The sequence below is a fragment of the Rhipicephalus microplus genome, chromosome 1, assembly GCF_043290135.1.
Source record: "Rhipicephalus microplus isolate Deutch F79 chromosome 1, USDA_Rmic, whole genome shotgun sequence".
NCBI classification, from domain to species: domain Eukaryota; kingdom Metazoa; phylum Arthropoda; class Arachnida; order Ixodida; family Ixodidae; genus Rhipicephalus; species Rhipicephalus microplus.
The window spans coordinates 263,576,391-263,824,783 of NC_134700.1; the positions used below are offsets into that span (position 1 = coordinate 263,576,391).

The 248,393-nt window shown below is 45.5% G+C and overlaps 2 protein-coding genes across 6 annotated transcripts; one reads left to right on the plus strand and one right to left on the minus strand.

The window, feature by feature from the left end:
* Positions 1-7,071: 7,071 nt before the first annotated feature.
* On the plus strand, positions 7,072-57,881 carry LOC142815306 (uncharacterized). Of its 5 annotated transcripts, none has more exons than XR_012895107.1 (6): positions 7,072-7,464; positions 16,353-18,460; positions 22,912-24,186; positions 24,242-24,355; positions 46,508-46,789; positions 49,255-49,438. XR_012895107.1 is itself a non-coding variant. In XM_075894130.1 (6 exons), the coding sequence occupies exons 2-5, from the start codon at positions 16,488-16,490 to the stop codon at positions 49,684-49,686; spliced, it is 4,131 nt and encodes a 1,376-aa protein (XP_075750245.1). In that variant the 5' UTR covers positions 7,072-7,464; positions 16,353-16,487; the 3' UTR covers positions 49,687-49,697; positions 54,492-57,881. The 5 variants fall into 5 exon arrangements, 4 of the variants coding, with proteins under 4 accessions (XP_075750245.1, XP_075750247.1, XP_075750248.1 ...); XM_075894130.1 differs by adding an exon at positions 54,492-57,881 and having other exon boundaries at positions 22,912-24,355; positions 49,255-49,697; XM_075894131.1 differs by lacking the exon at positions 7,072-7,464 and adding exons at positions 12,865-13,027; positions 54,492-57,881 and having other exon boundaries at positions 22,912-24,355; positions 49,255-49,697.
* Positions 57,882-61,546: 3,665 nt separating this feature from the next.
* On the minus strand, positions 61,547-243,483 carry LOC119164990 (corticotropin-releasing factor receptor 1). The gene is made up of 11 exons (XM_075868576.1): positions 243,471-243,483; positions 241,506-241,697; positions 205,168-205,253; positions 193,621-193,727; positions 152,490-152,619; positions 132,552-132,708; positions 128,936-129,066; positions 97,649-97,734; positions 90,575-90,710; positions 78,292-78,333; positions 61,547-70,854 (listed from the first exon to the last, which is right to left on the minus strand). The coding sequence occupies exons 1-11, from the start codon at positions 243,481-243,483 to the stop codon at positions 70,567-70,569; spliced, it is 1,368 nt and encodes a 455-aa protein (XP_075724691.1). The 3' UTR covers positions 61,547-70,566.
* Positions 243,484-248,393: the final 4,910 nt, after the last annotated feature.

The window sequence follows — 248,393 nt, forward strand, 5'->3', positions numbered from 1 at the left end:
TTGTAGGCCCGTGTGCTCAGATTTGGGTGCACGTTAAAGAACTCCGGGTGGTCGAAAATTCCGGAGCCCTCCACTACGGTGTCTCTCATAATCATATGGTGGTTTTGGGACGTTAAACCCCTCATATCAATCAATCAGAGTTCTAGGGTTTGATTCCTGCTGGGGACCTTGATTTTTACTTTTTGAATTCGTCACCTCAATGCTACTCACGTCAATTTTTCCTAATGCTCTCACAATAAAGTTACCAACGTTTGTTCTCAACGTTCCCGGGTTTAATAGCTGTTAATAAACTACTCACGTTAAGCACAGCGGTGTGTGGCCAACGGGAGGTGCAACACATGTTTCGAGGAAAAGGTTCGACGACGTACGCGACAGGACTTTCACGTTATTCACGTCGTGGTCACAACCTTATCAAACCTTCTTGCCCCTATACTTATGTTGATCTGCATGCCTCAAGTGGAGGAGGAGATCCCGAGGGCAGCCAGACGAATAGGCGGCTAGATATAAAGATAGATATGCAGATAGAAACGCTCTAAGTGCCTGCACTTCAATAAGAAAAGCTTCACATTAAAAAAAAATATCAAAGCGTAGTCATAGTTATTACTACTAGCAAGAACTTGGCATCTCTAGCAAAAGCATGCCATTACTAGCAAAAATTTGGAAGCAGCTAAGTCTAACCCGGACTCCACTGTTGGTTCGAGCCTTATACTAGTTGCTCAAATTGCGAACGTTTTTTTTTTCCCTTTTTTTCTTTTCTTTTTACAGCGAAAAGTTATGAGATCCCAACAAGGGTGCCGTAGTTGTCTGCCGCTGCCGCCGCCGGTGTCTAAAACCGCTATCGCGCGAACTAAGAAAATACGGACACCGGCGGCGGACAACTACCCACTGCCACTGCCGCACTGCCGTTTTGATCGGGTAACAACTGTCGCTGTAAAAAAAAATCCTGGATGAAACACAGTACGAAGCGGGGTCCTCTACGTGGCTAACCAGTATATTCGAAGCCCCGCCGCAGTGGTCTATAGTGGCTAAGGTACTCGGCTGCTGACTCGTAAGTCGCGGGATCGAATCCCGGCTGCGGCGGCTGCATTTCCGATGGAAGCGGAAATCTTGTAGGCCCGTGTGCTCAGATTTGGGTGCACGTTCAAGAACCCCAGGTGGTCTGAATTTCCGGAGCCCTCCACTACGGCGTCTCTCTCATAATCATATGGTGGTTTTGGGACGTTAAACCCCACATATCAATAAATTACCCAGTATTCCAACACAGAGCTATACAGGGGCTAGAAACTCCTGCGCACAAAAAGTCTGTGCAAGCGTTTTGTTGGGAACGAACTGCGTATACATACGTAATATAGCGTGATAGAAGATTAAATAATAACCAGGCGTCACAGAGTGCCGCATGGCAACATACTTAACTGACGACGGATGGCTATAAAAACCATATGTGATACCATAATGGGCCCCACGCGTACTCTCATGCATGGTAAAATTATATTTGTAGCATATCAGAATATCTAAAGCACACAGGTGTAGCCAAAAAAAGGCAGAGAACCAATGCTGTGTTGAAGTTAAGAGACCTGCTGAGCGGTCATTAAAAACCTCTGAGCGACCTTTGTAGTGCAGCGGATATAAATGTATACTGACGATGACGATCTCAGAATGTTCAACTCGCATCACCCAGTTTATTTATAGTAAAGAAAGCCAACAGCAACGACAACACCAGGCATGAACCTCGGGAGCTGCAACCGCGGACGAGGTGGAATGGCGAGACGAAGAAATCTTTCAGCTCGGTGTGCAACTGCAATCCTGTTTCGCTTCTTACTTAACGATTCGCGGAATGAACGATCGCTTTAATCTCGACCGTCACGATGCGTAGTGCACAGGTGTTTCTTAATGTCAAATTTCTGGCAATCTCGCTTGCTTACGCACGGGGTCACGCTGGTTTCTTGGATGGAGGCCCAAATCTCTGAAGCGTGGCGCACGTATTGCCCAGAGTCCCTTATTGCGCTCAGTGACAGACGTCTTGCGCGCTGCATTATGGATCCGAGAAAAATATCAAGGTTCCGTGTTTTTCTTTCACGACATCCCACGGTTCTAAAAAAAAATCACGCAAAGCGTCGTCGGAGGTCGAATACTGATGAATTATTCACAACAACCAACGCGACAGGTGGCGTGATCCGTGAGTGACAGCTCGAGCTTATTGAAAACAGCTGTGAGAGCAGAGATAACATAGATTCTTAAATTACCATAACAGCGTTGTGACCCCGCCGCCATGGTCTAGTGGCTAAGGTACTCGGCTGCTGACCCGCAGGTCGCGGGATGGAATCCCGGCTGCGGCGGCTGTATTCCCGATGGACGCTGAAATGCTGTAGGCCCGTGTGCTCAGATTTGGGTACACGTTAAAGAACCCCAGGTGGTCAAAATTTCTGGAGCCCTACACTACGGCGTCTCTCATAATCATATGGTGGTTTGGGGACGTTAAACCCCACATATCAATCAAGCAATAACAGCGTTGCGATAAACCATCGCCCCCCCCCCCCCCCTAAAGAGGAGTGCCGCGCATGCCTACGATAATTGCCTTTTCGTATTTCTCTTTATCGGGCCGTTTTGCTTGTTAGCAGGAGGGGCGTGCCCTCATCGGCGTTACAGAGAGAGAAAAATGGTAAGGGGTATGAAGAGAAGGGGAGAAGGTCAACTATAGTATACGCTTATCTTGAAGCAGGGTGGATGATGAAAGACGTAACTATAAACGTGTGGTTGTATGTGTGCCTTTTCGGTCCTGCTTTTTTTCCGCTTTTTCGCCTAGGGGTGAAAAAGCGCTAAAAGTCGATCACATCGTATACGATGTGATGAACCAAATAGTCGCAATATCATTAAGCTAAAAGCAATTAAAACCAATAAAATAATAAATTATTTATTTCCCTTAACCTAAATAACAGAATTGATCAAACTCTTGTAGCAGAGTTACACTTGAACCCTTATCCGGACTCGCATACTAAATGGGATTATTGTGCACCTATGTGCCGAACAGTTCCTGTTTTTGATCGACGTTATTCTGAATGAAGCCTATATACGATCACTTCAAACTATTAGCTTTATTTCGCGCTCCGCGATTTTACAATCGTTACAAAGCCGGCTTCTGCACCGTAGTGTTTTCGCTTATCTCGAGTTGCCATGGGACGTTGAATGAGATAAACGATACATCGAGCCAATATTGCTTGGACACCCGCTAACGGGAATGTTCAAGGAGCAAAGTAAGGACAGCAGCTATGGAATTTAAAAGAAGTATACTCATGGTTGCAAAGTCTAAATTGAACCGTGTCACCGTGTCGTGATCGAACACTTCGTTCAAGTGTGCCCGTCCTCGCTTTGATTAAAAGCTCGGCCGTCGCGGTGGTAAACGATTGTCACCTCCGCCTTTACACTCGCTGATTTTCTGCAATGTTTAAAGATGCCCTTGGCGCCCACAGGCGCCGGGTTGTCAAAAGGGGGATCGGTGTCGAGGCTAAACCTGGCGTGAGTTTTGCTCGACCCACCATGGTGGTGCTGTGGTATTGCGCTTTTGCGTTCGAGGTCACGGTTCCGATATCGACCAAGGCGAGCGCGTTTTGATGGGGGCAAAAAAAAAAAAAAGTGTGGGCTACTTGCGATAGTGTGGCTGGACTAACAACGGAGATGAGCAATCTTGGTAAGAAGCGCAGTAACTATTATACACAACACAAGCGTTTGTGTTGTGCGTTCTGTGTAATAGTTGCTGCGTTTCCTACGAGGATGGATTCATACCAACTGGCCCGATACAATTGTTTATGGAGATGAGCAAGGCTTTAATTAGCGAGACACCAATAAGCATGGTCTTAATCAACATGGGCTGAATTGACACAGTGTTAATTAACACGTCTCAATTCTGAACTCTAATTCAATAAGTCCTAATTGGCATGATAATATTTATCATTATTCTAAGTAACATGTTCTTAGTTAGAAAGTTCTTCTCTGTCTCTGTTCCTGACGACAAAGACAGACTAAGAGAGCTTTGCTGTAAAAAGTGTAAAAAGATTTGTGTGCTTGGGTTCGGAAGCACGTTTAAGAACGTAAGGTGATGAAATTTAATTACTTCCACTAACACGTACTTCATGTTGGTGTGGCATTTCTGGATGTTCGAATTCATGGGATTTATTTTTTACATTTGATTTGTTGTCTTCGCCCGAGTATGAGAGCAAGTCAACTTCTACGCACAGCCCCTAACGCTCTCAGCTTCACGCTGTCAATCGGTGATTTCAAAAGGGTACATTATAAAATTTGATTATTCAGTTTCCCAGTCTCACCAACGGGAAGGTGCAAATTGTGTTCTCTGTGAAACTTTCGAGAGCTCAACGGATTTGGTTGCACTCGATTTGTTTTTAAAGCCTCTGGTGCAGCCGTGAGTTGAATGATTCACGTTGTTTAACATTATAAAGCAGTACATGAACAGCAACAGTTAGTAGAAGAAAACTCAGTATAGTTCTTTTAAGTTTCAATTCTTCATACACCACAGCTACCACATGGTGGGCACTCGAATCCATTGCCTTGCACTCAGCGGGAAGTGTCAATGTTACTGGGTCATCCATCGTATCACATAGGAAACGATTTGTGTGGAAGTGTTTTTCGACAACATATTAACTTTAGTAAATCTCCAAGCTAGCAATGGTTTGTTTACTGTGGTGGACACGGTGACACCACGGGTAAGAGCCCAGGCGCACATCTTTCTCTTTAAAAAAATGGCGGTGATACAGTTGCGTCATTACTTGCCAATATGGGATGCGCTGCAGTAGTCTTGTAGTTTGTTGCCCGACAGCTGACTGACTCCATGGTTGCGTCCGCGTTTAAAAAAAAAGGCGAAATATTACTTAGGTTTAGGCACACCTTAAAGCACATTATTGTTATTATTATTATTATTATTATTATTATTATTATTATTATTATTATTATTATTATTATTATTATTATTATTATTATTATTATTATTATTATTATTATTATTATTATTATTATTATTATTATTATTATTATTATTATTATTATTATTATTATTATTATTATTATTATTACTATTATTATTATTATTATCATCATCATCATCATCATCATCATCATCATGCTGACTACGCCTACTGCAGGGCAAAGGCCTCTCTCATGCACCGCCAATCATCCCGGTCTTGTGGTTTCTGTTGCTGCATTATTCCTGCGAAGTTTTTAATCTCATCGGCCCACCTAACTTTCTGTCTCCCCCTCGTGCGTTTGCCTTCTCCGGGAATCAAGTCACTTACCCTTAACGACCAGTGGCTATCCTGCCTACGCGCTACGTGCCCGGCCTATGTCCATTTCTTCTTCTTGATTTCAACCATCGTATCCTTAACTCTGGTTTGTTCCCCCACCCAACCTGCTCTCTTCTTGTCTCTTAAAGTTACACCTATCATTTTCCTTTCTATCGCTCGCTGCATCGTCCACAATTTAAGCTGAACACCTTTTGTAGGCCTCCAGGTTTCGGCTCCGTGGGTAAATAATGGCAAAAATGCAACTGTTATATACCTCCCTCTTGAGGGTTAGTGGTAGATTACCATTAATGATTTGTGAATGCTCTCCGAATGTGACCCACCCCAACCTTATTCTTCTAGTTATTTCATTGTGATAGTTCGGCTCCGCGGTTACTACTTGCCTTATGTGTACATATTCCTTTAAAACTTGCAGCGTCTCTCCACCTATCCAAATGAGCTGTTTTCTGCCAAGAGTGTTGCAGAATGCACATCAGATGGTCGAATTTTTCCGAGCCATACTCTATGGCGTTCCTCATGATTATATTGTGGTTTCCGGACGTAAAATCTCGTCGACTATTATCACTCCACAATTACGTTTTCACTAGCCAGTCTAGGGCCGTGAACGACTAACCGCCCAGTAGTTTCGGATCATTGTATACAACAGAAACTCGGGCGAATTGGTAAGGATTTATTAACGAGACATGAACAGCGCGTAGATGACAACGAAAAGGGCCAGGATCAGTAGAGGCCAAGAGCGCGGACTTCCAACCAGATTTCACTAAAAATAAAAAACAAAAACGAAATTCAAGCAAGCCTGGTACTAGGAATGCCAAAGCTAAAGACAGTGCGGAGTTGGGTCGCCTTCGTCATTTCTCCTCGGTTTTCGCATTTTTTCCGTCCTCTCTCTCCTTCTTTTTCTGTCTTGCAGACCTTAGTGTGTTTCTTTCTTTCTTTCTGTCTATTCATTTCTTTCTCCCCTTCCTCATCTAGTTTTTTTCTTTTTTTTCCCTTTATAATGCTCTTCCGGGTTTTGTCTCCTCCTCTCTATTCTCGCTTGCTTCCTTCTCTCTGTTTTTATGCGCGGTTTGTCCTGAGTTACGAAGACCTACGGCCGCATACGACAGCCCAGGCCCTATAAGTGCTCCGCACTTGTCATCATCAGTGCCCTCGAATAACAAGGAGAAAACTCCTCCGTAGCAGGAATGCGTGCTCAATGCACTACAGATTGCTATGCTAGTCGTGGTTTTGCCTGCGGTACGCCAAACTACGACAGCATACGACAGCGCGGGCTTCCAAGGTGCGCTGAACTTGGGAGATGATGGAAGTCAGCTCTCTTTGGCTCTACTTAGTCTGCCCCTTTTCCTTATCGCCTGTGAGCTGTTGATACCTTCTTAACTGATCCGCATAATCATGATGAGGTAGAACTGCAGAGTTTGAAACCATGTCCTTGACTCTCGCTGTGAACTCGGGGCCTGCGACCGACCGCTTGATGCGTGATGCGGATGTGTGCTTGGCGGCCCAACGACAACAACAAAAAAGAGAGCGGGTACCCGGCCAGCTGTCGTCTTGCTCCGTCGTGGGTCACATTGGCAGCGACGAAGCGGCGCTGCTGGTGACGAAAGAGGCTGAAGCCTCGAGGCCGCGATTCGGGACTTGACCCGCATGGGCCGCTATTTTGAGCCCTTCCTGGCGAGCGCCCGAAGACCTGCGCAGCCTCGTGACGTCATGACGGCAAGGAATGAGCGCCCGAGGTTCGCTCCTCTCCCATCCTCGAAACCAGACACCGGAGTCTCGGGACAGCCGGTCGCTTCTTCGCTGGCTGCCCCGTTCAGTAGAGGAGATTCGCGAACACCGGCCTGATGCTCGTAGAATACCTTGCCTGCGCGTATATACTTTCGTTCAGGCACTTTTTTTCTGAAGCGGGCCAAGTTTCATCTGTGATTGTGTCTATCCTGTGATTGGTGGCCCTGTTCACCTGGTGTAGCTTTTGTGCAGAAGTGCCCCCCTCTTCGAAGACGTATAGTGACCGGATTCGCGCGGATTGTAGTGCCTCCTTTTGTGCTGCCGCAACGAACTTCGCTCTGCGTACCGGAATAATACTGCGTTTGGACATCTTTTCAGCTCGGCTTCGGCCATGAGCGCGTCGCGCTACGCTTCGTCGGCAGCGTGACCGTTGGTAAGCGGCTCAGATCAGAGATTGGGTCGTGTGTGCTTTTGAACGAGAAAAGATATTTCATATTCACTCTCATTGAATCTTCGGGCATATGAAAGTTGTGTGGCGTCCAAGCTGCGTGGATTGTTGAAAGCTGCTGGTCACCCGATAATCAACGCGATGTATACATGGAGGATTGCGTGCCATATTAATAATCTATTAAGTAACCTACTACATTACTACATATTCGTATGCGCAGAAATATACGACAATCCGTTGTAGTGCTTACGGTTACTTTTACACGTGAAGACGGTGCACTTAACGCAAAAGCACATGTAAAAATAGCGATACTTAATATAGCGTCGCATACATATTGGATCAGGTATGATAAGAGCTCTGCTGCAAGATTTATTGTGACGTACCTAGCGTTTCACTAGAGTGAGTTGGACGACACATGTCTGTGTTTCCCGTTGGTGCGAGTATGTCTTGGCTTAGAGGGCTCACTTCTTTCATTTAGTCGCACAGTGTTTTATACTGCACTTTACAGGTGCGCTTCATACGATGTAAAATATATGCTCTCATACCGACGTTTCTGGCGAGAGTTTTCGCATAGAGTCTCCATTCGTAATGATCGACCGAAGAGGTCTAGCTCGTGTAGTATCTGTACGGTTATTGTCAATCCGAATATGTTAGGTGAATATAATGAGTGAACGCAATGAGTAGGCTACTGAAGGGGGCACAGCACGGCCAGGGTAGCATGTGCACAGAGATTTTGTGAAGAGAACCGTGACTTAGTCACGACGAGTGAAAAAATGTGACCACTTCGACATGCGCAGTGTGTAAAGTGGGAGGATATGTGCACCTTACACAAATGTCATTATTATGCAGCAGTTTTATTATAATTTTTGATGTTCTAAAGAACGACTTGCTACGCAGTAGACATCGGCATGAATTGTCGCTTAAGAAACGCAGGCTCCTCGTCGTACTTGCGGCCCTCACAACTCAGTGTGCAAGGCACCGCAGATTTCTTTTTTTTTTGTCGAGATTATGAAGGCTGCGTGTTGACTGTCCTCTTCTCTGTTTATGTAGAGCCTTCTTGTGGTTGGTGAAAAATCCAATCAGCGATTCAACACCTGGGTCACGAAGTTCTTTTGTTGAAAAGCGTCTCAGATGCTGAACGCAGATGCGTTAAGTGTCTAACTAATTTTCTATGCAAAATGTTCTGTTGGACCAAACTCTTCCATTAACAAAAAAACAACAATAATGTCACCGCTTTTCTGCAGAGTTCTTGCGTTATTGGGCAGTTTTATTTCAATACTATGGACGCTGCCCACCGCATAGGAGATTAGCGGGACAAGAATAAAGTGGATTTTCGAGTGCAAGCTTTTTTTAAACTTTTCTATTGTTGTAACTGATTTAAAGCACGGATTTATAAAGCATGAGCGAAAAAGTTTAAATGAATTATTGAAAGGAAAGGTGTTGCTAGTCCGCGCACATTTCATTTTTTTTCCTATCTCCGGTCTATCGTGTACCATGGCGGTCGACAGTTAAGCCATCGCGCTATTTTCAAGTCCACCGTTTCTTCAATACTCGGTATATACCTTTCAATCCATACCTGCTTTTTGGGCCTTCTTCGAAGTACTTCGTGAAAATTGGTAGCGAATATGCATAGCTGCAATGCCATTCGAGTCAAAGAGAAAAAATAAGATATAAAGTTCTTTCTTAGCGGTCTAAAAACTTCACCACCGCGGCGGGCTGTCCTCGTGCATCCAAAATTATCCCAACCACACGTTCGCCGCTTGCACATTCTCTCTTTATTTACTTGGCACCAGGCTCGCCCACGCTTTGTTCAGGTTCTCAGCTCCGTTGTTTTCAGTGTTTTTGTTTTAACGCCGAGGCGTTTTACGGCCATAGACGTACCATAATTTCCCGCGAAACATGATTGCAATGAAACCTAAAGGGCGCCGTATCTAGTGAGCAAGACGGTGATATTTAATTGGAAACTGTGCTAGCAAGTGTCGCATCTTAAAATAGCTCTCGCCCTTACCATTAAAAGTGACCTTCCGAGAAGTGAAGCAACAATGAAATTGGCGATGTTACCATATAGCGTGCGTCAGCTTGACGTTACGGTATTTAACCACGTGGAATGCGCATTTTTTTGCAGCCGGCAAAGGACTGCTCTCTAAAAGAGACGGATGTCTAAACTAGCGATTTTCAGAGCAGTTAATCCTACCGAAATTTCTTGACAGTGCATATAAATTGAACTTTGCTCGAATAATACTGTCGAAATGTATGCAATTGCCAAGAAAATGAACAAAAGACGAATTCGTTCATGGTTTTAATGCTCCGCCATTGAACGTCGAGTTCGCGAGTAAGTTCTGTCGTGGCTGGTCATCTTGATGTTCCTAAGACGCATTGTGGTAACACATGTAGCCTAACAGTAGGTTGGCAAATACATTGATCAGCTGGTACTATGTAAATAAAACCGCTTATCGCCAAGTCCCACCAACTGACTATGAAGCTTCAAATAGGGCTGTGTAGCGAACTAGTGAAGTAGTGAGGGATGTGAATAGATATTATGCAGCAAAAACCGAGGGATGAAGGCTTCCGTTGTGTATCCTCAGCGGTATGATAATTTTCGTGTGTTCCTGTCCTACTCATACTTGTTTAGAGCGGCTGGTTAGCAACTTCAGCCTTGAGCTTTCTTCGGTATAAAGCAGCAGTGTGTCACCCTAATGATATATCAAGTAGTCATTCCGCGTGTCAGGCCCTTGCGCTATGATTCAAGCAGGAGCGAAAAGTCGCAGCTAACGCGAGGTGATAATGACCGCTGCCACTCGCTGGACCGCTCTAGAAAAAAGTGTGATTCAGACTGTACAAGGCGAAGACCAGGAGCAGCGAAAAACGATGATTATTGCAGCCGGTCGTTGATATTTCTGGCGCGTGAACTACGCCTTTCGAACAGTGGTACTCGAATAAGCCTAGAAAAAGGAGAACGAGTTAAGTGTACCCGTGGTTCAGACACTTCGTATTTTACTGCACGCTTCTGTAGAGGCAATATTAAGGGAATCAGTGAGTGTGAGAATGAAAATAGCACTTTAGATTAAGTACAGGACACGAGCACGGATAACATTCTATTGTTAAAACAATGAGGAACACGCGCAGCTAAGGGAGATGACACAACATCGACTAAGGATGTTAGTCTCTCTGTCATAAATAACAGTAGTTGCTGTATGATGCGTGTTGTCGATGGTGGGAGACAATCAATTAAAGTGATTGAATTGCGCAACATTTATGTTGTAGGACAGGCTGAAAAATCGAGTGTTTGAGGAAGGGTACCTCGTATTTCATTAGTTCATATAGCGCTTAGAAATTTAAGAATATTTATGATCCCAATCAAGAACGATTGGGGTCTTCTGACTATATACTTGACTGTGAAGTAAATGTCGCTATTTACAAAACGTGTTGGTGTACAGAATAAATAAATAAATAAATAAATAAATAAATAAATAAATAAATAAATAAATAAATAAATCTACAAACAAATGAATAAATAAATTCACATTCATGAATAGATACATAAAACAACTTTTTTTACCATACCTATACACAACACTAATGAAACAGATATCGTTTAGCCTTTGTTCTCATGACTGTGCTAAATACCTGATTTTCTTATTTGAAATGAAGTAGTCGCCCATTGAAAACAATAAAAGGGTATCTTAAAGGCCCTTTCAAGAGCCTTTGAAAAAGTTCCGCAGATCCTCCGTACCACGGGAATCAACGTTATGCGAATTATTCGCAGGGAAGTTGACTATGGCGTAATTTTTTTTATTGAGGTAAAGATTACGAAATGACGCTAAATATATGTAGAAATGTTGCACGCATTCGCATATTTTGAACTGTCGGATATGTTTTATATAACCAGAAGTTGCGTAGCTATGCCATCAGCAACATGGCTACCACAAACTCTGAAGCTGTAAACAGATACGCAGTGCTTGTGGTAGCGTGGATGGTAGCCCTGGCTAGCGTTACGTATACACCAACTTCGGTCAAAGGTGCTTAAGTATACAATTGACGTTAGGCCGTACAATAGGAATACAATTGTAATGATTACAAAATTAGATAGCCCACACTTCAACGTTTCGCCAACATTACTTATGCATAGGGTCGTTTTCCAATGCAGTTTCTATAGAACTGGTGCGGTACTGTGGAATATAATTCTTGATTGCCACGCGAAATGCTTGGGTTCGATTGCTGCTGGGACACCGATATTTATTCTTGGCATTGCTCGAGTCACTGCTGCCAATGAAAATTTTTATACGAATTGTCGATCACCTGTGGCGTATACCTGTTGTCCGCGGCCCGCGGTAAACGGGTATGTACCACACGTGTCTAGAGGAAAGGGTCTGATGACGTACGCGACGGCATTTTTACGCCATTGATGTGATGACAAGCACGAGGTAATAATGTCCAGCACAAGGAAATAAGCTCTTCGTTGGTCCATATGCGGGGAATATCGGCAATCAGTTGTCTCCCACTCTGCTTTGCTATGTAGTCGTGTGCCCGCTCTGCCCTGTCTAGCCCGACTGTCATGCGCGATCGAATGATTTTACTTCACCTTGTGTGTGTCCGACTGCGCAAGCGCTGATAAGAGCGCCTAGTCAAGAAGCGCGCAATCCTTGTAGGTTCAACGCTTTGCCCTTACATTTTCCGCGTGCTTTATGAAGAAATGAGTGACGGGGAGGCCCTGTGGGAAAGTTAATTAAGGCTATAGAAGAAACCACTATCCCGTCTTTGTACGCTAGAGTTCTTTCGAGGCCCTTTACAAAGAGGCCCTTTACAAATGGTGTTCACCATTAAAGCCATTATGAAGGGTCTCTAGAAACTTTCGGCACCATCAAGATCAGGAATCCCGGTGCCTCTCGTGCCGTTATCATTCGGTGCGCCTCCTTGCAGGAACGGAGACGAGCAATTAAAATTCTGGGTCGGGCAGTGCGCCGTTCCCGTCCCCTTCTTTGCGCCGGGATGGCCCATCGTGCTACGTCTCCCTCACTGCCGCCGGCTGTCTGCTCTCTAGTCGTGCGCGAGCATGTCGAGGGATCAGCAAGAAGGAGCACAGACAGTTCGGCACAGGCTTGGCATCTCCTCCTCGGTGTTCCTATAGGCACAACAGCCCGGCTTGCCTCACTTCCGCCTAAAAAAAGACGCGAGAATGAGCGCGACAGTGGAAGGTTGGTGGGGGAAAGTGGCTGCGTGGCGAGCACGCGCGAAATAGACTGAATGACGCACCTCGTGAGGCTGTAGCAACGAAATGTGGGGACGCGATGAGCGGGTGGATGCGTAGATGGAGGCACGGCGTAGACAGAAACGTTCTACGTTACAGCTGGCCTTAGAGCACGTGTGCATTTCCCGTGCATTCTGATTGGTCCCGACTGTATACTCGCAGTCGGGTGTGACTGTTCTAGTCCGAACGCACTGTCTGAGAGGTTAGGGTGCAATGTTGCCTTTATTGTAGCGACTGCATGACGTCACCTATGGCCATCGTGTATCATGGCATTATAGAAAGTCTGCGGATATCTATGTGGTGAGATTATGCACGGGTCGGGAAGTGGCTTGCCGTGTTTTTTCGGGAGGATTGAAGAGCTCATGCACGCGAAATGAAACAGTGTATGGTGTGCAGAAACAGGACTGAGAACTTGTCTGAATTGCATGTAAACGTATTATTTTCTTTTAGTACTAATTCTCATTCTTTTGCGCTCACTGTATGACTCACCTTTAAGAATCGTGAACAGTGCCATAACTGTGCTCTTGTTACCATTCTTATAATGGTTGGACGTTGGAGTGCTATAGGTATATATATTCAAAACGTTGTCCGTGAACTACTATATATCAGTTTTTATCTCCATGAAAATACATTTCTATGGACAATATGTGTGCACAAAAATTGCTTATACACAGTTAGCCACCATCTGTAGATTATTTCGTTTTAGGTCAAATGAACGTCACGTTTCTTGTGGAGGTAAAGTAGTTCACATTACAAAGAGCTCATTAATGTATCTCAAGTTTGTATACACGTCAGATACATTACACGGACCGATTGCAAAAATTTGAATGGACACTTTCGCTAGTGTTTACATTGGGAGTGAAGTCGTTCTTGGTGGGCTCACTGGTACATGTTGCATTGAATTGAACGCCTTGAATAAGATAAAAAAAATCGAAATTTCTCTAAAGGGCTTGCTTGCGTTTGCACGTAGGTTCAGAGCAAAATAACTTTTAGATATATCTAAAAGAGAATATTTGTGGTACAGATGCGAGCTAGTTTTGTCTTCTGGTCATATACATGCTTATGCGCAACACAAACGTGCTTCCGCTTTTTGAAATGGGGATAAATTGTAGTTTTTCTAAATAAACTTACTTTTTTTAGTGCGCAGGGAACGTTTGAGAAAGAAGATAGAGCAATGAGATAGGACAGAGCGCACATGTCCTATCTCACTGCTCTATCTTCTTTCTCGAACATTCTCTTGCGCACTAAGAAAAGTAAATTTCTTTCAAAATGCAATACCAACCAGCCCAAGTAGTCACTCTTTTGCGATAATTTGTAGTACAACATCCGCGAATTCAAGTAAAACATTTAGGAGTCCCTGCGATGGGTTCCTAATGTTTTTTAACGTATTCAGGCCATTACAACGCACTTACCTGCGCCCTTTTTGCTTAGGCTCGCGTTCTTCCTAATTTGCACAACTTTTCTCTCCTCCGGTTATGTGTGCTTTGCTTTATAGGGCGTTAATGCGCGGAGATGTTCGGAGATTCTCAAGGCACCGCCTCCGCTACTACGCTCTGACCATTCAGTTCATTCATATTTAACTACAAAGAGCTGGCATCGGAAATGCTTGGAAGCATCTCTGTTCACATTTCTCCTTAATTAGCAATTTAGCTCTGTGAACTTTTTAACGGTTCTTTAATGTTAGCATGCAAAAATAGTGCAGTTAAAAAAAGCGTGTATGTCTGAAAATCCCTCTTTATTAGACTTCTGACTTATGTTGACTTACGTTAGTTAGACGTGATATATTTTTCTGTACAAAAGTAGGTGACTGTGCATTATCTAGCGTCTTTCTGCAGCATATGCTAAGAGACTAGCACGTTAAGTATCGAGTCCAACGCAGATGCCGCTTCAGTTGTCTCGTATATGTTGGGAAGTACGAATGGTCATCTAAAAAAAATAAAAAATATGGTAGCCAAACCAACACACGATAACTGTAGATAACAGTAAAAGATGTGTTGTCCGAAAATGAAGTAGAACATATGAAATTCGAGAAATGAAGTAGAACATATATGAATTTTGAGGTACTACGCTATCCAAGAAGGTCTCTCTTTAAAATGCTTCGGGAATGTAACCAAGTGATCCCAGCAAACTGTTCAAGCCAGAAAAGCATGGAACATAAATGTACTTTTAAACTACAGTGAAGTAATTATGTCGTAAATTCAAATGAATCAAGTGGACAAAAGGTCACCCTTTCTGTCGTAGGGGTAAGCATTCATGAACTTCAAATCACGCGTCGTTTGTTTTACCAACTGGGCTACAAAAATTCTTCTGCTGCTGTTCTTTGGAGGGGGGGGGCACCTATATTCCAGCTTAACGTGTTGAGAGAGTCGCTCATACAAATAATTATTACCGGCCTAAAATATTCAAAAGCGTATGCATTGCGATCGTCGGACAGCCGTGAAATGATTGATTTGTGGGGTTTAACGTCCCAAAACCACTATTTGATTATGAGAGACGCCGTAGTGGAGGGCTCCGGAAATTTCGACCACCAGGGGTTCTTTAACGTGCACCCAAATCTGAGTACACGGGCCTACAGCATTTCCGCCTCCATCGGAAATGCAGCTGCCACAGCCGGGATTTGATCCCGTGAAATAAGCCGTGAAATAATTATACCTTATGTTGATCGAGCACAGGTAAATCTCTTAGAGCGTGGGCGGGGGGGGGGCTTCATCTAAGCGTGCTGTTCCCTATTAAGTCAATATAAAGGTCAGAAATTAAATTGCGTACCCTGCCTTTTTTAGGTGACTAGAGTGGGTGGAGGGGGTCTCCCCCTAGACCCCCTGCCCGGGCGCCCGCCTTTGTTTTTATGGGATGATCACAAAAGATTTTGGTGGTGACGTTCCCAATGAAGTCAAAGTGGATTCTCGGTAAAAGTCGACTATTCCACCATAAGACAACGCTATTGTTTGAAGCTACATTGTGCCGTCGTGTGAAAAGCATTACGAGTGGGTGCCTTAAAGCTGCCCGTCCTTTAGAAAAGACTACGCCATGATTCACCAAAACCGTCGTCATGAGCAACAGCATCGGCAGCGTTGCCTTGTATTTGGGTAGTATAACTCCATATGCCGGTGGTGCTTGATGATTTGCGCGATTTTGCGGGCGCTTTAAAGCTGCCCAATTAGCAAAGAAGGTTGTTTCACAATTCATCAGCAGCGGCCTGGCCACAGCATTTTCTACGATCCACGTGATCTTAATTGTTACCCAGCCATTACAGATGATGCCAGAATTAATCGTTGTCTACAGCTTCAATATAGCTCTCTTTATGACCCAGCTAGCGCGGGTAGTTTCGTAGCCTCCATAACAGTGAGCAGGCTGCCTTGGCCTTTGTCTGCAGCAATCTTGCCTTGATCTTTTTAGAACCTTTTAAACGACAGTGTTCGTAACGTCTGACCACACGTCCTTCGCAACGTTCTTTGCTGATCACAAAGTACATGTGACAGTATTTCCACAAATGTGGGCAAGTCAACACGCCAGAGTGCTACTTTCTGTCTTCAGTACTTGCAACAAGCGCCCTAACAAAATTCACGGCGTTATTGGTGGCATGGTTTGTAATCTGGAGTTATCTCTCTCTCTCTCTCTTTTCCAGATGCTGACCCCTTCGCGTCGCCTCGGCTGCAGCAGCCAGAATGAACGCAGGTTCCACACAAGCCAGAGCAACGAACGACTACGCCTAAACAACCGAATTTCTTAAAACCGACTCCATTTGAGAGCATCGACCACAATGACTTCAGCGTGGAGCCAGCTAGACCAGCTGCTAACGTGCGCAATCTGTCTCGACCGATACCGGAACCCGAAGCTGCTACCATGCCAGCACTCGTTCTGCGCCGACCCTTGCCTGGAAGGGTTGCAGGACTACGCGCGGCGGCAGATAAAATGTCCAGAGTGTCGCGCCGAGCACCGCATCCCGTACAACGGCGTGCAGACGTTTCCCACCAACGTGACGCTGATGAGGTTCCTCGAGCTGCACCGCGACATCACGGGAGAAGAACCCGAGCCACTGCCTTCGTCCATGGAACGTTGTCACGTGTGCAGCGAGAAGAGCCTCGTGAGTCGATGTTCGCACTGCGAGAAGAAGATTTGCGAGACGTGCAAAGAGGCGCACTTGGACATCATGCGCCGGGAGATCAGCCGCATTTGCAATCAAGTTCGCAGGTGTCTGAACCGGCTGAGCGACCACCTCGCGCAGAACAACAAGAACCAGGACAAGCTATCGCAGAATTGCGCGCTTGTGAAAGAGGAGCTGGATGACCTCATCAACCGTTACATCAAAGACCTGCAGCTGGTTCACAATAAGCTTAAGACCGAGATAGACGTGTACTTGCAGCAGGAGCTAAAGCAGTTGTCCGCGCTTTCCGAGGATGTGGAGACAGAGGTCAACAACATTACGTCCAACTGCGACGTCGTTGAGAAATACGTCAACGACGACACTGAGTGGACGGACTCTGAGCTCGTCGAGTACAAGGAGATATTCTCAAAGACTCTCGAATTCCTAAGGAACTTTGATCCGGACACGTCTGATTTTACGAGGCGGGTTAAGCTCCAGATCCACACGGACCCTGACGCGCTGCATCGCACCTTGGCCAACCTGGGAGAGCTCAAGTTCAACACGCCAATCACGCAATCGTCATCAAATCTCAACGTACCCCAGCTCAACCTTGGTTCATCTGGAGGTGGCACGGCCAACGCGCTGATGCGAAGTCAGAGCGACCATCGCCTCGCGGTGCAATTCCAAAAGAAGCAGGACGCTACGCGGTCGATGCTAGACATTGGCCAGCGGTACGGTGGCCATCTCAGTGACTCCGACCGAGATGGCAGCTTTGAGGGTCCTTCTTCAATGTATTCTAGAAATCGTAATAGAGACAATAGTGAGAACTCCATTTTAAGAAGATACGGGCCTGATCGGGGTCGGGATAACGACAATGCAGACAGCCGACTCTCGAACCGCTATGGAAGTCGCTTCGAAGACAGGTCCTGGAGGGACGAAGGAACGGGTGGAAGCCATCATAGCTTTAGATCTCGTTACGCGCGTGAGCTTATGGACGACGATTCAGAAGGACTGAGTAGCCATACTCGGAACGTCCGCTTCGAGGAACCACCACCTCCACGGGAGAAAGTGTTTGACACAGATGATGCGACCCGCGGTCCGCTCAGCGGCGTCGTAAAGCTAAGTGATTCGGCCAAATTCATGGAACGCCTCCACGAGAACCAGATCAGGCAGAAGCAGAAACAGGCCGAGAAGGAGCGGCTGGAGAACGAACCACCTCCTGCTCCGGTGGTTCCTGTGCCGCCACCGAGGAGACCACCGTCGAGGCAGCTTAGTGAGGACGAAGTCGAGAAGCAGAAAAAGGCGGCCAACCAAGCCGCGGCCGCGTCCACTTCTACGCCCGCCACGTCACCGCCGCCGTCCCTGGACACGAGGCCATCGCAGCTACGGCGACTCGCACCCAAGGACGACGTCCCGTCTCGGGCGACACCTCCGGACTCTCCGAGGACGCCGACGCCACGCCAGAGTTCCATTGAGAGCACACCCGCGCAGTCCCGGAGGAGTTCTACGGCTTCTGAAGACACGACGGCCAGCACAACGACGGCGACCAGTGACTCGATGAGGTCGCGACAGCGCCGTGCCATCGAGGAGGAGCCACTGTCCAGGAGGGAGCTGTCCTCAACGGCACCCAAGCCTTCGACGCCCGCCAGGTCAGTGCTTTCGCCGCCTCGCGGCCTTGTCAACTCGACGGAGCAGGGCGGGGCTCAGGGGGAGGAGCAGGAAATTGTGCCCGCGTCGCGTCCCCTGTTGCGCCACAGCCCGTACCGCCGATCTTGCACCGACTACGTGGTGCGGAGGCGCGACAAGTCGCCGCCGGCCGTGGTGGCTCGTCGCTGCTTCGACGACCTGAGTTGGAGTCCCCGCGCTGGTCGCAGCGGCGACGACCCGGCACCCTCGCGGTGGACGAGCCTGCACAGGCCGGACTACTACCGCTACCGGACGTCTCGCTTTGGCTCGAGCGCCGGCCTGGAAGACCAGAGCCCAAGCTGGCGCTCGGCGCTCGTGGCCGACCCAAGTAGGCCTGCCTGCAATGATACACCCTTGGCATGGGCGAGCAGATTCTAACACCGAGAGGTGCCGGGCCGTGGTCCGACAGGGAGAGTGAAACGGCGGCGCGGCTCTGTTCGCCGCTGTTTTCTTAGCACAAGCTCGTGTCGCCGCCGCAGGTGCCTCGACTACAGCGACGTACCGCTTAGTCCTGCGTCACTCGGTAGTGGTGAGGTTGGCGTCACTTGCGACGAAATGTGTTGCACTGGAACCCCAGGACTGATCCTTGTTTTTAGCCTTTTTTTCAAAAGCCATGTGTTGCCGCAAACGTTATCTTCATTTTTTTCACTGCTCCTTGTCAAACTTTAAAATCTTCGATACCAGACGTGTACGGGCAATTACTACAGTTGCGGAACAGAAACTCATTTCCATATTTATAAAAATTATAAGTGAAGGCCTCGTCAATCATTAACCAGGCTCGAGGGATTGAAGCATGTAAGCTGCGCGCAGCACGACAGTTATAGACTCGGTTTCTGAGGCAAGCTAAGCGGATTTTTTCTCCGACATTTACATGATAATCACAAATAGCCAATGTACTACAGCATAAAATCAGAAATTAAAATATTGCTCGCGCCAGCATTCTTACCTATCTTTTGGAGTGATTGCAACATAACGAGACGCAGAATACGTTTTTTGCTTGGGCGTAATTCGATTAACTTGGAAAGTCATGGTCTTTAGATGGGATGGCTAAAATCATCAGTACTTTGCTGCACCATTTATAGATGAAAATTATGGTAACTTCCTCGATACAATGGGAGCCAGTCGTTCATGTAGGCGTGCTATAGAAATGGGCATTGTGCATTCCTATTTGTACATTTTAATATCAAAGTTTGATATCGTTATCCTCTTCAGTTACTTTGCCTAACACGCATCAAACAGCAAAGAGACTTATGCTCTTCTTTTCACCGTCTTTTTCTCACTCAAACACATATGAGATTGAATATTATTTTCCTGTTCGTTGAGCTCAAGATAAGTTTACTCCTATACGCACATTTTTGTCCATACACGTACCCTTCTCTCGTATGGTTAAGATATTTCAATTTCAGTAGCCATGTTTGCTAGGAAGAAAAGATGATGACCTCTTTTCCGGCTGCGTTCTGACATAAGAAAGCGCATCCACACTATTCACAGCGTGCGAAGATAGTAGACTTTCTTGTCTTTCTCCAGCAAGCGTTCGAGCATGTACTAAAGATGTCAGCACCAGTCGTATATGCCACGCCTATAGTATCACCAGCTACTCCGGTTGGAAATTAACCACTCTTTCATTAATACTATGAAACTCTTGTATCGAGGCTACCCCGACATGCACGAAACGTATTCTGCGTTTAATGTGAGAGCGTTCGCGCAAAAGCGACGCTCGCTTGGGCATCGCGTGCGATTTGGTAAGCTCCTCGTTCTGCTTATGCCGCAGCGCCAACTCGGCCACGGGCCTTCTCTTCGTCCTGCCATCGCTGTCGGCGGAGACGAAGAGAATGTAAAGCGCAGCGCCTGTCCACGGAACCCGCCACGCCCAAGACTTGGCAGCGCACCCGTGTAGAAGCACCAGAGGGACATTTTCATTCTCAAGAGAACGCAATAAAAACCAGAATAGTGTTATTGTTAGGAAATCTTTCCCCCGTAGACTACGTTCTCTCTTTCTTCTACCACTTCTCTCACAATTCATTATCAACATACGTCGCCGCTGTCTTTGTCTCCTTATCCACCGACACACCAGACAGCTCTGACGGCACGCCGAATACGTGTACCAGCGTTCGCTCCGAGTGTTCCGTGAGAAAGCCACCACCCAGCGATGTTATAGGTGATTCGAAAATGCGTCCACCAATGAGCGATACACGTTATAGCTGGTTCGAAAGTGCGTCGTGTCCAGAGAAAACAAACAAAAACGAAAAGAGAGCGCGGCAATGCACGCTCTTTTGAATGTGGGGTGTGGTACTATGAGGACGCATTGCAAGCAGTGACAACATCCTGCAAGGAAGACGCCGACAGAATTTCCTTGGTGGTCTTTCCCGTTTTCGTAGATGGAAGGTTAACTTCGGGCTCCAAGGCGACAGTGGAAGTCTCCGTCAACTGGTGCTTCGGTATTCGTTAAGGAAAGCGAAAGGCGCATCCCACGAAAAGGTTAGAGACCCACTGATGCTATCGAAAAGTTATGCTTTTATTTTTCTTTTTGTTCGAGTTAACTCGTCCCACAGATAACTAATCTGCCTCTGAATAACCATCCCATTAAAACGAGCGTGAGAAACCTGCGCTGTTCCGCGAAGCACTTAGGACTGTTTACCCAATATAAAGTATCGTAGCCTTTCCCACCACCAGTACACACAAAGGCGAGAAAGAGAAGTTTCGTTTGATGCGATGAGGCGCGCAATTGTTGTCCTGTTTTCACCTTTTCGGAAAAGTTTTATTAGGGGAGCGATATAGAGAGAACACGCAACAGTTCACAGCTTCGTTATTTCAGGGATTATGCCTGTTTGGCTCTTAGGTTCTAGTTATGTGTTAGCCAAAATCACTGATCGTTTTACTCACACTATTTTGGAGTCAATGAAATCTTAAAAAGTATATCTATGAGGAAACACCTAACTGATTCACATATAAATATGTCTATCTTTTTACATAAACAGTGCGTTTAATTAGCTTAGGCTGCTAGTACTGATGAAGTAGTTTCGCGCATTCATATAATATAACTGAACTCACGTGACATCGGAAAATGCCTTGCGTCATGACTAAACAAGATTGGAATCTTACCGCGGACATTTTCAAGTGCAGTCTTCCTTTAAAATAAGATCACGCCAGGCTTCTAGTCGCTACACGGTGGTACAAAGATAACGTAAGGTGGCTATCTTTCATTTCCTATCCTTGCAACATGATGCAACCTTGACACACTGATTCGACACGTGCGTTATACTGCATTTACGTAAAGGTGTTTTCTGGGAGAGGATGACGATTTCAATATACTTTGACTCATGGAGTGACCGTGCTCAGTCAAAATGAAAGTGGTTAGAGTACGAAGAAAGGTGCTTCGATCTCAGTCCCCCTCCTCTGCGAGTGACGTCAGGCGAGTGACATCAAACTAACGCGGCTGTTTCACTCTCCTGCGGCCCGTGGCGCGCATTCGCATGACTGGCATGCATCCACAGGCTCTCAGCCCCGGGCTTTTTTTGGAAGGACAACGGACTATCGGCCATGAACCGCACGCCGCCTGTCGCGTATTGTATTGCTTTCATTAGATGAAACTAATAAACCATTTGCAAACCCCAACAGTGTGAACAATTAATCAGCATGGCATGATGACGGGCGTCACTAGCGGCTGACAACCAAAAGCTTCACAGAAATGATTTAAAACAGAACGTCATAGTAGTCTCCTTCTAGATAAACATAAAAAAATATGCCATAAGCTGTGAAAGCACCGTAGCGAGCTAAGGCACATACTCGGGCTAAGTTTTTGATGGTTTCTTACTAGGGGAGTGCTACTGTGTAAATAGTGTTTTACAAGATCTTGTTACGGCGCTTATAATATTGTTCATCGTTAAGCACAGAGGCCCTTACTGAATACTCTTACTGATGCGAAAGTCCTAAATTACAAAATAAAGCAATCACTTCCAATTAACTTCCAATCAGGCTCACTCTAAATAGCATAAAGCTCTGAGTGCCAGAACTTCACATATTTTACCGCTCTTTACGTGGTGCATAATGCTTTCTACCTTGGTATTTACGCTGCATTCCAATACCAAATATAACCGATGAGTCATATGGGAAAAGCAAGAAGGGTACCCGCAAGGGAACCTTCTGGTTTGCTACCCTAAAATAAGTGAAGAGTGAAGAAAATAAGAAGCACTGCTATCTGGCACTATAATATTGACGTTCTTTAGTGTGACTTAACATGAATACTCGTTAGAATATAATTCAAGGGACACATTACAGCTAATTATTTTTATGCGGCTTTATAGTGCAACCTGCATGCATGCGCACGCGTAGTGTCTTAGTGGCTTGCAGTATTGGCGAGGTATATGTAAGATTTCGGCAAGTCTCAGTTCTGACTCGCATCTAATGTTCGCAGGTCCACTCGTGCGCCGCTGGCCAAGGCCATATCTCTAGACCACGACGATCGCCGCCGACCGACAGATGACAGGAAGAAAGAGGAAGTGATGACGAGGGCCGGATCGCTGAGCGGCCCGTCTCCCGCTGCGCACCAGTCGTCGTTCTTCAGCCGCTTGAAGCCGCAGCAAGCGCAGATTGGCGAAGAGGAGGACACCGAATCCGAGGCGTCTACCGAGGAAGAAACCTCGGAGGAAGAAGAGGAGGACGAGGAGGAAGACGATGAAGAGGACGAGGAGGAGGAAGAGACTGTGGCGGCCCAGCCCGAAAGACCCAAGACGCCCACGACGCCCACGCGCAAGATCTCGTCCACGCAGCAGGGTACCAAGAAGGAAGAGGACATGACCTCCTCCGTGTCAGCGCTGCTCAATAGGAGCGCCCAGGCGCGGCGAGGTAGCCAGGACGTGCGCTCCTCGACACCCACGTCGGGCAGGCACTCACAATACGCCAGGGACAAGGAGGAAGGAAGCCCCAGGAGTCGCTTCCAATCCTGGAGGGAGACGCCGTCTTCGTCGGTGGATGACCCCACCATGGTGTCCTCCTCCCGGTATGGCGGCACCTCCTTCTTGGCCAGTCGAAGGCGCGCTGGAGAGGATGACCCACCTAGAGGAGAGGACAGTGGTCCCGGAAGCCGCTTTCTAAGCCGCAGCCGGAGTTCGGCACTCATGGACCAGCCGGAGCCACGAGCCGATCGGCGTAAGAATCAGCAGGAAAGTGCCACCCCGACTGCGAGGTCTCCGGCGGTGAATCCGACGTCGTCTTCGGCGGCAGCGCTGCGTAGGAGCCGGCTGACTCGCAGCAAGAGCTCTAACGAGATGCTACCCGGAGAAGGCGACAGCGGTGATGAAGCCAACCAGCCGCCGCCGTCGTACCGGAGTCGCTACGGCCAGCCGGAGAGCTCACCGGCCCTCAGTGGCAGCGGCTCTCTCTCCCGCTCGAAAAGCAGCCATGCGGTCAAGGACAGCTCTCCAGACGCGGGCGACTACGCTGGCTCTGGCGGTGGGCCCGGGGCGTCGTCCAGCTGGGCGCAGTACCTGCGCAACAAGTATGGCTCCCGCGGAACCAGTGGTCCCGGCAGCTCGTCGGGGTACGGACCCAAGAGTGTGTCCCGGTCCCGCAGCTCTCATGCAGTCTACAGCCGCAGCGGCAGCGACGACAACAGCTCGGAGGACGAGGACGTTCCTGCCCGGGGCCGTGGTCCGGAGGCCGGCAGCGGCTCTTCGCGTCACGATGGACAGTACGGCAGCTATGGCTTTCCTCGAAGCATGTATCTTCAAAAGCGCCGTATGCAGCTCAAGATCGGCACGCGTGGTACTGAACCCGGCTGCTTCACGTGGCCAAGGGGTGTCGCTGTCGGACCGGACAACTCGATCGTGGTTGCCGACAGCAGCAACCATCGGGTACAGGTGAGTCGTGCTTCCCCCATAATCGTGCCTCTTGCCACTTCCGAGGCTGAGGAACGCACAAAGTTTGTGTGGCTAAATGGGCGATATTTTGCATGAACCAAGCTTCTCAAAAGAAGCTAGTACTTCCCGTGGGATTGGTTGTGTATTTACTGGAGTTGTGTCGAGCATTTATACGGTTAATAATGTTAGATGACAGCCTAAGTCTGAGCCTAATATCAACCCACAGTTAGCCTAAGTCTTTGTTATTCTATGAAATTTGGCTTACGCCTCATGTACGTCAAATACGAAACGTTCTTGTTAAATGTAGAGTGTTCTCAGTCAAACAACGTTCATTAAAGATAACGTGTATCGCTGTCTCATATCTTGACGTTTCTCAATTCAGTAGTAGAAAAATTCGGCAGATCCCGCGTACCTTGGGAATTGACGTCATGCGAAGCGTGGGAATAGATGTTAAATGTGTTTTATTTATTTGTATGAAGCGAGGCATGATGAAGCGGCGCTAAATATATGTACAAACCCACGCACACACATTCGTCAAACAGCAACGTATGCTTTATATTAGCAGTTGTTCGCACTTGCATAGTGGTGCCAGCAGCGACATGAATAACAGCAATACTAGAATAGGTAAGCCGATGTGAAGCACTGGTGTTTACGCTGGTGTTTGCTCTGGTGCGTGCGAGGAAGGTAGGCCTCAACACGGCTACACAAATCAACTTGACCTGATAGCATCTAAATACAATTTAAGTTAATTGTACGTGACGGCTGCATCATGGGAGTACATATGTAATATTTATAAAATCAGATATCCACTACTACAAGCAATGATATGTGGAGTTTAACGTCTCAAAACCACCATATGACACTACTAGAAACACAATTGATTGCACATGAAACTTATGGTCTATTTGAAAATTATGCTTTAGGCCTGGCGTGGCTCTGTGGCAAAATACTTCTTTGCCACACATAATGATAGGGTTCGATTCCTGCTGCGACACTGATATTTATTGTTTTCATTCGTCAGGTCAACGCTGCCTATGGCAGCTTTCTCTTAACGCTGAAGCGTTGAAGTTACCCATGTGTATTCTCGCTGTTCCGCTGGGTAGTTATAAAAATTGGGGGACCCTTAAACTCCTCTTTTAAGAGCTGAACGCAATAGTGATATTATGTTCGTAGTGCGTACTTCAAACACCTAGTGTACCTTTATATTTTTTTCGAACTTGATATGCTCCCACTACGTGACCTTAAGGGTGCACTAACATGTGTACTTTTTGTAATGGGTGACTGGCTTTAAACTTCAATGTCATCACAATAATTAATAAAAGTTTATTCAACCCAAATAATAACGCCTGATGAAAATGTACACTTGGACAACGCATTATTACGGAAATATTTTATGTTGTATTGTGAAGCATGTAGGACGCGACGCATCTGTTTGCAAAGCATGAAAGTTACTTTCACTGCATTTCCAAGCAGAGGTAATTATTTTAACTATATTCACAACTAGAGATATGGCTGTGTAGTAGAGCATCCGCTTGCCACGCAAATGACCCGGGTTTCATCCCCACTATGACCTAGAATTTTGATGGTTTGTTTTATTTCCATCCTTCTCGATTTTTCAGTGACGCAAAGATAACTTTTCTTTCACATTCAATGAGGCCGAAATTTTTTGCGAAACGAGCTCTTCAACGCTATAGCGGTGCAATGTCTATTACCTGTCGCACATACCCGCATACCAGTGGCACACAGCTACGCTCGGGTGTGTGCCGTTGTTTTTTGAAAAGTGTTGGACGGCGTATGCGACGAGAATGTGATATTCATTATTCATATCATGTCCAGGGAGTCGGTATTCGACAAACTATCTTACCTTCCCGTACTAATTTTGCTGTACGCCGGGTGATTGACGTAGATAGATAGATAGATAGATAGATAGATAGATAGATAGATAGATAGATAGATGGATAGATAGATAGATAGATAGATAGATAGATAGATAGATAGATAGATAGATAGATAGATAGATAGATAGATAGATAGATAGATAGATAGATAGATAGATAGATAGATAGATAGATAGATAGATAGATAGATGCCCCGCTGCGGTGGTCTAGTGGCTAAGCTACTCGGCTGGTGACCCGCAGGTCGCGGAATCGAATCTCGGCTGTGGCGGCTGCATTTCCGATGGAGACGGAAACGCTCTAGGCTCGTGTGCTCAGATTTGGGTGCACGTTAAAAAACCCCAGGTGGTCAAAATTTGCGGAGTCCTCCACTACGGCGTCTCTCATAATCATATGGTGGTTTTGGGACGTTGAACCCCACTTATCAGAGACAGACAGACAGACAGACAGACAGACAGACAGACAGACAGACAGACAGACAGACAGACAGACAGACAGACAGACAGACAGACAGACAGACAGACAGACAGACAGACAGACAGACAGACAGACAGACAGACAGACAGACAGACAGACAGACAGACAGACAGACAGACAGACAGACAGACAGACAGACAGACAGACAGACAGACAGACAGACAGACAGACAGACAGACAGACAGACAGACAGACAGACAGACAGACAGACAGACAGACAGACAGACAGACAGACAGACAGACAGACAGACAGACAGACAGACAGACAGACAGACAGACAGACAGACAGACAGACAGACAGACAGACAGACAGACAGACAGACAGACAGACAGACAGACAGACAGACAGACAGACAGACAGACAGACAGACAGACAGACAGACAGACAGACAGACAGACAGACAGACAGACAGACAGACAGACAGACAGACAGACAGACAGACAGACAGACAGACAGACAGACAGACAGACAGACAGACAGACAGACAGACAGACAGACAGACAGACAGACAGACAGACAGACAGACAGACAGACAGACAGACAGACAGACAGACAGACAGACAGACAGACAGACAGACAGACAGACAGACAGACAGACAGACAGACAGACAGACAGACAGACAGACAGACAGACAGACAGACAGACAGACAGACAGACAGACAGACAGACAGACAGACAGACAGACAGACAGACAGACAGACAGACAGACAGACAGACAGACAGACAGACAGACAGACAGACAGACAGACAGACAGACAGACAGACAGACAGACAGACAGACAGACAGACAGACAGACAGACAGACAGAGAGAGAGAGAGAGAGAGAGAGAGAGAGAGAGAGAGAGACCAAAAGTGCGTGCAGTACGCAAAGAAATGCTTCGCATTCAAAAGCATTGTCATTGTCATACAAATTTTCTTTGTGCTTACTGCTCAGGTTCGTTTCTGTAAGTACTGCATGTATCTTCTGTAAAATAATAGTCGCTCTTGCATAGCGACTCTGGCCCAAACAAAATGCTAAAGTCATTAGTTGCTTGTTACGCAAGTAAGTGGTGTGAAAACGCATGTGTTGAAGCAATGAAGCAGGATAGTGGCAGACTCCTGTTGCAACCAAGACTTCTGAAAAGAAATAAAAGGTGAGAACATTGCCGAAGTGAGACAGCATTTCATGTTTTGGATGTTGATAATTTATTGTCTATTTTTCAAGTGCGAAAGGACCACTTGAATGGGCAACACTTAGATTTGTCCATGTCTTATCTATACCAAATGCACTAATTTGTATTTTCCACACACTGACAATCTTTAAGGAAAGAGAACGATCAAGACAAAGCATAGTAGTAAGGGAGGGATGGAAATGCAATTTTTATTCCTTTATTTCGGTTCAATGATGTTTCCGTATTTTGAGCACACAGCTCTTTTTTCTTGCTAGGGGCTCAATCATTTTTGACGTAATTGTCCTTAACAATTGAAACGTTGCCATCAATAATCGTCTGTCCCCCAAGAATGGTTGGAATTTGCCCTTATGCGCAAAAATTGAGCTTCCCCCCCCCCCCCCCCTGAATATGCACCCTACAGCATATATACGAGGCTGGGCAGAATGTTTTCGGCAAGCCGGCCTCTTTCAACGCGGAGAGTGAAGTTTTACTGTTCAAATGTCATGCGCGAAAGTTTTGTTATGATTAATAGTTTTTAAACCACGCCATTATATAGGGCCACTGTCGCACTCTATAAAAGCAATTATGTGATGGTTATTTCAGTCGGCTTAGTTCTAAGAACATTGGTTCAAACCACAAAAATAATTGTGAAAGAGTGTTCCGATGCGAAGCCCACTAAAAGCAGTGTGCATACAAGAAGCTATTCGACATTTTTCATACTGTAACACAAAAAAATAAAAAAAAACGAGTACAAGCTATGCATATTTTTTCTGTTGCGTAAGAGATGTGCATTAACGCCATCCGCCAAATGATTATGCTATGTTTACATGATATTGAACTACGGATGGGATATTTATGTTCTGCTCCTATAACCTTTTTTTTTCTCGGTTAAAGATGATGTTGATTGGTCCTGAAAGAAAACAAAAAAAAAACTAGTTGCGAGGATGCTACCTTCGTGACAACCTGCTGCTCATGTGTTGTTATACATTTCACATGACCAATTATATTACGCATAAACAAAGCACCAAGGCAAAGGTGATGCTATTTGGACTCGTGCATCCCAATTTTAGCTGCAAATATAGTATAAAATTTATAGCTTTGGTAGTGGTGAAAGAGAAAGCGTTTTAACAAAACGCTGAAAATTGTAAATGCGTCACCTGCTTGAGAGAAAGTACAGAGAAGAGAAGAAATGGTTGAGAAAGAAAGGTAGGGAGGTTAACCAGTCCAAAGTAATTGGCTCGCTACCCTACGCGTAGGAACGAGATGTGGGATATTGTGAATGGGATCAGCTTACTGTCCGTTCTCTACTAGCTATTTACAAAAAGTAATAGGTAATAGAATTAAGGTGACATTAGAGTTCATTCAACCAAAGAACGAAGTAGGATTTCGTACAGGCTACTCCACAATAGACCATATTCATACTACCAACCGTGTAATAGAGAAATGCGTGAAATACAACCAACCCTTATACATTGCGAGAAGGCAACCAACCCTTATACATTGCTTCATAAAGTGCGAGGAGGCATTTGACTCAATCAGATCATCAACAGTAATGCAGACACTACGGAATCAGGAAACTGGCGAACGTTATATCAACACACTGGAAGAAATATACAGTGGATCCATGGCCATCATGGTTCTCCATAAAGAAAACGACAGAATTTCAATAAAGAAGGGCGTAAGGAAGGGAGACAGGATCTCTCCAATGTTATTTACCGTGTATTTACAGGAGGTTTTAAGGGTTTATCCCTAACTCTTGCCTAGATTGGCAAGAGTTAAGGATAAGAGTTAATGAAGAGTACCTTAGTAACCTGCGATTCGCTGATCACATTGCTTTGATGACTAACTCAGGAGATGAATTACTGCTCATGACCACAGAGCTGGACACGGAAAGCAAAAAAGTAGTTCTGAAGATCAATGTGCACAACACTAAAGTAATGTGCAACAGTCTCGACAGAAAACAACACTTTGCGATAGGTGGAGAGATGCTGGAAGTTGTTCAGGAATATGCCTACGTAGGTCAGGTAGTAACCGCGGAGCCTAACCATGAGCATGAAATAAGTAGAAGAATAAGAATTGGGTGGATTACATTCGGCGAACATTCTCATATCATGAATGGTAATCTACCACTAACCCTCAAGAAGAAGGTGTATAACAGCTGCATCTTGGCCGTACTTATACCTACGGGGAAGAAACCTCGAGGCTTACAAAAAGGGTTCAGCTTAAATTGTGGGCGATGCAGCGAGCGATGGAGAGGAAACTGGTAGGTGCAACCTTAAAAGCCAAGAAGAGAGCAGAGCATGTCAGGGCACAAACCGGGGCTAAGGATATGATTGTTGAAATTAAGAAGAAAGGGACATGGGCCGGGCACGTAGCGCGTAGAGAGGGTAACCGCTGGTCATTAAGGGTAAGTGACTGAATTCCCAGAGGAGGCAAACGCATGGAGCGGAGACAAAAAGTTAGGTGGGCCGATGAGATCAAAAAGTTGGCAAATATTACGTGGCAGCAGAAAGCACAATACAGGGTTGATTGGCGGATTAGAGGAGGGGCCTTTGCCCTGCAGTGGTTGTAGACAGGTAGTTGTTGATGATGATGCTTACACCAATTTTCTAATCAGGCCTAGAGACGCTCGAAACGGGAAGCGATCTCAAAAGACACTACGCCAAAGTTATTCATAACACTCGCATCCATAAGCGAAGTCATTTTTTACAGTCTTTTGCTATGCGGAAGAAGTAGATCCGTCCGCACCAACGATAAATTCAGTACGAAGCGAGCGTCCAAATCCACCGCCACGCAAGCACAGTAACGTTAAATATGAAAAATAGCGTGCGGACGCTGAACGCGCCACGGGCCGTTTAGCGTGCTTTGCAAGCGTATTTTGAACTCGCTATTTCGAAAAGCCTTTAAATTATGGGTAGCTAGAGGATAGCGTAACCAAAGCTTTGCGTTGTGGCGCATCGTCCCACGGAGTATCTCAGGCGACATCGGTCGCATCGCAGACAGAACGTATTGGGTAACATTAAAGAGTAGGGTAGCAGACTCGAAGTGGCCTAGTTGATCTCCCCATGTTTGTTATACTATTCCTCTTTTTCCTTCAAGTAAACACGTGCATTGTGTGAAAAATGCCATCATGATCAACGATGTCACCTTTGGCAGCGCTATGAGCAGCGGGCGCCCCACAAATTCCAAGAAAAAGAGAAAAAAAAACCCTCCTCCCTTCGAGCCTTTCCGGCCTCCGTACAACGTCGCAAAGCTGGATCTTCGATGCGTAGCACAAGCCATGCTGCAATTGGTCGAGCAAGAACCTACAACTTTCGGTTAGTCTGCAAGCAGCTATCCAGACTCATTGTTGTAGTTCGTCGTGTGGCGGTGGCGGCGACTCCTGGTACGGCGAGTTCACGTACGTATCCGTCAGGTTGGCGATCCTTTGAAGCTGTACGCGGAACACAGGGTCGAAACCAGCATGAATCCTCAAAGCACGGGCCGGCATGGCAACAGTGGTTAGCCAAGGAGCACTGCGTCGACGTAGTCACGGCAACCCGGAAGTGGACAACGTATCTTTCTAACTTCACGTCAGCGATTAAGTATATATGCCAGGCAAGATTGGGAGGGGTACTCGGAGAAGTGGGAAAATCGGTTTTGTGAGAAGAGACCACGTGGAGGGTAGCGAATGGAAGCGTTTCGATCATCAAACGTGTCTCACTTCTGTATTACGAAAACGTTTCGAAATTTTCTCACTGCGTGTTCGGTGAAGACTCGTGCACAACTTCCCCACCGCAACTACACTTCGACCTGTGGGTCGTTGAGGGACCCTTTAAAGAACGTGATTGACGCCTACATAATAGGACACGGTAAAGCACGAATATGAACCATGCCTTCACAGATGTAGTCCCCTGTATATTGTGCATTTATACACGAGGGTGTACAAAATGTCGGTATGTGTTTTGCGGCTATAACACAACTTGGCGTGGGTGAACCCACGTTGACGCATAGCGGCACTTCTTCGGCCCGGCGACTAACGTCCATAATCATGATTAAGCCATTGTGGTAGAAGTTGTTAACATGCACCTATACACGGGGTATGGTGAGTCCCCGCAAAAAACAACACTGACAAGCATATAATAAACACTGGTGCTCGATATGCACTGATTAAAAGCGTCGTCATTTCAGGGGAGAAGCGGAAAAGGTGTGCGCTTCTCAGTAAAAGCGCAGAGAGAGAGAGAGAGAGAGAGAGCAAGGATGAAAGAAAGGCAGGGAAGTTAACCATGGCTGAGCCTGGTAAGCTACCCTGCACTGGGGAAAGGGGTAAGGGAAATGAAAGTTAAGGAGAAAAAAGGACAGAAAAGGCACTGATGCCGTCGACGTAACGGCAGTTCTGGGCTGAATATCACAGACGGTGGGCCATGCGCGTCCCTTAATCTAATCAGCACATTCGTTGCATTACGTGATTTGTATCTTAGGTCTCATTCACCCAAAATCTTGCCGATGGTGAAGTCATGATGGTGCGGCTTGCGTTCTCGGACACTAGACTTCTGAAGACTTGCGAGAACTGGAGTGAGGGTGTCAAGCAGTTGCAACACGCTTCGAGCTGTTGGTGTCTGCATCTTGCTTAGCAACACGCGCGTAGCACTGACCAGGGTGCTGACCATGCCGATAACTTGTCCGTATTCGTCCCTCAGGTTATGAGGTAACGATGAAGTGTCCATCACTGTCGAAGTCTGATGCCACTCATCAGGCGCATGCCTTTGATAGTTCAGGCCAAGCGTCAACTGCATTGATGGTAGAGGTGCCACGGTCCTTTGAGACGGCTGCGTTAAGACTGGGTGATAAGGACGAAGCGTAAGCTCCACTGCTATAACAGACGCGCCTTTGTTCTTAGAACCGACAGCGCTTGGCCCGAGTGGGAGGGTGGAGGTGGTTTTGGACGTGCTTAGCGAAGGGACGAGGTTTTGGAGGCGTTGGTGCAGTGCCGGCGATGGGACCAGCGTAATGGATGCAGCTGCTTCTAGGTGTGAGATGTCATATATAGCCATTTTATTCAGTATTGATAGCTTCCTTCTAATCAAAGGGCAGTCCTTCAAAGAGCAATCATGTGGCCTATTGTAATTTGAGCTCCCCAGAATCGTGGCCAGACACGTGTCCTTATTGTGGGTTGTTTTAAAATGAGAGCGCACAACTTAGACGCAAACAAAATGACAGGTTCCTGTGTTTCTGTTCGAGTCTAAGTAGTGCGCTCTCATTTAAAAACAATCATGTATCACCAACTCGCCCAATCAAGCCTATTGACTTATTGTGGGACCTAGTGCATCGGGAACAGACACTAGAGGTCGTGCACACAGCACTTACGTGACCTAACTTCGTGTACTTCCAGCACTGAAGTGGTTTCGGTACAAAAGGGTGAACTTGGTGTCGGAAGTGGCCCACATTTACGTGTGATGGGAGGGATTCGCCCTCAAACGTAATTCTTACGCATCATGATGTTCCGATACAACATATACTTGCAATAATGGTATCTTCTGAAGCCGGCTTGATCAAGACTAGTAGGTCCGTGTTGATAATGGTTTCGTCAAAATCTTGTATTACCCCAGTGCTCACTTCTTTTCCCAACAGTATATGAGAGTGGACTTCCATCCCGTTAAGTTCCGTAACTTCACGCAATCTGTCTAGCGCACTCACATGATTGACGTCAATTACTAGGATGTGCTTGCAGTTATTCCCTCTGACTTCGTTTACTTCGTTCGGCACCAGTGCCTCTGGCTGCACAGACGCGGCTTGCCGGTTGAGGCGCCTCATGTTGTCACTGGTGAGAAGTGGCATGAAGAGGATGGTTAGTACCTCGATATTCTGCAAAAATTGCATGGTGAAATCACTCGAATTCGGTGACATGCTCAGAAATCACATCTTTCCCTTGCGGCTCCTCGCAGGCTCGAAGATGTTAGTGTATGGTGTCATCACTGTCTCTCTCAGTTGTAGCGCTTCTTGGAAGCAACATCCGTGGGCACAGTCTTGCGTGGAGCAGTCTTGCGTGGGGCTGCACCGTCATCCCACACCAGCAAGAGACCACGCCCTTGGCAGGCGAATTGAAAATTGTTCACAAAAGACCACGGAACTCAAACATTCTGAAATCTGCCACACTGGAACTTCCTCAGTAATAGGGCAGTTGCCTACGCCGGTGCTCATGCGTATACCACACAGCTTTCAGAAACGTGAGAGACCAAGTTCGTGCCTTTAGCCGTGAACTCGGTAAGGCATTCAGCTTCCCGAGGAAATCTATCTCGCTTTACCAAATTCTTCCGTGCGCGAAACTCGGCCATCGATGCCCTTGCCTTGTCGACGCCAAACCTATGGGTAGGGTGCCAGACACCCATCGTCGTAGACCAACATGTCGTGGGTTTGACTGCTGGGTAATCCAAATTGTGAAAATTATTCTTCTTGCTTGTCTTCGTCTTCTGTTAGTGCATTTTACCGACGTCATTTCTGTGAAGGAATTGACGTTAGTGAAGCCTGCATGGACCCAGACATAAAACACAGACGTGTCAGAAATTTCGTGCAAAACACAACATGTGAGGTTTGGATGTTAAATGGCTGTGGTTATAGTTTTACGGGCTGTGAGGACTTCGTAAATGTTGGCATAGAAAAGAGGGTGCGGTTGAAGATCTCTGATAATTTGACGTGTGGTGGGCAGACTGGCGCCAACTGTATCGTTTCGCATAACTGCATTGTTCTGTCTAAACACAGTACGGTGAAACCACCAGCAGGTAGGCAACATGGGAAAAATAATAGGTGCTTTGCAGTCAAAATGCGTGGGTGTGTTTCTTTTACTTTGTACGGCTGCGAATTACTGCAAATTAAAAGGAAAAAATATCCCTGCCATCAGTTCTCTCAATTATTTTAATTAAAAGCTGCCATTATAACTACTAGGGATTCTCCTGTTTCTTGCATCCCTCTGGGGAGCTTCTCCCAAAACTGCTACTAGCGGAAATTCTAGGGCTGTATTCGGTCCTATATTAGGGATAGGAAGGGGAAGCAGGGCTAAGGAAGTGAGACTGACCATCTTGACACTCCGCGCTGGAAAATTAGCTCTAAGGCTAGAGGAAATGAGTTCAATATTTATCCATAATATAATAATCATGCTATCCTCACTGCGTCCACCGACAGAAATTCCTGGGGCCTACCTGATGCAGAGTCTATCTTTATTTTCACTTCGCCAGTGTTCTGAATGACACTTCACCTAAGTTGTCGCCACGATTGGCCGTTAACAATAAATGATAAAGGAACGCTACCGGGCTAAAAAAAATCGCTGATACATGTATCTAGCCGCCAGTTTTACCTCTAGCAGTAGGAAGCTGTAGAGTTACTCTATATGCTACTTCTAGGTAGCACTATTGCACGCAGGTCCGCTTAGCAACCACAGCTCAGCGACCAACTTGCACCGTTTTCGCAGGTGACATGCTCCAGCCAGTCTCCGATCTACATTCCAGTCATGTAGCCTCCCGGCTATGAACTTGATTAGCGATGGCTAGTGTCAATACAGTTTGCTGCAGCCACTGCGTTAGGGGTATACAAAAATTGGCCCGAGTATAAGCTTCCCCGCGATGCATGGATGCTAGCAGCGTTTGGAAGACAGACGCGCAACTATCCTATATACATAAGGGTAGCCTAGACTGTAACTCTAGAAAGCTCTGATGCAGCCCTCCCACCTGATGGTCTGCAATCGTTTTGCAAATTTCAGAGTCACCGGCACAGTTGAAGTCGGCCGCGGCCGGGTCCCCTCCTCTCCCTCGAAGCGCTGGCAGCGATCGGCTTAACACCCGGACTGGCCCCCGCCCACCCCATAACCACCGAGTGGCCTGCCAGGGCTGCCCCAGTGACACGGCACCTACTGCTGGCTTGTGTGCGCGCACCCGCCATCTGTGTGTGCCTAGCAAACCCTGCTGCTGCTGTTCTGCTGCTGCTGCTGCGCGACAGACCTGACGCGCAAAAAAATAAGGCAACAATGCCGGCACGGCATATCACTGACGAAGTCAGCCAGGCTCCCCATCCCACGCCTACTTTAGAATCTCGAACTTTATACCCTCCGCGAAGAAAACGGAGCATTTTCAACTTTTTTTTGTTTCAGTCTCAAAATTTTTGCGAACGCATTACGTATGACGAATACAGATTTCCGCGAATGGAAATTAGAATACCTATAGGAAGCGAGGTTACTTTATTACCGTTTTTCAAAATTTCAACTTCGTAACGTAATACGGTTAAAGGTGTAAAGTGACATCTGCACTTTTTTTTTCTACGACGAAATTTGAGTCGGTAATGTGTTCGCGAAACTTGGGGTCGTTCCTGAGTATAGCTTTTTGAAAGGGCGCGCTGCTATAAACGAGGGAGATTCGAGAACCGCGTTCCCCTTCCTCCTTATTCAATGTATGCGGCATACTTCTCCTAAAAAAGAGACGTGTCAATTCTTCCATCATATGCAATCCTGTGAGCTATTGTCAGTGAGAAATGAATGCGAGTGGGATCCGTTCGGTCGAAGGAGTGTTGGTGAGTGGACTTAGTTCTTCAACTTCAGCTAGTCTTCTATATCATTCGGACCTCAGAGCGGGCCTCCGAGGAAATTGAGCTATCGGAGTTGCAGTCTTGATGCTTTCGTTACTACTTTCTTTTTTATATACTTGCTCAATAAACGAACGTGGCCCAGCTACGATCGAAACTCTGACATTTCGTTGTGCTCCGTGACATGACCCGCAATCGAGTCAACAAAACGTCGCCTGCAAACGTGTGTTTGATGCTACTGCATGCTGCGCTCATCGTATATAAGACTTGCCGGCGTGACTAATGCTGGTGATTAACTGCTACGCAACAGTCGACACTCACAGCGACAGCAAAAGAAAGGCTTATAGGCCCCCAAGGAGTATGTGACCATAAATATTGCGAGAATGCGGCTGTCTCTGCGCTATCCAGAAACCTGCCACGTCGCCATGGGGACCCGCAACTGCAATCTTATTTACCCCTTATATGATCAGCAGTCCGGCCGTATACTCGGACGGAATGCGACACCCTGTGGTTTCTTTCTTACTTCACTACGAAGAGATCTCGCGTGAAGATCTTCGCTGCGTTTTATGTGCGTTGCAGTGGCGATATTGGGGGGGACCTTTTATAGTCCAACTGTGCGCCGTGATTAAACCATTCATTCGGAATGCGTGTGTACCTGATTGGCGTCCTTAAGAGTCCTTAATCTCACCAAGGAAACCCATCTGTGGTCATCACTGGTGCTTTTCAATGCGGGGCCCCTAAGCAACAGTCTGTGCTTGGTGTTATGAACATGACTGGCGTCTTGTCTTTTATTGGCAAGTATTTTGCAGTTTGTCGTAAAGAAGGGGTAAAACAACATTTAAGTGGTACATTATGATGGCTAACGGAAGGAGTGCGCTACGGTTGCATAGAAATTTAATGTATGTTTAAGCATGCGTGAAACCTATAATATTGGGCGTGAGCGAAAGAAGCTGCTTGATACGTGAAAATATAGTTGCTTCTTTCTATGAGGACAATAAACACAAACTGCCGGCCCGTTTCTTTGTGCTATACATAGCGCTCATCTAATTAGTAAAGGTATTGAATTGTGTTAGTGCTGTTTATGTTTTCGAGTATGTCACTAGGCGCCTGAACCATTTACCTTGATCAGCGAATACTGGTGATTGCGAGATTGACAAAATGTTTTCTCGTATATTGTTGTTGTCACCTAATTTCCGCACTTTTAGCAAGAAATTCACTCTCTGAAGATTGTTCTGTTTGTGTTGGCATCAAACGTTTATTGGGAACGTGCGGCCAGGCTGCGTCAACGTATTACGACCATTGCAGTGTTAATACCCTCATGGTACGTAGTATACTCCCAATTTCCAAAGTGACTCACGTACATTGGGAAGCTTTTAAAGCGTTCCAAAGATATATGGCGATGTGTATTATGTGGCGAAATCAGATTGGATTCTAATATATTTCGTTATGGTTGTTCTCATCACCTGTGCTTTTAGCAATTACTTATTACAGTGCTAAAAATCATGAACACTGAGGGTATGTTCGTTGTTTTTCGCGAAGTAAACTGCCTGTCGTTAAATTGGTGCCTTGCAAAAGTAGTGTCACAGCTACTGTAAAACGTTACCTGATTGCAAGGTTTCAACTGGATAAATGATATATGACGTCTTATTGTATGCAATTTAATATCAGGCAAATGAGTTTCTTATAGCATTAACTCGAAAGAAAATGCTTCGCCGGAAAGTTAGTTGTTCGAAATCGGTTTGTGATTCTCGGAAGAGTGCAACATTTTGTCACAGTCCTGTAGTGACTGACGTTTCACGAGGTAAATATTTACGTCTGTCTAGCAAGGAGGTGTAATTAGATGCATTTTGTTCAAGGCTTCTGTCTGAAGCTTTCAAGACAGTGCACGGTGCGTCACTCGGCTTCTGTCGCTCTCACAGTTTCCGTCGATAGATGCTTTTAGATTTCTATTACGTGCAAGCCACTCAGTTACTCTGGCAGCTCGCAGGCAAATAACTATATTAAAGCTACCTAAGTGCATCCTTTTGCGAACTCGGGTGTTGGAAGACCCTTTCGTCAAATGAAACGTGCAAGTGGATCTACATGCGTTCCGGCTTGTTTCCGTCGGTAAGTGCAACACGATGACTAGTGATTTTGTTCTGCAACGACCTTTTTTGCTCGTTTACTGACTTATACAGTATTTAAAGTTTTTTACGCAGAATGTCTGTGCACTACAAACTTGTAGTGAGAGATTAGTCTTGGTTAGTTAAGGACAGTTTGTGTTTGTTTGTGTGTTAGGGCGTGCGCGCTTGCGTGGTATGTTCCTACGAACAACAAAGGTTTCTTCGTAAGATTTGCATCGAGAAGAAAAGAAAAAAAAGCAAGAGAAGTAAGTCATGCGTGTGCAACGTTTTAAGCTCATCCACGAAGAACGTGGATGAAGCTTTAGAGAATGTGGGTTGTTTAGAAGGGTGTAATGGGTTTGTAATGAAATCAAGAGGAGAAAGAGGGAAATGTAGAGAGAAAGACATAGGTGGGAGAGCGAGAGAACGTGCACGTTCGCTTTTAACTTGATATTTCGTATTATACTTTCCTAGTGCTTTATCTGCAGCCAAAGGAAGCAGACGCTAATGGTTCACGTTTCCTTAAAACTAAACTATGTTCGCGTTTCTTGCGGTAAGAAAATAAATACTTCTCTGCAACCATTATGATTTTCTTGAAGCCTTTAAAAAAAACATTTGCTATGTACCAGCCTCAGAAAAGCAAGTTTGTGGTTATAGCTAGCGTCTTATGATTCGCCGCCTACTCTACTCACTTTTCTTCCTTTCGCGACAGCAGTAATTATTACCGAGCCTGCTTCTTCTCATTTTTAGTAGAAACACCTAAAAACAAAACTATCTGAAAGACTAGCTAAATATTGTAATGATAAAAAGCGATTATATACATGGATAAAGGAGAGCAAGAAAAGCGAGGACAGTGACTAAGCTTCACGAGGAATGAAGAGCGCTTGCTGTACACTTGCTAAAGGTAGGCGCGCACACGCACACACAGGAAAAGGGGGGTGTCACCCAGTGATAGACCATCACACAAGCCCGTCGTGGTTAAGATGTACGTAATAATGCCTTTGAAGTATTGTAGTTTGATGAGCGATGAGCTCTTGTACGTATTGTTACGGGGAAATAACTTTACTTTATAAAACGAGGAATAAACTCGGTGGTGGACAAGATGGCGCCCAGTTGGCTCGCAGATCTGACAACCATCGTCCTCCTCTTTGTCTTCCTCGTCGTTCTCATCCTACCGTTACATGATTTCCCCGGCGGCTGGAGCACCGACCCGGTGCGAATCAGGAGGCACTGGAGTAATACGGTTTGAGTCGCGTAACATGCACTACGTCAGTGTGAGGGTGAATGATGGCGGGGTCCGTAGGGGTGATTTCGTATGTGACGTCAGTTACTTGGCGTAAGATACGGTAGGGACCTGAATAGCGTGGGAGTAACTTCTCCGAAAGTCCAACGCGGCGTGAGGGGAACCATAACAGAACGAGATCTCCGGGTGTGAAGTGGACGTCACGATGGCGGGCGTCGTATACGCTCTTCTGATTGTCCTGGGAGTCCAGTAAGCGTCGTCGAGCAACTTGGCGTGCCGCTTGGGCCTTCATTATTGCATCACGAGCGTACTGAGACTTGTCATTTAGTCCGGCCGGCAGGAGGGTGTCGAAAGGTAGCGCAGGGTCACGGCCGAACAACAGAAAAAAAGGAGAGAACCCAGCGGTGTCGTGTCTGGAAGAATTGTACGCGAATGTTACAAACGGTAACGTAGTGTCCCAGTCGCGGTGATCGGTGGAGACATACATGGAGAGCATGTCGGTGAGAGTGCGATTGAGGCGCTCCGTTAGACCATTTGTTTGTGGATGGTAAGCAGTCGAGAGCTTGTGTTTAGTGGCGCAGGAGCGGAGGAGGTCATCAACCACTTTGGAAAGGAAGTAGCTGCCTCGGTCGGTAAGGAGTTGTCGAGGGGCGCCATGATGTAAGATGACGTCCTCCAAAAGGAAATCGGCCACGTCAGTTGCACAGCTGGTTGGAAGGGCCCGTGTGATCGCGTATCGGGTAGCATAATCGGTTGCTACTGCAATCCACCGATTACCCGCAGCTGACGTAGGAAAAGGGCCAAGCAGGTCCACGCCAACACGGTAGAATGGGTCTCGTGGGATGTGCAGTGGCTGAAGACGTCCGGCCGGAGGGACATTTGGTTTTTTCCGTCGTTGACAAGGGTCGCAGGCTGCAATATAACGGCAGACGTCGCGGTACATGCCAGGCCAGAAGAAGCGCCGGCGAACTCTGTCGTAGGTCCGTGACACGCCGAGGTGACCCGCTGTAGGTGCATCATGAAGCTGGGCGAGAACAGTGTGACGCAATTGAATGGGAACGACGAGTAGTCTTTCGGGGCCGTCAGGACGCATATTGCAACGGTACAATACACCATCATGTATTCCAAACATTCGAAGGGAAGGGTCGGGCCTCACCGATGTGAGCCTTCGGATAATACCGTCCAAGAAAGTATCTCGTCGCTGCTCGATTCCAATGTCATGAAACGCGGATAGAGAGAAAACGTCGACAGGAAGGGTGGTTTTAGAGGAGTCGCCGTCTGGAGGGTCGACAGGATACCGGGACAAGCAGTCCGCATCTTGATGCAGGCGGCCGGTTTTATACAGGACTGAGTAATCAAATTCTTGAAGGCGCAGCGCCCAGCGGCCAAGACGGCCTGAAGGGTCTTTAAGGGACGAAAGCCAGCACAAGGCGTGGTGATCTGTGATTACTGTGAATGGCCGGCCGTACAAATAGGGACGAAATTTACCGACTGCCCAAACAAGTGCGGCTTGCATAAGCAACAACACGGTCTCGTCCTTGTTGTTTCTGGGCGAGGACTGCACCGATGCCATAGCCACTTGCGTCTGTACGAACTTCTGTTGGAGATGAGATATCAAAGTGGGCGAGGATAGGCGGAGACGTAAGCAGACACACTAGATTTTGAAACGCATCTGCTTGCTCAGGGCCCCAGATGAAGCCAGCGTCTTTTTTGAGAAGTTGAGTGAGAGGGCGTGCTACGTCGGCGAAGTTTTTAACAAAGCGGCGGAAGTAAGAACAGAGGCCAACGAAACTGCGAACGTCTTTGGTACAGGTTGGTACAGGGAAATCTCTTACTGCGCGTATTTTATCTTGATCAGGGCGAACCCCTACAGAATCAACGAGATGTCCGAGGACAGAAATTTCACGACGGCCGAAGTGGCACTTTGCCGAATTGAGTTGCAGGCCCGCCTTACGAAAGACAGATAAGATTTTCGATAGCCTTTCAAGGTGCGTTGCAAAAGAAGGCGAAAAAACGATAACGTCGTCCAGGTAGCACAGGCAGATGGACCACTTGAAGCCGTGCAACAGAGCGTCCATCATACGTTCGAATGTGGCGGGCGCATTGCATAAACCGAATGGCATCACTTTAAACTCGTAAAGGCCGTCGGGAGTGATAAACGCCGTCTTCTCACGGTCCATGTCATCAACGGCAATCTGCCAGTACCCAGAGCGAAGGTCAATGGAGGAAAAATATTTTGCGCCGTGAAGGCAATCCAGGGCATCGTCTATGCGTGGTAAAGGGTAGACGTCCTTCTTCGTTATTTTGTTTAAATGGCGATAATCGACGCAAAATCTCCAGCTGTTGTCCTTCTTCTTTACAAGTACAACAGGGGACGCCCAGGGACTGCATGAAGGCTCGATGATATTCCGAGAAAGCATTTTGTCGACCTCCTGTTGGATGATGCGCCGCTCTGCATGGGAAACACGGTAGGGTCTCCGATGGATGGGACTCGTATCGCCTGTATCAATCCGGTGCTTAACAACGGACGTCTGGCCGAGTGGGCGGTCGCCAAGGTCGAAGATGTCCCAAAAAGATGCAAGCAGGGAACGCAGGTCGTTAGCTTGTTCTTTCGGCAAGTCGGGGGCAATCATCTTGGTTAACACACTTTGGTCCGATGGAGGAGTAGACGAAGTTTTTTCGGCACTCGGGATGCTGTCATAACTTAGAGTGCAAATATGGCACTCTGCCGCCGGCACGATTTCGGCTAGAGATATACCACGAGGGAGGACTTGTGTACATAGTGAAAAATTCACTAGGGGTAGGCAGGATGCATTGGCCGTAATAGTGACGACGGTGTGAGGAAACGCAACGTTGTGCGAAAGCAGGACGTCAACATTGGGGGACACAATATAAACACCGTCTGGGACAGGTGGAACAGGGGAGACGCCTATGTAAGCTACTGTTCGTTGAGGGAGACGCAGGTGTTCTGTAGAACAAAGCCGACTTGGAGGGCAACTTGGAGGATCAACAACATTAGGTAGAGCGAGTTGCACTATACCGGCAGAGCAGTCTATCAAGGCCGAATGTTCAGACAAAAAGTCTTGGCCCAAAATTATGTCATTAGGGCAGTGTTCTAAAACATAAAACAGAACTGATGTGTGGTGTCCGGCGACGCTGACGCGAGCTGAGCACACACCAATTACGGCGACTTTTCCACCATCGGCCGTTCGGACCACAGGAGTTGGGCCAGGAGTAAGGACTTTCTTCAGCCGTGCTCTAAGGTCAGCGTTCATGATGGACACGTGTGCGCCAGTGTCAATGAGGGCTGTAGTAGGTACACCGTCGACGTCAACATTGATAAGGTTCTGATGTGCGGGCAAGGTCAGTAGAGGATTTTGGCATCGGGTCGGTATTGCAGCATCACCTCCAAGAGCTGCTCCCGTCAGTTTTCCGGAGGTGAACGCCGGAACGAGCTTGGGGACGGCGATCGGCGAGATGGGGGCGAGCGGGAGAAACGGCGTTGCGGCGAAGGGGAGCGGCTGGATCGGGGGCGCGAGGAATTCTCAGGCGTTAGCGGCTCTGTTTTCGGTGATGAGCGTGAATTCCAGGCAGGTGGGCGATGGGGCGGAGGGTGAGGCCACGGAGCAGAGCTGGACCAAGCACGGCAGTGACGCGAAATGTGGCCTATACGACCGCAATTGAAGCATATCGGCCGGTCGTCTGGGGTGCGCCATACCGCCGGGTCGCGATAATGTGGGCTGGCAGAAAAACGTCGGTTGGGCGGAACAGTCACGGGTGGATTTGGTGGGGCGTAGTCTGGACGATGAATGGAGCAGACGTTTAAGCCGGCGTTGGCCAGTTCTTGCCTCACGACGGTCTGTATGAGAGAGATGGTGGCGTGATAGCTTTCGGAGTTGGGGGAGGCTGACACGAGTGGAGCTGCGGCTTCTATTTCCCGACGGACAATACGGACAACGTCACCGGGACTTTCCGTAGAAGGCAGGCGAGGGTCTTCGCATGTGGAGGTTGCAGCCGTGTTTGGAAGCCGGGCAAACTGGTGGAGAACACGGCGGCTCTTCGCTTCTTCAAAGCGCCGGCATTCAGAAATAATGTCGTGGACCGTAGATGAATTCTTGAACACAAGAAGGTGAAAGGCGTCATCTGCTATGCCCTTAATAATATGGCCAACCTTATCAGCTTCGGACATCTGCGAGTCTACCTTGCGGCACAAAGCGAGCACGTCCTGAATGTACGTGAGGTATGATTCGGTGCACGTCTGAACTCGACGTGCGAGCTCGTTTTGGGCGGCGCGTTGACTTCCCACAGGCCTGCCAAATAGCTCCCGGAGCTTTTGCTTGCATAACTCCCAGCTAGTCAGTTCTTCCTCGTGCGTCTCGTACCAGACCTTTGCGGTACCTCTGAGATAAAAAATCACGTTGGCCAGCATGAGCGTTGGATCCCATCGCATACGTACACCCACTCGTTCGTATGACTTCAGCCAGGCTTCTACGTCAATGCCATCAGTGCCAGAAAAGGTACCTGGATCTCTCGGGGGCTCCAAGATGAGGGTTGACGGTCCAGTTGGAGAAAGCACGGACGTAGTTGGAGAAGGCACGGTAGTCGGGGAAGGGTCGGCATTGTTGACTTCAGTCGCCATGGGGGAGACCACTAGGCGCCCGCTACGAAGCTCCGTTTTGCGTGAAGTGAGTACCCCGCACCTCCACCAATGATGTTACGGGGAAATAACTTTACTTTATAAAACGAGGAATAAACTCGGTGGTGGACAAGATGGCGCCCAGTTGGCTCGCAGATCTGACAACCATCGTCCTCCTCTTTGTCTTCCTCGTCGTTCTCATCCTACCGTTACAGTATTACCAACGGTCGGCCCTTCGGCGACGCTAGTAAGTTAGAAGGCTATAGGTTAGGTTTACTGCTCTTACAACGCATTGCTGCGCCTTCGGCGCGGCAAATACGTTAAAAAGAAACGAGGGTAAAAATATTTAGCAATTAAGAAGAAGAAGAAAAATACAAAGATTATAGCCTTCGCTAACGTAATTGGTTTTCGTTGAGCAGATTAAATTTTTGGCGTTCCCTTCAGGAGTCGCATACATTTTATTGTTTTGAATAACCCATTCAATCATTCTTTTTCAGTCTTGGACTCATGTTGCTCTGTTGTTGATGCGGAAGGATGCTGCTATCACTGTAATTGGTTTCAAAGCTTACGAAACTGCCAAAAGCTGCTCTCTTGAGATTTACGCTTCCAGATTAAAACGTACAGCGTGTCCAAATATTTGTGTAAAAGTCGCAACCTGGCAAATCTCATCTCGCGAGCGCATCTATACAATGGTTACCGAACACACCAAATTTTCCCAACTGTTGTCGCTGTGTTTTTTTTTTTGTTCACTTTTTTTCCTGCGTCATCGGGATGTATACAGAGCCACGGTGACGTCATATAAGTAACAGGCAATCGCCAAAAAGCGAATTGCAGTTTACTTCTACCGAAGATAAGTATGCAGTACTCGCAGTAGGAAAAGAATAAAAATAGGAGGAAAAGATTGCAGGGAGGTTAACCAGCCTATAGGCAGCCGGTTTGCTACCCTTTGCATGGGAGGGGGATGGGGGAGAATAAAGATAGAGAGGAGAGAGGAAAGAAAGATAAACACAGCACATTCGGCAGCACACGCGCGCACACTCAGTCATAGTTCAATCTTGTCTTTCGCGGTGTGTGACATTGCTATTACAGCCGCGTGTTGAAGTCCACAGTAAGTTCTTGTGAAACTATTAAGGCCAGAATTTCAATTTGTTCAACAAAAACCACTATCTCAAAAGCTTCTATTGGGACCTTCGCTGGATTCGCGTCAGAACCATGGTATTGTGAAAGCTGTGATTACAAAATTTGGCACGGACGTGTATTTTGCATAATGCGTTGAAGCCTGAATAGAAATTTGATTTCGTATCCATACAGCGTACACATGAAAGGGTGCAGCCAAAAAGCCATAAATCGGCTTCACTAAGACCCTTACTTGTTGACATTACACAGCTAAACACCGGTGTTTACAAGGCAACGGAATTTAAAATTATAAGCAATTGAAATAGATCAAGCGTAAGCAATCAGTTAATGAAAAAAAAACAATCTAATGACTTACACAAAAGATTTACACAGCAAATTTATTTCATGCAAATTTTGTACATTGTCATTTATATTAGCTTGAAAATGACGTAAATATGAAATCAGCTTACAGAAGTCCAGTTCTTTTCTAGTATACAACGTTCATCTTGACAATTCATACTTCTTGTTTCTCTCATTACGCCAAGTTTTCTTACCAACACTGAACATCAGGGCAGTACGTTTCTTCAGACTGACTTGTCTGGGGGCATAAACAACAAGAGGGAAGGCAGGGAGGTTAACCAGGCACATGCCCGGTTTGCTACCCAACGCTGGGGGAATGGGAGGGGGCATAAAGATGAGAGAGAGGAAAGAGAAGAGAAAGAGAGAGAGAGAAAAAACAAAAAAAAGGAGGATTGTCAGTCAATCGGCTGGTGCGCATGCAGTGGTGGCACTACACAAAGGTTAAAGGTGGTCACGTAGGCCTGTAGTCTTCAAAAAGCACAAGACAGCTTTGAATGCTTTTTGAGCCGACTTGTCTGGTTTACTGTTGAATAAGGCAGCTCACTCATCGCGTTACCTCGTTAGGAATTACATCGTTCTGCGTGCCTTGGACAGGGAGAAAAACCTTGCCTTGCGCGTCGCAGGTATTCGACGCGTCCGGCCGCTTTCAGCACGAGTTTGGCACGTACGGCAGCTCAGAGGGCGAGTTCGACTGCCTGGCCGGCGTGGCGGTGAACCGCATCGGCCAGTTCATCGTGTCCGACCGGTACAACCACCGCGTGCAGATCTTCGACCCGTCGGGCCGCTTCCTCAGGGCGTTCGGCTGCGAAGGGCGCACCGACGCTCGCTTCAACTATCCCTGGGGCATCACCACGGACTCGCTGGGATTCATTTACGTGTGCGACAAGGAGAACCACAGGGTCCAAGTGAGTACTGCTTACACAGGTAATCTCTTCAGTTTTGACAATAGAGTTGCTCTTTCGGGGACTGTTTTTTTTGTTTCATGGTAACGATAATTATGAAAAGTGTTTCCTATGCTTCTGTTCTGACGAGGAACATATTAAAAGAAGGGCGCCCGTCACTTTAAGAACTGCACCATAATCACGGAACAACAGTTTTACAGTGAAAGCTGTTATGAGATCCAAACTCGGGTCACCGCGGTGCCACAGTTGTCCGCCGCTGCCACCGGTGTCTGTAACCACTATCGCGAAATAAGAAAACAGAAACCTAGCATCAAAGACACAGTGAGACTTGAACTAGGTTCCACTGCGTCCCAGCCTAGTATTCTACCGCTGAGCCCCGCCAGTGCTGGAGACTAGTTCACGAACTTGTTTTAGAGGCTTGATGTCGGAAAAAAATCGCAATAATATGAGTATTAAAGCGTTTTAGAACAGAAAAAGAACACCGAGGCATCACACAATGCGAATGGCGTAACGAGTTGGTCATCCAATGCTCCAATCTATTACAAAAACTTGTTTTTGATCACCTGTTTACTGGGGCGCATACCCTCTTCAGGCATAATTCCTCATCGTCGTCAGCCACTGCACGAACAATTGGCGCAATATTCCTTAAATAAAGTGTTTATTGTATACGATGCTTCTCACAAGAATGACGAAAAATAGCATAGCGAAGGCTGATCTACTACCCAGAATTTATTATTATAATGCCGTAGCGGGTACAAAGCAAGTGTGCTTGCAGCATTTACCCAATGAGTCTTTAAAAAGGGCTCTAAGAGGCCACTTTTCGAGCTTTCGCTGTGACCTTTTTGCGCCTTCCACGCAGGCCTGGCGTTTTTATTATACATGGACCGTCCGAAACATCTCTCGCGTGCGCTAAGAGAAACTGAAATACAAATCAAGTCTAAGAAATGATCCGTCGCAAAATGGTTCACCCACTTGTTAAAGTGACAGGTCTATTGCTGTGGCGAGTCGCTAATAATTATTAAAGTAAGAATAGGAAGAAAAACAAATGAAATGACTTGGTGATGGTCTAAGATCGTGAAAACTGAGATGGCAGGAAACAATTATATTATATTGCAAACTTAAAAATAACTTTGAAAATAAGGTAAAATTACTATTGTGACACAGGAAAAAAAAGGAGAACTTATTTTGGCCTCTCCTGTAAGTAGAATATTCGGCAGGTCTTCGTACTTTGGGAATCGACTTAATGCAAAGTATGCGTAGGAAAGATGACTGGGTTGTAATTTTTTTAATTGAGCAACACGTTATGAAATAACGCTAAATATATGTAGAGATATTGCACGCACAGGCATATACTGAACAGTTGCAGATGTCTACATAACCAGTTGTTTGCACTTGCGCAACTGTACCAACAGAAACATGAGTATTAGCAACACCAGAAGCAATAAGCCGATATGAAGCGCTGGTGCTCGCGAGGATGGTAGGCCTGGACACTGCTACATAAATCAACTTCAGCGGATGGTACCTAAATACAAATGAGCTTAACCCAACGTCACGGCTGTATTACAGGAGTACATATGTAATGTTTATAAAACTGGATAGCCAGCACTGCAACCAGAATTGGCTTTTCACGAACATTAGGGTCTGTTAGCAAAGTAGTTCCGGGACCTGGCATGGCTCTGTGGTACTGAAATGCCGCGCAGAATGCGGGGGTTTGACTGCTGCTCGGACCCTGACACTTATGATTTGCTTCCGTCGGGTCAACGCTCACGTGTTAAAATTACCCAAGTATGTTTTCGACGTTCCTGGGTAGACACTAAATGTTAATAACCAGTGGCACATACACCCCAGGGTATGTGTCACTGTCTGGCGTCAAGTGTTTGACGACGTACGCGGTGGAATTGGGACATCATTCGTGTTTTGACCAGCGCATCATATTCGTCGAACCATCTTACCCTCCCATACTAATTTTGTTCACGCGAAGTTAAGGGGACCATCATGAGAGCACCCAGACGTAAGTGACTAGATAGACATATAGATGGATATATATAGATAGACGCCAAAAGTGTTTGCTGTACTCCAAGAAATTTTTCGCATTTAAAACGACACCCATATTTGTGAAAATTATGTGAAGTTGTATGAACCTACGTGAGATTCCTTCCAGGTGGGACTATATTTTTACGGGTGGCGGAAAACAAAAGTTAATGATAGCATGAAGTAGACCTTTTAGACATTAGCACACATGCTCGACTTGGCATCGTCGTCGACATTACGGACCTCCACTCAGACCTGCCTAACTTTTCACTGTTAAACATGAACTGCATTGTACTTGCAGGGCCAGAAGCCGGAACCTAGCTATACAGTCTCGAGAACTTCGCTTAATTCTGTGCTACGTGCACGTCATGCATTTTGGTCCCTAGCGGTGAGTTGTGTTCCTTATAACGAGTGCCACTCTGTATGCCCCCATGCAGGTATTCCAATCGGACGGCACATTCGTGGGCAAGTTCGGCTCGCTCGGTTCGCGACCCGGTCACCTGGAGCACCCGCACTACGTGGCCGTGTCGAACACGAACCGCGTGATCGTGAGCGACTCGAACAACCACCGCATCCAGATCTTCGACGTGAACGGGCGCAGCCTCTCCACCTTCGGCTCCGAAGGGTCGGACGAAGGCCAGTTCAAGTTCCCGCGTGGCGTAGCCGTGGACGACCAGGGCTACATCATGGTCGGCGACTCGGGCAACAACCGCATACAGATCTTCCAGCCGGACGGCTCCTTCCTGCGCGCCTTTGGCCAGTGGGGCTCGGGTGACGGCGAGTTCAAGGGACTCGAAGGCATCGCTGTCATGCCCAGCGGCAACATCGTCGTTTGCGACCGCGAGAACCACCGCATACAGGTCTTCTGAGCAAAATGCAGGTGAGCGAGAGAGTTCGTATAAGCCATGGCCGGGTGCAATGACGTGGCACAGAAAGCAACGCCTTACAGGGCTAATCACACTCCTGTGTACCTTTAGCGGAACTCGGTTTCAGCATGAAGGAAGGAGGACATAAACGAGGAAGACAGACAGGAGGATTACTGCGAACACAAGCAATAATAGAATGTGATGCCCCTATTCGCCAAACTGCCAATTAGCAGCACTCGCCTTATAGCGGCATTAAATGGGATATAATAGGGCTGAGTGAGGTTAGGAGGACAGATGAGGCCTATACGGTGCTACAGAATGGGCACGTCATTTGCTATCGGGGCTTGGCAGACAGAAGAGAACTGGGAGTAGGGTTCCAAATTCACAGAAACATATTGGCAACATAGAGGATTACTATAGCATTAATGAAAGGGTGGTAGGCATTGTAATTAAACTGAATAAAAGATACAAAATGAAGGTAGTACAGGCTTACGCGCCTACATCCAGCCATGATGACGCTTCAGTTGAAAGCTTCTATGAAGACGTGGAATCGGCAATGAGTAAGGTAAAAACACAGTATACTATAGTGATGGGCGACTTCAATGCAAAGGTAGGGAAGAAGCAGGCTGGAGACCAGGCAGTAGGAGATTATGGCATCGGTACTAGAATCAGAATCAGAATCAAATTTTATTGTTACTATGAAGTAAAGTCATTACAGACAGTATACAGAAGGAGGTCCCATAGTCGGAGACTGAATTGGGACCTCCTGTGCATGATGAACATAAAAACAAATAAAACATAGCTTCGACAGGAAGGGAAAAATTCCAATAATCATAATGATATAGGTGATCAAGCACATTTCATAATATAACGGAACCATGTAAACACGATATGTAAAAAGAAAAAAGAAAAAATATATAAATATATATACAATATATATAGAAACAGACAGGAAATATATATATAAATATATATAGAAACGCCAGAGGAGAGCTACTAGTAGAATTCGCAGAACGCAATAATCTGCGTATTTTGAATACCTTCTACCGTAAACGAGAAAACCGCAAGTGGACATGGAGGAGCCCTAATGGCGTAAATAAAAACGAAATAGACTTTATAATGACTGCACACCCAGGAGTCGTGCAGGATGTGGAAGTGGTTGGCAAGGTAAGATGCAGTGACCATAGAATGGTACGGGCTCGAATCCGCCTAGACTTGAAGAAGGAACGACAGAAACTGATACGCAAGAAGCCAATCAATGAGCTAGCACTGAGAGGGAGAGTACAGGAATTCAGAGTGTCACTGCAGAACAGGTACTCTGCTCTTAGCGAAGAAACCAACCTTAGCGTAGATACAATGAATGATAATCTGACGAGTATCATCACGGAGTGTGTAGTGGAAGTTGGAGGCAGGGTAGCTAGACAGGACACCGGCAAGCTTTCCCAGGAAACGAAGAACCTAATTAAGAAGCGTCAAATCATGAAAGTGTCAAGTACAACAGACAAAATAGAGCTGGCAGAGCTTTCGAAGCTGATTAATAGACGTAAAGTATGCGATGTAAGAAGGTATAACATGGAGAGAATTGAGCACGCTCTGAAAAACGGAGGAAGCGTCAAAGCAGTGAAGAGGAAACTTGGGATAGGCAAAAGGCGGATGTATGCACTAAGGGACAAAGAAGGCAAAATAACTACCAATATGGATAGGATAGTTAAAATAGCGGAGGAGTTTTACAGAGATCTGTACAGTAGCCGAAACGACCACGACCTTAATACTATAAGAACTAGCAGTAACCCAGACGACACCCCACCGGTAATGATAGAAGAAGTCAGAAAAGCTTTGGAGAGCATGCACAGAGGCAAAGCTGCTGGTGAGGATCGGGTAACATCAGATCTGCTGAAAGATGGAGGACAGATTGTGTTAGAAAAACTAGCCACTCTATTTACGAGGTGTCTCCTGACGGGAAAAGTACCAGAGTCTTGGAAGAACGCTAACATCATCTTAATACATAAGAAAGGACATGACAAGGACTTGAAGAATTACAGGCCGATCAGCTTGCTCTCTGTAGTATACAAGCTATTTACAAAGGTAATTGGTAGCAGAGTAAAGAAAACATTAGAATTCAATTAAACAAAGGAACAAGCCGGATTTACAACAGGCTACTCAACAATTGACCACATTCATACTATCAATCAGGTAATAGAGAAATGCTCAGAGTATAACCAACCACTATACATAGCCTTCATAGATTACGAGAAGGCGTTTGATTCAGTAGAAATATCAGCCGTCATGCAGACACTGCGGAATCAGAGCGTAGCTGAAATATATATAAAAATTCAGGAAGAAATCTACAGGGGATCAACTGCTACCATAGTGCTTCATAAAGAAAGCAACAGAATACCAATAAAGAAGGGTGTAAGGCAGGGGGACACAATCTCCCCAATGCTATTCACTGCGTGCTTACAGGACGTTTTCAGAAGCCTAGAATGGGAACAGTTAGGGATAAGAGTTAATGGAGAGTACCTCAGTGACCTGCGCTTCGCCGATGACATTGCATTGCTGAGTAACTCAGGGGACGAATTGCAACTCATGATTACGGAGTTAGACAAGGAGAGCAGAAAGGTGGGTCTTAAAATTAATCTGCAGAAAACGAAAGTAATGTACAACAACCTCGGAAAGGAGCAGCGCTTTGCGATAGGTAATAGTGCACTTGAAGTTGTAAAAGACTATGTCTACTTAGGGCAGGTAATAACCGCATAGCCTAAGAACGAGATTGAAGTAACTAAAAGAATAAGAATGGGGTGGAGCACATTCAGTAGGCACTCTCAATTTCTGACAAGTAGATTGCCACTGTCCCTCAAGAGGAAAGTATATAACAGCTGTATCTTGCCGGTACTTAGCTACGGAGCAGAAACTTGGAGACTCACAAAGAGGGTTCAACTTAAATTGAGGACGACGCAGCGAGCAATGGAAAGAAAAATGGTAGGTGTAACCTTAAGAGACAAGAAGAGAGCAGAGTGGATTAGGGGACAAACGGGAGTTAAGGATATCATAGCTGCAATAAAGAAGAGGAAATGGACATGAGCCGGGCATGTAGCACGTAGACAAGATAACCGCTGTTCATTAAGGGTCACCAACTGGATTCCCAGAGAAGGGAAGCGGGGTAGGGGGAGACAGAAGGTTAGGTGGGCAGATGAGATTAAGAAGTTTGCGGGTATAAATTGGCAACAGCAAGCACAGGACCGGGTTAACTGGCGGAACATGGGAGAGGCCTTTGTCCTGCAGTGGACGTAGACAGGCTGATGATGATGATGATGATGCCTTATAGCGACTGAAGGGACATTACAGATGCTTGAAGTAACAAACGTGTTAGAGTATCGCTTTGTTCAGATCTCCTCCCAGGTCAGGGGAAGTGCATATATAGGAAGCTCACTTAGAAAAATAACTGGGAATAACTGCGCAATATCCGCGCTGATATTTGCAGTTGTTACACGGTGCATTGCTTATGTGCCTTTTGATTTCTTATTTTAGTATGGTGTATTTTCTGCTCCCTATTTCATGTTCATTACAAGCTAACCATTCAACCTAGTTCATAAATGTCGACCCACATTCGTGGGAGACGTTCTGGCGTCGGTTTAGACTTGGGTTCTGGGTATCCTCGCTAGTGAACACATATAATGTTAACACTATTTTCCTCGTTTTTTTAGTTACTCTTCCCCTTTTATTAGTGCAGGGTAACAGACGGCGAGCGCCTTTGAATTTCCTTAGCTTACATCACCCCTCCCCCCCTTACCCGCAAAAATTTTCTGAGGGTTATTGAGCCAATTGTCCAAACTAAGTTTTTGCACTTGCTTTTCTATCATGCAACAACACTGGTGTGGCTGCTTATAACAAAACATTTTACAAAATAATACTTTCGTACTTAGCAAAAGTTCGTCTTCTTTTCATTGATCATTGTATGTGGACTTTGTCATGCATGAAAGTAACATTGCGCATGCGAACTTAATGTTTAACGAATGGTATGTTTCCACGCTGGCCTTGGTATCAGTTTAAATAAGGCCTACATCATTTCATGAGTGAGGTTGAACAGCCTACGAAATGAGACATAACGTGCTGCGCATGCAAAGGTGTACGTGGGATCAGTATACTCCGTATACAGTGGTATACAAGCACCTGTAATCAGCAGACTAGCTGTGCGTGCAAGTTTAATCAAAGCGTGTACTAGAGACTTTCTTTTCATAACCTATGCTTGAATTCTCCGATAGCTTAAGTAGTGCAATGAGAAAAAAAAAAAACATCCCATATAGGCGTGAAGGCGTCGTGGCTCCATGGGATGGACAGGCCTACTGTGAATGAAAGTACGGAATACTTCTGTGCAGGCATCTCTACAAAAGCAAATATATGGCAATCAGTAATCGAAGAAACGAATGAGACAGTAAGTCACATAAGAGGGGATGGTTTTTTTTTCTACTGTCTTTACTACAGCATAGTGAGCTTCCGTGATTTCCAGCTAAACACACGGGTCGGAGACGGAAGTGAACAAATGACACTCTTCGTTTGTCTTTTTTCTGTCCGAATGTAGTGCAAGTACCGTTATTGAAGGCAAAAGGCTCGAGCGTAATGCTATGAAATAGTCGGCTACACGCCTCCTGAACTACGTAGGCGAATTCGTGCCTGCCTCCTGGATGACAAAACAGAATTGTCCCGGAGGAAAAGAAGTGAGACAGGAGAAACTTATACGGTTCAGTCAAGTTGCTTCCGATACGCGTGAACCACGCCTCCCAACAATCGTTGCTTGTCTCCGCCAACAGATCAGAAGACGGATCCACGCGCTCACTCATTGTCGCGCCATCGTCGCACTTCGGGGTGGCTGACACTGGTCCGCTTTCGGCGCCAGGACTGGACGTGTTTCCGGAAAGGAGGAGAATCCGGAAGGGGCCTTCGCAAGGAGCAAATGCGGAACTCGGGAAAAGTGGAAGTCGGTGTCTCCCAACCTGGTCTTCTGGCCGGAGAAGAATTCGTTTCGCCCGTTTTTATTGTCTTTTCTACCATCCTCTTGTTGTTTATTTGGTGATGAAAGCGAAGGCTGTGATCAAGGACGTGAGTTGTCTCGAGTGCATGTGGCGTCGTCGCATTATGTAGCATCTAGTTCCAACAGAATCAAAAATCTGTTGTAACACCGCATGAGAGAGCAATCGTACAAGAAAACGGTGTACCGGTCACAGGGACTTGCCTCAGTCATAGCTCGATGTATGCTCACTTCGTATGCTCCCTGATAAACTATTGTTGATAGTGACACCATGGTGTATATGGGTAAAAGAATAGGAAAACAAGAGAAAAATATATTGTTGCTTTGGCAGCAAAGTGTTTAGATACGCTTCTAGAATTAAACAAAAATCACAGTTAACGAAGGCATATATAACGAATTGCGATGGTTCGATCGTCTTCATGTTGTCAGTGATGGTTGCCCCTATCTCATGTTGTGTGCGTCTTTCGGGGGCTCGGAAATAGCAAAAAATGAGAGGATTAGTGAGTTTGCTATTGAAGAGATTGGCTCTACGCAATCAGGTACAACGCATTAGTGAATCAACTATGAATGTACTTAGGCGCTTATCACATCGTTTGTACAATAATTACTGTGTGAAATCGTTGAATTTTATAACGCTAAACTTGATTTGGTATGACACGTTAATTTTTCTAGGGGAGAAGGGGGAGGGTATTGGGTTTTCTTTGCTATATGACTGCTGTATGCAGATTGTCATAACACAACATTATCTGTGTTTTTTTCTAATCTTCTGAATTTGCAGTATACCTGCAGTGACGCCATTCGTGTTTTGTGTGGTGGCCACTGTAGGAGGCCGACGTGTGTGATTTGTACGAGCGACCTTCCTTCTCGACTTTCTTCCCGCCAGTTTTCCTCCTTGCGTTTACGACGAAACATGCTGCTGTCTCCTCCAGTTTTGAAGCGTCACAGTGTTCCCAGAATCGCGCGCCGAAAGTGGTGACGTGGCTGTATCGCAGTTGTTCCCACGTGGGTTCGCAACGAAGTGTCTGGGTCTGGCCGTGTGTGTTGTTTCTCTAAGAGTGGAGTGTAGTGATTTTTTCTTTGACGAATTCAAGACCTAACGCTATCGCCGCTTGCCCTGTTAAGCATGGCAGCAGTGTTAACGATGTGGCATCGCTACATGAAGTGAGCCTTTTTCTTTGTAAACTTAAACAAAAAGAAACAGCGTGGACACACATCTACATGAAACAACGAGCCAATATTTTACTTCATTACAAACATACGATTTACAGAAAGCCACATTTCGGCTCTGTGAATTTAGGAGCAAATTTATTCTGATGGATGGCAAACCGAATATGGTTCTCACAAGGAACTAAAGAAAGTGCCTGGTTTCTCCTTCAGCTTCACTTTGTTTTTTTTCTGTTTTTGTTTGTCGGTCGGCGGCTCCTGGGGTTTTCCGTTTTTTTTGTTTTTTTCTTTCTCACAGCATTGACGCATGTAACTATCTCCACGTAACATACGCACAGATATATTCTCGCTCTCTTTTTGTTTTTGAATTGTTTAGTACGTGTCGTTTTAGTTCATTCATTCATACAGCTACTGAGTTTGGTCGTTGGCTTGGCAATGCTGCGCCACTTCCCGTCACTCTTCTCAGTCGTACCGAGCCCGATCTATCGAAGAAATGGTTGAGAAATTATGCTGAATTTCGTGTAGTATTTCTTTCTTTTTGTTGTTTTGTTTGTCCGAGGAGGTAATAAAAAGAACTTCTGAAGAGCCAATCGTTGTAGCCGTCATGCGTTTAAAAATTGGGACAAGTCGAAGGGAAGTTTCTTACGGACGTGTAGGCGTAAGAGAAAGAGAGAGAGAGGAGGAAGAAAAAGATGTTAAACGCGGAGTTGGGCCTTTCGTGACAGCTGCCTCTGCAGGATGGTTATTTCCTACATCGTTTGGCTGATGGAGGCTCAGGACATGTCGATGCAAGCTGCGCACATTCATTCAAATGCCTTTTGTCTCTCTTCCTCTCTTTCATTCTTGCGTTCTCCTACTCGCTTCCTTAAGCCGCACAGCGGTGCTCTATTTAGGGCTACAGAGAATAGCACCAAACTCTTTTTCCTAATCTACCACGCCACACTGCTCTTTAATTATACGTTCTAAGCCAAAAAAAAGACATAAAATGTCGATTCTGGTAACTCAGCTTATTCGCCTAAGAGCTTGTGACGCAAGAAAGTCAGTTAAGCGTGAAGCACGTTGACTGTTTTTTTATCCGTTACACGAAAGTTATCGCAACGAGTTATGCCTGCCGCTGACAGCGACCATGACATTCATGGCTCTTCTTTGCGTCCGCAACCTCACTCGCTTCAGGAGTCTTTTTTGTTGACCTCCTCGGGTTTCCCTCAACCCCTCCGGGTAGTCAGACGGAGAATAGGTAATATTAGTAATAAAAAAAAAGACAGGCGGTGTAAGACACGCCGCCATCTACTTCCTGGCATCTCACGTCGCTAGGTTAGCGTAGCGCTAGTCTTATCTCGTCCAGGCCGCGCCTTTCGCAACTGACGAATGCTGAAGTACCTCGCCCCGTGATTTCTTTGAGCTAGAGAGTAGGGCTAGCGACGTCAGACGCCAGGAAGCCAGCTAGCTGTACACCCGAAGCGTCCCTCTCCTCTAGCTCGTAGAAAAGACGGGTATCTCGGCGTTCGTCATTTGTGAAAGGCACCGAAGAGAACGTGTGCGAGTGTTTATTATTGAGCGAGCTCTCTTTCGCGAAGAAAGCTCTCTGTATTTATGCACGAGTGTTTGGAAAATGTGTGTGTGTGTGTGGGGGGAGAGTTTCACTTCTTTTGTGCGCGGGAAATCTTTCGGGATGCCTCGAAATCCGTCGCAGATCTCTTCCCTTCATTCTGTTCTCTCCTTCTTATGCTCCATTTCTTGCGCGACGCGCAGAATCAGCGGCCTGTTGTGGCGCTGGCAGGTTTTATTAATGAGAGATCCCTTGCTTGAGGATTCGGACAAAACTCGACAAACTTTCCTGTTTTCTAGAAATAACAAAAACAAAAGAATAGGAAAAAAGGGATTTTAAAATTGTGTACTACCTTTACGTGATTTGATTTCCAGAATACCTATTCTTTAATGGTCCCTTGATGTCTTTCCCGACGACTACTGTGTTGTGAGTTGCAAAAATAAATACATTTCCTTCCTACTTGTTGACAATGCGTTGTTTCTATTACATTAAAAGGCATGATGGACGTTGTGTTCTGGAACCGTCCGAGTGATAATTAGAATGAAGAGAGAATGAAATATGGAAGTCTAAAGATGCAAGCTTACTTCCAGTGCTTTGTGCGATATCGACCCAAGGGCACAGCTATCAAGCAGGACTACACTTATGCATTTCTTTTTTTCAGCTGTTTGACCTTCACTCATCTCACAACTCTCTATAAATTGTTATGTTTCTTTTTTATATTATTTTCATGAAGCAGACTGGTATAGTGAGAGGAAAATAAGTAATAGTACGACGCCATGGAGTCATTAATAATGGCTTGCACAAAAGATGGCTACGGACTCGGAAGCAATCTTGCGATATAAGTCTGCCGTGGGTTGTTATTAGGCGTGAATTTATTTACTTGACGTGCGCGAGGAACGCAGAGATGATCATTGTAAACTGTTCAGTAAAATTTAATAAAGTTTCTTGCAAATAAAATGTTGAAAATACGCGTCATCTCTGTTATAGGCGTCACAACATTTGGCAGGGCCAGCCTGACATTACACCGAGTATCGCTCATTGTCCGTGTTTGGAATGTTGCGGTGCGAGAACTCCATTAGTTATGCCACCAGCGCTGTCGAAGGACTACAATTCGTCTGTCCGAGCCAGCGAAAGGTCATTAGACACTTTTAGTTGGGCGTACGGAGAAGCTGCGTAAGCTGTGAAAGTAACGTTACGTACGCGGCAAGTGAAGCTTGCGACAACACATTGATGCGTTTCACTCAAATAGATAGGTGGTGTGCTTGATGCAACAGTTTGTAATGCTTATCAGCGCCACCAACGTTAAAGGTATGCTAGGTCCCACTACCGTGGTCTCAGTATTAACGTGGCCTCTGTGATCTGCGCGAAAAACGTCCTGACTGCCGGGTAAAGGCCACCAGCGTACAAGGCAATGTTTGCGTACGCCAATGTTTGCTTGCGTGTACATGCCAGCATCACCGAAGGGCTAATTCGTTTGTTCGATTGATAGAAACGACTGTGAAACACCAGTGTCGGGAGTTAGATGAGAAGAAGAACACAACTTTATTTTGAGGGAAGGGTTAAAAAAGGAGTAAAAAGGAGTAAAAAAGGAGCCTATTGGTTGGGGACCCAAGTCCAGGGCCCCACTGGCCTGTGCCGCTCACTTTACGTGACTCATAAGCGCTAATTGCACCTCTGGGTTTGAGTTGGAAGTGGTGCCTCCCACTGCTCCGGACTTCCTACCATGGTGTTGCCTAAAAAAAAAAAAAGATGTCAAATTATCTGGCTTTTGGGAACACTACCAAGAGATGTGATATAATGTTGGCAAACCACCGCACCACGGGCAATCGTCATGATACAACGCAGGATGTAATTTGCTGAGCCGTGATAAGTTTGAAAAGACCCCCGTATACACTTTGCTGAGATCCGCGGCAGAGATGTAGAAAATAGAAAAGTGGAGGCCAAACGGCAACACCGAAAGATAGACGCGCTGCGCTAAGAGGAGCAAGCGGTTGAAAAACAGTAGAAAAGAAACTATAGAGCAGGAAATAGGCGATCGCAAAACAAATCAGATAGCCAGAGGAAAAGAACAGAAAAAGATAGAAAATATCCATAAGCACGCGAAAAAAACTCCCAAGCATTTCCCCGAGGGTGAACATGGTTAAGTGCGAATACACGGGGTGATGCTATGAGGGGTATTTATTAATTCGCACTATTATATTTATTAATCACACTATGGTGCCTTTATGGTGTAATGGTTCCTGGGAATCGCAATTTGATCACACGGGGGAGTTTACGTTAACTCATTGGCGAATGCCAACTTTACTCCCCCTCACGACCCGCTCTCGACGGGAGACTGAGAGAGAAGGTGGGCGCGCGCAGCTGCAGCGAGCGAGGAGAGCGGAGGAGCGAGCGAAGGGAAAGGGGGTATAAGGCGCGTTACTGACACCGATATGGTAGAGCGTCGCGCTGCGGCCCGCCAAGTCCTCTTTCTTTTAAAGATAGAGAGAAGACTGCGGACGCCGCCGACGGCGGTGGATGGTTTGGGGTCGCTTATAAAGTGTATTCACACTTAAAAGAACAGAAAACAATAAAAAATATTCAATGAGCACGCGAAAAGAACACATTGTGACTGAAGAGAGTAGATAAACAAATATTAAGCAGCACGACAATAACACGTGCGAATCAATGCTGCACAAATCGTGCAGCTTTCACTTAGAGTTAAACTAGCTTAGACTTTTTTTTTTCATTTTAGCAGACGCATCGAAAACGACCAATATTGTATTTAAACCACAATATAGTTAAATATATCCATTCAATAATGTCGCAAGACGCTCTTGCCAATAAACTCGATGTCTACACACGGTGATTATGTGAGTCAAACGTGGTATCTTTCACGTCTTCCTGAAAATCAATTTCATCAGCGTAGTTGGAGCACGCTCGATTGCACCCACAGATCGATGAGACGTGCTGTCGTGGAAAACAAGTTATTTGTTCTGGTGACGTCGACTCTCAGACGCAATCGACGAGGGCTCCCAATGAACATCTTGGCGGCAGTTGCACGCACTTTCAGAAGGAGGCTTCTGTGATATCGATCGCAATTTGAAGCCACGAAACATAGGCCCCTTAAACAGGACGGAAGAAATTAGAGTGGCATAACCGAGGAGAACTATGCCGTGATTCCTGTACTTCGACGCCAAGCGATATGTGCCTCCAGGGTGGCACGTATTAGAGGACGCTCGTAAACTAGAGGCACATTCTCGACAATAGATTGGCATAGACTTGTTCCAGTGAAGTGCAATTAGTTGAGGCACGTTATTCCATGTTAACGTTACTTCATGTTTATCTATAGATGTTATCTTTGATACTGTAGTGTTATGTCTTTAAAGACGAGAGAAAAAACAAGGGTCACACTGATAAAGATTGCACTTGAACTATTGTCATATAGTGGAACATTTCTAACGAGAACTTCCATGTGCTATGCCGACCAGGTTTGCCATGGTTCGGTGCCCAGCCCAAGAGGACGAAGCCTGCCCACACGTCCTGAACCTTCACGATGGGACGCAGTCCTCTGCACGCGATGTTATAACACGTGCAGGAGGAGATGAACTTGTCGGATAGTGTACGGACAGGGATCGACTCGCAGGACACAGCAAACTGATCAAGGCGTCTTTCTTGGCTCGACCTTCTGTCTCATGGCAATCTATGCAGAGCTTAAGCATGCGGTCACCTAGACACAGCTGAAAATAACACTTATCCTAATTGCTCGACCTTCTGCCTCGTGGCAAACTATGCAGATCTCAAGCATTCACCTGGATACAGCTGAAAATAACACTTATTTTAATCCACTGCTGTATAACCGGATTTACGCGGAAATCTATAACATCAGCGTCTGTAAGGTCTGCCGGAGAGACAATCCCGATGTTTCCTCGGTGAGTTTGGAAGTCTTTCTGCAGTGTGCAGGTCGAAGCTCGCCGAACAACTCTGTGCAGTCTAGCAGGCCCGTGAAGCGACGGGGAGGCAAAGTCTTAACGTTGCGACAGGAGAGACTTGAGCCCGGGCCGTTAGTTTGCCGGACTATAAGTAAATTTCTGCCATCTGTGCCCGTGTAAAAAATAGAGTAACATAACAGAAGTTCGTACCGCTCTTAATTCAGCTTTCTGTTTATTGTTGAACATAATTGAAACACACACAAGAAAAATATTTCCTTTCTGCGCTGTCGCAGAGCTGTCGACGAGATATCACTGCAAATTAGCACTAAATACACAGCAGCTGTGTTATACATTGTGTTTATTTTTACATCGAAATAAGTTGCTTTTGTATACATGCACTTTTCACAACACTTTATGCACTGGCAGTTGGAACGAGCGTTCTTAAATCTCACGAATTGCGAAACTCGTCACAGATTTCATGTACCAGAATCTGAAAAAGGCAAGAAAAAATAAAAAATTGGGCATTATTCACATTTGCGATGCCACCTGTCAGTGGAGAAACACAAACTAATGACTGGCTTTTATGAGTGCTTTTGCATTGGGAAAGAACGCAAGTCACATGAAACAACCAGCCTGTTTGAATTTGTAGCATACTTTTTTTTCGCGTGCTTAATGCAGTGGTCCGACTTTCATTAAAAGTCTTCAACTTGAACAATGCAACGCTGTGCTGTCTTTTTGGTGGCTCTGCCCAGGTGGCGCGCCGGTTAGATAACCTGTGGATTCCCCGACAGAGTTTCACAATGTGCTCAATCGAGGAATTCTCGTTCCAACTGCACGTCGAATGACGTGGGTGGGTAAATCAGTGGGAATGAACAGCGATAGGCATTAGACAAAACTGTAATGACAAATATACCCTTCAACATGCGTACGTATGCTTCAGTGGCACGACCTGAGTTGAGCTTGTCGTATTTCTACAAAACACTATCGTATATCTGTGCAATATGTACAAGTTAGATTATATTTGTGGTGTTGACACAGTAGGGCAATCACATGTGGGCGTCAGGCCACTTGAAGTGACGGACGTTTGGGGGCGATAATGTAAAAATTGTACAGTGAGAAAGAAGCGAGACAGCTGTAAGAGTAAGACAAACTGTTAAACATTTTTTTTTGCAATTATAGCACACAAGGTCCCTATCATTGCACTTATTATACGACATACCATGCTCTTCTACACAACTGAGGATCAGTTTCTTGGATGGTGAGATAAAGGGATCGATCGTACTGAACAGTTATACTTGATTTTACCACGAGGTATTCTCTTGAACCTCCAAAAACACACACAGTAGATTGATACATATTATGTAAATAAGAGAAATATACTAACAATATGAGCAGACCAAAATGGAGGTCGTTGCGTACCAGTGTTGAAATGTGCTGCAATTGACATCGAAACCATCGTGAGAGCACAACAAAACACGACACACATAAAGAGACAGACGAGGACAGATGCAAACTGCCAACTGGCTTTATTCAAGGAAGATCGACACCTCTATATATCAACAACCTTCGCAGGGGCGCCGCCACAACAACCACAAAAATTTCAACCAGACAAGGCCGTATTGCAATTTCTTTCTTGTCTGGTTAAAATTCTTGTGATTGTTGTGGCAGTGCCCCTGCGAAGGTTGTTGATATATAGAGGTGTCGATCTTCCTTGAATAAAGCCAGTTGGTAGTTTGCGCCTGTCCTCGTCTGTCTCTTTCTGCGTGTCGTATTGTGTCGCGCTGTCGCCATGGTTTCTATGTCAAAGCATCAACTCGCCCAACAGTCAACTCTCTTGGAGTAGTATAACTGCCAACTGTTTAGCTGGCTTTACAGTACAAGATAGCGGCGGCTGCACTTTCGATTGAGGCGGAAATGTTGTAGGCCCGTGTGCTCAGATTTGGGTGCACGTTAAAGAACCCCAGGTGGTCTAAATTTCCGGAGTCCTCCACTACGGCGTCTCTCATAATCATATAGTGGTTTTGGGACGTTAAACCCCACATATCAATCAATTAGAGTACAAGATAGATAATTTTATGTGTTCGTTTTTTATTAAGTTGTGAAACGCATAAAAATACCAGTGTACATAGTGGTTCCATATCCAGCCATTATATTTTGTTACCCACCATTAACAAACAGCAAACACCAAAAGAAAAGGCTTGCATTATGTCTTTTGGCGTCTTTATGAAGCAGCGCAAGTACACGTGCGCTTGTAGACACGGATGAATGGACATCCTAGGGCGACAACATTCGGGGACACCTTCACGCGCGATCTCGCGTCACTATAGCTGGTTGGCACCGGATGCGATGTTGTTTACAGAAGCGACATCTTTCCTGGCTAAATGCCAAGAGCGCTGTTTTGTAGCGCAGCGCTGCGAATACGTTCTCTTGAGCATGACAATTTATTTGACGCTCGTAACACCAAAGCTTGTTGCGAAATGTACGTATATATCTAAATACATTATCGGCCGATTGCACCTTCGAGAATCTTGTCAGGGTAGCCAGCCGGTCTAAGAACTGGCTAACCTCCCTGTCTTTCCGCTTAAACTTTCTTCCTCCTCCTTGACTGAGCGCAGAGCTTCTCAGCAATCTTGTAAGTATTCCGAATATTGCAAATTCTTTCTTTTTTTTCTCTCTTTTCGACGTAGTTGTGATGACCTTCTACTATATTTACACCATTTTTGCTTCATTGGCGCTTGACCGCTGCTAACCGATTTTATGATCTAGTGACAGCTGTTGCCCAATGAAACTTTCCTCTGTCTGTGATTTCTGTTGTTAACTGCAAGGTATTCGAATAATCTGGTGGAATCAAATGTAAAGAGCTATAAAGCGTTATGAAGGCAACAATCTTGCAACCCTCGCCGAGATTGGAAATGGGCTCAGTCTAATAAATTGCTCACCTCACCTGCATTCTGTTTTACTTAAATTGGAAGCGTTAGCGCGCTGTGTTTCCTGATTTGGGAAGTGCTGCGGTAGTTTCAAAAGATGTATACATGCCCGAATATGCCACTTCCATCTATATAAACGCTGCCTTGTTTCAAAAGAAATCAAAAGAAATGAATTCCTGTTTTAGACTTGCCACTTTTTGGCACTCTTTAATCGACAGGCGTGTTTTTTTTTCTTTTTTTATTTTCTGGGCGAATGAGCACCGCTGATCGCGTGCCCGAGGCACCTTTCTGTCTTCAGACGGAGCCGGCGCTTCCTTTCCCTCGAGAGAATTGCCGTTTGGCCTTTAATGTTTGGTAATGAACAAAATCAATCTCTAATGCTAGTCTTTCGGAAAGCACCCGCGAGTAACCGACAGGAACGGGTCAATAGCAATCTGTCTCGGCTCCATATGGCTCAATAAGACAGCCTGTGTCGACACGAAGACCTATCGAACATTGGCGCGCCAGCTACAAGTGACCTGCGTGTTTCGTATACTTTCGAACATTTTCTTTTTCCTTTCACCAAGCGCGAGTGTCGGAGTGAAATAGCACGACATCGATGAGAATGGTACTTCGATAATTTGCCGGAACTGCTCGTAGCTTATCGAATCACGCGCCATCGCCTTGGAACGGGCTCGAGGAAGGCACTCAGCAACAAGGTGCAAAGGTGTGCCTCGAATAGAGAGCGGTGTTTATTGAGCAGTGACATTTACTCTTTCAAATAACTTGTCTTTTCATGATGTTAGCGCTTTTAACGTGGCACTTCTTCTTGCGCTGGTAAACTAAACAGGGTGGCTGCTACAGTGAAAAATAGCTTGAGCTAAAAAAAAAGAAAACGTAACAGGATTTTCATATTTGTAAGTACAACGACTCGTATGAAAACCATGGAAAGGCAGCGGCGACGCCCCGTTTACCATTGCGATCATCAAGCTAGCTAGAGGGAAAACCTACAGCTACCATCTATATCTCCCATGGCTCAGAATGCTTCCACGTTTGTCATCACCGGCTGTGACTGACGCAGTTTCTCCAGCCGAATTAAGGCCTGATATTCGAGCGAGAATTGAAGGACGAGGGAGTAACAGCTGCAGTTTTAGAATACACGGAAGCGCTCTGAAGCCCACTCCAAACCAAGAACCTTCAAGTTCAAACCAGTGCCAACAGAAGCGCGAGGACCTTTTCAGTGTGGCGAAATGCCGAGCTCGTAAAATGATGCAATAATTTGTGTACCGATATCAAGTGCATTTCGAAAATTGTTTTAATGTGACATGCAATGCTTCATTTTACGAAATGGGCGATAAACGTTTTCATTTGCTCTGTGAATTAAGTAAGATGATATTAGGGATACTTTCTTACAGTGCTGCGCAGTACTTACTCAATCGTCAGCGGGTTTGGCAACCAGTTTATGTTGATGGTTTTCTAATTATTCATCTCTATCATGCCATTACAGAAGGGCAGTGTCAAACAAGCCCTGTATACCTTGGTTTGTTCACCTGCCTGTTGTCACATACTGCGCCTCCACAACAAAAGTAATAGAGAGAGAAAAAGAGAAATCGGTTATGTACTTGACACCTGAAACTTCCTAGGGAAATCCGTAAGCCAGAAACTTGCTCTAAGATGGGTGTTTGACCGTCGTCTCTTAAAGACACCATCGGTTTTTACGTAAAACCCTTTTCGACTCTTCACCATTGTCGGCATCCTAACAAGTTCCAGAGCGAAGTTTCTTCGTGTTGGTAGTCAACGTCATTTACGTAGGTAACAACTAACTTACGCAATAGAGCAATCATTTTTTTAGAAAATTTCGCTATTGTCTCGTTTCTTAAGCGCACGCTGCTTTGACAAAACAACCCAAAGATCCAACAATGTGAGCTCGTCTCTTGTTACGAAAATGTCATCATTACCCGCATAAATCTCCCAGCTGTGTTATTGAAGTTCTGGCAAGGCGCATAATAAAATGGCTTTTCTGACTATAAAAGCTGCCTTGTTAAGTAATCAAACAGCGATTAAGGCCGCTTAAGTAGCCCGCTGTCATTATTAAAGTACGAAGCGCTTCTTGTTGCGCGAAAAGTATAAGTGTGCGGTGAGAGGAAATCCAACACCTGTAGTCGTACTTGTGAGGTCAAGCCTGGCCAGTAAATCCAAAGTAATTGTCTGCCTTGTTTTAGCTTTATATGTAATTTATTCACACAAAAATGCGCCGTGTTCAAAAATGGTGGCAGAACGGGCGTGTTGAGAAAAGGAACGCACGTGTTGAACCGGAAGTGAGAAGACGAGAGCTGTTTTTTTCGCTCGATTGGTGTTGCGCAAGTTAAACAAGTGGCAAGTATATGTAACAGTCTGATCTGCTCAGGTTCTGTAGTTAACAATTGAGTGTTTACTGAGTACGTATTTCATTGATGCCACGTCACGTAACAAGTAGGGGGCAAACACCTCTGTTAATAGGTGAAGTTCATCACGTATGACAAACAATAGGACGGTCAGAAAGGTTCAGAGATTCAGGGTAATATAGACTAGACTATCCAGCTACGAAACAGTGCAACATTTTAACACGCCTTAAGAATGACCTTGAGTTATATGTATCTTGGCATGGTGCTCTGTGGAGAGTTTGTTCTCACGTGTGCGTAGCAGTTAGGATTGACAAAAAGGGTAGGCGACTTACGGAGTATTTACACGGGGTTTACACGTATACACAGCTGTCACCATACGAGAAAAATAGAGGTGCGTGATATAATTACAAGTGAATACTTCGCGAACCATGAAAATCGAATAAGCGTTTCACTGAATCTGTACAGGCATGGGAGTTGACAACAATACGAGGCCATATAGTTCACCTTTCATCACGAAAACACAAGAAACCGCGCATCAGGTTCACACACTGCTATTATCTACTCCACATATGTACATACATATTCAGTGAAAATAGCGGCCTATGTATACGTACATTCTTCTCGAGTACAGATGTAAAATTCACATCTTTCAATGAAGATAATTTGCATTAATACAAGCAATACCTTGACCATTTGGAGTATAGGTTTCTGAGCTTCGCACAAGGGTGGCCGGTTATAAAGCGTGGTTACACGACTGAAGGAAAAAAAAAAGTGAAATTGTGCTAAGATGAGAAAAAAAAACTCTTCTAAGCATGCTATCAGTTGTGCAGAAGGGTGCCGTGCAACGCGCTGTGCCACTTGGAGATGAAATAAGGAAAGGGCATGATCGATCTTTCTTACTACCACGCGTTCCTCGCGCATAACAAGCATCACAGTAAGGAATTATGGGCCCGAACCTAATGACTTCACACTGACGAGCATATATTCGTACATTAAAGATGACTCAGGTGCTCAGTAAGAAGTGTGGTGCACAGCTTCACTCCGCTTCGTGCCATATAAAAAGAGCAGCCGGTGGTGGTTGGTGCTTTAAGCAGCTGAAAAAATAACCACGTAGCGATTAAAACACGCCACAATTCGACAACTCGCTCAAACTGCTACTCAAGTAAATGCGGTTCTTTTTTCTTCCTTTGGTAAGTAAGAAATAACGGCAGGTTTCATCCAAGCATTCATGCCGACGTTGCCAGTAGGTTTATCGAAAGCTTTCTGCTGTGACGTCACCGTTTTGTGTAGTTAGTCATGTGTCATTTCCCAAAAGTTACTGATAAATTCGCTTTAATTTTCCCGAGTAAGAGCCCTTTGGGTCCACTCGATGTGACAAAATGGGTGTCACTTGTTGCAAACGAAATAGCCGCCCGAAAGCTTCCTGGCTGCAAGCGCACGTTCCCGGCTGCGAATAGATCGACCTGCCGTTAGCAGCAGTGGTTCGTGACTCGAGCCGGAAATCTTGGTTGTTTCGGCAGCACATTACGAGCAGGACGTCACGCATTGTGAAACTTAACGCCACTGTCGATATTGGCTGCACCGCCTTGCCTGTAGCAGATATACAGCCATTCACGTCATTCGTCCGTTTTTTGAACATTGTGTAAGATTAACTTTCTAGCAATAAAGGGAATTGAACGGCATAGCAATAGGCCAAGGAACTGTTCGGGACATAAATTCAAGACTTAAGCAGTAGAGTGTTTACAACTGCCAGCGTACGGCATCGAGCCATAATATCGAGGCTGAATGTATAGAAGAGAAGTTATATGGAAGAGTATGCGATTTGAAAGATGTAGCGCAGTCAGAGGTTATTGAGTGTAGCCGGTGGAATTGGTTATCATACAACAGGACGAAATCGAGTTAAAAGAGGTGGAAAGTCTATGCACTTCAAGCACTTTGTTTGAAAACGAATCTCTTGCGCGGTTGAGCAATCGAATTGTTCCACTTACATTAGGAAAACTAGTTGGACCGTTCTATTCGCAATTCGCTGCGGTTTAAGATACTGTTCTTACACTGTCAAGTCACATGGCACATAACGATGATAAGCAACACAAACAAGATCAGTTATGCATATAATTCCAGAAGGGCACACTGTTTTTTCTGGCAATAATGAAAAACTGAACATATGCTTTTCAACCACCCGACTTTTTCAATGCTGCTTAAATCTTAGTGGAGGGCTCATTAGAAATCAGGTGGCATGGTTGAACAAATTAGACAAGCAGAGTTTAGTATATCAAAAAGATTAAGGCTATGCAATATTCAATGCTCTGAAATTTTCAAAAAAAGAGGAGGAGGATGACACTTGAGCACGCCTCAAAAGTAGTAAATACGAATTTTAGGTGATAATTCGAGAATTCAAGATTGCTACTACGACATGCTATGCAGGGCCCACTATGTAGAGGGAAGCTTTATAGACAAAAACCGAAATTCACTTGGCGCACAAAGGTATTCTCGCGAAAACTTTGCTTAAATGCTACGAAAAACAGTTCTGAACACAGCAACCAGTTTGTCTACAGCTATCTGACGCCTTTTCATCAACAGACAACCACATATAGAAACACAACATTTCTCGTCATCGTCATTCTCACACGACAAAGTTATTACAACGCTGCTTCATTCTTGCTGGGGGATATATCCTAGCCGTAGAAAAACTCTGCCATTCCTCCGACGGTCGCCTTTTGCAACAATGACGTCACATCTCGCAATCGCCATCGCACACAGCTTGTCTTGTTCAGCCAACAATAAGCTCCTTCACTTACCACAAGTCCCCAAAGGCAATAATTTCAAAACTGAGATTCTAGGTCAGCGCTGTGATCATGCGTGTATATGTGCCCGTGCCTGCCATTTCTACCGATGTTTAGTGTGGGAATATGGCTGCACTTTATGTGTAGCGTTATTTGTCAGTATATAGGTGTCATTGTGTTATGTCACGTTATATGAACAGTGTAGCGTTGTGTGCCTGGACTGTATTTTGTGTCGTCCTTAGGGTCAATCTTTGAATGCAGTTTGTGCTTATCTGAATTTCTACGTCTTAGCTGACAAGCTGTCACTAGGAGTGATATTATATAGTTTCATATTCATAAATCTGATATTTATACCCCTACTGTCTGTGGAAAGATGTAGCCGGAGCTACATAAATGTGCCAACATTTCCTAATCAACACATAGCAATAAATATATAGGCTGCGTGACATGCTCGGCAACATGTCAAAAAGGAACTATTGTCTGTTCCGGGGTGAGTAGACAAATCTTCTTCGGCAACTTGCGCATGGAGACAAACATATTCTACGGCCATTGGACAACTTGTCGACAAGATGGACACTGAGCAGTTGGCTGTTCAATATCCGTCGTGTCTGTGAAAGAATCTCTCTAGTCATGAGATACCGAAGACATGAAACACTCGCAAAAAGCGTCCAGTACGGCACGCAACACGATCCTTTCGCACCACACATTGTATCGCGCATCTATGCTGGGAAAAAGAGGAGTTTCTGCGCCGACGCGTCGGTAGAGTTTTTTCTTTCTTTCACTTCGGGAGCATGAATGTCTCATTGGTCTTGCGTTGATGTGGGCAGGATTTGTGTAAATGTCCCTGTGTCTCCGGTTGCACTGAATTGATTGAATGGAAAGAAAACCCGACACGTCCTTAGTAGGAACCACCTGCGTCGCCACCTGCCTCGCGGACACATTTGCAGAGTAGAAGAGCTATGTTTTTCCACTGCTGCGTCTGTAGAAGCTTTCCTGGTCTGGTCATGAATTTGATAGGAATGGTGCTTCATAAGGCCTTCTGATGACCGAAAGGGTGCCCGGTGAGGCGCCGACGGAATACCCTGCCATGCTTGGTCTTATTACCAGAGGGGCGAGTAACCGGCTGGACCCTGGCTCTGTCTCTATCGGCGTTGGCCGCTTTAGAAGTAACAGTTGCGCTCCCACTTGATGGTAGGCTGCGCATGCGACGGGGCGACGATGGAGGCGAGCGTCTCAACCTCGACCTCCGAGTAGCGGCGAGCAGGTCCCAAAGCCTTGCGCATGGGGGCCACCTTGTGTCCGACAATGTGCGGGTGAAGGTCCGGCGCCAGCGAGCTGGCCTCGCAGTAGGTCGAGTAGCTCTGCGACAGGCCTCGGCCGCGGGAGTAGCGGTTAGGGTTGCGCCTGATCATCGCCTGCATGTATGCGTTGCGCACCGCAGTCTGCACCTGCAAGCAAAAAGGACAACGATAGGGCGATGTAAGTGATGCATTAAATATATTGCTCCGCTTGAATAAGGCGTTACTCTGCGACGCGAGTTTCTAGTTTTAGAAGAGTAGGCACTCAGAAAACGTTGTTAGAAAATATATTCGCGATATTAGGAGCAATACAAATGGCATATTCTGCCACGTGATGGAGCATGATAGCAAAAGCACTTAAGAACAAAAATATCTGCACATTTTACTCCGTAGTTTTTACGAACCGAGCAATAATAAATACTCCTTGATGCGAGACGTACTGCTTGCGCCAATAAAAAAAACAAAGTAGACATAAAATGAAGAAAAAAAAAACATCCTTAAGAGCGTAGTCTGCTTTCTTTGTAGGAGGCCTCTCACAATATATTTCTTCCTCACCTTTTATTTGTATGTGCAAAGTTGCAACGCATGTAGAGTGATTGCGTCAGCTATAATGCTTCATTCTCCAAGGCTCCGAAGTTTGGTAAGTTTTAGATATTTTGATGTCCTCCCAAACCGAATGTAGCCAGCAAGTACACGAAGTTGCATTTCTAAACTGGCCACTTCAACGCTCCTCCCCACATATCTCTCTGTCGTTTATTTCATCGAAGGCATCCTTGCGCAACCTTTACGTCTCAGGAAGTGATAGCTTCGTGTTTAATGTCCAGCAGTTCTTCACCCGCAGTAAGAGGAAGTAAAAGGGAAACATTTCGATAATAAAAGACGCAGCAAAAGCAAAGGCAAGTGCACATCAGTGGCAATGATACGCACTGGGACACGTTCAAATAAGAAGAATTGCCGACTCCTATGAAGTCCGAGTTTCTCTGCCAGAGCGCTCAAACCACGTCGCCGGCACAATGAAACGAAGTCAAGTGTGCTTCATTTTATGCTTGATGTCGACAGGAGTCGAATGAGCGATGCAATGCTGGACGACAAACAGTGTTGCACAAAGCACGACTGGTCGCAGCTATAGCACGGCGCACCGTCGAGCGTCCATGTCGCTGCCATCTCTTTAAGCCTATTTGCCGATCGGGTCTCTCTTACGTAAAATGAAACGAAAAGAAAGTGGATAGTAGGGGGGGGGGGGTATGACCTGTGAATCTTTACTACCGTGCCTTCTTCTGAGGCGAAACGCAGCCTTTCGTGACGTAGCCGTGTAAATAGGTCCCGAGTGGCACATTCAATCGCGTTCGCACTTGAAGGAATAAAAAGGAGGCGCGACCGAGCGTGCACGTGAAAGCGAAAGAGAAGCCAACGAGCGTCTTATCGGGACGAGGACGGCTTACGATGGCGTGGATGCTGCTGCTTTCTAGGCTTTCGGGGTCTTCGACCACCGGCCCGGCGCGCTTGCATGTAGATTGCTCTTTGGTGCTTGGCGCGCACGCGGCATGCTGGGATGCGCTGGAACCACTCGAAGAGTTCGGGACCACGGGATTAGCGACATTCCGGCGGGGTTAGCGAACTGACGCCGGGCGTCACGGCTTGCATCCGCAGGCCTTTATTTTATGTTTTTTTTGCTGCACCGTTTTCTTTCTCATTTATTTCTAATGAGATTAATGTGTCCTCTCGGGAGTCCCGGACAGTGTAAACATCCAAAAATGCAGTGGAGGGGACAGCGAATGCAAGAAATAATGCAGCCTATGTTAAGGCCCACTTTACTGCCACCCTTTCACTGTTTAGAGAGGCAGCGCTGTATTACAATGCTCTTACTTTTGAATTAGCGTGCATGGAACAATTATATTGCGTTTATGTATAACGCAGAGATAGCGCTGATAATGATTGATTGATATGTGGGGTTTAACGTCCCAGAACCACCATATGATTACGAGAGACGCCGTAGTGGAGGGCTCCGGAAATTTCGACCACCTGGGGTTCTTTAACGTGCACCCAAATCTGAGCACACGGGCCTACAACATTTCCGCCCCCATCGGAAATGCAGCCGCCGCAGCCGATATTCGAGCCCGTGACCTGCGGGTCAGCAGCCGAGTACCTTAGCCACTAGACCACCGCGGCGGGGCCAGATGGCGCGGATAATATGCACAAATGACGACGACTCAGTGAAATTCAGACTTAAATGTCACCTCTATTCGTCATTGCTAAATCACCAAAGAGAACAACTGATTCGGGGGCCTCGAATGCTTTTTATATTGAGCTGTGTTAGGCTATGCTTTATGGGATAAAACGCTAAGCGCAAATTAATGACGTAGGATGAAGAAAGGAAGCACACACGATAACCGCTTCTGGTTTGTGTTCATTTTTGTCCAACGTCGCTAATTTGAGCTCAATGTTATTTATCATAATGCGATACCAACCAGCCCACCTAGCTATTCTGTTAGGCAGTGTAGGCAGTGGCATAGCTAAAGGAGGGGGGGGGGGGAGAGCGGTGGACTTATTGATTTTGTTTGCGACACGCACACATACAAGCACACGCTCGAACATACATAAGCATGGCTTAGCCCCCCCCCTTCACCCCCCCCCCCCCCCAATAAAATTCTGGCTACGTCCATGCTGTTAAGTTATGTTGGTGCGTGTGGCCGCAATAGATGCTTAACGACAGGTTGTCTGAAACATGTAAACGCATTGCTTGAGGAGATGCCATGGTCTTTGGAAAATTAAATTTTGACTTCAGCGTCTAGAATAATAATAAAAAAAGAATCATTAGTTCGAGAATCAAGGTCTAACGTCACGTGAACGAGGAATTTCACTCGGCAACCACCGCGCAAATTCCGATCATCTGCTGCGTTTAGAAGCAAGGAAATCTAATATAACTGTTGAAACTGATTTCATTATTTCACATGCGTTACTTTCAAGACAATGACTAGGAGTTGAGAAATAAAAAAAGCAGCACTCGCTTTTCATCTGTGCAACACTATGTCTAAAAGAAAATATAACACGTCTTCAAACTTTTCCCTTGAGATGTTTGTAATGAGGACTTGATGTTCTCTACACTGCTTTAAAATTTGCCTTATTCGTGAGTGAAACCTTCCCAAAACCCTAATAAACGTTTTAGGGACGTTATATAACCTGAAAATTGATATATACATTATGTTAGATGCACGCTCATCTCCTCCGAGCTCCGTGGATGGCAGGGCAATCTGGTGGCATCAAAAGGAGCAAACCGGTCGTACCACGTCCCTGCGTTCTGAATTTCGACTGGCAGATGCGAATTAAAGGCGTTCTTTTTCACGTTTACGCAGTGGTTTCTCGCTCGGTTACGACGAGGACCGAGACACAGTTTGCTATAAATGTATACTATATAGTGTAACTCTGGCGCTATGTGTCTGTGAGAGCTGCACTGGCTGCACTAGTCAGCGAGCATGGGAATGATGGGTAGTAGTACATGGATTTGTCTAATCCTCGTAAGTTCGCCTCGGTTTCGCTTCATGTGGCAAGGAGCTGCTTTGTCCCGAGGCGAGGATCAGCAAAAGTTTAGCAGTGATGCTTCACCACCTTAACCTTTTAGGCTCACCGTGTCACGATGTTGAAAGTGGTTTGTTATTTTATTAGAAATGGCCCCGCCGCGGTGGTCTAGTGGATAGGGTACTCGGCTGCTGACCCGCAGGGCGCGGGTTTGAATCCCGGCTGCGGCGGCTGCGTTTCCGATGGAGGCGGAAATGTTGTAGGCCCATGTGCTCAGATTTGGGTGGACGTTAAAGAACCCCAGGTGGTCAAAATTTCCGGAGCCCTCCACTACGGCGTCTCTCATAATCATATCGTGGTTTCGGGACGTTAAACCCCACAAATCAATCATCATTTTATTAGAAATGCAACCAAAACACTGCAATAAACAAATCCACGAGTTTGTTCGAATCACACAAGCAGGAGGACTAGGCAAATTTATGGGCTACACATAATTTCCATGGTCGCTTAACGATCGCACCAGCGCCCAGAGTCCCCTCTATAGTTAATAGGGAGTTTTAGAATAGCGCACCGCGAGCCCTGGCGGTGCGGTCGCTGCCACTGCGCATGCGTCGTAACGCGAGTCGGCGTTCGCGGACCGCACGCAGAAAATCCGAAATTGCGTGCGGCGATCGCGGCCGGCATGTGGCCCGCAAGCGCTGGTTTTGAGGCTATGGTGTCGCTGCGATCGTGCGTTACGGTTTGCAGCAGGGCAAACGCTATTCTAAAACTCATATGGCGCCCGCTACGCCCACAACGCCCGTCGTGCTTGCAAACGGTATTCTAAAACACCCTAATGGTAAGCTCGATCAGTCGAGGCACGACGGTACTCAATACCGGAGCAGGCACCCAAGAAATGCACTGTAAAATATATTTTGCAGGTCAGAGTCTGCACTGTTCAATTTGGCGACCTAGAGGAACAGTGGCGTAAAGAAGCGTAGCAGCTGGAGTTTGACGCGGTGCGCCGCGCTTATCGGACGAGACGCAAGAACGGGAGTGCATGCATGTTCTTCGGTTACTTTGTGGTCTCCATCAATCTGTTGTCACCACTTTCGACCCTTGTACTCTCTCTTTTAGGGGCGAAGCTCTTTATAATGGCACCCGTTCATTCCTCGTAGCCGTTATAGTGTGTAACAAGTATAGCATTTTGACCTCCAAGGTGGTGCCGGTGAGAGACTTCTTCTGTGCGTTGTTGAAGAATAGAAAATAGTGCTCAATGTACATGTCAATGGCTGTTAATGGGAAATGAGAGACAGGAGCATTCGACTTTTAGTTAACGTGCAGGCTGCGATCACCATTAGCAGCCGTTGGCATGTACATTGAGCCCTATCTGACAAGAAAGGGTTGCTACGTTATACTCACTTAAGTGTAACCTCCTTAGCTTTAGAAAGGTTTAGCGAGCGTTGAGCCGCAGTGCCATGAATACAATGAACTTGTATATACCATGAATGAACTCGAGGTGGTTAAAAATGGGAAGTAGATACGAAGCGCAAGCCGTAACAAAGTAAAAGCCGAATTCTCCGCTTCTCATTTCCCATTAGCAGCCATTGGCATGCACATTGAGCACTATCTGACTGAAAAAGTTTGCTACGTCATACTCGCTGGGCGTAACCTCCTTGGTTTTCGAAAGGTTTAGCGAGCGTTGGGCCGCAGTGCCTTGAATACAGTGAACTAGTATATACCATGAACTCGAGGTGGTTAAAGGTGGGAAGGAAGACCCGAAGCGCAAGCCGTAAGAAAGTGTGCGTGTGCCACCTCTCGTTTAGTCCTTGGAATGTCCTCTGGATGGTGGTGCTTTTATATGGGGAATATAAGATGAAAAGATGCGAGATGGTGGTACTTGGAGTGTTGAATAGATGGACGAACGGACACACAGACAGATGCGTGGATGGATGCATGAACGGACGCAGGGGCGGATGCATGGACGAACGCAGGGACGGACGCACGAACAGATGCAAGCGCGGACGAGCGGATGGACGCATAGACGGTCACACAGACGGACGGAAGCAAAAACGAATGGACGGACGAATGCTTCGCCCCACTCTCCATCATTCACTCCGTGGATATGCTGCCATTTTTTTTTACTAATGGAGCCACTTGTTTCTAACGTCTCTACCACAGCAGCATTCACAAAGCACTGGGTCGACTGCGAAGTGATCATGACTGTCAAAGCAATGGGCGGGCCGCCTCGTCTCTGCTGATATGTCCGAGCCTAGACATCACACTAGAGGCAGGTGTAAAAAAAAGAGTAAAAAGCTTGTTGAGCAGTAACAAAGATTCAGACACATGCTGTTAGTGCACGCAGCGCAAGCCTTTCTTTTCACACTTGGGGTCGATACCGGGGAACGTCAGAATCTATACGGTGCGGGGGTTGCGACGTGGAATGAAGCCAGCGAGATCGACATCGGTGATAATGCAGCGGGAGCTTCTTGATTTGGGTGGATTGTTGCCCCGTATCGAACCACGGTCGGCAACTCGAATTTAGTTCTTCATTTGACAGAGTTGAGCACTGCGCCTCTGCTCGTCTCAAAATGACGCGGCGCTTCTCAAGAATCGCGGCAGATTATCGCTGATACGCAGCTGCTTGCTCTGCCTCCAGACGTCGCTCCCACTGACTTGCGTTCAGTGAAGGGACGTTCTAGAATACGGGGAATGTTTGTGTTCCTTCTCGGCACATGGCTTTCGACCACCACCACCACCTAATGTGCCGCTGTTTTGTGATTTCGTGTGGAAGCTACTAAAGCACGTGGTTTTCGTGGCTGGCGACAAACTTTACTCTGGTACAGCTGTGTCGAGAATCTGTGCGCGATTACGGCAAATCGTTGGACCGGCACTCACGTTGCTTCCGCGGAGCTGGCAGAATTTCCGAATGCCCACTGTCAAGTAGCACCCTTCCAGAACGCCGAGGTAAGCGTAAGCGAATTTTTTTACCAGTGCTCTCGCGCATCTATAGTTGTTCGGTTGGAAGCTGTCGAACGGGCGAATGGAGGTTGAGAAGAAAGAAAACTAGGGGGAAACATGGTGCCGAGGAGTTAAAAATGGCTGGCACTATCGTCACCAAAAAAGCCGCGTTGGAACACCGTGCACCGTGGCGGGACGCGAGCTTTGTGGTGTCCCGTTGGTATCGGCAGTTCACCCCATGCTGGTTCCTTAGCCATTCGTGCGACAGAGCCGAAACGTTGCCCGCCGCGGTGGAGCTGTGTTTGTGGTGCTAGGATACTAACCCTAAGGTCGCGGGATCGTTCTCGACCGGGGAAGTCGCATTTCGGAGGAGGCGAATCGGTAGAGACCTGTCTACTGTCCCATGTCTGTGCAGGTTAAAGAACATCAGTTGGTCGAAATTTCTAAAGTGCTGCACTACGACTTTTCTGATAATCGTATCTTGTTGTTGGGACGTAGAATCCCAAATATTATCATCTTAAAACGTTTCAGCAACGTCAGTATCACACAAACTAAATTAATCACCGCATGATTATACCACCTTGACTCCATCCGAGTCACCTTGTTGGAGCCATGTTGTGCGTTCATAAGGTCACGAGCCAGTTATCAAAAGCTTCGGCCAGCCGGCTGGCTGGCCGAAGCTATTGATAATGCGCCATGATACTGCGCCATGACAGGTATGCTTATCTGTGAGATGGCTCCCATGGCACATGACGTACACTGATGCTAAACGCTTTGAAGATATTGTGTGGCAAGGGTTAGCTTACAGTGGCCGCTTCGCGACAACCCCGGTCTATCCCAATAGTGCTGACCACGTGCTCAAGTCTTTTTTTCTTTCACGAACAGTACGTGCGCATGACATGATCAGAACCCTTTTACCAAAAGTATATCCTAGGAATATCGCAAAATAATTGCGGCTTCTGCAATGCAGGTGTCGTAATCGCCGAGATAATCGTATTCAGTGATTTAAAAAGAATATTGCAATTACGCTAAAATTACGCAGCATCTATGTCGGACGACAGCTGCTCCTAAAGTCATGACTTCAGACGATATGGTTCTGATTACGGACCTAGTATGAAACTGTTCACTCACCTCCGAGTTGACGAAGCAGTAGAGGATCGAGACGGAGAGGCCCTGCGAAAGGAGAAAGGAAGAGAGAGCAAAATTCAGATATGTAAGTCAGTTATTAGTCGCTCCGTAAAAGTAAGGAGGCTTATAGGATGGTAATAGCCTACACTGACGATATTGCGCCACGGAGCTCTTTGCTCGATCTATATATGCAGTTGTGATCCGTGCGCTCACGTCGGCTTACCCTCGGCGGCAGTGTGTGCCGACCGTCGCTGACGAAGCACAAAAGCGCGAAGGGGCATCACCATCGGAAAACGCATCGTTACGAATTGGTTGCCCTAATATTATTTGTCACACTTCATATGACAGTGCAGAAACGCTCATCGTTAATCTGTACAGGTTATTTCACATGTAACTGCTCCTTAAAAAAATCCGCAATTTCAAGTTATTACCGGAGTCTCCGATGCAAGTCACAATAAAGGCCGACGAAGTGTATCAAGTACGCTTCCGTTGAATGATTATATCTGACGTTTACTATAGATCATACCTACGTGTTATCAAATTTATACGAAAACAAAGAAAAAAACTGAAGAAATATGTTAGTTTTAGTATGGGGCACTAATGAATTACGGACTACTTTCCCCCTTGATCTGTATACCCAAACTAGTATTATGCTGCAAGCTTCATGGAAGGGCAGACGAAACATGGTGCTTCATCAGCTCGGAAACTGCTGCAATGGTTGCCTCTAATACACTATCTAACGGACACCACGCTTTTTATTTCTACAACATTAGCCCCGCCGCGGCGGTCTAGTGGCTAAGGTACTCGGCTGCTGACCCGCAGGTCGCGGGTTCAAATCCCGGCTGTGGCGGCTGCATTTCCGATGGAGGCGGAAATGTTGTAGGCCCGTGTGCTCTGATTTGGGCGCACGTTAAAGAACCCCAGGTGGTCGAAATTTCCGGAGCCCTCCACTACGGCGTCTCTCATAATCGTATGGTGGTTTTGGGACGTTAAACCCCACATATCAATCATATTTCTATAACATTAAACCTAGTTTGCAAGCGATTAAAGGAGGCTTAAAATGGCGTTTAATGCCCCAGACCATCAAATTAGTTTTTTCCTACTGGCGTTTTCACGTACTTTCAATTGTTAAAAAGTTTTGCGCAGTCACGTTTATTTCTAAAGACGACGTAATGAGCAGCCACTTTTTTTAAGGACATGTACGGGTGAACGTATAGAGAACTGAAGAGAACACTGTGGGGAAATCGAGTAGCCGATAAAGTTAACGTCAATCTCTCCTTGCTAATCGCTGTTTCACAGATTAGGTTAGAATGAAAACGTGCTCGGGAAGCTTATATTACTAGATAAACTTTTTGAAGCAATCATTATCATACATGAGGTAGTCCTACTGCAGGCAATATAAATGAATATAGAAACAGCCACCTCACTCTTTTTTCTCATTCATTTTGTGTCTGACAATGCGGCAATATATGTTCTTGTAGATGTGCCACACTTCTTGTTCATGGCTTGTTTAACGGGAAACATCAAACCAAAGTGAACTATAGCGTGTATCCGTATTAGCGAAATTGCAACTCTGTCTTTCATGCACCGAGTTACGCACAAATATTGTTACGATGGCGATGAAAAAAATCCGTAAAAAGTGTGGGGATACTGCTTCACTGCATAAGAGCGTTAAAACAGCTGAGACAGAACATCCCCGTAAACAAGATGAGCTCCAGCCAATACTCGTGAAGGACTAAAAAAAAAAGAGCTTTTAACGACTGAGTTGTTTCAAGGACGCGATTGTATAATGAAAACGGCCGCTGAGAAGCAATCGGATCGACAAGGTTGGGCTAAAAAAATAAAAATAAAAAATACCCATGTGATTACAGGAAATATTATTAACCATAGAGAAAGCTCTCGTCTTATCTTTGTTCCTTTTCGAGTTGAAGTATATTCGAGCCGAAGGAGTTGCTGAAGCGCGGTGCCGTTTAACCTTTTTTCCTGCACTGAATACCTTTAAACTTATTTCCAGAAATGGGCTTCCTTTCGTGTCACCTTTCAAGATGAAACGGCGCCTTCAGGGACACTTCCGGCATTGCATCCCACGCAAATGATCTTGAAAGCACTTCGTGCAATAGAATACTTTTTTGGCATATATAATATTCCCGTCTCCATGACGCATACCTATAGTAGCGATAGCGACCCGCTATCACGTGCAACGTGGAAGCAATCCATCAATTTGGCAGAGAAAAGAAACTTACGTGCAGTATATTCCGCGGTAAAGGCAAGATAACGCATTGAGAAGTTCTCTTCCCAATCGATACTTTGCAAGTATAAAGCGATCCTTAGTAAGATCGGTGTGCCGCTTGAAAGCGTACGGCTATAACGGCGTCAATGGGCACTCTCAACGTGGCGTGCCACCTAGCCGTCAACAGCCGAGCCAGCGGCGCCTGTTGAAAGTTCCCTGAAACACGCATGAATAGAGTATACCTTGGTGTTTGGTAACAATGTGGCCACAGTGCCACAGTTTCTACGCTACCCGCGGGAACTACAGCCAAAAGCTTTTTTATGTTGCTATGCGACGCTACTGCAGACAATGTAAAAAATAATCGCAAAATTCAACATATATACATTTGATGACTGCCTTTCAAGTTTTACCTTTTAAGCATTTATCGTTGTCAAGGCTACCACAGACTATAGGCACCTGACAGTGGACCAGAAGGCACAACGAAGCTTTTTGGGCCACCTCAGCATGTTGGTACCAACCACCAGGGATACCAAGAAAATGAAACTCTCGCTGAACACATTGAGAAGCTGAAGTGTCAATGCCCTTTTTTACGCGTTTTCAAAGAAGGCTTCCTGGGCGCTGACATAATCAGCTGTGACCCCTTGCTCACAACTAAAAAAGAAAATAATATGCGTGGCCAAGTCTAGTTTTGTTGCGTCTACTCGCTAGGCTTTCCGTTGGAAGACTTGGTTTTGCTGCGCCTACTCGCTAGGCTGTGTGTTTTAGCGCTACCATCAGATATCGTAAACTGCATTGCCGGGTGCCTATAGCCACAGCTACACCACAGTCTAGCTAGTTCCACGCAGTGCAAGCCACCGGAAATCGACGCTGTTGAACGTTTCATTCCCTTCCACTATCTTCTTCGATGTTGTCCCAAATACGTTTAAGGCACTTCTCCCATACCAGAAGCTAAATCTTGATTGGTTGAGTCTGCCTTACCTCACGCTGCTCATGCCATCCTTCATCATTCACGATGAACTCGATCGCTCTTTCGTTGCACTTACTTTAATTCAGCTCTACGTAAGCTTCGTCAAATGAACCCCCCTCCCCGCACCCGTTTAGCCCACACATAATATTAATCACGTGACCCCCTTTCCTGTGCTTCTTTCATCAACGCCCTCTCCATTGTGATCATGTGACCAATATTTATTTTAGCGTGACCACGTCAACAAGGCCTAAAGCACAGGGTCAACCTAAATAACTTCACTGTATCAAAAACAACAAAGTAAGAAAAAACCACGGCTAATCCCGTTATATATAGGAATCGGCATAATACGAAAGTGAAACGTGTCTTTACGGTAGTGTGCATTGTTCCAGCTGCAGCTTGTGAAGTCACATTAGGAATGGCAAGTATATCGAAACTTGCAGCGCTCACCTCGAGCAGAAAGCAGGCACGAAATCAGCGTACACAGGACGAGCGCGGGCTAACAACTGTCACAGCTCGACACTTGAAGCGCGCTGATGAAACAGAAAGACGCACGAAACGAGTGCGCAAGTATGCACAGGACATGCGCCAAGAAATCTTACATTTTTTCCTGCGTCATTTGTCAGCAGCACGCTCACTTCGTAAACATGGCCGTGGCAGCGTGCGAAGTGACCTTCGTCCTTTCCCAAAATACGAGTCTGATAAGCATGCACGCAGGAGAGGACACGCTCCGCGGAGGCGGCGCTTCGTGGAGGCGACGACCTTTAGAGCGCGCCCAACGTGAGCCTGTCGCGCCATCTCGCCACTGATAACGAAACGCGCTAAAGCTTCGAAGCTCCGAGGACAACCAAACGGTGTAGGACGTATATAAATCGCTTGCCGTTGGCATCCCACACAACGACCACCCTGTGGCGTAGTGGTTAGCGCCGCGCGCTGAGAATCGAGAGGTTGCTGGTCCGATTGCGCGCGGCAGACGCTTGCCTTCGGGATTTTATTTGTACAGCCGCGGCCACGTCTGTGTAGAGCACGCGAACAGCTGGTTTTTGCTCTGCGGGGCGAAACCTTGGGGCAGTATCAGACTGTGACGTGGTCAGCCTGACAACTGGGCCGTGCATGCTCCTGATACACCACTTCAGAGCCCGAAACTGCCTCAAGGTTACGGCCTGCAGAGCGAAAACCGGCCTCTCGAGCGATCCACATAGACGTGGCCACGGCTGTACAATCTTTTAGTATATAATTTTTAACGCCACTTCCGTGACGAAAGTACGTCATCGGAGCCGTGGTAAACCCCGGCATAAAGCACTTTCGTGCTGAAAGCCTTAGCAATAAAACGCGCTTTCGGCAGCAGTGGTGACGCCAGTGGCTGCAGTGCTTGGCTGCTGACTCGAAGGACGCGAGTTTGATCGCAGCGGTGGTATTTTCAAGGGGGTAGAGAATGCTAGAGGCACCCGCAGCTATAGATTAATAGCTGAATGGTCAAGAACACCAGGGGGTCAAAATTACCGGAGCCATTCTCTACGGCGTGGCTCATATTGATATGGTGGTGTTTGGTAAAAGCCTAAGAAAATTTTAATAATAATAGCGCGCACATTGACTACAATTTCTCGATCTTATTGTCCTCTTAGTAATGGTTCGAGCTTGCGATAATCAAACCCGTGCTGAACTCTGGTAACGCAGCTGCAAATAAAACGATGCTGCAATAGCGTAAGCGCTTATAAATACACCGTTAACGATCACAAGTTTTAGAAGTTGTCAGTGAAGTAAGCAACCTGTTTTCGTGCTTTTCGAAATAATAATAATAATAATAATAATAATAATAATAATAATAATAATAATAATAATAATAATAATAATAATAATAATAATAATAATAATGTTATTGTTACGTTTTAGCCTAGCTATGAAGTACGTTAAGGTCATCCGCAATCTATCTTCAATACCTCCGCAGCAGTTGTATGCAGTCCTAAACATTCTCTTGGCAATAAAGAAAGACTTTATCAAGATGTGCTTCAATGTAGCGAAAGCGTTAGGTCTTTACTTAAAGTCAACAAACCTGAGCGACCGCCTGTAGACTGCGTGTGCTCCCCCGAGTGTGCTCGTGATTGTGTGTACCTTCTCATCTCTCCACAAACTCTTTTCTTCCCTTCATCCCTTCCCCAGTGCAGGGTAGCAAACCGGATGGGCGTCTGGTTACCCTTCCTGCCTTTCCTTTCATCTTTATCTCTCTCTCTCTCTCTCAAGTGCTCGGTTGTGCAAGTGCTCAGCGTGAAGTGCCTAAACACCAGCGGCCGTACTATTGCTTGATTATTTTATACATATTCACTTGCTTTTAATGATTGCTACCGTTTAATGGCTAACCCTATGTATATTTGGGATCATGCCATTGCGCCTGTCTATGGCAAACAACCCCTTTCTTCCCATCACACACCCCAACACAAGAAATGAGGTGACATTGCGAAATACGGCCACTGATTGCCCTATAGGAGAACAGTCTTGCAAATGTACAGCAGCGAACCTTAATTGATGACTAATACTTAATGAGAGTTTGGGCACCTACATGTGTTTGCTGTTGTTTTCAAGTGCTGTTTCAAGTGATGCAGCCCGCTCAGCCCATGAAGGAACCCGTGTGGTCCCGATTCCTCTATCAAAGAATGATGCAGCAAGACAACTTTACCTGCTGGCTCGAGATCTTACACGCACGTTCTGGTCGTCTACCAGCTTCCAAAGGCGTCAATTTTATGAACTGGATCCTTCGCTTAAGATAAAGCTACCACCACAACTTTCCCGCTCCGATGCGACACTGTTATGCCGCCTTTGGTTGGGTGTTGCATTCACAAAAGTGTACTCCTTTCGCATTGGTATGGCAGACACTTCTGCATGCGACTACTGCGGAGCTGAAGAGACCATTGAACACGTCCTGTGCAGCTGCGCTTGCTACGACACACAGCGATGCCAGCTCCGGATGGTTTTGAATCAACTTGATTCCACACCATTTTGTGTGCAGAAGATTCTAGGACCTTGGGCATCTGCCTCAGTTGCGCAGAAAGCGACTAAAGCACTCCTACTTTACTTAATGTCAACAAACCTGAGCGACCGCCTGTAGACTGTGTGTGCTCCCCCGAGTGTGCTCGTGATTGTGTGTACCTTCTCATCTCTCCACAAACTCTTTTCTTCCCTTCACCCTTCCCCAGTGCAGGGTAGCAAACTGGATGTGCGTCTGGTTACCCTTCCTGCCTTTCCTTTCATCTTTATATATATATATCTCTCTCTCTCTCAAGTGCTGAGATTGTAAGCTAGGTGTGACAATAATAGCCGATTCTTGTGCGCCAATGCTGGCTCACTTGCGCACAACATATTAGCCAGTTAATCCACCTATGGTTATACAACGGCGTCAGTGTAAGATGATGGATGGCAAGATGGATTTTTTTGAAGGCGTCAACGTTTGATGACTTTATTTTGGTTCAGAAAAGACGCTAGGGAGATCCCGCGCTACCCGGATACTACCACTTATAGGGACCACCAAGCGGAGCTTGGCGGCCTGTTCACGGGCACTCTACGCGACCAGGGTTTGATCGTTGAGTTTGTCAACATATTGCGGCAACTTTGTTAACTGCAGCAAGCCCGAGTTTCTAGACAATCTCATGAGCTTGAGTCACGTCATCTTATTTGTCTTACGTGAGTCAACAGTTTTCGGCGAGCACGTCGACAAACCAGTTTAAAACGTTTGTCAATCTAAACTAGAAGACAAATCGATTGGCAAGAGCGTAATTGGTGTTTGTTCAATATCGACACTGTTCTGCCTGCATCTGCAGAAAGTTTTCACGCTATAAAGAATCAGAAAACGCTATCGTTAGCCATCTGGGATGTGTGACGTGTCATTAGATGTAACCCGGCTAATAAACATCATTACTTTACGGTCAACATTATTCATAAGAGGAGAATAAATTTTGTGAGTCCGGCAAGTACGTATGTTAACGGCACGGGGACACGCCACACGTATGTAATGATGCGAAAAAATAAATGCATTTATCAACCGTTTCTACATTCGCAAACCACCGAAAAATTAATTTCAACCCGTCAGCGAAACGCGACGCGTATAGACAACGCGTGGGTTTACGTGCGAACGGTCGCATGTATTGTGTGCTCAGGACGATGAACTCACGTGGCGCATAGCTTTACACAGATCTCGTTTCGTAACCAGCGGGACTATTTGCATAAGCAATGCGCACCCCAGCTGCGAACGTGAATGCGATCGCATGCGGCTTTGATGCGGATGAGCCGGCCGCATCATGCGTCTCCCGCATTCTCGATTCGCTTCGTAATCTATGTGCACCAAATCCAGATCCCGCGTGGTAAACAAAGGGTATGTGAACAGATGTGACCGCAGCCGCGGGAGCCAATCTCGTTCCGAGTCGAGGTTGCCGTTTCACATCATCTTCATCTGACCCGCATGAGCGGCGGCAATCGGCTTTCACCCCAAAACTGCCATTCTTTTCTGTGCGCGACATTGTGTGTGTGTGTGTGTGTGTGTGTGTGTGTACGTGTGTGCATGCGCGTGTGTGTGTTGTGTGTGTGTAAATCGGCTTTCATCCCCAAACTGCGATTCTGTTCTGTGTGACATAGTGCGTGCGTTCATTCGTTCATTCGTTCGTTCGCGCGTGTGTGTGTGTGTGTGTGTGTGTCTGTGTGTAGCTCGTGTGGTATGCGTATTTAGCGCACGTTAAAAACTTTTGTTCAGTAACCCATGTTATCTGGTGTGCTCCGGCTGATTCCTAATGAAGGGAAATTGATACACATTATTACGGGCCTTCGCGGTTTCATTACAGAACAGGGTGGCAGAAAGGAACATTGCACATGTGTTGTGCGGCGAGGAAGGGCAGATTATGTGGCCACAGATGCCTGGTCTGAGCTGTCGCTTATGGGACTTAATGAGAAACAACTCGTGCTGCGGATCGAGTGGTCTGAACATGCCACGGTCGTGACATAGTGAAGAAAATCAAGAAAAAAAGAATTTGTAAGCGCGATTGCGCCTTATATTTAGTTCGGCCTGACAATAAATGAAAGAGGGAAATCATCTAAAAGAGCAAATATCCGAATGCAGGGCGTGCAATTTTTAGACAATAAAAATGCAATGATGGTTACTTCCTGCCTTTATCGCACATGAACTGCTTCCCACCTGGAAGCAGAAAGACTTGGCCGGAGTAAAAGAGACATTAAAGTAATAAATTAGAAGGAACTCGCTAACTCACTTCCTTATTATTGGCATTATGGCAGTTGTAGTCCTTGAAAATTAATGACACTCTCATTTTAACAGCGAAATATGAGATCACAACACGGGTCACGTGCGCGCCGTCCGCCGCCGCCGGTGTCCGTAACCACACTCGCACGAAGCAAGAAAATCAACATTACTTAGGACACAATGGGATTCGAACCCGGTTCCACTGCGTGCCAGCCCAGTACTCTACCACTGAGCCCCGTTGCCACTGAGCCAAATTGACCCTATAGGCAGACTTGACGTCGGGAAAAGAATCGCATTATTATGAGTAATAAAGCGTTTTAAAACAGCAAAGGAACAACCAGATGCACATGCCACATAATGCGAATTGCGCAACGAGTGGGTCATCGAATGATCCAACCCTCTAAAAAAGTTCACGTATGAGCGGTGGCGCATACCAGCCGTGAGGGATTGTGGTGATTACAAAAGCTTCTGGCGTAGTTGTTTATCGTCGTCAGCCACAGCACAACGATTTTGCACTTGTTTCTTGAGAGTGTGCAGCGGGTACCACGAAGAATGGCGAAAGATGGCGTAGTAAATTCCTGCTTAATACACGGTTAATGGCGTAGTGGGTACCCAGCAAGTGTGCTTGTTTGTAGCAGCTACCCAAAGAGTGTTAAAAGAACGCTCTGAAAGACCGCTCTTCTAGCTTTCGCTGTGACAGTGCTGCGAATTAGGCGCTGGCTTGGTGGTGTTTTGAATCGCAAGTTTTGCACGAAATTTCAGGTATTTATAGCTTAAATTTAATTGACATATCCCGACGGATCGAGCGTGCAGGAGCGTTGGATGCGTACCCACTCTCTCACGTCCGAACTAAACTTCCTGTAACAAGGAAGCGCAACTCTAATGGAACCATACAGGGTCGAATGGGATTCTCTAAGCTGTTTTGAGGTGCCTGGAACCACACGTTTATTCTTTTTTAAAAGACGATAGCCTTTCTTGGGGACCTCCGACGCAAGGCTTTTGGTCTGTATGTCTGTACGTTTGTCTGTTTGTCTGCTTCTAGCGGTACTTTAAACGGTACCAAAGTGGCCAAACGATACTCCGAATGGTCAAACCCATCCGCAGAACCCACCAATATTGCTCAAGATTCAGCGTTCATACTTGTTTGATTGTCAATTAAAAAGCAATTATTGTGCATATATGAGGCACCATAACAATGCTTGAATATTCTGTATATCTGCCTCTTACTAGAAAAAAACATACATAAGTAATTATAAAGACCATAGCGTTTATCACGTTGCACTCACCAGGCAACGCTTGCACGAAAAGGTAAGTGTTTCCAACGCTTTGCTAAGACGACACGGTGGTGGCACCTACCCGTCGCCTTGTGTTCTACACCTTACCACCTCTGAGACGGGCGCACCCGTCTTAGAGTCGCACGCTTCGTTTTCCAAGATAACTGTCAGATAGCGCTTATGTCTCATGTCTGACGTGACTTGATGCGCTCGTTCGCCTCCGCTGCACGCTCGAGGCACTCTAACGCAGCGCCTCCAGAATACTATTCAACGATTTTCTTGCGCAGAACATCAAATAAACGTTTTGCTCAATCTCTCCACACACAAGACTATTTCTCCACACGCAAGACGATATTTGCTGTGTAACGTGCAGATACGGCGCCACTTTTTTGTTTCCAAGATACACACACAAAAAAGAGAGAGGGAACTTCTGTGCCCCAAAGACATGAAGCTGGGGTTTAATGGTGGCAGGAATCGAGCTTTAAGGCCACTGCCTGCTTAGTAATTCAGGTGAGACTGCTACGTTTTGCCGATTCATCTGAAGCCGGGACGATGCGCTTTTCTGGTGAATATCCCTTGTGCGACGGCTAATGCCTACACCTATGAAACAAATTACGCTATTCACGAGCTGTTTGCTCAGCTTTTACAGGGGTCCAGCATGATGGCCCTAAAAGGCCGGAAGAAGCTTGTTTACCCGACTGGACTCCATGCTTCGTCACGTTTTCTAAAGCTTCCTTCGAATATTCGCGTGGCGAGCTTTCAGCCATCCAGATGGCTTTTGAGCGTGTGTATGTGTGTAACGTGCGTGCGTGCAATTACCATCTGCAGGGGCTAAAAAGAGCACCAGGAGTGTGGAATGTCATTTGATTACTTCTGAAGGAAGGATTCACGTGCCATGCGTGTAGCTGAAGTCAATGCAGTTAAAACGGTGTTAATGCGGCGCATCTAGACCTCGCTTAACTTACTGTGCTAGGCGTATGATCATCATCATCGTCATCATCATCATCGTCATCATCTTCCTCCTCCTGACTACGCCCACAGCAGGCAAAGACCTCTTCCCTGTTCAGCCTATCAACCCGCTCTTTTGCTCGTTGCTATTATGTTGTACCTTCAGACTACTTAACCCTATTGGCCCCCTTTAATTTCCGTCTCCCCTATTGCACCTTTTCCATCTCTTGGGATCTATAGACATATGAGGTTGTTGAAGGGAATCACAACTGCAGGTCAAAACGTGTGATTAGACCCTGGTGTAAATGAAAAGATAATGAATTAGGCAGTTTTAATCATCGCATTTCAAGTATGATTTATATTGCCACGGGATCGTGACGTGGACAAGGGGAGCAGACTACAAGTCGAATATTAAAGTGCTTATTTGGGCTGAACTTCGGGTCACGTAAAAAGAAAGTCAGATTACAGCAAGAAACGGTCACTGATAGCGGCGAGCAGAGCGTCGGCCGTCGATCAATTGACAATCGGTGAAGCGCGTCGGCATTTGTACGCGTGGCGTCGAACATTATAGCGTTATCGCTAGTAGCAGCGTAGGTTCCAAAATAATATGTAATGTCCGCGAAGTGGGCGTGATCTTAACAGACTATCTCCTATAATCGTGAACCTTCTAGAACAACGAGGCGCAGCTTGCACTGAGCATTCCAGACAGTCTTTGTGTCCGAAAACCGAATAAAAGATATAAGTAAATAAGAAACTGCCCTCGTGCGGCCCTTGTGGCAAATAAGGAAGCACGTCCTGCCACGGCGCATGCGCGAGCACAAACACAAGTCATTATTGCATTCACATCGCACTGCTTGCAGCGCGTGTACGACTTCGTGGTCACTGCAGGTCGAACATTTTTCATTTTAAATGCCTAATGGCGTTTTTCGCGTTAACATTTGGTGATTAGACGTGCACTGAACAGTAAGCTTTAGGTCGCGCTAAAGAAAAACGGGTACCGTAACAATTGGTAATCCTTTAGCGCAAGATTAGGACATCTAAGAGGTCATGCAGGAAAGCCAGAAGTAAAACTTTATGATAAAGTGATTCGACACGGGCATGTTATGTAATCGGACGTTTCCCTTTAAAGAGCGTTCTTGTTTAAATTTTCTCTTTATTAACTTAACGCATGGCTCAGAGTTTCTGGTGATAACTTCATTTCTCGTGCAGTTTTCGCGTAAGTACGCTTCTAAGCAAACATGACACGTATGCATGGCACGCAACGTAATTAAGCTAAATAGCTCCGCAGCTCACCATCGCATTATCTTGCTAAATTTAAGGTGAATATGGGCCCAAAAACAAATGGTTCACGTTAATTTCAAAATGCTATGAGAAAACTCCCCCCGTGTCGTTATCGCATTTGGTAGGAGTGCTAATAGCAGCGATTGTTACGAAGAAATGAGGTGAAGTTAAAGTAGTCTTGAGAAACGAAAGTGAAGCTCTCAATAGTCAGGACATATACAGTATTCGCACGCAACTGTCTGGCGAACATCCTCGACCTTGACAACTAACCAAGTTGCATCGCCGTATAATCGAGAAAGAATCGACCGAGAGTGAGTGGGGAGTGAATGAATGAGGGCGAAGAATGTTACCTGGGACGATTGGAGCAGGGCGTTGCAGATGACGTAGGCGCTTTCAAAATGGGCATCATCCCGAGGGTTGATGCAGAAGAAAAGGTGCGTGATGCCCAAGAGAGGGAACAGCAGGGCTGTAGCCTTGGACACCTTCCTGCAGTATAAGCGGATGCACTAACAATCTACTCACAGCCTGCGCATAGATGAAGACAGGCTGGTTAACCAAATGCTATTACCCGCTATGTTGCACTGGGGTGGGGAAATAGGAGATTAGCATTAGAGTAGAGAGAAATGAATGTCAAATAAGAGGATATGAAAGGAAAGTCAGTCACAGACGGAAACACAACAGCGTTCTAATTAGAGTCGTTTGACGTAAAGTCAGCCATATTGTGCAACGTTATTTCTGGAAGATGACATAGTCGACATGATTGCTTTCCAATCCACCGCATCAATCTGAAACAAGCCATATTTCACGCATTAACGCTTTCATTTCCTTTGATCCAACGTTCAGCCTCCGACATACACCAAGACACCACCTCGTTTACGCTACCGTTCTGTATATGTGATGGTTGGTCGCCGAGTTTACCCCTGCATATGCACTGCGCATAGGTGTGGGTGACACCACTGCCTTAGCACACTGCGGTGATGAAGGAGCGGTCGCATATCTTCTGTTCTACGTCCGGCAGTACAGCACACAAACACGATGCCTTGGTGATGTTCTCTATAGTTCAGACAACGAGCTTTTGAAAATAAAACTCTGCAAGAACTTATGGTCTGGCATCGCATGAATTTGCCTCAGTGGTCGGCGAAGACGACACTCAACAAATTTCAGGATAAACGACGCTTCTGCTGTAAATCGCTACAGAGAACTGGAAACTGATGCTGCCCCAGTCAATATCTTTAAGACCACATCAATGCAGCAAAATCTCAACTCCGATTTCTCTGGACTCCGTAAAATAATCGTGTGATTCGATACCCACGCTGCAAAGAAATATATCTACATTGATGCGAAAGAAACGCTTGCCGCTACACCTACGTCTCGGTAGAAGTTAGGATGACAGACATTTTTTTTCACGCCATACAAAACAAAATAATGTGCGGGAAAAGGTATCTCAACGTTGTTCAGCTGATCTGCATGAATGTGAAAACCACGAGAAGCGAAAGGTATTTTGTTTGTTCATATATATGAAAAAAAAAGACAGGAATGTATAGGCTGCATTAGAGACAGCATTACCATCAACAAGATAGTAGTACTGAACCCAAAAACAAAAAAACCCGAACAAATAAAAGAATAAAACAAGAGAAACATAATAGTAAGCATCAGTTTGAAAACAGATGTTGCAGACACGTGCGAAATTGTATATAGGAATGAATCGATGGCAGCAGCAATTAGTACCTAATAGCTTCGGCCCACCAGTGTTAACGTTTGCACTTTTGATTAATTCTCTTGCTTTAAGCCTCTGATATGTAGTGTATAGGCCTCTCATATACCCCCCAAAATTTACCTCCTCCACAAGCTTCTGCCATTCCTTTCTCCTCCTTCTCGAACAAGCTACGTGAAATGCTTACACTGGTTGCTGTCATGTTGTTTGAAAGCTTGCTTGTGTTATGCTCCTACCTACGCAAAAAGAAAAAAAGAAAGGAAAGAGAGAGTGAAAGAGAAACCCATACAAAATTCACAACCTGAGCACTCGTACAATTAGGTGATGCTCGTTTCAAAACTTTTCGTTTGGTGTAGTTAGCTTAAGGATAATACAGACACCGAAAATATTTTACCGGGTTGTGATTCATGTTGCAACGAGTATGATAGTCTATAGCTCTATATGCTGTCAAAACTTGAAGGGACACTGGTGCAAGCGTGAACAACCTTCGAGGTATCGTATGCTAGTATGGCGGTTTCGGTGAAGTTTCTTCGTATACACGCGATGCAACACTTCGTTTCCTGCTGGCCGTATACAGACTCGTTGTAGTGAAGCGCATACGGGTGAACAAGAATTAAGGAGGCAACAAAATTCACTCATTGAATGAGTACTGTGTGTATGCCAGTGTCTCCTCCCCCCATCCTTCCACAGTTTTGAGGAGGTTTCAACGCAAGTCACCTTCCCTTCCGCAATTAGTTTATTAGCCCCATACGTACGAATCAAACAGCTCTACCTAATATTTTTGTCTCGGTAACTTTGCCGCATTGAAAATAAAGTTATGGCTGCTGCTTTCAAGCGAGGGGTTATATTGTCAGAAACAACACAGTCTGAAATAGCGAGAGCAAGGTGCAAAACATCGTCTGAGAAACAGATTACAATGTCGTGGTTAGTAAAAAAGGTGAGTGGGAAAAAAACCGAAGTAGGTAATTAACCTAGTGATGCTCATATGACATTTCGAAAAGTGATACCGCTCGCACTCTTACCATAAGTGCATACATCCGAGGAAAGTTTACTAATAATTAAATACAACGAAAAATAACACATCACTGCAACAACGGCAGAAGCCAAATGCTAACTATGAGTGAGCGATCATAATTCACGAAGCTGCTATGGATGGATGAATGAGAAACTATTGTAAGTCCAGAGGTACATGACTCAAAGCCCAGCGAGCCATTCACACGTTGGGAAAGTCAGGCCAAGTCTGACCACCGCATCGTGGGCCCTCTGCACAGCCCACAGTGGATCCCCAACACGGGGCTTTTGATAGCGGATAGCCAATCGCCTTCATTGGTCTGGACCGTGCCTCGTAACGAGGGCAAACGCCCGAGAATAGGGTCTAGGCTGGCGAATTTGTTGCAGTGCTTGCAGGAGTTATCGGGATAAATGTCGGGATAAAATTTATGCAATGAAGCCGGGCTGAGATAGGATCCTGTCTGCAGAAGTCTGAGAAGGCAATGAAGCTTCTACGAAAAAAAAAAATGGATTTGGAATTGAATGCCTGGTATACGAATGTGCCCCGAGTGCGAGTGCATACTTAATTGGTTATTTAATTACCATGCCTTCATTATACATCAGATCTAATTTGTTTTAGTTCAGTGCACTGACGAATACTTTTTTTTGTCCCTACAATAATTTTTTTTTTCAGGGAGCGACACTTACAGTTAGGAGTGTTCGCACAAGCCATACTTCAATAAAATTTTTAATTGTGAAAAATGAACAAGACAGACGACTCACGTTATAAGGCTCACAGATGCCTAAATAGAAGTGCTTCATATTGCAGACTAATAAACCTTAATGGTTATGACTTTTTAAAAACAATTACAGCATAACCACGGAATTAATGATGATGAGTGGGGCAAACCATCCATCAATCCATCCAAGCTTCCGTCCGTGCGTTCGTCCTTGCGCCCGTGCATCTGTATATCTGTCTGTCTGTATATCTGTTCATCCATCTAGTGGACACTTCAAGTACCGCCATCTCGCTTCTTTCTAATATATATGCATCATATACAAGTACCGCAATCCAGCGCACGATACAAGGACTAAGCGAGAGTATTTCTGCTGTCAGCGCTTTAACAGCACATTTCTGCTGTCAGCGCTTTAACACCGAGAGCGTGATAACGACACTGTGAAACGTTTTTCGTAGCATGTGGACATGCATGCAGATATGTGCTTGAGGGCGGGTATGTGCCACTGGTATGTGGGTATGGGCCGCAGGTTACGCACTTCGGGGATGCACAAGCTATGCCATAAGGAGCTCGCCCCTGAAAAATTTCATCACTCAGCAAAATTGCCCACGTGTGTTCTTGTAGTCCCTGGGTAGATACTGGGTACCAATCACCTGAAACACATACCCGCATACTAGTGACATATAGTATTGTAGTCTGAAGTTGCAGATAACTAACCACATTTTGAAAGAGCGTGGTTTTACAGGTCTTGATCTAACTATAGACTTTCCTAACTTTAATCTTCCCATTATCCCCTACTCCACTAAAAGCCGTCAATACAGGAACCAATCTAGTGAGATCTTCATACAAAGTTAAAAGCCTAATGCTTTGCCCTGAATTGCAACAAGTAATACATTCTGTCGTTCCAATGCTCGTCCAATGAGCTCACTTGAAAACTCGGTGCGTATATACTTGAATGCGTAAACATAAGGGTAAACATCTAAACATACAAAGCTCCCACTTATTCACTCGAGCACGTCGCCACCACAGTCTTGCTGTGCAAGTGAAGGGCTTCCTTACTACGTATAAAAGCTGCAACTCGGAGAAACGCTGCTAGAGATCTGCTAATGGGATGTTTTCCAGACGTTCGGCTGGAAACAGGTGTCTGTGACAGGAGTAGACTTGATCGCGCTCTCTTTTTTGTTTCAGTTATTCTGTACTGATTCTTAAGCACGCATTATTTAGATCATGGAAACTATCAACTAGAAGCACACAGCTTGTGCTGTGTGGTTCTCACAGGCACATTGCATTCTTACGTATTGTTTTTATGGGCCCCTTCAAGTGGCAGCTCATCGTATACGTCGTTAATCACCCGCATGTTTTGTTGCAAGAGTGGCGAATAGAGCACACGTGCGGAAGTGACGCTGTCTCTTGTTTCTTCATTTGTACTTACGTGAGTCCTCCAGTTTCACTTTCGATCGCGTTCTACGCTGCAAGTCATTGGCGCGAAGAATCGAGGCCTAGCGGGTCTGTCACGAACATTCTTGTATAAAACTAATCATGAAAGCTCTACGAAGCTTCATGCAAGCTATTGTTTGAAAAATACGATGTGTCACCGGCATGGTGAAGCAATGAATTCTATACCAATGAACTGGAATACCTTCCTGCGTGTGTCTAGTTTTTCGCGCGGCTTAATACCATGGTTCCGTACGAGAAGGCCCAGCTAACTACTCTTTTGAACTGGAATACTTGACAAAGTAAGACGAGTTGCCTCAGGGGCGATGTGTTTCCGCTTTGCGCTCCCGAACTATGGCCTCCTGTCGGCAAGCCTCCGACGTTGAGCTTCAGTATGTCTCACGCGCAGCTGCACTTTGATCCAGCTTGCGGACACGCATGAGAAAGCAATTTTAAATGCAAATGCATTTCTTAGTCGGGCTATGTCAGGCATCCAGCGTTGTCTGCAGTAGGGTCCGTGCACCGGCGGGTGTTATATCTCCGCTCTCACTCCCTCTCCCATTGCAACAGCTGCGGGCGCACGTGCTTATCCTCGCCCCTAGCAACCGGAACATGTGGTGCGAGAGAGAGTATGAGAGGGTAGGCGCTGTGCTTCACCGCTGCTTCTCTCGCCGTTCGCTCTCTTTCCTACCTGTGTCCCACTTTCCCGTTCGCTGGCTGGGCGCCTCTCAATAACGTCAGAAAATGTGTCCTCGAGACGCCGCTGTGAAACCCCAACGAGCCGAGAACGCTGGAACCTCACTCTCTCGTCTGCTCGCTCTTCACTCTCAACCATTCGCTGGCTGGGCGCCCCTCAAGGCGCTGGCAGAAATCCGTGAAGGCGAACATCTGACGGTAATAGTATACCCTCTCTCGGCGCAAGAAATGCATTCGCATTTCCGCACAATTTCCTTCGGGGAAGTGGGGGCATTTTTTTCATCAGTGTGACTGGCATTTCCCCGAAGCCCGGAATCGATGCGCTTCGATACGCTGCATAAACGTAAATGCAAACTCATCAGCTGAACTGTATATACATAACATATCCAGCATAGCATATATAGTTTGTACAGTTTGATAGTGTCCCTGTATAGCATATGCAGGGACAGTATAATAAGCGAGTACCATTGCACCATATGTGTGAATAGGTTTCTGTGTCACTGACGCAGCTCAAAGACGCCCAGAATGACTTTAGATTAGCCAGGGGTTCACATTCACGAAATCAGACTTTTTTTTTGCATTTGTACCAGGAGGAGTGTAGCTTTAGCTCTAACGTTCCTGATGAGTATTGCTGAGCGGTCGTCACAGTGCATCATGTTAAAAAATGAATCAAGTTCTTGTTTTTTGAAATTCAGCGTTTAGATTAGAATGAATCGCGCACACAAAAGAAGGATGGCATAAAATAAAACAAAAGCGGAAGGGATTGGATAATACACACGATAAGAACCTCTGGGGCCTGTTTTAATGAAATTGTTAGAACACTCAAGCTGTAATGAACAAAGTTCAGATAATACAGATGGTGTAAACATTTGACCATTGAGGAAAATGTTGGAGTTATTAGAAATGCAAAGCTTCCTGAATTTTGCCTTGGGTTACCACCGCTTTCACTGGGAAGACCTATTTGCCCGATTGTGGCCTATACGTTAACGCGTTAAAATAAATCCTTGAATTAATCTATCCCTCAACCAATCTTTTCATCAAACAGCCAATGTATGATCTCGCACCTGGACTGCTATTGATATTACATGGCATATTTAACGAGTGTCAGCATAACATTTCAAAAGATAGCCTTAGATCGCACTATACTTACATGACTTGACTTTAATAGCAACGAATTCTTTTTTCAGCTGCACGCATATTCGCATGGGCCTTACCAACCAGTCGTACCACTGATGTTGCCGACTTTCTTCTGGACAACATCATCCTACACCACGGCGCTCTTCGGCAGCTCCTTACCAACCGAGCGAGCTACTTTCTATACAATGACATGCTCCGCTTCTGCGCCACTAAACACAAGTTTTCTATTGCTTACTGTCCTCAAACGAATGGTCTAACGGAGCGCCTCAACCACACTCTTACCGGAATGCTCTCAAAATTTCTCCGCTGACCACTGTGACTGGGACATTATACGTTACCGTTTGTTACATTCGCCTACAATTGCTCTCAACACGACACAGCTGGGTTCTCTCCATTGTTTACTGCTGGGTTCTCTCCATTTTTACTCCATTTTACTCTGCGCTACTATTTCACACGTTCCTGCCGACCGGACTATAACACACGAGCGCGGTGCCACACTGCCAGTCACTGAGTTTATTCTGTCTCTTACTAGTAAACATGATCTTCCCGTTACGATATTAGGCGCAGGTGCTTTTCCTTTTTACATTGTGTTGTGGAATGGTTCCTGCGTCGACTACGAAAGAATGGTAAACAGAAGCAGTTGGTTCTGCGTTGTGGTCGGTGCAGTGCAGGGTCCTATTCGAATGGCTCGCTTAGGCAAGAAACGAAACACTCACCTGAGTTGCATGGTCTCGATGGAGGTGTTTGACTGGAGCTTGGTGAGCAGAATGCGGATGATGTTTACCAGGAACACTGTGTTCACCTGCAAAAGATGAGAAAAATGCAGCGATTCCGGCTTTAATAGCACCGATAGATATATCGCTGAGACGGCATCTGTCACTACTGGTTCAACTTCTGAACTCGCAGATTTCATTCGTCAAGCCAGTATACTAGGCCATGGTGCTCCGCGTGTTTTGTTCAGCAACCATGGAAAAGCTTTCCACTCACAACTATTGAATGAACTTTTTCGCGCCTCCGGCACAACTCACATGACCAGCTCTAGTTATCATGTACAGACTGACAGCCTGACTGAGCGGTTTTACCGCCCCCTTGCCTACATGATCACCGCCTGTATTCAACCAGACCACAAGAACTGGGGCGCGATTCAACCAATCGTTACTTTTGCCTATGATACGGCCATTCAGGCGACAGTAGGCTACTCACCGTTTTACCTATATAGTTTTCGGACGCTGCCCTATACTTTCTTTCTGTACGTTTTTTTTTTTACTTGCAATGCGAATTCATATACATCCGCTTCCGAGTGATACGTTTCACGACTCACCCAGTGTCGCCTACGTGCTCGAATGAATACTGAAGCCAGGTAGCAAAAGAGAAAGCTAGTTTACGATGAATCCCATCGTGCTGTGTCTTTTCGACCTGGCGACAAAGTGCTTCTCTTGACGCCTATTCGCGCACCTAGTTTGTGCGACAAATTTCAGCTACGGTTTATCGGGCCGTACACTGTTCTCGAAGAGACTTCACCCACCAGTTATCGCGAGACGCCATATATAGCCCTAGCAGACCACCGTTACCCCAAGTATACTGAAGTTGTGCACGTCTCCCGCATGAAGCCCGTCATGCGACTTTCTTTTTTTTCCTTGATCTGCCATGGCCAGACAAAAAAAAATTCCCTGTAGAACAGAAAAAAAAAGAAGTCATAGTCATGAACTATGCAATGTGAGCATTGTCTACTCAATAATTTTTATCTTAAAAGTAATTATCATCAGGATATTTCTATATCCCGTAGAGTGCCATGACTTCCACTTTAAAATGTCTTGTGCGTGCTTATTTCGTTTTGTGTCTGTGATCAGTTTGATTCTTATACTATTAAAAAAGCACGCGCTTGCGAAACTATACCCTCTTGGTGGATCCGGCATAGAGCCCAATGTGTGCAAAGAAAAACAAAACATAATTGTAGTATTTTTCAAACTTCTGCAGCTCGAACCGGCTGAAAGTGCCCTTTTGAAGCTCTTATTTTCTCCACAGTGGGATCGCACCAATTTACTGCGTTGCAAATAAAACGCGTGAAAGAGCTCCGTCAGTAGGGGCGAGTTTTGACGAATGACGTCAGCTGCACGGAAGTGGTGGGAAGGAGCTGACAAGCCGGAATACGTTGAAGGCATTCTGAACTCGGGCACTGAGCTTGGGGCTCTGTTTGCACGTGGGCCGAGTATTTTCTTTGCTGATGCTTACATACTTTCACTGTGGACGACGGAATCTGCAATACCATTTTTATCGAACATGTCAAAAAGCCTGTGTTTAACACTGAGACAGGCATTGTGAACCTCGCATGAATTTGAACTGCATGAACGCGTAATGATGGGCTTTCGTGTAATACACAACAAATGAAACCTAAAAAAATTTAAGCTAAGGAGTGCGCGTGGCCGTCTGTAGCGTTCAACGTGATAGCATTGAAAAGTTTGTTTCTCAGAAATTTCGGCGTTGGCGTGAGCGTCATTGGTTGGGAGCGAATAATCAGCATCTGTGTAGCGTTTCGAGAAATCTGTTCAATAAACCTACAAAAGACTTGACAGGAACTCGCACTGTTTTCGTGCCATCCAGGCAATACGTATATTGGCGTGAGAATTCGTTCTTCCCGGTTGTAAAGCCAGGAGGTAGTTTGTTCACTCCGCTTCCTACATCGGCTTACGCGGAAAGTCTAATTCTTATATTCATTGTGTTCGTTTTTATGTTGAACCACACCGAGTATTGGATATATAATACATATACGGAGCACGTCAATGAGGCCGCTGTAAAAATTGGAGGACCTTAAAGCCCCGCCTTTAAGAGTTGTGCGCGACAGCGATGTCCTATTCATAATGCGTGCTTAAAACGCTTAGTGCATGAAACCTTTTCGAACTTGCACCCACTACGTGACCTTAAGAGAATAGGCGGAATAGCGTGTGTGCCTTTTGCATAGCGGGTGACAGGCTTTAAACCACGAAGTCTTTATGATAATCACATGTTCTGACGCCCGCTGGAAATGGGTGCTTGTACGAAGCATTATTGTGAGTGTGAGCGATTTTAAATCAAAAGAAGTGAAAAGTGAGCCCCGTAACTCAGGGGGAGGACACCTCAACAGTAGCTCACGAGGGGTGGGGGTTAAGGAGGGATTAAAAAGATAAAATTAAAATGTAAATACACAGAGAAAGAGGAAGGAGAGAGCGAGGCGCAGGGACAGCAAACGACACAAAACGACAGAAGTAGAGAGGAGATAGGAAAGATGGACACGGTCGCAGGAGTCCGAGGACGGGGCACCACTCGGCGAGAGCTCTTGTCGGCGTCAGGAGAGGACGTAGGGCGAGCTTAGTCGGCCAGAGCTGCGCTGCCGTCGGAGATCGCGGGGGCACAACCGGTCGGCACGAAATCCAGAGAGCGAGTCCTTACATTATTGCTGCAACATTTCATGTTGCATTGTGAAGGAAGTATACGTGACGCGAGCGTTTGATAAGGCATCACAGTTACTTTCACTGCATTTTCAAGCAGAAGTTATTTTCATTGTATTCACAAACCAAATTGCAATGATATATTAGTTGACATGCTGTTGTGAACGGGCACGCATGGTTTATAAAAAACTCGCATGTTAGACAGGCATGCAGAACCAATGGTGTCTTTGCGATGCACCTTGACTGTGCAGCTTAAAATTTTTGTGATCAACTGCAGTTTCATGCAGCCGGACTGGTATACAAAGTTCGTGAAGTGTGCTGCTCAAATACCCCTTTAGACATTGTGTTGTTTGGTATTTGCTTTGTAATGTTGATTGTACACTTGTCGAAGCGGCCTTTTGCATGTTGCACGCTATGTATATACGTAAACCGCATTTGTATTAAATACAATGTAAGAGAGAATAAAAAAAAACGCGTGACCGTGCAGTAGAGCATTTTCTTGCCACGCAAACGACCCGGGTTCGATCCCCACTCTGTCCCAGTATTTTTATTTATTTTATTTGCATCATTCTCGATTTTTGGTCACACATAAAGTAACTTTTCGTTGATAACCAACGACGGTGACGCCGGAATTCCGGTGAGACGAGCTTTTTTGCGCTGTCGCGTTAAAAACCAACAAATGATGCCGACGAGTAACAAACCTAACTCGAATTATGGCATATACGCATACGTTCAAGCAACAGGGATCTCACAAACTAAGTCGCCACGTCTGGGCGCAAGGACGGAGCAGACTGAGCCCATTAGAGTGAGAACAAGACCAAACAACGCGATAGTAACCCCAAAAGAGGATGGCTGCTCGCCCAGGGCATTATTCCTTTTTATAGAGCAAACGATGCTTGTCCATATCCTGGAAAACTGACAGTTCAAGGTCGACATTCTCTTAACTGTTCAGGAGAGAGCAGTATTAGTGCGCTGCGCAAGCACTCGGAAGGAGACCTAGCAATAGGAAGAGGCCAACTAGAAGTAAGAGGAAGATCACATTCTTAATGAACCTTTAGCGGAATGATACGATCCACCAAAGAGACAGAAAAGAAAGGCTCTTGTTTTTCTTTACCACTTTCCGCCATTCAAGCAAGTCTAGCAGGCAGTAGTTTATCTACTAATACGAACGTGCCTAATCAGCCATCGCGATGTTTTTTTTTCAAGTTTTAGTCGATGTATATCACCAAAGTTAGATATTTGTACGTGTCGGAACTAGAAATGGCCAAAAGTATTATGATATTTTATGTAGCCTGGTGCAACTCTTTATTAAGGGAGTGCTTATGGTAATACAGAGGCTTTCAACTATTCACAATAATAGGTAAAAATTGATACGCTCAATTAGAGCAATAACATTTGATGCCTAGCGAGAGCTTTATACTGGAGGATTCAAAAAAAGAAAGGTTTAAAACTATAGCGGTATACACAAAACAGGTTAAGCTATGTGCCGTGATATAAGCTATATAACAATCCTGACTGTCAGGTGTCAGCGAAGTTGTATTATAGCCTTTAGCGTAATCATAACACCACTACTGTTATGAAGCTTCAGCTCAAGCCAAACACTTGAAGGGCAAATATTTTCCAACGAGTAGGCACAAGAGATCTGCTCTAAAAACGTTCACGCCACTTTTTTAGAGCTGGAATGGAATCGCAGAGTAATATTCTCAGCTAAATTAGGTGATTTTCAATTTACGTTGTATGATATCACAATCGCAAGACGAAACAAGTTTTGCTCGCTATGCTGAATTAAAGACAAATTCTCCGAAGACTCAGACTCCATTAGTGTTTGAGGTTCGCGTAAAAGGTGCGACCTTCTCTCACGTGTGAAAATAAGAAATGATAGTGTGTTAATTAAAACAAATATACATAGTGTACTGGCGTGTACTGTATTTTGCCACAAAGAGACTTTCGTAGAAAGTAAAGCAGTTTCTTTTTTCTTTGTCTCGTAGACAAATAGACAAATACGGGCACAATTCTGGGACAGAATTTCTTAGAGACATCATTTGCACAGTTTGGTTTTGTAGGCTTCAATACATTGCCGAGAAATCTGTCTAGAAGTAGAGAGAGAGAGAGAACTTATTTTATTTATATACTGGGAGTATGTGGGAGGTGGCGTGGTGTGAGCCACCCCTCACAAACAGGTTAAGGTGGGCTCCTCATTGCAGAAGCCCATTGGCATCAAGCGCGACTCGGGATCGGTTTACCAGGGCCTTGTGGCTCGCTAGGTCGGAGCAGCCGAGCAGGGCCACCTCCCAGTTTTCCCGGGTGGGGTTCGGTTTCGGGGTGAGGCGAGGGGTTGACTGGCATGCCCACACCATGTGAAAGATGTCCGAAGACTTCTCCGCACAGTGCGGGCATTTTCCTGTACAAACAGGATCGAGATATTGAAAAACTGCCGGGCACAGCAGTGTTTTGGTGTAAAGGCGGAGGAGTAGACGCTCCTCCGCCATTGTGAGCCCTTACAAGGTTTAGGATAGAGCTACCCCTTTATTATAGCAGAACAGGTTGTTATGATACGATTCAGAGGTTTGCATATAAAGTTACAAAAAGTGCAATAACTACAGCAGAAACTCTGGGACGTCTCTTATCACGAGCAGATGATGGCGAAATGGTAGAACTTGTGTTTTCTTTTTCTGTTTCATCAGCGCTGAAGCATAACCGTAATGCAGAACAAAAATAGCGTGTCGACAAAGGCGACCCGCAAGAAGGAGATGCCTTGACAAAGGCTTTGATGGTTCCAAGAGCTCTAATGCATGACACGGGGGACGAACCTCGCATTTAATTTCCCTAATCGTGAAAAAAAAACTGAGATGGCAGGATGAGCTAAAGATTTCACGCTACAAATTAATCTTGTAGTTTTGTGTGAATCTTGTAGTTTCCAAGCTCATCGAAGTGAGCTTTTCAGAAATAATTTTTCTAAAGCTAAACAGTGAAAGCAAAATAAAAAAAATGACGTCTTTAAGATCTGACAGCTCCTGGAACGCGAAAAAAAAAAGCATGCCCAGCAGAATAAAAAAAACAGAACTAACGAGACTATTCCCTATTTCAGCGGCACTTGCAATCTTTTGGCAGGTACTTCACACGCTGAAATTTCTATTTGTAGAAGGGCTTGGCGACGACAGCTTGCTTATCTTCTTAAAGTGCGTGAATAACCAGAAGAAGAGTAGCTCGAGGGAAATGTTTTGCCGCAGGCAACTGCGAGCTTTATCACGAAGAAACGAGAGAAGCAGAGCAGCTGTGCATTTGCAACCAGGCCTATCGCGAGCTGAACGGAAGAGGGATTCACTATGGGCTGATGTTTCTTCTTTTGCCCACGAAATACGCCGGGAGTCGAGTCGGAAGCCACTTACTGCAAGTGGGCTTTTTGCTTTCGTCACTTAGGCGCTTTAAACTTACAGCGCGGACAGTTTGTAACGCTTATATGTTGGCACGGAGAAAGGCAATGAGGAAGGCAAGAGGAAGGCAAGTTTTGCTGATGTAGCCGATGGGCATAGTTCTTCGCCTTTTTTGCCTGTGTTCTTACTTCACGCGTAGCTATCGCTAGACTGACGTTAACGTGACGCCGGGTTAGATGGGAGCCATTAGTGCCACGCAGCCTGACGGGACACTTTTTATTTTGGTGTCGCTTGCTAACGTGCCCCAGCTGCAAGGCAAGACTTTAGCCCATAGGCCTGACATGGATGGGAATGCTGAGAATGCGTCACTCATCCTGGGTTTTCTACAGCCATATGGCTGATACAACTTGTGGAAAATAATTATTTGTTCGAGAAAATGTTGGGTAACGAGAATGAAGGCCAAAATAGTTCTCGAAATTCTTGAGCCAGTAGAACCGCTATTAAAGTAGCGGCGTTTACGCGTGGACGTTCAACTATGTGTTCGACGTGAAAAATTTCCGCAATATTTAATCATGGGAGCAGCAGCGCAATGCGTAGATTGCATCATTTTGCTCTATGTTAGTTATTAGGCTGTTCGGTCATTTGATGTCACTGAAAGGTACAGTGACATGCACTCGCACGGCTTTAAGCATGCTCTCAGTCTTACCATTATATTTGATAGAAAAAGCTGACAACTTTTGTTTGTTTTTATTCATGTCAGGCGCGCATGCAAATTTGCTTGCTGAAAGTTTTTTTTTCTTTCCTAAAAATTTAACCAGAAGTTTATACGTGACAGAATCGGCTTTCGATCGCTCTTGTATCGCTTCTTGCTGTCAAGTTGTATTGCACCAGTAATTACACAGTGGTTTCAGGAAAGTCATTATAACCATTGTATTGTATGTATAATTTCAACAGACAATCAAACACTCTGCACAGCTGCACTCGCTATGGCGCTCAGTGATGTCCGTTCTGGATGCTTTTGAACCAAATGCACTTCAGTCTAATTTCTGTACTGGCAAGATTCTGGGACCTTGGACATAAGCTTACAGAACACGTAAGGCAACTGAAGTGCCACTGAAGTAACTGAACACCTGAACTCAACAAATGTGAGTGACCGCCTGGAACTGGATGTCCTCCGCCAAGCACGCTCGTGATTCTGTCAATCGATCTTCTTCTTCCGCGGTCTCTCTTGTCGCCCTTTTATCCCATTCCCTCGGAGAAAGGTAGCGAGCTGAAAGCGCGTATGGTTAAGCGACCTGCGTCTCCTGTCTTCTCTCTCTCTCTCTCTCTCAACGGGAGTGAGCCCTGCTCGTTTTCCAGTAGATTGTGGAAAAAGGTAAAGGGAAAATGCCGGTGCGAATGATGAAGCGCGACAGAGAGAAGGTATAGGACATATGAAACAGGAGTGTTGACCACTGCCATGCAGATGGTTTCGAAGACGTTACATTATCTGGTCGTATAAGATAAATTTGGAGTCTGTGGGATCTGGGTATGCATCGATTTTACATTATGACCTGATTATTAAAAACCGCTGGAATACACTCACAAAGGAGCCCTCTTTTTTCCCGAATAACGAACATAATGCGACAAACCGTATCACCTCACTCCCAGAGGGTGCATGCGACAGCATCACACTGCAGTCCTGCCAACGATTTGTCCTCAAACGGAGAGTAAACGTGACACGCGTCTTCAGCCGGGCGAAAGACAATGAAGAAAGCCGGAAGGGGTGCGATGGGAGGGTTGTCATTTGAGCAGTTTCTGCGAACTTCGATCGCAAGAGCATGGTTGCTAACGTTGGCGCACGCGGTGTCTCGACTGACGTCACCGAGCGGCCCGCACTAAGAGGACAGACAGCATGACAACTGCTTCGCACCCTGGAGCCGGTGTATTCCACCGTTTCGTAAGGTCATGCGAGAGCCTTACATTTTAACGAAATTTTGGCTATCACTTCAACTGCTTCACCCTTGTAGGAAAGCTGTATTCTTTTTTTTTACCTTTTCTTTCGCTTGCAGTACTTTTGCAGCGAAGCACGTCAATCCCCCTTGAATATACGATCTCAGTGCCGTATTTTGTTGTTCCACGGCAAGCTGTTAGTGCAAAAGAAGACTAACTTCAGTAGCTGGGCATATGATGAGACAAACTTGTGCCGTAGATGCATCACTCAGCGCTATTGAAACAAGTGAGCACCATTGAAGTCGTGTCAGTCTCGGTGAACCATGTTAACGAGATTATGTCTCTGTATGCGCTCGTGTAAGTCCAGTGAAGCCACAAGGCTATGCGCCCATTGATGTCGAGGATATCTACGCCTCTGCCGTTACCAAAAAAAAAAAGATTATAGCCAATTCGCCTACTTGAAAAGACCACGAGGAGAGTGGGATTATTTTTCTTGGCTTGGGGCTGCAAGAAGCTCTTCAAGATCTCTGGTATGTTTTCGGAAACTTAGCTCTCTTCGCGATGCCCAGGCAGTTGTGACTCGCTCTCGACTGCAGCTTATCTTTTCGCCCACATAAAACCCTGATGGGTGGGCGTGTTAACCGGATTTTAAGCGCAAGCACGAGTCGTAGGAACACGACACATTTCGGTTTTACGTGTATCTCTGGATCTCATGGGCATTCGTACCATCGCTGCTCTTTCGCCATGCCTACACCACAATCTGTATTGATCGTGGGTCTTCAGCCAACGAGGCATGGCGATCACCAAATAGCAGCATACTAAGCCACACTCTTGGAACTGATTGCGAGAACGACGTTCTATCGACTGCACGCTCTTCACTTTAAACGAGTTGCTCCTCCTGTTGTTACTGCTGCTGCTTTTAAAACGTGCGACTCGTAACAAAGAGGCAGAGATAAAAGGCAAGAGCTACTTTTGTATCCGTATAAGTGAGAGCACGGTTCTGAGACACTTAGATAGAGATTGCTAAGTGTGAGGCTACGAATTTTAAGCATTTTGAAAAACGAGAAAGTTGATGACAGCGGGTGGGAATCGCCACTGTCGAATATTGAGACACTTGTGAACTTCTGTGGTGGCGAGGGTTCGAGTAGGTGAGGGGCGCCGACAATTGTTTTTCCAGGCGTCTTTTCTCTGTGGACGCGATCCGCCACAAGAAGCCATATATATTTTCGCGCCAAAATAAAGAACAAATGAACAGAAGGCACAGATTGCACTCAACGCCGTGACGTGTAAATGGCTAGGAGCTTGTAAGAGAGAGAGAGAGAGATAAATAGAGCGGAAAGGCAGGGAGGTTAACCAAGCTTGGCTCGGTTGGCTACCCTACACTTGGGGTGGGGGAAAAGGGGAATAATAGAACTAAAAGAGACAGAAAAGAAGAGGAGTAAGAGAGAGAAGCATGAATAGTCAGCTCGAAACTACACAGCACGGCCTCGCACAGTTCTTTCACAAGCGGTCGTGAAGTTTGGTGTTCCTTAAAAAGTACAAGAGGGCTTTCGTGGCTTTGCGCGTATGGGAAGCCGTCGGCCAAGGTCCCAGGATCTTCTCTTCTGTAAGCGGCCGTGAATCCAGGTGACAGAGCTTGGCTTCCATAATACGTCGTTCGGTCTGGTATGCTGGGCAATGACATAGAATGTGCTCAAGCGTTTCCTCACAGGCGCAGATGTTGCATGCCGAAGTGCTCGCCATTCCAAGGAGACGAGAGTACGAATTCGTAAATGCCACGCCCAACCTCATGCGACACAGTAAAGTTTCAGCACATCGTGGGAACCCGGATGGCAAACGAAGTTGCAAGTTTGGGTCGATAGAATACAGGTGCGTGTTGGAGAAACCCTGCGTATTCCATTGTAGGAGAGATATACGACGAGCAAGTGATTGTAGTAGCCTTGCAGCGTCCGTTCTCAAGAGTGGTATGGGCGTGCGCTGGTCTTGGTCATGAGCCGATCGAGCAGCTTCATCTGCGCGGTCATTGCCAACGATTCCGCAATGACTCGGCAGCCACTGAAATACAATATCGTGACCTTCTGCGAGCGCTTCGTGGTAGTCGTGCCTTATCTGATATACTGATTGTTCATGTAGCCCGTGCTGCAGAACAAACCGTAGTGACTGTAAGGCTGACCTGGAGTCACAAAAGATGGCCCATTGGTTAGGTTCCTGGTGAAGAATGTACTTTACTGCACCTTGAAGTGCTGCGAGCTCTGCTGCTGTCGACGTCGTGGTGTGAGTAAACTTGTACTGAAGCAACACATTTTCAGATGGAACAACCACTGCTCCTGTGGAGCTGTTGGAATTAGTGGAGCCATCGGTGTAAACATGTATGCGGTCGAAGTACCTTTCGTCCAACAGACGCAAAGTCAGTTGCTTCAGGGCTAGCGTTGACATGCGTGCCTTCTTAAAGATTCCAGGAACTGATAAGCGCACGTCAGGTTGACGAAGACTCCATGGCGCAGTTGCTGGATGCATGGCAAGTTTGAAGCCAGGCGGTAGTATGTCCTGATGTTTTGTCACGATACCGCAATACGAAGAATCTGGCCTCCGAGCTGTCAAACACGTTAAATGATGTGATGGTAGCCGTGATAAATGCCGAATGTGCGCTCTCAGCGTCTCGACAATGATGTGCGTTGTGACCGGTTGTTCTTGTGCAATAACAATAGTTGACACTGTCGATGAGCATCTTGGAAGGCCAAGGCATGTCCGAAGTGCTTGGGCTTGTACGCTTTGCAGTGCACGGATGTTAGTCTTGCACGTGCTGGACAGGACCGGAAGGCTGTACCGGAGAGTTCCGAGAAAGAGGGCTGTATAAAGCTGCAACATGGAGTGCACGGATGGGCCCCATGATTTTCCGGCAACGAACTTGAATACATTCTCAATGCCAATAAGCTTTTTCTTCAGGTATGTGACATGCGGGCTCCAGGTTAGGTCACGATCTACGATGACGCCTAAGAATCTATGAGTGCTCTTATATGGGATTGATCTGCCATCGATGCACAATGAGTAGAAAGACATCGGTTTGCGTGTAAACGCCACCGCTGCGCATTTTTCTGTGGCGATAGTCAAACCTTGCTGGCGAAGGTATGTCGATGTCATTGTTGCCGCTTTCTGTATTCTTGCGCGCACTTGAGGTCGTGTCACGCCGGACGCCCAAATGCAGATATCGTCAGCGTAGAGAGATACATAAACCGTCTGTGGCAGCATTTCAGTGAGCCCCACGAGAACCAGGTTGAAAAGTGTAGGACTCAAAACACCGCCTTGTGGCACCCCACGACTTGTGAAATACTTGTTCGTAGACCCATCTTCAGTTAAAACGAACATAGATCTCTTTGTGAGGTAGCTTCTTACCCATCGAAAGACACGACCTCCAAGTTCAGCTGCTTCAAGAGCATTGAGAACAGCCTCGTGGGTCACGTTGTCATAGGCACCCTTCACGTCTAAGAACAGAGCTACCGACAGCCGCTTCTGAGCTTTCTGATGCTGAACAGAGGTCACTAAGTCAATAACGCTATCAACTGAGGACCGACCTCGTCGAAAACCAGCCATAGCATCAGGATAGATGTTATAATGTTCCAGGTACCATTCTATGCGTGTAAGCAGCATCCTCTCCATGACCTTGCCAACGCAGCTTGCTAGTGCTATAGGCCGGTATGATGCCAAATTGAATGGAGACTTTCCGGGCTTCAGCAAAGGCACGAGGCGACTACACTTCCACTCATCAGGCACCATTCCATCATACCAAGACTTATTGAAAATGTCCAGGAGACAGCGCTGTGCCTTCGGGCCTAGGTGACGTAGGGCAGTATAGGTCACTCCATCCGGACCTGGGGACGATGAGCGTCTGCATGTGTTCAATGCCGCATGAAGTTCTTCCATGGTGAACGCAACCTCCATTTGCTGATCTCGTGCGACTGGAACATCCTGTGGCATTAGATCGATCGGTATAGAGATGTCGCCGGCGATCTTTGCACAAAATTCCCCAGAAACATCAAGCTGTGAGCGACGTTGGTGTAGCGCCAGAGCGGCAAAGGGGTGACGTTGTTGCGGATGCGAGTGAATACCTCGAAGAGTCCTCCATACGGGAGACAAGGGCTTTCGAGGGTCTAGCGAGTCACAAAAATTCTTCCACCGTTGTTCATGAAGTTTGTGCATTCGACGCTGGATTTTTTTCTGAATGCGTCTGGATTCTCTGAGGTCAGAGATAGATTTCGTGCGTCTGTATCGTTTTTCGGCACGTCGGCGGACCGCTCTAAGTTGTTCCAACTCTTGGTCGAGTGCCGTGCGTCTCGATTCTTTCGAACATATCTTCGTGGAAGTCTCCATTGCACAACTAATCACTTCTTCAATGGATTCCGGTGGTCCGTGCATGCACTTGCTCTCCACTGATATCTGAAACTCTTCCCAGTCAATAAGTCTTGAATGTCCAGGAGAAGGAGAATCGTCCAAACCTCTGACTGTCACGTACGTGGGGATATGGTCGCTGCCACGTGTTTCAATATCTGTGAACCATTGGACTTTCGTGACAATGCTATGCGACACTAATGTCAAGTCCAGGCAACTGCTGTAAGTTACTCCTCGGAGATAAGTAGGGCTGCCGTCGTTCAGCACCTGAAGCCCGTGCTCTGAAGCGAGATCAACTAGGTCCGTGCCTTTTCGATTTGTCCTGATGCTTCCCCACAATGGATGATGGGCGTTGAAGTCACCCATCAATATCCAAGGCGCTGGAGTCGTTGCAAATATACCATTCAAGATTTGTTGATCTAGTCGACCTGACGGCGCTATATATGCGCCTATCAGTGTAAACGACAACTTCTTCTTTTTAACATATAGACACACGTAGTGATTTCCATTGTGAGAATGTACTCTTTGGAGAACGTAAGTGAGTTCTTTACGGATGTACACAGCAACTTGACTTCGCTCAATGCACGTTGAAGAAACGAACGATTCATAGCCCGACAGACGAGGTATTTTTGAAAAATGCGGTTCACAAATGATGATGATGGGAAACTTATTTTCGAAAATGAATTGTCGGAACTCAGGCATTCTTGACTGTAGACCTCTTGCGTTCCACTGAATTATGGAAGCACGCTTGACTTTTTCTCAGAAAGGCTGATGCGGTCCATGGTGCGCCATCTTGTTACTGAAGTCCGGCAAGAACTGGTTCTAGTGTGTCCAAGATTTGCAGCGCGCATTTAGCGGCAGGGATCTGTAGACTATCCAATAGAGTGCGAATAACACTCATGAACGACCTCAGTACAGAAAAGACTTGTACCTCTTGGGCGGACAGACTGCCTGCTGGGGGCATATTCGTTGTTGACGGTCGATATTGCGGTTCCGTAGACACGTGTACCCGCGGTAAAGTGGGCCAGTCAGAGCCGGATGTTCTCTGTAGCGCCACAGTGTCTTCCGGTACCTCTGGACGTACCCCACCTGGTGGCGGGGGCGGGGGAGGTCTCTGTGGTCGTGGTGGCGGTGGCGGCGTTAGTGAAGGCACCTTCGGCACAGGACTGCTTCTTCTTTTCTTCGAGCACCGCCGTCGACGGGAACGCCGTCGTTGAACAACCGTTACCGCTTCCTTTCGTGAGGATCCGTCTTTAACCATTTGTCTCAGAATGCTCCTCTCTTTCTTCAGTACTGGGCAGTCTTTGGACGAGGTCTCATGGTTGCCGTTGCAGTTGCTGCATTTTAGGAGAGTTGCTTGGCAAGCCTCTGCTTTGTGGGGTCCGGCACAACGTGGGCATGCTTGCTTGTTGTTGCACACAGCACTAACATGACCCAGTTTTAGACAGTTGTGGCACTGTAGTGGTCTTGGGATGTATGGTCGGACAACGTGACGAAAATGACCAACCTTTACATGTGATGGGATGCAATCACCTTTGAAGGTCACCTTGATGCAACGGGATTTGCCAAGCCGGCATACTTGCAATATGTCCGTTGCCCCAGTAGCTGGCTTTATCAGAACAGGAAGGTCTGCGTTCGGTATGGAAACATCAACGTCATAAATGACGCCTGTCGTCGTGTCACTATCCTGCGGAATGTAAGTTCGGAGATAGATGCCTCCAAGCTCAGTGACAGTTCGCAGGGTATGTAGCGCAGCCGGGTGCTCAACGTCTATGGCCAGGATATTCTTCCGTGGGTTGAGTCTAATATCCTTTATCTCCTTAGGCACGATAGCTTCGAGACGCGCTGAGATCGCTTGCCTGTTCATGTTCTTCAGGTTGATCGAAGAGTCGACAGGAACAAAAAGTATGGTATGGCGTTCAGAACTGCACGCCGCCTTCACGGTAGAGACGCTAGCTGGCGAAGACGCGCCGACCATTCTTCTTTTAGCTTTACGCTTCACTGCAGGGATGAAATCTTCGTCGCTGTCTTCACTACTCGCCGTGTACAGTTCAGTGCTGTCACTGGTGCTGTCGTCCTCCCGGCTGTTGCGCTTCCTTGAGGTTGACGTCGAAGGTGACGCCAAGTCCGGACTGCGTACGGTGGGGCCTGGATCCATCGCTGCCCGCAGGAGAGCGATGATCCCCGGATAAAACGTAAATTCACACAAAAAACACCAAACGAAATAGGCAACGTTCGGTAGAAATACACTTCGTCGTCCAAATTGTAAGATTTCCAAATTGTAAGCTTGTAAGATTTAGTGATGTAGCAGTGGCGTATACTTAAAGAGATGAATACAAGCTCACTGCTTGTAATCTCCATGCGTCCAAATTGTAAGCTTGTAAGATTTAGTGATGTAGCAGTGGCGTATACTTAAAGAGATGAATACAAGCTCACTGCTTGTAATCTCCATGCGTCATGACAAGCGGGGATCCTGCTTGTCGGAAAAATAATGCCGTTGATGAGATGTACTGCTTCATGTTAATCGGAATGACTGACAGTGCGGCGTGCGATGTTTGCGGCACCGATGAAAATATCGAACACCGGCTGTTCCACTGTCCTCGATTTGCCTCAGACAGACAAGTACTTGCCAACGCAATGTGCCGACTCTATGATATGTCTCTTTCTGTGCAGGTGTTATTACAGCAACGTCCACATACCTAGAGAGCCCACAAGGCAGTGAAGCCCTCCTGTGTTTCCCGAGAAAGACGGGTTTGTGTGAACGCCACTGACATGCGGTGAAGTTATACACGCTGCAATGAAATTACTGTCAGTCTCCTTTTTTTAAAGACGATAGTCCTTCTTGGGGACCTTCGACGGAAAAAACTTTGGTCCGTCTGTCTGTACATTTGTCTGTTTGTTCGCCTTAGCGATACCTGAAACGGCACCAAACGGCCAACCCCATTTGCAGCGCCCACCAATAGCGTTCATAGTTGTGCGATTGTCAATTAAAAAGCAATTATTTCGCATATCTGAGGCGCCATAACAACTCTTCGAATTTTTGTATGTCTGCCTCTATACCAGAAGAAGCATACTCAAGTAACTCCAAGGAATGTAGCGTTTAACGCGCTGCGCTGACAGTGCAACGCGATGCTCGAAAAGGTGTTTCCAACGCTTTGCTACGACGCCACGGTGGTGGCACCTGCCCGTCGCTTTGCGTTCTACACCTTATCACCTCCGAGACTGGCACGCATTTTTCTCCGCGGGCTGCACGCTTTCGTTTAACTGCCAGATGGCGCTTGTGTCTAACGTGCCTTAAATTCACTGGAAAATGTTTTTACCAGTGACTCTAACGTGCCTCGATGCGCTCGTTCGCCTCCGCTGTACGCTCGAGGCACTCTAACGCAGCGCTTCCAGAATACCATTCACCGATTTTCTTGCGCAGAACATCAAATAAACGTTTTGTTCACTCTCTCCAGACGCAAGAATATTGTCTTTCGACTACATTTGTGGTATAACATGCAGATTTGGAACCATTTTTTATTTTCCTTCTCTTCGCTCTTTCTCATGTTTCTTGCCCCCTTCCCTTGTCCCCAGTGTAGGGTAGCCAACCGGATGTCTTTCTGGTTAACCTCCCTGCCTTCTCCCTTTTGTTGCTTCCTTCCTTCCTTACTTCATGCAAAGGAACGCGTAAAACTCGTATGCAAACCTCAATTACACATGATATTGTTACAGCGAGCTGTGATGAAATGGTTTTATTTACAGGAGGTGAGCGATGGTCGCTCGCGGCAGCGCACTGCGATCGTGCCAAGACTCTTCGTCTTCCTCTCCTTCTCTTCTCTGCCTGTTACTAGTCCGTTACATTCCCCCGCGAGCAGACTCGCCAGTAGGGCGAGTTATGATGCACAAGGGGCGTAGAAAAGTTTCATGCGAGCAATGCGAGTGAGCTGCGTTCTGCTCGATCGTCGGCCAATGGACAAAAGACGAGCTATTAAGCAAGTGAGCTGGCTGAGACGCCCCAAAACTACAAATGGGCCTGAATATTGTGACAGAAGCTTTTGACACAATCCACGCTTACGTTGCTGTGTCCAAAGCAACACCAAGTCACCTTTTTTGAATAATACCGTTTCGTGACGGTCGTCGTATCGTTCCTTCGAACGACGTTGAGAGGCCAGAGCCCGCAGACGAGCGATTAGACGGGCTTTTTCCGCGAGGCACAGGGTGTTCGATACAGAATTGTCATTGTGTAGAATGAAGGGTAAGAAAGTGTCTAGAGAGCTTAGTGGCAACCTGGCGTACAACAAATAAAATGGGCTGAAGTTCGTTGTTTCATGTTTCGCAGTGTTGTACGCGTACGTGATAAAAGGCAGCACGTCATCCCAGTTCTTGTGATGGGAGGAAAAGTACATGGCAAGCATGTTGAGCGTTCTGTTTGTACGTTCAACAAGACCATTTGTCTGCGGATGATACGGCGTGACATGGCGGAACTGTGTCGTGCACATGTGAGGTAATTCTCCAATGGCATCAGCAGTGAACTGGCGGCCACGGTCGCTGATAATAACACGTGGTGGGCCATGGCGAAGGACAACGGAGTGGAGCAAGAAGACTGCCGCCACGGAAGCAGCGGTGGAAGAGGGAGTGGCGGCGGTTTCGGCATACCGCGTAAGATGATCCACGCAGACGATTATCCAACGGTTCTTATTGTTAGATAACACAAATGGACCCAGAATGTCAATCCCTACTTGTTCAAAAGGCATGCTGGGTGGTGTTAATGACTGAAGGGGACCTGGTGTTGCGGTGGTCGGGCGCTTGTGACGTTGGCACGTCTCGCAGCTAGCGACGTAATGCTTCGTTGTTTCGTACATCTTGGGCCAGTAAAAGCGTTCCTGTGTGCGGTTGAGTGTTCGTATGAAGCCGAAGTGACCGGACGTCGCATCGTCATGCATGTCACGTAGAACATCGGAGCGAAGGCTCTCGGGGACAACTAGAAGAAAACGTGCTCCATGTCTGGAGTAGTTAGTTTTATAGAGCAACTTGTGTCGGACAGTAAAGCGACCGCTGTGTTGGGAGGCACGTGCGGCGGCAAAAAGAGGATCCAAGTTGAGATCGTTGCGTTGTTTTCTCTGGAAATCAGCCGCGTTGGGGAACGTGCTTGTAACAGAAGCAAGGCAGTCGTCAAAATTCTCAGCATCGCAGTCAGTAGTCACAAGAGGAATCCGGGAGAGGCAGTCTGCGTCAGCGTGACGACGGCCACTCTTGTACGACACCGTAAAGTCGTATACCTGAAGTCGCAGCGCCCAACGTGCGAGGCGGCCAGAGGGGTCACGCAAACCGACCAGCCAGCATAACGAATGGTGATCGGTAATTATCTTCTTCCCCAGGGCGATTCAGCAGTGGAATTCGTTACCAGATTCGGTTGTGAAAATCAAATCGCATACTGACTTTTTAGAAGCAATAAAACATATAGTGCACTCTGATACCATGCGCTAAGATTGTGAATATGTGTGAATTACGTGCTTTGTAACTAGGCTATTATATTTAGTATGTGTTTTATTATGCGCAAAATATGATGTGTATTTTGGCAGTGATGCTCTCTCTTTTTATTTTTCACTAACTTCTCTGTTTAGACTATATGCTTAGCCATTACAATATATTTGTTGTATGTGCTCTGAAATGATGTGTTCCAGTAGTGAAGGTTCTTTTTCTTATGTTTCTCTTATGCACATTTCTGTTTTATATGAGTCAACTCCACTCCTGTAATAGCCCGCAAAGGGCTGACAGTATCAATAAATAAAATGAATGAATGAAATGGCCTCCCGTAAAGACAACAACGAAACTTCTGTATGGCGAAAACAGCTGCCAGACATTCCTGTTCCGTAACTGTGTAATTGCGTTCAGATTTACTCAGGCAACGGCTGGCATATGCCACGACATGCTCTGCGCCATTGTGACGTTGTACAAGCACCGCTCCTACGCCGATACTACTAACGTCCTTGTGGACCACAGTCGGGCTAGATGGATCGAAGTGACGCAACAGTGAAGCTAACGTTAATACAAACTTAAGTTGTGAGAATGCTGCGTCACAATCTGGTGTCCAGTGGAAGGCTGCATCCTGTCGCAAGAGGTTTTTCAGCGGGTACACGATCTTCACAAATCCTGGAACGAAACGACGGAAATATGAGCATAGGCCGATAAATGAGCGAAGTTCTCGTGTGGACTGCGGTGGTCTAAAAGAGCTCACTGCTTCTATCTTGGAAGGATCGGGTCTGATGCCATCTTTGTCGACCAAGTGCCCCAGCACCAGAGTTTGACGTTCGCCAAAGCAACATATTTTGGAATTCAGAACCAGCCCAGCTTTTTCGATGCAGTCGAGAACAAGACTGAGATGATTGTTATGTTCCTCAAACGTGCGGCCAAAGATCACAACATCGTCAAGGTATAGCACATACATATCTCGCATTTTAGGCCACGTAATACTGTATCCATAAATCTTTCAAAGGTGGCTGGAGCATTACAAAGGCCAAAAGGCATGACATTAAATTCAAATAGGCCATTCAGAGTTACGAAAGCAGTCTTTTCTTTGTTGCTGGGTTCTATAGGTATTTGCCAATAACCGGACCGCAAATCAAGCGTTGAAAAATAGGAAGCGGCATGCAAGCAATCTACGACGACATCAATCCGTGGTAAGGAATATACATCTTTTTTCGTCACATTGTTTAGACGCCTATAATCTACGCAGAATCTTCAGGAGCCATCTTTTCTCTTGACAAAAATTACCGGGGCTGCCCACGGGCTGGACGACTCTTGCACGACACCTTTGTTCAGCATGTCCTTTACTTGTTCAGCGATAACTTTGCGCTCAGAGGATGACACTCGGTAGGGCTTTTGGCGGATGGGGTGTGTAGAGCCTGTGTCTATTCTGTGACGAGCGCAGGACGAGGGTAACTGAAGGGGTGCATCTCTATGTTTGAAGTCGAAAGCAGCAACATGTGGTGTCAAACTCCGCTCGGATGCTGGCGAAATTTGCGTCTGGTCTTACGCGAAAAACGGTCCCTTGGAAATAAGTTGGTGTCCGCAGGTTATATGAAGCACTGGGTCTTGGTGGCGAAGACATGGCTGGTGTCCTTCGTGATTGGCGGCGTTGTTGGCGGCAATATCGAGCGATATGCCCAGTGAAACCACAGTTGTAGCACACGGGAGGGTCACGGTTTATACTATATTCATCGGAACGAATCCTGGGCCACTGCTGTCGGCGAGGAAGTTTGTTATCACGCGAAGAACGGGTTTCTGCAACTCTTTCTGCCACGGATGACGACTTGCGCGCTTCCTTGCGAGAGCAGTAAGTGGCCACTGGATAATGTCACTGCTAATACACCTTGGGAATCATCATGGCTCTGGAACTACTTGAAGTTGAACAATTTAATCAACAAATGAAAACATCGTCTGATCTGTCACTACTTCATCTAAATATTTGCAGCCTGCAGAAGCACTATGACGAACTGCATGTCTTGAACGCATCATCAAAGCACTCACTCCACGCGATTGCACTATCTGAAACCTGGCTCAGCAATGGCGCTGATGCTCCTTATCCATTACCAGGCTATCAACTCGAAATAGCTAACAGATCGAATTTATTGTCAGACCAACCAACTGCGCACTTCATTATCGCACGGGGGGGGGGCATTTTATATTAACGCATCAGTATCCTATTTTGTCAGGCGTGACATTGGTATTACGTCAGATTTATGTGAAAGTTTGTTCATTGAAGTTCAACCTGATCGTACCACAAAAGACTTACTGCTACACAAGACCAAAAAAACCTTGATAGGGGTTGTATACAGGTAATCGCTTAACAAACCCGGACATTTTTCACAAGAGCTTGGAAAACTACTCGACACCTATATTGAACCCAACAGTCATGTCATTTTACTGGGCGATATCAATATCGACATCGCTCAGAAGGACTCTACTAATTCTTCTATGTTGACCTGATCGCTCGCGAAGGTCTGCTGCAATTAATAACATCTGCCACTCGTATAACAAGCTCGCGGCAAAGTATACTTGACCACATTGTAACAAGCCATTCATCACCAATCTTTGTAACGGGCACCATTTCATGTGACATCACTGATCATCTGCCAGTGTTTGCGATATCAAATCCGGCTAACCAAACAACGAAAAATAGTCAAGCGCACATTTTATGACAAGAAGCAGATTTTCAACTCTTTGGCAACAAAAAACTGGCAAGATATATATTCTGCAACTTCAACTGCGGAAAAAATGTAATGCTTTTATCAACATCTTGCAGAGACAGGTGACGGTTGGTGAGACCACTATCACTGTTACAAGAACTAATTTTAAACGCAAACCATGGATAACGGCTGGCCTTTTGCGCTCCATAAACCACAAAAACAACATGTACAAAAAGTTAAAACGGCAACCGCATAATGTCAGCATTTACGCTAGGTACAAGCGATAAAACCACCTTAACAAACTATTGAAAATTCCGAAGCATGGCTACTTCAGTTCAAAAATAGCACAAGCTAATAGTCAGTAAGGCGACGTGGAAAGTTATTGATGAAGCCCTCAATAAAAGAAAGATGGATAGCAATGTTACAGCAATTATTGATGGTAATGACATTATGGTTAATAATACCGCTATAAGCAATGTTTTTAATGATCACTTTGCAAATGTAGGCACTATCAGTAACACAATTTCATGCAACAACACTTGTTGTAGCCTTCCTGGAGGAAAAGACGCGAAATCTATTTTGTTTTATCCAGCAACCAACGATGAAAGAAAAAAATATTTCTTGCACTAAAAAACACCAAGTCAATAGGTGACGACGGCGTATCGGTTCAAATTTTAAAACACTTATCTACACTTATAGCTGAGCCATTAACATATGTCATCAATGATATTTTTGCAACTGGTTGGTTTTCTTCTAAATTAAAGGTCGCCAAAACAATGCCCGTGTTTAAGAAAGGCGACAAGATGAAAGTAGCAAATTATCGTCCTATCACCATATTGCCAGCATTGGTCAAAGTTGTTGAAAGGACAATATATATTAGACTGAACAAATTTTTTGAGAAACACAATCTATACGCACCTGAGCAGTACGGCTTCAGGAAGGGAAAATCGACAGAACGTGCACTATTTAACATTGTTGAAAAAACAAAAGAAAACATAGAAAAAAAATTGCCCGCAGCTTCCCTCGGGGGAACACTGAGGAGGATGCGGAGCATATAATTGGTTAACGGGGTGTTAAAGTGCGATTTACTTGGGTCGATGGCTAAATTGGTTAACGTGGTTGTGAAATGGGGTGTTAAATTGCGACTTACTTGGGTCGATGGCTAAATTGGTTAACGTGGTTGTAGGAGGGGGTGTTAAATGAGTGAACACGTACACACGTATGCGAAAGGGCGGCGCTGGTCGAAGGGACGTCGATCATTGTGTTTGTGGATTCGTTGGAATTCATTTCACCGCGACTTTGGACGTCGACGCGCCGTACAAACCAACCGACGAGCGGCAACTGAGCGAGCGAGTGCCGACCTTGAGTATATATACAGCGCGACGGCGCATGCACTGTCAGCTGTCGAATGTTCGAGAAGGGGGAGAAGCGCAACGGCGCGTGCGCGCGCGTCAGCTGCCGATGTTCTCGAAGCGCGACGGCGCATGCGCTTGCGTCAGCTGCCGATGTTCTCGAAGCGTGACGGCGCATGCGCGCTACATTATACAGCTAACGAATGTTCGTGAAGAGGAGAAGCGCACGCGGTGTGTAGAGGAGGAAGGGTGCACAGATGGTGGAGGAGTGAAGCGCGCGCGGTGTGTAGAGGAGGAAGGGATGCACAGATGGTGGAAGAAGGAGGAGGAAGCTTGCGGATGGCGCCGCACTACAAGCCTCGAGTATTAGATGCTCCGCATCTAATAAACTACTTACAATGGGTATTTTCGTTGACCTCACGAAAGCGTTTCACATGCTTGATCATGACATAGTACGAACCAAGCTAGATCACTACGGAATACACGGGACAGCGCTAACGCTTTTGTCGAACTATATGAATAATAGAGAGCAATATGTGTATGTGAACGGTATGTCGTCATGTCGATGTATAACTAATAGAGGTGTTCCGCAACGTTTGATTCTAAGGCCATTCTTGTTCTTAGCTTATATTAATGATCTGCCATCCACAACATCGGAAGATTGTATCCTTTACGCCGATGACACTAACATATTTGTAACAGCAAAAAACGAAAATATCCTATACCATAAAGCAACAACAGCCTTACAAAAATTACCATCTTCGCTTAATGCAACAAACTACTCGCCAACAGCTCCAGGAGTAATTACATTATCTTCGCCCCCCCCCCAAACACCCACCTTACATTAAGTAATCAGCTTGAAATGAATAACACAGTACTAGAAAGGTTTAGTAATACAAAATTTCTCTGTGTATACTTGGACGCACAACTTTCATGCCACACACACACGTACATGACACAACACTGAAGATATACAGAAAAATACCTATTCTTTACAGGCTACGCTACATTTTTCCTATAAAGACAATGTTAACATTATATCATTCCTTCATACATTCACACATCACATATGCCATAGTAATTTATGGATTGACCTACCTTACACTGAAACCCCTCAAAGTAGCACAGAACACGGCTGTGCGTGCCCTTCTCTCCATACCAGAAACAGACTCAGCTTCCTGTGCTTATAGACTACCAAACATTCAACCCGTCACAGTTTGCGTCAATTACCGTGTTTTACTACTTGTCTACAAACTTTTGCATAATGCTGTTCAATGCCCGTCTATAGCATTACCTTATCAATCGCCCACATATTCCTTACGTTCTACGTTAGGTAAACCGTTATGCATACCTCACATAAAGACTAACTACGGATCACATTCATTTTCTTATATTGCATCAAAACTCTGGAACATTTTACCTTGTATCATCACAGCATCCACATCATTTCATTTGTATGAACAATGTTTTCGCGATCACCTGCAAAACTCACAACAGTAATACATGAATTAGGAATATTATTCCAATTTCTCTGTGGTTATATGTATTTTTGTATTGCTATGTATCAATTATATGTACTTATTGTATTTCGTTGCACTTGTATGCACTTACCATCTGTTGGTAGCTCAGCAGTACCTATTACTGTTAAAAAACGGACGCCTGCAACTGACTTGACTGGGCTCTGGGGTCCTACCTGTATAATAACCTGCCATTATATGTATGATACACAATAAAACTGATTGATTGATTGATTTGGAATCAATTGTATTCGTCGTAAGTTGCATCTTGGTAGTAGGGTCGGTACTGTCCTTGCCGCAGCGGGACGTAGTCCGGCTGAGAGTTCTGAGTATAAGAACGCGGCTGTCCTCGTCGTGATCAAGCGTCATAGGCAGGGTCTCTATCGTATAGACGTGGCTGATACTCAGGTGTGGCATCAGAATCCTCAATGCCCTTCGCCACTCGGTGCGAGGAGAATGAAGCAACGTTTCGCTCGAACTCTGGTGGCTGATAGGGGGAATGAATGCTTGGGCGGTGTGCCACTTGCGCGTAGAGGCCGAGTTATTCACGTACAATTTGCCGGATCGTTGATGCAAGATCAAACGCCTGGTTGCTGTCTATACTCGCGATAGTCGTCACATTGGCTAGCCTGCCAAACTTCCGCGTGATGCGCTTCGTCTTCAGTTGCTCAGAAGTGCGGCAATGGCGAATGACGTCGGGGACAGAGGTCAATTAAGGGGTCTTTTGCGATGAGGAAACTGTAAACATCCTCGGAGATTCCTTTTAGAATGTGCCCGACTTAGTCTTCTTCAGAAATTCTGGAGTCAATGATCCTACATAGCTTTATGACTTCCTCAATGTAGGTCGTGCAAAGTTCACCTGGCACTTGAGCGAGTTGCATTAGCGTCTGTTCTGCTCTTTTCTTTTTCGTTGTTGGGTCGCCGAAACGCTCTTTAATCTCATAAACAAATCTGTCCCACGTCGTTAGCGTTTCCTCCTGATTCTCGTACCACATTATTGCAATATCCGTCAGAAAGAACGCGACGTACAAAAGCTGAGAAGCGGCATTTCATTTGTTGGCGGCGCTCACACGTTTGTTATGAATGAGCCAAGCTTTGACGGCTTCATCTGGTCTGCCGGCGAAGGGATGAGCATCTCTGAGTTGTGAAGCCGAACTGGTCTGCGCAGAAGTCAAGAGGGGTCGGTGTTCATCTGCGTTGTGGGACATGTCCAGCCCAGATGGATTAGGTGGAAGTCCAGCAAGGCGACGGCTCCGTCGAAGAACTTGCGGTTCAACCTCCTTCTTCGGGTGTCGATTGCCCAGCACCACCACCACAACTGTTACAGCAAGCTGTGATGAAATGGTTTTATTTACAGGAGGTGAGCGATGGTCGTTCACGGCAGCGCACTGCGATCGTGCCAAGACTCTTCGTCTTCCTCTCCTTCTCTTTTCCGCCTTTTACTACTCCGCTACAATATTATAGTGGCTACAAACGATTGGTGTGTTCCAACTATAAAATGCACTGCACCGATAAAATTTAAGAGTATATCAGAATTATAAAGCTGTAAAATATTATGTGTTTAGCTGACATGCCTTGGTAATATACATATACTTTGAGCGGTTGTTATCCCGGCTGCGGCGGCTGCATTTCCAATGGAGCCGGAAATGTTGTAGGCCCGTGTTCTCAGATTTGGGTGCACGTGAAAGAACGCCAGGTGGTCGAAATCTTCGAAGCCCTCCACTACGGCGTCTCTCATAATCATATGGGGGTTTTAGAACGTTAAACCCCACATATCAATCAATATGGGCCGTTGTTGCATGCGCAGGCTTTGTGTCGGCGCTGCAATGAAGTTCTTTCAAGAACGGTGCAAAAAAGTGTTGTCGCGTTGAGCAGGCATGTGGTTGAGGCCGCCTTTTCTGCAGTTTCTCTCATCTGATTATTATTACGATAACAATTACACAGACAGACTCGACACAGTTTTGCCATCACCGTCACCGTAATGTCCCGTATAAAGTCCAAAATGAGCAGATTGCCCAGTGCATCGTACGTTCTACCGCAGGTGTGTGCACTCGAGCGGGGGTGACGAATGTTGTTGAAACTGAAATTAAACTAGTCGACCCTTTTCCGTCGCGGCGCATGCGATTATTCCATCCTCCCTCCCCCTCCCACTCCCGGCTGCGTTAGACTGACCATCGAGTTTTGGGACGTTAAACCCCACAAATCAGACTGACCATCAAATGCTCAAGCTGAGAAAAAAACACCCCTCCGAGCGTAAAACGACACGACGACTAGAGTGTACCCCTTCTAGTACACTTTAACGAGGTAGGGTAGGAGAATGCTCGAGAAGCATCTGTGAACTTTCATTTTACGAACGCGGTCGCCATAGCCGGCGCGTACGCTCTCTCGGAAGCCACCAGCGAGTGGCTCGTAAACCCTTGTACGCGCTGCCTTCGCAACCGAATGACTGATGAGGCTGCGCGAAAAGTGTGCTTGAAGTGGCCGTATTCCCTGTATAGCTGCCAGCCTCACTTCGTATAGGATTATAATTTGTTGCTATCGCATTCATTGCTTCGCCCTCGCGAGAATTTTGTGCACTTGACTTGTTTTTATTACTATACGTATTGCTCTTGCATATAAAAGCGCAAACAAAAGCGATAAACAAATAGTATAGTGATTGCCTTCGGAAGGAGACACTACACTGACCAATTTGAGAACTAGAGATTACGCAAAACAAGGACATAAAGAAAAAAAGGCGGAAATAGAAGAAGAAGAAGAAGAATAACTTTATTTATGAAGTCCAGCGAAGTTGATTTGGGGCGGGCCTAGGCGTCGGCCACGAGCCCTTGGGCTCGGGCGGCTTCCTCGGCTCGCTGGACGGCCCACAGTTGTTGTTCGAATGAGGAGCTGAGCAGAGCCCCCTCCCAGCGTGTCCTGCGGTCCGAAACTGCCTCTTCGTGGTTTTCATCGTTGCTTTCATCTAAACTCGAGCATTCCCATAGTATATGTGAAAGTGTTGCCCTTTCATCGCAAACCTTGCATTTTTCTGTTAAATACAGATCAGGGTAACAGAGACTAAAGAGAACTGGATTCGGATAAGTATATGTTTGCAGTTGTCGCCACGCAACTGCCTGTTTTTTATTTAACCTGTTGTGTGGCGGAGGGTACTTTCGCCTTTCTAGCTTATAGTGCTGCGTTATTTCGTGGTAACTAGTCATGCGGTCCCCCCACTCCCACTCCCCCCCGTGTGGATAAAACAAAAAGCCAGCAAAGCACATCACACAAAGCCTGAAAGTAGCACGGAGACAGGCAGGGTTCTTTGTTTCTTTTAGGTTATTACGACGAAAGCTGTTATAAGATCACAAAAAGGGTCGCGCGTGCCGTAGTTGTCCGCCGCCGCCGGTGACCGTAACTAATATCGCAAGAAATAAAGAAAAAAACAACTAAGGTAACTAAAAGACCAAGTACACAATGGTATTCGAACTCGATCGGTCCCCTGTGAGCCAGCCCAGTACTCTAGCACAGAGCCACGCCGGTGCTCCTTAACTCCGTGGCAAACTGGCCTTGGACAAGCTTGATGTCGGTAAAGAAATTGCGTTGATATGAGTAGTAACGTGTTTTAGAATAGCAAAAGAATACACAGGCGTCACACAATGCGATTTGAGTCACGTGTGGGTTGCCGAAAGCTTGTTTACTTGTTTCTCTGTTCTGGCTCTTACCCAATAAAGAGGATTAGCTAAGAAGCTGGCGGGTAATGCAAGTGAGCAATAAAGGACTATGCAGGATAACGGGAAAAGTGATTACTTTGTTCGTTTTTAACAGAATAGGGTAATCTTGACGCAACAAAAGAGATAAAAAAATTAAAAAAGAGAAATAAGTAGAATTTTCGGAATGACTTAGAATTATTCATATTACATAATTCTTCTATATTTACCAGCTTATTACAAAAGCTTCAGGCATAATCTTTAATCGTCGTTAGCCCCAGCACCAAAAATTACACCAAGTTCCTATAACAAGCAGATATAGCACGCTTCTCCGAAGAATGACGAAGGATGAATGCTCGCGTAAACTGTACAAAAATTATGATTTTTTTACGGCGTATAGTGGGTACTCTGCAAGTGTACTTGTTGCAGTTACCGAGAGAGTGTTTTAAAAGAGGCTGCAAAAAGCCGCTTTTCCAGCGTTTTGTTTTTTCGGTCCTCCTCCTGGTTCTTTCTTGTTCCCTCTTACAGTTTTTTTCTCTTTATTTATATTGATTTATATTTTCTTTTCCAGATTTTTTTCTTTTTCACTCTTTCTATTTCTCGCTTGCTTCCTCTTTCAATTTCTGTACGTGGTTTGTGTTGTGTTTTCCTAGTAACACTAGTAATGACCGCGCGTAATGTCATCATAATGCGATCAAAGAACAAGAAGACTTCCGTTTGGCGCGAGCGCGTGCTCAATATGCTACAGCTGGGCATGCTACATGTGGTTTCGCCAGCGTTAAGCGAAGACAAGACAACATACGATGGCATGCGACAGCCCAGCCCCCTAAACGCCTCCACACTTCGAAAGCACGATCATGATTATTACCTTACCAGGACTCGCACTAAGTTTTCCCTAAGGTTTTCCCTATTCCACACTAAGTTTCTCTATGTCACCTTAAGTTTTCCCCACGTCACACTAAGTTCTCCCTATGTCACACTAAGTTTTCCCTATGTCACACTATGTTTTCCCTATGTCACACTAAGATTTCCCTATGCCACACTAAGATTTCCCTATGTCACACTAAGATTTCCCTATGTCACACTAAGATTTCCCAACGTCACACTAAGTTTTCTCTACGTCAATCTATATTTGAACTTCGAACATACAGGCGTGTGCTGTTCTCGTTGCTATAAAAAACAAAAAAACGTGACGATAGACCTGGACAGACGTTTGTAAAATACCTAATGCGTTTGATAAATATCCCATAAAATTATGCCTATGAGATTCGTACCTACACACTTCTTGGACTCCAATGGCATTATCTCTAGCAGTCATCGCTTAATTGTTTCGCCTTGTCGTTCTTGGCAACAAGTTTTAACCTGCGGCTGATGATACTAGAGACCTAAGCTGACACTTCTCCTTTCACCTTCAATTCCAGCGCGTAACAAAGATAATTCAGGGAATTCATTCAAGTGACGACGCGTCACTGCACTGCTGGTAACAGTACTCCAGATGCGCTCGTGTTTTCAAAATGATCGTCTGGGCTCGCGTGGGCAATCATCTCGAGTATTTGGGTCGAGACCAAACACAACGCTACGCAGCAGAGTTTTCAGCGCTCGCACGACACGACGTGCGCACTGGAGAAGAAAGAAAGAATCGCAACACAAGGTGCAGATATATATAAATCCTACTGAAGCACCTTTTTCACTAGGACGACCATGCGGGCGACATGAGTGTATTCGCATTCCGCTTGCTCAGCCAAATTGAACGCGGATAAGTCGATACACCAAAAGCAATTCCACCAGCCGACATGCGCTTGAGTGGTCACCTGCCGGCCCACACTCCTACACCGTTTCCGAAGGCCTGCGTCGATGTTTGTGCCTGCATGCAGCAGCTACTGGCATTTTAACTCGATGCGTCAGCAGTGTTTCTTCGCTTCTCGCCTCTGGGAAAATGATCTCTGTTCCGCGTCGGCGAATATATTTCACGGCAACGACTTGAACGGTTGATGGCGATGCAGGTGAACATATTTTGGTTCCTAAATGTTTATTCTTCTTCTCTGCCTATTTGTGGCTCCTCATGGTCTTCTATTTATTTATTTACTTTGTATTTGCGCGCATCTACCCATGACTGTTTTTTTTACTTTGTTGGGAAAGGAGCCTCACATTAAATGTCTCCGAAAATCTAAGGTTAGGGTGGTGTCACTGGCTTCATGTTCATGTCAGCAGCGTGTGCGCGCACATGAAAAACCGATAAATTTTTTTCTCGAGAACGACTGAAGCTGCACATTCTGTTTTGGTTGTATTAGCTCGAATGCATTTCTCATTAATGTTGTCCTCTGAGATACACCGAATGAACTTCTGGAAGAACAAATCGAAACTTAAAATCTCGACAAAAATATACAGAATGGCAAGCTTCCTCATTTTTTTTTCGCTGTTTTTCGGCACAAAAGGCTGCCAGGTTGGACGAACAAGGTAACGTGCTTTGGAGCAAGTTTTATTTGTCCTTGTTAAGGCTTTGGACGATTTGTCAGCACTGAGGGCAGAAAAAATCATGTTCGTAGCATTGAAAATAATTCTATTCGGCTAAACTCATCTTCTTTTTCTCTCTTTTTTTTTGTCCTGCCCAAGAGCGAGGCAGAGTGAAGAAAAATAAAGCAGGCGTGGTTAGCACCCGTGATGCGGGCACTGAAGAACATGCACGTGAATCTGATTGAAAGTGCGTGAGCAAACAGAGCCAGAGAGCAATAACCATACGAATAACACGAGAACGAGCTATGCTGCTCCAGCGTTCTACTGGGAGCTCCGGTGAAAGAATTTCAGGAATGCACGGTTTCTTTCTTTCTTTCTTTCTTTCTTTCTTTCTTTCTTTCTTTCTTTCTTTCTTTCTTTCTTTCTTTCTTTCTTTCTTTCTTTCTTTCTTTCTTTTTATTATTTAGCGCTTGTTTGTCGCACTCGTAGTGACGCACCAACAAATCAGCTCCGCTAGTTGCCCTCTTGCTTCAAGCCGGGCTATCTTTTTAATGTCTAAGAGAAAAATCTACAGGCATCACAGAGAACGCCAACTTCTCCTGAGCACATGCGCAACTGACATAGCCTAATTATTGGCGTATAATCCCTCTATAATGAATGTGGAGACAATGCGCACCTGAAACATCGTCGTCCTTTGTGACAACTGTTTTTTCGTATGTATCTTCTAAAGCGAAAGCCTTTGTTCCCTCATCAAACTGGAAAATCGCCTGTCGGACTCTGCACCGCACGTTGGCATTGTCAACACGAGCGATACAAAAAAAAAAAACAAGAAAACTTTCATCTCGTGAGAACATCACCGTATGACGTCATCGTGAACTCACACATATTATAGATTTTCTGAAAACAAACCAGTGGGAACTCTGGCGCTGCGATCTTTCAGCGACTACGAAAATTATGAGTAGTACACGGATTTGCCTTGTCTTCATACTTGCGAGCCTCGAATCGCACTTGTGGCTTCGTTTATTTCTTTGTTTTGGTTTTGTTTAAAAGGAAAGAACGAATCCCCTTGGTCTTTATGACCCGATTTGAACTAGTAAGCCTAAAAGATTAAGGTGATGAAACCCAACCACTGAACATTCGTTGTTTTTTTTATTTCGTGAAAAAAACATCTCCAAGCCACACAAACACAAACGGAGCCAAAAGTACGAAGATTAGACAAATTCCTGTACTAACCATCATTCCCATGCTAGAGTGTACCCATGCTCGCTGAAGCGCCGTGCGTTGCAGCTCCCGTAGACACTCGTGCCACATTTACCTCTACTCTACTTCTAGGAAACTTTATGACACATACCGCAATAGGTAGCATCATGATGACGCCATTACGAAGTCATCGTGATGTTACGTAATGTGAGGCCACAAGATGGAGTCATCACATGACACTGTTACCAGGTAAAAGATGGGCCGATCACGGAGGCAGTGCAAGAGCAGCGGCGGTGCAAAAAGGTTCAGTGCCTCCAATCTTGGAGGTCATGCTAAACCACGATCGGGTAGAAATAAACTTCGTGTCGTTCAAGGCGAATGCATATAAGAACCCCATGAGCGTTTTTTTTTTTTTGTCCAACAGTGGCGCCATCTGTTAATTTTTCTTGACCCAGCCCCCACAACAGTTATTTCAAGCACACAATGCGTATGAGAAACATAAAGCTCACCAGGAGGGCGACCATCATGGGACCGCTGATGATCCAGACGAAGACGGAGTTCCCGTAGCCGCGCCAACAGTGACTCCGCATGCGGGACTCCATGACGAAGCTCCAAGCCAAAACGCACAGGGCTGGCAACCCTGCGCATCAAGAGAGAACGCGATTAGTACATCTCACTATGAATGTACTATGGAGGATTAAAATTACAAAGTAGTGTTGCCTGTGCTCTCACACGTGAAAAAAAAAGACGTGAAATCAATGGCAGAAAACACACACACGCAATGGTAAAACACTGTTTTAGCAATTAGGTCCACCTTTTCTGTGCCCTTAGAAAAAAACGATGCAGAGGAACAAAAAAAAAAAGTCCGATGTCCATTCCAGCACTCATCGCCAGCCCAGTAGCTGGGAGCAATCGCTAAATCTTTTTTTAATAAAGGGTATTATACGTAAGATTGATATGCGGGGTTTAACGTCCCAAAACCACCCTATGATTATGAAAGGTGCCGTAGTGGAGGGCTCCGGAAATTTGGACACACCTGGGGTTCTTTAACGTGCACCCAAATCTGAGCACACGGGCCTACAACGTTTCCGCCTCCATCGGAAATGCAGCCGCCACAGCCGGGATTTGCTCCCGCGACCTGCGGACCAGCAGCCGAGTACCCTTGCCACTAGACCACCGCGGCGGGGCATTATACGTAAGAGCAGATTTCAAAAAAAAAAAAACCTACTGATGGCGGTATTCTTTATAAATGCGAGAGAATTATGGGAGGACACGATGGATAAAATACGGTTTAAAATACGACGATTCGAAAACCCTTCTAACTATGTAGTGACGTCATGTTTGACATCATAATGTAACATGATCACGTAACGATTATCTATAACGTCAATGTCGTATGCATACCCGCTGTGGTAGCACAGCGAATAATTGATGTATCGTAAGCTGTGAACTCGATAACTTGGGATCGACTCCCGGACACGTGGGCAGTGGTTTTGCTGAGGCCGAAATGAAAAAAAAAACAATAAATAACGTGCTCTTAGATTTAAGTGCCCATCAAAAAAAACCAGGTGGTAAAAACTGTTTGGTAGTATACTTTGGCGTTATACTGTATTATACTGAAATACTTTTACACCTTTACATTAAACATTATTAAAATTACGTTGCGTACTTTTACGTTAAAATCAGTACGAATTTGCCACCCGTGGAAGGCCTCATATATTTTATCGTATTTTCGATTCGTATGAGCGCAGTTTATTTTTTACATACTTTTAATATGCGGCTAAACATTAGCAGATAATCCCTAAACACACTCTCATAAAACGAGAACACGAAAAAGTTTTTTTTCACAATGAAGTTGTCCTAAAGTCTGCCTTGTGTAGACGTAGCAGCAGCAGCAGCAGCAGTAGTAGTGGTGTAACAAACCAGCTTGTGGGTGAAGTTGGTAATGCATATTTTTTTTTTCTTTTTTTTAAATATCAAGCGCCAACTGTTTAACGTCAATCACACCGTGTTCTCCTGTGAGCTGCGTTAAAAATGTAGTGTCTAAAATCCTTCAATATGAAAATTGGTTGTTGTAGTAATTGTCACCAAGGTCCATCGACGAGGGAGGCGTCAATAAATAGATCAACGAAGCAAAGTTATAAGGATTATGACAACGATTGAAATTGATACTACTATTTGATTTTTATTTAAGCATAACTTTTCTCCTTGTTTTAGATGACAAATATATGCTAGAAATGATTTCGACTATGACATTTTGCACCAAAAGTAATCATCATCATTATAGTATTGGGTTCACTGTGAGACAGCTTGTCCCGCTGCTGTTATTGCTTGGCTGTTTTTATGAGTATACTGCGGGAATTTCGCCGTCGTTCTCTTCAAAATAGGTTGGTGCTGTGACATCGCGTCGCCTCAGCAGTCTCCTGCCGTCACCTTTTTTTTACGATAACATGACATTTATTTTACTTTGCTTTCTTGCTCTTGCGGAAGAAGTAATCCTACTAAGGAGGAAAAAAAAGAGCAGTGGTTGGTGTCACGCCCGTCAGCTGCTCGAATAATGCTGACGGTTGTGACTCTCGACCATAATGAGTGCATTAGCGTGCATAGTGCGTCACATTAGCGTCGAAGAAACATCGGCAAAGCATTCCCTCCGGGGAGTGAGGAGTGTTGCAAAGAGGGTGCAGCCTGCGTGGTAATTTCGGCATCGTTTTAACCTGCCGTACCGTATTCCCCGAGAATAACGCCTGCTTGCCCTAATGTGTGTGTTGGTTCTTCGTGGTGGCGAAAAACCGCTGACCACGGGATAAAGAGATCAGGGCGTCATTTGCCTCGAAATGAATCGCGAATGCGCCTCGCCTGCAATATGTTTCTCCAGCACGAAACTTAGATGCCCTGCTTACCATGCAGGGGAGTGCTGACCTATAGGTAATGGGCGTTGTATACATCGGCGAGGCGTATGTACGCTGTGGAGTGGTAATTTTATTTTAAGTTCGGGTAATCACTTTGTGTCTAGCCGTCCGGAAAGCATTTACATTCACACAAATTGAATAAAAATGAGACACTGACTGACAGACACTGACTGACACAGACACTGACTGACACAGACAGAGAGACAGACATATGCACCTGTTTCTTATGTAGACGGAGACAGACAGAGGCAGACATATGCACCTGTTTCTTATACAGACAGACAGACAGACAGACAGACAGACAGACGGACGGACGGACGGACGGACGGACAGACGCACCTGTTTCTTATGTAGACGGACGCATATTCTATTGCAATGTTGAGTAATGCTAATAAAATTGAGTAATCTAGTGTTGGCACTCTCTTTCTCTCTCCTTTACTTACCAAGATAAGAATAGTTTTCTTTGTATATACAGTGTCTCTAGGATTCTGCTTTGTTGTACCGCCCCGTTTTATTAAAGAATTGAAGACAGTCCCTGCAACCCTTCATTAACATCAAGGGTTACAGTCTATTTTATAAGACTTTCGAAGCCAAACTGTACTCTGCGAATATTCGCATTTGAAAACTTTCTAAGTGTGTGCGGAGAACGCTGCTAAACGTGCGAGTGCGTTAGTTGTCCTCTCTTATTCTTCCGTTTTCTATTTTGCAGTTCCTTCTACCTTCCCCAAGTAGGGTAGCAAACCGCGTACAACCTCGTTGACTTCATTGCCTTTCTTTTCACTTTTTCTCTACGTGTGGTTTTCTTCTGTGTTCGATTTTCATTGTTGTTTTTACATCTTTCTTTCTCCCTTTTTGTTCTCTCAGCGAAAGGTGGCAAACTGAATGTTCCTGTTTTTGTTCCCTCTTTACAATGTCACACATTATTTCTCTTCCTGACTAAAACATCCGTTTAGTCTGGTGGACGAAACAACAACGTCGACAATTTTTTCAATGTCATAATCTGCGGAAGTTCATATTTGATTAATAAACCATGCAGCAGAAGTGAATCCCCATAGTGGAACCAGGATATTTTCATTAGTCGCCAATTTTGGTATGCTATTCATAAAATTTCTGTTCCAAGAAAAAAAAAGAAAAACAAGAAAGTGCTCCGAGTCGCATGATAAGTGTACACTAAATTGCAGACACCGCCTTACTAAAGTGTTTTTTTAACACTCACCCCATCCGATGAGATAGTAGAGCTTGAAGGGTGCGTCTTGTTGAAACACGGAAACGGCGATGCGAGAATGAAGCAGAAGACCCTCGACGAACATCCAGTTGATGGACGCCATGGCCGCATACAGCTTCAGCGACAGCACGCTTTTGCAGAGCCAGTCCTGCACCAAATGTTGAGCGCTTTCAGGGTTCAGTGAGATGTTTCAAGATGTATTTTTTGCCCATCGGTATTGTAGTGGGAACAGTCTATCCACAGCATCATTTGCCTTTTGCTGACAACACTTTAATACATTCATGCACCATCTGGTTTCAGAAGTTAGCTCGTAGATATATATGGTTAGATATTCCACGGGAAATTTCCTTTGGACTCTGTATAAGTGCTGTGTAAGCGCAGAGTTTTATTGCGTAGTTATAAACATTACTGAAACGATGTGATCGGGTGGTATCACCATCATATTGTTACGGGGATTACATTGATCTCATTTCCAGTGTTTCCAGCGTCTGGAACGGGCTTACAGGAGGCGTATACGCTGCAACCACCGAAGCGCTAGTTTTGTATTAGAAGGGTCCTGCAACGTTTCATAATATGTTCGCCAAATGACTTAAACAAAAAAGCTTATGCCTCACGAATCGACGGCTGCGAACATTTTAGATACGAAGCAGGTCTTAGACTAGTGTGTGTAACAATGTCCCTCCGCACGACCGCGCCACGCGCCGAAAATGTTGGCGCGGTGCCAAGTAGGTCAAGCCGCTGCTGCGCGTTCACGTCACTCTCTCCCTCGCCGGCCATGCGCTGGCCGCGGCGCACGCAGCCGCCGCCACGTCCGTTCGCCTGCAACACCTGCCGCGACCACCGCTTTGCTACACCACGGACTCGTCAGTTCACGCGCAATGAACCTGATGAGTGCCTAAAGTACGCGTTGAAACATGTCTGTACAGGTCACCTAAAGGTCCTCCTCCAGCCACCGCTTCAAACGAATCTTCCAGCGCAAACCACACCACCCGCGTTAGCGCCGTTCAACCCGTGCGTAACCGGGTGCTGCTCATCATCTCATCAGGGTTCCTTTCGGGGAGATGGTCCAAGTATTTAAAATCTCTAAAGTGCGAGGGGAGTTCCAAAGATTCGTTGCAAGCTTTAAGCGCTTTCTCTTTTTTCTTTTCTTACAAGCAAGCGCGCAGAAAGCTACGTAAGGGAGGGGAATAACAAGTCGGCAGAAAGATGCGCCATTGGTCAACACGCGTCGTGACTTTCAATTATTTTCTTCTTTTTTTTATTTGAACGTGTGGCTTACGTTCAGTGTGATCGCGAGCATGGGCACGTGGAAACGTGGCGGCACCCGTGGTGTCCGTGGTTACTATGCAGGTCACGATGCTCAAATCATCCAAAAGCCATTGCATTATGGCATGGTCATTTCAGTTACCAAGACGAAACATTTACCAAGACGAAAACTGTTACCAGCTTCATTTACCAAAACGAAACAATTTCTAGCTATCTTTGAGAGTTTATTGTGGGTTCAAGGCCAAGTTCTGCGTACTGATGATGTTTAACTCACGTGTTTTCAGGTGCCTTGACTGCCAATCAGCAACGTTTTGTGACTGCTGAATAAAGTGCTGCAGGACCCCCTCGAAGTTTCACGCAGTCAGAATCTTGACGCGAGCAATCTTCCACGTCGTCTTAACATGTTGTACTAGAGAGGGCTTCTGTTCCACAACTACAAAATTCTACGATGTCACCATAGCCTTGCCTTGAATTCCCCGTTTGCATGTGCTATATTGTGATGACGGGGAGAGTGCACAGCATCCAAGAAGTACATCAGACGAATGCTTCTTGAACAGGACGTTTTATTTGAGGCGGCTATCGTGCTTATAGCCACTGTGAAACGATATCAAGTACAATCGGGCGCGACTGAGTGCAAGCATAAATAAACGCTATTTCTAACAGTAGAAGGTTATGCGCACGCGCATAGAGCGCCATCTACTTTGCAGCAACATGGCTTAAGTTTTCGTACACCAAGAGCACATGTAAAACTAATTAATACAATTTATATGTATTCTTTGCAAGCATGGATGCTTAGCCTGGGAGCTAGGACACTCATCTTCGTGTCGTGGGGCCGGGCTTCAAGCCCAGTCATACTAATGAAAATTTATTTTCTTTTGTTCATTAATTTCTTTATGGGCGATGATGCGGAACAGAGAACAGATGAACAATCAGGAAGTTTTTTTTGGATTAGGCGTAGTGTTGCTCAGACGTTTGATAACCTATTCAGGTCACCATCAGCTGCTAATATTCAATAATCGGAGGACTCGGTCCTTTCGTTTACGTATACGCAACAGTTGTCAGTGATAGATATTTTGCACTGTCGCAATACGTCGTCGCTGCAGCTTAAGCGGAACGAAAGCTTAAGCACGCCGAGCACCGACTGACAGTGTGAGCTGGGCTCGACTGCTCCAGCCAGTAGTATAGTAGATTCATTCGTGAGCGGAAACGGGCAGCTCGCGGGAGTACGGAAGAGGCGGCCGGGTTTCATAAATTATGCTCTCGGCTACCTAAATAATCGCACATCATTATAGAGGACGCCTGTTATCTGTAGGCGCAGTTAATCCTTTTATGCCGGCAGGGAACAACATTGGGAGTAACGCTATTGCCACGATGATCAGCCTCACGAAAATACCCGTGCACGCGCTTAATTTCAAACATTAAGCCACAACAAAATGAAAACTCGTGCTAGGGTAACTGTTCGACACGAGCAATGTAGGGAGTCCAGATGTGATTCAGTGGAAGTTACGGAAAACGCTGCGTTGAAACGACAACGACGAGCTAAAAAAGGCCCGGTTACTGTTACAGAAAGCACAACCAAATAATTAATAGCTGTGCTCCTACTTTGCTGTTCTTCAGTACAGGTGCACGAGCTACATGTAAAAACGCAACGCAAGTACAAATAAAACATTTTGAGACGGCACTTTCGGCTGTTGATCGATGCTGCAATTATTGCTTCACCAGCACACCGAGCGACTAACAGGCGTCTCGGAAGGCAGCTGAACATTGTAACCCCCATGGCGTAAAGTAAATTTTGTGAAAATAATGTGCTTTATCTGATGACGTGGGCAGCGTGATTAAATAGGTTGCTTTGTAGGGAAAGTGCTCGAAAGTGGGTGCGAATAACGGCAAAGCCACAGCGGACTGACGAATCAAGAATCTCTTCTGTTGTCACGTACAAAAAATAGGGTATGTGTGGCACCTTCACCGTTCGTAACGCTGCAACTTTTTATTGAAACATTCTTTTTTTAATCAGAGACAGTGTATGTGTGTGTGAGAGAAAGAAAGATAGAAACGAGAAGAAGAGGATGGCAAGCATGTCAACTAGGTGGCAGTCTGGTTTGTTACCCTTTCTGAGGTTGAGGGATGGGAACAAAAATGCGGACCGGGAATGAAGCGAGAACTCAGTAGCAGGCACGGCAGAACGGATCGATCGCAAACACGTCTGTTCTATAAAAATTGCAGTAGCGCACAAATAGCCTTCTGGGCCGTCGAATAATCTGCACATGTGGAGAAAATCTTCAGTTTTCATATGAGGTTCTCTACGGTGAAGCCGCTGTCTGCGCAGAGGTGGGTAGATCGTGGTATTACAGCACGAAGAAACAACTAGAACGCCACTGATACATACAAGTCACGTCTTTGCATTTGTCATTTGGCGCTGCACGATGAAAATCGGCAAACACCAACTAGTTCTGCAGCAGGTGCACCTACGAAGGTGCGCCGGACTTTGTTATTGCGAGCGTGTGCACAAAAGCGATTCTGTCGTTTGAAGTGAGGTGTGGGTACGTGACGGTTTGTATTCCCCGGTGAGAGTAAGTACAGTGCAAGGGGGACAAAGAGACCAACGATCGACATATCGTTTGTTTAGGCACTCGTACGTGAAAAATGCTATACACCTGGGCGGTGCTTCAGTCGTGCAAAACAAGTTGCATGCCTTCGAAGCAAGGAACGGAAAACGAGCTGATAAAGAAACATAAAAAACGTACGTTGTGTCCATCACGATGTTACTGACTGGTACACTACGCTGGCGAGCTCTGGGCTTAGCTATTGATTCATACATTCCGATGAAGCGAAACTAGAACAGATCGACGCCCTTATAGTTGGACCATTGGGCACTCTCGCTAACATTCCAACGAATATTGGCATGTGCCTATTCTGTATGAACTGTGGGAATCGTGGGCTCCTGCCGTTTTAGCGCTTCGCTTTTCTGCTAGCGTTGGTGCTGGCCTTGTGCGGCTCGGGCGTCGGAAACATGGCCACCATGGTTTCGTCGCCAGGCCTTTTTGTCTGGAGGAAGCTGTGCGTCGGTTTTCCTTGCACGGAGACACGTGTACGAACCATAACCTACTCTACTCCTGGCCTGCCCAGAGAGCCCCTCTCCAGCACCCACGTTATAGTTCAAACCTTCTGCCACTAGGGCTGTAACCTACGGACGGCGTGGCGCTAGTCAGCACCTCTTCGCTGACTTCACCTTCAGCGTTTGTAGTCATACTTTGGCTAACAGAGCACTCATAGTACGTAATGATTATGCACAAACGAAAATAATTCAGGGATAGATATACTAAAGGTCATTCAGAAGTATTTAACAATTAAATCGACGTGACACCACATAGGCTGTCCTACACCATATAAGTCTACAGGTTCCCACTTTTGTCAACCAGTGTGCAATAAACAGTTAAACGCACAGAACCGCTTACTTGACCAGCCATCCGAGCGAAGAAATAGTCATATATATTCCAGAAGTTCACCACAGAATGCAGGCATTCTTACCCCAGCGCCGTAAAAACATCTATAATGTAGCAGACGAACTGGTTATAGGTTGCGCCACCAATGTTGAGCGGTTGAACGAGAGCGGGGACACTCGCTTCCATAGAAACCCTGCTATCTGGGAAGGTCAGGAGTACAGTAGGTCATGGTCTGAACTTTCCCGGAGATGCTTCCCCCTCGCGTCATGCTAGCACATGTCGCGGTGCTCCGCCGATCCTCATTGGCCGCCCGTCACAGTCCCTCTCCCGGTAGCTAGAGCAAGGCCAATGACCACTTGTTCAGCCTCGCAGGCTTTCTGTGTTTTTACGGTAACAGCATTAAGAGCTGTTCCGTCTGGGGCGACCGCCGCAGCTGCAAAGTTGCCCTTGCTCTAGCACTCCCTCAGCGCGACACAATATTTACCGACTCTAAACCCGCTGCACTGGCATACCGCCGCGGTACACTCTGCCAGGCGGCATTAAGAGTTCTAGCATCTGTTCAAATAACTGTAGACAAGCACATCCACTGGTTCCCGGGTCATGAAGGGATCAACGTTCAACCAGGGTTCCCCAACGCTAATGAGCTGGCCCATAACCTCGCGCGTGATCTTACGTGCCGCGGGGGGTCGCGGTCCGGCTCACTGGCCGGGGACACCGACACGCACCGGGAGCCACTCCTATCATATCACGAAATTTGCTCGCACTATAAGTTATTTAGAAAGGATTTCCCCTCACCTCACTCAACACTAAATAAAGCACAACAATTAACACTTCGACTGCTGCAAACGCACAGTTACCCCAGCCCCTATATCTGCAGCAAATACCTCCCAGATATAAGGCCAGAATGCCCCAAATGCCAAAATTCAAGGTGCAATTTCAGTCACATGCTGTGGCAGTGTCACGTGCTAAACGCTAGCTTCTGGTCCCCTGGCACCGAGGACGACTGGATCAACCACCTCAGGAGCCCCGACAGGGCCCTTCAACAACAGGCCGCCCAGAAGGCCCAAAAGGTGGCTGGCGAGCTCCGACTCCCAATCCCCACATGAGCGGAGCCACCGGGCTGGCCCCCGTGAGGGGTGCCCAGTCCCCTTCAGGACCTTTAATAAAGTTTACTCTCTCTCTCTCAGTAGCTTACCTTCGCCCAGCGTTCGCCCGCCGCAGGATAGATTCACGCAGGTCTGCACGAGAGGTGGACGTGGTGCTTTAGCAGGCGGCTTCTCGTACACGCGCTCGACTGCCGCCATTTGTGCGTCAGCGCTGGCACCTGCTGGCATGCGTGCACTCGGTCGCTCTTTAGGAGTTCCCCGCTGGCCCGCAAGCACGTGATTGTTGCAGTGGGCTGTATCTTGGGTAAATAAACCCATGTTTGTTGACGACCTGCCAAAAGTGCCACCTCTGCGTGTGTTGAAGAGTCGACGAACCCGACCATAGCGTCTTTGTTAGCAAGGGCAGTGGATAGCGTCGCGTCCCTTCCCGATCGCGTGGTAGGTAAACCTACCCCCAAAGAACAAAGCTCATGGTTAGAAGTCGAAATAAAGGAGGACAAAGAAACCAATAAAAAATAAAGAACGTGCAGGAAAATTAGCCAGGCTGTGCTCGATGGAATACTGTGCCCCGAGAAATGTTCATAGCATCTACGGGATCACGTGAAAGCATAGTATCATGGTTGCGCAACAACCGCTCATTAGGACGCCTTGCTCAATAAGGTAGCTCTCTTGAGGAAGTCAGACTTATATATGACTCTTGCCAGTAAAAAAATACCTCTAAATCAAATGCTGCAGCAGCGATGACATAAAGCCATGAACGACAACGTTTAGACTGTCGCTAATCCTCAAAGCACCCGCATTTGTTACTGCGTTAATGTAATGGCGGTAAACTATAATAATTTAGCATGATGCATGACTCGGCGTATCCCTCATTCCTTTAACTTGTGTGGAGTAGCATGCCGGTTATTGTGAACTGGTTAAAGCCCCTGCCTTTCCTCTTTAGCAATTTTTTTCTTTTAGTATAACCAGATGTATCCCACCCTAATAGCACTATCCTATTTTTTCTTTCTTTTCATTAATCTTTTTTTGAAAGCAGGGTAGCAATTCGGAAGTGCGTCTGGTTGTCCCACCCGCCCTTCCTTCCCTTCCTCTTTTTCACAAGCATCACGTGATTACCTGCAGCACTGGCTTGGTGAATAAAATATAACCACTGCAAAGTGGATAATGCTTTTGCTTGTTCAAGTACCACGTTAACATTTCATGAATTGCTCAATGAGTAACCTCTTAGGTGATATCTCAGGTAAGCAGCTGGAATTATACATTAATAACAACAACCGCTTTGCATACGTACGTGGTAGAATATGGCTTGAAAAGAGACAAAAAAGACAAAGGCTAAGAACTGCAGTCTTTACATCGAGTGAAACAACAAATAAAAGAAAGTAGCTGATTCGTGCCTTGAGATAAATCGAATTCGCCTGAAACAGATTGGTAAACTCGCCTGCGGCATCGCCGTCCGGATTGACTTTTCACAATGGGGCTCCCCGTCTGCGCCTCGCCTTCAGGGTAAGCGAATGGAGCATGCGAAACGAACGATTCAGGGACGAGGCAAACGTGACCGAAGGGATTAAGTTGATCGTTGTCTGACGGCTGACATTAAAAATGTACCGAAATTACCCAGAAAAACGGCCGTTCTATTACCTCGACGCCCGAGTAAACTGAAAACGCCTACGTAGGCGATGCATATAGGCTCCCCCGCGATTCGCATACAAAGGCGAATTGACTCCATCGTATGCTTAATTTTATTCTAGTTCTGCGCATTACTCCCTTCTGGCAGGCTTTGCTGTGCACGTTACGAGAAAAACTGCGAAGCTACCATGGCTTGATACGCAACAAAGAGCCAGAACTAGGCTGTATATACACGATAGTTGCAGTAGTTTGCAGCGAGTACTCCCAAAAGCCGAACTCAATTTCGAGCAGGTTACCTGGCCTGCATTCAGTGTGAGAAACATTGCCGGTTGCCCGAGGCGTTTTTTTCGCCATTTTCTACACGCATTTCTTTATCGTTCACTACTGAAGAAAATAACCGCAAAACTTGCTGCAAAGTATACCGAAAGTCTTCGTTTCGGTGCGTGGGCCCCTGAACCACACCGAGTTCAAAGACGGGATAGGGGTTTCTTTCTCGCCTTCACTGTCCTTTCAAGAAGCGCTATCTCCTCCCCACAATTTATTGATTCACAAAACTTGTAAAATGTCAGCCCTAAGTGGTGAGCCTGTCAGGAATTAGCACTTTTCAACCACACACAGCTGTCTCCCCTTGCGCAGTTGCGATCACAGAAAACGAAGTAAAATCAGTTGGCCAATCCCTCACAGTGGGCATGCACAATAACGTTTTCTAATATACACCAGAAGGAACTATAACGCTAGTTTCTATGGGAGCGGCAATGCACGGCGCTTCAGCGAGCATGGCAATGATGGGTAGTACACGTATTTGTCTAATCTTTGTACTTCTGGCCTGCTTCTGGCTCCGCGTGCGTTCATGTGGCTTCGAGCTGTTTTCTAACGAAACGAAAACCAGCAAATGTTCAGCGGTTGCACTCCACCACCTTATTTTTTTAGCCGGGCTTACCATTTCGAATCGGGTCACGAAGTTCAAAGGGGTTCGTTCTTTCCTTCAAAACAAAACCGAAACCAGCAATAAACGAGACCGCAAATACGATTTGCTGCCCGCAAGTATACGAACCCTCGGCAAATCCGTGTACTACCAATCATTCCCATGGTCGCTGAACGATCGCAGCGCCTGAGTACCCTGTAGTTAGTTTTAGCAAACTTTATGGTATGCCCCACAGGCTACAGGTGAACAAGAACAAGATCGCGCATGATAGTAATGTGATACATGGCAGAATGGGCATGGTAAAACAAGGTATACACGATGATGCACAACAGTCATCTTACGTATACATCGACCAATCGAGAGCTTATTTCATGGTGACGTCTTGTGAAAAAGCTACTGGCGCCACGAATCGGACCTCAAAACGCCAGGGCTGAATAACGTGCTCATTCTTCGCATTTGATTTAATGATATGCGGGGTTTAACGTCCCGAAGCCACGATACGATTATGAGAGACGCCGTAGTGGAGGGCTCCGGAAATTTCGACCACCTGCGGTTCTTTGACGTGCACCCGAATCTGAGCACACGCGTGGGCTTACAGCATTTTAGCCTCTGTCGAAAATGGTAATTTTCCATCGAAAATGCTCATGGACGTGCGTGCGTGCGTGCTTGCGCGAGTTACTCATCCTTCCAACGTGAATATGCTTCGCGATATCAATATATACATCTGAGTGAGTGTACATGCACCGTGTCCGCGCAGGACACGGTGCGTGTAAAAAACAGGAGAAGGGAGTTGTTTCAACGCGAGAGGGTTAACGAGCTCGTTTCCCAGAAATTTCGGCGCCGGCGTCGGTATAGCTCACGCCTTGCACGTCGTTGGTTGTGATCAAAAAGTCATCTTGTCCGCGACCAAGAAATCGAGAAAGATGCAAACAAAATAACTAAAGAAATTCTGGGCCTGAACAAAGATCGAAACCAGGCCGTCTGCGTCGCAAGGAGGTGTTCCACGACAAAGCCACAATACGTGTTGAAACTGCTCTGGGAAAAAAATAAAATACCATATATAAGTGCTACGTAGTGAACTCTTTGGAAGGGTTCTCCGTAACACATCATTTATTGCGTGGCAGAAGTGTAGAATCGTGCTGGGGGTCAAAATATGTGAATTCGCCTTTACCATTTTCCTGTGCTGCACACTGGCGTTGTAGTGTTTAGTAGGGGCCGGGAAAAGTGGCATCGCTGGAACGAAGGCCTCCGAGACCAGGGGGTGTATTGCGACTATTCAGCTAGGGACGGGCCCTTGTACCGCAGCATCATGAAAAAGGTGGATTGAGCAACAAGTGTGTGTTGTAGGGGCCACCTATTACAAAGCGCTCAGACGTATAGTGCAGTCACTGACGCTTCTGTGCCAACTGGACGTGTCATCATCGTTTATACAACTTACACATCTGTGTAAATGATCAGCAGTGTGTGTCAGCTTAAGCTCGTATCGAATAACATGATCAGTCATGAGTGGTGGAGGTGCGTAGTCACTATATTTGATTGTGACCAGCAGCAGAACCATCAAGGGAGGGGGGAGTGATTCTTAAATGAAAAGACAACAAACGTGAGCCCCGTAACTGTCTTTCAGGGGGAAGACACCTCAACAGTAGCTCACGAGGGATGGGGGTAAGGAGGGATTAAAAGAATAGGAATAAAAGGTATAGAGATAGACAGAGCGGAAGGAGAGAGCGAGACGGAGGGCCAGCCACATACGGAAGTAAGGAGAAGATAGGAAAGATGGACATGGTCGCAGGAGTCCGAGGACGGGGCACCAGTCGGCGAGAGCTCTTGTCGGCGTCAGGAGATGGGGTAGAGTGAGCCAGTCGGCAGAGCTGGCCAGGCCCAGCAGAACCACCAACAAAGTGAATAGCTTGGTATGGTTCGCGTGTGGCCCTTCAGACGCGCATCGGGGGCACTTCGCGGATCTTCATAATGAATGATTATGGCATAGTGGGCACTCTGGGCTTGCAATTGGCATTCAATGACACTTTGGAATAGTCATTGTTACGCGCACATTCGTTGGTTTCGTTCCGGCGTGGATGAGTACTGATTCGAGAACCGAAGCAGGCTAGCTGTTCAGAAGGCAGTGTGCGTGAAACCCGATTACGCTATCGTGGTCTATAGTATACTATTGAAGGCAAAGCTCGAGCGTCTTCTAAATTTTTTGATAAGGAGTAGTGGCCGGATCATGAACATGAACAATTGTGGGACGAGAAAAACGAGGATGACTGAAAACAACGCTTGATTCTGTATTTGTATTCACGGTGGGTCAGAACTCAGTGTAACAAGGGACAGTGCCGCACGGATGCACGTCTCGGTAATTGCTTGTTGTAGCACGCTCGCTGGCTTCCGACCGAGGAGAAAAAGATAAAGAAAGAAACAGAGGTAGCTTTTAACGATGTAGGTTGCGCCTGTTATCCATCAATTCAAACCTGGCACATACAGCGCGTGGCGTTTTCATTAAACGAGGACCGACGGATGCTCTTCTATAGGTTGCCGTGCATGTGCCGGTCACCACTCGGGCACGCGAAATAGTTATCCCGGTACGTTGTTGTCGTTGTCATTCTCTCTTCGTGCGAGATGAAGTATCGGTTTTTTTTTCTTAAGCTCTCATATACGAAAAAATACAAGCAAGATACTTCCCTGGTACCGCAAGAACGGCAACGAACCTTCGGCCAGGGGCCACAGCTGAATGGCAGTGCCTGCCAGCGCCCAGTTTAAGCCTTGCCACTGGCATGAGATGGGACGAGAGAAGCTGAACAAAGTAAAAACACACTATCTGCCAACAACAACAACAACAAACACCACAGAGCCCATTGACAGCATGCGCCAGCATATGCGACTCGTCTCGGATGAAACGAGTAACAAACAGGTGACCTAGTTTCCGACGTGGTCTAATATAGTAAATGCAACGCGACGCGAACCATGACAGGCCCCGCCACGGTACTCAGCTGCTGACCGGTAGGTCACGGATCAAATCCTGGCTGCATTTCCGATGAAGGTGGAAATGTTGTAGGCCCGTGTGCTCAGATTTGGGTGCACGTTGAAGAACCCCAGGTGGTCAAAATTTAGGGAGCCCTTCATTATGGCGTCTCTCATAGTCATAAGGTGGTTCTGGGACGTTAAGGCCCCCATATCAATCTATCAATCGACCCATGTCATAAGTCGGCGCCGGTGCTCCATACATGCGAAGCCGGCCTCGTTAGTGTTTATGTGTTTGTTTATGAGCATGAGCGTGCAAGTAATCGACTCACCTATAGCTGTCCGGGCATGGTCAGCAAGAACGCCTCTATTGCGCTGAGTGCGTAATTTATTAATTAAAACTGTAGATGACGCTCGACACCAGGAACAACCTATTGCTTGTACATTGAAGTCAAGTGAACGGCATACGGCAGCTGTGGTCATCTATGGAAGTTTACGATGTATTCGAACTTTGTGGCTATAGGGTGGAAAAGAATGTTATTATCCACGCGGGGTTAGTGTCACTACTTTGTTCATCGATAGTGAGAGCCGTGTCAAACGTCTCGCACCCTATGACGGTAACCGCATTTACAGTTCCGTGAGGGGTGCGATGCTAGTAGCATTGGCTCTTGCTCTCTGTTCTGTTAATCTGGCCCGGATTTTCGCAATTTATCATGTTTTCCTATTTGTATGCTTTTTTTATTTTATACAATTTAATTATAGAGCTCACTATCACAAAATGTGGAACATATAATGAGCAATATTAATTTAAGGGAGAATAAAAAAAGTGTGTTTATACGATGTGTAACTGCGGCATTTTGTTATTTATAAATTTGCTTTATGTGTATACAATTTTTAACGTGCCAACCTGAACATTCAGTAACGCCCTTGTTGCATTCAACACTTAAAAAGAACGCTGTTGTTATTTGTTGTTATTAGTAATTTTTTTTTACCTTTTATTAATGAAGGAGGTCCCGCCTGCGGTTTGTAACCTTGGAACACCCTTCCGGTTAGTTGACTCTCAATGTGCTGCATTATTGACGTCACTAATATGAATAATTGATTGAATACAAATATGTTGATGATGATTGAAGGAGGAGAGAAAGTTATGACGCAAAGTGCAAATAAGAGTGCAAACTATATATGAAAAAAAAACTGATTGCCAATGAAACAATTTTTATTTCATTTCATTTTATTACCTTAAAGACCCCTCTAGGAGGTGTTACATAAGGGGTACATGTAGAGAAATTATACAAAATGGTAACCACATATACGTTATTTGCGAGACAGGTATTGTGTACCATTTTGCAAGAATAAGGTCGGGCAGGTAATGGCGGCAATTTTGCGGGAAAGATCGTTCTATTCAGAAGATGAACAACTACTAGACGAGAACGCAGGCCTGTCGTTTGTGTGATCCTTGTTTCATTGTTGCTACGGGTTTTTGCTTCTCGAGTCATGAACCGATCGTCTCGCCCAGTAAAATGTCTTTCTAAGCCGAGGCAATTGAATTCGCATCAACGAGGACAAGAAAGGAGGCTGCACATAGTAGATACTTTGCTTTATTTGCTGTCTTATTTATGCCCACGCCATTCCTTTCTTCATAACTCCATAAGCTATGAGAATGCATGCAACAGTGACGATCGTTGCTGGGACCCGTATATGCGCCGGGCTTTTCTTTGGGATAGATTGATGGCATTACGAAAGAGGCACAGACTGTATAACGAAAAGACGGCAGGAGCGTTAGTTTTATGAGAATGGCCAATCTCGCCAGGAAATGAAGACAAAATAGGGGATTGCTGCCATTGCCCCAGTCTTGTACGAGTTGCGTGTGGTTAGCCTCTGTCCTTGTGGTGGACTTAGACGCGGATACGCCTCTTCACTTACTCACGAACACGTCTACTCGGCCGCACGCCAGTAATGGTTCGAATGTGCACAGTGCTTCTTTCTCGTTAACATCGGGTGTTGTTCACGGTGATAAGCTGTTGTACTGGGCCTTGTGTTGCTCAGGCAGACCGATTAAGAGTATTGCTGCTGACGGGTAAGTCATTGATTTCCCATAAGGTACTGAATTTCACACTTTCATATCTGGTTAAATGGAAATTTGTTTTTGTTTAAAGTACGCCTTCATCCAATTTGCGAGCAAACTGTTTTAAAAATAACAGCATCGTAACCATGTGTGAGTGAGTGAGTGAGTGAGTGAGTGAGTGACTGAGTGAGTGAGAACAGCTTTATTATGGTCCAGTGCAGACGCTGAGGTTGCCACGCGTCACCCGGCTACTCCCACGTGGGGGCCGGCAGGTCTAGCCTGAGGGCCCTGTCGCGGGCACACTGGACGGCCAGGATTTTGTCCTGAAGCTGTGGGCTGCGCAGAAGCGCATCCTACTCGACTTCGCGATAAGACGGACCAAGCGACCCGCACTCCCAGAGCGCGCGCGTGCACACGCGCACACACACACACACACACACAGCCACACACACACAGCCACACACACACAGCCACACACACACGCACACACACGCACACACACGCACACACACGCACGCGCACGCACGCGCACGCACACGCACACGCACACACACACACACAAAGAGTCCTTGAAATTCTTTTTCTTCGTTCATGTGGAGTTGTCCGCTATTCCTGTGCTAAAATCTATAGTATGCTTTCGTGAAAGCCCCTCCTCGCCCGTGAGAAATGAGAGTCCGCGATAAGTCTGTATGGATAACCATAATAGAACAATTTTGTCACGTTATAAATTTGAGCGTGGCCTTGGTTAAACACCCCGAGTTTTCTTCGTTCTTTTCTTGTCTGGCGTATGCGATGCAATCATTTCATAATATATTGCTTAAGCTATCGACTTTTTTGGTACATTAGCCTGTCTATTTATTGCCTCGTCATTATTAGGCAACCTCTGCAAACTCAAGATTCACCGACAAGTGCAGCAGGGGTCGGCTAGGTTGAACGAGCGCGTCTGCACCTCGCAGCGTGACGAAAGCGTATTGGCCGTTGTAATCGATATAGTGCAGCACGTGGTCGATATCGTGGTCTGCGTGTTTAACAAGTGGGAGGGTGCACCGTTAGGATCGTTTTTTTTTCTGGGTTGTCTTATCTCACGCGAGCTCCTCATTAGGCGTGTCCATAAGGTCACGTCATCCTACAGGAATTGCTCAAGACATAATCAGTGATTGCCATAATAGAACTCAACTTTTTGTTCATTGATATAACGCTTGCCGATTCTAAAGCAAAAGCACTAAGTGCCTAATCCAAAGCTCACATTGAAAAACTTGGCGCGTGGATCAAAAGCTCTAGGGACCTTAGTGGCCTCGATAAAAATTGGGGTTTGCTTGCTGGAATCTAAACAGGGTATTCTACATGGCAACCAAGTGTTCGAACATACCGCAGAGCCCACATGGCAGTGCTTCCAACCACATTTGAACGTGGGGCCATCTTCATGTCGACCACGTGATATGTCGAGCCAGCTTAGCAGATTTACTATGTCCTTGAAGAAGCGTACCACCTCTTGAATTGCGTAAAGTGTGGCTGATCGAGAAGCAGTCAGCTCATTACTAAGTGCTGCACTATAATTTATCATTGTCATAAAAACAATAGGGTTCAGCTACTCCTGTCACCTCGCAACCTCGGATAATAATTGTCGTGAAGTAGCCGCGTTAGTTGGAAATAGCTTGCTAGTTGCATGACTAGCTTTTTTAATTTTTTTACAGCAAAAGCTGTTACGAGATGAAAACCCGGATTACGCGTGGTGCCATAGTTGTGAGGCACCACCGTCACCAGTGTCCATAATCACATCGCACGAAATTAGAAAAAAAAGCTAGCACCAATGACACAGTGTGGCTCAAACCCTGGTTTGCTGGGTGCCAGCACAGTATTTTACCACTGAGCCAGGCCGGTGCTTGGGACTTGTTGGTAAATTTGCCTTAGGCAGGCTTGATGTCGGGAAAGCAATCGCGTTAATACGACCTGTAAAGCGTTTTAAAACAGCGAACGAACAACCAGTCGTCGCACAATACGAATAGCGTAACCAGTGGATCGTCAAATGCTCCAACCCATTACAAATGCTTGTTCTTGTTCACCCATTAACTGTGGCGCATGCTCACTTAAGGCATCATTCCTCATCGTCGTCAGCCACTGCATGAACAATTGTCACAGAATTTCTTGCAAGTGCTTAGCGGATAACACGCTTCTCAGAAGAATGACAAAAAATAGCATAGCGAATGCCGGCCTCTGACCCTAAAATTTTTATTATTAATGCCGTAGCGGGCATCTAGTAAGTGCGCTTGCAGCAGTTACCCAATGAGTGTTTAAAAAAGGATCTGAAAGACCGCTCTTCTGGCTTTCGATGTGACTGTGCTGCGCCTTCTGCGCAGGCCGGGCGTTTTTTTTTTTTTACTGTGACCTTAGCAACAAAGAAAATGCTTTATGCAGTGTTCTTATAGTTAAATTTTGAGTCGAAATTCAGCACTATTGACTCAAAGGCATGACAGTTGAATCAAGAAGCCATATGCCTCAGAAGCACGAAGAGATAAAAACAGATAACGTAGCCATATAAAAAAGTTGTATTGTGCGTAGCGCGTGCACTTGAGTCTGAAAAAAAAAAAAGTGTTCCTGCACGCTTGGGCACTCGCTGAGTTTTTATATGAATTTCAGTTTCCCTCTGCTCCTTGGTTTCTTTTTAACCGTGACACAAACAGCAATGGAGTAGCAGATATCGATCCCATTCACTACGTCCCTTGATATAAAGTTCGCGACGTCAAGAACGAATGTTTCATGAAAGCTTTTCCGTAAAATCAACGGCAGCAATTCAGTATTGTCTGCTCGATATCATTTTAGCGATAGGCGTTGCATTATACGACGCGCATTTATATTTGCTCGGTTTAAGAACCTCGCGAGAAAAAAAAAGCTGGACCACTTTCCCGGCATGCTTAGCGAGAGGTACACTACTCGCGTGCGTTCGCGGTAATCAGCATTTTCTGTTTAAGATGCTGCAAAGGCTCAAGTGTAAGTGGTGCGCTGTGGTTTCCGATGTTGCCAACCATAAGGGAAAAGCGAAAAGTTACGTGCACCTGGAATTTACAGAAACGAAGCTGCGGAAACTTAGACTCAATACATGCTTGAGACTTCTGGAGAATTTTACATTGTGGAGCATAACATGATGCGGGAGTGTGCTTGTCTAATCTCAGGGACTTCCTACACTTTCGCGTGGTCGCACCTAACTTCATAATTCATTGCGCAACACTAGATAAGGGCGAAGAAGAGAAACAACACGAGCAATTTTCGACCCGCCCAACTCTGGGCTGATTCCCCTGAGTGGGTAGGTGGCAATCATCTGAGGATTAACATTATAATCATCATCACACTTTTCTTCGTACTTGTCTAGCACTGCATATGGAATGATGAATCTGTACCGAGTCGCCCACTCACTTGTTCTTTTGCACATAACTTAACGAGGGCCACCACTTGCATTCAGAAATAATTCCCCGCATAGAGACGTGCCATATGGTGTTTCTTTACTACCTCATACTCGCCAACATGAGAACCAGCTAAAAAATTCCTAGTCAATAAAAATAAAAGGAAAATTAGTCCCATTAGTTTGTTTGCGAGAAGGCCGTGATCTGTGCGGAAAGACGGTGTGAGGTTTAGTATTCAAAGAACATGTCTTTCAATAATGAATTGAACGCGCCTTTTTTTTTATAGACGATAGTCTTTCTTGGAGACCTTCGACGGAAGTATTTTGGTCTGTCTGTCTGCACATTTGTCTGTTTTCCCGCTCTAACGATACATCAAATGGCACGAAACGGCCAACCCCATTCGCCGCACCCACCAATATTGCTCAAGATTTAGCGTTGATAGTTGTGCGATTGTCAATTAAAAAGCAATTATTGTGCATATCTGAGGCGCCATAACAACATGTCTATGTTTTGTAAGTCTGCCTTTATACTAGAAGAGGCACAAACAAGGAATGTAGCGTTTATCGCGCTGCGCCGACAGTGCTACGCGATGCTCAAAAAGGTGTTTCCAACGCTTTGCTACGACGTCACTGGTGGCACCTGCCGGTCGTTTTGCGTTCTACATCTTATCACCTCCGAGACTGGCGCGCATCTTTCTCCGCGGTCACGCACGCCTTTGTTTTCGAAGATAACTGCCAGATGGCGCTTGTGTCTAACGTGCCTCGATGCGCTCGTTCGCCTCCACTACACGCTCGAGGCACTCTAACGCAGCGCCTCCAGAATACGCTTTATCAATTTTCTTGCGCAGAACATCAAATAAACGTTTTGTTCACTCCCTCCAGACGCAAGACTATCGTCTTTTTAAGTGTTACATATACAAATGGTTTTATGATACTGTTTGTCTTACTAAAACTTATTCTTATCATTGTTATTATTAGCAACGCTAATTATTTGCTTGATAGGTGTACAAATTGTGAGCTTGCACACGTATCACCAAGTTTTTTTGTTTATTTTTAATCGCCTTGTGAGACGAAATATTTGCTTGTATCAGACAGCCAGCGTGTGCCAATCTTGAAAATATCTTGACGTGGTGTTCCTTTTACTTCTTTGTTAGTCATGTACGATAAACGACTCCCTGGGTGTATAACCTGTCATCGGAGTCATGCAGCAATAAACCCGTTGAAAGTTAACGCTCACGCTTTTTTCTCGTCTCCCTCCGACACGAAGCCTCGTTTTCCCCTTTATTCTGTTTTCATTAGCGCTAAACTTTCACTTCATTGTATAGATCCATTCTATGTTTGTAAACACGGTAGACTCTGAGTGACGTCATGGTGCGTTAGCTCCGCCCAGTAGTCCCGGCTGAAAGCGCGCCACCTGCCACTATGAACACGTGACGACGAGTGGAGCAGGTGCGCAAGCTGCCTTCGAGAACAGCGCGTCGGGACACCTCTCGCATGTTTACAAGCTGCGGCCGCTACGGAGGAAGTTGCAGTCGCGTTAGGGGAGATCTGAAATGATCATATGAGCTATGTGGACGTGTAGCTCTAGCTTTGAGAACCTCATCGAACATGTGAGGTACCTTAACTGCGGAAATGTAGCTCATTTGCGAAATATCATCGTCATTGCTGCAGCCTACGTCACACGTGCACACTTTAATTTGTAAAAATGCAAAGACACACCCAGTTCTGCAAGAGGATCTAGAGGTGGTCTAGTGGCTAAGGCACTCGGCTTCTGACCCACAGGGCGCGGGTTCGAATCCCGGCTGCGGCGGCTGCATTTCCGATGGAGGCGGAAATGTTGTAGGCCCGTGTGCTCAGATTTGGGTGCACGTTAAAGAACCCCAGGCGGTCTAAATTTCCGGAGCCCTCCACTACGGCGTCTCTCATAATCATATAGTGGTTTTGGGACGTTAAACCCCACATATCAATCAAGAGGATCTAGAGGGCAATAAGCAAATGCGTGGTTTAAAAATACGTGGCCATGAATCGTTACGGTAAATCCTCGCATATAATGAGTGTGGCAGAGAAGTTAATAACGCAAATGACCATAACGACCTCGGTGACACTTTGATCCGCAACACGCTTGCGATAATGCTTCAGTAACATGCTGTGGGCAATACGGTTATGTACTTGTAAGGCCCACGGGTCAATTCGTACGCTCAAGCCGACACCACGAAATGCGTATACGACTGGACAAGTTTCTTGCGCGATGCTTTTCTGTGAATTCACATAGACGAGAAAAATCTAGTGAAGCGCACCAGAGTCAGAACAGGGCACTTGTGTCAGGTGTGTAATCGCAGCCGCATATAATCACAAAAAAAAACACAGTCCAAGTTATAATTTCGTTCGCTGCTACTTTAATGAACCGTACCCATGCAGAAACAAACACATGATCGATCGTTGGCTCGATGACCGAGTGATACCTTTAGTTTATCCCAGTATGGCGATATCATTTTGACGTGTCGAAGACTTTTGCAGTTATATCAACAATGGCAACCGTGAAAAATACTTCGCATATTAATGCTATCCAGAACGTTTTTGAGGTAAACATGCTCGATACGCCTCCATGGCTTATTGAAAAAAAAAAAACGTAATTCTATGGTTTATTCTAATGCTTGCGAGTAATAATCGCTTTTTATCGGTAAGCCGCTCCAAAACATAACCGGTGAAGTGGCGTCAAAGGCAAGTTCTCGCGTTTCACAGCTGCGGCTGAACGGCGAAGTTTTAGTCAACATAAAGCGAAAAAAAAAAGACCTGGTCCATCTTTTTTGTGGCTTTCGTGCAAATCATCGTGAAAGTTCGTCGGTAAAACACTCTTTCTTCTTTACACGGCCACAAACTACGCACGTGCCAGCGAAAACACAGCAGCAACTGCGGTAGGCGCCGCGGCTTTTGCCTTCCAAGTGAAACCAAACGCCCGACAACAGCGCCACCGCATCTTCGTGACGTGTTTCCGGTAGAATTTCGCTACACCCACTCACTTAAACTTCTGTGCTTGCGAACACCGTAACGAAAACAACGGAATTAACAGAATGCATTCAAATGGGGAGTGGCAGCATGCATCATAGAAGTGGACTGGTGAACTGTGCAACGAAATGCCGTACCACGTCACTGTAGGTCGTCCAGTGTGGTCCCAAAACGTTGGGAAATGAGATGACGGCCAGCAGGATTGAGTGTACAATCAAGGACGCCACGAGATTCTTGTGCACCCGAAGCCTGGAACACTGCAGGGACCTGCGAAAACAGAGCAACAACACGTAAATCATTGAGCGCGAGCCGCCGCCGCCGCCTTGCGTGCACGTCGCTCTGCAGCCTTGTCTATCCGCCGACCTTCTGAACACACGCGCGCACCAGAACGGCTTTTATTTTACTACACCACGCCCCCTAGCGTACGCCGCCACCCACGAACACGCGATGTCCAACGTCTTCATGTGGCGTCACTCCTATTTTCTCGCGCGCTCGCACATCGGAGTTCTGTCTTCGAGCGCGAGCCGCCGCCACCTTGCGCGTATCATACTTTTCATCGGCACACCGTGAATCATGCGCTGGCCGCGGCCGTCCGTCGTCTGTCTGTTTGACGGAAGGACGAACGCAGGGACGGATGTATGCATGAGAGGACGGGCGGACGCACAGATGGATAGACTGTTGGACGCTTCGCCCCACTCATCATCATTCACTTCATGAATATGCTTTGATCTTTATCATCATACTACAGGTAACATCCTCTAGTTTCGTACCATTTGCATTTTCAGCGTATATGCGTTTCGTTATATGCCCAATGCCGCCCTCTACGGCCGGTTCAAGAACTAACAAGAGGTGGCTACATTCGACTGCGATGGGACGCTCAGCCCACGTCCTAAGGAGCTTCGCTCCTAAAGATCGGGTAGGGGGGGGGGACGTGGGACCGGTGTGCCATCCCCTGGCTACGCCAGTGGCAGTCACCTCTGCATGAGCGCTGCCAAATTGATTCGTAATCACACGTACTGGCAGTTACTGATACAGCACTTACAGGCACATGGTATCAGTGCGAAGAAGAAGGAGCATGTCACGCATCAATGTCACGTAAGAAGTCCCTAACAAGCGTGAAGGTCTCAATCCTGCCACTTCTAAGGTAATTATATCTGCAACCATGTTATTCTTCGCAAGCGTTTGGCCTGCTTACAACCCGTAGCCTTTGTAGTGATGAACGGTAGTGGTGAGATGCCGTGTAGTCTGCGTGTAAATTTTGCTGTCGTTAGTTAAGGATGAGTTCAGTTAAAACATAGAAGAGGTTGAAAGGAGAGAAATGAACTAAGAAAAGTCTTAGTAGAGATAGTCTCCCCGTGACAAGGACTAAACATTCATTATGAAGACTAAGACTATTTGGTTAGCTTCTATAGGTACAACAATTTATTAGGCTTAGATAAGATGTAAAAAAGACATATGGCATTGTGAAATCGGAGCCAGAGCCTATGGACAATGTCTATTCGCTAGCAGTTGATACCCCCTAACCATAACATGGAATATCAACGACATGCACACATGCCCACTGGAAAGCCAGCTAGCAAGCAAGGACAAACGTCCCTTCCTTTTACCACTGCCGTAATGAGAGTTAACCGTTCGCAAACGCACAATATACGCCTGTGTACAAGAAGACTACATACAATTAAAATCTCAACACGACCTATCTGTACACAAGAGCCACTGATTGAATCTTCTGCACTGAAGCCCGATATTAACATGGAAGTCAAAACTACAGGATAGTTGCGCCCTTTTTGCTGCATTCAAACTCCACCCTACTGCGTGCTTTCGCTGTCCTCTCAAACTAGCGCTTTACGTGCAAATAAATAACCGTACATTCGATAGTTCTTTTCGAATAGATTGATATAGTTCGCGTTTTGGTCATCGATTCCAGTTCCTGTTTCCCTTCTTCCCACGCCTACCACATTTATTCTTTGTTTTACCACGTAACTCGGTCGTGATACATGGCAGCTTGTAATGAGACTACGCAGAGAATAGCGCTTTACGCATCTGCCGCGCCTATGAACAGATTGTGTAGTTACCCCCTTACTCATCTACCCAATGTTTTCGTATATTACGTTACGGGTGCTTTGAAGAGATCACAGTGAAGCCTTTTTTCCTCATAGAATAGACCTTGCTGCAGGCACTGAAAACAATTTCAGGGATGAAGCTTCTTAAGGCGTTTCTTACAAGACAGCAGAATTGCTGACAAGTAGCAAGTTGTACAACACATGTACTTATTATGGGCAGTATCATATGACACCCATCATGTGTGTGCTGAAGTGAATGACGTGTCGACTGCTTTGTACACACGAGCGAATACATCTTCATAAGGACCAGGCGTGTTCTCTGCTGTTTTGTGCTGGTTGGATCGAATATGAAGGAGGGACTTTATCAGAGACTTCACTCGTTGACTTTTGAACATTTCCTTAGCATTGTGTTGTGATATGTGCGTATGTGTTTTCGCGTCTGTGTGCTCGAGTGTTCTATTTTACATACACTACTTTGTATGTTTTCTTTTGAGGTACGTGTTCAACTTTCACTCAAGGGCTAAGGAGTTGCCAGTGCCATATTTTTGCGCCAACATCTCCTTATATATCATATCAATAAAAAAAAAGGCGTCACCCAATCGTCCTCTGTCGTAACCACCTCCTTCTGGTATGTACCAAAGAATAGACTAGTTCTTGAAATTTCCGCTAGAGAGTGGTACTTGTACTTAATCAATATATGATGAAAAGATGCGAGATTATGGTACTTGGAGTGTTCACTAGACAAACAGTTAGACAGACGGACGGACGGACAGACGGATGCACGAACGGACGGATGGACACTTCGCCCCACTCATCATCATTCAGCCCGCGGATACACTGTGATGTGATTCTTTTATTTCTTCTCGTCTTGTTTCAAGACACTTGGGTGAACTATAATCAAAACATTCGTGGTCAATGATATTTTATGAAGATGGTAAAGTAGCACAATATCCTGGTAAGCCACAGAGGAACATTTTATCGTAGCTATTTTTATACATAAGCTCAACACGCAACAGACACTGCAACTAATTACTAAAACGATGGTATCGATAACAGACCCACTCAAATAATAGAAGCATTCCCACTTTGAGGTCGCTTTATCTTCGCCATTAAGATTAACGGGCACAATTCTACAACAGGGGCGTGATTACATCAGTTTTCTTCGCATCCAGAGGACAATTCTTGATTATAATACCAGTGCTTCTCTGAAACGGTGGCATGAGCAAGCGCACCATTTAGACAGCGGGGTAGTCCAGTAAGCAGACTCATAATTTTTATATGGCCTAAATTGGTGCCCAGTCATTTGAGTAAATGTCATTTGAGTCATTTGAGTGCAATCAAGGTGCAAGGAACCATTACTTCATCACTCTGGTCCAACCTAAGCATATACCGCCGAATGCGCACTACCTTCATTTGATAATAACCGGTGCGATGTAGTGTAGTTATGGTTTATTTCTCGTTCCCTGATGCCAACCAGTGATTAGTGACTATTAGCGTGTGCGTCATGTAGCAGTACGTACGCGCCGTTTTTTGATAGGTGAGATTCACAAGGATGGAACGCGCTAATAACTTCTAATCTTATAATCTACCGCAATGCAAGCGCACTCCAGCATACACCATCCTTCATTGCTGAAAACTTGCGCAAAACAGTGTTTTTACTTCCCCTCCCCCTTCTATTTTTTGTAATTAACTAAGAGCATAAAGCAACAATTATTAACGTTTTGTCAGTCAGGTGAACTAGATCACACGTAATGTCATTACCTTGGTCACGCATTTGCGGGAACGCTGGCACCGCGAACGCACAAGTTTTAACACACAACGCAATCACATTGGATCTTCTGGTAACGTTTTGCAGCCCCCCAAATGATGCTGGGCCAGCCTGATACCTGTGAAATTATATGTGTGGCATCTTTGTTTGTGGTATCTTTATAATCTTGCATATTTAAACCTATGGCAACACAAGCTTAAACAAAACGTCATACTTCACATCTGCGAAAGACAGCTTACTGTAATTTATTTTTTAACTTATGTATGTATTTATTATTTATTTCAAGAAACCCATAGAGGCTGTCAGTGGGGGGGTATTACATATAGGGGTAAGAAAGAAAATAAAACGTAGTAGAAACACAAGCATGAAAAATAGCGAAAAAACCCAGGAATGACGCTGCACGTATTCAACATATTGAAAAAGATCTTTATAAACGTAATGAGAAAGAACAGAATAAAACGATAATAGAGAGTGAAATAACAAGATGGTTTATTCAGAGCATAACACCAAACTTGGTTTTCGCAACAAAAATTATTATAGGAATCATCCTGTCATTTCTATGTGAATAGACATGAAGCGTACCAAGGCTGATGATTTCTTGTTGCGCTTCAGATTACGAGACGAGGACAGGTGGCAGTTGCACACCACTCGTCCTGTAGTCCCCGTCTTGTACTCCTCTGGAAATTCCAAATGCAACAAGAAATCGTTAACCACTACCAATGAGGCAATTTCGTCGCTCTGCTGAACGCACCAACGCACAGGTAAAGTCTTACAGAGGAACTAAGAGGACAATGTGACTAGCTGGGCTCGCCGTCTTGCTGCCGTTGGTGCGCTGACATTTGCTAAATAGCTTATAGTATGCGTCTTTTGGTGGCCCTCTTAGTTTCTGAGGCGATGAGAATACTAGAGCACGTCACCGGAGCCGACGCTTCGGTAAAGGGTGCAGTCGCCTTCGACCTCTTTGCTGAAACGTCAAACGAAAACGTTGGCTCTCTCAAGATTCACTGTGCGGCAGCATCTCATCTAATCAAGCCTGCATCTGCTCCTGCACGTGCGTATTGTTCGCATATCTTCGTCTTTGCTTCTTAAGCAGGACCTTGTAAATGTCATACTGTCCTTGGAAACCTGATCGTCGTACTATATACCAGAAAAAAAAGTAGTGGCAAGGCCATCATATTTTGAGTGTCGGGTAACCATAGCAGGCATGAACGCTCGCCATTTGTCGGCAATCAATGATAGCCAAAATGCAACCTTAGCGGTGATTAGCCATTGTCACTGATACGAGTAATGATTACCACTGTGTTTGACAGCGCGATATTTAGCACATACGTAAACATTATACGTACGTCTATTTTCCCTGATGACGGACATCACTACAACATATGTGAGCAGCAGAAACTTGTTAGTGTACGGAGGCGTTCTGGAATGAGCCAATCAGCAGCACCATCAAGAGCAGAAGCCTTTTTCCCTGAGCCAATCGTACGTTGCTCGTGCCTTAATGGGCTCGTGCCATATAGCTCGATTCCGAAACAGCGAGCTGCACTGATGTATGAGCGGAGATCAATTTTCACGTACATACTCGAGGTGACCATCGAGAACAACGTGGCTTATGGAAGGCAAAACGGAGGCTCATCATTGCATTTACATTCATTTACATTGCATTTATATTCACATTATGCGCAAACGAGGACACCTATGCGAGGACAACAACTCATCAAGGTTTACTTGGGTGAAAAAGCTTTGTCATGCATGAATAATAATAATAATAACAATAATAATAATATTTGATGTTAAATATCAGCAGCCAATCACCTTGACTGCGTTAGCAGAACAATATACACTTTAATGTATGCGGCAATTGTTGAATGCGTTTCGCTCTTCTCAGACATTAAGACTGCAAAAAGATTAATTCACAGTGATCTCATGAACTGAGTGTGAAATCACACGAACAATAAAATTATCCCCCCCCCCTTTTTTTTACTATCTTTCGTGCCTCACTAGCCAAGCTTAGAGATACATATACAGGACTGCTACGTGCAACAATGTAGTGACAGGATTATTGAGGGGAGAACTCTTATCGAGACGCCACCAGGGGCCTGGCTCTTTATGGATAGCATAAACTCTGGAAATCAACCAAAAGTGGTGAACTGGTGATCTAAGCGTATTTTAATGGTGAATGTTGCCCAAAAGAAGTTTATGATTGACATTTGATGTTGAGTTCTCCTTGTTCCTTGGAAAAGCGTTATATTTTTCGCTAGAGCTGCTCTACTCTATCCGAGAAAATGAACGTAGAAGGTTTTCGTGAATCTGATGAGCAAGGTCATTCCTTTACAACTGAGCGATTTTATTCAGGAGTAATTGTATAACAAATCTTTTGGTTAAAATGCAATGTACGCGAAAATTCAGCAAGGACAAAAATTATTTATCTATTCGTTCTGTTTTCCTGTGGGACTCAACAAATATCATCAAGAAATAATGAAGAACCGTAACATTCTATCAAATTCTAAGCTAGAGGGTCTGCATTCTCTGGAAGTTTGAACGGTTGCTCAATTATTATGTGTTTTTGCGTTGCTTACCGAAAAAAAGGGGGGGAGGGGGGGAGGTATACGTCTTCTTTTTTCCTGAAAACTTTACTGAAAGCTGCATTGAAATTGGATACTTTGTAACAAAGCTACAGACCGATGAACTATACTGGTTCTAAAAGAATCACCCTACAATAGACATACTTGTGTAACTAAATATATACGCATAAATTGTTTTTTTTTCTCTAAAATCATTGCTCACAATGGTTACGCCAAACTTTCCTGCCGCACTGCCCCACCTACGCAACTCTCCCCAAAACTCGAGTGGCACCTTTTTCCTATATACGGTCCTTTTAGTGTAAAGCAGCCGAAATTGAAAAAGAAAGCATAATACGGAAAATGATGATTGTATGCGACAATTAACTGAAGAGTCAGGTATTTTGAAACATAGTTGAGAACAAAACACACTACAAGGTGCTAGTTCCACTAATCCAAAAAGAACAAATTGCATCTATTTCCTGAGGCCAAATTGTACCTCGTAATCCTGCTGTTGAAGTGTCACGTACGATGTTGCACCACTCGACAAATGAGAAGCGGCTTGACCGTTTTTGTATAAGCTGGAAAGAATAAGCAGCATGAGGAGTGGGGAGAAGTAATAATGAAGTACCATGACAGGAAGGTCGGAAGAGTGCCGCATCTACACAAAATGGTCTTTTCTTCGATAATGTTATTTCTACTACAATAAGCATGCTGCCTGTTTTTCTTTTAAATGAGAAGCATTTCTTTTCGTACAGCAAGCACTTTTGGTATCTATCTCTCTGTCTGTCTGTCTGTCTATATACATACATACATACATACATACATACATACATACACACACACACACACACACACACACACACACACATATATATATATATATATATATATATATATATATATATATATATATATATATATATATATATATATATATATATATATATATATATATATATATATATATAGTCTGTCTCCGCCCACGTGCTCTCATAATCACCCCGTTAACTTGGGGTACACAAAAATTAGTACGGTAGGGTAAGGTGGTTTGACGAATACAAGCGCTGGTCATGACATGAATAATGTCGCAATCTAGTCGCGTACATCGTCAAACATTTTTCGAAAAACAGTAGCACATACCCGGGGGTGGTTATGTGCCACAGGTGGTAGAAATTTTATACCTTCCCAGAAACGGCAAGAACACATATTTGTAATTTTAACGCTCGAGCGTCAAAATAAAGCTGATATAGGCAGCGCTGACTGAACGAATGCAAACAATTAGTGTCAGTGTAGCAGCATGAATCGAACCCTGACATTTTACGTGGCAGTGAAGAATTACACCACAGAGGCACGCCTGGTTTCGGAAACACTTTGCAAATAGGCCCTAATGTTCGTGAAAAGTTGATTATGGTTGCAATACTGGCTATCAAACTTTATAAAAAATTACATATGTACTCCTATAATACAGCCGTCACGTCCGGTTAACGTCATTTGTAGTTGGGTGCCATCCACTGATGTTGAATTGTGTAGCAGTGTTGAAAGCTACCATTATCGTGGGCCCCAGTGCCAACACCAGCGCTTCATATCACCTTACCGCTTCTGCATGGTATTGCTAGTATTAATGTTCGATGCATGGTTACGCAACAGCAAACAACTGCTAATATAAGGCATATAGGGCTGTTTAAGGGATGTGTGTGCGTAGATTTGTACATATATTGAACGCTACATCAATACGTCTCGCTCAAAAAAAATAAAACACATTCACCTTGCACCCGCATGCTTCACAAAATATCGATTCCTATGGTACGTGGAATGTGCCGAATTTTTTCACTTGTTCATTGCGCTTTTCGGTTAAGGTGGTTAAATTGTTTTTCGCAACTCAGCCTAAACGCAAGGCGCTGTATGTATGTATATATCGTTTTCAATTGCGTGATACGTTCTGTAATAATATCATTCCGGGAATATCTTGTGGAGGGAAGAATAGAAGCCTATATGGCGTTTCGTTGAACCGACACGACTGGTTAAAATCCGTGACCAGCTTCCAGGCCCGTAGTCAGAAAATTTTTACGGGGGCGGCTAAAGGTTTGTCTGCTTCTTTCTGAAAGAGCCCTCTGGTTGTTCCCATGAGTGCTTCGCGATTTGATATCTACATAGAGACCTATACCTAACGAATACGCGTCGGGCAGTAGCACAACACACCGTTGTAAAACAGGATATACTCTTTTGTTAAAAATTGCGCCAAATGGTTAAAAGCATCTTACACGTCAAAACTGTGCAGCGTAGCTTATGCACTGAAAACGGCAAGGTAAACAAAGGGCGTGCAGTAGCACCCCCCCCCCTCTTTTTTTGCACGTATAATCCCACCTAGCGTTTGATCTATACAATTCTGCGAGCTAAATAATGTTGGTTAGACCGACTCTGTTACAATGCGGACTCTCGAAAAAGCCGCTGTAAGAACATCCGAACATAGTACACGCCATAGTGGAACGAAGACTTGGACATTCATTATCCGCTTTGCAAAGAGGCGAGCTCGCCAGCTGAATCCAACTAATAACCAAACTGATATGCCAAATAATACAATAGAATGCCAATATATTGACACAGAGAGAAACATAACACACACTAGCAATATACCGTAAGTGCAGTAGCACTGACAATTGGGCTAGTTGGTACTGGTTCATCTTTTAACTGGATAAGGGCGCGCACTCAGACAAGGACACTATAACAGGAAATCGAACACGCTCTTGGTCTGTCCCATTTCTCGTTCTAGTGTTCTTGTCTGAGTGCGCGCCTTATTCAGTTAGAAGATGTACCGTAAGTGCCACATCGCCGAATTTCGACCCACCGCGGGAACACTTAAAAACGAGTAGTGGAAGTGCCTCCGCGGAGCCTCTTTGCGACACGACCGCGGATGAACGTGGCCAACAGTGATGTTCTGTACTACGCCGAAGACTTCTCATTACAAGACATGAGAATTCCCTATTTCGGATATTTTTCCCTACGCACGTTGGCAAAATTCCCACCATAGTTCTCTGCAAACAGCGCCATCTCTCGCTCGGCGATCAAGCTAACTACGCTATCTCGTGGCCTCCGCGATCGGCTGCCGGCGGCGCGCCGTTGCTCCGGCCGTCCCATTCGGCGCGGAAGCAATGGGAGCGGTGTAATTTTGCTAACTCCGAGACACGCCGCGAGGCGGCGCCGTTAGCCTAAAGTTGCTGTACCTACAAGGATTAGATGTACCTACATGATGTACCTACAAGGATTAGAGGCAAAATTAGAGGGAAATGGACTGGGCTTCAACCTCTCTTTAGTCAAAGAAGGAAAACTTATTGATCAGGCACTACCAGCATTAATGTACGCAGATGATATAGTGCTAATGGCCAACAACAAGGAAGATTTGCAGAGATTGATGGACATCTGCGGTAATGAGGGAGATAGGTTAGATTTTAGACTCAGTAAGGAAAAATCAGCAGTCATGATTTTCAATGACAACGAAGGTAGTGAGCTTAGAATACAGGAGGTCACGCTAGAGATAACAGATAAATACAAATATCTGGGCGTATGGATAAGCAATGGGACCGAGTATCTGAGGGAACACGAAATATATGTGAGACGAAAGGTAACAGGAATGCAGCAGTCATGAAAAATAGGGCACTGTGGAATTACAATAGGTATGATGTTGTGAGAGGAATATGGAAAGGGGTCATGGTTCCTGGGCTTACGTTCGGCAATGTGGTCTTGTGCATGAGATCAGAAGTTCAAGCAAGATTAGAAATTAAGCAACGTGGAATAGGTAGGCTTGCTTTAGGAGCTCACGGGAATACACCAAATCAGAGAGCACAAGGTGATATGGGATGGACATCATTTGAGGGCAGGGAAGCTAGCAGCAAGATAAAATTTGAGAAGCGATTGAGAGAAATGGGGGAAGAGCGTTGGGCTAGGAAGGTTTGCAGCTACTTGTACATGAAGAATGTCGATACAAAATGGAGGAAGCGAACCAGGAAGTTGACTGGTAAATACTTAGGAAACAGCAGGTGGCCAAACCAAAAAGAACTATCGGTTAAGAAGAAAGTGAAGGAAACGGAGACTGACATGCGGAGAATGGGCATAATTAAGAAGTCCGCACTAGAGATCTATCGAAATTTTAAGCAGGAAATTGCCAAGGAAAGGATCTATGATAATACTCGGGGTAGTTCTCTACTGTTTGAGGCCAGAACGGGAGTACTGCGAACCAAGACATATCGGGCCAAATACGAAGGGGTAGACACAGTATGCAGTGCGTGTGGAGAGGAAGAAGAAGCTGCCGAACACTTGATAATGTTCTGTAAAGGGCTTCACCCTATAGTTCAGGATGATGGCGCAGAGTTTTTCAATGCACTGGGGTTTAGGGACCGGGAGGGCAAAATAGACTTTAAGCAAGTAGACCTAACTAGAAGGAAGTTATCTGATTGGTGGCTAAAGTCAATGCACGAGTGAAAATTAAACACTTCACTGCAAAGTACGAATCCTCAAACTCTTTTCCAAGAAAAAAAAATATAGTTTTTGGTTCATTAGGTATTACGGCTTGGTGGCGCTAGCCACCGCCCGACCAAAGGGTACAGCCATATCCATCCATCCATCCATCCATGCTAAGGTTAGCCTAAGGTTAGCCTAAGGTTAGCCTAAGATTTCTGTTCGGGCTGTCACGGTGGATGGACGTGTTTTTCGAGCGCTCCGGATCGACTGCGCAGATAAGTGTTTTTGCATGTTTTGAGCTTGTCTTTATAATTATAAGGCAGCGGTTGAAATCTTCGTAGCACTTATTTTCGGGTACGGCTTTTTGGGGGGCCAGTCACCAGGTATTTATTAGTTAGTGCGGGTGTGTGTGTTTGAATTTTTTGTTGTTGTTGTTTTTTTCTTTTGCCACCCCGTGGCAGAGGTTCGCGTACATTGAACATGCAAATTTTTGTAGTAGAGCTTAGACTTTCTTTTTTTTTGTAGTGCACGGCTCGAGTTTAGTAATTATCGAGTATAGGGACATTTGGTGTCAGAAAGACATGGTTAAAAAGACTGTAAAGTGTTCACGATGTGGAGTGGCTTTGAAAGTAGACCCAAGCGTAGAAGCGGATGGAGAAGAGGCTGACACGAAGTGTAGGCAATGTGAGGTAGAGGAAAAAATGGAGAAAATGATGGTTGCCAAAGTGAACTGCTGGTGAGAATCGATGAGCTCGAGACTGCGTTGGCGACAGAGCAAGAGAAAACGAGGGCAATGGGAGAAAGACTGAAGTCCACCGAGGAAGCACTAGCGAAGCTGAACAAAGAAGCGGCCTACGGAGAGAACAGTAGAGATCCGGCAACCAGAACGGTGGAGAAGGAAGAGCAAGCAAGTTTGGAAGAAACAGGTTTAGCCGGTTCAACTGTCGCAAGGCCCAGCTTCAGCGAGGTAGTGGTGGGGCTGGGAGGGGACAAAGCAGCCGGCGTCACAGGTGCAAGTAGCCCCCCTGTGCAGGACGCTCCAGCTGAAAAGTCACAGCATGTGATAATCGCCGGGGACTCGAATTTAGATAGATGCACAGAATCCATCAAAGAGAGGGTAAGAGGTGACAAGAGGGTTGCAGTAGGGGCGTTCCCAGGACGCAAGCTTGAAGCAGTCATGAGGCAAGCGAGCGCAAAACTCAAAACTACAGCTGATAGACGAAACCTCGTGATAATTTCAGGCGGTTTAAACGATGTCTTAAATAAAGATACAGCAGGACTAGCAGCCACACTGGCGAAAGGCGTCGATGACATGCGCACCACTTCTCCTAAGGTACAGGTAGTGATATGCACGATACCGGAGGTACCGGTGCGTGATAGCAACCTGCAGAGAGCGGTTGTCAACGCAAACCAAGAGATATGGCGGATGAGTCGAGAGAAAGGCTTTGAGGTGGTGGAAATAAACAGAGAGGTGCATAGGTGGGGTGGTTTTCAACGAGACAGAATTCACTTCGATGGGCGGCTAGGTCGTGAGGTGGGTTGGCGACTTGCAGGACGCGCCGTAGCTTTTTTGGGGGGCAAGCGAGCCCTTCGGGGTGCAGGATAGCTAGTAACAAGGAAAACAACCAGGGAGACTCTTCGACAGGTGTTATGGACAGATACGATTCCAAAGTGGCACCAATGTCTAAGTTAGGTAGAGTACGGGGCATAAATAGACGTAGCCACGAGCGCCGAGCCCATTCAGACATAGTGTATATTAACATGCAGGGTGGTAGGAACAGGCTGAAGTGGGAAGAGATAGAAGAACAGCTAAGGGAAGAGAGGCCGATGGTATACGCTTTTGCAGAAACACATCTCAGGGACATGGAACAACCTCCGAATAATCCGGACTACGCGTGGGAATATTGTAATAGAACAGAAGGCAGCAGAAAGGGGGGTGGTATTGGGGCATTCATTCATAAAAGTACAGACTGGCAAAGGGTCAAGCAGGAGTGCAAGGAGCATTTATGGCTAAAAGGGAAAGTGGCAGGTCCAATGACACTCCTTGGTTTCGTGTACTTGTGGACGAGAGCAAAGGCCAGAGAGGAAAACCAGGGAATGGTAGAGTGTATATCAAAGGACATTCAGGAGTTAGGAAGAGAGTGCGAGATAATTATACTAGGAGACATGAATGCGCACATAGAAGATATAGATGGGTATACCGACCCGACAGGCAAAATTATCATGGATATGTGTGAAAGTCTTGATTTGATCATTTGCAACAGTACCGAGAAGTGTGAAGGGCAAATAACATGGGAGGTAGGAAGGCTGCAGTCACGATAGATTATGCACTGATGTCACACAGGATGTATGATAAGCTCAGGGGAATGCACATAGATGAAGGTGGCTCCAGAAGTCTGGGTAGTGACCACAAACGTATCAAGCTAAGTTTTGGAAGAGCAGTGAAAGTGGGAAGGAGACAAGATGAGCAACTACTGGAAAATTTTTATTCAGAAAGGCAAATTGAAATAGCCACTAAACAAATTGAGAAAGTAATCACGGAGGATAATAAGACAGTGTGGACATACACGAACCTAATTAGACTCTTTGAGCTAGAGCTTGCTAAGACGCGTGACAAGTCACCCCGGAAAAGAAGACACAAACCCAAAAGTTGGTGGGATGAGGAAGTTAAGAGAGCCATAGCAAAACGTCAGGAGGCCTCTAGGGAACACAGACATGCTAAGCAGCGGGGTGAACCGACAGTTGATGTTGAAAGAAAATGGGAAACCTTTCTAAGCTGTAGAAGGGCTGCATCCCTTCTGATCAATGAAAAGATTAGAAGAAAGGGAGCTCAGTGGCTGGCAGAAGTACATAAAAAAGATAGAAAGGCAGCTGCTAAGTTTTCGAACCATCTAAACTCCCTAAGAAATGAGACGAGCCTAGAGCAGAGTTTTATAACTACAGCCCAAGGTGCCAGGCTAGAAGGGGACGAAGCTATTGAATATATAAGAACAAAGGTGACAGAAAAATTTCAACAAAGAAGTACTTTGAATATATAAAAACAAAGGTGACAGAAAAATTTCAACAACGAAGTACTTTATGCAACACGATAGACAAGGACGAATCAAGTGGTGCAATGGCTCCATTTTCACAACGAGAGTGAGAAAGGGCTGAGAAAAGGGTTCCTAGTAGTACATCAACAGGCCCAGGTGGCATTCCAATTAGGCTGATAAAGACATTAAGTCCGAAGTCTAAGCAGGCTTTGAGAGAGGCGGTGAGCAAAATAATAATCGATGGTGAAGTTCCCGATGGATGGAAACTTAGCAGGATGAGCATGATCTATAAAGGAAAGGGGGACAAAGCTGACATAAACAACTACCGTCCTATAACAGTGACATCAGTGATCTACAGGCTGGTGATGCAGATTATAAAGGAAAGACTGCAGACATGGATAGAAGATGAGGGGGTGCTGGGGGAAATGCAGAATGGGTTTGGGAAACACAGGAGGTTGGAAGACAATCTGTTCTCACTGACGCAGTGCATCGAAATAGCAGAAAAGGAACACAGGCCCCTGTGGCTAGCATTCTTGGATATCAAGGGAGCGTACGATAGCGTGGTTCAAGAGGAATTGTGGGGAATACATGACACACCAGGCGTGGAACATGTAGTCACTAATCTTTTAAAGGGTATCTATAAAGGTAACAATGTAGTTATAAAGTGAGAAAAACAGGTATCCAAGCCTGCAGAGGTAAAACGGGGGCTTAGGCAGGGGTGCCCCCTGTCACCCTTATTATTCATGATGTACCTACAAGGATTAGAGGCAAAATTAGAGGGAAGTGGGCTGGGCGTCAACCTCTCTTTAGTCAAACAAGGAAAACTTATTGATCAGGCACTACCAGCATTAATGTACGCAGATGATATAGTGCTAATGGCCAACAACAAGGAAGATTTGCAGAGATTGATGGACATCTGCGGTAATGAGGGAGAAAGGTTAGATTTTAGATTCAGTAAGGAAAAATCAGCAGTCATGATTTTCAATGACAACGAAGGTAGTGAGCTTAGGGTACAGGAGGTCACGCTATAGATAACAGATAAATACAAATATCTGGGCGTATGGATAAGCCATGGGACCGAGTACCTGAGGGAACACGAAATATACGTGACGACTAAAGGAAACAGGAATGCAGCGGTGATGAAAAATAGGGCACTGTGGAATTACAATAGGTATGATGTTGTGAGAGGAATATGGAAAGGGGTCATGGTTCCTGGGCTGACGTTCGGCAATGCGGTCTTGTGCATGAGATCAGAAGTTCAAGCAAGATTAGAAATTAAGCAACGTGGAATAGGTAGGCTTGCTTTAGGAGCTCACGGGAATACACCAAATCAGGGAGTACAAGGTGATATGGGATGGACATCATTTGAGCATTTGAGGGCAGGGAAGCTAGCAGCAAGATAAAATTTGAGAAGCGATTGAGAGAAATGGGGGAAGAGCGTTAATCTAGGATGGTTTTCAGCTACTTGTACATGAAGAATGTCGATACAAAATGGAGGAAGCGAACCAGGAAGTTGACTGGTAAATACTTAGAAAACAGCAGGTGGCCAAACGAAAAAAAAACTATCGGTTAAGAAGGAAGTGAAGGAAACGGAGACTGACATGTGGAAAATGTGCATGATTAAGAAGTCCGCACTAGAGATCTATCGAACTTTTAAGCAGGAAATTTCCAAGAAAAGGATCTATGATAATACTCGGGGTAGTTCTCTACTGTTTGAGGCAAGGACGGGAGTACTGCGAACCAAGACATATCGGGCCAAATACGAAGGGGTAGACACAGTATGCAGTGCGTGTGGAGAGGAAGAAGAAACTGCCGAACACTTGATAATGTTCTGTAAAGGGCTTCACCCTATCGTTCAGGATGATGGCGCAGAGTTTTAGGGGCGAAGCTCCTTAGGGCGTGGGCTGTGCGTCCCCTGTAGCCTGTATGTAGCCACCGCTAGTTTAGTTCTTGCAGTGTTCACTAGATGGCGGTACCGTCCCCTGTATGTAACCACCTCTAGTTTAGCTCTTGCAGTGTTCACTAGATGGCGGTACCGTCTCCTTTATGTAGCCACCTCTCGTTTAGTTCTTGTAGTGTTTACTAGATGGTGGTACTTGTAGCTGATGATGAAAAGATGCAAGATGTTATAAACTAGAAAGCGGTACTTGTAGTTGATGAAAGACGCGAGATCTTATAAAATAAAAATGATGTCACATATGGCGCGTGTCATTGGTTGAAGGTAATCGTTCGATTTAGTGCGGCGACGTACGCTAGGGGGAGCGATGTAATAAAATCGAGTGGGCAAAATGAACAGAGGATTCATGGTTTACCAGGTTTACCTCCGGAGCTTCGCCCACTCATCATCATTCACTTCGTGGATATGGCGGAATTTTTTTTTCAATGCACTGGGGTTTAGGGACCGGGAGGGCAAAATAGACTTTAAGCAAGTAGACCTAACTAGAAGGAAGTTATCTGATTGGTGGCTAAAGTCAAGGCACGAGTGAAAATTAAACTCTTCACTGCAAAGTACGAATCCTCCAACTCACTTTTTAAGGAAAAAAATAAATATAGTTTTGGGTTCATTAAGTATTACGGCTTGGTTGCGCTAGCCACCGCCCGATCTAAAGGGTACAGCCATATCCATCCATTCATCCATGAACGAGGCTCATTTGACCGACAGTGCCTGCGATTTCAGGTGTTCGTCAGCCTTCGTTGTCGAGTTTTCACTGCAGACACACCTTGAGTATGCGCTCGATGTGTTTGTACTCGTTCCTGCAAGCAGTACAAAGTTAAGGTACGTACGTTTTTTAAAAGACTTCGTTAAAAAGGTTTGTTTTGCTGGGGGGGGAAGTGGTTCTTAAAATTGGAAAAGAAAAGAAAAGTGAACCCCGCAACTGTCTGCAGCTAAGTGCGACACCTCAGCAGTGGTTCACATGGGAAGGGGAATGGGGGATAATAGACTTGAGCGAAGAGAGGAAAGAGAAAGGAGAGAGCGAGCAAAGGAAGGGGGGCACGCACAGATCGTCTACCAAAATCACGGGGCGCGAATTCTCTAAATTCGCTCACGCAGTCCGCTTCCGTCTACAAAGTCGAGCAGCGCTGAAAGGGCACGCTTGATATGCGCGCGGCCACTGTTCGGGAACAAGAGGTGCTCAGTTGTTGTCCGAGGCAGGCCGAGAGCTCCGTACGTTGCGAGCATCACCTGTCTGCTCGCGTCACCAGTCGGGCAATGAAGCAAAAGGTGGTCCAGAGTCTCCAGGTCGCCGCAGTCCATGCAGTATGGACTGCCACGCCCGGAGTGCCGATGTTTTCGCTCGGCGGTGTAGTTGTCTCCGGTGCGGAGACGGAGAAGGAAACCGCGGTCTCGTCTTGGGAGTCCCTTGAGAGGGAGCCGCCGCGGCAGCTTTCCAGCTGCTACGCGAGGGTCGGGATGACGCTCGCGCACGTAGCGGGCGGTGAGGAGACGGCCGGCATCCGCGGAGCACACGAAGTTGGTGACGCCGGTGTCGGGGTCGTGCGCATCCCTCGCGGCACAGTCGGCCGCCTCGTTGCCGGGTATTCCGATGTGCGAAGGCACCCAGTGCAGCGAAAGGTCGCAGCCCGTTTGCTGCACGGCGTGTAGCTTCCGGGCAACTCTCTGCGCAAGGAGGCTGCCGTCTTCCTCGCGCGAGATCGCGGCCAAGGCCGCCCGGGAGTCGCAGATGATGGCTGCAGCGCTCATGGGTGCCCGCTCACTCAGGAAATCGGCTGCCAAATTAATAGCGGCGAGTTCCGCCACAGTGGAGGAGGCGAGGGAGGGGAGGCGGCACTTGAGAACCGCGCCGACTGATGGCACAACGCAGGCGGCGGCCGCGGAGCCGTCGCGAAGCACTGACCCGTCGACGTAAACAAGCAGCCGGCCGTTCAGCTGTTCGTGAAGGAGGGCGGAGCACTCCTGCTGCATCGCTGCCAGCGGGGTGCGCGCCTTCGCTTTGATGCCGCCAATGGTCTTGGTGATCACCAGAGGGGTGTGGCGGTAGGGTGGGATAGCCAGCCAGCTGGGGTACTGCATGTCTGGCACAACCGTCAAGAGCTCACTCGCCCGCTGCCCCATGGATGAGTGAGGTAGAGCATATAGCCTGTTCACAAGGAGCTGCCCCTGCCTTGTGGTTTTCAGCCGCAGTACATGATTTAGTGTCCGCTGGGTCACCCGCAGGGAGATGGGAGTTTCCCCCGCTTCGGCGAGCGTGGGGCCCACCTGGGAGGTTTGGGGAAGTCCGTAGTACTCCCGCACGGCGTTGCGATGGTCCGCGTCCAAGGCAGCTAGCTGGCAAGCACGGTGTGGTTACGTGAATCGAATGAGGCAGCCCAAACTCCTTTCGCATTTCCTGCAGATTGAATGCCAGTGTGGTGAATTCTTTTGTCACTTTTACGGCCTTTTCGCGAGCTATTACGGCGCTTCACCTTGTTATGCCTTGCCGGCTGTTTCGAAAGTACTTGGACACAGTGAGCTGGGCTATTTTGTGTGTGAGTGTGTGCGCGCGTGTTGTTTCACGGCGCGTGTGCTTGCGTGGGCGTTCGCTGCGCACGTGTGTGTGTGTGCGGGTGTGTGTATTTGTATGTGAATGGGTTCGCGGCGCGTGTTCATGTGAGTGTGTGTAGGTTCACACGTGCGCGCGCGCGCGTGTGTACGTGCGCATGTGGGTGGGTCCGCGGCGCGTGTTAATGTATGTGTGTGTGTGTGTGTGTAGGTTCACACGCGCGCGCGTTGAATGTGTGTGCGTGCGGGTGTGTGAGAGACAGAGTGAGAGAGAGCAGCGTAATATCGATAAGCGCTCGAGTGTTGTTTATAGGCAGGTGATTGCAATTGTCGAAAGCTCTAAGCTAGTCTTCCGCGTGAACGAAGCGACCACGCGTACGAAGAGACAATTTTTTCTTCACTCTTGGTTTACTATCCCGTATATGTTGCAGGTGTGCTTAGCGGTCTTACGTAGCTATCGCAATTTCGCAGCCTCATTATTTGCTGTGAGTGAAAATTACACGGTTTTCTGGCGTGCATTACACACCGCTGTCCGCTCTGCTTCTGTATTTTTTCAGAAGAGTGTATTGCAGCGTGCCTTTCTGCAAGTCGGACAGGAAAAGAAAGCTCGGAATAAGTTTTCATGAATTTCCTGCGAACGATGACCGTCGCCAAGCGTGGCTGAAGGCGATATCAAGAAAAGATTTTGTCCCAAATGACAAATCATCGAGCAGTGTCGTCTGCAGCCTTCATTTTGCTTATTCAGACTACACTTTGGGGTCCACAAAGCTTCGCCGCCTCAAACGGGATGCTGTTCCGAGCATATTTTCGGGATACCCAACCTACATGCACCCGCAAAAACCACCAAAACGGCGTAAATTGGAGCGAAAGGTACAGGACTTCCCTTCAGACAAAAAAAAAAAGGCATCAAGCTTATCAAGTTGCCATGCCAAAATGACTGGTTCAGCCTAAGACAGTGCAACCACCCCAGGCCATTCGTCAAATTCTGATGGCTCGTTGCCATCAGTCCCTGAAGGAAATACAGAGGCGAGTTTTCAAGGTGCGGGCCATGACGGAGGCCATCTGCCGCAGACTTCTGTAAGCCATGTGTCAATATTTTGCCCCAAGGAGGATCAGGTGGCTATAGGGGTGAAAACAAGTGCACAAGATGCAGTTGGTGAACTGCAGCGGCCTACTAACTCAGTTGAATGTTCAGCGCAAACTTGTGATGAATTCCTTCCACGCAGGCAGTCAGATGCAAGGGTAATCAACAGAATGAGGGTGCAATTGTTTAGAAAAGCAGATACTGTAAGGAGACTGCAGCGAGAAAACAGCCGCCTAAAAAAGAAGCTCAGCGGTTATGAGAACAACACCGTCCACTCGGCAACCAGAAAATGCTTGGAGAAGGTTGGCACGGCCCAGTTCTGCCTAGAAGATTGCTTAGTGGAGCAGATTGCTTAGTGAAGCAGATTGCAGGAAGTTTGTCTTACCCAACACTGGATTGTGACAACGCTTTGTAAAACACCTGCGTGCCGTGAAAGATTACACTTCACTTAACAATTTTTCTCTTAAATGAATATATACGAACAAAAAAAATTGATATCTTTGGTACACACACACAAAAAAAGCGGCACTGCGCTCTTTCTTTGTATCACGCGCTCTTTCACGTACTAAAATAACAAATACAAGCTTTTCAGAAATAAAACAAGACGGCTTATCTTTTTTTAAAAATGCGCGACCTTGAGCAGTGGGAGTCTGCGCTGACCAGCTCGGCGGCGGAGCATCAAATCGCCCTGATGCAACGAGCCCTGCATTCGGCGCAGGATCGCGGCCTCCTGGACGTAGGAGGCTGACCACGTCCCTTTCCAGCCCCCTTGGCTGCTCAATAAAATGTTTTTACCACCACCACCACAAAAATGAAAACTACTGATGTGCAATGAATTCACTTACGCTTCACAGCGGCCCTAGTCTACGTCAAAAATTAAACGGCTAAATGGCACCCGTAACTACTTCTATCTACTGCATTGATGAGCGGTTGTAATTTCTTTATTAAACGTCTCACACAGGCTGCGAAGGCTGAGTTTTCGTCCTCTGCGCCCGCCCGCGCCAGGGAAAGCCAGAGAAAGCGACCTTAGGCTACGCGCGCCGCGGTGTGGCGAAAAACGGGACCACGCCCCCTTTTCAACTTACGCTCACTCCGGCCGATTGGGACGGCCGGAGCAACGGCGCGCCGCCGGCAGCAAATCGCGGAGGCCACGGCTAGCTACGATGTGGGGGTGCAATGAGGTGAAAACAACTTTGCCGGATATGATAGCAACCCAATAAGAGAAAAGATGTGCTGAGGCTGTGTGTTTCTCTCTCTATAAAAGGGAAGAATCAGGGTAAAGGTGCGAAATTGCTAGATTTTTTCTGGGTGAAGGGGCCAGTCAAGTTGGGAAATGCAGCTTTTTTCCCTTCGCACCAAACCACGTATACAGTGTATTTTCGTGTACTTGTCGCGTGGTTGAATAAACTCGAACTCAAACTCAAATGAAAACTCCGGGTTAATGCAGTAATAAGCGAAAGCATGTACACAAGTGCCATCATTATTATTGTGCAAGTACTACAGCAAACATAACTACTCCCATTATTTCGTTGAAACTATTATCTCGCGCGCAACTGCAACGCCTTAGTGTCTGGATAAGGGCGCACTAATGACATTATGTATAATATCTTGTCTGAGTGCTCTTTATGTGCGAATGCCGGCATTATAATGTGAATGTAAGGATCAACGATAGCCTACTTCTGTTGAAAAGTGATGTGCACGTTCACACTCGTAGTTCCGTATTAAACAATAAAACTTCTCCGCCAAGCCATTCATAAATACAGGCCTACATTGTCTCTTAATACACTTATTCCTCGCACACTCACCATGAAGCAGTAGTGTTCAAATCACAAGGTACATTTTTTATGATCGGGATAGGAAGTGTACATCCAATGAACATAGCATATTCATCGACAAAGTATGAATTTCGTACGAACTTTTTTCGCCTCGGAAGTCCATGTCATCAAAGTCTGTATAGATAACGAATGCAAGCGTGAGGACCCGTTGAATATCCGATATGAATATGCAGTAGTGTGGCTCGTTGGGCTCTATCGTTGGGGTTCTATCTTACGGTAGACCTAGTGCGAAAAAAACGAAGACTAGATAAAAACTACGCAGTGTTGCGCTGTGTTTGTACAGTCCCTCTCTCATCCTCATTTTTTGCGCTAAGTCTACCGTAACAATATACGGTGTATTAAGATGTAGCCTATTCACAAACAGCGTGCTGTTGGGCGCATTCATATGCTGATATAATTCACTCGTATACAGAGTACAACAGGTTTGGTAAGCGTTCGTACCTTTCCCGGTAATCGATTAACTTTCCTTCAAAGAATTCACTTATTCAGGACAATGCTAAGGCCAACTTTGTGGAGCCTTCGAGAGCGCGTGCAGATAGCCTATTGATTACACGACGCTGATCGATCACTCGATAAGCCCGACGTAGATAAGGAACAGACATATCACGGTTGCTTAGCTGACAAAAATATTCGGGAGTCAGCTTTTGGTATTTCCGTGCTCTTGTGAGCTGATTAGAGCCCCAAGTTGTATAATTTTTTAGAGGCACCTTCAGAGATACCTTGAGGTTCATGGCTTTTTATCTGACAATTTTGGTTTAGAGAATTCTTCAGAAACGTAACGTCCCTGCACTGTCATAGCTATTAAACTACAATAACTAGTAGTTCTCATTACTAAATTCACAGCATTTGTACACAAATGAAGTCATCGGCCTATGAAATGCCCTCACTGAAATGAATCTCGCATGCTTTGAAGTGCGGAGCACTCTCGGGGCTCGAACTGTCGTATGATGTCATCGTGTGCTGTCATAGTCTCATGTCGCTTGACGTAACACAGTATAAACCGCATTTAGCATTGCCATCTGTAGTATAGCCATGCCTAGCGAGGGAAGTGAGCGTGAGACGAGACGTCAGAATGTGGAGGACGAAAAGGAGGAAGGGAGAGGGTAAATCATAAAAGAGTAATCTATTGCGTCACGCAGGCACGAACATGTAAGCATAGCTATGTATAGTTTAGCGTAGTAAGAGTGCGGGAAAGGAAAGCGATGGAGAGGAGGAAGAAGGGAGGAGAGAGGGTGTAGCTTATCGTAGCCATGTGGGATGCCACGTAGGCAAAACCATCTGTAGCGTAGCTGTAGGTAGTATGGTGTAGTAAAGGTACGAAAAATGGAAGTGCGAGGAACGAAGTAGGGACAAGGAAAGAAGTACGCTGCCATTTTTGTCACTGCTTAACATCCCGCAGAGAATGATATGCGTAGCATAGCCATGTAAAGTAAGGGGCGGGGCAATAGAGGAGGGGGAGAGACTGAAGCATAACTTAGTCATGCATGGCCTCACGCTGCAGGCGAAACACCTATACATAGCCATCTACGGCATAGCCATGTGTGTGAAGGGGGTTGGCAAGAGAAGTGAGGTTTAGGAATGATGTGAAGATGAGTGGGACGAGAATAGGAGAAGGTAGCATGCCTAACGCGGTATAACATGATCATGCGCAGTATATTACAGCAAGGGGCCGTAAAGAAAAGGTGAGCGTGAGGAAGAGTGATATGAGTTGGGGAGGGAAAGAAGGAGGAGGAGGCTGTGTCACAAAGGTTGCCTTTCCCGCCATGGAGGCCAAGCAGTGTGCACGTTTGGAACTCCAGCGCTTGTCTGCTCGTGAACGCGACCACCTCTGAAGTGCACTGCTCCGCACTTCCAACAGCTTTGAGTGCAAATGCATACGCATTTAAATAACCCCTTTAGGCGTGGTGGCCACATGGGTAGGGGAAACGTATTTGCCAGTTCTTTTTACTAGCCGCCACGAAATATAGGCACATATTTCGCATTAGATGAATGGAAGCTCCCAAATAGTTAATGTGATTTTACTTGACCCCAATGTGGCGTGTATCACTGTGGCCGATCACTTTGGTAAAACGACTTGGCGCCGACATAGTTGGTTCTTTACTTTAATTAAATATACTACTAATATTATCCGGGGTTTTACATCCCAAAACTATTTTATGATAATTAGAGACGCTGTACTGTAGAGCTTAGGAAATTTCGACCATCTGGTGTTCTTTTATATGGACTGATATCCACTTGGCAGCCTTTGGCAGGCCTAGTCACATGTACTTATTTGAAGAAATAAAAGGTATTATTATTATTATTATTATTATTATTATAACATCACAGTTCATGGTTCTCTACGATTCCGGCTCCATCGATGTGCGATCGCCACGGCGGGGATCGAACCTGCGACATACGAGTCAGCCGCCAAGAAACCCAGTCACTGTTCCACTGAGGCGGACTGCTTAAGTAAAATCGGCATAGCTCAGAAAGGACGGGGATGAAGAGAAGACGCTAACTTAAAAATTGGCATGGCATTCATGCTTGTCTGTTCATGCCCTCACTTCTTCCCCGCCCCCTTTGTACCATACCATTTTTTTTGCTATGGTAAAGGCCCTACATTAAGTGACAAATTTTTCGACGTGCAGCATTGCACGACTAATGTTAAAGAGATTACTTTTCTCTGCTGGAAATCAATACAACCTACAACTTGCGCTTGCGTCCTGCTGTGCGAAAAAAATAATTAAAATAATGGTTCTTAGGTACTTTTTATGCCATAAATAGAACATGATTCACTGCATAATAATGAGGCGCACAATTACTGGCTAGTTATATTTATTCATGGATTATCACACAAATTGAAATGTTACTTACATTTCTTAATCTAAATGTGGTATCGTATGCTTTTCAATTATGTCGTGTAAATTAGCCACATCTGTAAATTTTATTTCACATCCAGTGACGTTAACTTGAGACATCGTGACTTTCATTTTTACTCTGAGACATTTTTACAAGTACTGCAGATTGAGCCACTTGGTCTTTCTAATGTACTTTTGCTGTAGCGCCGATCAGTTGAAGCATGAACCTAATCGGCCATAGCAAGTAGGGAAAAGTTGGCTATCATTCAGTTACCTGCTATTTCCCTCTTTGCTATTGTCTCTCTCCATCACGCTTGGACCAATCCGCGGTATTTAATTTACTTGTGCCCCGCCACGGTGGTCTAATGGTTAAGACACTCGGCTGCTGATCCGCAGGTCGCGGTATCGCATCCCGGCTGCGGCGACTGCATTTCCGATGGAGGCGTAAATGTTGTAGGCCCGTGTGCTCGGATTTGGGTGCACGTTAAATAAAGAACCCCAGGTGGTCGAAATTTCCGTAGCCCTCCACTGCGGCGTTTCTCATAATCATATAGTGGTTTTGGGACGTTAAACCTTACATATCAATCAATATTTGTTTACCTATTTATATGATTTCTATTCACGGATGTACAATCACACTGCGGAAAGAACGAGGGAGCAAGCTTGCAACTGCACCCTGGAAGCACACAACACCTGGTTACTCTTTTGGGAGGAGGGAACAGATGGAGGAAAGAAAGGTCAGAAAGAGGAAAGCGGAGAGAGAGGTAAAAAAAGACGAAAATCTAGACAAGCATAAATGAACTAGAAATTTAAAAAAAAGTCTATAAACGGGTGGCGGTGGCTAGGTCTGTTTGGTCTATAAAAGTCAGTAGAGCCCGATGGGCCTGGTCGCGTCAAGAAACGCAACTTTTCCGGAAGAGGTAATCATCTAGGGTCACGCACTTAAGCCCCGAGAGTTTATATTCCTTAATCAGCAAATGTCGCTGATGCGGCACAGTGCACTACGAGATGCACAAGTGTTTCGCCGGAGGCACAAGCTGCCGCACAACGGACTCGTTGACGGTAAAGCCGCGAAAGGACGTTCCAACAGTAAGCAACAAATCGCAATTTGTGCGCACTTGATTGGGCAACGCGGATCATCAATACTCTCATGAAATGCTTCTTTTTTTACTGTCCCAGCAATCTACGGCCATATATTCGGTGCGCACTCACGACGTAGGCAATAAGGTGCTACGACAATGCGGAACTGAAATGATTCAGGGAACTGTAAATAACGTCGAACAGGGATAAAAGGAAGTCCCGCGCACGTATACGAGACTCCCCTCTTAGCTGCAAGCGGGGGAGATTTGCACAAAGTCAGCCCCAGTAATTGCTTCGAATCAGGGTGGTCATTGAGTGCAGTGCAGGCCCAATCGGGCTTCTTCTTTGTGCATTGCTCGTCGTGATGTGATGGTGATCCTGTTCGGATTGCGCAAGATATGGGGCACGTGTGACAATAAATAACGGAAACGCCATGTCTTGTCTATATTTAGGCCTCCGCTATAAAGCAAACTCCTAGTGCGGCCATATGTGACCCGTCTTGAAGATAAGGGGAAAAGGGAAGCTATTACAGAACGTGTCCGTCCCTAAGAGTAAGCCGCAGTGCGACAGCTACCACAACGATGATTGTGGCAGTATAAAAAAGAAGATGCGGGTAAAGTGCTGCGTAAATAAATCTCTCGATGGATTGTACAAGTTGTCGATAACAATTGTAGTCTATGGTGCACGCTATGAGCGCTCGGCTCAGCACCTGGATTATTGTGCGCCACGTCGGCCGTTGCTAAGCGGGACAACTGCATGTAGTAAAGCCGATACGACTCGAACATTTCCTATAGCCTTATCTTAAAGCGACTCGCTTAAGGACCTGCTATTGGACGTACTGTTGTCTTATGTTCAACATGAATAGTGCAATGTTACAACTTCCCATAGCCGTCCCTGCTATATTCTACAAAAATTGAAAAAAAAAAACAGTGGGATTGTAGCCCTGAAGCTTCACGAAATGCTAGTGGCTGCTAATTCACTCAATAGAAGATTTGGTAAGTTCCCAATATCTGGGGTTTTACGTTCCTAAACCACAATATGAGCATTAAGGATGCCACAGTGGAGGGCTTCGGAAATTTTAGCCACCAGGTGTTTCTTGCGTGTGCTGACACTGTACAGTACACGCGCTTTTACCATTTCGCCTGGATCGAACCCGCAACCTTTGGGTGACCAGCCGAGCGCCGTAACCACTGTTCCACCGAGGCGGACGAATTTGGTAAGTTATTGCAGGTATATCTTCACCAAGTATCGTCTCTCGTTTCATCCATTCTGTACTCCTGTCATTTTCTGCAACGAAAATAGCTTTATCTATGACCTAATTAGAAGCCCTTACGACGATAATCACGACTATAGCCTGACAGTTAAGTGGATAAAAAAAATACCAAAGCTTCGCACTGGTGACCTCAAGCCTGGAGGGACAGTGGAGGATAGCCTTCCTTGTCTTTCTTTATTTATTTTGTTTCGCACGCCTCTTTATTTCTCTCTCTATCGGTTTCAGGCTCCTGTTTTCTGTACTCGTTGCTTGATATTTTTCGCTTTGAATCTCTCTTTGTTGTATCTGTTTTTATCCTTCTCATTTTTTTTGCTCTGCTCCTTTCTTTATCTATCTATCTATCTATCTATCTATCTATCTATCTATCTATCTATCTATCTATCTATCTATCTATCTATCTATCTATCTATCTATCTATCTATCTATCTATCTATCTATCTATCTATCTATCTATCTATCTATCTATCTATCTATCTATCTATCTATCTATCTATCTATCTATCTATCTATCTATCTATCTATCTATCTATCTGTCTGTCTGTCTGTCTGTCTGTCTGTCTGTCTGTCTGTCTGTCTGTCTGTCTGTCTGTCTGTCTGTCTGTCTGTCTGTCTGTCTGTCTGTCTGTCTGTCTGTCTGTCTGTCTGTCTGTCTGTCTGTCTGTCTATCTATCTATCTATCTATCTATCCGCTTATCTTTGGGTGCTCTCGTGGTCACTCCCTTAGGGCCTTTACACGTGCTACCCACGCAGCCGCAACGCACGTGCCGGGACCCCTGCCGCACGCAAGCGGGGGACAAATAAGCCAATTGGCGACGCTCTTTCCCCCTCCGCAGCGTCGCCAATTGGCTTATTTGTCCCCCGATTGCATGCGGTAGGGGTCCCGGCATGTGCGCTGCGGCTGTGCGGGAAGCACGTGGAACGGCCCTTAACTTGGCGTGAACCAAAATTAGCATGGGAGGGTAAGATGGCTTGACGAATATGACGCGCTGGTCAAGGCGTGAATACTGTCACAATCCCGTCGCTTAAGCCGTCAAACACTTCCCGACAAACAGTGGCACGCACCCACGGTTGGGTATGTGCCGCTTATATGCGGTATATGTGCCACAGGTGACTGACAGTATTTACCCAGGAACGACGAAAACACACATGAGCAATTTTGACGCGCGAGCGTTAAGAAATACGAGACATCGGCAGCGCCGACCCGACGAATGCAAAGAGTAAACGTAAAAGTCTCAGTTGGAATAAAACCGAAGCATTCTGCGTGGCAATGAAGCATTTTGCCACAGAGCTACGCCAGGTCTCAAAACTACTTTTCGAATAGACGCTAATCTTCATGAAACGTCACTAGCGACTGCAGCGCTGCCTACCCAGTTTTATAAACTTTAGATATGTACTCCTTTAATACAGCCGTCACGTCGGGTTAACGTCAAATGTGGTTAGTTGCCACGCGCTGAATTTTATTTATGTGGCAGTGTTCATGGGTAGCACCCTGGCGAGCACCCACGCTTCATATCAGCTTCTGGTGTTGCTAATACGCATGTTCCAGTTGGCATCGTTATATGCCAACTGGTTATACAAACTCACAAGAGTGGAAGCTTGGGCTAGTTGGTGCGTAGTCATTTTTGCAAGATTGTTTTAGCGCGAACAAAGGAAAAAGGACAGGGTAGACAGAATATAAACATTTGCAACTGGTTATATAAACATTTGCAACTCAACATATGTCTGTGCGTGCAACATTTGTACATATACTTAGCGTAATTTCATGACGTATCACTCAATAAAAAAAATGCAAGACGGTCACCTTCCCTCTACATGCTTCGAATAACGCCGATTCTCAGATACGTGAGATCTGCCGAATTTTTCGCTATCACTATTTCGCCTCTGTTTCTTTCTTTCTCTCTTCATTGCTATCTTTTGTTTTCTGGCTTCATTTCTCTCGATTTACCTCTTTATTTCTCTTCTTATTTGTTTCTCTATTTTTTTCATCTTCCTATGTTTTTGATATCTTCATTCTCTCGACTTCTCTTTCTTTTCCTTCTTTTTATTTTCTTCTATGTCTTTCTTTCGTGCGTTTGACGTGCTCCACTTCGCCAACCTGGTTCCAGTTAACGCTCTCACCTTTGCTATTCGGTAGCAGGGCTTGCTAAATTTCCGTGCCGCACACCTACCTGTGGTTCGCTGTGTTTGTACGGCCGCCTTAAACAGCCCCTGTGTTAAAACTGCTGTGCTCACATTTCTCCAGTTCCTAAAGATCCAAAAATGCCTGACGCAGAGGTCATTAACGTACGCATTCTTGGTGAACACGCGCATGAATTCAAGCAATAAGCACACGCACACTAAAAAAAAGAACGCACGTTTACGCTTGAACTGATAGCCGTAGCGCACGCACACACACGCACGCACATGCACGCGTACGCTTTGGCAAGGTCAGTGGGATAAAACCACAAAGAGGGACAAATGAATTGTTCATTCTGTAACTTTCCTGCACCACAGAAAAAAAAATACTCGCAGCATATTTGCGGCCGCTTTTTGTTTGATTAAGCTGTATATGTTTTGAGGAAAATTGTGGTCTCTATTCCAAACAGCAAGTTTCTCCCAAATTTTACGAGCACGATGAATGGTAGGGACTTTTCCCTGCTCTAGCTTTCGTGATCCGGTAGCACGCTGAGCTCTATGTAGCAGCGTGAAAGAAGGCTGTCACCGCCAAGGGTGATTGACTACGGTGGCAACAATGTAAACAGAGGTGCCTATCCAGAGCGACCACTATGGGAAACATTCTTTGCTTTTGCTTCTACCGTGCTCTGGGGCAGTGTGCAGAGGAAGTTGTTGCATCACGCAGATTTGAAAGTCATGTAGCAATGTCAAGGCAAGCAACGGTGAAGTCACGAACACAGCAACAATCGGTGACTGCTTCGCCAGTATAATAGAAAAAAGGCACCGCTCAGTTTTCAATATAGAGATGATTTTGTAGAGTGTTTTAGTGGAAGCCGTTGCTCCACCTAACTTCTCTTTCTCCACACAAGTTACTCCCAAAATGTGATAACTGTTTTTGTGTTAGGAGCACGTTGAAAAATAAATTAAAAGTAAAGCAATCACACACAAGTCTGACCTTGAGTGCATCTTGTAGACGCTAGAATTCGCTGCATGGGCACGAAGAAGGTGTTATTTCAGAGACTTGCGCGCGTCGTCAATTTCGTTGCTGAAAACTGAGAAGGGGTTTTGTTGTTAGCTGTCACTACTCAGACAAGCGCACGCTCGTGTACATTGTAAGGGCACTACCATTTGTATATGCACAATGATTTTCAAATTATTTTTTTTACTTGTTATCTGGACAGGCCACGTTGCCGCTTTAGAAGCGATGACAAATTGAACGCCGTGCCAGCCGATGCTCCAGGAATACTGCGTAGTTTCTGCGTTATAAAGATGTTTATATTATATTTGTTCCGTTTTGTCAACAACGCCAGCACTCAACTTCCACGGGAGTTTCGAGGACTACAGATACGAAGCGTGGTTATTGGGGCAGTGGCAGCGGTCTCGCGGTTATAATGTGATAACGTTATACACCTTTTCTTTTTTATGGGCGCCACCATATTGTTTTACAGGCTCCGTCTCTGGTCTGGTAACCCACTGGCATGTGCGAAGGTCAGCGTTTGTATGAAAGGTATTCGTGCAATTGTTAATGCAGCCTTTTTGTTTTCGTTCTGGCACACTGAATTTCGAATTGAGTGATGCATTCTATAAGTACGGATGTAGTCTGTGGGACGGCCCGAAAGATTTGGTACATTCGCGGTCAAATATGGCAATGTATGACGGCGAGAACATGTCACAAATTGTCGGCGTATATCTAAGGCACTTTTTGTATTGACAAAAATAAACAAAAAAACGTGCGACAATTAAGCAAGTGTTGGCTTTGTAGATATAGTGAACCCTTTGTAGATGCAGTGAATCTCTGAGTCTGTCGGTTCACTGCGTGTTGGTTTATGCTGTGACACCGACTACCGACCACTCAGTCGTGCATGAGCAGGCAGCCTCGATTTCAGGGTGAGGACGGCATCTGTTTGTCATTCGCCAACTGCTGTCTGCCTTGTTTCTCGACATTTAAGTGACCAGCTAACTGCCTAATACTCGCGCGCTTATTGTCAACTGGTGTGGACGAAATAGAAACTGTTTACAGGAAGGTGCTGGTATACATAAGCAACAATGCTAGTGTTTACATGCTAGCGTGCTCCTCTTTCTTTTCTTTGAGAGCCGTGATATTCAATTGGATTTAGGCAGTGATCCATTCAAAATGGTTAGAGAGTTTCTTCTGTTAGGGTATGCACGTAGCAGGCCCTGGTTCACATCTATGATCCACGTCGAAGGTGATTTATGTTTATTTAATTACTTGATCTATCCAAATGTACTGTATTTGCGAGATTATCTCTGTCGTTCCAAAAGCTGATCATCAAAATTGGCGTATGTAGAAACACTTGGCAAGCGTAGCAACGTGTTTGTTATTTTCGCTTAGAAGAACAATAACCAAGCTGCATGATATTGCGTGACTTGTCGGACGGAGTTCTTCACCACGTAACAAAATTATCGTCTAGAAGTAGTGATTCTACACATGAAGTGACAGAACTTTAAAATTGTTTGGCCTTTCATTGCACATCGTTCACCAAACATCCCACCTTCTTACGCTAGTTGTTACCTCCCGACGAGGATTTCAGCACGTTCCTTTCATGTAGTGTTCAGTGAATGTTTGGGTTTCACAATGCCGGCGAAAAGCGGAAATTGGTTGTATGAATACAGTTAGCTCGCTGCGAAGTGAGCGATATCTGCTGCGTGCTAATACATCTACATCGACTGCAGTGGTCTCCGTGTCGAGCCGAGCTACGAAGCATGTTTTTACCGAAGATTTCATCCTCAATTAAGGTAAAAAATCGAAGCGAAAGTAACACAGGTGGCTCATAGAATGCTGCTGAGATGTTTTGTATATTTTCGGACAGGATCTTTTTTGACCGCTCATGTTTGATCACTTAACTGGCCACATGCGAATGTGATTTCACTGAGTAAAACACTGGGCATTCCGGATATAGGACTTGTGCACTATCACAAATGATGTATTTTCAAAAGTCCGCAACCTCAAACGCTCTGTGTTTGGTGATGCATGTCGAATACTTGTTCAGACAGCAGTTTTTTTTTCTGTGGTTGTCAGAACAACCAAACAATTAACGCATCTACATGAAGTGAATCATGATGGGTGAGCAAAGCACTGGAGGTCGGTCTTACTGCCAATCACCCTTGACATCGTCCACTCAGCACGCATTTAAATAAGTGACAACGCATGTGTACAGTGAGTCGCCGCCGCTTCCTGTGCCGTGATCTCCGGGGTAGCAGCTTGTTGTCGGCGTCCACGTTTTGCCGCTGCTTCTTCTAGCTCTGACCTCAGGGATATAGCTTGATGTCTACGTAGATGTTGAGCCGCTGCATGTCGTGCTTTCGCCTCCGGAGTAGCAGCTTGTTGTCGGCGTTCACGTTTTGCCGCTGCTTCTTCTAGCTCTCTCTCCGGGGTATATATTGTTTGCTGTCTACGTAGATGTTGAGCCACTGCATGTCATGCTTTCGCCTACGGAGTAACAGCTTGTTGTCGGCGTTCACGGTTTGCCACTGTTTCTTCTAGTTCTGATCTCCGAGGTATAGCTCGCTGTCTACGTAGACGTTGAGCGGCTGCATGTCGTGCTTTCGCCTCTGGAGTTGCAGCTTGTTATCGGCATTCACGTTTTGCCGCTGCTTCTTCTAGCTCTGATCTCCGGGGTATAGCTTGCTGTCTACGTATTGATTGATATGTGGGGTTTAACGTCCCAAAACCACCATTTGATTACGAGAGACGCCGTAGTGGAGGGCTCCGGAAATTTCGACCACCTGGGGTTCTTTAACGTGCACCCAAATCTGAGCACACGGGCCTACAACACTTCCGCCTCCATCGGAAATGCAGCCGCCGCAGCCGGGATGTGCTGTCTACGTAGATGTTGAGCCACTGCATGTCGTGCTTTCGCCTCTTAAGTAGCTGCTTGTTGTCGGCGTTCACGTTTTGCCGCTGCTTCTTCCAGCTCTCTCTCCGGGGTATTTAATGCTTGCTGTCTACGTAGATGTTGAGCCACTGCATGTCATGCTTTCGCCTCCGGAGTAGCAGCTTGTTGTCGGCGTTCACGGTTTGCCACTGTTTCTTCTAGTTCTGATCTCCGAGGTATAGCTCGCTGTCTACGTAGACGTTGAGCGGCTGCTTGTCGTGCTTTCGCCTCCGGAGTTGCAGCTTGTTATCGGCGTTCATGCTTTGCCTCTGCGTCTTCTAGCTCTCTCTCCGGGGTATATATAGCTTGCTGTCTACGTAGATGTTGAGCCACTGCATGTCGTGCTTTTGCCTCCGGAGTTGCAGCTTGTTGTCCGCGTTCACGTTTTGCCGCTGCTTCTTCTAGCTCTCTCTCCGGGGTATATATAGCTTGCTGCCTACGTAGATGTTGAGCCACTGCATGTCGTGCTTTTGCCTCCGGAGTTGCAGCTTGTTGTCCGCGTTCACGTTTTGCCGCTGCTTCTTCTAGCTCTCTCTCCGGGGTATATATAGCTTGCTGTCTACGTAGATGTTGAGCCACTGCATGTCGTGCTTTTGCCTCCGGAGTTGCAGCTTGTTGTCCGCGTTCACGTTTTGCCGCTGCTTCTTCTAGCTCTCTCTCCGGGGTATATATAGCTTGCTGCCTACGTAGATGTTGAGCCACTGCATGTCGTGCTTTCGCCTCCGGAGTTGCAGCTTGTTGTCGGCGTTCACATTTTGCCGCTGCTTCTTCTAGCTCTCTCTCCGGGGTATATATTGCTTGCTGTCTACGTAGATGTTGAGCCACTGCACGTCGAGCTTTCGGCTCCGAAGTAGCAGCTTGTTGTCCGCGTTCACGTTTTGCCGCTGCTTCTTCTCGCTCTCTTTCCGGGGTATAGTTTGCTGTCTACGTAGGTGTTGAGCCACTGTATGTCGTGCTTTCGCCTCCGGAGCAGCAGCTTGTTGTCGGCGTTCACGTTTTGCCGCTGCTTCTTCTAGCTCTCTTTCTGGGTTATAGTTTGCTGTCTACGTAGGTGTTGAGCCGCTGTATGTCGTGATTTCACCTCCAGAGTAGCAGCTTGTTGTCGGCGTTGCCGTTTTGAAGCTTCTTCTTGCTCTCTCTCTCCGGGGCAGCTTGTTGTTGGTGTTGCAACTTTGTGGCGTCTTCTTCTAGCTCTTTTTTTTTTTGAGGGTAGCTTGTTGTCTGCGTCGGCGTTGCCTTTCACAGGTTGTCATCCATGGTAGAAATAGAATGTGTTTTCTGGAACGCGCTTGTTCTTCATCGTCATCAGCGCCATCGTCACCGTGAGCACCGACAACACCCGACAGCGGACCAGTCTGAACTTCAACGTGCTTCGCCCCTGAAGCAACAATTGGTTTCCTGCTGATCTTTTGCTGGCCAAGATCAAAATAAACGAGAAATATGTCCGCAGGTTGACCTAAAATATGCCAATATAGTTGGCAATGCCACTCATCCAAGCACCATGCACACACTCTGCGCCGTCGCACGCATGCCAGAAAAGAGGAAAGCACTGGATGCCAGTCCGGTCCTCCTCGCCGAATGGAAAAATCCATACTCGCCCAATTCGCATCTGCCAATTTCAGTTCACACTGACAAAGAACCTACGCTGTTCCCAATTTGCAGCTATTCAATTCGCGCAGTACATAAGTCGATACCAAAAGTAGTGGGCCTAACAAAGCGCCTGAAAATAATTTGATTTTCACTATGAAGCAGTCCGGAAAAGCAACGCATCACGCAAGTGCCAGGTGTTTTGGAGAACGCTTTTCCCACGAAAAAGGCTAGCGTACGGTCATGGCTTAAAGTTCAATCATGTTCCACTTCGCTGGGAGAAAGCTTCATTTTAATCTTAGGGAGCAAATTCCTTAAGCACTGCGGGGTAGCTTTTGAGGTAGATGGCCGAATTTTCACATACATGCATAACGCAACCGGCCACAAAACATAGCCAAGAACGGCACGCATACACACTGGGGCGCAAAAATAAAACAAGAAATTGAACGCTTCACTTACAGACAATAATAGGGAGTTTTAGTGCTGGGTACGCATTCTCTTGGGCGATGCGGGCTTGGGAGCGCGCGGCGTTGCGTGCCCAACCCATACCCAACCAGAATGCCTTTTAGTTGTCGCCACGGTGGCACGCACGCAAACGCAAGCCGCACGAAGGTCACACGTGCTCGCAGCGCCATAGCGTCTTGTCGCGTAAGTATTATTTAATTATTTTGATTTAAATTGTAAAATTAAACATACATAGTGATCAAGACACTTTTTTATCGTGTACAGTATCCTGGTATATGCAAAAAAGTGAAAAATACAAGCTTACTCTAACGGCCGTGTCGACATCTTGTGACACTCCACGCAACCACAGTCATGATTTTGTTAGCTTACGCGTAATTTTTTGAGATAAAAACAGATAAAAACGTTACTCATTTGTAATATTGTCGCTGCGCAGTTTTTGCATCAGATGTACAATGCACAATGTTTCTGCAATAACAATGTTGTGGCTGTCTGTTTCATTATAGCCGCGCTAGATGGCGCCACCTATTCATCTTGTCGGGTCTGGCATATATTTAGTTTCTATGTTCCAGGCCATTCTAGCTTTGGTAATCTGGCTGAAACCATGTAATCGCTATAAGTGCTCGCACTTTGGCTTATTTTAACTCGATGGCTAGAGTATCCGCAGTGCGGATACTGTGAGTTCTAGCGAACGTGGACCTTACAAGGCGGCCGATCCATACTGTCCGAGATTTCGCGCCTTTGTGCCATGCTATTTGTATAGTGGCTAGCCACTGTAATATTTGCGCTTAAACTTAAATGTCAAAGTGGTTGGTCTGGCCAGCCTTGGCTTTGCTCGCCGTGAAGGTAACATGATGCGCCAGCATGTGCGCCGGGGCAGCTTATCTCCGCTAGGAGGCCAGTGGTGGCAGCGTTGTTTATGGGCGCACAGACGCATCGCCCCATCGCCCCAGCGTTCTTGCGACGCATCTGTTTGGGGCTTCGCGCATGCGCAATACCGCCGCCCCATCGTCCTGCGTACGCAAGTCGCCTGCGTACCCAGCACTAAAACTCCCTAATATCGTTGTCTTTAACAAAATGCTTTAATGCTTTTAAAGCGCGCTTCGAGAATGCTCTTGTCGGCTCCGAGCCCGAACGTTCCTTGAAACGGTGTGCTCCGTTTTCGGTGTATTGTATGTACTATGAAAGGCGCACTGTTCGGCTATCAGCGCTTTTTATGTCGTAAATACGGCGATTGAAGTGCTCACATCGGCTCTCTCTTGCGTTCTGCATTTAAGATCACGATGGGACCGCTACGTAGGGAAAATTTTCCGAGTCCTCCACTGTGGTGTTTTTCATAATCACATCGCGTTGTTGAGACGTAAAATGTTTTTATTAGTTATTATCCTTAGTGATGGGCCTACACACCTATTGGCGAACTAAAGGTCCATGAACGTTTCTATCTATCTATCTATCTATCTATCTATCTATCTATCTATCTATCTATCTATCTATCTATCTATCTATCTATCTATCTATCTATCTATCTATCTATCTATCTATCTATCTATCTGTCTGTCTGTCTGTCTGTCTGTCTGTCTGTCTGTCTGTCTGTCTGTCTGTCTGTCTGTCTGTCTGTCTGTCTGTCTGTCTGTCTGTCTGTCTGTCTGTCTGTCTGTCTGTCTGTCTGTCTGTCTATCTATCTATCTATCTATCTATCTATCTATCTATCTATCTATCTATCTATCTATCTATCTATCTATCTATCTATCTATCTATCTATCTATCTATCTATCTATCTATCTATCTATCTATCTATCTATCTATCTATCTATCTATCTATCTATCTATCTATCTATCTGTCTGTCTGTCTGTCTGTCTGTCTGTCTGTCTGTCTGTCTGTCTGTCTGTCTGTCTGTCTGTCTGTCTGTCTGTCTGTCTGTATATATATATATATATATATATATATATATATATATATATATATATATGAACACTCCGCACGTATTCCTATAATACAGGCACCATGTCAGGTTAACGTCGGTTTTTGTTTGACTGTTGTCTCTGCTTTTATAGCAGATTATTAAACATTAGATGTGTACTAAAATAATTCAGCAAGCTGTATGCAAGCTTTGCTCGAGACCGGAGGAATATGATAACGACAGTTACGTATGATATGACAGTTACATATGATATACGTATGACAGTTACGTATGATATGATACTGGTTCCGCAGGAGACAAATTAATACCGGTGTCCGCCACTTCATTGCGAAACGAGTGCGCCTGTCATGTTAGGAGAACTGACCTTGTGGTGGAACATATGAACCTATTACCCTGTATGTGAACTGACCTGTGAAGTTTCGTTAATGCGTGCTTTCGCATAGTATTTTGTACAGACTCGCAATTTGTGCCCTTAGTGTTGATCTTACGGCACATCTAGCCTACTAAGAGAAAAGGAGTAGCCGGTGCCCCCATAATGGCACCAACCTCTCCCATTTCAACATTTTAATTAAAAAAAAGTGCGCTTTTGTGAATGCAACACCAAAACGGGGAAACTTACGAAGGTTGTAGGTTCAAAGAGGAATGAAGTTTACGCAGGCGGCAACATTACAGATATAGGAGGCGACCAAAATGTGCGTGTAATGTATAGATTTAGCAAATGAAGCTGTCTGCGTGCATATAAAGCCTAGGAAAACAATTTGAAGCACTCGAGCGCTTTGTGGGCTAATGGACCTGCGTCAAGATCTACTTGTTAGCAAGTAATACTTGTAAGGGCCTGTAAACGCACTATCCACACAGGTGCCGGGGCACCTGCCACGCGCAGCGAAGGGTGAATAAGCATGGGCGCTCTTTCGCTCTTCGCTTACGTGTGGTAAGTTTTCCGGCACGTGTGGTACGGCGGCACGTGTGGTACGACGGTGCGGATAGCGCGTATACAGGCCCTAAGCTCTTATAGCCATCAATATAACATATCGCATCGTTTCGATCGAGCTTGATGATAGTAATTTCTTAATTCATCCACAAATTGCCCATGAGTCCACTTAGCTGGACAAACACCAAACTCTGCAGTGCTGTCTGCTAGTCGCAAGGTATGACACACTTGCGTGGGCAACTCGTGTTTGATGCGCTGTACAGCAACTCTCACAGTAGAAAACCCTGCCGCTAATTCACTGCTGTTCCAATTACGCGGCGTTCTCCAAGGTAGCGAACCGAAAATGCACTCGAGTGACCTCTTTAGATCTTGAGCAATGGCTTGTCACACGCAGAGAGTCTCCCACTTCTGACACGGGGATAGATTACCACAACGCCACGTGCTCACAATGCCAGCCAGCGTCGGCCAACTGGCTGTTTATGACACCGTGAAGAGTGAGGAAGGTTGTTAAACGCTTACGCAGACTTTACCACGATGTCAGCTGGAATGCTTCTTAGCGCCGGCGTCGAGGCGCTTCAAAAGGAGCGATAAACAATGTCAAATATGCGGACAGCGAGAGCGTTACGAGAGGTTTTACGCCGCAATCAGTCAACTCTCAACTTTATAACGGGGGCCGCTTCTTTGAAGATCAAGGCGTACAAAAATGGCTCGGGGGTTGCTGGCCGAGGCGTGAAGCACAGGGAAGCCTATATACCCACGCTAGTCAAGCGTTTTCGAGGCAGTTTCCTATATATGCTGTTGGGCCACAAGGCTGAAGATGAGTTGCTGCAATCTACGTTAACAGTGCAGTTTTTCACGCCCCTGACAGCTACTCTATCAGGGAGCGTGGTAAGGATCTTGGCGTAGGAGAATTTTGATCTCTCCTATGAAAGAGGCAAGGATCTACGATGGCTCAGGCAGAACTCCAAGTTATTAATAAAACTTGGTTATGTATAATAAGATGGGGATATTCTCCCAGAGCACCCTGCTGTTCATTTCCACTGTACCTGTTTTAGATTTTCGGGAATGTCTGGAGTAAACACGACTCAGACAGCTTAACGTTCACTCGGCAGGATATATATTTAAGTTGCACACATTGTAAATCGTCCTAAATGCAGAAATCTAGCCGGAATGCACTCTTTGTCAAGAATACGCGGGTTTTATTACATTGTCTGCGATGTACTTAATGAACACGGGCTGTTAAAAAGACGCCAGGCCTGCACGGAAGGCGCTGCGCAGTCACAGCAAAAGCAAGTGAGAGGCCTTACAAAGCAAAACACTCATTGGGTAACTACTGCAAGCACACTTGCTTGATACCCACTAGGGCAATAATAATAAGTTTTTTGGATACTATAGGCTGGCATTCGCTATGCTATTTTTCGTCATTCTTTTGAGAAGCGTGGTATACGCTAAACACCTGCAAGGAATTTTTTGCCAATTGCTCATGCAGTGACTGACGACGATGAGGAATTATGGTTGAAGTCGGTACGCGCCGCAGTTAATTGGGCTAGAAGAACAAGATTTTGTAATGAGTTGAAGCATTGGACGACCCACTCGTTACGCTATTCTCATTGTGCGACGACTGGTTGTTCTTTCACTGTTTTAAAAAGCTTTAAAAGTCGTATTAACGCGATTGCTTTCCCGACATCAAGCCTGTCTTATGCAAGTTTGCTAGCAAGATCCAAGCACCGGTGTGGCTCTGTGGTAGAATACTGGGCTGGTACCGCAAGGGACCCGGGTTGAAGCCCCACTGGGTCATTGGTGCTAGGTTCTTCTCTAACTTCGCGCGATGGTGTTACGGACACCAGTTGCGGTGGCAGCAGTGGTGGCGGCGGACAACTGCGCGTGCGGGACCCGAGTTGTGATCTCATAAAAACTTTCACCGTAAAAAGCCTGTGCCGTCACAGCTTCTATCTATCAAAAAAATTTTTAGGTCCCGCACTCGAGCTGCGCCCCAACACCGAAACAATAATGATGGGCACACTTTCTTTAACCGAGTTTCGCGGAACTAAAACTGTTACACATGTGATCTCTCAGCGCAAGCCTTGTCTGAATGTCTGCAAGGCTTCGGTAATATAGAAAACTCTGTTTTTACTCTTCGAATTTACTAACAACACTCTGTAGTAAGCCCTATTAGCACTAAGAAATTTTCAAAGCAGGTGATACACCTCACTCTTGACCAATATTCACCTAGGCGGATAGGTGGCAATCATCCAAGGAGCATCACCATCATTATAAAAAAGAAAAAAAAACAGTCAGTCGTTCCAAAGCGGCTGCGTGTTGTATTTTCTCGCGACAGCATGGCGAATGTATCGATTGCAGTACTTCTCGGAAATGGTTGAGTGACAGCGTAGTGGTGGTTATTGAGGACAGGCGACAATTCCTGATAAAACACACTCAACAGGTCACTTCCGCATACCATCCACTAGATGGGAATCATGAAATATATATGCTTCTATAAGTCTAATAATTCACATATAGATAGAAAAAACCGCTGTTCTTAGGCGACAAACTGTTTTAATCTCTTCAAAACAAGGCCCTGCTACTGCGTCGTACTAACTTTCTTCACCGAACGTAATGCTTCATGCATGATTGCGATAAAATTGGTGTGGTGGTATATTATACCGTTATTGTATTGCGACTGGCCCCCTGAAATTAAAATCGCTTTCTATTTGTCTTCATCTAACGTTGAGAAACTATGTAGGATTTTGCTTCACATTCGAAAACTATTTCTTTCTCGAATGTCTCAAGCCAATTTATCCGGGATTTTACTCTATGTCCAGCCATCCCTATCCTCTGTCGGCGAATAAATTAGAGTATTTGATTCTCCATATCATGTTTTTGCTCCTACGCATTCGTATTACAACGCACAAATGTTCTTGTGTTGTACTAACTTATTTAGGTATTTATACTTGACACTTACTTTGACGTCTCCACTGTCACTACCACGTCGCTTGCCAAGTTTACCGAGTTCCAAGGTTCTGATTATTAAGCTTCTACCGCTAACCCATGCTGTCTATACTTTCAGAACGATTTGTCGTATTAAGTTTCCTGCAAATCACATTCTGCGGAAGCTCAAGAAGAGACGCACTGGCAAACTCAAATTCCCCTTCTTTTCTACGTGCGTGTGTGTTAGGGTATACAGCTGCCATACACAAAGAATTACAGCATATTCGCGGAGTGAATGATGATGAGTGGGCCGAAGCATCCATCAGCCTGTCCGTGCTTCCACCCATCCGTTCGTTCTTGCTTCCGTCTGTCCGTGCGACCATCCGTGCGTCAATCCATGCGTCCATTCGTCTGTCCATACATCTGTTCGTGAGTCCGTCCATTCGTCTGTCAGTCTGTTCGTGCATTCATCCGTCCGTACGTCCACACATCCATCTATTCATCCATCCGTCCGTCCGTCCGTCTGCTAGTCTGTCTGTCCCTCCGTCCGTGTGTCCATCTAGTGAACACACCGTACCGCCATCTCCCATCTCGCAACCCCTATGCACATGCCCCCTCTAGAGCGGGTATGTGCCACGGGTGGCTGCGTACATACATACATACATACATACATACATACATACATACATACATACATACATACATACATACATACATACATACATACATACATACATACATACATACATACATACATACATACATACATACATACATACATACATACATACATACATACATACATACATACATACATACATACGGAGGAGGAGGAGCCACAGACCAACGCCATAACGAGCTTCGCCCCTAAAAGATCAAGTGAAGTGCGCACTTACTTGAAGTACGTGAAGATGAATAGAGTCACACACAGTGCCACCAGGCTGACGAGCGAAAAGACCAGAAGAATGTAGCTCGCTATGGCTGGAATGCTGCTGGGCCCCGACTGCGATGAAAGAAAAAAAGCGAGAACTCGTATACCGTTCAATATTAGTGGTTTCCAAGGTTTGCCAAGAAAGAACTAGCAAAGAAAAAAAATAATAAAATAATCCTTCGCATTATTTAGCGAGACGTTATATGAGTGTTAGAGGTATCTCGTTTGGAACAATGCGAAAAACGTGTTTTCGCGAGAAATTGAGAGCCAGCAGATCATTTCCATCGATATTGACATCTGCATGCAACCCCCGTCTCTCTCTTTCTCTCTTTTATTATATAGAAATGAATCAATATGTGAATACTTGAAAGGCATTTCCGCAAATGGAGATTTCCGGAAGTGGAGAAATGCTAAACGAAGCCGATGACTGAGACATTAACATATTTTAAACATCAGTTTTATTTTTTTTTCATCATCTTCTTTTCGTATCGGCTTGTAACCCATTTCAAGGCACTGGAAAAGTGAGAGCTCTGTAAATAACAGTTGTGATTTACTTTTTCTTTAAAAAAAGTGTGCAGCTAGCTGTTGTAGTGTAAGGGTGGTAAAAAGATCAAAGCCGGGGTTCCACCTGGGTAAGTTTTGCTAGAAATTTCATGCTTTTGCTTGAGAATGCTTATTTTTTTATAGCAGTGCTGAGCATAGCTAGACTCGGTTTTGCTTCTCCGGTTCCGGTCGGCGGCTTGTCACGGGGTTTTTGGCGGGGAAATGTCACGCCATTAGAATTTGCGTGGTTTGGCGGGAACATGACACCCGACTATTCACGTGCTGCTATGCGATTTCTGACACGTGACGAGTAGTTATGCCTGTTTAGTCACGTGCGTAGTCGTTACGCGAGTGTTACGTGATTCTTACTCACTTTTCAAGTTACATGACGTCAGGTTATTCTAGTCACGCGTCTAGTATTTGAGTGACGTGACCAGCTGTTACGTGTTTTTTACGGCAAAGTGTCACATGGTGAACGGTTACCTGAGGTTACATAATTCACTCACGTAACTATCAGGCTACGTCGTTTTTGCGGGAACATGTCACGTGACTCATTGTTACGTGATGTTACGTGATTTCAGCTACGTTACCCAATGATGCCCCGCCGTGGTGGTATAGCTGCTAAGGTACTCGGCTGCCGATCCGCAGGTCGCAGGATCAAATCCCGGCAACGGCTGCTCCATTTTCTATGGAGGCGAAAATGCCTTAGGCCAGTGTGTTCAGATTTAGGTGCACGTTAAAGAACCTCAATGGATCGAAATTTCCGGAGTCTTCCACTATGGCGTCTCTCATAATTATATGATGGTTTTGAGGCGTTAAACCCCACGTATCACGTGTCAACGTCACCTAATGCTACGTGCATGATTTCAATCATGTGACTTGATGTTGCCTTATTTGTCTTGTGGCAGCATGCTCCCTGATTTATGGCGGGAACATGCCACGCGAGCAGCTGTTGTGCAATATTTCGTGACTTCATTCAAGTGCCTGTAGTTCTGATGTTACTTTTGTTCACGCGACTGCTTTTTACGTAATGTTACGTTGCTTTTAGTCATGCGCCTATTTTATCGTGTGGTGGTGCGTAATTAATAATAGCATAAATTGATGTCACCGAAACTCACGGGATATTTTCACGTGTGTTTTAACATAGTTTTCAGCCCCGTGAGTAGTTGTTACGCGATGTTTCGTGATATTTAGCCACGTAACAGGCTCGCCCACCAAAATGTGTTGCATTACATGTTGCAGCCATATCGGCGCACGTGTCATGGGAGCGAAACATCAATGTAATAAAACAGAGCAAGTGCGTACGATTAATGATGATAATGATTACTGTTCGAGCATCCCGGAAGTACTAAAATCTCAAAGATTCCGCTTGAAAAAAAAAGGGACAGCGGATCTGAAACGTCCTGGCCTTGTTCTATCACAAACAGATTGCCTTTTCAAGCCACTTCTGCCGCAGTACAAAAATGTCTTGCAAAAAGGCGTACTGAAATTTACAAGGGCTAGCTGACACTGGACACAGGACGCAGGCCAAATTTCTTCATCATTCACTACTGCGCGCTCGCACCACGTAATTACAAGTCCCAAAATAATCAATGACGTCTTAATTAAAGTTACTCACAATCATTCAGGACTGTGTATGGCTCTCCAGTGATCATGAAAAACGACAAACAGAAGCTTGCTTCAAAAACTCGGCTTTAAAAAAAATAAAAAAGGTGAATAAATGACTGTTTTGAGGTCACTCTTTTGGGAACAGCTCTTAATGACCTGTCATTAAGGGAGCCATAGGCTAAAATATGTGATTGCTTCTGAGGATAGTTATTGTCGCTAGTACGTGTTGCTGTTGTTCCTTTTTCTTTCTATTTTTTAACGTTAGCCTGACAAAAAAAAAAACACGCCATACCGCAAATAGACCGAAAGGAAAAGTGCGTGTACAAAACTATCCTCGCAATAACAAAAAAGCATCTGAACATTTTATATGATGCTTCAGAATACCTAATTGTAACAAAATGCGAGCGTTCTGGGTCAAAGCTTGTAAAGCTACTGAATTGGTGGGGAGTAATATGACATCCTTTCATGTGCTAACATTCCCGATCTGACGTCCCCGTTTCCAACATACGCTTAGCGTGTTCAAGGGCTCGACTCATTCGCGGAAGCCACATTGACGTCAGAGATAGTAATACTTCGCCCGCGTGGGTAAACGCCAGTTAGCAAATGGAGCAAGCTACCACCACACTTAGTTGACATTCACATTAATGTAATAGCGATAAAGAGCTCGTGCCGCAGAAAATGCAGCGTTGGTGGCGTTGTCCACCAGCGGAAATTTAAGTATTACGGCTTGGTGGCGATACCCACCGCCCGATCTAAAGGGTACAGCCATATCCATCCACCCATCCATCCATCCATCCATCCATCCATCCATCCATCCATCCATCCATCCATCCATCCATCCATCCATCCATCCATCCATCCATCCATCCATCCATCCACCCATCCATCCATCCATCCATCCATCCATCCATCCATCCATCCATCCATCCATCCATCCATCGCCCCGCCGTGGTGGTCTAGTGGCTAAGGTACTCGGCTGCTGACCCGCAGGTCGCGGGTTCGATTCCCGGCTGCGGCGGCTGCATTTCCGATGGAGGCGGAAATGTTGTAGGCCCGTGTGCTCAGATTTGGGCGCACGTTAAAGAACCCCAGGTGGTCAAAATTTCCGGAGCCCTCCACTACGGCGTCTCTCATAATCATATGGTGGTTTTGGGACGTTAAACCCCACAAATCAATTGATCCATCCGTCCGTCCGTCCGTCCGTCCATCCATCCATCCATCCATCGTCCGTCCGTCCGTCCGTCCATCCATCCATCCATCCATCCATCCATCCATCCATCCATCCATCCATCCATCCATCCATCCATCCATCCATCCATCCATCCATCCATCCATCCATCCATCCATCCATCCATCCATCCATCCATCCATCCATCCATCCATCCATCCATCCATCCATCCATCCATCCATCCATCCATCCATCCATCCATCCATCCATCCATCCATCCATCCATCCATCCATCCATCCATCCATCCATCCATCCATCCATCCATCCATCCATCCATCCATCCATCCATCCATCCATCCATCCATCCATCCATCCATCCATCCATCCATCCATCCATCCATCCATCCATCCATCCATCCATCCATCCATCCATCCATCCATCCATCCATCCATCCATCCATCCATCCATCCATCCATCCATCCATCCATCCATCCATCCATCCATCCATCCATCCATCCATCCATCCATCCATCCATCCATCCATCCATCCATCCATCCATCCATCCATCCATCCATCCATCCATCCATCCATCCATCCATCCATCCATCCATCCATCCATCCATCCATCCATCCATCCATCCATCCATCCATCCATCCATCCATCCATCCATCCATCCATCCATCCATCCATCCATCCATCCATCCATCCATCCATCCATCCATCCATCCATCCATCCATCCATCCATCCATCCATCCATCCATCCATCCATCCATTCAATTCTCCCTTGTATGCGAAAAATAAAACCCGGAGTACGAGCCAAAATCGAACCCCAGCATTCTGAGTGGCAGCCAAGTGCCCTACCACTGGGTCACACCAATGCTTGAATCAGTGCTTAAAACTTGTGGCACAAGCGCAGAATCTCAGCAGTTGTCACTTCACGCGAAGTTCAGAGCGAGTGAGCCGTTTAAAGCTGCCTTCTATTACAAAGGGCTCCACCACCATTCATCATCATCACTATGATCATCATCGTCATGGATCATAGCATCAATTATGAGCAGCAAGGTAGGTGCGTCTATTGCCTTACAGACTCCTAGTTTGCAACTTGCAGCCGCAAGGCTTCGCGAAATTGTCAACTATGGCATAGTGGGTACTTTAAAAGAGCGCTTGCAGTTGGAGCCTTACAGGAGCCATCGTGAACTTATTTGCGATGGCTCCGTCTTACTGCCTTACAGGAGAGCTTACAACGGCAAGTGTCATGCTGAAAGACATATATTTTTTTTTTGTAGTACGCTTGAGGCATCCACGAAAGAACGAAGATTCATAAGTGGACGAGAAGGATGTGGCTCTAAACCCGCGTACCACACTTACCCCGGTACTCTAGAACGTCTAGAACTCAACGCTTCACCTTCACTTGATAAAGCCGATCAGAGCACCGTCTCTAGGCACGGTAAGTCCCTGCATATCAGCGACAATCTGCAGCGATTCTTGCGTAGCGCAGCGTCGTTTTCAGCCGAGCGGGGGCGCAGTGCTCAACTCTGTCAAGTGAAGGATGGAAGTCGAGTCGAGGAACGTTTGTGAATACGGGGGTTAGAGATGCGAAACGTAAGAGTCCTATCATTTTTAGACTTTCGAGTGTGCGCGTAGCCTTCACCTACATTTGCACCGTGTCTACCGTGACAACGCGGCCGGGGAGAAAGATTTGCAGAGGGCACCCGTGAGTGTTAATAAATCCAATTGAAGACTGGCTGCGATAATAATGCGAATGAATATGAAACAAGAAAGAATGTAATCAGAGCTGGTTACGGCGCTACGAGCAGGTTGCATTGATTAAAAGTTGAAAGTTACCATTGGCACCGAAAATATGTGAGGTGGATTTGTAGTGCGATGAAGAAACGTCAACATGGAAAACAAACTAAATATTACATGAATGGTAAATGTGCACTGCAATGCGCTGATGATGCAGGCAATTATGGCACTTAAAAAAACGATTTGTGTGTGTGTGTGTGTGTGTGTGTGTGTGTGTGTGTAGGGAGGGGGGTGTTAATTGCTCGTTATAAAGGTGAACAAAGGTCCTAATAACTTTGAAACAACCCATGCTAGTATAAACGGTTTAAAAGTAATTAGTTAGCCTTTCCTCTGCTTACGTGCAGTTTTTTAAAACAAATGCTCAAGAAAGATAAAAAAGATGTAAAAACAATAAGAAATACAGAGAGACTTGCATGTATAAAGAACCCATATGAATTTAAATGGCATCACAATGTTACGTTAGCCGTTAATTTTCCTAATTGTTAGCAAAAATTAACGAAAGATCAGGAAGATCATGTTAAAGAAAGAAAATAGAAGAGGAATTCAGGCATATATGCTGCACATGCTATACGACGTAAGTACTAGTCATCAGTGATCACTGGTTATCTGTATATTACTAGTAATCAGGTAAACAGGTGGGTGCTTAGAGCCTTGCATATGCACAGAGGGCATCGGAGAGTTTGAATGGAGTAATACTACTCACGCTAATATTTTTTCCTTACCGTCACTTTTAGTTAGCGTAAGGTTAACGAAAGCTCACAAAGATGCTGTAAAAAGATAAGAGGAAAAAGAAACGAACACTTGGCACACGCTGATAAACAAAGAAAGATTAACAAACACTTGCCACAGGCTGATAAACAAAGAAAGATTGGAGGGCCCTTGAACTTCGCATTTAAAAGTGAAATGCGATGGCATATTGGGCAGCATTCGAATCGCTTTCTCATCTGTCGGCCCTGATAGATGCCGTGGATGCCATGTGGGCATAATATTTGCCTTTGTAAACTCGCCCAATGAATCTACTGCAAGTGTACAGTTGCTAAGTGCCCATTACGCCGTAACTTGCCATTCTGTGAAGTAGCGAATTACCCACTGCGTGCCATTAAAACAATACATGTACCTATGATGATGATGATCCCACAGCCATGGCTCATGCCCACACAGGAGGATCGGCCAAGAATCGATGACTTTAATCAGTGAGACTTTGTTTTATATTCAATATTGAAACAATCCTCTAAAAATAGAAAAAAGTAAAAGACCCCTTAGGTGGAATGAAAGGAGTGCAATAATTGTTTGTCACTCGTTCAGATTAGACAATGCATTCATTACCTTGAATAGGAATTGCCGGGACGTGGGCCTTGTCAGGAAACAGTTTCGTCTGTTTCCTTTTTCCTCATATCGGTGGCATGTAACTGTTGTGTACACGTGCCAGAATAAAGCATTAATATTTTCTGTAAACAAAGCTCCTGTTTATGCTAGAATATTTGTGCAAGAATATTAATCACACAATTAAAAGCTTAGTTCTTTTACTTTCATAAAGTACTTGCAAACTGCATCAAAAACGTTCTCTTGGCTGAAGCCCAGATTGACAGCCCCGAAGGAAAGTATATTTTCTATATTGAAGTTCAGCCCCAGGCTAGCGAATGGGATGACTAAAAGTCCTTTTTTTCTGAGCAATTTGTATCGGCGACATGCTAAAAAATAGTGCTTTATTGTTTCCGATTCTGAACAAAAGTTGCATAGCGGTGATAGCGCCAGACCAGCCTTATGTGAATAGAAATTTAACGGGGGGACACGACATCGAAATTTGGTTATTATGGCTTGCAACGGTCTTGTAGGACACCAATGAATTTTCCACGGAAATCGTAAGTGAGCAAATTCTGGTGTGGACATTATTGCTTCCATAGCGTCTGCACGAAGCGAAAGTTTTCTGTATTTTGTCACAGTTATAGTGGCCACTTCGGGAAGGACTGATAGTACTGGACCTTCCAATGCTGCCCGTGCTAGAGACTCGACGATTTCATTTACTTCTAAGCCGCAATGACCAGGCACCCATACTAATTTCAGTAGCTGCAGCTGAGGAGCGACTAGCATAAAGAGCGTGTTTAAGGCCATCGATTTTGTTGACGCCGTAATCGACGTACATACTGACAGGGAATCCGTAATTATGATCACGTTTAGGCATTCAAAGGTAGCTTTCGAAGCGCTAGAACTATTGCCAACAGTTCAGCTTGAAAAACGGGGGTGAAATCCGGTATTCTTAATGAAGAAGGCCAGTCAAGCGAATGGGAGTATATACCTACACCTGTCTTTTCATCCATTACTGAAGCATCTGTGGCTATAATATTATTCTTTTGTGCGTGTGCAAGATAATCCTGCGCTCGGCTATTTAGGATCTTATAGGATTGTATATTGGGCTTAGAGGGGAAAATCTCATCGAATTCTATCTTAAGATAGAATTCGATTTGTAACCTGCGCCGCAATCACATTTCGAATTTTTCCATTTATCCTATCCAGTTGTTTCTGGACAAAAGTAGTCTGAGGAGTTCGAAACCTTGGCCAATGGGCAAGAAAAAAGGTGTCTGGGTGATTTATAAAAGCACATTCAGATTGTCTTGGCGTATAGTTATAAAATTTCAGAAACGCCTGAACCGTTAGGATACGAAAACGAGAAGGCAATATAGGTAATCGTGCTTCCTGATACAAAACATTGTTTGTTACAAACCTAGGAAGCCCTAGACACAATCTCAAGGCTTCTCGTTCAAGCATAACCAGAGGCTTTATTTTGTAAGTAGGGCCACCTGAGAACAATACGCACCCAAATTCTAGCATTAGTCACATATACATTTTATATATCATAAGCGTTGTGCTTCTGCGTAGACCATATCGGCGGCTGCTTAGTCTACGAAAAATTCCTAAGGCGCGTTGTGCTTTAGGTGCCATGCTTTCTATGTGGGGAGTCCAGTTTAGGTTAGAATTATAAATTACTCCCAAATATTTGAGCGATTCCACCTGCGGAATGGGCTCTTGTTGATAACATATGGGAATTGAGATGGGATATGCTAATGAGAATGAGTCTTGTTTACATTTAAGGTCATGCAGATTGCATCTAGCCATCTCTCCAGCATATTTGCATATCTCTGTAAATTTCGATATAAAGAATTTAGGTCACTATGTGCCGTGAAAAATGCAATATCATCGGCATATACAAACACCTTAATGTTCTGGCAATGTGGGATTGTGCTCATTAATATGTTAAATAGAACTGGCGATAATACAGTGCTCTGGGGGACACCACGAGTTTGCATTTTGACGTTGCGCAACCATCCTTAAAAAAATAAAAATATCTTCCTAGAAAATTGCCTCACTCATGCCATTATATAATTTGGGAGATTATGGCTTTCTAATATGTCTAATAAAACTGAATGTTCCACACTATATGCCTTAGCTATATCCAATGTCACTAGTGCCCCATGTTGTGTTCATTAGCGAGCAAGCTGAATGCGGCTTTCTAAATCTGCGTGTGCACACCAGATTGAGCAATCTGTTCTGAAGCCAATTTGATTTAAGTTTATTATCAAATTTTCCTTCATTTATATTTTAATTCTTTTACGGATCACCCTCTCAATGAGCTTTACTATATTAGATGTAAGAGAAATGGGTCGAATGTTTTCTATGACATATCCGAATCCTTGTCTTTTTTTGTATCGGTACTATTTTAGCTAATTTCCACTCATAAGGAATCAAGGCATACTTTAACGAATAATTTACAGTGTTCAGTAGATCACATGGTGATAATTTGAGTAATATTTTTATCATAGCCACTGTGATTTCATCCAGACCAGGAGCTGACGAGGGCAAATCTTGTATCACTTGCTCTAACTCTTCCTCTGTAACTTCAGTAACTACCATCGTTAACACTGGTTTTTGTAGGTCGTAAGGCCTATTTGATGTAAATCTACACTCCAGGCATTTAGCTATGATTTCTAACGATTTCTTTGTTTCTTCCGAGGACATAATCTTAAATTCTATATTATTTGGAGATGGCAACATTTTAAGTGATCTCATGAATCTAAGCAGCGCCTTTTTGTTGCTTGGTTTTGAAAGGTCATCATAACGTTTTCTATCATATTTTTCCTTAGCTAAATAGACTGTGCGTTTAAAACTTCCAGCATTATAGTTGTAATCAGACCAGTTTTGGGGGCACTGGTTATACATAAGTTTTTCCCAGCTGCCTTTCTTAGTCGGAAATCCCGGACCCAGTCCGAGCTCCACCACGAGCTATGGGTTGTGCTCGTTGCGGATTGAACTAAAAATTCTGCCTTTTTATATGTTCTTTTGATCAGTGCACTTAGTCTCAAGGCTTTCGTATCTTCTTGCTCTTCAGAACGAGTTGTCAAAGCAGATTCTAAATCTTTTTTAAATTTGGTGTAATAAATAAATACTCGTGTCTGAGAGCCTGACATTATAACTTGGCAAGCAATCTCGAATAATATAGGCAAATGATTGCTGTTAGTTGCACAATCACACGCACTCCACGACAAACCAGTGAGTGATGAACTCACAAAACACAAATCTAAGGCTGAACGAAACCTATCACTAATGTAAGTAGGTGCCCTTGAATTCAGGCAACACAAGTTGTTGTCCGCTGTCCACTCCCACAATCTCTTACCACATTGATCAGTTCGGAAACCCCAGCACGTATGATGAGAATTGAAATCGCCAATTAGAATTTTATTTTGATAACTAGAAGTCACTGCAGCGTCTAAACATCGAGTATCTATTGCACCTGTTGGAAAGTATGCATTTACCACCAAAAAAGGCATGCAGCCTGGTAAGGTTATTTCTAAGGCGAGAATTTCACTGTCAGGGGATATGAGCTTATGCGCAATTTTTGCCTTGATACTTATTCTATTGTTAATAAAAATGCCAAACCTCCACCTTTGGATGGATTATGAAGCTGCATACTTCGTTGTCGTTGTTATTGTTGATGGTGATGACGAATCATTGCTGAGCCTTTTGTGACAGGTGGACAGCTTTACGCCAGACTCGTAATGCAATTCTCAGGGTGTGATGCCTTTTGCAATTCTACGCATTTTCCACGCATCATTCTGTATCTGACCCATCGTCCGAAATTAGGCATAGGTTGGATCTTTCTCAAAAGCAGTTTCCAGCTTAGGTGCCACATTTGAAGAACAAACATCATTAACTTACGACGTTGCGAAGGTTGTACGTTCGGTCTGTATACCGGTGAATTTATGCCCTTTCCTCCACTTCCATTTACTCCAATTTATGGCATAATTATTACACTCCTATTCAAAGATTAAAAAAGCTCCTCTTCGCGAACACTGATGAAACGGCGAAGCACGTGGCATCCCTTTCATCAGTCTGTAATGCATTTATATTTTTAGCAAATCTTTCAGATGTATTCTATCACTGCTCTTTATGAAATACTCTTCTAGGCTTGGAGGTTGTAGTACAGTTTTATTGTATCTTGAACATACTATCATGCACTGGTTTAAAAACAAGCCCACGCATAAGGTGGTCTGCTGTTTTGTATAACTGCAGTTTAATAAACACTTTTTGTGAAGCCCTGATGTTGTAGATAAGCCACCACCTCATGTAACCACAAAGTTTCACTTGACAGTGGTGCCACTATGGTAACGCGCACGGCATCTGTCGGGCTAACTGTAGACTTTATTTTCAGTGGACAAGTAAGGATCAGTGGGATTTACCTTCTGTCTGTGGCGGATATGTGTTTACTATTCCCGAAAGCGTTACCACGGATCCTGAGCACAAAAGGCTCGAACAAAAACAGCATCACTGTTAGGACCACAAATATTGGCCCCTGGCTCTTCCATTGCTTCGATGTCTGTTAGCCTTGTTTAGGTTTTGCGTGACGATGAAACGAGGTTATCTAGTCATTATCATTCTTTCGCTGTGATAACCCACTCTTTTTTCTAAATATGGCACCAGAGCACAATATTAACAGCTTACTTGTAGCGAATATGGGTAACTAAGTGTTCTTAAGTTTTTTTTTTGCACAGAAGGTAAATTAAAATTAACGTGATGATTTTTCTTCTCTATTTCCTTTAGTACAATGAAAGATATAATGCAGTTTTTAACAGGATTGTGCCCTTCCGCATTCGTATAATCAGAGTCGATTCCTCACGTTCAAGAGAAGGTAGTCGTTAAATTTTAAGGTCGGAGGAGTGTCCGACACGAGAAAGGCACTTTCCACTTGGCGTTTGGGTGATTTCTTCTGACGTCGTGGTTTGCCGTCAGCTTTTAGTTAGGCGAATTATTCGCGCTCACAACAGCTTGCGGAGTGACGCTGCATTTGACTTAGAAGTCGCGACCCACTGAATTGGAATGTTTACCGACCTGCGGCAGCAACTCCAAGCACTCGGTGTAGTTGGTCCAGTTTCCGTGTAGCCAGGTTCCATTGCTTCCACATTCTCGGTGAGCCTCTGCAAATAAACGTCAATTTCTCAGTTTCAATGAACGGGAGATCTTGATGACGTAGATGTACCTATTACGGGAATGTAACTGGATTGCAGTGACCGTTTATTTCAGGTGCATTAAACGTTACCTCAGCGTACTTACCCCTGTCCTTTCCAGCACTCCACGTGATGAGGTGAAATGCATACAAGTATACAGCTATCCACTCGCTTGTTAGCACAAGTCACTGTTGGATATGTGGGGATATCATTTAGTACCATTTATAAAAGATCACTTTTTTTGAGGGACTCATTTTTTTTTTAGTTCGACACAATTGAATGAATCTCACGGATAATTAAGCCAAGAAAAGCATAGTAACCACTAATTGTATTTTTATCAGACTCTAGTGTAGTAATAACGAAGCAAAGTGAAAGGAAATCAAGTGGACGAAAGAGCATCCTGTCCTTCGATGAAATCTGAAACCACAACATTCAAAGTACGCATCCAATGCTCTGCCACTTGAAAAAGGATGGAAGGCCCTCCATAGTTAACGTTGTTAAGTATTAATGTATGGCAATCCTGCGGAGTGTTGGGCGGCGCCATTCTTATAGCCATCGTGGTGAGTGCGGAACACTCTTTCTGCCAGCAAGTGTCACTCACTATCACTGTGCTAATTGGCCGTCGTATTTATTTGGGTATGTCCAGTAATGATCAGTTGTGATGTCTAATCTCGGATACGGCTATATGATGGCTCATGCTGGCTAAACATGGCTGAATGATTTGTAAGGCAAAACCAGATCGGTGTACTATCGGCAAATGCCAATCAGCATGACCATATATTGGCTACATGACGGTTAGGGTTGACTAATTTGTAGTAAATGTTGAAAAATATTGAATAACATTGTGTCATTCACCGTTACAACAGCAACATTGTCTACTTTAGAATTCATTCCCGTGCTGTTCCTACGTACAGAAAGCCAACCACAACCATAGTAGTGAGTTTGGCTTGTTCATTTTTTTTTATTTTTTATGCAGTGCCTTCATGCGTAAAAATAATATGCTGGAGAAACTCGAACACCGTGAAGTGTTGAAGCTCGGTTTGCATGCGAACTGAGCGAGCACTCCGATAAGCCTACATGAAGACGGTTCACTTCGTGCGTGAGTGAATGAAATCAGCATAAATTGAAACGCAACGCATCAATGTCAACTTGGGTGCTCGTAACAGCATTTCGTGTTAACCGCAACACTTACGGCATTGGAGAGGTTCGTGTTTCCCCACTGAATCCTGCGCATAAGTATGTTTGGTTCCGAGGAACACACATAACACTTTTCCTAATCATGCCCCGCCGCGGTGGTCTAGTGGCTAAGGTACTCGGCTGCTGACCCGCAGGTCACGGGTTCGAATCCCGGCTGCGGCGGCTGCATTTCCGATGGAGGCGGAAATGTTGTAGGCCCGTGTGCTCAGATTTGGGTGCACGTTAAAGAACCCCAGGTGGTCGAAATTTCCGGAGCCGTCCACTACGGCGTCTCTCATAATCATATGGTGGTTTTGGGACGTTAAGCCCCACAAATCAATCAATCATCATTTTCGTAATCATAAATAAAATTGTTTTGCCCGCCTGGCAATGTTTTTTTTTGTTGCGCATTGTTAGAATTTATGTCAGCGTTGTGTTTTAAAGTTGGAAACTGCTGTTCGTCCCTGCTCGGTTTTCCTGATTATTTTTTTTACGGTAGCGAAGCAAATACCGCGATGTGACACTTGAGGTTGTTTGCACTATTAGAGACACAAAGTAGCAAAGATGGCGTAAAGCTCGTAAGAGGGTAGGAGGACTTATTGCATGCTCGCGTGTTTGAGCGTAACGAGGGGGCAAGTGTGATAGCATGACTTAGATGACCGCCTGCAAATGAGTGAATAACAACGCGAGCTTAACTCGTTAGCGCAGGATGCTCCTGACAACGTGTCAGCAAGACGGCTGTTCAGTTCACGCTAAAACAAAGCACCCAGGAATTTCTTCACGTATGTACATACAGCAGAACTTTGTTACGTGTGACACAATCGATAGTTCCGATTATACCAGACTTACGATAAGCGTGTCGCTATTATTTATTTCAACAGAGAATGTTTTTTACCTGATGGAACGAGATAGAAGCAACGTGATATGCACTCACAGATTGCTGCTCATAACAATGTAGTGATTGTGTATTTAGCAAGAGCACCGCACGATACCTCTCAGAAATGGTAAAATTATCTCGCGTATGTAAATATTTACAGGTATACTGAAGGGTTAACAATATCTCGGTTATGTCAAACACATTCAAGACACATATAGGCCGGCTTCTTTTTTACATATATGCTAATATAAGAAAATTAGACGATCTTGCCGAAGGGAACCCTGATGGGATGCGAAGCAGCAGTGGTGCGCACGTCGTTGACCCGGTTGGAATGCATTTCGACGAGGTTGCTGGAAGAGCGGTTTGAAGCGAATTAGGTGTAGCGTTTACTCAAGTAAAAGTTTGTTTGAAACGCTAAGACATGGTGGGCGGGTTGTGTTTCGTGTAGGTTTCATCGCCGATAAACGAGCCGAAAGAGGGTTTCCACTCGAAGTGCGGTCGAACGTTAAGAGCAGTGGAGAGGGTGAAAGCGAGAAAGAAGTGTGTTGCGAGCAAGCGGAGGATCCGGCTGGTGGTGGTGGTAGTGGTTAGAAAATGAGAAAAGGCTCCTAATTTCTGCAACCCGGTCGGGAGCACGGCGCAGTGCCTGCGGGAAAGGAAAAAGGGAGAAAAGTGGAAAGAAGAGAAAAAATTAAGTGAACGGTGGCATGGTCGTCATCAACACGAGAAGCAGTCCAGAAGCAAGGGTAGGGGTGGCAAGGGGCCCGTCCTCAGCGGTAGGGTCCGGCTGCCGAGGGTGCTGCGGCAAACGTGCTGCGGGTGAGGAAGAAAGTGACGTCAGCGTGTACCTGAAAGGAAAGCTTGTGAGGGAAGCGTGACGTCAACGCACAGCTGCGACGTCACCTACTTGGGGCCGCTCCAACACCTGCGGCGAGATGAACGCGTTACGGCGTGTTCGTACAAACGCACGTACGTGCGGCGTTACACACGTGAGTCAAAGAGCTTCTTGGCAATACATCACTCGCATAAATGGCAATGAGTAGCTTCAAAGAACACACTTCGAGAGCTACAATTATCTTCTGAGCCAGTCTTTCATATTTTGCACACATTTATTTTTCTGGTCAATTTTAGAATCGCTAGTTTCAAGGGTTTTGCTATTGCTTCCATGAAAGAAAACGTTGTTGGTGACCTCGCAATTGTATACTTTTTCGAGTATGTTGATTGTCGATGTACGCAGAGGTAGTAGGTGCCACACCTTACATTTTATTCTCCTTGTTTTTGTTGATTTGGTGTGTATATATTTTCGCCAAAGCGTGTTACTAAAAATGCCATTTTCTTTTTAATCACAAATTTATTGCTACAGACCACATATTTTCGAACTTAGAACGTGCACCTTCTTGTGCTAATCAACAGCGTGCCTAATGATGATAAACAAGGCGAAGGAATAAAGTTATAATTACCTACGATCAATATTCTTCACTTTACTGGCCAACGGGTGAAACTTTCTTTTCTACCGATGCCTAATGAAGCGAAATTCTTCCCTTTCAACGACAAGTAGTCTCACGTCTGGTTATTTATAATATTTAGGTAATTTCCTCTAAAAGCCTCGCAGGTAGAATGTTCGAGGGCTCTCCCTGTAATCTGCTACTTTCAATTTCTTTCACCTGGGTTAATTTTTCTTCACTCTTACGAGTCACTGATCATTACTCAGCCATCCTCTTACACTTCCATATTTCCCAATTTTCTTATTTGTCATTGTCCCGGGACAATATGGACCTACAGAAAAAAGACAATGTACAAAAAAATGCTCCGTGATTCCACGTATTATGCACATTAAGCTGGGAGCGCAAGGTACGGATCTTTTCAAAATTTTATTTTCTTGAAGCTCGTTTCTTTTCGACTGAGAAGATAACGTTAGTATATGGCTTCCAGTTGAGAGGCGTTAAAGAAAAATCACTTTCATGTGGGTAAACTTCTCTTCGCTATACCTAAAACGTACGTTTGTTGTTTGGAATGGAAACCAATCAAAGAGAAACGTATTATCCCCCTTGTCGGAGCGTTCTTCTTTTTATCTTTACGGAGGGGAGGTTTATTCATTATACTAGCCTTGCTCTAGAGCTCGTTCATCGTGTTAGCCGTTTGCACGGACCGGCTAGCGAAGCTGTTTTACCCACGCGAACGTCGAAGAAATTCTCCATCTTATATATATATATATATATATATATATATATATATATATATATATATATTCATTTCACGATAAAAGACAAGTGTTAGTGAAACCCTGGAAATTGCATAAATGCAATAATAACACCTCTCAAATTTCACAAGCGTGGAAATGGGTTTAAATTTCATTAGACTCATAAAAGTCATGAGGATCTTCGTACCGCACGCAATTTATTCGATGACGAAAAGCACCGTGACGAAAACTTGTCTGCAAAGTTTCGCAAGTCGCCAAATATACGTGTCGTATTCATGGTCAAATATAGCTATTTCTTCTTTGTGTGATCGGGCATAGATATCTAAATTCACTGAATTGCTGGGAGGGAAGCCACTTGGGTGGAATGAATTGCGAGGGAAAGTTTATACTTGTATGAACGCTTCGAATAGTCGCAAGCTGCGCAATACAGTGTCTGCGTTTTCAAGTGTCTTCAGGATTCCCCGTGCCTTGTCCTGCTGTCACCCATAAAGAAACAAAAAGGGGCAATTACCTTTTTCCATGTTTTCTGCACTACGTTTCCGTAATTGTCCTTCATATTCATTCACTTGCTGGCGCTGTTAATACTCACGTTTCCAACACCAACACACTCTATTGAGGACTACTTTTCTGTAAGAGCGTAGAGCTATGCAAAAAAAAGACAACTTTATAATAAGAGTAGAGTTCAGTCGCAAAAAGCGGTGGTGGTTAGTGGGCGATTAGAAAAAGGGTAATTTAGCCAATAGTGCGTAGGCGCTGTTGCATGATACGTTGGAAGCATGAATCCCTATTTCCTTCATTCAAACAAAGAAGCCACTTTGTTCGGAATGGCTTTTGGCGACACAAAGACGCGTTATTCGCTGCATTTTAAGCATGGAAGCCGGTGACTTGTGCTCGACAGCTTGCTCCAATGGGTTCGCTGCTTTAAAAAAAACGAAAAAGAAAGCGGGGACTAAAGATCGTATAAAAGAAGGAGATAAAGGAGGAACCTTTTTTTGTACAACAGTAGTTTTGTGCTGCTTTTAAGTTGACAAAGCCACGTCTGCGTTTGTACGTTAGGTGCTATTTCAACGTTCCTTCGTCCTCGATTCATAAGTATAATGTGCGTCTTGATAGCAGTAAGATTGGTATGTCTTCGCAAGGAAAATACAAAATCTTGTATACCAAAATATCTATCTGTGGGTGACACCGAAGTGTTGCTTTCAGAAAGCAGCAACTTTCGGGCTTCAACAGATCTAAAAAACAATATGAAGAAACTTCAAAAAAGACATTTCTTTTGCTAAATATCGAAGTAGTTTCTCGTTCAGTAAACCTAAGTTTTTCTGCATGAGGTTAATAAATAAACGCCATGAGTGCATAGCCGGAACAATTATCAACAGTAGTCAACTTCACTTACAATGTTTCCTCAGCTATAATGATCTTTCAAGAACTGCTCTTACGCAGTTACAAAGTCTGGCCGGCACTTTAGCATCCAACCTGGCACAAAGCTGCAGTTTAGCCGCAAGGGTGAAACAATGAATGTGATAGCAATGAATCGAAAGCAACTGTGGCCTTGACCAAGCCACCAATCTGTAAGTTTTAAATAAAGTTTCTTGCAGTTCAGCTCTTTTGCACGGTCATTGTTCATTTATTTTAGGGGCGGAGCTCCTGAAGCCGTGGGTGTGTCTATTGGGGTCTCTTTGTGACCGGTTTGTAATCACCCTTGTTGTATGACTCACTTAGCAGATGGTGCTAGTGTGAGTGACAGACAGACGGATGGACGGATGAAGGGACGGGCAGACAGATGCTTCGCCCCACTCGTCATCATTCACTCTGCAGATATACTGTTTTTTTGTTCCTTCCATATCGCAAGTAGATACGAAAAGGCGCCACCTTTCGTGCGCGTTTCAAAGGCAGTTTGAGATTGGAACAAAATGTAGGAGCGTTGCGTGAACAGGAACACGCTCAAGCTCCTATGCGATGTGCATTCTGTCCCCTGTAAAATCTCGTAGGGGATTAGTTGACCATTGTTATGCCGGCTGATGCATGGCGCGTTGTAGAGTTGTTTAACGCGATGTGCTGCATTGCGAGGGGTCGCTGGTTTGAATTCCTGGTCAGCTGCTTCGGAATATTTTCCGATTTACTTGTCTGTGTATTTTATGCACATATACATATATATATACATATATGGAATACGACGGTGACGGTGACAACAGAAATCTGCGGGAAGCGTCCATGTAATTGGTCTCGCAATCAAAGCAGACGCAAGGAGACATGCTCCCTGCAGCATGTGAAGCGATCGACCTTCATGTGGTCTATTGCTTGGAAGCACTTGGAAGGCAATAGCTTTCGACTGATTGCTGCCCGGATAAGGTGCTCGTGATGGCCTGTTTTCACCGGAGCCACGTAGTTGCTCCAACAAAAAGCCTCATAGACCTTTCGCACGGTGGAATACGGCTGGCGCGTTTTATTTCCCCTTGAGCAGCGTTCATCCGATACCTTCGCACGATTTCACCCGCACATAAAACACGGGGCGCGATGTTGTCACCCTTGGAATTTATACTAGACTTCAGGGTGGACGCTGACAGGGTGGGAAAAGTAAATCTGCGGTGTTCATACAATAGGCATCGTGATAAAACATTCACCTAGAGATCCAGCGACCCCACGAAAGTAACGATTCCCATGTAGATCGCCTCCGCGCTAAACTGCATTGAACAAAAAGTTGTCATTGTAGCGAGTGTGGGACGCAATCTTATTGAGTGATAGAGAAGTAAAATTGTGCAAATGCTGCATGCCAATGCGCATGAAGCAAGAAGGGAACTGATTTGCTCGGTCCCGTTGCCACACAGGACTTAATACTTCGGCTATAAAGGCTTACAGCTATCTTCCCACTTTTTGTCGGCGTTGCGTTAAAAAAATGGTTAACTAATCGGTGGATGCTTACTGTCGCTAGTGGATGCTTGCTGTTCTTAGTAAACACAATTGCTTGTGATCAACGTGGCCACAGCCAACACCACCTAGACTTTTTTTCAAGTCTAGGTGGTGTTGGCACAGCCCACTGCATGCTAGTCACGTTTGTCAGGACTACTAAAAGAGTTTGACCAATCAACCAACCAGTGATCACAAGGTACAATACAAAGTTATTAGAGAACAAAAATTAAGTGGTGTTTGGAAAGTGCGTCGGTTTAGACTGATTTGACAGCGTAACCAGCTGCGGAGAAAATGTAGTCACTCCGAAACCAGCACGCGCATCGCACGTCTCCTGATATCGTATATGGATTGACCCACCGCACTGCAATAACGAAAGACTCTACATCGTTACACAACGCTTGGCCGTGAAAAAGCGACATCTATTGCGTAAAAAATTCGCCCCTATTACAGAGCATTTCGAGCAACAAACGTTTATATGTGGAAGTCAGGATTTCATTTTACTCAATAACGTTCAGCAAACCGCACATGGGCCGCCTGCGTTGGTCATTCAACGCCGCCGAAATTGGCCTTCTATAGAACATGATCATCGTAACAGCACTGTTGACGCACAGCCCCCTCAGTTCTCATTCGTGCGTTACATAGTCCAGAGCAGGCAGTGAAAGCCAGCAAATCATGCCACCTACCGGCACTATCCATCAAACTTGCACTCGCACAGAAAAAGGGGGTATAGGGTTACGTAGGATCCATAAAAAACGCAGATTGCGTACAATATTTCCTCACCTACCGCTGTAAACCCACTCTGGATTGACTGGTCATGAATGGGGGGGGGGGGGTCATATGATATAATACGAAAGTTAAGAATGATAAAATGTACAAAGATTGCGAATAACAAATGGCTGACCATCAGATGGCCTATGCTAAATGCCATAATGAAAAACAAAACTCGGCAAGTCAGGTTTTTCGCAGAACGCAATACGTTGTTCTAAATGACATCCGAGTGTGTTTTAACCATTGAGCCAGATGCGCGTATTCAGGCTTTGCGTAGAAATTTGTCAAACACGTCAACAATAACAATTAACCGGACAAGATAGGCAAATGACGTTCCGCTTATAATCCAGCTACTTGAGTGCTTCCTGTAACCGTGTACTGGTTATCGTGACTGCAGAGTGAAATCACAGCTGCACTATCAACACTTAGAAGATGATCTTGCGCATTGCGATGCGTGCAACTTCTACTTCGTTCGTTAAGAGTATGACGCCTGCAACGGTCTCGAACATCCCTTTACAGACGCCACTATTATGAAAGAGGAATCACCGAATAGTATTTCACGTGCGAAGCTTTCGCGATCGCTTGTTGGATAAGACTGTGTTTGCATCTTGACTGAGCACAGTGCAACCCGAGTGGCATGAGTTCGCCAACTAACTACAGCCAAGCTGCGCACGTTTGCTTCTAGATCTGAAGAGAATGGGAATTTAGCCTATAAAGTAAGTCGTGTAGAAAAGTTGGGGCTCACTCAGTGAACACAACTTCAAACTTATATATGGAGCTGTCAAAGCAGTAGGTAGATACTTTGGTAGAGTGTGCGCTAAAATCAATGCAGGACCTTGAAAATACAATAAATCACGCTGAGAAGAGACGCGGAAATGGCTGCGAAGAGAATCAGGAGTTGAAAGGCAAGGTAAAAAGTAAAAAAGAGAGGTGGTACACGCGAAAGGTGTGACCGTGCAAAGCTAGTAAAAGTTGTTAGGTAGGGCGAGCCAGCGTTGCGCGCTGACTACAAGTAATGTAGATGCGTGCAAACTTCTCACTTACGACTGCAGCAACCACTCCTTTGTTTATACTTTTTTTACGGGGAGTACAGAAAATCTTGTCCTGCTAGTTTGTCTATGTATGGCATATCGCAAACGTGTTTGGGACAATGTCAGCAAAAAAGCACGTAAAAAATTGGGTGGAGCACCAGTCTTGATGCGAAGAAGAAACATAGGCACACACGTATACACAGATGTGCATGCGCGGTATACGCGCAAATACGCACGCAAGAGAGAGAGAGAGAGAGAGAGAGAGAGAGAGAGAGAGAGGAAAGGCAGGGAGGTTAACCAAGATTTGCTCGGTTGGCTACCCTACACTTGGGGTGGGGAAAAAAGAGAATAATAGAAAGGAAAGAGATAGAAAAGAAGAGGAGTAAAAAAAAAAGAAGGATGAATAGTCAGCTCGAAACTACACAGCGTGGTCTCACACTGTTCTTTCACAAGCGGTCGTGAAGCCTGGTGGTCCTTGAGAAGTACAAGAGGGCTTTCGTGGCTTTGCGCGTATGGGAAGCCGTCGGCCAAGGTCCCAGGATCTTCTTTTCTGTAGGCGGCCGTGAATCCAGCTGACAGAGCTTGGCTTCCATATTACGTCGTTCAGACTGGTATGCTGGACGCGCGCAAAAGAGACACAACGGGTATGTTCTGGTATAGAATAATGACAGCTACATTATTTGACATGCCCCGTTCTCCACCTAGTTGGTACCATTTTATCCACAAAGGTCTTTTCGCAAACCAGCGATCATTTTATTTACGTCTCACAGTTTACTTTTTACGCTAGCCAGGACACGTGAAGAAGCTAAGCACGAAGAACTAACCAGCATGTCCAGGTTTGGATCCACGTATCTGCCAATTCGGTATATGGTAACAAACAAACAAACAAACAAACAAACAAACAAACAAACAAACAAACAAACAAAAAACAATGAGTGGGCATTAGACCTGTGATGGATGCAACTGTTGGAGAACAGCGTAAACAAAGTCGGTAACCGTTAACAGTGCTTACGATACAAGTATGAAACAGTGCTGTGGAAAACTAACTGGGTATTCGTTACGTGCACTTAAGTTTGGGATGAAATTAGAAGATAAACTGAAGAAAAAAAAAGGAAACTAATCTTTTCGTGCCAAGCTGCCAGTAACCTGCCGTTGAACCAGCAGTGATTCTGCTGCAAGAACAGGGAGTATATTATTATTAATTTTATTATTATTATTATTATTATTATTATTATTATTATTATTATTATTATTATTATTATTATTATTATTATTATTATTATTATTATTATTATTATTATTATTATTATTATTATTACCTCAGAAGAGGAGGAACAAGAGACTAGCACTGGAGTTCATTTAGTGACTTCCACGGCCTCGGTGAAACCGGGAAATCGGATCAGAATAAACAGAATAAAAAAAAAAACGCGCAGTACACATGCTGCACGAGCATTACATGTCGCGAGTAAATATTTTAGTTCGCGTTGCTACCTCCGCTTCTATTAACTCGTTACGAACCCTTCCAAGAAGTATCTTTCTAAAGACATCCCTCACCATCTTATATAACCCCACCGTCGTAAAACCATTCCTCTGAAAGCACAGCTCCGTGCTTAACGCTTTCTGCCTGGTATTACCGCCTAAGTGCCCGGGACCAGACATAGTGTAAGCTTTTGGGGCAGGAATGAAAAAAAACAAATAAAACTTCACAGAGGGAGCAAAAGCCACAGAAACAAACACAATCGTGTACTGCCAGAAACGTGATGAAATAGAGGGGTGAGGAGTGTGCAAGAGTGTAAAAATGAAACAGTGAAAAAAAAATAAAAAATAACATGGCCTGAAATTGCGCTCAGCAAGTCAGTAGAGCAGAAGCAACTGGTGTGTAAAAAAAACAAAATAAACTCGGAAGGAAAAGTTTCACCAGAGGGTCACTTATATATTTTTTTCAGGAGAAATAAAGAAAGGCTGTTTCAATCCACAGCGTGTGGTCGTTTAAACGCTGCTCCTGTTCCTAAGCTGTGCTCAGCTGTACGTGCTCGGCGGATTCCTTCGTGTATGAAGAGCTACAAAATGGCGGTGGCAATGGAGGCTTTTCATCCAGAAGACTATCTGTTTCCTGCCCACGCAGAGCCAATGTAGCAATGTGTGTTGGGGTGTAACGAGTGAACCTTGTTACCGACAGTTCGCGAGGAACCGAGATGGATGGTGCGCGCTGGATGGCGCCTACGGTGGTTCTCATTCTCGCTCGATGGCGCTACAATCGACGGCTTTTGCAGCTTTAGCCGCACTGAGGTGGATAATCTAACAGAAAATAAAGGACTGACGACAGGTTTCTTCCCGTTACTTGCCTAAATACCTAATTATTTCACAAGCACAACGACAGCAATTAGGTAAACGTCATTCCTTCACCCTTTGTTTTGTTTTCTGTGTAATGCCAAGAGTGTCGAAGAAAAGGCTTGCTTAGCTCATTTGTGCTTGCTAGAGTCGCTGCGTAGCCGCAAGATGCAATGGCTCTGAAGAAGGAGCATACAGTAACAATGTAAGGGCGAAAGTTACACGTTTTAAAGGCCAACTCTGGCGATTTTTTGAGGTCGATAGATCTCAATGAAATTCACTAGCTACGTTTATTTCACGTTTGCACCATTCATGCCAAATTGCATGCTTCAGAGTTTCGCTGATGCGCCGCCACGGTGGTCTAGTGGCTAAGGTACTCGGCTGCTGACCCGCACGTCGCGGGATCGAATCCTGGCTGCGGCGGCTGTATTTCCGATGGAGGCGGTAATGTTGTAGACCCATAAGCTCAGTGGGTGCACGTTAAAGAACCCCAGGTGCTCGAAAGTTCCGGATCCCTCCACTACGGTGTCTCTCATAATCATCTGGTGGTTTTGGGACGTTAAACCTCACAAATCAATCAATCAGAATTTCGCAGATTTCTTCCAAATGAATTTTATAGCTTGTCTCGAAACACTCACCCCGCTTGCCAGAATTAATGGCGACATTGTGTGTGCGACGTTGAGTTTTGCCTGACGGAAGGAACGGACTCATGTGCCACTGCAGTGTCTGCTTGTCTGCTATCGATTGCTTGGGTTTGGCTGGCGCTTTCTTGGTTGAGCGTGTGATTTCATTTTCCGTGTTGGTGGGTTTGTGACAGGTGGCTCTTGATGACGTGATGAGCCTGAATAACGGCGTTAACCAGCACCCGTTTGACTGGCCTACCTTGTTTTATATACTTTATCTTGGCATGAGAGATAGAGGGGTTCGCCCACGAGATAAGGCAAAAATAGGACTTCGATAAGCGCAGTGATTACTATAGCTTCTATGTTTTTTGGCCACAGCAAGGATTTATACCAGACTTCACGTTCATGTTTTGGTTCACTTAGGACCGTGCCTTTTGTGATATCTGGTTGCAGAAAACATATGCGGTTCTGTGTTGTCAAAAGCTGGCACGGCATTATAAGTCGTTCAGGCAGCTTTCGATCGGGACGACCAACGCATGCCGCATGTATGATGATTTGTGGGAAACCGCGCAGCCGGATACACAGCCAGCAAGCGAGCATCCCAAGCACTTTCACACACGCGCAGGGCAACAGGGTGTATTTTTTTTTGGGGTGGGGGTTGGGGGGTATTCTGCATGAATATGATACCACATGCAATACGTTTTACCTTAACCCACTTCTTCTTTTATTTTCAATCATGTGTACAAGCGAGTTCACCAAAAAAGCAAAATGGTTGACCCTTTACGCGCCATCGGTCCGCATTTTGCTCTCTTTGCGCAAGTTTAGTACAAAGTACAGCGAAACCGTGAACAGTCACCAACTAGCAGCATCGGTTGCTTTACTGACTGCATGTCGTAACGTCCGTTTTGTATAGGTCGGCCAATAAGAGTAATAATTCACACATGCGTTAAAACTGTAAGTAATGCAATAAAGAGCCATGCGAGTTTCCCGGCTTGTGGAAGTTTCCCGAGTATAAGGCGCGCCCAGAATAGACCTAATGGTAGCACACTCAGATAACGTAAAAAGAGAAACAAGCGAAAATCTGCTAAAAGAGTAAAGAAAGAGTGAAGATCTGACAACACCTATTGGAGTTAACCATTGTAATTGATTTATTTTACTGGTGTGTCTTCCCCTCTCCCCTCTCCTTTTGTTTTTGTTCTACAGCCGCATACGATGGTCTCGTTCAGACGAGCGCCCTGCGAGACCGATCTGACGCAAGACGTATTGCGCGGTTTGAGGTTCGAGCACTGAGGCCGAGTCGAGGAGCTTGCGTGTCTGAGAAGAGTCCTCGACTAGGCGTAATGGGGGGCCCAGAATGCTCAACCATTTTTCACGGTAGCGCCTTTTCTCAGAGATGCGCCCGCTTTCTGTAAGTACACAAGGTTGGCTAATGGATTCGGCTGTGTCTGGCCTGGCACCAAACCGCCGTTGCTGAAGGAGCAAAAAAAAATATTGAAGCAATGGTTAGAAAGAAGTTTTCGCCAAACGAACGGGAAGTTATCGTAAGGTTAAGTTTCCAGTTAAGAAGACAAATCATGTCGGTAACTACACCAGAAACATATGATCACTGTACCTGTTTTCTTGTTAGTTTGGCCTATCCCCCTGAAATGACTCCTGGACCTCTTGCGTAGGACGGTTTACGCGATCTACGAAATGCACCATCACATTCGATTAGCGAAGAAATGTGGGCTCGGTGATCATGCAAATTGTGCACCAGGAACTGTGCAAAATACTCAAACTACACTGAATGGGCCATTTGTTGAATTTTTCGCTCTACCTTTTACTCGAATATTAGAGTATGTGATGATCAAAACTTTACTACTCCCAAAAAAGGGGACCGGCCGAGATACGCTGCTCAGATGGGTATGCAAGGTTTCCGCCAGTGTAAAACTTTTTTTTCATTATGTGCTTTGACTGAATTGACGTCTTTCTACAGTGCAGTTTATTAAGCTTGAGGTAAGTCATATCATATTTGAAATCAAGAAGAAAAATAGAGCATGGGTCAGGCACGTAGCACGTAGGCAAAATAACCGCTGTTCATTAAGGGTAACTGACGATATTCCCAGAGAAGGTGACGCACGAAGGGGAGACGAGAAAGCTATGTAGGCCAATTAGGTTAAAAAGTTCGCACGTATGACGTGGCAGCAGGAAGAACAAGACAGGGTTGATCGGCGGATCATGGGAGAGGCCCTTGTCCTGCAGTGGGCGTTGTCAGACTGATGATGACGATGATGATGATGATGATGATGACGAAGTCGTGCGGCATCCGTGAAAACTCTTTCTATATATATGAGCCGCAAGAATTGGACAAGCCCCACTACCCAGTACATCGGGGGTGAGGGAAGGTAAGGACAGTGGATGGATAGAGCACAGCGAAGCGGAGTTATGGAGAAGGGTGTGGCAAGAGTTGTGAAACTTAGTGGGAGAGAGTAAAGCCGAGCAAAACGAGGAGTGCTTCGGCAAGGAGGAGGGAGGCGTGCGGGAAACAAAAGCTCTGCTGGGTGATGTGGAAAGGAGGAAGGAATAAAGGGGAGAAGATACGACAACTTCAGAGCAGAATAAATAAATCAATAAATAAAAATGAAAGTTCTCGCCGAGGTGGCATTTGAACCTTGGTGCTCATGCTCTGAACGAGAGCGTCCTGACTCCTTGTCTATCCAGGCACGATGGCAGAAAGAGCATTTATGGGGATCATATGATTGCGTTGCTATGAATGAGTCGAGAAAAAAAAAGAATGCAAGCAGGTAAAATGTTAATGGAAAGAATGACAGACATGCAATAACAATAAAGAGAGAGAGAAAAATGAGAGGGGCACAACTAGACTTTACTTGCCTCAACTGCCACTCTTTATGCTCATGTGGATCTGTACTGGCTATGTCTAAGCTAGGCTTGACTTGTAAGCCATGGAAGGCCACCCAGATCCACTGTTGCTCCAGGCTTGATGCCAGCAGCTTTTTCATTTATTTTTTGCTTTGCTTTTCTTGTGTAGCCCCGCAACAGCACCTAAGCCTCGTGCTGCCACGTTTGTACACAACTGTGCTCTGCCGCGGTCTTCACGTGACCACAGTTCCGACCAGAATGGAGTAACAAGTCCCACATGACGCCGTTGTAGATCAGGCAGTGATAACACCTAAATTTTCTTGGATGATTATTGCAATGTAAGGGCATTCACAACATCCGAAGGGCATGCGGTGCTTCCCTCATTTGCAATAGCCAGTTTAGGTTACTATAAGGTGGAAACCTTTTAGGTCTCATGCGAACGTGATCTGGAGTGGAAAGCCGCAGTGGATGGTAAATGAACCAAATGAGGTGGCTTTCAACTTCGAGTCCTCTTAAATGCTAATGCGTAAGGAGCTTTGCGAGTTTTTCTTCAAGTTTCTTCGTTTTCATTCATTTAGTCTTCTCTTGGTAACTTCTCACTATATAGATAGAAGTGAAACCACTTTTGTTTTCTTTCCACTTTCATTTTATTTGTAGGTCGTAGTACACCTACGCAGTGCAAATATTTGAACAAGATTTAATTAGGGTGAAGTTGGGTGCCTGTCTTCTCTCGTTTTAATTTTTTGAGGACAGTGCCCCATGAAAGTTGACAAAATGTTTATAAGCACTATAGAGGGCAAAGGTCACCCAATCGGTGATAGTTCATGTTTAGCGAGCGACAACGCAAAAGTGCGAAGACAAAGAAAGAGGATCACAGCATAACCAATGCGCGTCATCTTTTTTTGAATGTTCACTTGAAAGATTACACAAACAGAAAACCTTGATAAAAAAACAAAGAAATACAGTGCATGCGCTGTAGGAGCCAGCCGTGTGATAAGTCATTCATCAGAATTTTGTCATTTGCGTCCAAAAACAAACGAAACAAAAGAAGAAACCTTCAGCCTTCAAATTCTCGATTAACCCTACATGACGGCTGAATGTAAGATAATTTTAAAAAGTCTGATTAGGGATAAGTGAAACAAACGGCTGGTTAATACAATCATCAAGAAGTATAAACCGGCTAGGCCGTCCTTACAGTGCAATATGTAAAATCTCCATAACCTCCCTCATGATCTTGTTATGCGTTTCGGCACCCGCCGACGTATACCTTATGGTAAACGTGCTGCTCGAGGACGCAGCTTCGGTTCCCACCGAAGGTTGCCCGTACCGAAATAGGAGTAATGGAAATAATTCTGCTATACCTTCACGTAGATGCGCAATAAAAAATCGGATGGCCGAAACTAATCTTTATTCATTCACTTGGAGTGCCTCTTTAGTTATATCGTACATTAAACTGCATTTCTTTATGACGGTTTGCAATTACACTGGTCACATAATGCTAATTTCTTAGTCATAGGTTTTCTAAAAGCCATGATCACTATATCCTAATCATAAAGCTTCACTGTTTATCAATTACTTTTAATTCTGCGTTTCTGGGCCCGCCCAGAAACGCGGCCACAAAGCTAGTAGCCACAAAGCCAGGCACGTTGGTATATCCTGCCACGCTGCCAAATGATCGGGTCTGCTTCTAGGCTGACAAACTTATTAGCCAAGTAAACCTCAGGGTTTGAGGCACCAGAACAACGATTAAATTTTTAGTCGTTCCGTAGCGGTGTTTTCCTAATCAATTTTAACTACCTATAGAGTTATTTATGGTGCACCTGAATCTTAGTATTTCCATACATGAGTGTTATACATCATTTTGTGCCCATGGGCACCAAAGGGTGGCCGCCTTGGCTCGAACTAAACCTGGGTTTACGAGGTCTGCAATGTTAATCTCGCTTTATCCACTGAGCTACCACACTGCGTAGGCTGACGTGACCGGTGTTTGGGCAGGCGAAGCTGTCAATATTACAGTAGTCATTCTAGTACCATCAGCGGGGGTAGGCATTCCGCTGGATCCTCTCCATAACACCAATCGCATTTTACGCACCCTTTCTCACTCAGTGAAATGAATTGTAGAAAAACTTAAACGACGTAATTTACCGTGTCCTAAATCTTCTACTGGAAGGTCAATCAACGCAATCGCAAGGGATCGTCATCACTATATGCATGAAGATACTGGAAATCATGCCAGACTCGCTGCGATAAGCTGTTTTCGGTGCTGGATCTACGGCCGCCAATCAGGAGCACTGTATCATTTTTGTGGTGCTGAGATAATTTCAACGTTTCGTTCGTTTTGTGACGTGAAAGCATTTCAATGTCGACTGGACGAGCATTCCCAGTGTAGGAACCATTTGTTTGTACAGAAGTACCGAGACTAAGTTCGTGTGTGTTCTTCTATATGCCTGCACGAGTAATTTTGTGAATGCTGACTACTTGATGGTGGCAACTATACTCTACGAAAAAAGGGGAAAAAATTGGGGGACCCCTAAGCTTCGTCTTTAAGAGTTGAATGCGAAAGCAAAATCCGTCCCTAGAGCGCCCTTCAACCGCTAGGTGCATACTTTTTATGTTTTGGTACACACTCACGCGCACACAAACACACGCGCGCACAAGCGCGACGTATCTATAGAAATGGTACATGTTTTCGATCTATTTAACAGCACTTTTGAAAATATTGTACAGTTATTTAGTCACATGGTCCTGTATTATGAACTGCGCCTAGGTGTGACACTTGTATTCGTAAATGGTCACATTCTGTCGTCCGTCTTGCGTTATAGTTATTTGGCAATTGTTCGACTTGTTCTTCTGGAGACCTCTTCCGGCCAATTGCAACAAGCATCGCATTACGGTCGGTGAAGCAAGTGTTGTGGTTTGTTGAAATGGCGTTGCCTTGAAGGGGCACGAAGAGTCTCACAATGTCTCTCAGAGGGCAGCACAATATCTAGCGTTGGCTGTTTGCTTGATCAACGCCTCAGGAAAGGCATGATATGTTTTCTGCTAGATAAACATGGTGGTCCAAGTTTAGAGCTGTTTAAAAGTGTGTTTTTAGCGGCCATGGCTGCACTATTCCCGCCTTTTTTCTACGTAGTTTGATGGCCTCCCAAATGCGCCTACAAATCACCAAATGGAGGGTCGTTTGCGTCGTGACACCGGTCAAACAAAATGCGTCAAGGAGACTCCTTCCACTACATGGCATTTATGTAGTGTTTCTTCCCGAAGCAGCTGCAAATGACAAATTGGCTTTGTGGTAGGACACCTGGTTGTCCCAGCGAACGGCCCGGGTTCGATTCGCAATTGGACCAAAAATTTTACTGGTTATTTTATTTGCTTCTTTCTCAATTTTTTCGCTCACGGACGATTTTTCGCTCACAAGCAATGGTGCTGACGCCGACAGCGGAATTCCTGCGACACGAGATCTCCAACGATATCGCGTCAAAAAGGAGTAGCCAGTGCGGCGCCTAGGCATTAGACTCTTCTTCAGCTCGCCTCAGTGCTGTCGTGATTATGGTGCTGGAGTGTGGACCCCAAGCGCGATCGAAACCCGGCCGCTGCGGCTGCGTTTCGATGGAGGTGAAGTGTTAGAGGCCCGTGTAAATAATTTTAGGTGCGCCTTGAACGACACCAAACGGCGAAAGTCTTCGGAGCCATCCACAATGGCGTCTATCACAAACATGTTGCGGTTACGGGACGTAAAGACCCATCAATTATTGTTGTCATTAACCTCTACCCAAATTTATTAAACACACAATCATTGAAAAACAACTTTAAAAAACACCGGGCCCCACTGAAAATGTTGGCAGAGAACCTTCAAGAGTCCAAGAACAAAGAGGGAAGGCTAAAAGGAGCACATCCTGATTCTTGCACGCAATAAGCTTGGATACGCGAGTACCTATTTGATTACTTAGAGCAGGTTGCTTGGATGGTCTGAGCATCGGAAAAAATACGCTATTGTGCGAGTGGCTTGCGCGAAAAATGTCTGCTCGTTATGAGGGACGCTACGAAATTTGGCTTCGGAGTCTAACTTGCCGTCATTCATAGAAATATTTTAAAAACTTAAGTAGAAAAAAACAAACATTTCAAGCCTTCACTAATCACCCACCACTGAGCGGTGACGCATAAAGCGACAGAAACCGCGCAGTGAAGCTTCGTTTTGAAGCTCGTCACTAATTGCATACTAAAAGCTATCAAACATTACATTCTTCTCGTCTGCCACCTCTACAGTAATTTTTTTTCGAAGCGGCTCCTTCAAGAAACTCATTTACCGTTAATGAATAGTCGTGTCACCCTTCTCTCTACAAAAGAAGGGCGACTCTTTTTCAAGCACCCGGGCTGTGATGTTTCTGAGACTTCGATTACGTTTTTTTTCTCTCTAAGATGTCTTTGTGTTCACTATTACACCAAGACCTAATTGAATGCGAAAATAAAGTAAGCTTAGTACAGGGACTGGTGAAACTACTGGTTCCAGCGAAATCCCCCCCCCCCCCCTGTAATGATTTTTTGTCTCTGCAGAACTGGCTGATGCAATTCGTCCACTGGGCGTCGAATAAAAAGGAAGGGGAGGTCATAAGAAAGCATGCACAAACGTGAAATACAAAGGCGTGACGCAATCGTTCATGCAGTCTCTCAGGGGCGAAGCTCCTTAAGCCGTGGGTCTGTATGCATGTCTCTCTTGGTAAGTTTCCGCCTAGTTCTATGACTAACTCAGCAGGTGTGGACAGACAGACAGGCAGGCAGGCAGGCAGGCAGACAGACAGACAGACAGACAGACAGACAGACAGACAGACAGACAGACAGACAGACAGACAGACAGACAGACAGACAGACAGACAGACAGACAGACAGACAGACAGACAGACAGACAGACAGACAGACAGACAGACAGACAGACAGACAGACAGACAGACACACGGACGGACGGACGGATGAACGAACGGGCGGACGGACGGACAGAAGAGTGACAGTTTGTCGATAAAGCCCTTCAAAGCTTTGCCCCACTCATGATCATTCACTCCGTAGATATACTGTAATTTTTTTTTCATCTGTGCATGTATTAATTCGCACCCCTTGTAAAATAAAGCTACACCTGTGTTGCCTAAGCAATCCGTCACATCTGGGATCTACTGCGACATCCTCGAGACGAATGCAAGCTTCACAAGGAACGCATTTAACCCGAGCTGAATGTTATTGATAAATATGGCTTAACTTCATTGCAAACGTGTGGTTGAACTGAACACTTTCGAACATCACCAGGTGATGCATTGGCTCGCATTAACGACGGAGCAATTGCGAAAATAACCATTTTGAAAAAAAAAATTCCCCACCTTCCCGAAGTAAATCGTCAGGAAACGACAATGCATTTTTTTTTGCGCCGAGAGAGGGTACTGTTGCCGTCAGACATTCGCTTTCACCGACTTCTGCCATCGCCCTGAGAAGTGCCCAGCCAGCGAACAGTCGAGAGTGAGGATCGAGTGGACGGAAGAGTGCGGTGCCAGCGTTATCCGCTCGGTGTTGGCGTTTCACAGTGGTGTCTGAAGCACACATTTCTGGATGTTCTTGAGAGGCACTCGGCCAGTGAATGGTCGAGAGTGAGGCGCGAGCGGGCGGGAGTATGAGGCGAAGGAAAGAGAGAGAGAGCGAACGGTGAGAGGAGTAGCGGCGAAGCACTGCACCTACCCTCTCCCACACTCTTTCGCACCACATGTTCTGGTTGCTAAGGGCAAGGATGAGTGCGAGCACTCCTGCTGTTCCCATGGGAGAGGGAGCGAGAGCACAGAGAGAACACCTGTCGTTGCACGGACACCAACCACGGACAACGCCGGATACCTGACATAGCCCGACTAAGAAATGCTTATGAACGTAATCGAACTGGCCCCAACTTGCCATCTTGCTGCAAAACGCTGCCGTCACGAAAGGAAAATATGATATCGTCGTTTCTATACTTAAGGGCGACACAGATGCAGATCAGCTAGGTGTGAGCAGTGTTAGTAATACCATGCTAATATCTTCTTCCTCTCTGTCTGTTATTTGTTCCTCACTTGTCTTTTACCATTCTACGTCAGAGAACGAAAGAACTGCAAAGAGTTGCTTGAAGAGGGGGGTTAGTTCGTTAGGCCATGGCATAATAAAAAAAGAAATATGAGATGGACGGCCTTCGAATTGATTGATTCACACAAACGCCCTTCTCCTCGTTCCTCTCTTTGACGCTCATGCACGTCCGGCAACTGTCCATGGATCCGTCTTGACAAGGGTGCCATTAGTAGAGGGGACTAGCGCTTAGGGTGACCCGACCTCTTCAGAGGGTTTGGTAGAACGGCATTGATGTGGGGAGGAGTTTTCTGCGTCGGTTAGCTTCAGTTGGGCTACACCTCAAAAGTGCAGACCATGCGAGTTCTCGGAATGTTTCCCTCGCTGGGTCTTTTTCTCACCCCCATAACATGGCTGTCTGGCATAGAGAGATCGTCCGGACTTTAAGATTCGTTTATGGTTTTCTACTTGCACAGTTTAGAACTAAAGGCGAGACGATGAGCACTGAATGCGGAAAACAAAAAAGAAACACGGAGTCCACGTGTATCCGTAAATACTTGTAATAGAAACCACTAGCATCTGGCTTTTCTTTCATCGCGAAAAAGGCGTGTGCGGGAATGCGTCACGTGACGCGTGCGGAACGCCCCTATTAGTGAGCTTGACAAATGGAGTATACTTGAAGGCCACCGGGAGGGCTGCTTTGCGTCACGAGACAGAAAGAAAAACGCGAAGACGAATGTGTGTCAGACACTAGACGTGGCCACTGTTGTTAGCCATGAAGGCGGAAGTGGTAAAAGTAGAGAAAAAAAGAACACCGGAAGCGTACACCGTGGTATTGTCCCGAGTAGCTACACGCCCGGTCGGAAGCTAGTTCACCCTTGAAACAGAAAAGTTTGTTTATCGATTGATTTCTGCACAGGAAACCATCGCTTGCTGCTGTTCCGCGGCATGCGGGGGTACGTAAAAGCAGCAGAAGCAAATGCATTCTGCATAGTAACGAGTTGGACACAGAAATGTTAAACAAAAGTAAAAGACAGATAGGGAAAAATTGTCGAACATGCAGGACTTCATTTCTCATCGTGTCATTGATCTATTACACAAAGATTAAAGCAGATTTGGCCGAAATGTGCCCTTCTGCTTGGCGGAAGAACAATTTGTCCTTGGAAAGCGAAAAAAATAAAAACTGGAAAACACACAAAAATTAGGCTTTATTTTGTTACGTCATGGTGCCATCTTTTTGATAATGTGATTGTCTCAAAGCTAGTGTCAATAGATAATGTGCTTGTATTCAAGAAAGTCATTGTGAAACCAGAACAGAATAAAAAGCGGATCGAAATGACAAAGCTAGAAAAGGCGTGCTTTCTTCTGGTGCCTCATGCATTGGTGCAAGTATTCCAGGCCACCAGACGAGCTAGCATGGTCAGTTTGTTCGTGCAGTCCGGACCTTTTAATACGAACAGAAAGTTGATGTTTCTAGAATGAATGGTTCATCGAACAAGAGTGAAAAAAATCACAAGGAGTAAGCACAAATGTACATGGCGAAATAAACATGAATAAATCCAGTATTCAAACTGCCTTCTTTTATTTTGGCTTTTGAGTCACATTAGCAAGCATGAACAAACCAGAAAGACCGCCTCATGTTCTTGAGCCTTGTCCAATGAGAAAGACAAGTTGAATGGCAGTGTTTTCACAATTTGCTTTTGTTTCGCTGGAGCAACGCTTATTTGTGTTTTTCCCCCCTCTCACTTTTTTCTATCCTGATTTCATGCCGCTACAGTCACTGCCACACCAGATGGCCTGGCTGGTTCGATTCGTTTTCTTGCCGATTTATTGGCCTCCGTGTGTCCTCCTTACCCTCAGAAGTGCAGAGTAATTTGAATTCGTGCCATCACTATCGTACCCCCTCAATATAATGGTCAATAAATGGCGCAGTCAAGAAAACGCTTTTTGAATTCAGCCCTTGCTGAGTTGTCTAAACGTTGCCTTGTTCGACACCTCGTGCCTCAAGTATTTTTTATATATTCAGAACAAGCGCTTTTTAGCTAAAAAGACAAGCACGTTTTTATCGGCGTATATATAACCACTCGCATGCTATTCTGTTTAGGAATGGAAAGTAGAATTGAAATATTCTAGAAGAGAGGGAAACATTACAAAATAAGAAAAATTACAACAAATATAAAATGAGCAACGGAATGTAATGCGAATATTTATAACTGTGATGTGAGTTACGTTTGGGCCTCTTTTTTATTAAATATTGAATCACAAAGACTTTCCGATTAGGCCGATTTTCGACAGCTAGTTTAATGCGGACTAAAACCCGTCGCTATTACGAAGGGCCGAGCATTGCACCTAACACTTGTGTAACGTTAGCAGATCGTGGTCAGTCACGTCTTCTTGTAGTCCGAAAAATTGTCTCTCGTCGCGATACGCGGGGCATTGAAGTGCATGCTTTCAACGCCGCCACAGTTAAGACAGTAGGAATTATTGGTACGTCTAAGGCGGGACGAATAACTGATCCTGTATGCCAGGTTTAGTCGAAGATGACGGTAATTTTTTATTTCTTATTATTTGGATTTAACGTCCGAAATCTACCATATGATTATAAAAAACGCCATAGCGGAAAGCTCACTTTTCACACATAAATTGTTGTTGGCTTTTTTGAGAGATGCCCGTACCTTTCACGTCATATACCCAGCCATTCCGTAGGACAACCTCTCCAGATAGGTTTCCCGCAAGCAATTGCCTCGCGGCGTGTGAATTATCGAGGCATTTGTGCTAATGCCATGCATGCCCACCATGGTTTTCATAATCACAACTTTTCGTAATTCATTGACACTATGTAATACATTTCCCGACATGGTCATGACTTTATTACTTCTATGCTTTTACCCACCTTAGCGCGAGGAATTTTAAGGCCCTTATACAGCAACTTATCACAATCATTGTCCACATCTCGTGTCCCATGAACGGGCACTCTTCGGTCATGAAATGGTCCTTGCGCCACAAAACACCAAACCTCATTATTATCATCATAGTGGAAAGCTCTAGAAATTTAGACCCTCTGGGGTTCTTTAACATTCCCTTAAATCTAAGTACATGGATCTCAAGCATTCTCGCCTTTAAGCATTTTCGCCGCCGCCGCCGGGATTTAATTAAAAAATTTGGGGGTCAGCAATTCAGCACCATCACTATTACACACCATGGCTGGTCTTTACACTGTTTTAGGTGTTGGAGAAGTGCTCGTGATAATACCACTCTCGTTTTTGTCTCCCCAAGCCTAGAAGTTCGTCTCCGGAACTTCTGGCTTGTTTAGAGAATAAGTTTCCGGGCCGATTGTTTCGTGAAACCCGGCAAGGCTGAATGGACACTCCAAGGAAATAATGCGTGAAGCCGAATAGTTGGTGGCGCAATTGTTGCACGACAAAGTGCACACTACATGGAGAACCTGAACCGAGAGAACATCCCGTCAGAGAGACAAACTGATCGGCCGATTCCTTTATATAGTTGGAGAAGTCATGCACCCACCACTTGCGGCTGTGAGACGAGTGGGGTGATAATGTGAGCAGCAAGCTCACGATGTTGATAATTTAGTGACAACCATGGCCGCTCCAGCCTTTTCTACCTTTAACGTTGCGTGGGGCAGCACAGTTCACTGCGTGGAACACTGCCGCGAATTTACCTTTAAAATACTGCACCGTCAACACTGGCATTCTTGCTCTTATCTGACTTGCCTCTCGGTTGATGGCTCCTACCCACCATGCGTAGTGTTAAGAATAGAAACATTTTGAAAAGTCAGGTCGAGATGAAACGTTTACTGAGATTATTCAGACGTATAGAAAAACTATATGATAGAGGCTTTTAAAGTAATATAGTTTTAAGTAAAAACTTTATTAATAATTTTGAATGCTAGTCGACAATGTTCTTGCTACCCGGTGTACCAAATTGTTAATTTTCTTGCACTACAACTAGGTGTCTACTATCAAGGTGTCTCCCTTGTGTTACGATGGAATTTTCAAATGGCCTTGCAGACAATCTTGTTTCTGGAACCTAGTGAAGTTCCGAGAAACAGAATATGCTGAACGTTCAGCGGGTTCCTAATTTTCTGAATCTTTCCGAATGCCTTGCTCTCTGTCGCGCTTTAGCTTTCTGCGCCCTTTTTTTCCTTTTTCGCAGGAGTGGCGTACACTCAACCCGCATACTCTATTGCCTAATCTAGCCTGTGCAAGCTGTTTCTCAGAGTGACAGAAATTTAGGTGACTCATCAGATGGCTTCTCTGCGTTGCACAATGGCTCCTTCGGTGAAAAGAGGAGATAAAAGTAATTGGCTCTGTTGCGTCGCTGCTGGCAATGTCATGACGCGCGTCTTACCTAATTAGCGTCACGAGAGCACTGCGACGGGCGCCAATTACACTGAACGAGCTGTTGAATTACTGCCACGCTGTTTTTGAGCGCTAACAAGCGTTTGAATTTGGTAAAAAAAAGTGGTCATACATAAAAAGTAGTGAAATAAACTTCCAGTGCTTAATAAGCAAGAAACAAAGCCCAGTTAGCTTTGTTAGCCAGGCTGGCTGAAGTTTGATAGACAAAGAAAAGAAAGAAAGTATGAAGACTAGCGAAAGGAACAATACTGTTGACGTGTTAAGGGACGGTGACGTAATACGTGTTCACAACGCGGTGTCTCTAATGGCCATTTTCGAAGTATGCCGTCTCATTTAGAAAGAAACTTGATAATATAATACATGATCTAGTAAGTGACGATGACAAAAACCTTTCACGTTTACTACATTTTCTCTAAACGAAAAATGACCCTCGGCAAAGCACGCTCTGCTTGTAGCAAGACGAATGTGCACAGAAGTCAAAACACGGGACACATACAGGGCAGCATGGCATCTGGTGTCATGTAGCATTGTTGTTATCAGAACATCTCGACAGCGACCATTAGCAAGCTTGTCTTGCGCCATCTAAAGGGTAACGGCTTCTTTTATCGATCTTCAGTTAACCCGACTTTTCCCAACTTGACGTCATTTTGTGCATGCAAGTTCGCTACTTTTGTTACGCCACCTTGCACCTTGTTGTCCTCAATTGCATTATCTTATTTTAACATGCGCTCGGTGACTAGAGACCACCGCATATCTTCCCTATACAGGCGTTGTATGGATGCATTTATCTCTTTTCTTATTTTTACTCTTTATTTTGAAACATTTCTTCTTTCATCTTTTATTCCCTTACCGATTTCTCCGACACAGGGTAGTCAGCCAATTTTATAACTGGCCAACTTCCTTGCCCTTCTCTCCTCTTCCTCTTCGTCGTCCTCCTCGTCCTCCTCGTCCTCCTCCTCCTTTTCCTACCAATTCATTTGTCCCGCCTAACGATAATTAGAACGTCAGTTGACTCAATTTTTGACGCCACTGTCGTCCAGACGCTTAACGTAGCGCCGAACACTCCTCGTATCAGGTTTCACTGCGGGGTGCTTAGCTTCAACACGTAATTGCATCCCAAAAGACGAGTTTGCATTTATAGCGACAGGCTCCGCGAGAGATTTCCTCCCGGTGTTCACTTTCTTGTTCCATACATTCACGACATCTAGTCGACGTCTTCAGTGTCAAGGCCGCAAGTCCCCGCGAAGAACGAATTGACGGCAGCTATATAGCGCACTACACGTCGTGGAGCTTCCCGGCGTGTATATAGGGCGCCTCGCGGAGGCAGCCGCATCTCGATCGTAGAACCGTAATTCCCGCGGAGGGAATGACCGATGAAGCCAGCGTGAGGACCGATTGCTTTGCTGGCCGAGTGGCCAGCCAAGCGAGAACCGGGATTGATGTACGGCTCTGCGCCGGGAGGTCTCGCTGCCTCTCTTTCTTCTCCCCGTCGCGGTATGATATCACGCCACTTGCTTCACTCTACTCCGTGTAAGCACGCGTTGACGCACTTCGGCTCCCTTCATATCGTCTCTCCCGCCTATATTGCAACCACGTCACCTTCTCTGCTTTGGACGTCTCGAAGCTAGTGACGACTGCCTCTTACGGCTCCTTAAGCTCAGGTCTTCTCGTGTGAGAGACCCATTTCCAACGGTGTACGTTATCTTCGATGAGCAGGCGCGTTGATCGTCGAACACATAGAACGGGTGACGAGTGTACCATGCGGGCGAGCTGGGTCGTAAAACGGGCTCACGAAAATTCGGCGTGAACATGCAAGCTTGCCTACAATATCAATAGGAGTGGCGAAATTCGAAAAAAAAAGTTCTGGCTATAGACAATTTTTAATGCATTCCAACTTTATTAGGTGTGAGAGTGAAGCAATGTAAGTAACGGGTGATCAATCCACGTATATTGTCGAGATTTAGTTCGCTGTAAGAGCAATACGAATAGGATATAATGTCTAATCATTGCCTTACATAACACGGGCTTTACTAAAAAAAGCACGTCGTGTAGCGAACCCTCATAACTCGTACTACGCAGAAATAAGCCCACGCACCGAATTTGCTTGCCCGAGTGAAAACATGAGAGACAAGTGATTCCAAGCCTCACGGCTGACGCCTAAATTGACCCTTTGTCAGTAAGGCACAATAAAAAAATAAGGAAAGAAACAAAATTGCCAATGGCACAAGTCTGCCACAAGGCCTCATCATGTTTTTTTATTTGTATTTTTTCCTTCACATAAAGGATCCAGTCAAAATACTAAATGAGGGGTGGCCTTTTTTTAGCAGCTAAAGAGAGTTTAGAGAACATTCTCAAATTTATGTGAACTAGAGTGTGTACAGAAAACGCAGGCACATGCAGCTGTAATGAATGAGGAGCGAATATGAGCAGTAATTTGTACTAGTTGTGGGAAAACCACTTGGTGATGGTTCATGCGGCTTTAAGTATAAATGATGCATGATAGAATTCATCATATTCTTGTTATTGTTGTTCTTGTATTTCTAGCACATAGTCTTAATGGACCTGTAACGCCTACATTTCTTAAACGCAGTTTCATGTCCGACGCTCAATGTTTGGTCAAATAAACAATAACACAAGAAAAATAGGTTAACGAAAAAAAAGAAAACTCAAATAAACAAGAAGTAACCAAAATCTGGTTGCTGCTACGGTTTCTACTTCAGGGATCATACTTCACTTTCAGTACCTACTTCCGGGCTCTTAATTTACTTTCATTGGCTACAAATATCAAGTAGACAAATTACTGTAGATTAAACTTTCTGGTCTCAATTAGGAATAGGATGAGACCGGTTTAAGAAGACAAAAAGCGCCTCAGTTTCACATCATTGCAATGTGGAAGCTTCGAAGCGCTGTGATATATATATATATATATATATATATATATATATATATATTGCCACTAGTACAAGAAACTATTATTTCCACAGATACACGGTCGTCCCCCGTCGTACTAGTGAAAAAGAAGGATGGCACTCTCCGATTTTGCGTCGATTACTGCAAACTCAACAAAGTCACAAAGAAAGACGTTTATCCGCTTCCGCACATCGACGACTCACTAGACCGCCTCCGACGCGCCCGATACTTCTCCTCTATGGATTTACGCAGTGGCTACTGGCAGATCGAAGTTGATGAACGCGACCGAGAGAAAACAGCATTCATAACGCCTGATGGTCTGTACGAATTCAAGGTGCTGCCCTTCGGTCTGTGTTCTGCCCCTGCGACATTCCAGAGGATGATGGATACAGTGCTCTCCGGTCTCAAGTGGGAAGCATGCCTTGTTTACTTAGACGACGTCGTTGTCTTCTCTCAAACGTTTGAGCAGCATTTGCGGTGACTTAGATCTGTGTTTGCTGCAATTCGCACGGCAGGCCTATCACTGAAACCAGAAAAATGTCATTTTGGTTACAATGAATTAAAGTTCCTCGGTCACCTTGTTAGCGCTGACGGTATTCGGCCGGACCCAGACAAAACATTGGCTGTCGCAGATTTTCCACCACCTACAGACAAACGTGATTTGCGTCGATTTTTAGGCCTCTGCGCATACTACAGACGCTTTGTGCAAAATTTCGCAACCATTGCCGAACCCCTCACTCGTCTGACAAAAGACGACGTTCCCTTCGTGTGGGGCCTTGAGCAAACACGCGCTTTCTCCGAACTCCAGCAGCGTCTCCAATCTGAGCCCTTACTCGGACACTACGACGAATATGCCGACACTGAATTACACACAGACGCCAGTAACATCGGCCTTGGTGCAGTCCTCGTCCAGTGGCAAGGCGGCGTCGAACGCCCTATTGCTTATGCGAGTCGGATTTTATCATCTGCGGAGGCGAATTACACAACAACTGAAAAGGAGTGCCTAGCTGTTGTCTGGGCAATAGCTAAATTCAGACCGTACCTGTATGGTCGCCCGTTCAGAGTTGTTACCGATCATCATGCGCTCTGCTGGTTGGCGAACCTTAAAGACCCTTCCGGACGTCTGGCCAGGTGGAGCTTACGCCTCCAGGAGTTCGATTTGACAGTCGTGTACAAGTCTGGCCGGAAGCATACTGACGCGGACTGCCTTTCCCGAGCTCCTCTTAAGACAGCGTCAGGTGATCACGATCTCGACGGCCGTTTTCTCTGCGCCGTTAGTGTATCCGACTTGGCTGAACAGCAGAAGAACGATTCCGAGCTTCGACAATTCATCGAATATCTCGAAGGCCGTACGCCGCATCCACCACCAGCATTCGCCCGCTCGTCATCATCCTTCTGCGTCCGCAGAAATATCCTCTATAAAAGAAACTTCGACCCTTACGCGACTGAGTACCTGCTCGTTGTCCCACCACCGTTACGAGCCGATGTCTTGTCCGCCTGTCACGATGAGCCTTCCTCAGGCCACTTGCGATACACACGTACCTTGGCCAGGATTCGCCAAAACTACTACTAGCCTAAGCTCAGTCGAGACGTGAAGCATTACGTGAAGACGTGTCACGAGTGCCAGCACCGTAAAGCACCACATCAGCGCCCAGCCGGCTTTTTGAAGCCCATCGCTCCGCCGACACAACCGTTCCAACAAATAGGCATGGATCTACTCGGACCTTTTCCCAAGTCTCGTGACGGCAACTGCTCGATTGTAGTTGCTACTGATTACATGACGCGCTACTGCGAAACGAAGGCATTACAACGTGGCACCGCCATTGAGACTGCCCACTTTTTTATGAAAAACATCGTCCTCCGACATGGAGCACCAGCAGTTGTCATTACTGATCGTGGCACAGCTTTTACCGCCCGGATGATACAAGACGTTATGCAGCTTAGCGGCACAGTACATCGAAAAACTACTGCATACCACCCACAAAGCAATGGCCTTACAGAGCGACTAAACAAGACGATCGCCGACATGCTATCCATGTACGTTGACCAAGACCACAAAAACTGGGATGACATCCTCCCTTACGTCACGTTCGCTTACAACACCGATGTGCAAGAAACAACTGGATTCACACCATTCCGGTTGCTTCATGGCAGGGAGGTCACTACAATGCTGGATGCCATGCTTCTACCAGACAGACACCAGATTAGTGTCAAGACGAACGAATTCATCAGACTGGCAGACGCGGCTCGTAAGCTTGCAGTCGAACGAATCCATAAGCAACAATGCATCGACTCGCTGCGGTACAACGCTCGTCGTCGCGATGTCTCTTACCAACCCGGAGAACGAGTATGGTTGTGGACTCCCATTCGACAACGGGGCCGGTCAGAAAAATTGTTACACCGCTATTTTGGTCCCTATAGAGTTCTCCGTCATCTCAGTGAAGTGAACTACGAGGTTCTTGACGAGGACATGGCTCGTCAATCCCGCCGTTCACAACAGCCACACGTCGTACATGTTTCGAGGATCAAACCATTTTACCAACGCTGACTATTCGTCACACTCCCTTGAGTAGACTTACAGTGATGGTGAACACCCCCTTGTGTACTGCTTATCGTGCGTGTTTTCATCTGGCAATAATGGTGTGACATCGGGACGATGTCCTTTGGAAAGGGGGGTAATGCCACTAGTACAAGAAACTATTATTTCCACAGATGCTGGCATGCTTATATGTGCCGCTGTTCAGAAGAGGACAAAGATGCGCGTGCAGAGAAAAACAATAGTCGTACTGCCGTTGCTCGAATCAGTTTGACGTCCTTGTGTGCCATTATCAGCAGGTTACAGTTACGTTGTAACGTGACAATATATATATATATATATATATATATATATATATATATATATATATATATAGTGGCATAAATTTCTTGGCAGCCGTGCTCCAAGTGATGCCGCTGGCTGCATTATCACGCTCCTAATGCCTACAACGATCGCGCAAAAATATCTACAAAGTTCTTGCAAGAACAATGTTAGACGATGCTTATGACTCTTCCGGCGTTTATGCGCCGAACAAAAATGCGCAGCGATCAATGACCCCTGCACGTGAGCATAAACAATTTCAGAACCGTAAGCTCAGTGTGGTCGCTGGTTGTAACGATGTTCAGTTGCGTGGCACTGCATGTTACCGGAAGTGCGCACACTTTCGATCGTGGATCTAACTCGTCTATAGGCCTGGTTAATTCAAAGGTATTTCGGAACTCGGCGCTCAATGCTTACCGTTGTGTGGTTGCATACATCAACTTGATTGATGAAAATGAACACGACTTGGAGATATATGTACGCGTAAAATATGAAGTGCATGCTTTCGCAATAGTAGCTTTTATAAACAGGATTCGTGATTATTCGATGCATATGACAGTTTGCGTGTACCGCGAGTATTCCTATAAGTTATGTGTACAAATTATTCAACTGAGCCGATGCAGACATGGTAAATGTTTTGTATGTCTGGTATGCGCCCCCCTTTGCGGCATTCTCGCTGCACCACCGCGAATGCCTAGCGAGAAATCAATAAGGTTGCACGGCGGGCTTGTTGTTTATTCATGTTGTTCGAGGTATAGCGCATCCAGGACGGGACAGAGAAGAAGACACAGAACACATACACTGCGCTAACTTTCAACAATGCGGTTTAATCCGAGAAACAGCAATACTGCCGAAAGACGAATCCGGAGCGCCCAGAGAAAGGTCTGTGTGAAAAGAATCACCGTATTAGGTTTGTCGCGTGCATCATAGGAGTCATCTACCGGATCCCATTAACGTGTGATGCATGCTATATATAGGCCAAACCGGTAGATGCATCAATGATAGGCTGAACGAACACAAGAATAACGTGGCCAAGGCGGAGCCTGAGGGTTTTCTTGCAAGTCACTGCAAGGAATGCGGGTGTCAACCCCTCTTTAATAGCACCAGTATAATCGGAAGAAGCACTAACCAAATGACAAGGCTCAATAAAGAAGCGAAATTCATTGCTAACTTTCGGGACGCCTGTATAAGCAAGCCATCGGTATCATTATCATTGAAAGAATTGCATTATTTGGATGTCGCATGAGTTGCAATTTCCTGGTTCTACAGCACGTGGTTATGACGCGCTATGTTTGGGTATAAGTATTGCTGTTTCTCGGATTAAACCGCATTGTTTAAAGTTAGCGCCGTGTATGTGTTCTGTGTCTTCCCTGTCCCGTCCTGGATGCGCTATACCTCGAACAAGATGAATAAGGCCGTCGTTTTTTTTTTTTGAGAAATTCAAACGGAAACTACGCGGTGGCGAAACGCACGATTTGAAACTCTTTTACGAGAGTTTTGTTTCGAGTGAGGTATTTAACGCCAAGAAGTTTTGGATGCACTTTTTGTACATACAATGTTTGGTATATACTGTCGGACAGTGCAACCGGATCTAAAAGCAAAGTCAAATATCAAGGCCATTACCTGTGAGTAACAGGAATTTCCGGCGGAGTGGCCGAAGCTAAAAGAGTAGTCCCTTTATACACACTTACTCGTAACGCGAGTAGCTGTCAAACATGGCTTGCATATGGTAATGCACCTAATTCTGCTCACGAGAGCTCCTTTCGATGAGCCAAGGCTTTCTCTAAGAATCCAATGGCTCCTTCGATTGGCGCGTTGAGAAACTTTCGCCTTCAAAACCTATGGACGCGACATATTAACATGAAAAATACACATGTATATATTGCGTTCTGTATACAATGAAGTATATATACTGAAGTGAAGGACTGCATCGTGATATTCAATGGTGAAGCGTTATACTAACGGCGTGTGTGAAGTGTCATAGGTGAGGAGAGCCGCAATTGATGTGGACACCAAAGTCTGCCTCTCGTCCCCACTGGATCAATACTACTACTTATTCGAGTGGACAATTAGAGTGAATCATGATACATTACCAATTTTCGGTAGAAGCATATGACCCGGCAAACTTACTCGTAGATGGCGCACTTAGCTATTCGTGGCATTGAAAATACTTTTTTAATTGGGCAATCGCATATCAACCAGCCAAAATTAGAGAGCACCCGTCAAGGCGTTTGTCACGTTTCAATGAAATAGATGTCTGAGGCCCACTCTGCGGAACACGCAAGCTGACCGTATGAAGGCGCGAGCGAGAAGAATGATTAACTCAAATGTACGTGAGCTAATGATCCAGGGCGAGAACTCGAACATTCAATGATATCTTGCTCAGCTTGCTGTTAGAAGTTAATGTAAGACTCAGTGAAGGACGAGAGAGAAGCACTGCGTGCATGAGCTGTTTGTACCCAACAAAAGTAGAGCACTCGTTGCCAGCAGTCTATCGTAAGCGCAGGTAATTTATATGATGAAGATCAAAGGAAAGCCCCGTTAGTGCGAAAATCACGTTAAGGCGCTAGGTCTGGCAGTAAGAAGCTCCGCCTCAGAATGGAAACACAATCTTGTGTTTTGTATGAAGATTCTGAGCTATCAAGGTCATCGCCATTGCTCCCGCCATCGACCAGTGGGGTATATCTGACACTTAGCGTTAATTGTCGTGTGCCTAGCAGCAAGTAGCTGTCATAACTTACGGAAGTGAAAGCCGGGAAAAAATTATGCTGCGGATTTTCTGTTGTGCCGGCACTTGATGTGGGTGTGTTAATAGCCACACCACTGTCTTGGCGAGACATCCAACGATACGCCAGCCGAGAGACAGACTTCGCATTTGCATTTCTATCACGTCCCAGCAGCCCGAAAGCTCATGGGTTCATTAACGCGATGTGAAGGACACGCTTATTGTCAATATATCTGACTATGTACTTTCCTTCTGAGCAACCATGTCGATCGTTCTTTCTTTTTATCATTGAAAAAGCTTGTTTTGCCTCGATGTTTTTCCTATTTTCAACCATCCCTTGAGGGCTGAGAACCAACCATGGACAAGTAGACTGTCTTCAGGGATTTATTAGACTCCTATGTCAAACAGATCGTGCAGATAAAAGTAGCGTAACTTCTTGTTCTCCAGAGTTTCTAGCGACAAGCTCGCTGTGGCACTCCTAGTCAACTAATTAGACATTCGCAGCTAGAATCGATATGCATTGTGCGGGATCTTTCATTCTTCATTTGGGCGACACATTATTCTTCTGATACACTTCCGCGAAACTAGCTCAAGTTGTATTGACAGCGGGATCGAAGATTCTTCTCCTTGAACCAAGAAAAAAAGAAGACAAATAACCTTACACGTTAAATTCCTTGTTTCATACCAGACTAACAGATGGGTAGCTGAATGCATGTGTTGTTTCACAGCTTTGTTTACTTCTCCGAGAAAAAAATAATAATGTGAATGACTGTGAGGCGAACCTTAGTGGCTGGCGCTGATTAAATTCAACGGCCCGGCTTGATATACCACGACTGCGAATCTAATTACATTACTGTTAATATTACAATACAGCAAAACAATGAATGGAAGTTCTGTGGATTTTGATCACTTTGGATCACGACGGTCTTCCCGTCTCTTAAGCACAATTCAGGGCGAACATATGGATGACATAACTACTAAACATAAAATAATCAGAAAATACTGAAAAGGTTGAAACAGTGAGAAGGCTGCTCATTACTCTGTTGCGTATTAAGTGCTACTTTTTCTTCTTCCACTTTTACGAGGTTGTTTTCAGCGTGACAAATGGAGCTTGTTATTGTTATTAAATGTGTATTTAAGAGAGGCTGCCATCTGTCCCCCACTTTTTCGCTAACAGTGCAGAGCGAACTCTATTTTCTATTTTTCACCGCGAAATGAAAATGAATGGAATAATGAGAGGAGAAGAGAAAAGGAACACAGTGCACAGGGGCTAGCGCTCATCCTTTGTATAGTACATTTTCATTCTCTTCTCTTGTCACTGCTCCTTTCCTCTTCAGTCTTACGCCAAAATAAAAAAAGAATGTCGTCTGTGTTACAACACCAAATCGCCGTGCCAGAAATTTTTCTGAAGTGCAACGTTCCTTTTTACCACCTGTGTCTATGCCGTTGTCCACACGCTACTTGATGCACTTTACGTTGTCAATGCTTTTTTTTAATACGTATAACGTGAAAATGCGTGCTGAAATTGCGTGTGCAAGAACGTGTCTGCATCTTCGTCTTACGAGACAGCAGCTTTTTGGGGCACAGACTTGAATTTTAGATAGTATTCGCAAGAAAAGTAATCCCCTTCGCATTTAGGAGACCAGCGACGGTTCTCCGCATACTCTGGCGAAATTCGTCATCTTCCTAATCTCAATAAATGTATTGATCATCTCTCTACCCACTTCCCAAAGTGTTCTGCAGCTAATATGGCTTTGCATTGGCTTCAAGATCGGACGCATTGCAGGCTTTTCGCTCGTCATCTGCTTATGCACAGCCTCCACGATCGGCCTCCATTTGACAATGTGGCCACGTCATGTGATGACGCCACCATGTGACGCCGCGTAGCGTGATGTCACAAGCACTGTAAATTTGTGACTCTATGATGACGTCATGCGGTGACTTCATTCCATGCTGTTGGTTCTTTGCATCCCTCTTGTTGGCACTGACGGCCGATTCTCACGTTTGATGAGGCATCTAATGTTTTCACGTTGATAAGCTTAACTAGAATGGATAGAATGGATCAGGTGCGGGAATTGGGCGTGTTGGTGCGCTACAATCTTAAACGAATATTAGCGCGACGAACACAGGGAGGGGAAAAAAGACAAACTACAGCGCTGACTCGAACTAATGTGTATTCCTAAAAGAAGTGGAATATTTAACATCTGAAAAAAAAAAGCAAAGTAAAAAGCGCTGTGGTTTGTCTTTTTTTTTCTCCCATCCCTGTTTTCGTTGCGCTAATATTTGTTTAAGATTGATTGAGTGCGGTCGAGACAAGGCAAAGAAAGAAAGAAAAAAACAGAAGCACTTGTCCTGGCGCTTCTGTGGACAAGCGCTTCTCCTGTGCTTCAGTGTTCTTTTATTTATGGGTCCTGTGTCGAATACGCGCTAACCAAGACCAGCTGGCCCGGCAACGACTTTTGTTACGCCTTAATAATGTGTGCTTGACTACGGGTACCGGTGTGACTGACCTGCCCCCCAGCGGACGTCGTGCTGAGTGTAGTTGAGCCGGCCGAACACCTCCCGGCAGGGCAGCGTGAGCATCTTGCCGGCCTCTACGGGTGGCCAGCAGTGGATTGAGTCCCACACGGGAGGGCAGCGTGGAGCTGACGTCACGGCTGCCGAAGCACTCGAAGACACCAAAGCCTGGGCACCGGATTCTCCTGAAAACAGCATAAGACAGACCGGACGCTATCCACCAATATCCATATTCTTACAGGCGACACAGTGACCGATTGATTTGTTTTTTTATTGACATGAAAAATAATCCAGGAAGTTGCCGCCATTTCTATGCAACGGCTAAAAATTTCCACTTAGTTGTTGGAATGAAAACTTTAATGTGTATATTTAAATATTCAGAAACAAAAAGAATGTTTATACGTATAAACAGTTCTGTAATTGGCGAGCACGAAACTTTTCTGTTTTATTGGAGCAAACATGTAAGCACCGTGTTTGGTATAAGTTTACTGAACACCACGCTAAATGATTGATTGGTCTATTGTCCTAATGAGGATTTTGTTACCAAATCTAGCGGGTGATACAGATGAATAAAATGTCACGCGTTTTTCTTCCTGCGATACTTGGCGTGCTGTGGCTCATGAACAGACGCGTTCCAGTCTCTTATTGGTGCTTGTATAGATGTTCTTGACTTCAGTTAATTATTCAAGTCGCTTGAAGCTCTCTTAAGCTTATGCCGCAGCTTGCCGGCTGTAACATGACTACCTATTATTAAACATTGTTTATGAAACGATGTATGAGTCAGTTAGCTCCTTGGAGTGGCACCAGTCATACCTCGTCACTCAACTATCGTGCAAAATAAAAAGGCCAATGCCTGCCAAAAAATAAGACAACGCAAGCGCAATGCAAAATTACTTGAATCACGAAGATTTGTGGATGTTGTCGGTTGAAAAAAGTGAGAACAAACGCTCATGTATAGTAGTTTTGCCTAATATGTGAAAAGACTTGGAGAATCCAGCTTCTTTATTATCAGCATTGCGTCTACTCTTCGTTAATTTTTTTTAATTGTCCTTTCTTTAATGCGGCAACTTCACTCACAGCCATGCTTGCTTTAGTTGGTTGAGCGACGCCACCAGGCACCAACCAACGAGCCAACGAATCAGACGAATGACCCTTTGTCAAGTTGCCGCATTACAACGCACAACACTGAACAACTTAAAATGTTCCTCAATATGCCGCTTGCGCATGGGAGTTTCGGATCACACGCAAGCGAATAATATGCATGATGTGTTGTTTGAAAACGCCTGGTTCCATAGTGCTTTTTTTTCAGAACAATAACAACAACAAACACAAAAATACCTCTTATCACTGTAAATGTGCAAATGTGCTCCATCGCGAAATCGCACGCATGTCATCAACTAGCGCTGCTGCCCTATATTCCCATGAGGCAAGAGGCTCGAAGAAGCTTTGAGCCCACGGTTCAGTAATTATACAGAGTGACTCGATAGATTTACGACGAACAAGTGCAAAAGCGCGCGCAAAAGGACCACTCTTGAACTCTGACAGGGGTTTAGAAAAAAAAATAGAGAAAAAAGCACGTCACAACGATCACTTGCATAGAGCATGGTTAACGTGCCTCGTTCAATTAGTCAAATGAACGCGATAATAGGCTTGAGGTGATCGCCTAGCCAAGAAAGCGCTGTGTGTTCCGGCCAAGGCGTGCGTCGCGCTCTGGTGGGTGAAGATAGCGTGATGACCTTGTTTCTATGTTAACTAGTTAATTACTTAAGCGTGAAGTTAATCAGGGGTCAAGTGCTTGTCCTAAAGTCGATGGCTCTGTGATGCCACAAATTAGCGTTTGCTCGCATAACTCGAATCGGCTATGTAGATAAGAACTAATCTGTGTTTCAACACACGCGTTAAGCTTGAAACTCTCGAATTAGCTTTAGAATGCCTTTATGCAAGTGTTGCGTTTTTACCTTGGCCATACATAGGGATTTTTTTTAACTAAAGGGCTGACCTTGGAGGGAAGAACTTGAATATAATCACGAAAGGCACGTCACACGTAAAGGAACACACCCAAGCAAAGTATAGACCAGTGAGTCCCGCCGCGGTGGTCTGGTGGCTAAGGTACTCGCAGGTCACGGGATCGAATCCCAGCTGCGGCGGTTACATTTCCGATGGAGGCGGAAACGTTGTGTAGGCCCGTGTGATCAGGTTTGAGGGCACGTTAAAGAACCTCAGGTGGTCGAAATTTCCGGAGCCCTCAACTACGGCGTCTCTCATAATAATATGGCCCTGTTGGGACGTTACACCCCACATATCAATCGGTATGGACCGGTGAAGCGGTACATGAATTTAACCAACTTTGCAAGTCAACAAGGCAACCCGGATAATGTCAAGTTGCTCTGAGGGGGCGAAGTCTAGTTCGGTGGGAGTATAGTATATAAGTATAGTAGGAACAGCCTAACAGTGGATATATTGAGATTATTTTAGAGTTATATGATGAGACGTAGTAAAAGCAGTAAATACGTTGCGGGGATGCGAAAGGAAAAAAAAACAAATAATGTGTTCTGACACTCGCGACAGGAACTATGTGGATGTCTCATCACCGTTTCCTTTTCCTTCAATCTCAAGCCAACAACGCTCCAGTGCGTAAGAACGCAATCACAGTCCGTTTCTCTTCATTTGAACGCTTTTCTTGTGCAGGACACTCAAGATGGCGTCACCCGACAACCAACCCATTGAAAGGAAGAAAATAAACGCGTGTGTAACCGACGCATGCTCAAAAATCACAGGCAAGCGATGAACTAGTATTCACGGAATAGCCTCAACAGAAGCACGCTTCTCCCGATTACGCCTGTCTGAACCATTCCTTGGTAGGGTGGAAACCTACTGCACTATGAATGCACTGCTACAAATGTGAACCATACCAACAACCCAAGGTTGTTTGCAAGATGTACAGACACAGATTTAGTCTAAGTTCAGGTTTGTGAAAGAGTTAAGTGTAGCTGAGTTTGCGATATTGTTATTGTAGCCTACGAGCCAACACAGATGGATATGTATAGGTAAATGAAATACTGGTTATGCAAGCATACGCGCAATTAACCGATTTACAAAGGGTTAGCGAGCTCCCATAATCCAAGTTGCACAGAAAAAAATATTTAAAATTTAAGGTGGTGGTTCACAAGACGAGAAATGACCTAAGCGGCAGCAAGATAGCGTCAACTACAGAGTTCATGTGTGTTCCCGAGAGAAGTCTTATTCCGCAAAGTGGTGACAATGACTTCTTCGTCATTGCTCAGGGTTTTTCCTCGCCATCTACCTCACCGGTTCTCCAGATATGCGACCACAAAAAGCCAGCGCAAGCCCAACAATAGCTTTAAAAGCGCATTAACCCCACGAGACTATGGAAAGAAAAGAGAAATATGGCAACCGATCCACTTCCTCGTATTCCTATTTCTTCCTCGTTCGGATCTGTCGCTTTTGTGTAAGTAGTCTCGATGATTGTTTTCTATATATTGGAAGACGACGCTGCACACAAAGAGGACCGGTCGCCTTTTACGGGGCGCCACGACAGCGTGGGTAGATAGTGGTCTATTGTAAGGGGTTGCTGGACTCTCAGCGTCACTCAGACCGGAATCTACGCCCACGGTTAAGTGCAGCCTAGTGGAAATGACGGCTTCCGGTTCGCCTAGGAAAAAGCTGAAAGGTCGAAAAGCAGTGTCGTTGGGCCTCGACCAGTTTCACGTGTCCACAAACTTTCGTTGTGCATCAAAGTAAAACAAAGAAACTGAGACACACGCGCTGCTTTTCTACAATCCTAACCTAACCCCACGCGTACGTCTGTGACTGTAGACCACACTTCGGGAACGTTTGAGGGAGCAATCATTGCAAGGTTGTCATCGTTCAAAATTCAATGCAAGAAACAAAATATAGTGCATAAGGGGGCATCTCCACCTTTGCCTTTCAGTGCCAATCCGTAGTTTTCTGAGGAACAAAGAAAAAAAAACATTCCAGGACCTATGCTGTCAGCAAAATAAAACAAGCACGGCATATCTACGGAAGAAACAATGATGAGTGAGGCGAAGCTTCGGAAGGCTTTATCGGTAAATCATGATTCGTCCGTCCGCTGGCCATGTCCACTGGCTGCGTCCATTCATCCATCTGTCCACCCATCCGTCCGTCCATCCATCCATCCATCCATCCATCCATCCATCCATCCATCCATCCATCCATCCATCCATCCATCCATCCATCCATCCATCCATCCATCCATTCATCCGTCCATCCGTCCGTCCATCCATCCGTCCGTCCGTCCGTCCGTCCGTCCGTCCGTCCGTCCGTATGTATGTATGTATGTATGTATGTATGTATGTATGTATGTATGTATGTATGTATGTATGTATGTATGTATGTATGTATGTATGTATGTATGTATGTATGTATGTATGTATGTATGTATGTATGTGTGCGTGTGTGCGCGTGTGTGTGTGTGTGTGTCTGTCTGTCTGTCTGTCTGTCTGTCTGTCTGTCTGTCTGTCTGTCTGTCTGTCTGTCTGTCTGTCTGTCTGTCCGTCCGTCCGTCCGTCCGACCACCCATCTGTCCATCCGTGCGTCTGTCTGTCTCCCTGTATGTTTGTCCGTCTGTCTGTCCGCCCGTACGCCCAACTAGTGAACACTCCAAGTACTGCCAGTTGGCATATTTTTATCATATATTCATCATATACAAGTACCAACATCTAGCGGATATTACAAAAACTAAGCACGAGGTGGCTACCTGCTACATAAATCGAGGACGCACAACCCACGGCTAAAGGGGATTCACGCCTAAAGCAGAACGTTCTTGAGGTGGTTTTGTTTTGTTCCGAGGATCGTCGAAGCTTGAAGTTCAGAACCCTCAGCCAGCGACGACGTAATGCGGCCCACGACGTATATTTCGTAATACAGAGATATTTTTGTCTGTCGGGGACATATCCCGTTTTTAGTATTATACCAAGAAAGACACTGCACATTCTTATCCCCGTGATTTGAGAACGCGAGCACGCTGAATAGGTGTCTAACGTACAAACGTAGAGGTGCCATTGTCTGCTTGTAAGCAACACAGAACTGTTGTCACACAAGAAGAGGATGCTTCTTTTAACCTCTCAATCTCACTATTTTATTCGCGTTTTTCATTCCTGCTTTTTATCCCATTGGAGTAAGCTACCGAAAGGCTAGTCACAATTCTTCATTCCTAAGTGCAGCGAATAATGTGCCGTTCTGTAACCAATCGCCATTTCTAACAAAGGGGTCACATTGTTCGAATGAAAGAAATGAGAGACCGTGCCCCCAACATATCCTGCAACAACGCCTATGGGCCATTGTCTAAATTACCTCTTTGCCAGTTCCCCAACAGCCATGGAAGCTTTGTGCGACTGAGCCGAAATTTTTTATAGAGTTCTCTCTCTTACATAGCTCTACGCTCTTACATTATAAACGAATTACAGTAAGGTAGAGAGGGGGGAAGGGTGATTCGGAATGAAACAGTACTGGACATCTCGCCTGTCACAATCGACAATGTAAGTGCATGGTGAAACTGCACGGCATCTATATTTTAGCAAGCAGAAAAATTGAGCTAACGCTTAGAATTTCGAAGCATTGGCTATCGACCAAAGTGGAAAATTATGTATCAGCGAACCTTCAATACTACTAACAAAGAAAAAAAGAATGATTCATACTCACAGGTACCCGATCGGGGAATCAGTGAGCATTGCTCGCGCTATCAACTGTTAAGAAAAAAGACGCCAGGCAAGTTTGAATAAACTATCAGTTGCTATTACAATGATGTGTCGTCTCCACTTCTTTCCTCGTCCCCGTAGTTAGATAGAATCCCATTGCTATGTGCACCCAATCAGCTCAAGCAAGCTTAATCCTGGGTACGGTCAGTGGCCTAAAATAAACGTGGGAACAACCGATCAAACAACAAGGCGAGACGCTCATCTAGCTGTACTTCATACGGCATATTTTGACCAAACTTTTCAGGACACCATCTCAATGCTTCATACATTGTTTATTAATTCGATGGTGAATTATTGAATAACTTTCATACCGACAACGGCGGAAATTCTTCGAAAGAAATATTTTTGTGCGAATTGTGCCCCGAGTGGCGTAAATGAGTAAAATTTTTCAAATTGAAAGACTCCTTTTCGGCAATGTACATAACTAGGGTTTGATGATAGCCATTCGCAGTTATTCGTCCCTTGGGCGTCGTAAAAAAAGGTGCGATAGAGATATGAAAGATGAAAATTTCCGAAAGGCTTTATTTCTTTATTATTCAACCGTCTCATCTGGCACGTCGAGTTTAGCTGAAGTAAGTAAACCGTCAACAAATATTTTCCGCCATCGTATCCCATTACAATTCAACGCACCTTTTATCGCTTTATGGCGAACGCTATGCATTTGCTTAGCAACGATACCTCAAAACCGGTATCTCCTACCCCTAACCTTACGATCTGGAGGGGATATATGCATTTTTACGGCTTTCAATGTCTTCCACGCTGCTGCGTTTCGGGGGTATAAGTGAAAATTCTAGATATAGAGACAAAAATAATGAAAAACTGCATAAGAATGGAAGCTTGAGCAAGTTCTCACTCAGAGAACTCACTCAGAGAACTCACAGAGAGCACAGCGCCTTGTGTTTGTTTGTAGCACAGAATACATGGCACATACACACTTTGAGGTATTGGCCAAGAAAACATTTGATATCCTTTGGACAGTTGGTTGGTTGAATCGTTCGTTGTTCCTCAGAGTCCTGGCAAAGCCCACCATGGGGGATCGGCTATGAAACGGTAACTGCACTATTGCTGTCTGTGTTTCTTTTTCTTCGTCATCGTTTCTTGCCCTGTTCAACCGTAAAGAAT

Excerpts from the sequence above, each read along its gene's own strand:
- LOC119164990 (XM_075868576.1), bottom strand. Across the intron at positions 152,620-193,620 it reads TTCATCTTCACGTACTTCAA|GTCCCTGCAGTGTTCCAGGC; the intron begins GTAAGTGCGCAC and ends CTGTTTTCGCAG. Across the intron at positions 78,334-90,574 it reads CCCTGCTCCAATCGTCCCAG|GGCCTCTCCGTCTCGATCCT; the intron begins GTAACATTCTTC and ends CTCCTTTCGCAG.
- LOC142815306 (XM_075894130.1), top strand. The coding sequence starts at position 16,488 with ATGACTTCAGCGTGGAGCCAGCTAGACCAGCTGCTAACGTGCGCAATC. Across the intron at positions 18,461-22,911 it reads AAGCCTTCGACGCCCGCCAG|GTCCACTCGTGCGCCGCTGG; the intron begins GTCAGTGCTTTC and ends TAATGTTCGCAG. Across the intron at positions 46,790-49,254 it reads AGGAGAACCACAGGGTCCAA|GTATTCCAATCGGACGGCAC; the intron begins GTGAGTACTGCT and ends GCCCCCATGCAG.